The sequence below is a fragment of the Bemisia tabaci genome, chromosome 2 (genome assembly GCF_918797505.1).
Source record: "Bemisia tabaci chromosome 2, PGI_BMITA_v3".
Classification (NCBI taxonomy): domain Eukaryota; kingdom Metazoa; phylum Arthropoda; class Insecta; order Hemiptera; family Aleyrodidae; genus Bemisia; species Bemisia tabaci.
Window position 1 is genome coordinate 11,584,194 of NC_092794.1, and position 259,980 is coordinate 11,844,173.

Genomic DNA, 259,980 nt, shown 5'->3' on the forward strand with positions numbered 1-259,980 from the left:
TTTTGACCATCTTTCCAGTGTGCATCAGAATGGTAGCTTGAGTGGGTTTTGATTGTCCTTACTTCGTACATTTTCTACTTTATCATCCCTTTGAAGTCAAGATATCTGTTATGTTTGAATTGCCCGCCACACCGGTCGAACCGTTTTAAGCAATGTCGTCTGAATAAATCTCTCTTGGTTCGTCATCTCTACATTCGTTTGTCTCATCTTTATTTTTGTCTTCCCGTTTCGAGTCCACCAAATATATCATTGGCGACGAGGATTAAAAAATCGTTTTACTTATTGTCAACCAACCGCGCCGCGCCGGTCACCTTTACTCAAAGCACTTGTAGAAACCGAAATAACCGTGTCAAGCGAAGCCAACCTAGTGAACCGCGTGGCCGTGGCTACCGTGCAACCCGTCAAAGTCGAAAACCTTATCCTTAGGTACGAAAAATGAACGATCGAAATCAAGAGCTACCCAACCGGACGCTTCCTGCAACCACAGCAACGTATGTGGGAACCCTGAAACCCTTTGAAGCCAAAGTCTCCCTGTCAACATGGCTAGAAATGCTTGAGAACTTCTGCGACCTCAATGAAATCACCGAGGCATCCAGCAAACGCAAGGTACTTCTGAACTACCTATCCTTTGACGTTTACTCAGAACTAAGAACTCAATTGTTGCCTGAGAAACCATCAAGCAAGTCATTTGACCAACTTGTCACACTCCTCCAAGAAACCTACGAACCAAACAAGATCCTTTTTACCGATATTCTAAAGTTTGAATCTAGAGTTCAAGCAGAGGGCGAAACTGCTGCAGTGTATCTAACCTCTCTTAGACTTCTTGCAGACAAATGCAACTTTGGAGACAACCTCAAGAACAGGCTCCTAGTCAAATTTGTAAATGGGCTCAACTCCGTCAACCTCAAGAAAAAGTTGTGGGAGAAAAGCGACTTAACCCTGGAGGATGCCATCAAGTTTGTTCGCAACTTCGAGACAATTGCCAGCGAACTTAAACCCGCTCAGTCAACAAAGTCAATAACCAAGTCAACCGCAGAACTAATAACAAGTCTAACTCATTTCGACCCGTTAATCGTTCATTTAATCAAAGCTCACCACCTCAACCTCAATCTAGCAACCAATTTCCAGCCACGAACTCAAATCAGCGCACCAACTATCGTCAATCAAACAATCAACGGAATTTCAACGCACGTCAACTAAACAACGGTCAACAATCACGTCAACAACCCAACCGCAGAGTCAACCCGCAAACTACCACTCAATGTTATAGATGTACAAGACTGCACAATCCTAATTACTGCCCTGCCCGGTATTGGAAATGCTTCAATTGTGGAATCCAAGGTCACACGTAAACCGCCTGCAACCAAGCCAAAGCCGTGTTGGAAGAATCCACCGATGAGGAAATCGAAGAAATCATCGTGGGAAGGATATCCAATGCTCACCTACCAATCACCAAGTCAACAAGCGACCTCCAAGTCCGCAACATTCCCTCCGCGCAATTAACCTTAGCACCGACTTCTTCTAAGTCACAATCTAACCTCTATGTGTACCGTGTAACCAACAACCCATTACTGGGAAATATAGTTATAAATGATAAAAGTGTTGAGTGCGAATTCGACTCGGGATCAGCAGTGTCACTTATGTCTCTCAGTGAATTTTCTGACAAATTCCCAGATTCTAAAGTAGAAAAGTGCACATCTCGCTTATGGAATGTTGACGGACAGCCCTTTAACACTATAGGAGAAATTAAGGTAACAGTTTTCGTTCAACCCACTAGATACACCCTCAGGCTGATTGTTGTCAAATTTCAAGGCTCTCATCAAGGCTCACAACGAAGAACTCAAGGCTCAACAAGAAGAAATCAAGGCTCACATCAAGGCTCACATCAAGGCTCACAACGAAGAACTCAAGGCTCACAACGAAAAACACATGGCTCAAAAAGACGAACTCATGGCTCACAATAATGAACTGAATTTTTGTAAATATAATCTAACGTTGGTAAAGAATAAAAATGAGGATCTAGTGAAATACGTATTGATATTAGCGGTCCGCAGTCGGATAGAGGAATTAGAGACGATGTTTTTGACCAACAAATTTCTGAAGAATACGCGCTTCGATAAATGGGAACGTATCATGACTGGAGACATCAATACCTTAGATTTCAAAGAGGAGATAGAGTTAATCAGGAGTAATATCCCCAAATACTGGTATCGTGAATTCATAAAATTAGTTTGTATTCTCTATGGAGATTTTTCGGATATTGCTGCTCACAAGGTTAGGTACCCTGTGAATTACAAGGATAAAAATGTGGAAGATATGCTCCTGAGCGTTCACATTGCGCCCGATGAAAAAAAAGTTTCGGCAATTAGGACTATTTTAACACCTCTATGGCCTAGTAAAAATGGCAAGCCCCCCACACATTGATGACTTGCTTTTCTTTTCGAACAGGTCGATCCAGTAAGTGGTCTTTTGATGCCAGCAGGCAAAACGACATCGCCCGAAAAAGGACCCCCCCTGTTCGATGATCATCAGTCTGAGCCTCAATCGGCGTCTTCTTCTTCTTCTGTTGAAGAACCCTTGTACACCCCGGGGACCTATATGCCAACTCCACCCCTCCCTCGCAGGAAGAAGCTCATCAGGAGGCTCTCCCTATCGGATGCAGACGACATTGTAAGTAATTAATTGATAAAGGTGTAATTACAACTACGTAATTATGGCCCTCTACCTTTAGGCTGCCCCACTCCTCCGAGGCGACTAAATACATGTACCCGTAATTTTACTTTCACATTGAAACTGCATTTAATGATAGAATCCATGTTTTCTTCTGGTTCAAGAGGGTTTCGCCAACCATATGAAATGTTTCCCACACGAGAATATTTCCTTTCCTGTGAGAAACAAAATTCAATTTTATACGCAAAGATATTTTGCTTCCTAGGAGAAACACAATTTCTTCCTAGAGAAAATATTACATTTCCTGCGGGATTCGGATTTCTGTTTCACGAGAATTTATTCCCTTCCCAACGGAAAATAAATTATGGTGAAATACGTAAACGAAAGTTGATTCCATTTACGAGCAACAGTTAATCTTCTTCCCTTTTTCCAGGCCGAAAAAGTGGCCACAGTGGAACACTCAACGACAGGCAACTTATCTTAAAAGATGTCAGTGGAATAAAAATCACGGACTTGGAGAGAGAGGAGGTAATCTTTTACTTGCCAGAAGTATTGGATTAGGCTTCCATGTTGCGGAGGCTCTTCGTTCAGCAGATCCTTTCTCGCAAAATGATTTTCTCAAATTTAGAGAGGACTGTAGATTAGTTTACATCACACTTTGTAAGAAAATATTTCAACAATCTCCATTAACTTTTAAATTGACCGAAGTTATCTCGTTCTCTGACCCCAAAGCTGCAGGAAGCAGAGCAACTTTCAAAAATCGCAATAATGATTGTTTGGAAATTGTGTTGGTTAGCTGGTTCTGAAGCTGACCGTATTCGTAAACAACTCTACGATGTAGTGGAAGATGAGGATTTGGTGAATAAGTTAATGAAATCGTTCTCACCAAAAACTGATGGACTGGCTAGATTTTGGATTGGCACTGTCTTTAAAAGGAATTCTGATTTGTAAGGTAATTCAATCAGGATTGTTAAATTGATTCGTACACTCGCTCATGATAATGCATGGTTAGAGCGAGGATTTTCAGCTAACGAAGAAATGTTAGTTCCGAACTTGAAAGAAAATTCTTTGCTTGCTCAGCGATCGATTTATTATCGTATAAAAGATGAGCATCTTAAAACTTTCTGACTGAGTCGATTCTAAGTGTCTTCTTGTTAGGTTCATTCGAAATTCAAGATCATTGTACGAAATGGCACTAAAATCTGAAAGGTTAAACATTGAAAATGAGCAAGATTCTAGGATGAAAAAAACTCTCGGCTGCAGAAGTTGGAAATTTGAAAGGCAAGAGGCAAATAACCACTGCGGAGTTTTGCACTACTACCAATGAAATCGAAAACACTTTAAGAGAAACACAAAAGCGGGTATTCCTTTCAGGTCCTGTTTTGTCAGCCTTCCTCGCCTATTCTTATTATTCCTTCGTTGAAATTTGTTTCTCTTCACTTTCATGTTATTTACTCAATTTTTAATCCTTTATTTTCCATTCCTAAGGCAACATATTTATTTTGCATTAAGATGCACAATACATAGATTTCTTATAATTGACTAAATTAATCTGAAGTTACAAATCTCCCAGGTGAATCCTAGTTTGATATTATGTTGAGATGACTCTTCATATTTTTAGTGCATGTTTTGACTGAATTTATTGCGATAATTCTTGGATTTAACATACAATTTCTCATTTTACAGTGACCCTTTTTCGTAAGCCTTGTTAAGTTTTCGGAAACTTAGTTTTGCTCCCCGATGATTTCTGTGTATAATTTCCATTAGTTTTTAATTCGCTATCTATTAATTTGTATGCCATTTCTCATCTAAAAATTGAATATATTATACATTGAATAGGTCATTATTTTCCTCTTGGGCACAGTTCATTAACTGTAAGATACTCAGGTTCATTTACAGTCATACCTTTTGAACTTATTTGTAAATATGATCTCGCCGTACATTTTTCTCATGGTCCTCTTACCTTTTCATTACCTACAGCTATTCCACTGATTTTATGTTTTCATTACTTTCCTCCTCAGTTATTTGCTTCAGTGCTTTTAAAAAGTGTACTTCAATATTATTTGTATATCAATTATATTTAATTTTCAAAATTCTGTGGCAACTCTGTAGAGGAACATCAAAAATCCCACTATTTTTCCCTCAATCGCGGGAAATACGCGAACTCCATTTCAACGCGAGCATAATTTTAGTGAGCGTCGTAAATTCAGATAGGAGAAAAACCATGAATCTCCTTCAATTTCGCGTGATGCCTTATACCTACTCCGGAGTTCGAATAGTTGCTCGCTTCAATTTCCATCATTTAACAGTGAAAAATTGCATGATTTTCGTCTAATATCGAGAGAAACTTGGGAAATTTCCAACGGATTCGTTAAATCCAGAGAAATTACACTCTTTTCATCAAGGTATCAAGGAGAATGTGTTGCTTTCCTCGCAATTTTGCAAGAAAAAATGAGATAATACTCGCAGTATCGCGGCAAATACGCGATTATTCCAGAGGTTTAGTAAAATGATTAAAAATTACGCTTCATTCCCTTCGATATCGCGGTGTGAATGAAAAAACAGCGGTTGATGAAGAACATTTAAGATCCCACAATTTTCACCTCAAACGCGAGTATGTTGTAATGTACTTTGTTACTTAATAATTGATGAAATCTCTTTGGCGACTGAAATTGCAACATATAGTAAGCTACTCCCTTTAATGTTTCTATTTTAAGTGCTCTTAAACCTACTTTGTTTACTCAGTATTACCTACCCCATAAAGGACTGATGGCACCTAACTTTTGTGCTTAATGTTTTGTATTTCTTAGTTAATTTTGAATATTTAAATTTGTATCAAATTTATATCAAATTTAGAGTGTAGGTACTTATACTTATCTACCAACCTGTTTTTCATTTTTTTGTGACAAAAGTAGGAGCCCCAATTTACTTGTCGAATGGAGACGCCAAATGGCGGGTTAAGGCGTTTGCTGCAATTGCCGATAGGAGAATTTGTTTGACGAATATAATCATGTCGACAAAGCCGTCCAATTTCTTTTTTAATCTTGATCCCGTCGGCCACTACAAAACCGGTAAAGGAATTACCCGAACCAAGCCCACGATCCCAAGGGGTGAGCTGGTACAATTTCAATGGACAGTGTCCCAGCAGACATCACAATCCAAACAACAAGAATTGTTTCAATCGCTCACAAACAACTACACTCATAATGATTCTACGACAGCGAAAGGATTTAGCCAAACTCAACTTGTTTCAGATCGAAATGGTAGTCACAACAATTTGGACATGAATGATTTTCACCGCAGTGTCGCGGTAGACCCGCGATTTTTCCAGCAGTTTTATAGGTAGTTAGAAATTCCGCGTTCTGTATTTGCATATCGCGGCAAATACGTGATTTTTCCGGCGATTTCGTAAAAAAATAAAAATACGCGCTCTTTTTCGTTAATTTCTTAATTTTCGGTAAAAATTGGTTCATTGTGGCTTGAAAATTGCCAGCGATTGCTGATTGGCTGGACGGCTTTAAGCAAAAGGAACCAGGGGCCACTGTGGAAATTGTTAATGACCTTGTTTCTGGTTCAATGCGTTCCAATGTGTCCGCTACTGAGGTTAGCGGCACAGTAACTAGTGTTAAAAATATTAACAACCTCGATGTTGTTAAGACGATGACTGTTTTCTTGAGTCGGATGAGATTTTATGTGCAAATGATTTATGTGATTTATGATATGTGTTAATGATTTTATGTTTATGATTTTATGTGTCCCCTCTCCTGGGATGGAGGTTGGGACCTCCAGCAATGAGCCAGCTCCCTCTGCATCTCCATTTCATGTTCCTAATGCTGGGTGTGCTGTGCAGTCGGTGATGAGGTTTCTCCGTACGTTGGTAGGCCCCAGAGAGGCAGAAAGCGAAAGTTTCAAATGACAAGACAGGAGAGAAAGAAGAAGAAAAGTTTACATGAAGATTATGAGAATAGCAAATGAAAGATCGTTGAGGGGAAAGACTTCCGAGATTACGTGTGTAATTGCCATCGAAAGTGTCATGATAAATTATCAATCCTAGAGAGGCAAAGGCATTATGAGCGATTCGGAAGAAGCGGAAATTATGATACCCAAACTGCCATGCTGGGAATCTGCATCAGAGAGAGAAACTGGCCGCAAAAAAGTGGAGGGGTCTAAAAGACATTCTAGCAGGGAGTACTTTTTTGATGAAATTGAAGTTTGTAATCTATTTTCTGGCCAAACACTCAAAAGTATCGACAAAACGAATTAATACTGCATTAAAAAAAAAAAAAAAAAAAAAAAAAAAAAAAAAAAAAAAAAAAAAAATTAAGAGGCAAAGATGTTGTAGACAAAAGGGGTATAAGTGGTGGCTGCAACAAATTAAGTTAATCAAAAGTAGATGAAGTCAAAGATCACATCAATAGAATTCCCAAGTACAGGTCACATTACTGCAGGGATGAAACAGAAAGCCTTTTTTCACCCCCTGACGTGACACTCCAAAAAATGTATGATATGTATGCCGAAAATTTAGTAATCCTGTCTCTGTTGATGAGAAATAGTTCCTGATTGTGCAAACAGACATTAATAATGCGAACAATATTCTCATTAACAGGTGCTATTATCTTGAATGCTAAAATAACACACCGATACTGAAAGGGCTAAAACTCGCCCGGCAACGCACTTGACACGGGCTCGCTCTGGGGGCGTAAAGAGCGTGAATGTTTCGGGGGCGCCTAAAAGGCGAGGTCTCCACCAATCCGCGAATTTTAGGAGCCACGGATAGCTCACATGGTTGAATGATGACAAGACAACAATTGATTGATTAAATGAATGATTGATTGATTTAATAATCATAGACAGAATACACGAGTCAAATTTCAGAACAACGAAACCGAAAAACACAACTAAATCTTCTTCAAAATCTTCCAAACTTCCATAAACCCTCCAAAACAACCGAAACTCAAAAATAGACAAAAACTACAGCTAGCACACCAGGACTTGGCGGGGGCAACGGTCGGACGACTCTAATGTGCTGATCCTCTATGCCGACGGTCTCGCGGAGGCTGCTGACGAATTTTCACTCAAAACGTTGACGGAAGGGTTGAACCGCACTCAGTGACTTGGCGGGGGCAACGGTCGGACGACTCTAATGTGCTGATCCTCTATTCCAGAGGTCTACGGAGGTTGATTCGACACCGCCGAAAAACACTTTGAGGACTCAGGGATGAAATTTTACGTGCACCTGGACATTACACGGAATCGCGACATTTCCCATCCCGGCGAACATGAGCGACTGAGTTTAGAAATTTTCCGGAAAACGCGCGTCACCGTGCACCGCCGCTTCCTACGTCCCGCGCGTCCTGCCCCTTTACGCCAATAGCATCTCACGAAAAGTGCTGATCAATCTAGGGCTGGCCGCGGTTCACACGGGAAACAAGAGCAAAATCTAACCTATGACGTCACAATATTTCCTCCTCGCTGAGCCGCTGTCCGGCAAGCGATCCGCGCTATTCTCCCAGTACAAGAAGGACATGAATAATTTTTTAGTTTAGGGCTCAATTTTCGTTTCATCCCCCACCGTTCGCAGAAACGCGCGACCCCGCGCGTTTGGAATGGTTCTTCCCGGGGGGGGGGGGGGGGGCAGGCACCTAAGGCGAGAATTTAAAAAAATTCACACTATCCCTGTACTTGGAAAACAGCGCAATCACATCAGCGGAAACACTATGACATCACAAGTCAAGCCCCGCTCCCGCACTCCGCGCGAACCGGCCAGTCCCAGACCGACCACCACATCTCGAGAGCTGATCTAAGGAGACGGGATATCCGATAAGTTGACTGTGAAAACGTTTACTCTACCCATGGATCAGTCTGTGTGACAAAGGTGGAAGATCTCGTCGGGAAATGCTGATGCCTAGTTTTTTTGCGATGAGACTCGGGCCTCTTTCAGTGTGAGAGTTTGCATTTCAACTTGATTTCAACAAGCTTGGTCTCTACTCATAAGGCGCTAGGATCAGGGGATAAGATACCTCGGTGTTACGGAGCGTTTACTGCTGACTGTAGATTTCCTCTCTCTCTGAGTCTCGGATGTCGGAGTGGACCGATGGTGTAGAACTAGGCCTAGACTGAGGATGCCAAGTTATTTCTAGTTTGTTGAAACGTAAATACAGAGTCAATAAACATGTCACTTATACAGGAGGAAGAAGAAAATTAATAACTTTCTTCCATTTCTGTCAGAATACTGAAGTTAAAAATCATAGTTTCTTAAATGCTCTACTTAACTAACGAAAATTTTGTAAGTTTTGACAAAAAAATTTTTTTGTTGAAGCAAATCGCCATTATTAGTACCTATTTGGCAACCATTTACTTCACTCTAAATTTCCGGCAAGATCGTTCTTCGCTAAAAAGAACTACAAAAAAAAAAAACCACGCTCAACGCAAACCCTATGCACATTATTACATTTATATGCAGCGCGTCTTCGCTCAGTAGAAACGAACAAACTGAGGTTAAAACATTTTCATCTCTGGTCTGCACTTTTAAATTTTTAAACGAAAAAAAAACTAATTGAGACTAAGGAGAAAATGACCTGTATTGTTGTGATCGAAAGATCACGGAATTTTCTCTGCCTCAGAGGTTTTGTCTGATTTCACATTTCTACGGATTTGGAAGGTCGTGCTCTGAATATGAATATGCTTTAATTTGTGATTTTACTGCTATGCTTAGCAAGGGCGGATCCAGCAATTTGGCAACAACGGATTCCCTCCATTTCAACTCACGTTAAATAATCGATTCTTGTTGGAGCACCTGGCCCCTCCAAAAATCGAAACATTCCTATAGGTTTAAATGGAGAAAAACAGTGTTGCCAATCTACTGGACTCGCCAATGTTGGTTAGTAGCAAACCAAAACAAAACTAAAAATGGAGATGAACGACACTAATTAAAAGGGCTATAGTAGAACGTAAAACTTGGCTGATAAAAAGAACAGTGAGGAAGCATTGAAGGTGCGCTCGGAAGGCCCTAGCATTTGAGAAGTACCAATACCAAAACAATGACATTTAAGTATCCTTACTTTCATAAGGATGTAGTTAGAAAAATTCTAGGTTCGAAACCATGTGGACCGTCATATATAAAATACCAAAAATTACCTAATATAAAATAATATTTGACCGCGTTTTTTGTTTGCTGTGCTCCATCTTAAAGATACAAATAAGAGGATTGAAAGGCCTCGAAATCTTAATATTTCGCTAACACCTATTCTATGGCCAAATGTTGTGTTTTACTCTAATCTAGTACGGCGGATTTTTCCGTCGATACATGAAAAATTTCATCAACATGAGAAAAAAATTATTCGGACATGAAATTAACAGAAATAAAAAAAATAGTATTGAGTAAATGTAGCGAACACACTTCAAACCTCCGTGTAACTGACGACTGCGTCTCTGTTTGCAAAAAAAAAATTAAGTGTTCTGTGTATATGTTCAGTTGAGTTTTCCATGAATGTGATTTGAGTGTCAATTTATATCCAACTCCATGGCACCATCTAGTACGATCATGATCGTTTGCGGCTTTACAATGATGAGTGCAGTTGTGTTCATTGCAAAAGGATCACCATTAGAGACCCAGTCTGTGTTCATGAAAGAACCAGGGATTCTAATCGAGCCAAAGAACTTGGTGTTGCATCACGATTCAGTAGTACACACCACGGTAATGATTAAGCTTGACTCAGTACTCCCGGAATCACGCGCAGAACTGTTTTCCAACTGTAAGCAGCACATTGCTAGAGAAGAGTTAAAGAAGGACTTTAAAGAGAGAACGGCGAAAATCCTCCAAATGTTACCTAGAACTTCTTATGACCAAGAGGACTCACTGTGTTCACTTCCTGGTACAGATTGTGTGGAATCTATCAACTCTTCTAATAAGAAATTGAGAAGATCAAAGCGTTTTGTTAATATCCCCATTGCGGCCACAATATTCGGAGTAGTATCTTTAGGAATGGGGCTGTACACCTACTTATCGCAAAAGTCAATAAAGGAGCATGTAGAGAATGTTGAAGCACATATCAATAATGACGAAAAGATCATTTTGTCCAATGCAGAATATTCCATGCTTTCCTCGTCAATGTTTGCAAAAAACTACGCGAGATCTAAGGTCTTTGAGACAAGTCTGCAGAATACTTTGTGTTCGATGGAGAAAGGACACACTGATGATTATCTCAATTTAGCGATCACAGAGTACGTGGATTTTCTTACATATAACGTACAACAGGCGGTCGACGGCCATGTAACAGACTTCTTAGTGACCAGAGAACTTATAAACGGGAGCTTACTAAATCGCACAGAGTTTTCAGATTCGGTGTACAAAGAGGACATAGGCCTATTCTATAGTGCATCCACATCCTTTTTAACACACATCAACCAGAAGACTAAATCGCTGTATTTTCTCATCGTTACACCGAAAGCGTACTCTAAAGATCTGACGACTATTTACTCAGTTGAGAACTTTGGATGGAGAGAAGAAGAGTACCATGTCAAATACGAGATCCCTAACAGCTTCTATCAGGTGACGTGGGAGAATAACACTTATTCAGTGAAACACAAAAGGAGGACTGTTTGTCACGCTCCGGATTGTTGATATGCCATTCGAGAGCATCCACATCATCTCCTAGATCAAAGTGTTTACACCAATTAATGAACAAGTCCTCCCCTGTTGATTGTCGTATACAAAGAGAGTATGCCCCACACGAATCATGTTCAGTCAAATATACATTGTCTGGTTTATTCGCTCGAAACTGTAACAGTATTACGTTAGTGAAGGATGTTCGAGGAATCATCATGGAGGAACACGTTCCTAAAGCAGGCATCAAAGCACGGTTTTTCCCGTACACTAGCTTTGAAACCGCAGTCATCGACGAAAGGTCTTACTCGTCTCGAGACACCATTTATAAAACAGAAGTGCGGAGAGTCACTCCCACATCTGAGGTCATCATACCGGAGCTGCCATCCATCTACTCTCAATCGGAACTCTCTGACCTAATGGCCTTCGTCCAAAAGAAAAAGAAAGAGGAATCCGAAAGGATGATACACGAAAAGGTGTCACGTATGTTGGTTTCTCACGTGGTGTGGTTGGTACTGTTAATGCTAGTCCTTGGTTGTTGTGTTGTTTTTATCTGTCTGAAAGTATCAAGCTTGACAAAAGCCAATAGTGTATACACACATATGATGCAGGAAGTTGCCACTCCAGAATCGACCCAGGTCAGAATGAGATCCAGAAGAGGGAGAAACACAGACTCTTGATCTAACATTGTAGAAAGTGTCTTCCAACGGGAAAAAGAACTTGGGGAAATGGGTTTAATTGATCTGTATCTAAAAAAAAAAAAAAAAAAAAAAAAAAAAAAAAAAAAAAAAAAAAAAAAAAAAAAAAAAAAAAAAAAAAAAAAATTGCGATGGCTACATGTTACAACTGAAGAGAGCAATTTAAGGTTTGAATATTCTCATATCCGCTGAGCGTTGATTATTATAAACAAAAATTAAGGACAAATTAGTGGAGAGTTACACAATTAATGCCCTAGTCACATGTCAACTAATGATTCTGCTTGCTCTGAGGTTGAGTTAAAAGATGATCATTATAATTTTTATGCCGTTACACATAATTTCGCATGCGGTGTTGCTCGCACATATGAATTCTTAAAACTAATTTCTTAACATTCTAATTTCTTAATTGAAGAGTATAATCGATTTCCAGAGGCGCGCGCGTATCAGGTCATTTCCCGACTGTCCCTTATTAAACCAAAAGTTTTCTTTTTTGCCTCTTAAACTTGCATTTTCGCACCAAATGACACTCACGAGACTTTGTTTTCCGTTTGGGTGAATTGCCTTCGAACAACGTCGGATTAAGTTTAAAAGCTGGCAACAATTTAGCACTCAACACATTTCTTTTGGCTCGATTGATTTTCCGCGAATTCTTTGATGAAAAAAACTGTACTCTGATGATCGACTGTCCAAAGTTGGAAATTTGAGGGTCAACTAGTGGCGCGTTAGAAGACACACTATTTGTGCCCAATAGAAACCGATTAACAGGGGGTAAAGCATTATCACTGAGGTGGTATAGGTAAGGCTGCGGCCTGAACTTGAGGTTCCAAAATTTGGCGTTATGAGGAACCTTAGAGAAAAGAATCATACTTTCTTTAATTTTGAGCTGGAACCTATGGTACACAAATGGTCGTTGCCATGGAAAAACTTTCGATTCTTCACGAGCGACACTGTTGGAGTTGAATTTACCGCACAGAATAAATGAAGCTTTAAGGTGAATTGAGTGTGGACGAACTGATTTTCCTGACGTCGTTACATTACAAGTATTGATGATAACAGATGTTGAGATAGTGTTCGGAGTAGATTTGGACGCCTTAGCTTCCAAGATGTGGGCACTGGTGACGTCAGCTACATGACCCTGGTCCTTAGTCATCGAGAAGAAAGCTTTCGACTTCGGGTAGGAGTTGGTTTCCTCAACACTGGTGGAATTTTCTTCGTCTGACGTGACTCCAGCTTGCATACAATTCACGAATGGAACAAACACGATGATTTTGGAATTTTTACCATTTTGACCTTTGGATACTGCTTGAGGTTGGTCTCTGGATTCACCGTGTGGGCTGATTGGAAGGGAAGGGACTTCCATTAATAATTTCTGCTCTGCAATATGCCGGTTGTCAAGAAAATATAAAACAGTAGATCCAAACTCACTGTCAGTAAAATTCGGGCAAAACTGACGGAAGGCACCGGAAAATTCAGGGAGAAGGCCTTCGATAACGCCATGCACAAATTCGCAATCATAGAGCACTAGGTTGTTGTCTTGACAGAGTTTGAACTTCCGAGTGATAAAATCCATAAGTGGCTCATTTTGTTGTTGAACCGCATTAAGAAATTTCATGACCGGTGAATCAGGATGAAATTTGGCAGCAACCTCCTTCCTAATATACACCCATGTTCGTGGAATCTCATCAACAAGGGTGCGCATAAAACCAATAAAATATTTAAGTGCGTAATCACGGAGATGGCCTTGCAGGAAAAGGATTGAACTTGCATCACTCCACTGGTACCTTCTTCTAGCTTGTTCAAATGAGAGGATAAATGCATCGAATTCTTGATGACCGGGCCCATTAAAATTATAATCTTCGAGGCTGGGGCGACCAAATTCAATTAAGTTGTCAACACCCGAATCGCGGTATTTTCCCCTTGCTGACTCAGATTCAACCAGAAATTCTCCAAATTTTTCATAATTCTCTGCTTTATCATGATCACTAGAGTTACAGAAATCAAACTGCGCCGCGGTGTCAGAAATCGGATTGTTAAACGACATTTTGAAAAGGCTATCTTGTCACTTGTTGAAAAATTACGTCACACTTTTTCCTGACGCACGAATAGGAACGGATGAATTAGTCCCGCACAAAAAAGTTCTTCTTCTTCTTCTTTCGCACCCGACTCATTTAAAACATAATTCGCGACCACAACGAAACAACAGTTCACAAAAAAATTTCCTTAAAATCGATGGTATTTTATTCTTAAGTTCTCGCTTGGCAATGTGAGAGGCAAACAGGGTCGGCTCAAAACCACTCTCCGGGAGTTTAGTTTTTTGGCTACCCGGAGCCGGCCACCACTTGAAAGGGCTAAAACTCGCCCGGCAACGCACTTGACACGGGCTCGCTCTGGGGGCGTAAAGAGCGTGAATGTTTCGGGGGCGCCTAAAAGGCGAGGTCTCCACCAATCCGCGAATTTTAGGAGCCACGGATAGCTCACATGGTTGAATGATGACAAGACAACAATTGATTGATTAAATGAATGATTGATTGATTTAATAATCATAGACAGAATACACGAGTCAAATTTCAGAACAACGAAACCGAAAAACACAACTAAATCTTCTTCAAAATCTTCCAAACTTCCATAAACCCTCCAAAACAACCGAAACTCAAAAATAGACAAAAACTACAGCTAGCACACCAGGACTTGGCGGGGGCAACGGTCGGACGACTCTAATGTGCTGATCCTCTATGCCGACGGTCTCGCGGAGGCTGCTGACGAATTTTCACTCAAAACGTTGACGGAAGGGTTGAACCGCACTCAGTGACTTGGCGGGGGCAACGGTCGGACGACTCTAATGTGCTGATCCTCTATTCCAGAGGTCTACGGAGGTTGATTCGACACCGCCGAAAAACACTTTGAGGACTCAGGGATGAAATTTTACGTGCACCTGGACATTACACGGAATCGCGACATTTCCCATCCCGGCGAACATGAGCGACTGAGTTTAGAAATTTTCCGGAAAACGCGCGTCACCGTGCACCGCCGCTTCCTACGTCCCGCGCGTCCTGCCCCTTTACGCCAATAGCATCTCACGAAAAGTGCTGATCAATCTAGGGCTGGCCGCGGTTCACACGGGAAACAAGAGCAAAATCTAACCTATGACGTCACAATATTTCCTCCTCGCTGAGCCGCTGTCCGGCAAGCGATCCGCGCTATTCTCCCAGTACAAGAAGGACATGAATAATTTTTAAGTTTAGGGCTCAATTTTTGTTTCAATACCATCCTATGCATATCCTCTTACTTCCTCTATGTTCGCTTATTTACACCTTAGAAATTAGAGGTTGAAAAAATGGCGGTCGGTCTTCGAATCAGCTGGCGGATTCAAACGGCGGCGGCGGCTGGCGGATATATGAAGTACCGTTTGGGCAAAAACTGCTAACGAGAATAAGCAGGTCCGATGATGCGTTCAGATGTGTTGCACCGGGATCACCGGTGCACATCGGTGCCACCAGCTTTTCCCGGCTTTTTATTGGCTCGCAATTTTCCTCGATTTTCTTTAATTTGAAAGAAAATTTCTCGTGGAAACCTCTCCAAAGTGCTTCTCAAAGCCATTACAAAGCTATGATAAGTATTAAGTATATTAAGTATATATACTTAATACTAGTAACTAAGTATATATACTTATATACTTAAGTATATTAAGTATTGATATATTACACTTACTATGTTTCTGTTTTTTTACTTTCAATTTGAATCAAGTCCCAAAAAAATGCTGCACCTAACCTCAACCATGTGTTCATTGTCATTCGTTCGCGCCAAGGAGGTATTATTCGCGCCTTTTTTGTAACGGACAATCGGTCGGGCCATCTTTATTCTTCTAATCTCCTATCGTGCATCGTGCAACCTGCAACCGCATTCCATCACCATAAAAACCTGAAGATGAATTTTTAATTTTTCGCTGTATTTTAATAACCAGCCGTGATATTGATAATTGGAACCTGTTAAAATATCTATTGTTTGTAGATGGCAACTTAGGCGAAGAGAAAAGACAAGCAAGGGAGAATATTCAAGTCGAATGTGTGGTTTTCGATGGCGTGCCAGAATTCTTGGATACACAGCCTGAATATTATATTCTAATTAGAGCCATTGTTGAAGATTATCAGGCTACTGAAGTTTATTTGGGGTCTTTTCGAAATCGCTTAACAATTCAGGACTTAGATAACCTAGCAAACTGGGTCCATGGTGAAGCAACACCAAGAATGAATTTCATCGGCTTTTCTTTCAGCAGGAGTTCCGGTATACAGAACTACTGATGGAGGAACCTCCCTACTGCCCTATTCGGGTTTTCTTAGAATCGCAAACCCGCGTAATGTCGATGATATTTGGGTACAAGTTGTCTTACCACTTATCAACCCCCACCATTACACTATAAATTGCCGTTGGAAAGTACAAAGTAGGAGAGGCTGCTACAATGAAGATGTTTCAATGGTTGGTGTATTGGTAAAACAAGATTATTCAATTTTCTTTCCTGGAGACGCTTCAATATATCTGCAGCAGCAATATTTATCGCTAATGGAAACTCTTAGTCTCAGTGTGAAATGGGATGTTATTGTAGCCGCCCACAATTCCTCTCTTCATAGCTTTTCTTTCTTACGCGAAATATTTCAGAATAGTCAGCCCAAAGCCATAATCCTACCAAATTTTTATGAGAAAGGATACCCTAACCAAAATTGTATTGACACATTCCTCAATTTTCCAAGTGTAATGACGGGTAAGGTGCCGCATGAAATTATGTACTTCAAAAGTGTGGAACCCCCCCTTCCCGCCAATGCCCCTAAGGTTAATGGTAGAAAACCCAGAAAATTTTATGAATTCAAATGTAAAACTAAGAAACTAGTTTTCACTTTACGGACGCCCGTGACCATGAGAATTACACGTAGTGGTTGTTTGTTCGCACAGGATTAGTCGGGAACTAGGATCACCGACTAGGACACCGACTAACCTATTACTTTATTATTTACCTTTATTTTTACTTTATTATTTTTATTCAATCTATATACAAGAATCAATACGTTAAATCACGATTTGTAATTTTTTGTTTCTTTCTAACTTTTCTTTCTTACGCGAAATATTTCAGAATAGTCAGCCCAAAGCCATAATCCTACCAAATTTTTATGAGAAAGGATACCCTAACCAAAATTGTATCGACACATTCCTCAATTTTCCAAGTGTAATGACGGGTAAGGTGCCGCATGAAATTATGTATTTCAAAAATGTGGAACCCCCCCTTCCCGCCAATGCCCCTAATGTTAATGGTAGAAGACCCAGAAAATTTTATGAATTCAAATGTATAGAACTAACAAACTAGTTTTCACTCTACAGACGTAAAATTAATGATTAAAATCGTGTTTTTTCATTCCTCCAGGTTGATAATTTTTTCTTTTTCTAATTTCAGGCCTAGACCATGGAGTATGAAGGAAGCTGGCCAAAGGATGCTCCATTATAAGATTTTCAGGAAAACCTACTGGGACGATGACAACCTGCAGTCCAAAATTTTTAATCAAAATAATAGGTTCTTTTTGTAGAACATTGTCTTACATCCTCAGTAGCAGAAGTACTTTGGCTGAATTATTCTCTACCAGGAAAGGAAAAAACAAAAGATCTGGTTGAGGAATGATTTTTACTCTACTATTTTTTGCTCTTAAAAAAAAATTGATCTCAATAAATTATACTTTGATATTATTAAAGCTTTGTAGAAGAAGGCCAACGCTTTCCAATGCATGTGTGAATGCTTTTACCTGCTAACCCTAGGCCTTCACTACTACTCCTTCTTACAAGAGCTCACGGAGTTGGAGCCACGAGCTCGAGCGGAGTGATAAGCGCTCGCTGATGACGCAATAACAATACTTTTATTTAATTTTTAGTTTTTTATGTTTCGACAAGTTCGCGAGTGCCAAGTGTGACCTGAGGATGGACCAGAAAGGTCCGAAATGATCATCGTCACCTTATAAACGGAGTCTCGTTCTAGCCTTCGTCGGGTGCGCGTCGCTTCGCGACACGCTCCCGCGCTTACCTCAATTTTTGTGCGTTGTGCTGAAGTGACCTTCCCGTGTGTGGTGCCGAAAGACGCGCAATTCGTGGCTTAACACAATGTGTTATGAACCACAAGCCTGCACAGAGCGGTATCTTAGATATCGTGAGTTATCCTTCTTCATAATTTCGTGAAAACGAAGAGACTTCGTCAGTTGCCAACATCGCAACCGCCTTATCAATCTGATAAAGGCGCTTCATCAGATCAAGTGATAATTCTCCAAGTGTGTGTGTGTTCCTGGACTACTTCGTGTGTGTTGGCTGTTGGGCCATATGTGGTTGCCACGAGATAAGACGGCGGAACTCGATTTTCGTCGCATGGCTGTAAAGCTAGCCCAGCTTCTCAACCGCGGGGCGGGGACTCCACCACGTTCTCTAGCTCGGTCGGCGCGATGCACGGGGGGAGCGGAGGTGAATTCGCACGCAGAGACGGACTGGCCTAATTAACGGAACGACGACGGGTATATACCGGACGAAGCGGGGGCTGTTTACACCCTCGTGGGGGCCAGGTGAACCCACCATGAGCCGTGTCATTAGTTTTGTGTGTCTTCCTGGTGTTCCTGGGCTAATCGGCTAAATGAAATAGTTTGAAAAATCGCCACCTGCCCGCCTGTTCATACATCTCTACTCGGGATGCGGCTCAACTTTCTACTTTTGGGGCCTTGTCGCCTCAATCTCCTGCAAGTCTTCGGACAGTTAACTTGTGGGGGTTTTTTATGCCTCGGCTTTTTCCCCCACACTCATGCCATAATGGCATCCTGCACTATTGAGGGTCTTTTCTCCATAATGATGCTGGTAACTGATCTGCTTCGGAGGTGATCTCACCACATCGGTTTTTGGTCCTCAAGTTGTAATTAGCCGCCCATCTCTCGGACAAGTCTAAAAAAATTCAAGTTTATTCAAAATTTTGTTTTTGTAATCATCAATTACAGATTAATACCAATATGGTAGTTGTTGTAAAGTTTCTTAAATTCTGCAATTTCATGTATCAATTCTTGTAATTGTTTTGAAATAAATAATTTCTTAAAAAAAAAAAAAAAAAAAAAAAAAACCTTATAAACACAATAAACCAGGTTCGAAAAATAAAAAGTAAGCGAAACAAGTTAACGTATTCACCTGATAATGAGCCCTGAAAACCTGGGCCTTTAACTTTTTATATTGATGTGATATACGCCACCTGATATATGCCCCCTTAACTGAACGATGTAACATCATTTTAAAAAAATACTGTATATATTTAGATGATTTTCTTTAATTAATGTTTTCAGAGTCACAGAATTGCTACACCCTACCTCCAACTTATTCTCGGACATCAACGTCACGCAAGTGAACAAAAATAACCTATTTGTACCCCTGCCGAGAGGTTTCCACCAAGTTATTTTCTTCAATGCAGGAAATATGCGGTTGTTGCAGCTACGCTGCACAGAGGATCGAGTCAATGGGAAAAGTCGGACAAAATTTGGAAACTTTAAGAGCTTATAACTACGTTAATACAAAACTTTGAGGTTCCAAAAGTGGTTTCATTGGTTCCCTCGTGAAATTTCTTTCTAGAAACACCCCTAAAAATTTAAATTGTTACGAATTAAACATCAAAATTTGTAGTTTGGGTCAAAATTTTCATGTCCGACCTCTCTCACTGATTCGATCCACTGTGCGCAGTCATCTTCGAACCATTCTTCGGAGAACCTTATACGGACGTCTTGCTCCTGTCCTTGAAAAAGCTGCTGTAGGCGATGTGTTCGCTGATAAGAATAATTTTTACGCCTTCGCGGATGTCTCTAACCCCAACCTAACCTAACCTAACGGCCGTGAGAGCAAGTCGCTGCGGCAGCGGAACTATCGAGGGGCCCTCTGAAAGAGAACTCGCCTCAAGGCTCCGGGTCGCGTTTCCTGAATTATCTCGCTTCTACAGGAAAAAAGGAAGAAATTGGGGGCCAAAACCGATGCTTTAATGGCCACAGAATTGGAAGAAAGGAAGTAAATTAAAATCGAATCCTCAACCTCATCATCAGGCTCCGATGATGAACTCCTGCCCAAAAAAAATTCAAAGAAGATTTGCAGAAAATAAGGATAATGAACGAGAGTTTGAAAAGAAAGAATACGCAGCACTTAGCCGCGCTCTAAAACGCGACTTCGATGTTCTTTTTCACCTCTTCAAGCGTGCTTAATAGGTACCTACTGTTGAGATTCTAGCGAGATCAATGGTGTAGCTTGTTCAGTAATTTTTCGGGGGTTTTTTTATGGGGGGGGGGGGGGAGGGCTATGCAACCTCACGAATCTTCGCGAAAGAACTTAAGAAGACGATTCTGAGGGCACGTAAATGAACGTAGAGAGTAGTCCGAACATAAAATGCAGTATTTGCGATAGCATTAATATTAACAAACTAGGTCGTTTCTAGGCGTAGAAGTATGGTTGTTGAAAAGTGAAATGCGCAGTTGTATGAAAAGAAGAGGCAACGAACATACAATTCACAATAGAACTTGAGTGTGGTTTTTTTTCTGAAATCATAAAATTAATACGGACTGTTAAAGTATTATTAAGTCGCTTCGGGGAGGGGGGAGGGGGAAAAAGATCTGAGTTTGGTTCGTAAGATCATGAGAGGGGGGAGAGGGAGTCAAAGAAGTGGCCGGAACGTTTTGCGTGATACAGGAACGGCCCCTCAGTAGATCACAAGAAGTAAAGGAAATCTAAGTTCTAAAATTGCTCATTATCGAATTTCAGTCCATTCTAAAATTCTATTCTCAATTTCGATAAATTCTTCTGTGGTATCAATTATTTCGGTCTGGGTTGCAACACTGCATTGTTCCCGGGGCCGAAATAATACTTGATACTAAAAAATTTAAGTGCTATTAACATAACAGCGTAAGGGCTACGATTCGTTTATCTTCGTTCGATGACTGCAAAAGTTGGCCTTTACAAAAGGCAGCAACATGCGAAGGGTTCACATCAAAAATGTTGATGGTTGTACTGCTGTACACATTACCCGATATTTTAGAGCCAAATGACTGAAACCAATATCAATAGGGAAGTCAAAATGACTGCAAGTATTTATGACATGCTGAATGAAACTTGCACGTTGGTAAAAAGCTTGAAAACATTAGTTAACATAAATGAAGATGATACCTGTATCTGTATACAAAATAGAAAATTAAATTCTGTTTCTTGTTCCTCCTTTATCGGGTTGTATCAGCATAATACTTACACTTTTCCTTTTTCGCCCGATGTGAATTCACATCAGGAAAAGGAAAAGTGTGAGGGCTAGAAAATTAAATCACGAGAAAGGGAAGTGGAACCTTCTTTCCATTGAGCCTTAAAACGGCAAAGATGTAGGAGTACGGTCCTTTGGCTCTAAGCTACACATCTATATACAAATAAGAATGAATCGTTTAAGACACAATCGCATACCTTAAAATAATCTTATATTTGTTTTTTTCTTTCTTTCTTTTTTTTCATTTTTCTTATTTCTTTTATGCTTCTTCTTCCTTTTTGTTTTTATACCTATACTTATGTTTTGTTCTTTGTTTTTTTTTTTTTTTTTTTTTGTGTTTTTTTTTGTTTTTTTTTGTTTTTTTTTTTTGTTTTTTTTTTGTTTTTTTTGTTTTGTTTTTTTTTACACTTTTTCATTTTTTTCACTTTTAAACATTTGTATTATTTTTTCCATTCATTTTTCTACTTTCATTTTTTACTTCATGTTTTTCATAGAATCACAATACAATTAGAGAAATTAAAACTTGCACATCGTAACTAGACTCAAAAAGTCCTCCGATACTCCAGTTTTCCGGTGCGGCATTAGCGGATGACTTTCGTGCAAATATACGATGCACAAGCTTTTTACACAGTTTTTCAAAATTTTCTACCATCATTTGTGTTCAAGTAAAAAACCCCGAGTTCTCGCCGCCGGGCCGCAACGTGGTGACCTCCAATCTACGAGTCGCAACAACGTTTCCTAGCCACGAACGTGTCCTATCGTGTAATTCTTCAAACGAGTGTCCTTCAGATTCTCTCTTCACCCGCGGAAATTTTTCGAAAAAGCCCAAAATGATCTTGTCCCATGTTTGAAATCTTGTTTTTTTCAAATTCATCGGTTCAGGACCATTTTCCTGGCCACAATTTTGGGCAATAACTCTCCTCGGCAACATTGCGTTGGTGGCGTTGCTAACAGGTTCGACGACGGTTGGTGGAAGAGTGCCATCTCCAGCCGCTTCTTCGGAAGATCGGAAGTGGGTCCTTCAGATTCTCCATTTCAGCAATCAGAACAGACTGAATCTTCAGTTTTGTTGATAGCGTAGGGTCCATCAAATGATCATTTAAATTCGAAGATAAAAAAAAAGTTTCACTTTGCAAATAAAGATCTGTAATCTCGTATCAGCTGCCCGAGTATTTGCCTTTGAAGAAAAATCAGTTGGCGCAATAAGGTAGTCCAATTATTAGAGGACCATTTGCGTTGACGCAAAAGAAAACAATCTGAGTCTGTAATAAGTCATCTTTTCATTATAGTCTCCTTTTCTCCTGAGCCATCCAACTCTTCCGGATTATCATCCTTCCTTCCAAGCACTGAAAATAAGATTCGGCGTTGTGTGTGAAAGTCAAGGACGATGCTCACATGAAGGTCTCTAGAAATACATGCTGCAACCGTAAATGAAGTACTTGTTCTTCGGTATATTCCCTCACGCGATCGCAAAAATGTTTGCCATGAAAACGGGGGTGCGCTTACGCTAATTCCTGGTAAAATCAAGCACTGAGGATGATTTTCATTCATGACGGTGTTCTTAGTAAATCACCCGGCGATGTTGCGTTTATCGATACCTCGAATCGATTTCCAGATCGATAATCGAGTGACAGGCTGAGAAATTCGGAAGTCCTTGGGCAAGTATGTTCCGCCGGTAAGAGTGACTTCAAACTTGTATCACCAGCTTCGAAGCACCGAAATGACCACATGTTTTGAGTCTTCCTGAATGCAGACAATCATCACCAGTGAGCGCTGGGCAAAATCCTCGGCCAACGAAGAGGAAAAAATTGTACCAAACTTGCAGCTGCTGGGTGGAGAGCACCAATTCTGATCGCAACTCGTACTTCCAAGGCGTTTTGTAGGATCACTTGCTGTTGTCCGACGCATCACCACTACACTCCGATAAGGGTAACTTGTGACACAGTGGTTTTCAGAATCCAGACCCGAGAATAGTTTATATTCAGCAATTTGATGGTAGGTGGCAAACATTTTCAAGATAAGGACTCGCATAGTGACTGAGCGACAAAAATCTTCAAATTTAAAAAATCGAGACAATTTGAAAACGCTGATGTCGAAGATTTGATTCATTGCCCAAGGGACAGATATCGTCAAGCAGGCATGCATAACTCGGGCCGCCTGCAATTCTGCAGATATACTTCCAGAATGACAACTTCGAGTAAACGATCATATCCGTTCAGCGCTTGAGACAGAGTGCACATTTTCTGACAGTGTGCTCACTTCACCGACCAGATTATTGATCTCCAAAGTGGTATATAAGTAAATATGTCAAATGGCGAAATTAATTCGGAATGAAGGAGGAGAAGGCAATTCAGCAGAAAATATTGAAAGTACCACTGATCAATCGTGGTACATTTTAAGGTACCGTAGATGGATTTATCGTAAACGTCAAGAACACTTGAAAGTTTCACTTAAAATTGAAACTCTAAAGGTTTCTAAGTACTCAGATGTATAAACATCGTTCTGGAAACCTGTAGAAGCCTTCTCTTGCGATGCTGATACATTGAATGATGTTTGTCTTGCTGAAATTACAATCGTGTCTGCATTCGGCGAATACCGTGCTGAATCCGCGTGGCACACCGGCTGATAGATGAAGACGTTGTACGGTGGTATCAAGCCGGTGCTTTCAGTCTTCCAATCGACTTCTGCAGAGATCAATCGTGTATATTGAAACTATTACTTAGAGTCATGAGAGGCCTGAAGTTCTGGGTGATTTTTCAGTGCTAGAGCCGAGCAGGGTTCAACTTCGAAAACATTTAGCGACTCGATACGATAAAAACTTGTTTTCATTAGCATGGCAAAACAAATATTGGCAATGATACCAGTGATGTGGCTCTTGTTGAGTGCTTGTTAGTACCATAGGAACGAAAAATGTCGCTCCAATATATCAGTGATGTAGTTCGTCTGAAGCACTCAGCCGAAATTGCATACCTGTGAAAATCATGTTGCTCCAAAACATGGATCATTTCATTCATGTTGAACACTCATTAGGAACTGTTCGGTTTTTGAAACCAATTTCCCCAAATTACTGATGATGTAATCCGTTCAGAACTTAGAGTCAATCTTCATTTAAATGGTGAATAAATCATTTTAATGGGTGATAAATAATCGTGTGGACGTGGAAGAAAGGAGTCTTCACTATTCTCAGTATCTTGAGTGAAAATCAGCTCATACGTCTAATGAGTTCTTTCGCAAATAAACAGTCGCGACGCAATTAATATCACGCTCTGTGACCTAATTTAGATTGTGAATAATTTCAAATCCGTTTTCATTTTTCAATATATTAAATTTCGGAGGGTGAATGCAGCCGATCTTGGGTGAGAAAAAGCAGCGACTTTAAATCTTCTTCATCTTCGCCGGTTGAAAGAGATGAAACTGCGACCGATCAACGTTGCGCTGGATAGGAGACATACATTCATCCCGAATGTGCGTCGGAGGGTTTGTCGATGTTGGTCAGCCATAAGCGTGGTTGGAAACATTTTGTCGAAGTGCCCATTGGTTGGAACTCAGCAACTTGAAGGAGAGCCATAAATCCGACCCGGCGCACAATGGATCGAGTCAATTAGAGAGGTCGGACATGAAATTTTTGACTAAAACTGCAAATTTTGGTGTTTATTTCGTCACATTTTAAAGTTCAGGGGGTGGTTTATATAGAAAATCTTACAAGGATTTCAATGGAGCCACTTTTAGAGCCTTAAAATTTTGTATAGACGGAGTTATAAGCGTTTGAAGTTTCCAAATTTTGTCCGAGCTCCCCGATTGACTCGGTCCACTGTGCGGCGCGCGGCGAGAGAATGGGATTCATGATGGAAATTTAAAACAAAAAAACAAGAAAAAACCGCAGCACACATGCAACTGCTTACACAAATAGAACAACAGAAGTGTGACTACAAAAATCGCAATAATGAGCTACACAGTGAAAATTGAGGCACTGGATGCGAAAAGGGCACTTCTCGGTTGCAGTGCTTCACACTGGAAAAAAAAAAAAACACATTGGATCTAGAGTCCAGACTCTTAAAAACATCGACAAGAAAAAGTATTCTTGATTCAATCAGATTTATGCTTACACCAAGAACCGAGCCTCTTACTTCGAGCGGATTTTTCCTCTTGATTTAAGCTTAAATGGACCGCGTTAAACAGAAAGGAACCAAGCCACATCAGCTATTGCCAAATTTAATCGGGCAATTTAATGTTTTACATGAAAACGGTTGTGCGAATTTTTGTGCAAATTTCAGTGAATTTTCTCCATAATACGAAGCAAATTCCTTAAAATTTTCAAAAGATTCTGCACAGACGTTTTCTCGTAAAAAAAATGAAATTTCCCTGTTACATTTGGCAATAGCGGAATTGGCTTGGTTCCTTTCTGTTTAACGCGGTCCAAATCTGATTGAATCAAGAGTATTTTTTCTTGTCCATGTTTTCAAGAGTCGGGACTCTGGATCCAATGTGGTTTTTTCCCCCAGTGCAGTCTCCTCTAATGTTTCATTCGTTGTAAGGAAGATGAATACATCCATTTTACTAAGAATTTTACTGAATATTCTTCATGATTTTACAATTTTCTACCAAGAGAATTTTGGAAAAATCATCAATCCAATTCTTCTCCAAGGGATTAATGAGCAACAGAGACTCTGAAACACTGCAATCGAGAAGTGCCCTTTTTGCATCCAGTGCCTCAATTGCAACATTATTTTCGCGTAGAGTTCAACGTTCTGCAAGATCGTTGTTAATGACGGGACGCCGATGCGTCAGCAGAAGGGGTAAATAAACTCCCGGCGGTTAAAGCGACCTTGCGCAACGAGAAACTCGACAAAAAATGTTATTAGATTTGTTATTAGAATGTTATACTTATAATAAATGGATTACATTTTGCAATTAAGAACTATAAATTCCGGCCCGGTTTAAAAACAACGTATGTGCCATTAGTTCCCCTATGTACATAAGTGTTTCTTCAGATGAGCCACAATTTATAGGTCCAAATTGCAAAATGCAGTCCAAATATACTGAGAAAGATCTATTGGTACTTCAGTAATGGTGGAAATGATCACTATCGGGGATTGAATATCCCCTCACCGAGTGACAAAAGCAACAGTCATCTTACAGTCTCGTTGGCTGTATGGCTTCGAGTTATGCAGTGCGCAAAACGAGTTTACCAAAATACTTCTTAACGCGTAGCTAAACAGCCAACAAGAAGCTAAGTTATTTCAGGGATGGAATACTAAAGCTTAAAATGTATACTTTCCACAACGTAGAGGATCTTTATTTAACTCCGGTGAACCCCCCCCCCCCCTTCCTTACTGTACAAGGTCCATTGGAAAATGCAGAGTTCTTGATTCGGGAAAGTTTTAGTCTTGCTGGAGACATTCAAGAGAGTATGAGATTTTCACATTAATTATCTCGCCGATAAAAATATGCGGGAAAAATTAAGTTGCTGTTTTAACAATTTTGTAGTTAAAAAAGAGACTACGATGATTCAATGTAGATATGACAACAAAAAAATGCCACTAAAATGCAGATTTGTGAAATGCAATTTAAAATGCTACGTGGTTAAATTAGCTTTCCACTATAGTAAAATGTACATTTGAAACATCGCAGTCATTTTTTTAACAATTGAATTGTTAAATCAGCAATCCATTTTTTCCAACTCAGGATACAATTACATTAAGAATACTTTAGAAGATAAGAATAAAATCTACAATGATAAGATAAACAATATTATACCAAAGCCTCCCCCTCACCTACACGTAATGCCAACAGGCGGTTCCGGGGCCTCGATATAATAGATATAGACTAAGACTAGACAATTAGGACAAAATATATAATTAAGACTCTTCAAAAATAAAAAAAAATAAAAAAAAAAATCCATTTTTTCCGCGTGAGCATAAAGAGACCACGGAGCTTTTATGTCTTTGATGGTCATAAAAAAACGTGGCAAAAGTAGCGCGAGAAAATATCTTCCTAATTGGTGTTGAAAACGGGATCAGGGATGAGTTCCGCCGACAGCCCCTGGCGTTTAGGCAGATAAAATGACCCCTTTGGCAAAACACATAGAACACATTTAAATTTCATGTGCGATTTATAGTTGAGTAACAGAATTTACACAGACCTAGGAGTAGAGAATTTGGAATATATGCACTGAATACAAACATCTTTTTGCCGCCAAGAAATATGGCAGCTCCCTGAAGGCAGACAGGAGGCATAATTGCAACAATGTATACAGATGAGGTCTGTATTCAATGAAAATTTTAACGGTTCTTCGGTATAACTAGGTTTGACAGTGCCAAACGCAAAGCATGAGAACAACCCCAGACTCTGCGGAAAATCGTGAGAAACCTAGTAAAAAAATTCCGCCGACAGCCCCTGACGGTTAGGCAATTCCAAAAATCCAAGTCGCTGCACGGAGTGTGGTAAGTAAACGACCTGTATCAACACTTGTTGGACTCATCCTGCATAGAGGAGAATTTTGAAAAACTCCGAGGGACTTTCGTTTCAGTTAGGATTTAAGTTTGACCATACTGCCGTAACAAAAAAAAAGTACGGTGGATTTCTTATTCTCTTTCCTCAGTGCCAACCTTGTTGGATACAACAGACGCCGCAATATCTTCAGGTAGATAACATGTCTTATTTTTTGTGCCTGGGATGCAGCCAAATGGAGAGAAGATACTATTTTGTTCCGATTTATTTGATAGCTTACATTTACTTGCTTACTTACCCTCACTCCCTGTTTCGTCTCTGCCTGTACACAGTACAGCGATTTCGGCCCAGCAGTGAGGGTAAATACTGCCGTTCTAAAGTAAAACACCGTAAGAACCTTAAAGCGTCGCCTAATTTTCATTAAAACATGCAATTTTACAAAGAAATCTGAGAATATTTTTCTTAGAATTTGTCAGAGAATTTTATTCGGAATAGAAATCAAAGTATTTCACGTAGTATTATTTTATTTTTTTCCGATTTGAGAATAGTTTTTCTTCCAATTTGTCAGAGAATTTTATTCGGAATAGAAATCAAAGTATTTCAGAGAGTATATATTTATTATTTTTTTCCGATTTATTTGATAGCTTACGCCCTACTCACATTTACTTGCTTACTTACCCTCACTCCCTGTTTCGTCTCTGCCTGTACACAGTACAGCGATTTCGGCCCAGCAGTGAGGGTAAATACTGCCGTTCTAAAGTAAAACACCGTGAGAACCTTAAAGCGTTGCCTAATTTTCATTAAAACGTGCAATTTTACAAAGAAATCTGAGAATATTTTTCTTCCAATTTGTCAGAGAATTTTATTCGGAATAGAAATCAAAGTATTTCAGAGAGTATATATTTATTATTTTTTTCCGATTTATTTGATAGCTTACGCCCTACTCACATTTACTTGCTTACTTACCCTCACTCCCTGTTTCGTCTCTGCCTGTACACAGTACAGCGATTTCGGCCCAGAGTGAGGGTAAATACTGCCGTTCTAAAGTAAAACACCGTAAGAACCTTAAAGCGTTGCCTAATTTTCATTAAAATATGCAATTTTACAAAGAATTCTGAGAATGTTTTTCTTCCAATTTGTCAGAGAATTTTATTCGGAATAGAAATCAAAGTATTTCAGAAAGTATATATTTATAACTAATTTAAAGAAAAAATACTTTTTCGGATAGAATTTGGCAACATTTAGATGTTTATGTACGGTGTTCTTCCTTAGAAGTGCAGATTAGCTGATTTTACTCACACACAAACAAACAACAAATTCAAGTAAAAAAATTTAAAATTCAAAATTTGGTCCAGTTTCAGAAAATAGACTTTAACACGTTCCCGAGGGAGATATTAAAGTATGTTTAAACAAAGAGTCAGGAACCTTTAATTAATATGGAAACTGGTAGTCATAACTTAAAAAGAAATATTTTCAACGTATCAGCACTAAGAGACAGGTCTTGATGACTGACATACTAACGACAAAAATCTGTTGTGAAAATAACCGTCGGCAAATGCCTACCATCGATATTATTGGCATCATTGACTGGATCGCACTTTGCAAAAAGGAACCAGTGCGATTGCAGTTTTGTGAAAAAGTCTCTTCTCCATAATCACCTAAAAAATCTCCCTTAATAGCAAAAAGTTTTTGGTCCGCACTAAAAAAATTGTTAATTTTAAAGGAAAATGATTGTGTAAATTTTCATACTTTGCATATAAGTGGTAAGTATTTTTAAAATTAAAGAAGTTAAACGATTTTGAAAACACTGTAATCGCGCTGGTTTTTCTGTGCTAAATGCGATCCAAATCATGGGAGACGTGTTACATCCGATTGTGAGCTCCGTCGACAGCCCTTGACGGTTAGGCGATATCAGTGTAGGCACTCTCAAGCAACAGAGTACGTAAAAACGACCAACCAAGCACACGAATGCCAACTATATGAATGCATCCTTCATGTTGATCTCTCAGGGCTTAATTACACTGAGGTCTAGTGTTACCTCATTCTAGTAAAAAACCATTTACGATCGAGACGAACCATCTCAGTCCAAAGAATCTGCTTGAAATATTACGAGGAATGGATCCTGGCGAACATCTGAGTTACATAATGGACAAAAAATGAAAACTGCGATCTGATTAGAGAGAAAAAATCGGAAAACGCGAGTACCTCCGAAATAATGCGTGCGTCATCAGAAAGTTATGAGTCCAAACTAACCTACAAAAACGATCGGATTTAGGAATGAGAGGAGTCAAAAAGTAAAATGTAACCCCGTTAAAGGATTCCTCATGATGCTAATCCCTTCAAAGTTCACGGAAGAGTAGTGCGACTCTCGCCGCTGCCCCCCCCCCCCTCTCTCTCTCTTTGACAAGTGACAGGTCTTTGATCGTCACGAATACGTAGAGACACACAAGTTGTGTCAAAGAACGTCGTAAGCGTGTCAGACTTTTAAAAAGAATAAGTCGCTGAATGTAAACTGTCAGTCTCTTCGTCGGCATATTGCGACTGATTCGCAATTGCATCGAAATAAAGCGCTAATATAAGAGTCTCTTGTACGACGCGGCGCTGTGAACGTCTTTCTTTCGTATTTCAGAGTGTCTTAAAGGGTAAAATTCGTCGTCATAGTGGGTGCCATAAAGTTAGGGAAGTGCGTAAAACAAAAGTTCCTAAGCAAAGGAATGGATTAGTTATGAACAGTACCTACTCAATGTTTGGTGCTTTGCCTGATGGTCTCCTTGGAGAGCATGTTGTGGAAGTTAAGTGCCCAGCTTCCGGGGAAACCTACCTATCTTATTTCAACAAAGATTGTACCGAACCAGCACCTAAGTACAAAGCCCCAATTTTGCTGCGAATGCTCTTATGTGACAAGCAAAAAGGCCTTTTTGTGTGTCGCAGACCCATATTTCGACAATAATGGATCTGTAAAATTAATTGAAGTAAAATTTAATAGAGCTGCTGATGTTATGGAATTCATTACTGCTGCCAAATAATTTTGGCGCAAATATGTTCATCACAAGTTGTAAATTATCTACCTGAGGCATTTTCCTAACCTTTAAAATGATCTCACCTTTCACGACTACGTTGAAGGAAAGTTATATGAAAAGTGAATGTAGGGAGATCTCAGTGGGGCATATCTCCGTGGGGCGTATCTCCGCGGGGCGTATCTCGCCTAAAAAGTAAGCTTAGAATTTCCAGGAAAAAAGCTATCAAGTTGTTCGAAGTTCAACTTTTGAAATGAACTTGGAGGTGAAAGTTAGGAAATCTCTGTGGCGCGTTTCAACAGGTATTTTTTGACCGTTTTTTGCTGTTGATCCTCGCCACACATTAGTGGGGAAAATCAACAGCTGTTACGCGGTTTTCCTCTTCCACTTGAGCGATAAAACGGCGTAAATGCTGTTGATTCCACCCACACACGACTTTGAAAAAATGCTGCTGTGTGGGGCCACACACTGTGGGGACAATCTCGGATTTTCCGTCGGAGTTGTGGTGTGGCACCAGTCTCTGTGGGGCGAATCAGCGTAGCCAGTAGTTCGAGTCAAGACGGCGGTAGGATAACTCGCGTCATATATGTAATTTTGTTTGAAAGGTACGTCCCTCGGGACTTTCTACTAAAAATTATTATATTAATTCGTTAACTAAGTGTGTACGAGCAATCTCTGTCTCCTACATCAAACCACATTTGAGTGTTTGTTTCTCTCATCCTCTTTCTTCCTCTCTAACTGAGACGTGCGCGGTCAGGCCACGTCCCATTTGTAGTCTTAAGCATTTTACAAAGCTTCAAGCGTGAACACTATTTAAGCAATTTTTCATTCCTTTTCCTGCTCCAATGAGCAGAAAAGATTTTTCCAGTATTTTCCACATCAAAAGAAGCGAAATTGGGCGTCATGAATTTGAAGTTGAATCATAGACCCTACTATTCCTTCCGTATTTTTTATTTTTGCAGAATGCATTTGACGACAGTTCCATATTTTTTATGTTCCTTATGAATGGGTAAGTGAGTACATATTTCAATAAATAAATAAATAAATAAATACTGAATAAATAAAGTCTTAGGTAAGGAATTGTTAAATTAATGACATCTTGTTTGGTTATTATTTCATTATAGGCGACAGTAACAAAAGAAGCGGAGCTCGCCGAGTTCCTACTTTTCACACGAGAGGGAATTGTGCTATTTGAAAGGCAGAACAGCCGTGGCTGCCCGGAAAATAATGAAGATTTTAGCGAGGCGGTAAAGAATGACTGTAAAAATGCAAAAGTACACAATAGTGATGATATTTCAAAAATTGATTAGAAAAACCTCCAAGGGAGGATACATTTCAGACGGTGGTTTTGGATTCTTTTATTCGGTGATGAGAAAGAATGTATGAGTTTAGTTAAGTTGAGGAACGCATTGAGCAATGATATCAGTCGTTATTCATGGTTTTCAAGACAGACGGACCATTTATTCACCATTTTATACGGTGATGTTCATAGTAAATCGCCACTGGAAGTTCGTTATATGAAGAAAGACAATTTTCCAGAATACGCAAAATTTTTTGCCGACGAAGTTCGGAAAGCAGTATTGTATTTCCTGATAAATGTGTATTCTTCAGAGGAGTTACTTAAGGCTTAATGATATAAATAAATCAAACCAGTGATAAAACAAGTTTCTTTTCATCTCAACAAAAATCGAGATTTTCTGTATCTCACATCCATTACCTAACGTACACATTAAAGTACACTTATGTTCAGTGTATATTTTCTTATTTTTGTGAGGGCGGACCATATCAGTTTACACGTCTCATGAAAGTTTCCTTGCATTTTTTCACCGCATACTTGACTTTAGTAAAACAGTAATGCTTAATATTCTCTACGAATTAGAGATGCAACAGCAGTAAAGATAGCAGGACAATCAGCGGAGATTGAATCGATAAAAAACGAAATCAAAAAAGCAATCGCATCAACACAAAATTCTGCACATATGACTCTTCAAGCGAGAAAAAACATCAGAAGTCATGAAGATCACAGCACTGAACAATAAATTCTCAGACGAACAAATAATAGACATGATAGTCACCAATTTGAATGAACCACAAATAGACAAAAACTACGCCAAAGAAAATATACAAATTTTCCGAAAAACAACCTCAAGATACGACGTATCAAAAATGATAGTTTACATGCGGGTCAATTCACCACTGCTAGAAAAAATCAACAGTAAACGATATTTCCACCCCTCCCTAAACCACTATGGAACAATAACAATCACACCAATAATTTACGTTTCACAATGTTTAAAATGTTTTAACTTTCACAGCACATCCAAATGCGAAGAAAAAGAACAATGCAAGAAATGTGGCTCCCACGATCACAAAATCAGTACATGTAAAGCAGCAACAATAAACTGTATCAACTGCTTAAGAGCACACAGAAATAAAGGGACGTTCAACCACTCACCAACAAGCAGAGAATGCCCACTATTTATTCAGGAATTCGAGAAACAAATCACAAGATGCCAAAGAGAATCAGATCCAAAAGTAGTAGAAGAACTCCTATCATATCTTCATTATCCACCAACTTAAAACTCCGACACCACCTCAAAACAGATACAAGAATCATACAGCCAACAATATGAACAATCGAAGTCATCGACTTAACACACCGGACTTCAACCAAGAAAGAAACCAAACACTACAGATACCATCAACCAGCCAAGCAACCGCAAATTACATCGACGAATTATTTGGAAACACACTATCAAAAATCGAAAAAGCACTAAGACCTCCAAATTACAGAACAACAAAGGACAATAAAACCAGAACTTCAAACAGATTTTTACCACTACAACAACTTCCTCAACACCAAAACTCCAATCAACCTAGCTCTCAATCTTCCCAGCAACAACACTTAACTGACTCTTCCTCTTTCTTTAAAAACGTACAGAATCTAAATGTAAATCACGCTAACCATAATCTAGGCAATCATATCCCACCTCCAAACGATACTAATAGGCCAAGGAATAATTCCCTCAGACAAACAAGCATAAAAACATTCCTACAAGATAGGCAGGATAACCCACCAAATGTAGATAACTCGGACCTAAAAAACAATCTGAACACCTTTATAGCCCTTTTATGTAATGTCAATGAAAGCACAGAAGCCCATGATTTTGTAAGAAGAGAAGAACTGAAAAGAAATGCAGGCATAATTCTAATCACTGAACCGAACATTAGAAAATCTGAGCTTGAAGGTCTATATATAGGAAACTCCAAGAGATCAGGGGCTCGAGTCTCAAAGAAATTAAGAGGAAACACAACAAATTGGCAAAAAAATGAAGACTTCATATCTTTTGAGTGGAAAGGTATCACTTTTATTAATGTATATTGGTCACCTAACCAAAAAATCGAAGATATGGAACAAGCTATAGATAAACTAGGGATTTTTATGGATAGTAGAAGATCTCCCTTCATTGTGACTGGGGACTTTAATGCCAGATCCAATGCCTGGGGGGATATAGTGATAGAAAATAGAGGTAAACGGATGGAGAAATTGATAGAAGAACAAAATCTAATTGTAAAGAATGATTCAAAAAATTTTATGCCGACACTCATAGGCAGTAATGGCCACTCGGTGGTGGATCTGGTATTGGTGTCTTCTGATGTTACTTCGTTGGGTCGTGGAATATTTCTCATATTCTTTTCTGCGCCCCTTGTTCCCAGACGACTACAATAATGATGTAGTCTCCAAACCTAATGCTACTTTTGCTGGTGTCATTGAGAATCTACATCAAATAGTTCACACCCTAACACCGACTTCACCGACTTATTATCTAGTGATTATGGGTGGCTCCAATGATATATTGAGTGATGAGACAGGTAATACTTACACAATTATTCAAAATATGAACCTTGTGATGATATGGCCTTTGCAACACGGGAAAGCACATACCAAGGGCGACGAGGATGCCTGCAGCATGACCGGACATGAGAGAGAGAGAGAGACAGGTGGTCACTCGCCCATCGGCCAAACCACCCCAAATCCCTCTCACAGCCGCTCGAGTTTTTTTATGGGCCGTTATCACTGTCCCGCTGCACCGTGCATCCTCGCTTCCAAAACCACGGGGGGGCCCAGAGAGGCTTTTAGGCTCTTTCGAGCTACGGGGCCCACACGAGTCATCCCAAACTGACCAGTCAAAAACCGCGCCTTTGCGGGGGCCCCAAATCAGCCGGTCAGCCAAGGGCCAACCTGCCTGGTCCACGACCACAGCGATCCCGAAGTTGCAACACCGTGCCGCAGCATCCCTCTCCCAGGCCTAGGACAACCAATGACCAACTTTGGGGGTTGTCCGGCGAAAATGGCAAAAGGGAGGACGATAGGAGTCCCGGGGCTCCCCGAAAGAGGAGGCCACGGCACTCTCGCCGCGACTCTCATAGGAGATAGATTTTCTTTTTTTGAAGATTTGCTCTGATTGTCGATTTCTATACGTCCCATTTGATCTTGATATATTTTTTTTCCTGAGTTTCCTGATTTTGCCACTTTTTTTTGTATTTTCCTGATTTTGTTCATCGTTGTCCATATTTTTCCTACATATTACATTTGATCTACCATATTTCCAGACTTAGATTTTTTTCCACATCATCCCAGATTTTTCTCCCATTGCCCATTACAACCTAAGTGTTATTAAAGAAACTGTTATTCCATGCCACTTGATAATAGTTAAGGTACCTCCAATGTGGGCAAATGGAAAAGCAGATATAGTTCGAAACATAAACAAAAGATTATTTCGCTACTTTGGGAAGATGAAGAATACCTTGATTTTGCGTCACAACAACGGCGTATTTATTGTCGTTGACAATATGATCCTCGTAAAACTAGACGACCTATTGCCGATCTTCACCAGCGGCCCTTCGTTGGAAGTTGTCTGTCAGACCAGCCGCTCCGTTCGCGGCACACATTTTTGTAGGTAGCACCTCTTGCATCCAGCTAGATGGTACTCATTTGAACAACCGCGGCAAAAGGTCTCTCGCTGAGAAACTGCGGAGCGTAATTCTGGGGCAATGGCATGAGAGCACTGAGCCAGAGAAGAGTCTGTTGAAAGGAGGCAGGCTACGCAAAGTCCCAAGAAGAAGTTTTATTAATTCTCTTATCGTTACAGTGGCATCAATATGTATTGAGTGGGATAGGCGATGATTGATGAGATCCCCCCCCCCCCCCCAAAATAAAAAAATCTAGTTGATACCGAATCAAGAGAAGAGAACGTGCCCTCTTCCAGGAGGCCATTTCCTATGTTACATCTGTTTTCGTGTCAATATTAATTTTAATTTTTATTGTTACGTTATTATTGCAGGTCCCATCAACGGAGGGAGAAAGGACCACAATTGCTGATGAATTTCTGATGCGATGGGGCTTCCCAAATTGTATTGGTGATCTTGACGGAAAGCACATCGCTTTCCGTCCCCCGCGGTCTGCTGGGTCAACATTCTACAACTATTAAGGTTTTCACAGCTTGGTTCTACTAGCACTTGTCGATGCTAACAAGAAATTCCTTTTCATTGACGTTGGTGCCAAGTGAAGAGTCAGTGATGGTGGAGTGTTTTCGAACAGTCGTCTACGTGCTGCTTTAACAGAGGATACCCTAAATTTTCCACCATCTAGACCTCTGCCCGGCAGGATCATTAACGTTCCGTTTGTTGTCATCGCCGATAGCGCGTTCCCCCTGTAACGTCGTCTGATGAAAGTCTACCAATATCATAGCGCAAACCGTGTTCAGCAACTTTTCAACAAAGCCCTCAGCTCAGCGCGAAATGTTGTTGCAGACGCATTTGGTCTCATGGCCAACCGCTTCAGAGTCTTTTTGGCTCCTATTGGTGTTCATGATCCGGAATTTGTTGAGCGGATAGTTTTAAGCTGTACAATACGACATAACATGTTGTTAGAAAGATCTCCCCGAGTATATGAGTTAATGGCTCATGAGGAGCCGGTGGCTCTCGTTGATTACGAAGGTGAAGGAGGCCATGTGCAGTAGCGTGGCGTGAATTGCGATAAATCGATTGTTATGCCATTTAAACCTATGTAAAAGGATCGATAAACAGGGTGTTCGTAGCGAACACCTTAATCATCGATTCTTTACCATAGGTTTAAATGGCACAACAATCGATATACCGCAATTCACGCCACGCCACTGGCCCTGTTAATGAAGCAGGATTACATGTGCGCCGCGAGTTTGTGCATTTATTTCACCGGCTGTGTCGACGGTGCAGTCAAGCCACGATAATTACGACAACCGTTACATCCGTCTCTTTTTTGGCGAAATGTACTTTGCCTGAACCTTAGACGATTAGTTTAAACAATTTTCTGAAAATACCCACACAGTTTCCTAGCTGAAAAAAATGAAAATATTTGTATCCCTGCCATTGACTGTGCTATAGAGGCCTCCATGAAAAAATCTAACGTGAATTATCTTTAAAAGTATGTTGAGACTCTGAAGAGCAAGGACCTAATTTTTGTTCCCGTTAATTCTCAAGATCACTGGCTCATACTTGCAATTTTCATCGAAGAGAACTCACGTCCCATACTCCTCCAGAGAAATGGAGATGTTGCATGTGTGAGGGATTTGCGATTTGACTGCTGTTTCTGATGTATAAGTTCGCAAGAAACACGATGGTGCCACTGGGTTTCTCTGAAATCAACTCCCAAGCTCAAAAAAAGCTCTCAAAGTGAGGCCAAAATGGAGGGGATATCCTGAGAGTCCACCTCTGCATCAAAACACTCTCCATGCAAAGATAGGGAGCAAATACATTAGCAGCGATGCCGTGTTTTCAGTTTAGGAGTCCCCAAATGAAGTGGCAGCCCTGTCAATGTATTTGCTCCCTATCTTTGCATGGAGAGTTTGTTTTGATGTAGAGGTGGACTCTCAGGTAGGGCGGGATATCCCCTCCATTTTGGCCTCACTTCGAGAGCTTTTTATGAGCTTGGGAGATGATTTCAGAGAAAACCAGTGGCACCATCGTGTTTCTCGCGAACTTTTACATCAGAAACAACAGTCAAATCGCAAATCCCTCACACATGCAACATCTCCATTACAGGCGCAATTTTCCCGTTGCGCGGGGGATGTCGCGCTGGCCTCGGCCACGAGATTTCGTCCCTTTTTGCCCTACGGTCCAAGCTGATTTGCTTCCGGCGATCAGAGCACTGGTCGCCAGATGGCCCCCCGGCGATGCAACGACGCTCGCAGGCTGACGGGATTTTTCGGGAAGGAAGGGACTCGGAGTTTGACCATCCCGCGGGCACCGTCGCCTTTCCTCCCGCTCCCAAGTCTCGATCCTTTTCGCCTCCCTTGTTCTATAGAACAAGGGAGGCGAAAAGGATCTCAATTGGACTCAAATTGAAAGGACTCAATTGAGTCAGCCGAAAGTGCGGTTGGATCAACCATACCTCTGGCTACTGCAACTACTCTCATAACTGGCGCCAAAATCAGCTAGGAGGAGTATAGTTGAGATTGTGATTCTTTTTTTTCAAAGTGCACTACATTTGTGTTGTGTAAATTTTTGGTTAAACTAGGATTGAAAATACAATGGAGATAAGGTATGATAACAATACTAAGTTTTTAGAGTCGTGATGTAACAATAAGAACCCAATAAATAGGCACCCAATCGCTGAGTTCCAGTTTAAATGTATGCTGTGAATATTTTGGTTTTAACCATATTCTATTTATTCTTGTAGGATGGAGTCACGTGCTGGCAGGTACATGAGAAGAGTCAAGGAGCTTCTCGAAGAATATGAAGCCACGCAGCCTCGACGATCCCATCAGAATTTGCAAGCAGAACCTACAACTCAGAATCTGCAACCCAATCTTACTGCTCGCCCTCATAATGAGCAACATGCCACCACTTCTCAAAATTGGCAAGCAAAACCTGCAACTCAAAATCCGCAACCCAATCTTATCGCTCCTCCTCAGATTCTTCAACATCTCTTCTCAAAATATACCATTCCGACAAACTTTGGTACATGCCACTACTTATCAAAATACGCCACTCCGACAAACTTTGGTACAAAGAATTGAAAGTGCCACCTCTGAAAAATGTTCACCTTGCAGCAATTCAAAAGGCTTATTTCGAGCCAAAACAAGAACGCCAAGCAGGCGTCCTGTTAGCGTCGAGTTTAAAATTCCAAAGGTCATCCTGTTGTCTGGCAAATCACATATTTTCTATCCTTGGATAAGAAGCAAAATTCTTATAGTGCTAGTTATCAATAGTTCCGTAATAACTTGACACTTTTTCGGACCGACTCTGAATCAGAAGTTAAACAGAAATTGCGTCAAAGATTTGAACCACTGCTGAGTAATAAAAATTGTATCATGGTTAAGGTAGATGGGGATGTCCTTGTAGAACCAATCCTAGACGTACAGCAATATCTCGACGGGAACAATGTTGCAGGGATCTTCCTGCATGCGACAACGGAAGAAGGTGTGCTCTGTAGCACTAAAGGGCCCGTACGGAGCTGTAATTTTAAAACGTGAATTTTATGGATGTATCTGTAATTTCTGAACTCAGTGACCCTCAAGAACCCCTTATAACTTATTTGTACGGTTTGAACATTCAATCTGATTTCAAAAAAACCCAAATCCGGCTTTTCGGCGCGCGAAAATCGGTCGAGGCGCGTTGCGCGGAAGCTTCAATTGCTCATAACCCCGTAACCGTTCGCTTCTCAAGCTTAATGGACCACTCGTTGGATGTAGAAAAACACGAAAAATTTTAAAAGAAACTGGATTTGGTTCAAATAAAAAATTGAGATCTTTGTGTATCGTTTGTTTATAAAAGAAATTTTCTTGACTTTAAAACTGAAAAAAAGCACATATGTTAACTTGAAAATATGATTCCAGGATTTCGTACCGAAAAATCTCAAAGTATGCAATTTTAGACGATGCTTCGTCCTAACCGGACCTAGATATCTTTCTTCGTTCGAGAGATATCGATGTTCACTGGTTTTGACTTCCACACCCCTAACGCCCCCTCCCTCCCCCCAAATTTTTGGGGGTCTGAAAATTTGGGCAATGAAGCGCTCAAGTATGAGTAATCAATAAACAGAGTTTGATAAGACATGAAAGGGGAGGGGGCAAAAAAGCCGTTTTTGCACCAAGCTCTTTTCACAGATTTTTCCTCGCGCGGAGAAGAAAAAACAAGGAAATTTCCAAGAATTGCCGCTGAGTATTTTTACATATAAAAAATTTATGACAGTAAGTCTGAAACGTCACAAACCAAAATGGATGGTCTGGTGGTTTTCAGATGCCTTGATACTTTGAGAGTTCCAGCAGAATCGGCACAAATTAGACAAAAACATCTGTGGTTTCCCTTTTAAACTGGGCGTCAGGGCCAGATTTAGGGGGTGGCCACGTGGGCCGCTGCCCATGGCGGCAAATTTAGGGGGCGGCTAATGTTGTAATTTGATCAAATGTAGGTATCAAGAAAAAAATCCAATTCAGAAAAAAAAAATGCAAACGAGAAAATGCGAAAAAAGCTCTCATTTCCTGAGAGTTGAAGCAAAGTAATTTCTAATTTGTTAGTCTTTCGGTGATACAAGAGACAGCGCCTTTCATTAGTCTAGTTGAGAGAGGAACCAAACACGCAATTTGGCCTGGAGCGGCGCGGCGCAGAGAGCAATGATGACGAGGACTTGAGTTGGAAAGGAGAGGCCCTCGGCGCGCTGGTCAGCATGGAACACATACGAGCGCCTACATGACTCCATGAATACTTCACGCATTGCGTCAAAGGTAGTGCGGCCAGCAGCAGTTGGCGTGAAACTCATGGTGCCTACAAGTGAATGAATACTTCGCGCATTGAGTCATAAACAGTGCGATCAGCTGTAGCGGTCGGCGTGAAACATATAGCGCCTACAAGACTGTAGGGATACCTCACACATTGCGCCAAACAGTGCGGTTGGCGCGATGGCGGAAATTAAACCACATTCATATTTATTCTTTCATAATTTGTTCGTTCTATCCTTATAAATGAAAGACCTCGTCCACACAGAGATAGGTTTACGGAAATTAATATTTGCGCTAAGTTCCATGAACTTTTGCTAGTGTTGACAGGGCTTTCACAAAAAAGGTGCCCAACACGAGTAAACGCGTCTTATGCACCCCTCCTCTTCCGGCACATTCACTGTATGGTTTGCATCGATGTTTAAAAACGAATGAGAAGGGGCGGCAAAATACAGGCGGCCCATAGGCGGCAAGTAGGTAAATCCGGCCCTGCTGAGCATGTCATCTTTATTCAGTATTAAATATTAGGCAATACTTAGGCACGTTTCAAATATTTAAAACATACTGAACGAAATACACATGAAAATGTGAGATGTAACATACCTAACTTGGAACGTATTGCTTTAATTTTCACGAAACAGCGGTAGGGATACGCAAAATCGGTAATTAATAGGTCACCAAGTTTAAAAGCTGCTCCTGAATTTCGTGGAAACCGCAGACCAGGGTTGCCTCGTTGAGGAAAAACACCATATGAACAACCGGACGTTGCAAAATTTTTCCTGATAAAACAAAAATCCTGGAAGAAACTGGTGTCTACTGCTCTTTGGAATTGGACTGCATTTTGCAATTTGGAACTATAGATTCTAACTCATCTGAAAAAAACACTTAAGTGTATAGGGTAACAAATGGCACATACGTTGTTTTTAAACCAGGCCAGAATCCATAGTTCCAAATTGCGAAATGCAGTCCAATTTTATGTGAACTTCATTCGCAAATTGGACTGCATTTTGCAATTTGAAACTATAGATTACTGGCTCATCTGAAAAAACATTTATGTGCATAAGGAAACCAATGGCACATACGTTGTTTTGAAACCGGGTCAGAATCTACAGTTCCAAATTGCAAAATGCAGTCCAATTAATTTTACGTATGTGAGAATATTAAGGAAAATATTCCGAAATTTCCAGAAACAAATGTATTTCATTCCGAGAATTTTGGAGTGCTCTAAGACCGTGCGAAGGCCAAACGACGTATGAACATTAAAGAGTTGCCAATTTTCTTTCGACAAAATGTTTAATTTAGAGGAAAACTATGAATACTTTTCCTTAGAAATTCCACGAACTGCAGTTATAGCTATAGCTATGTCAATATATATATATAATATAGCTATGTATAGTCAAAGCTATAGCTTTGATGTTTTTGCGGAATACATATGTCGATTGTTCATATAAGATTTTGATTTTTCCTTCGTACCATTTTCATGGCCCTTCGCTACAAACCCCTTTGAGCGAGAAATAAGTTTTTCTTGGGACTCGGATGATTGCTGATTCGAAAACCGTCTTTCCCTCTTCATTACGGTGGAAATCCAAGGCGGTTCGAAAACCCAAGCAGCCAGATTCCCTAAGGGCCGTTTCCTGTCAAACTGGGTGTTAGCTGCTAGTTGATCAACTAGTAGTTGAGGCGAACTACTAGTTCAGCGGAGCCGGGTGTCTTGTGACGAAATGTCTACCTCTAGTTCGTCAACTAGCGGTCAACAGGCAGTTGACTGATGAGCGTCTGATTGCATGTACTACTATTTTCCAAAACATGCAAAAAAAGAGCCATTCCCGGTCAATTCGCAGCCATTTTTGTCCAGAAATCACGTCACTCGTGTGTTGTTTTCGAGGTTATATTATAGATCGGTTTCGGTTTCGTGAATTGTGAAAATTGTGAACCTGTGAAATTTTGATAAATTCGTGACGGGTGGTAACTATCTCTAAGTGCAATTATGCATTCTGAAGTTGTCGTTATGGATGTAGAAGAGATTACCATCATTCTCACATAGTATCTAAGTTGGGGGCCTCCATCAGGGTCTTGCTGACTCAAAAGTTTTTATAAGTATTCAAAAAATAAAAATGTGTCCCCTCCTCTTTCTCAAAAAGTCGTTCTGTTTAGGGTATCATCAAGAATTTCAAAGGTTTTTTTTTTTGTTTCAGTGGTCTCACAATCAAGAAAAAGAGAAGTTTTGGGTGATGTAAGTACTTAATGACTGCTTGTTAGGTTTAGTTGACAGGTACAAGGACTTCGTTGAATGCAAAATTACGGATGGAAAAACTTGGGAAGAGCGAACAGCCCAATGAATATGGGATAAGATAACCAGAGAGTTCAATGCCTGCGGTTTCAGTGGACTCAGAATAGGGTGGAGCGAAAAAATCGAATTTCGCGGGAGGAGCGGGTCTCATTGAAAAAAAGTTGTCAAATGGGTCCAATATGACGTACAAGAAATTTCGCCGCATAAAATTGACCCCCTCCCATTCCATAGTGGCCTTAAAGGCCTAAAATTTCAGTATGAGATAGCATGGTTTCAGACATATCAATTTCAAAAGATTTTCAAAAGTTAAGACCCTTTGGGCCGAAATTTCGTCCATTTTGTCGTATCATGAACGCAAAACGCACAATTTGCTCGTATTTGTAAGAAAAAATTGCCGCGCGGGCACCCTTCCAGGATGCATCGAGATATTTGGAAAACGGTGTGTGAGTATACTCATTCCGGGTAGTTTTCGACGTTTTGCGACCCCAAGGGCCGAAATTTCGTCCGTTTTGGCGTATTTACAACGGTTAACCCATAAAAGCGTAAGCAAGGCGCTCCCGCACTCCGCGGACGAAGTCGTCGCGCCGCGGCCGCTTGGCGTCCGTATTGACCGTCTGGAGGTGTCAGGGAAAACCAACGCACGATGCGGCACCCGGTCGGTCGATGCAGGTGCAGCAGCGATAGGAGTTTCCATGTTTTGGGGATACCCTTATCACTAAGGATTTATCGAGGACCTCAAGGGCAAAGTCCAAATTTTGTGTTCGTATGGAAAAGTTTGTCTGCACCAACCAGGTCGTCCTGCTCATTTATCGTAATCAGTTTTCGCTCAAGTCTCCTACCGTTCGGATCTCGCAGTGTCGCTTCTGTAACTCGACGGAATCTTCATTCAGTTATCACTTCAACGGCTCTTTTCGGACCCACATTATCGGGAACATTAGTGCTCATGGCGAAAAAGATAACGCGCAGTGGTGCGGAACACGCGATTTTTGGTGCGTCTGCGAAATTAAAAGAGAACGTTCTACCAACTTATACTGATGTGATGAAATACTTTCTTTATACCCGTGAAAATTTAAAGGCGAATAATGGAGGTCGAGAACCAACAGTGCATCAGATAGTTCAGATTGTTTGCTTACGAGGTCCTCGTTGATCTTTCAGGAAATCTCTTTCCTTTTCTGGAACTTTATTGGTTTTGGAACACTGACACTTACTAAAACTTTTGCATTTGCACGTGCAAATATCGAACAGTTTTTGTACTTGCTTCTTAAAGTCTTGAACTTTTTTCACATCCGCTTTGGATTTGTTTACTTTATTGACACTTTTCATAATAACATGAAGTTTTCCGTGAAAACGGATTAAAACTAATTTGGCATATCGTTCAGGGCAGGTCGGAATTGACGCACGACACCAGATTTCTAGAACTTTTCCCGCGACGCGAGCTGCTATCTGATGCACTGTTGGTTCTCGACCTCCATTATTCGCCTTTAAATTTTCACGGGTATAAAGAAAGTATTTCATCACATCAGTATAAGTTGGTAGAACGTTCTCTTTTAATTTCGCAGACGCACCAAAAATCGCGTGTTCCGCACCACTGCGCGTTATCTTTTTCGCCATGAGCACTAATGTTCCCGATAATGTGGGTCCGAAAAGAGCCGTTGAAGTGATAACTGAATGAAGATTCCGTCGAGTTACAGAAGCGACACTGCGAGATCCGAACGGTAGGAGACTTGAGCGAAAACTGATTACGATAAATGAGCAGGACGACCTGGTTGGTGCAGACAAACTTTTCCATACGAACACAAAATTTGGACTTTGCCCTTGAGGTCCTCGATAAATCCTTAGTGATAAGGGTATCCCCAAAACATGGAAACTCCTATCGCTGCTGCACCTGCATCGACCGACCGGGTGCCGCATCGTGCGTTGGTTTTCCCTGACACCTCCAGACGGTCAATACGGACGCCAAGCGGCCGCGGCGCGACGACTTCGTCCGCGGAGTGCGGGAGCGCCTTGCTTACGCTTTTATGGGTTAACCGTTGTAAATACGCCAAAACGGACGAAATTTCGGCCCTTGGGGTCGCAAAACGTCGAAAACTACCCGGAATGAGTATACTCACACACCGTTTTCCAAATATCTCGATGCATCCTGGAAGGGTGCCCGCGCGGCAATTTTTTCTTACAAATACGAGCAAATTGTGCGTTTTGCGTTCATGATACGACAAAATGGACGAAATTTCGGCCCAAAGGGTCTTAACTTTTGAAAATCTTTTGAAATTGATATGTCTGAAACCATGCTATCTCATACTGAAATTTTAGGCCTTTAAGGCCACTATGGAATGGGAGGGGGTCAATTTTATGCGGCGAAATTTCTTGTACGTCATATTGGACCCATTTGACAACTTTTTTTCAATGAGACCCGCTCCTCCCGCGAAATTCGATTTTTTCGCTCCACCCTAACTCAGAACGTCAAGCTGCTCACAGAATAAATGGAACATACTCAAGGGGCAAACAAGGACGGCATTGAGTGCTGAAAGGAAAACAGTGAAAGCTACAGTCGGTGGGGAGTACAGAGCAATACGAATGACTCCTCAGTTGGAAATAGTTGCAAGGATTTGTGCTGAAGAGTCTATGACAGGAGAGCTAACCTAACCTAACATAACATCGAATGTGAAAATAAAGTGAGGTTATGTTGTTGTTGTTAAAAGGGTCTCAACCTCAAGTTGAAGACTCGACAGGCAGAAAAAGTAGCAGTTGAGTAACAGACGGTCAACGGGAACTCAACTGATGGTTGAAAATTGACACGACACGTCAACCGGTAGTTGACGGTCAGCAGCTACTCGACTAATAGTTGACGCTTGTGACAGGGACGACCCTAAGTCACGCTCCAAGTATTTGCCAGTACGCGGCTGAAGCTGTCAATCCATGCCTTGCCTGTTCACGTAGTAATTAAGTTAGGAAATATATTTATGATTTAATTGTTGGCAAACGCCTCAGAAGGTCCCGTTTCTCCTTGGAACAATGTGCCAAGTGTGCTATGCCATATAACAATAACGATGATAATTTACAGATATGGATATGCTGCAGCAGTTGTGAAAAATGGTTTCATGAATCTTGTACAGATCATAATTTTACCGATGAAGGGAAGCTATTCGTTCGTTCCAAATTAGACATAAATAAAATCTACCTTGATTGAGATTGAGAATCTACATCAAATAGTTCAAACCCTAAAACCGAATTATTATCTAGTGAGAACAATATAAGTTTAAAACAAAAATATGATATCTACCATAGCATAGCCAGAAATTTACAAGTACCCGGACTCCCCCCCCCCATCGGCTTGGTACCTGCTGCTTACAACACCACATTATTATCTAGTGATTATCGGTGGCTCCAATGATATATTGAGTAATAAGACAGGTAATACTTACACAATTTTTCAAAATATGAACCTAAGTGTAATTGAAGAAACTGTTTTTCCATGCCACTTGAAATTAGTTGAGGTACCTCCAATGTGGGCAAATGGAAAAGCAAAAACGCAATAGCGTATTTTTCCATCGGAAAATACACTAGTAGTTCGAAACATAAACAAAATATTATTTCGCTACTTTGGAAAGATGAAGAATATCTTGATTTTGCGTCACATCGTAGGTAGTACTTCTTACATCGCTTTCATTTGAACAACCGCGGCAAAAGGTCTCTCGCTGAGAGGCAGCGGAGCGTAATTCTAGAGCAATGGCATGAAAGCACTGAGCAAGAGAAGAGCCTGTTGAAAGGAACCAGGCTACGCAAAGTCCCATGAAAAAATTTTACTATACCTCTTATCTTTACAGTGACATCAACATGTAATGAGTGGGATAGGAGATAATTGGTGAGATTTTTTCACCTCCCTCCCCAAAAATCTAGTAAATACCGAATCAAGAGCAGAGAACGCCCAGCGCCAACCATGAAATTGGAGGGCAGAGCTTTTAAAGCAGTACTCCCAGGTCCTGTTAATGTCATAGAAAAGCATTAGCTGAAAATCATTTACATTAACATATATTTACTCGTTTTCACTTAAAAGCTAGGTTTCAGTCAAAGATATCCAGGTTCAAGTGTTCAAAATCCATTTTTTGAAATTTATGTTGTTTTGTTCACTTACTTATTTATTTGTTTATTTACTTATTTGTTTTTTTATTCATTTCTTTGCTCATTTGCTTTAAGATTTTTGTTTTAATTTTTAACTAAGTTCCTAACTTGCTATTAACCATATATCTTGAGAAGAATATCTTGATTTTGCGTCACAATGTAGGTAGCACCTCTTGGACACAACCCAATGGCATTCATGTCAACTACCGCGGCAAAAGGTCTCTCACTGAGAGACTGCGAAGCGTAATTCTGGAGCACCGGCATGAAACTTTTTGCCATTTTTTCCGATGTTTATCAAACTCATTTCGAGTTGAAAAGTTTTTGGGTTTCCTTTAGTCTATTTTCAAAAATTATTATATATTGGAAGTAGGTATTTATTTGTGGACCATTCTAGCAGCTCGAGTAATTCAGATGATGGCAAAAGGAAGGTGCTCAAACCGAGAAGATATAGCTCTACAACAGACTCCGAATGCGAAAATCAATCTAAAAACAAAATCGCGGAAATCCCCTGCAAAAACACCACAAGCAGTTTCTCAGGGAGCTTTACCCTTTTTCCCTGATGTACCACAAACCTCGTTTAAGAAGGAACATCGCCCACCTCTTACTAACCTAAGTTCCTATATTCCAACGAGACCTGCCCCTATGAATTCCACAGTAAATTCTAAAGATGCTGTTAATGTAGAAGTCATTATACCTGAAATTAATTTGTTTTGTAACGCACAAAACATCGAGTTAGAGAATGTCGCTGAAATAGATGATGATGAGATAAACATGGATTTTGACCTCTACTATGAGTTTGCGTCTCAAAATTTTAGAAACGGCAACGTTACAACAAATTCTCTCGCTTCCGCAGTCTCTTGAAGAGTCAATTAACAATCAGGAAACACCTGAAGGTCTAGTTTCGCAACAGCATGATCCTGAACAACCAGTTATTGTACAACCTCCTCCTGAACGGTCTTCTGACTCATTTGTTGGTCTTAATGAATGGTCATACTCAAGTGTCCCCGACGCCAAAGGAAAGGATGTGCGAGCTTCCGCAGGGATCCTATCGGAGGAAGAAGTTCAAGAGCTTTACAAACTAAATGCTCAGCAGCTGATGATCGAAATGAAAGGTAAGTCTGTTTAAACTCAATCCATTACGAGTATTAATGCTGCACTTGGCAGCCATGATAATTGGGAGTAAATGCAAAGGCTGCACCCAATTTTTGTTCTCAGAAGGTCTTCCCTCTCCCGCCTCGTATACAGGGAATGAACCTATCGTGGTGGACATACTGCCTGAACCGATTAAAACCTCCAACCATGAGAATAATCATGCCCAGTTTTTAGATTTCAGGAAATCAAGTACAAATTTTTAGCCCTAAAAGGCTTCTGATATGGAAGATTCCTCGAGCACTACTGACAGCGATGGATCGCCAGATGCGATGGCAAAGAAGGCCCCTGTTTTTACAGAAAATTCTCATGTTATCGTTTGCTACGAGGGGGAATATTTCCCATGTTTAGTTGTCAGCAAGAAGGAAGAAAAAGGATATATACATATATCTCTCTCTCTTAAGTAATTGTTCTGAAATTTTTGTCTAACAAAGTTTTACCTCATGTTCTTAGAACATGCCCTCCCAACATTCGAAGACTTTAATATAGAATTCCAAAGTGAAAAACCAAGGATCTACCTATTGTAAAGCCGAATTGAAACAATTTTGAAAAAAATTATGGGGTATTATACCAAACCCGAATACTTACGCTACACAGAAATCAAAGATGTTAAGTACAGTGATCCACATTTTTTCCTCCCATTAGAAGAAATTTACCTAGGTAGCAAAGTTCTAGCAGCCCTTCCTGTGACACACCTGGAGGAAAATCAGGTGAAAAGACTTCGTGTTGACAGCCAGAATTTCTATGTTGCGGCTGTTTCGGAGCTTCTCCGCGAATTCCCAATCGGCAATCTCCAAGGTCTAAAAACGCTAAATTTAATGAATCCCTACTTATTAGTCAAACCATCTGAAAAGAAAACCACCAAGTCAACAGAAAAATTGCTAGAGCTTCACCACCACCTGCTTCAATTGCGTTCGCTCCACACACATTTCCCCAAATTCATTAAAGAGGATGATTACAATGTTGTTGATGAAGAGTAGCGAGAATTTGTCAGCTTCTCCTATGAAAAAGATTAGCAGGTTTCTTATAAAGACCTTAAATTCAAACATTTCTGGCGAAAAGTAAGCAAAGCAAAGAGAGGCGATGAGTCACTGTGTTTCTTTAATTTATGGAAATGCATCCGGAATCTCTGTCTTATACTTCACTCAAGTGTTTCTGTAGAACAAGAGTTTTCAACGTTTAAACTAATTTTCACTGATCGAAGGAACAGGTTGAAAACAAAGACAGTTGCAGGGCTCATGCATGGTAAAACAGATGTCGAAACCTGCTATGATTTCAAACCGGCCAACAAACACCGCCAGCTCTTTAATCAGTATATGTATGTATGACTATGCCAATTTTCACTGATCGAAGGAACAGGTTGAAAACAAAGACAGTTGCAGGGCTCATGCATGGTAAAACAGATGTGAAAACCTGCTATGACTTCAAACCGGCCAACAAACACCGCCAGCTCTTTAAATCAGTACATGTATGACCATGCCTGCAAGTCAGAGACAGATGACTCGAGTGGTGACGATGATGTTTCCTCAATTTTCCGTCAACCAGTCAGGTCTAGGTTCCATCAGGTCTGTCAACTTTATAGTTTATAGTTTCAAATAGCAATTTCCCACATAAGACTGTCCACACTTTTCTAAGATTTCTTCCCTGATATGATTGAACTTTCAATTTAATTAGTTTCCAATTCTAGTTGCTCTTTATCTAGTTTTGTAAGAATCATGAAAACGTACCAGTTCTGGTAACACCTCAATTAAAGAAAAATATTGAATTAGTCATTAAATGTGGGCTAAGTTTCCTTACTCCTAACTCAGAGCTTCGTCTGTTCCCTCGAGTTTTGGCAGTAAAACCTTTTTGTGGCACAACAATAATTCGAGAATTTCGGAATTTGATAAAATTACAGAAACCTCAGTGTTATACTGCGACCGCTATGCGGCATCAAATGGCGACAAAATCAACTCTCCAAATGAATCCCTTCATTTCTTTTGTGCTGCATACAGTCTCTTCAATTGGCTTTAATTCTGTGTTTTTTTTGGTGTGAGCTATAATTTCAAAGCTCAATTTGTCAACATAAATGTACTCAGAGTAAAGTAAGCAAAGCAAAGCGAGTCGATGAGTCAATGTGTTTCTTTAATTTATGGAAATGCATCCGGAATCTCTGTCTTATCCTTCCCTCAAGTGCTTCTGCAGAACAAGAGTTTTCAACGTTTAAACTAATTTTCACTGATCGAAGGAACAGGTTGAATACAAAGACAGTTGCAGGGCTCATGCATGGTAAAACAGATGTGAAAACCTGCTATGACTTCAAACCGGCCAACAAACACCGCCAGCTCTTTAATCAGTTAAAAGGAAAAAAACCATCTGGGTAATGGCCGACGAGTTCACCAAAAATGTGGGGAGCAAACTCCATAGTGAGGTATTTAGGTATGGATTGAATGTGATAGTTGAATACAATGATGAGGCTAAAATGAAGGATTGGGGGAGGTACTGGTTAGATAAGAGAGGGTTGATGAAAGAGGGGATATAGTCATTTTCGCAGCAGGTAGGAAGGATGTTTTTTCAAATGAGGGGCAGAGTGTTGTGGATGGTGTGAATGATCTTAGGGCAGAGGCCAAAAACATGGGGGTGTTATGACTGGGCTAAAGATAGCTACAACGGCCGTCAACTACAATGAGCACCGTATCCGGTACGGCACTCCGCCGCACACTGGGCTCGGGTCCCGCCAAATGCTATTCCACGCAGGCGACCCCATCTCCATTCGACTCCTCAACATTGTAAAAGAACTATTGGACGCCCTTCCCCCCCCCCCCCCCCAAGAACAATTACTAGGAAAGATTAGTTAATTTATTGAAGAGCTTCTCCGAATACCTTAATGGCCGTAGATTATGATTTCAATCATGACATGAGGAATTCTTACGAATCTCTTCGATGGAATGAAACGCCTGGAACCTGGAACAAAAATCTCACTAACACCCCCTCCCCCCCCCCCCCCCTCCTCCCACAACCCCCGGAGGAAATTATTTTTCCCAGGGAAGACTGTTTGCATGTCCATTCGGTCTGGGGGATGAATTTTACTCAAGAGCACCCTCGGTGTCCGATCACGCAGAAAAAAAATTAAGTCTCCGCGTAAAATCTCGGAAAATTATCTATTCTTTACGGCTATCTATATTCCTTACCTACAACGAGGAAATAATTTTTCCAAGGGAAAACTGTTGCATGTCCATTCGGTTTGGGGCTGAAACCAACTCGGGAGCATCCAAGGAGTCCAACTAAGCAAAAAAATTAACATCAGGTCACCGCGGAAAATCTCGGAAAATTCTCTGTTCTTAACGGGTACCTATATTCCTTACCTACAACGAGGAAATAATTTTTCCAAGGGAAAACTGCTGCATGTCCATTCGGTTTGGGGGCATGAAAAGTCAATGAGCAACGATTGGGTGATATTATAGGTATTTTCATTATTCTTCTTATTTTTTATCCTTTTTTTTCCTTTTTTTTTCCTCAGAGGATTTCTCCTGCTATTGAGAACACATGAGAACCCAAGACGAGTCGCAGAATAGAGTCTTGGTTCCTTTTCATGCCCTAAACATTAAAAATTTAAAGATTTATTATTCTTACAAATTATAAGATTATTATTAAGAATTAATTTTTTTTTTTTTTTTTTTAAAACTCGGAAGAGGGAACACTTCCGGTACAAGTATCACTGACGGGCCAAAGACCAAAGTCAGCAACACATACTATCTTGCTTGAATACAGTAAATGTTATTTTAAAGCAAAATTGAAAAATGTTTTAAATAATTTAAATTCTAAGTGAAATCAAAAAATTACTCGATATTGAGAAACGACCTGACAATACTTGAAATCCGAGAGCTTTTCCGGGAAACCTTGGGTGATGTGCATATAATGTTTGCACAGACATTGGTAGATATTGACCCTGGCACTAGGTACGCTCGAAAGAAAAAATGCCGTTGTAAGCGAGAAAATTGTGTGAAGATTCACGATTTTCCGACGTCATCATCACACAAAAAACCGTATCGGCTACAGTAAATCCGAGAGCTTTTCCGGGAAAACGTAGGTGATGTGCAAAAGATTTGTGCGCGGATATTCGTACCCACCACTCAAAGCTATATGCTCCGAGGAAAAAAATCCTTGTTAACGTGAAAATTCTCGAGAAAATAATGGTTTTCCCGAGCACCCTCGTATCAATGCCCTAGTACCTACTATGAATCCGAGAGCTTTTCCGGGAAAACGTAGGTGATGTGCAAAAGATTTGTGCGCGGATATTCGTACCCACCACTCAAAGCTATATGCTCCGAGGAAAAAAATCCGTTGTTAACGTGAAGATTCTCGAGAAAATAATGGTTTTCCCGAGCACCCTCGTATCAATGCCCTAGTACCTACTATGAATCCGAGAGCTTTCCGGGAAAACGTAGGTGATGTGCAAAAGATTTGTGCGCGGATATTCGTACCCACCACTCAAAGCTATATATGCTCCGAGAAAAAAAATCCGTTGTTAACGTGAAAATTCCCGAGAAAATAATGGTTTCCCCGAGCAACCTCGTATCAATGCCCTAGTACCTACTATAAATCCGAGAGCTTTTCCGGGAAAACGTAGGTGATGTGCAAAAGATTTGTGCGCGGATATTCGTACCCACCACTCAAAGCTATATATGCTCCGAGGAAAAAAATCCGTTGTTAACGTGAAAATTCTCGAGAAAATAATGGTTTTCCAGAGCAACCTCGTATCAATGCCCTAGTACCTACTATGAATCCGAGAGCTTTTCCGGGAAAACGTAGGTGATGTGCAAAAGATTTGTGCGCGGATATTCGTACCCACCACTCAAAGCAATATGCTCCGAAGAAAAAAATTCGTGGTTAACGTGAAAATTCCCGAGAAAATAATGGTTTTCCAAGCAACCTTGTATCAATCCCCCATTACCTACAACGAATCCGAGAGCTTTTCCGGGGAAACTTAGGTGATAAGCATAAGATTTGTGGCGATATTCGTACCCACCACTCAAAGCAATATGCTCCGAGGAAAAAAATCCGTTCTTGACGTGAAATTTCTTGAAAAAATTACGGTTTTCCCGAGTAGCCTCGTTTCAATGCCCTATTGACTACAATGAATCCGAGGGTTTTCCGTGGAAACTTAGGTGATGTGCATATGATTTGTGTGCGGATATTCGTACCCACCACTCAAAGCAATATGCTCAGAGGAAAAAAATTCGTGGTTAACGTGAAAATTCTCGAGAAAATTATGGTTTTCCCGAGCAACCTCGTATCCATGCCCTATCACCTAAAATGAATCCGAGGGTTTTCCGGGAAAATTGAGGTGATGACATAACATTTGTGCCCGAATATACACACCCACCACTCAAAGCAATATCCTTAAAGGAAAAAAATTTGTGGTTATGTGTAGGTATATGTGCAGAGATTTATCAAATAAATACCTATTTACCAGGTCTGTCCAATAAGTTTCAGGACTTTTGCCATAAAAACGTTAATACTGGTTCAATTTTACTTTTCTTGGTGTCAATAAAAAGAAGAAAGCAAGACAAAAACAATGCTTTTTACAGAATTAAGAAATCATCATTGGTTCTCAAGTTACAGCAGCCTAAAGTGACGGACTCAAAGCCGCGCTGCGATTTTTAGGATTCAGAAATCAGTTATTTTTTTTCGTCGCCAAAATGTTGTAATTTCTTGCTCGGACAATCATATGAAAAAGGTAAGATATTCACGAATAAATTTTGGAGAATATCATGATATTTTTGTCCCTTTACGGCTTATCTCCTTCAAAATACTGGCCTTGGCTGACGATGCGTTTCCGCCAACGATCCGCCAAATCACGGAAGGCTTTTTGAAAACTCTCCGAGTTGATGTGCCGCAACGTTCGGATCGTGTTAATTTGAACGTCCTCCACAAAACTGAAGCAAACCTTTAAAAGGTCAAAGATTTGAATCTGTGGAGGACGTTCAAATGAATACTATCCGAACGTTGCGGCACATCAACTCGGAGAGTTTTCAAAAAGCCTTCCGTGATTTGGCGGATCGTCGGCGGAAATGCATCGTCAGCCAAGGCTAGTATTTTGAAGGAGATAAGTTGTAAAGGGACAAAAATATCATGATATTCTTCAAAATTTATTCGTGAATATCTGACCTTTTTCATATGATTGTCCGAGCAAGAAATTACAACATTTTGGCAACGAAAAAAAATAACTGATTTCTGAATCCTAAAAATCGCAGCGCGGCTTTGAGTCCGTCACTTTAGGCTGCTCTAACTTGAGAACCAATAATGATTTCTTAATTCTATAAAAATCATTGTTTTTGTCTTGCTTTATTCTTTTTACTGACACCAAGAAAAGTAAAATTGAACCAGTATTAACGTTTTTATGGCAAAAGTCCTGAAACTTATTGAAGAGACCTTGTATCATAAAAGCAAGGTGGAGAAATGGTGCTGGGTCCACACCATTTCGCGGGGAAAACAAAGCCAATAAATTCCAAAAATTACAATGGACCACTAGACAAGGTACGAATTTCAGCATTCTGATGCATGTTTCTTAACCAAAATTTCACGTAGAACACGATACGCACAACAAAAGTTACCGAAATTAACTCCTTAGGAAGATATTTAATGATTCTTGATGCGTGAATTCAAACCACCCGCTCATGAAAACTCAATGCTCTGCAAGATTCACATCGCGCGCTAAACGTTTATCATGACAGTCTCTGCGATATAAAAATCTGGAAACCTCGATCTTGACGCTTTGGCTTAGCTATAGCAAATTTCTTATAGTTTGAACAACACATGGTGGGAAATGGACATTGCTCGATAGAGAAGATTGCCGAAACCGTTGTAGTGCGCGATTTGACTCACGTAGAGCTTTGAGTTTCTTGTCAGCGCGCAGTTCAAATTCCTCGTAACCAATGTGAAATAAAAACGTTAATATCTTCCTTAGGAGTTGGTTTTAGTCATTTTCGTTGCACGAATCGTGTTCTACGTGAAATTCTGGTCAAGAAACATGTATCAGAATCCTTTAACTCGTACCTAGTCTAGTGGTCCATTAGAGTCAAAATTAAATTTTTTGAACTCTAATGTCCTCGAGTCTTGAGTTAATCATACAAATATGCATCTCATTAACGCTGTGCCTACAAAAAATGGCAGCGAAGCGACCATTGATGGTGCAGAGTGCCTTCAAGGGGTTGAGCTGCATACTGGCCAGGGGACATAGCCCCTTTAGTTATCAAATATGTTTTCATTCACACATTGTTTATCACATTAATATGATAAAACGACTAATTTCTTTCTTTTTCATCTTGTTTTCAGACAATGGCAATATAACAATGGCAAAAGAAGCCATGCTATCCTTCAAAGCAGGTAATTTCATTTCATTACACTTTTCAACTAGCTAATGGAAATTTTATGTAGAATTATTCTGTGACAATATTATGGTTTATTATCTTATCTTAAGGAAGCGGGATATACTTTCCGGTAAGAAAGTCGCAAATCAAGTGACCTAGTATCCTTCCTGAATGTACCTTTTTGGTTTCGCAACAAAAAGCAAATCCGTAAAAACGTGAGAAATATTGATAATAACTCGGCTTTAAAAAAAAAAACCGAAAAAAAAGTGATCAACGTTCAAGACAGCACATTATGTGTCACATTTCCTTGAAAATTTCATTATCTACCTCTAGCGGTAAATTCAGGACAGCCAGACGCAGATCTCCACGATTTTCATGGCTTATAGTTTGATTATATAGTAAGATATTTGCAGAGGAAATTTTTCACCATCTTCATCAAACAATTCATTAACCTGGACATAAAATATTAATTCAAACGTAAAGTGCAGTAGCAACAATCCAATTACAAATGATCTATTCCATGCAATTATGGTACGTTTTCCGTTTGTATTTTTCTAGGAATGCTAAAAGCGGGGAAGTTAAAAGTGCCGCCAAAGAAGCAGCCAAAGGTGCCACATAGGCAACAACCCCACCAATCTTCAAGACGGCCCCAGCCTCCCCACCAGTCCCACAGGAGACGGTCCCTCGCCGCTCCTCCCAACCGTTTTCCCGCCAAACCCTCAGATCGCCCCCCCCACCAATCCTCCCGACGCTCCCCCAACAATCCTCCCGACGCTCCCCCCACCCCTCCCTGCGCCCATCCCCCCGCCCGTCCCCCCACCTGTCCCGGCGCCCATCCCCCGCCCGTCCCCCCCACCTGTCCCGGCGCCCATTCTCCCACTGTCCCGTCGCCCATCCCCCCCACCTGTCCTGTCGCCCATCCCCTCACCTGTCGTGTTGTCGCCAATCCCCCCCCTTGTCCCGTCGCAATCCCCCCACCTGTCCCGTCGCCCATCAACCCACCTGTCCCGTCGCCCATCCCCTCACCTGTCGTTTCGTCAATCCCCCAACCTGTCCTGTCGCCAATCCCCCCACTTGTCCCGTAGCCCATCCCCCCACCTGTCCCGTCGCCCATCCCCCCACTTGTCCCCTTCCTCATCCCATCATCTTGTTTTCAGACAATGGCAATATAACAATGGCAAAAGAAGCCATGCTATCCTTCAAAGCAGGTAATTTCATTTCATTACACTTTTCAACTAGCTAATGGAAATTTTATGTAGAATTATTCTGTGACAATATTATGGTTTATTATCTTATCTTAAGGAAGCGGGATATACTTTCCGGTAAGAAAGTCGCAAATCAAGTGACCTAGTATCCTTCCTGAATGTACCTTTTTTGGTTTCGCAAAAAAGCAAATCCGTAAAAACGTGAGAAATATTGATAATAACTCGGCTTTAAAAAAAAAAACCGAAAAAAAGTGATCAACGTTCAAGACAGCACATTATGTGTCACATTTCCTTGAAAATTTCATTATCTACCTCTAGCGGTAAATTCAGGACAGCCAGACGCAGATCTCCACGATTTTCATGGCTTATAGTTTGATTATATAGTAAGATATTTGCAGAGGAAATTTTTCACCATCTTCATCAAACAATTCATTAACCTGGACATAAAATATTAATTCAAACGTAAAGTGAGTAGCAACAATCCAATTACAAATGATCTATTCCATGCAATTATGGTACGTTTTTCCGTTTGTATTTTTCTAGGAATGCTAAAAGCGGGGAAGTTAAAAGTGCCGCCGAAGAAGCAGCCAAAGGTGCCACATAGGCAACAACCCCACCAATCTTCAAGACGGCCCCAGCCTCCCCACCAGTCCCACAGACGGTCCCCTCGCCGCTCCTCCCAACCGTTTTCCCGCCAAACCCTCAGATCGCCCCCCCACCAATCCTCCCGACGCTCCCCCCCCACCAATCCTCCCGACGCTCCCCCCACCCCTCCCTGCGCCCATCCCCCCGCCCGTCCCCCCACCTGTCCCGGCGCCCATCCCCCCGCCCGTCCCCCCACCTGTCCCGGCGCCCATTCTCCCACCTGTCCCGTCGCCCATCCCCCCACCTGTCCTGTCGCCCATCCCCTCACCTGTCGTGTCGCCAATCCCCCCCCTTGTCCCGTCGCCAATCCCCCCACCTGTCCCGTCGCCCATCACCCCACCTGTCCCGTCGCCCATCCCCTCACCTGTCGTTTCGTCAATCCCCCAACCTGTCCTGTCGCCAATCCCCCCACTTGTCCCGTAGCCCATCCCCCCACCTGTCCCGTCGCCATCCCCCCACTTGTCCCCTTCCTCATCCCATCATCTTGTTTTCAGACAATGGCAATATAACAATGGCAAAAGAAGCCATGCTATCCTTCAAAGCAGGTAATTTCATTTCATTACACTTTTCAACTAGCTAATGGAAATTTTATGTAGAATTATTCTGTGACAATATTATGGTTTATTATCTTATCTTAAGGAAGCGGGATATACTTTCCGGTAAGAAAGTCGCAAATCAAGTGACCTAGTATCCTTCCTGAATGTACCTTTTTTGGTTTCGCAAAAAAGCAAATCCGTAAAAACGTGAGAAATATTGATAATAACTCGGCTTTAAAAAAAAAAAACCGAAAAAAAAGTGATCAACGTTCAAGACAGCACATTATGTGTCACATTTCCTTGAAAATTTCATTATCTACCTCTAGCGGTAAATTCAGGACAGCCAGACGCAGATCTCCACGATTTTCATGGCTTATAGTTTGATTATATAGTAAGATATTTGCAGAGGAAATTTTTCACCATCTTCATCAAACAATTCATTAACCTGGACATAAAATATTAATTCAAACGTAAAGTGAGTAGCAACAATCCAATTACAAATGATCTATTCCATGCAATTATGGTACGTTTTCCGTTTGTATTTTTCTAGGAATGCTAAAAGCGGGGAAGTTAAAAGTGCCGCCGAAGAAGCAGCCAAAGGTGCCACATAGGCAACAACCCCACCAATCTTCAAGACGGCCCCAGCCTCCCCACCAGTCCCACAGACGGTCCCCTCGCCGCTCCTCCCAACCGTTTTCCCGCCAAACCCTCAGATCGCCCCCCCACCAATCCTCCCGACGCTCCCCCCACCAATCCTCCCGACGCTCCCCCCACCCCTCCCTGCGCCCATCCCCCCGCCCGTCCCCCCACCTGTCCGGCGCCCATCCCCCCGCCCGTCCCCCCACCTGTCCCGGCGCCCATTCTCCCACCTGTCCCGTCGCCCATCCCCCCACCTGTCCTGTCGCCCATCCCCTCACCTGTCGTGTCGCCAATCCCCCCCCTTGTCCCGTCGCCAATCCCCCCACCTGTCCCGTCGCCCATCACCCCACCTGTCCCGTCGCCCATCCCCTCACCTGTCGTTTCGTCAATCCCCCAACCTGTCCTGTCGCCAATCCCCCCACTTGTCCCGTAGCCCATCCCCCACCTGTCCCGTCGCCCATCCCCCACTTGTCCCCTTCCTCATCCCATCATCTTGTTTTCAGACAATGGCAATATAACAATGGCAAAAGAAGCCATGCTATCCTTCAAAGCAGGTAATTTCATTTCATTACACTTTTCAACTAGCTAATGGAAATTTTATGTAGAATTATTCTGTGACAATATTATGGTTTATTATCTTATCTTAAGGAAGCGGGATATACTTTCCGGTAAGAAAGTCGCAAATCAAGTGACCTAGTATCCTTCCTGAATGTACCTTTTTTGGTTTCGCAAAAAAGCAAATCCGTAAAAACGTGAGAAATATTGATAATAACTCGGCTTTAAAAAAAAAAAACCGAAAAAAAGTGATCAACGTTCAAGACAGCACATTATGTGTCACATTCCTTGAAAATTTCATTATCTACCTCTAGCGGTAAATTCAGGACAGCCAGACGCAGATCTCCACGATTTTCATGGCTTATAGTTTGATTATATAGTAAGATATTTGCAGAGGAAATTTTTCACCATCTTCATCAAACAATTCATTAACCTGGACATAAAATATTAATTCAAACGTAAAAGTGAGTAGCAACAATCCAATTACAAATGATCTATTCCATGCAATTATGGTACGTTTTCCGTTTGTATTTTTCTAGGAATGCTAAAAGCGGGGAAGTTAAAAGTGCCGCGGAAGAAGCAGCCAAAGGTGCCACATAGGCAACAACCCCACCAATCTTCAAGACGGCCCCAGCCTCCCCACCAGTCCCACAGACGGTCCCCTCGCCGCTCCTCCCAACCGTTTTCCCGCCAAACCCTCAGATCGCCCCCCCACCAATCCTCCCGACGCTCCCCCCACCAATCCTCCCGACGCTCCCCCCACCCCTCCTGCGCCCATCCCCCCGCCCGTCCCCCCACCTGTCCCGGCGCCCATCCCCCCGCCCGTCCCCCCACCTGTCCCGGCGCCCATCCCCCCACATGTCCTGTCGCCCATCCCCTCACCTGTCGTGTCGCAATCCCCCCCCTTGTCCCGTCGCCAATCCCCCACCTGTCCCGTCGCCCATCACCCCACCTGTCCCGTCGCCCATCCCCTCACCTGTCGTTTCGTCAATCCCCCAACCTGTCCTGTCGCCAATCCCCCCACTTGTCCCGTACCCAATCGGAAATTTGACCTTGGGCAGATCGGAATAATATTGTGGCAACCTTAGCGAGATTGTGAGCATATTTCAACAGTAAGGTTGGCCTGAGAATCTTGGTACAATATACCATCAATACTGGATATATAACCTTAGTATTTTAATATTGCACCAATATTAGCAACATTAGAAATCCAAGGTCAGGTGGTGCTCGGTGATTCCAAGATTGTCACAATGTTGTCACAATATTGGTTATACAATATTGGTAAACTAATACTGTCGTAGAGTTATGTTTTCAATATTGCAGTAATATGTTAGTTTTAACATTGGCACATTATTAAAAAAAATACTGAACATAGGCTTCTGCTTATAATATTGACACAATATTGACACAATATTAGGAAAACAATATTGCTAAAATAATATCGAGACGATGTTATCTTTGTGATACTGCGGTATTGTTATTAGGTTAACATTCAATTAACGTTAGAACAACAAACATTTTAGGCTTCTGTTCGTAATATTGTCATAATATTGACACAATATTGGATATCTAAAACTGCTGAATTGATATTATGCTAACATTATTTTTACAACATTATGGTAATATTCGCACTTTAACATTGTCACAAGATTAAGAAAATAAACATTTTAGGCTTCTGTTTCTAATATTGTCATAAGATTAACACAATATTGTGCGCGGTGAGCACAATTCGACCGCGTTTGCTATTTCCGCCACCAGGGCGCGCTCGCCGCGGATCTGCCGTTGCGGTCCCTTTAAGGGCAAATTAAAGGGCAAAAACTGCGACCTTTCGCTTTTTGACGTAATAGGCACATGATCCATAGGCGTCTAACCCATCTTACCGATATTCTTAGGCCAAGGGCTCAAATGGAGCTTTTTGGCAACGGTCCGCGCGCGGCCGCCCCGTCAATGGGGCTAGTTCTGGTTTCGCCTGGGCAGTGCCCGTTACAAGTGGGATCCAAGTTGAATACTTCAGCCAGTGCAAGCAGCTAAGAAAATAGCTGACTTAGGAAGGTTCCTCGGCACTCCAATGTTCCGTGTGCCTACATCAGGCATTGCGACGCTATGAAATTTCTTCCGCGAGGACGGCAGGTAATTCGGCGTTCTAGCGCCTACCTTGCCTCAGAGGTAAGATTGGAAATCCAAGCTTGTCCCAGAGGTATAATAAGTATCCTGCCAATACTATGGCAATATCATGGTCACAATATCCGCTGAACAAGCTTGGAGCAACATTATTAACACAACGTTGTCACAATATTGAATATTCAAGTTTGTCTCGGAAGTAAAATAATGTCCCACCAATATTGTGGCAATATTGTCAGGATAGGCTTGGAGCAGTCTTACAAACCTAACCTTGGCACAATCTTTGAGCTCAAGCTTGTCCCAGAGGTAAAATAAATGTCCTGCTAACATTGTGGGAACATTAGCAAGATAAGCTTGGCAACTCTATTCAAATGTGAAAAAATGTCATACTAAGCTTGTACCAAGGTCAAATTTCCGATTGGGTAGCCCATCCCCCCACCTGTCCCGTCGCCCATCCCCCCACTTGTCCCCTTCCTCATCCCATCAACCGTCCCCCCACCTGTTAAACGATGTTCCAATCATGCTTGGGGACATTTCCCCCATCCCTCCCATTCAACATGATTCACTCCTAGCAGGACAGCGTAAGTACTCTCCTTAATGCATAAATTAGCGTCAAAATAGCAAAGCAATTGAGATTATGTGCAAGCAGTTAACCAGGCATCCTAACAATTTGATTAGAAATCCAAGAAGGCTTCTATTATGTCATTTGATCCAAAATTCTCTGGGACATGGCACTTAAAAGCAAGGTTTTTTGCTGCTGCCTGTAAAATTTTTAAAGTTTTTTTTAAGAAGGAAGCAAAAAAAGAAAGGAATGAAGAAAAAAAAATAGAACTAAATAAATAAATAAATCAAGAAATAATGTAGCAGTAGTAGTTATGCACATTTATTATTAAGAAGTGTTTTAGCATGTATGTCCATTGTCCATATACACCTCTATGGTTAGATTTCAAGGTTTTTTATGAAAAGAGGCAGAAGCAAGAAGAAGAGGGAGGGTAGAAGGAAGAGAAGAAAGAAAGAAGGAAGGAAAGCAGCCATAACGGAAACAAACTAATGAAAAGAAGCAGAAACAAATTTGGCAATTAGAAAGTGCTAATTTGTTATACGATAAATCAAGAGTGTTGTTCCCTTTCTCCAGTAACTTTAGGTTTTTTATGGCATCAGTTTGACGCTTCGTCTCATTTTGTGAGGATTGTCTTTGCAAATTCTATTCAAGGAAAGATAATAAAGTTGGATATAGCAGGTTAATTCTCGCATTTTTCTTGCATCCTCTAACTTCTGCAAAGCGAAAAATTGCAAAATCGCCACCTCCAATTTTTATTTGGAATTTCCACAGAAATAACCGACAAATGTTGAGCCTGAAATGGAGTCGGCTGCCTGTGAAAGTAAAACATGGTAAAATCCACAAATCTCTATTTCCATCAAAATTGTTTCTCCCTTACCTAATTTCGGTTGTCAGAAATTGTTCCGGTAGCTTTTAAAGTCCCTCTCTTCAGTAGAACTGGCAGTCAGTTTTAAATTCAAGGAAGGATTACTTATAAATGAAATGTCAGGCAATTAGAAAGCAAAAGTAAGAGTTAATTATTGGAAGTAATGACCTCTCAATATGAGATTTTAATGGTGATTTTTTTTCTGTTTATGTTTTGTATGTGTTTTCCTGTGATTCCTGCGAACCATGTCCCATTAAATATTCTTCATTTTATATTCTTACACGTACTGTACTTTGGACTTCAGGAGAATCAACGCCCATCAGCATATCATCATCTAAAGGTAAGTTAGCGCTGAAACCACTTGAGTCTTTTCCTACTGTCTTTGCAGTTAAATTAGGCAGAGTATAGAAAGGGGTATTTTCAGACGGACAGAAAGTTGCAACATCTGATTCAGAGAAAAAACTGAAGACTCTGAATTTGGATTGCACCAGTATTGTGCCCAACATGTCCATTAGGTTTGTTCAAAGAAACCGAAAGTTTTCGAAGTCTTGATCCCCTGGCATTTTCCCATGTCCAAGGGTCCCACTAGAGTACCCTATACATTTAAGCCTTCAAGGTAAAGAGCAGACATACACCGCATTGATTTCTTTTTTCTAAAAAAATGACATTGATTTAAATGAGGGAAGAACAAGGGTTGCACATGTAAATCGATTTTGGCTTAGAAAATGCAGTCAGGGGAGTAAAATCTTAGACTTTTGAGTAGAAGGATCCATCTGAAAAATATTTAAAAAGGTCAGAAATCAGTTCCTGAGCAACATATTAATATGCTCATTTATTGGTAAGTCACCAAATAATGTTAGCACAATGGGAAGTAATGATTGCGAACAGAGATAGGAAAAGGTTAAAAAAAAAAAAACTGATGTATTTTTTGTTGCTTAATCAGAGTTAGATGTTTCCTTACAAATCTGGTTTGGGCACCTTCCAGGAAACTCAGAAATAGTTATTATCAACATTATAGCATAGTAAATTGCCGATAAAAGTGAATCGAATAAATGGGTCGAAGACATGCAAGAGGTAGAGTCGAGTAAACAGACTTTCCATTGGTGAAATCACACAAATTACAATGAATGCATTGCAAGAGGGTTGGTCTACAATTTTTCATTTTTAATCTTAGATTCTTAACTTTTCCTTGGTCTGTTTCAGAATCGAACTAATCCAATCAATAGTGCAGAAGTAACCGCAGGGAATATTTATTCAACATTTTAACATTTTCAACAACTCAACATTTTATTAACATTTATTCGATCTATATTTCAAATGAAATGAGTTTAAATGTCATAACTTATCTGCAAGCTCTTCTTGCATACAACTTTACATACTCGAATACACTGATTATGTTTAAAATGAAAAGTTTTACTGTAACAAACCTTATGTAAGCTGTTGGAATTAAACATATCATATTTGCCATTTGTATTTTTTCCTATTATAATTTATTTTCATTATTTTTGTAAGAGGTTTTCACGTTCAAATTTAAAGCTGCATATAAGGAAATGGCCTCTCTGAACATCAATAGTAAACGTAGGATTCTTTCAGCAGCCCAACCACAGACTTCGGCTATTCCATTAACAGCGATGGATTAGGTATGTTCCAGAGTTCCATTTCACCAATATCAATAGATGAGGAAGGCTATGGTCAGGCTGCAGACTGATGATGTCATAGCAAAATTTTTCTCTTTAATTATGATAATGACAACACCACCATGGCTAACAGGCAGTAAGAGGCAACCCTCTATTTATTTTGAAACTTTGGTTCCTTATTGGGTTTAGTAATGGTTTTAATAATGGTTTATTAATTTAGATTATTTTTTAATTCTTGGAAATGGGTCTTGGAATTTCAAAGAAATGTTGAGAAACAATTTTTTGTGCAACCCACAAGAAGAAAGGAGAGCGAGGAACAACTGAATCAGCCGAAGCACATAATATATTGAATATAACTATTTGCAAGTTGAGATGCAAGGTTTTCTAGTTTGCAGTCTTTGAATAAAAGTAAATAGTTTGAGCAGATAATTTATAATCCTTGAATTTTTTTCAACCCTCTTTCACTGTTGAAAAACTGCTGGGAGTATGAAGAGTCGATACACATTCTATTTCGAAAAGTCGATACAGTCAATTAAATCTCTCAGGATTAAAAGGAAACCCTGCTACTATATGAATGAACAGCGCTCACATAATCTCTCCAAATAAATCTACTAATTATGAGTTTTCAGTAAAGAAAGGAGCATGGCAGAATGCAGTGACATAGTAGGCAGCACTATCAGCTATTTCCTGCTTGGTGAAAGGTACACTCTACTAAAGTTATGGACAAATGGAATTTTAGAAAGATGGGGAAACGCGTGGATTTGACAGCGTCCAATGGTATGACTGTGACGCGATATTGAAAACTTATTTACTTTCTGTTCTGAGATTGGGTCTCGTCAATTTTGTGGCCACATGGAATAAGTAACGTTTTCCAGAGTGAGTCAGAAGATTTGCAATATTCATGATTGCACTGAATTTTATTGTCAAAAAGAAGATCACAGATCTTCTGACTAATTTCAAAAGTGAAGAATATTATTTAATATTGATTTCAAAAGTTCCAAAAAACTAACCCTGTGCCGAAAACGTATTGAACTAGAAATCAATTGAAGGAATTGAATTGGATGTTCCCAAGAAAAGATGTGCTACAGGCGGACTTATGAAAAAAATGTAGCTTCAAACTAATGGGGGGGGGGGGGGGGGGGTGTTCGAATCATCAAGTACGTCAGTTGAAAGGTGACAGGATTTTCCCGCCAAACGAGCCAATTTCTCCTAACATTATCTCAGTTAGCTCAAAATTAGTTCAATATTGTGTTCCCAAGTCCCCAAATGTCAGGATTTAAAAAACGAAATTTATGGTGATAATTTGACGGTTTAAAATTCGTTTCTGTTTAATTTTCCCGAAATTGAGGGACCTGGAATCGTAATATTGAACTAATTTTGTACTTACTGAGATAATGTTGCAGCAAAGTTAGGAGTTATTGGCTCATTTCGCAGGGAATTTGGTGAGTTTCCCTGTTTTATTTTTACTTTACGAAAATTTGAACCGGAGTTATGATTTTTTGAACATGGTCAAAATTTGAACTTTGACCTATCATAACGTGGTAAAAAGGATGATATTGATCTGCGGTTTGGGCCGAAATTCTTAATTTTTAATGTGCTTTCCAATGATGAATCACAAGATACGGGTTACCATTTGAAAAAATAAAGTTGGGCCCCCACCCCCCTCCTGAGGGAGAAACTATAACCCCCCTCCTATTTCAGATAAAATGATTCCCCAACTTTCATTTTTCTATCTCAAACAACTCAAAAGGTACAGGAGGGGAGCGGAACTTTAGGAAGACCCTGTACTTATATACAGGGTGTTCGTAAAGTCCCCCCCCTCTAACTTTTGACCTAATTGAGGTAGAGATTTGAAACTTGGAGGGTGTTCCTAGATCAAAGGGAGCTACTTTTTGACCCCCCCCCCCAAAAATTTTGGGGGGCGTCCCCTTGGGGGGGTTACGGACCCTAACTTTTTTTTTCAAATGGGAAGACCCCCTTTGTGATACTTCGTTGGAAAGAGCATAAAAAAAGAAATTTTTTCGCGCAAACCCGAAGTCATTATCTTAAGCCGTTCCAAAATGGCGGCCGGTTAAAGTTCAAATGGCCGAAAATTGGCATCTCGGCTATTTGCACATGGATTTGTTTAAAACTCGGTATCTGGAGGTATTTTTGCACGAGAAAAACGAATTTGACGTTAGATTTTTAAAAAACCCTAATTTTTCAAAATGGCGGCCGGTTAAGGTCCAAAATGGCCGAAAATTGACAAACTTGATTTTTTTGCCGATGGATTCGCCTGAAATTTGATACCTGGGGGTATTTTTGGCACGAGAAGAACGAATTTGACGTTACAACTCAAGTTTGTCACTTTTCGGCCATTTTGGACCTTAACCGGCCGCCATTTTGAAAAATTAGGGTTTTTTTTAAAAATCTAACGTCAAATTCGTTTTTCTCGTGCAAAAATACCCCCAGATACCGAGTTTCAAACAAATCCATGTGCAAATAGCCGAGATGCAAATTTTCGGCCATTTGAACTTTAACCGGCCGCCATTTTGGAACGGCTTAAGATAATGACTTCGGGTTTGCGCGAAAAAATTTCTTTTTTTATGCTCTTTCGAACGAGGTACCTATCACAAAGGGGGTCTTCCCATTTGAAAAAAAAAAAGTTAGGGTCCGTAACCCCCCCAAGGGGGAGACCCCAAAATTTTGGGGGGGTCAAAAAGTAGCTCCCTTTGATCTAGGAACACCCTCCAAGTTTCAAATCTCTACCTCAATTAGGTCAAAAGTTAGAGGGGGGGAGGGGACTTTACGAACACCCTGTATGTACAAAGCTGAGGTTTCAAGCCCACAAGTTCAAAATATCCATCAATATTTTTGATGAATCTTATGCATTTTTTATTTTTACGCACATCTTCTCCATATTCCCGGAAAAGCTGTCGGATTCGTTGTAGGTAATAGGGCATAACAACGAGGTTGCACGGGAAAACCGTAATTTTCGAGAATTTTCAAGTTAAGAACGGATTTTTTTCCTCGGAACATATTGCTTTGAGTGGTGGGTACGAATATCCGCGCACAAGTCATGTGGACATCACTTCAGTTTTCCCGGAAAAGCCCTCAGATATACCTTAGCCGATACGGTTTTTGTATGAAGGTGACGTCGGAAAATCGTGAATCAGCCCACAATTTTCTCGTTAACAACGGGCTTTTTTCTTTCGAGGGTAGTGCCAGGTTCAATATCTACTTTTGTCTGTGCAAAAATTATATGCACATCACCTTAGTTTTCCCGGAAAAGCTCTGGGATTTGAAGTAGGTGATAGGTTATGGGTATGAAGGTTGATCGGGAAATTTAGAATTTTCTCGAGAATTTCCACGCTACCAACGAATTTTTCTTTCCGAGAATATAGCTTCAAGTGGTGGGTAGGAATATCCGCGCACTAATCTTATGCACATCACCTTAGTTATCCCGGAAAAGCTCTTTCATACGTTGTAGGATATGGGGATTGATATGAAGGTTCCGCCTCGGGAAATCTCGAATTTTCTCGAGAAATTTCACGATAACCACGAATTTTTTTCCTGTGAGGATATTGCTTTGAGTGGTGGGTATGAATATCCGCGCACAAATCATATGCACATCACCTAAGTTTCCACGGAAAAAGCTGTCGGATTCGTTGTAGGTAATAAGGGATTGATACGAGATTGCTCGGGAAAACCGTAATTTTCTCAAGAATTTTCATGTTAACCACGAATTGTTTTCCTCGGAGCATATTGCTTTGAGTGGTGGGTACAAATATCCGCGCACAAATAATATGCACATCACCCTAGTTTTCCCGGAAAAGCTCATTCATAGGTAATAGGGAATTGATAATACGAGGTTGCTCGGGAAAACCGTAATTTTCTCAAGAATTTTCACGTTAAGAACGGATTTTTTTCCTCGGAGCATATTGCTTTGAGTGGTGGGTACAAATATCCGCACACGAATCATATGCACATCACCCCAGTTTTCCCGGAAAAGCTCTCGGATTCATAGTAGGTAATAGGGCATTGATACGAGGTTGCTCGGGAAAACCATTATTGTCTCGAGAATTTATACGTTAACAACGGTTTTTTTTCCTCGGAGCATATTGCTTTGAGTGGTGGGTACGAATATCCGCGCACTAATCTTTTGCACATATCCTCAGTTTTCCCGGAAACCCCTCCGATGCGTAGTAGGTAATAGGGCATTGATACGAGGCTGCTCGGGAAAACCGTAATTTTCTCAAGAATTTTCACGTTAACAACGGATTTTTGTTCTCTGAGCATATTGGTTTGAGTGGTGGGTACGAATATCCGCGCACAAATCTTTTGCACATCACCTGAGGCCCCTCCCCCCCCCCCCCTTGCCCTCTCCCCGATGATTGGTGATATTCCGCTTTTGTCCCCCCTCCTCGTGATTTATAGCATTAAAGAAATTAAAGAATAATAACTTTTTAAATTTTTAATGGTTTTGGCATGTACAGGACACAAAACCTTTGTCCTTAAGGCCTTAACTCGTCTCGGGTTCTCAATACCAGGAGAAATCTTGTGAGACAAAAAAATGAAAAAAAATTAATAAAAAAATAGTATAATAATAATAATAGTATGATAATATCACCCAATATTTGCTCGGTGGCGTAGTCCAGAATAGTCAGAATATGAATGAATATTTGGATGAAGGAAGAGTATGTGAGTTAGCAGAAGAAGTTAGAACCCTGAATCGAACGCCCATTCAAGATCCCAGGTAGCCATACCGGACCCATAGAGAAAAAAAAGGAGGTGTTTGCATTTCGGGCATCTTGGAATTTTTTGACGACTTTATGACGTAGGTCGTCACAGCGACGTTCAGCGTGAAGGGGACGTCGCTACGTCATCAAGTCATCAAAAAATTCCAAGATGCCCGAAATGCAAACACCCCCTTTGCATATTCCCAAACCCCGCGTGGATTGTGAAAAATCTAGCCTGTCCTCAAAATCGTTAGCCGCTGCCTTCTGAGCCCTGCCCCGGTCGGCATGGGCCTCTTCAGCAAGTGGCCTTGGGCACTGCGGCCATCCTCTCTCCTTTCTCCTTTTCTCCGTCTCGCGTCTCGCCGCGCCGTCCGATTGTCTCTTCAACCCTTCGGAATGAATGGGGGTGACCTCGCGGTCCACTCTTTTTGTTTTCCGGAAAATATCTTCTTCCTCTTCAAAACAAGCCCTTCGCAGAGTTGTCACATGTTGAGTGCATTTTGAAATGCACCATTGACTTGTTCATGAAAAACCGTGATTATTCGATCCACTTGGGACGATTTTTTCAGGTCAGAGTCAAGTCATACCCTGTCTCTTCCGAGATGGATTTCAAATACCAAACATCGATGATATTGATGCAGGCGGCATGTTGCCTCCTAATTTTTCAGTGTCCAAGGGATGTTCGTGCCGAACAGCACGCGTTGTTACTCGGGATATTTGTCCAACCGATATGGACAACGGAAACGGGGAAAATTAGCTAGGGGGTTTTAATAGCTCTCCTACCCAAGTAGCAGTGATCGCGATAAATTGCGATTTAATTGGAGAATGTATCGCGATTTTATCGACGTCGCGATTTAATTGGAGAATGTATCGCGATTTTATCGACGTCGCGATTTATTGCAATATTATCGGGAGAAAAATCGCGATAAATTGCAAACAAAATCGCGATATTATCGAACGCGATTTTATAGAGATAAAATTGCAATAAATTGCAATTTTTCATTAACGCATGAATGACGCATATGAAAGATGTTTCTATTCCGCCGCCGCCGTTTTTACCGAGATCCGTTGGTAACTTAACCATCTCATTTTTTTTTATCAATTATTAGTATAATGTTACAAAGACAGACTGGTAAGCTTACCTGAAAACCGGTATTTTTACTGATTTTTTCAGGTAAGAATGCCACTTTTATTGGTAATCAATCCCCGGTAACTTTACCATTTTATCCCGGTAATTCTACCACAGTCGATAAAAACTATTGGCGTTTTTCCCAAGGTCCATCGGTAACTTTGCCATCTCACTATTATTGGTAATTTTACAGAGACAGAATGATGAGATTACCAATAGAACCTTATTTTACCAACCGTATTTCAAGGTATGAAATAAAATACAGAGGAGGGAAAATTAAAAAAAAAAAAAAAAAAAAAAAAAAAAAAAAAAAAAAAAAAAAAAAAAAAAAATCCAATGAAAAATCGGTGTCAGTCAACGCAAAGACATAAGTTGTGAGGTTGCGAAGCGCCGATCCATGTATAAGAGGCTTCAATTCGCACACGCAAGTCATACATATAGCGGTCATAGCATAGTGACAATGTGCTGGCCTTCCACCGTAGCGATTGGGGTTCGAATCCCCGCGGAGGCTCCGGGGATTTTACGCTCGTCTTCGTCAAAGGACCTGACGGCTGAACCTAACGGCAATCGGCTGACAACTTTAACCCTTTTTTTTGGCGATTTTATCAATCGCTAGGATCATCAACATCTGAGCGATCATCCTCGATCTTATCGCGATAAAATCGCAATTTTTTCGGGCCGATAAAATCGCAATAAAATCGCGAAAAGATCGAGGATAATCGCTCAAATGTTGATGATCCTAGCGATTTTATCGGCGATAAAATCGAGGATAATCGCGACTTTATCGGCGATAAAATCGCGATTTTTCCGTTGAAAAATGCTACTTGGGTATTGATTCGGGTGAGACACCAAGTGCATATTCATCCTCGCAAATGCAGAGACTTTTTTTTATAACTTTTCTTCACCACCAGATTTACTGTTTATCCTTTCAAGCAAGGTGATAGGTTCTGCGCAGAACTATATAAGTAAAAGAAAGAAAATAATTGAAAAAAAAAAAAAAAAAAAATTACTTGAATTTTTCGTCAAGAATACTGCTCTTGAATCAAGAATATGGTCACTGGAATAAGGCCGAATCCTGCTTGATATGAGCGGCAGCGGCTTTTTTCTCAAAGTAGGTACGCATTTTGCAGCTTAAGCCAAGAGAAATCTCCTCCTAGCGGCAAATTCAAGAATATTAATTCTTACGTACCTAATCATTTTTTTCCAGTACAAAAGCTCCGCAAATTCCACTAATCAAAGAGGCTTGTGAGATGCATATGCATTGCGCTGCTCTAAAAATGTTCCGAGAGTTTTCCATCAAAATGTTTTTTACAAAGAACAAAACGGTAGGCATAGCCAATAGACAAGTTTATTGATCATGCGATCAACGAAGGTGACGTCATGACTCTGCATTGCGAAATTTTCGGCATTAAAAAATATTTCCACTGCACGTAATTTAGGCATTTTTTGGTGAAAGGTCGTATGAGACGTCCATTTCTGCTAAGATTGTGCAACGTAGTTCTCTATCCGACTGTTTTGCTGTTTATTTTTCGTTGAATCTGCTCAGAGTTTTTCCTGGCGAAACAGCATGGCAAGCATCCATTCGCCCTTTTACCGAAAAAGTCCTCAAATTCTGCTGTTTCAAAAGATTCAACTGAATAAATAAATATTACATCGATTAATTCGTGGCCAAAACTGTTGAGAAGAAATCAGAGGAAGGGCATGAAGGTTGGACGGAGATGAGGAGACTACCTGAGCCGAGCCGGGTGCGGAGGAGTCTCGGACCCGCACAAGGGGCTTCGGTTGGGGTCTAAACGGGATTTCACAATCCACGCGGGGTTTGGGAATATGCAACGGGTAGTGGGACCATTGTAGTTGAGGCCCGTTGTAGCTATCTTTAGTCCAGTGGTGTTATGCTATTTTGTGGGTATAACACACCGATATGATCTTTGGTTACAGAGTTGCGTTAATAAGGAAATTGACAGGGTGAATAGGGAGGTTGCTAAGAGTATGGTTAGGGAGAGGGGAGTGTATTTGAATCTAAATTGTTTGACTTCGGATGACTTCAAGATTACTAAGTATGGGCATATCATGAAAAGGGTTCGGTGGACAAAATGATTTTCTACAAGGGAGTGAGGGAGTTTGATAAATTTAAGTGTTATAAATTAGAAGAGCTGGGGTTGGGTGCATTCAAGAGGAACTTGCTATTCAAATTGAGGGTGTACCTATCAAAATGAGAAATGGGGAGATGGTAGATTGTTAAGGGAGGTTGATAGGAAGTTAATCTAATCAAAGGTAAGATAGGCAAGTAGAACTGAACGGGATTAGCCGATATGCTACTTGAAAGAAGAAGAAGAAGAAGAAGAAAAAAAAAAACTACTTGTAAGACCACGCCTTCAAGTCAGAGACAAATGACTCGAGTGGTGACGATGATGTTTCCTCAATTTTCCGTCAACCAGTCAGGTCTACGTTCCATCAGGTCCATCAACTTTTTAGTTTATAGTCTCAAATAGCAATTTCCCACATAAGACTGTCCACACTTTTCTAAGATTTCTTCCCTGATATGATTAAACTTTCAATTTAATTAGTTTCCAATTCTAGTTGCTCCTTATCTAGTTCTGTTATAATCAAAGACTGTCGATATTCATACTCCATTTTTGATATGATTGTTTACCTTTTAACTATTTAATTATTTATGTTTATACTTGATGATTATTGGAAAGAAATAGTACACAGATATACAGGGCATAACTTTCTAGGGATTTGCGCTTGAGGCGTATTCCCTGTTGCTAACATACCTCTAAAAGCACAAGATAATGATCATAAAATTCACACTCATATCCGTCAATAATGTTCAAAATATTCGTACCAGTGACAATGTATTACAGAGGTTGAGCTCACAGTATAAGGGCTCACCGCATAGGAGTAAACCAACAAAAAGCGCAAAGCCAATGTCGAATTTTCAATCGATAAAATCATTCTCTTCGATGATGCAAGGACAAGAGAAAACTCTGACACAATCACAAATGGAAGGTGATCATAAGGCCGAACTTCTTCAACAGTTTGTAGTGAGTTTAAGGAGCTTCATGGCATTGGCATGGCATTTTGACGGAGAAATATGGTGCTTTCAATCCTATCTTAATTCATCCAGACTTTGAACCTGAAGATCCGGATGGGGAGATAGTCCACTCAAACAAGTGTGAGTTTGCTCAAACTATAGTTCCTGAACCCTTAGCTGACGATGAAAATCACGGAAAAAATCTCTTCTTGCAACTTGTGAATGCCGTTCAAGCGTCAATTACTCAATAATTTAGGAATTATCCTTATCATGCCAGCAATTTTTGACTACAATTCATCACTAGACTCAAAGCCTTTAAAAAGTTTTCTCTTCAGATACCTTTCAGACTGTCCATGGCAATTATGTCCTGAATACATTCTCATGCTAACATCCTTTTTCTCCAACTTGGAATGCTACATCTGCCAACCATGTTTTGCCAATTCTTATCTAGGTAAAATGTGTAATGGATTTTTTGCTTGCATTAGGGATTTGCCATTTAAGTACATTTTGTTTTGTAAAATTTTGCAAGAGGAACCATAATGACCCCCCATTTTCTCTGAGAGGAACTTCCAAGTTCAAAAAAAACCTCTCGAAGTTGATGCTGTAACGGTGTAATCCCTCATGCTACCCTAAATGCACAGACTAATGAAAATGCTAGAAAAAGAGTTACCTTGAGCGTTTTTGAGGAAGAAATAGGACCTGAGAAAATAACACAGTTTCAAATGCTTGAACACTTGAACAGGGCAGCTCGGAGGTGGAAATACCCATTGAGGACAAAAATGTATGTAAACTGTGGGCTTCTCTCGATAATATGAATAATTTGGGCTCTGTCAATTATACTGTCACGCGCGAGAAACAAGCCCTCGCATGCCAAACTAAGCATCTTGCACACACATGTTTGCGGAAATCATTCCATAGGTTTCCCTTATGTCGCATCCCCATCCGAGTTATGAGCGATGCAACTGCATCCACCCACGGCTCAGTAGATAATCATGATGTCTTCATCTTTATCAAACAATTCAGGATGCTTATCAATATTTTCACTGAAAAATAGAGGTGTTGAAGTAAACCCTCTAAAAGCACTGTCTTTAGTATGCGTTTAGCACTCGTGCGTGCAGTTATTTCATATTATGAGAATTAATTTTATGTCAAGAATTATCTGTATTAGGGTGTGACCCCTCTCCCCCTTACATTTAAATAAAGTGTAAGGTTAGTGTGCCCTCAGTGCGAGTAAAGTGCGTAGCTGTAAGAAATGACGGGTCTAAAAACAAACCAAGAGTTGTTTGACGAAGTAATAGAGAATGCCCTCGATTGTACTTCTTTAAGTCGCCAAATATCTGGTGACTTGAAGTTAAAATAACCAGAGGAACACGAATTAAACAAATATCTCCTTATGTTTGCTACTCACGCAACGGAAGGGTAGCAACAAGTGCATCGTGTAGAGGATAAGTCCCGGGTAAAATTGAAAACTTGGTTATCCTCGGAGTTAAAATTTCCCGCATTAGTAGAAAAATCGAAAGGAGGAGCGAGAAACACGACTCCTGAGAAAAATAGTGTCCCCACAATTAAAACCAGAAAAAATTTTAAATCGTATTCGCCGAGACATTGCTTCCGAAAAACTTCAAAATTACGTCAAAAAGCAACAGGTGATGGATATTCCACGTCCATCAAATCACCTTAAGTGACTATCATGGTATCATGAATTCACCTGGATTCACTAGACAGAACCATGAATTTTCTTGAAAACTACATACCTAATCATCCTGAGCAAACTTCCGAAGAAAGCGTAATAAGTATGACTCAATAATAGCAGCTCGCTCAACTTTGTTGAATGATTTTCCTTGTGCTACAAAGTAGAATAATTCAAAACTGCATCGAAGAATGCAGAGGAGCAATCAAGATAGATCTTCAGAATGAAATTTTGGCCTTCGAATAAGACTGTGAAGTCCTGCCGTAAGTATGCAATTCTAATCAAATTTAGGTAGATACTTAGGTAACTGCACACTTCAGGGATGCTTCCTTACTTCAGCCGGCTTACAAATTAAAAAAGTAGCGTTTCCAAAATTTGTATCGGAAACTTGAGACTTGAGTGTCCTGTAACACTGGAAACTTTGACTGAATTGTGTGAAAACCGTTGAAAACAAACACTTGGAGTAAAAGGGGAGGAGAGGAAGTCGGCTAGAAGACGGGAGAGACGAAGAACTGAGGAGGTCATGAAATGAATTACCTAGGTACGTTACAACATAATGAACAATTATTTACACCTTTACATGGACAGAATATAAATCAAAAGTAAATCTCAAACCTCGATTCCAGAACCAAACCAACATGGAACAGGCGATGAGCAAGGTTCTTGTTCTTCAGCTAGACAGTCATGTTCGGAGCACGCCATCACACGATCAAAACATTGGAAAGGACTCGAATTCTCGGCGCGCGACACTTATTAGCACATGAATCACTCGAGCTTTGACGATTTTACGCACATAACAAAGAATTCACAACGAGAACAGAAGAGATGTTAACCGGGACTTAGAATTCCGATCGCACAACACTGAGTTATAGACCGAATGACCCAAATGACCGACCGGAGTACCGGACCGCGTGGTGAAGAGAGGAAACTCGAAACCTTATAACTACCCTACATTGGAATGATTCGCCACGGAACGCGATAGAATCCAAGAAGAAACGCACTTCGAAGGTCCACTCAAGCGTGGAACAGCCGTGGGATGATAAAATTTTGCTTAAAACTCAGGAAAAGCTGAGAGGTTTCGGGAAATACGGGGCGGCATGGCATGCACGTTGCGACCTGTTGTCTCGGCTCGGGCGACGCGCACCGCGCACGGCCCACGGCGCAAGGTTGATTAAAAGGAGGTTGGTACAATCACCCGATTCGGCGCCATGTTGATGACGTACTAGTGGGACCTCGAGTAGCGCGAAGTTTGAATTGAGACGTCTCGCGCGAGTTGCGCGCAAGCAGACCGATGCTATTAATAACAATTTCTTATGCACACATTATTTATTGTAACAGAATATAAAAATATACATTAATTGAACACATTTTATTACTATCACGATATTTTACTTGTACAGGGTGATCCGGGATTAAACGGCCAGACTGCTGGAACGTGTTCTTTGGGTCAAAATAAGACTTGTTTATTGTATAAAGTTTTTTTCAAAAGTGCACTCGGAACTTCGCCCCCCCCCCCCCCACTCAAAAAAATGTCGCCGAAAAAATCGTTTTCTCTGAATTTTGGCGACGGTTGTGAACCAAATCTCAAGAAATTTGCACTCCCGTGTAATTTTATGCCCTGAAATAATAAACGATCTAAAAAAAAAATCGAATTATCACTTCACAGTAGAAACGTCACATATTGACCAATAGAACGAGCTCCTGCAGTCTGACCGTTTAACCCTGGATCCTCGATCACCCTGTATTTGGAAGAGAATCATTAGTGTTGGCTGGATTTAGTTCATTTTAGTTCATTTTAGACGTACGCACCCTTTATAGACCTCTTGAGAGACCTTTAAACATATTTTAAAAGTTAAAAAAGAGGCCCAAATATATAGAGGCCCCCCCAAGACAATCGCAAACATGTCGCAAACAAACACAATATGTTAATAGAAGAAGCGAAAGGATTAGCGTTAACGACGGCGCAGAGATACAACTATTCGTACTTGATGGACGTCCTGGCTGCATCTGAAAAATTGAAGGCGCTATGACGCGAAGCGTGAGCTCTCAACGCTTTGCTACATGCTGTCAATGAGGTGTCGCTCAGATTCGGGAGAAAAATTTAAAAAGAGGCCAGAACATATTTCTCTTACCTTTGGCTGTGTTACTCACGTAGTGCTTGAAGCACCATTACGAATAAGACAAACACAAACAAACCCAATGTGGAAATAAAGCAAGGGAAAGGATGCGCGTTTACGACGGCGCAGAGATACAACTATATGTACTTAATGGACGTCCGGGCTGCATCTGAAAAATTGAAGGCGCTATGACGCGAAGCGTGAGCTCTCAACGCTTTGCTACATGCTGTCAATGAGGTGTCACTCAGATTCGGGAGAAAAGTTAAAAAATAGGCCCGAAAATATTTCTCTTACCTTTGGCTGTGTTACTCACGTAGTGCTTGAAGCACCTTTACGAATAAGACAAACGCAAACAAACACATTATAGAAATATGTAGAGGGAGGGAAAGGATGAGCGTTTACGACGGCGCGGCGCAGAAATACAGCTATTCGTACTTGATGGACGTCCGTGCTGCATCTGGAAAATGAAGTCTGTTGGTTACTTCAGTGCGTTTAATGAACTTTGAACCTGAAAATAGCGTGAACTTATGCCGCTTTGCTAAAATTTTCTGAACCCCTCTCCACGAAGGAGATGCCCTAGCAGGAAATATCACATTGCGCCGCCTTAACCAGCCAAGGAAGGGTCTACGCCCTCAGATGCGAACCAGTCCGACCCTGTGGCTGATGCAGAGGCAACTGTAAAAATAAAATAACACAGATTCGGCAAAATCGAAACCCTGACGCTAATGTCTAAGCGTTCTTTTAGAAACTCAGAAAGTTTCAAAGGATTTAAAAGTAGAAATTTCAATGATTCGTTTATAAAAATGGACATGAAACATGACAATGGAAAGGAGCTAGGATAATAGGGAACGTCTCCTCCCAAAAATTTCGATAAGATTAAAATTTTCAGCTCTAAGGAGTATCGGTACAAGACTGAGGGGGAGAATTTTTAGCTCAAGCAGATGCAATGGAATATTATCCCCCCCCCCCCCCCCTAAGTTGTAGGCACTGATACTCGTTAGAGCTCAAAATTTTGACTATAATTTTTGTGGACTTTTTGGCTTGTTTTCTCCGCAAAATATTGTGGACCAAGCACTATTTTACCACGTTGTTACCAATGAAGAACTTGAGGCCGTCTTCAATCAAAACTAATCGTGCGAAATAGATAAGCGTTCTTTGAATAAGTGCTCGCCTGTAGGTTGTTGTCTATCCGGCGGTATTGAAGGCGAATAGCAAGCTCTCGAGAGAGTCACACACTGTTCACTGACTCAATTAAAGCTTACTATTTAAGCAAGATAAATGGATGCTCTTTGAATACAACTATTCGTGCTCTCCGGTAGGTTTGCTGCCTATGCGGCAAATTGAAGGCGAACTCTCAGGTGGACAATATCTAGGTACTAATGATTAGAGAATCATTCACCTAAGGGCTCATTATCCCGATCCAAACTTATTGAGAGAGATAAATTGAAGCTCCCTGGTAGGTTTATTGCCTATGCGGTGAAATTGAGGGCGAACAGCAAGTGAACGGTATTTATCGCGAGAATTACACATTACTCATCGACTCAGGAATCAAAGCATACCGAGAGAGATTAATGGTTGTTCTCTGACTACAACTATTCGAACTCCCTGGTAGGTCTGCAGCCTATGCTGCAAAATTGAAGGCAAACTCTTAGGATGACAGTATCTACTAATAATGAGAGATCATGCACATATGGGTTCGTTGTCTCGATCAAAACTTATTGAGCGAGATAAATGAACGCTCTACATCAAACTCCCCGCGGTAGGCTCATTGCCCATGCGGTGAGATCAAAGGAAAACCTCAAGTGAATGGCATCAGGGTGCCTATACGGAAACTGACTGGCAAAAAATCAGTACTTTTACAGTGATTTTCCAGATGTATCCTAAAAACTTCACTACCTCCTCATCTTTCACTTCCATCAAATGACAAAATAAAAACATTTCGAAAATTCGAGCTGAAGGAGCTAAGAATGGTTGCGATGATCGGCAGCCGAGTAGTTGAAGTTTAAAGTAAGGAAGGCTCACGGCTTGTCCCTTTGACCTTAGTTGAAAGTCCGCTCCTATCTCGATTCTCCATACATTATTTTAGCTCCGTGATGTCTAGATTGCATACCCGACAAAATGAAGGGACTGTTAGAGATTGTGGTGATCTGCGGCTAGGCAGCCAAACGAGTACCCAAACACGTATCCCTATTTCTGGAGACTTAAACGCAGAGTGAGAAAAGTAGATAAATGCACTTAGGCGAATCTAAGGGAGGGGGCGTAGGACGCGTACGCCCCCGCCCCCTCCGGCCAGTTTGTTCGAAACAATGGAGAAAGAAGAAAAGAAAGAAGAGAGGAATTAAGAAACGGAGGTAATAAGAAGGAGAAACGCTTATATTTGGTTACCAAATTAGTAATATTAAAATATATAAATATATTAGTGTATAATATTATAAATTGCTAAGTTTACAAATCTCCAATGACAGTTGCCTACTTAGGTTTTTTTTTTTTTTTTTTTTTTTTTTTCCAAAGAAAGCTAAGTTATTGATTTATGTCCATAAGATTTTCAGTGAATCTTTCCGAATGAGTGAGTTTTTCTCACAGAAAATTTTAAGGTTTACTGCTGGTTAGTCTCCATCTAGTAAAATAAAACATAAGTGAAGGCATGCAACGTTGCAAACCAAGATATACGAACTTTCCGAATTTGAACATGGTCTTCGATTTTCGAAATTAATCGAGGCACATTCTGCGTACGAAGCTCTCATTTTCTGCTCCGCCAAAAAATATTTCGGTGGGGGGAGGGGGGGCATTTTTACATAACTGAAAAAAGCCCCTCCAACCTCACATCAGCGAGAGTCCGAGGGGTTTCAGGACCGTCAAATTCGGAATATGGGGGATCGATTATCCAAAGAGGCACCTTTTTCCCGGGCCCCCATGTCAATTTTGGAGGCTCTCAGGTCTCTCAACTTCAGAGGCCAATATTTTTGGACAAGGATGAGCCGATTTTGGACTTATTCTTATCGATGTAGGTCAAAGTTCTCCGTGCTAATTTGCTTTCGATTAAATACAAATTCAAAATTGTGACGGGATTCCCGACTTTAGAGTACCCGAGTTTAAAAGACAGCAGGACCCGTCTTATGTTGTCCCTAAGAAATCCGGGAGGGGGGGGGGGGGGGTGGGTTAAGAGGCTTCAGGATGGTGAAATCCGGATTCCTTGAGGTCGATTCCCATTTTTTTCAAATTTGACAATATTCCTAAAATTTAAAAAAGTACAAACGTAATTTTTTGAATGATAGGGAGATGGCTTCGCGATGCCCAACCTCCGAGGCGCTTCGCGGCCGCTCAAGCGTTATGCATTACGCGTTACTCGTTACTCGCATGACTTTATATTAAAGAGTAAGGTAGGATTTATGACAGCATGTTCAGGATATGCATTCAATGACACGTTATAAAATGTTCAAAACTAACTTTTGAAACATTTTTGCGTTGTTATTTTCATTTCAAACATTATTCTGACTCTGCTGTCTACTATTTTGACAATATTTTAAAAGTATCAGTAAAACCTAGCTGATTCTTGAGATAAGGAACGAGCAACAGGAAATGCAATATGCGAAAAAAAGATGTGAGAAACGAAAAAAGCATCGCAACTACATAACTTTAAACGATTCTGAACGTCTGTGGTATGGTGAGGAGTAGAATTGCACGCAAATTTGATTTTCCCGCCTCCCGCCGTAGACTTCCGAGTTTCAGTCGCAACATTTTTTTATCAACAACAATCAAAATCAACAAGAGTTATTATCAGCCTTTGGCTTTTCTCCCACTTTTATCTGAACATGGGATTTTACGGTGTTCGTTCTCAGTTTTTAATTTTCCTGTTTATTTTGTGACACAATCGAACTGTTTAATTCGTTTAGTCTTGCGATTTTCTCAACAATTCGCCAAGTGGCCCCCGTCAATGACTAATGACCCAATTCTGTGCCTCTATGGTTGCAGTCATCAGCGACTGAACGTTTCACGCGGCGTCTGAAAACCACCTGTTGTATTGTCAGTTTTTACGAATACAAGTTAAATGACACAATAATGGATGTAGTATTTATAGGTAAGCAGTTTTTCCATAATTGTACTTGGAAAAATTCAATCCTCAGCTTAGCAAACAAGTCTTCGACTTGAATTGAAGGTTATAACATTATGATAATGTTTATATCTCATACGGGTTCTCATTCTTCTGTCACGAATATTTGGCACTAAAATTTATCTGGAATTCTCTCTATCCAAATCTATCATACTTTTAATCGTCTTGTTTGCAATAAATTTGTAAACTACGATTCCTTCTATGCGAGTAAAACTTTGCCATGGGCACTACCTACGCAAAGTACGATCTTTTTTTACCTCATGAATGTCCCTTGAATTTGAAAGTACCAACTTTAATCCAAAGTACCTTATGGATAATTGCAGTAGCTGCTATTATGGTGCTCTCAAGAAACGAATAATTGAAAATAGTGCACCTTGGTGGTAACATCAAAGTAGATACTGTGTAAAAATAATTTTCTTCATAAAGATGTTGAAGACTTGATGAGAAAGGCTGCTGTGATCTCCTTCAAAACAGTGCTGCCTTTTTATTAGATGAGATCATAGCTGTTAGTTCAAATCGTAGGAACCCAGTGATTTTGAGACATTGCAATGGAAGTATCTGGTTACGCACTTTGGTCATCGAAGTTTTATAAGGAGTCAAACAACAAAAATTCAGCAATGCTGTTTAGGATGTGGAAAGTGAAGGACCCTCTGTCTGCACAGTTACACATCAGCACTAAAGATATACACATCCTAAACATTTTTTCACTCTTTTCCAGACGAACGGGAGGATGTGCAGAAGAAGACGTTCACGAAGTGGATTAATTCACAACTCGTCAAGGTAGATAAGCTCTTAAATGTTTAATATCCTTCTAAAGATGCTACAATGGTTTTTTTTTTGTTTTGCGTGAAATGCTCTCTCTGGAAGCCATTGAAAATTTCCCTTACCATTCTATTGCTCAAGTACATGGAAGTTTACATGTTCAATGGTTAATAATATATCAATCGCTAAACTTGGAAACAACGTTTCTCGGTTCATGACTGGAGACTTTTTGTCATGCCTATCCTATTTTTCAATTGTATAATTAAGGAAACGTTGCAATTTCTTGAATACCTTTGCAATCAGTCTTGTCACGTTCAAAGAATATTCTGTATAAAAGTCAAACATACCTACAAATTGGCCTCTTTCCCTTCGGAAATATAAAACAGGAGTGAAAATTTTGAAATGCTGCAATCAAGACGTTTGGTATTTCTAGGTAAATGATCAGTATGCTGATGAAAAAACTTGATCTATGATATTTGATCTGCCATGATGTGTAGAAGAGGTCATTATGAAAAAAGAGAACATATCTTTACTCTTAATATGATTACCAGAAGTTTTTTACGTCAAACTACATGAGACCAGCCATGGAAATAAATTCGTTGCTCTTTCAAAAGCGATAAAAGAGTACCCAACAGTATGACAATGCAACATAGCTAGATTTTCTGTCGATTTTTAAGTTTCGCACAGAAGTACCCTTTTGATCGTTTGTGATGTTATGGCAAATTTACTTATCCAAAAAAGTTGGTTAAAACTTTAGAATAATTTCATGGTGAGGTATCAAGAAAATTCTACTTGTCAGTAACAATTACATGAAATGTCAATTCATAATTACTCTGTTTGTTTCTTGTGACTGAATCAGAAGTTCGCATGTCTGATGAATTATAGTTTAATTTCATGTAACTCCCCACGTATTCTGGTTCAGCTTTTTTCCCTCCTTCCTGTGTTTATAATCTATGAATTTACTGAATTATGTGTTTCTCTCTTCTAGTGCAACCATTCCCCCATTAATGATCTGTTCAAGGATCTACATGATGGATCTCGACTCTTGGCTCTCTTGGAAGTTCTCACTGGGAGACAGTTTGTAAGCAGCCACTTACTGATTAATTTTCTTCTCATGGTGTCAACAATTATTTTTGTTGCATGCACAGAAATAACTGTAGAGCTTATTCGATTAACTTAAAACTTTTTTGAAAACCGATTATATAGCACTTACTTTCTTATTGTTCTCTACGCACTATGGCCATTTCGAGCTGGCAGGCCGCCCATCCTCAGCGCTCGAAATGGCCATAGTGGTTAGAGATTAATAAGAAAGTAAGTGCTATATAATCGGTTTTCAAAAAAGTTTTAAGTTAATCAAATAATTTGTGTAGTGCCAATAAAATTTTAAAAAAATGTGCAATATGCAACAACATGGTGATAACTGTAGAGCTGCCGGTCCCTCGTAACGTGATCGTGGGTTTTTGTAAATTTTTCAAGGTTTTGCACAGAAAACTGGTTTTGATATGTAGAGTAAAGCCATTTTTAAAAACCGTGTACCAAATGGTTGGTTCATGATTACTTTAATAATATACATCAAATATTTGTATGCTTATCATCATGGAATTTACAAGGAAAATGAAGATCATAGGCAGTATCTGAAAAGTATCAGATGTATTGCATTGATAGCATTTTTCAAATTTAAACTCAAATATGTTTATTTCACTTCAAGTAGGTATGAATATCACAGGCAATTTTAACAAGATTTTACAAAAATAAAAATAAATACATCCCACCACCCTCTAAGTAAGACTTGTGGTGGGTGGTGCAACCAAGGAAAAACAACACAACCAAAATAATGTAACTTAAATCATAGACTCAACTACAAAATTTTAACAGAAATAAACGATTAAAAAAACAAATTTAGATGATATTTAATTTAAGCAACAATAATGAAAATGTTTACGAATATGAATGAAAGGTGTGAAGGAAATTTAGATAATTTAGAAAAATTTTAAAAATTTAGAAGAAAGTACAATTTTTAGAAGAATTTACAATTTTAGAAGAATTTACATTGCCCCAGATTTGATAGAGTCAGGGATGAAGAAACTTCTGTTGTGTACATGAGCCAAAACATACCGATTTTACCGCTCACTGCAATTACTCTACCATCTTTCTCTGCAAAGGATACCCACCCAAATAATTGAAGGGGTAATCTGCTAATTGTTTGGTAAATCAACAATGATGACTTATTTTCAATATCTTATCTCCTCCTCGACTCTGTCAGAAACACTGACATCAAGCTCCACTTGGTGCTCCACAATTTAAAGGTATTCCTTCACTTTTACAATATGTGCGCAAATTTTATTCTCACTCTCATATTGTATTTTTGAAATTGTCGGCTTCCAACTAACGGTTTATTATTGTTTTCTTACAGAAACAAGAGAAGGGGCGGATGCGAGTTCACCATATAAACAATGTCAACAAGGCACTGCAAATTCTACAACAGAATAATGTAAGTCTTGTGATTTCACAATCAATGTCCAATTTTATTTTTATTTTTTTTCAATACTCCTCCAGTCTCAGTATATTTAACTTTTAAAAAGGCTGGCAACTTTTTTTTGCCTTAGTTCTCAGAGAGTGTCTTGCTGATTTCATTTGTTTCTTCATTTAAACTTCTGGAGCTGTAGGCATGCAGGCAGCTCTTAATTGTTTAATTTCCTCATCTGATGTTGCCAAATCTCTGGGAAAACCACATTTAGAGCATTTGGCTTGGAGAGGAGTGGGGTATTCCCTTAGTTAAGCCTAAAAAAGTCTTGATTTACTTTTATCATAGGCATGGATGGATAGAACAATTGCTTGGAGAATCACAATCACTTTTTACTAGTTATCAGGCAATGAATTATGCTCTTGTATCAGCACTTAACCATCTCTTGTTTATCCTAGCCTCATCATCAATTAGCGTCATGTTATCTGGATTGAGAGATTGTTTAATCACTCAATAACGATCTCATCTTTTCAGTTCAAGTTATGAGTGTTTCTTTTCTTTTATTTCTTTATTTTTTTGTTCTATCTGTACTGACTTACAACTATCAACATACTTGTGTTGTGCCCTCTTGACATTAACTTTTTGACCAAGTATGACTCATTTCTTCATTGAATTAAAGACGCTAATTGCCATTCGTGTGAGATAGAATCAAAGCTATTGGGGGGGGGGGGGGGGGTTTCCAGGGGCCTTAACTTCCCCTTCTCCACTCTGACTCAACATTTCTTTATAAGAAAACAAATGTAATAAAACCATAAATGCCATCGTTTGTAGGTACAATAGGGGATATTTTAATCTGTGCTCCCTCACAGATAAATTTTTAATCCCTTCTCCCCCCCTCTTTACCTCTTGCTCGTATGAAATGTCTTCGGAAGTGTCTACACTGAGAGATTTCCTATCTTGGTTTTCTCCCAGTGAATTTAATTTAACATACATTTCATACCACTACATGGTGATGAAAACATAACCAGTATTTTCTCAAAGTTAGTGGTATGATTGGTATGATACTTCGAAGGACTCTGAGCATATTATTTCGTGGACAGAGACGTTAACATCGCATCATAGCTATCAGTGCTTGTTTCTGTAGTAAAAAAATGAATTATAAGTTACTTGTACAATTTTACTTGCTTTATTTAAATTCATTTTTCATTTTTGAGAAAAGCACACTATTTAACGAGTGAAATTTCTTAAAAAGTCCAAAAAATAGAAAAACAAATGCGGAATACTGATCTCATTGAAATCCAACCAATAGCAGCTCTACAATTTTCTTTTTCTTCCAGGTGAAATTGGTAAATATAAGTAGTAATGACATTGTAGATGGAAATCCAAAATTAACATTAGGCCTAGTATGGAGCATCATTCTGCATTGGCAGGTTTGTATTGCATCTTTTATAATACTCTTAGTCCCTCTAAATAATTTTTGCTCTAAGTTATGTTAACAAAAAAACTCATTCAGCTACTAAAATTTCAGTTTTTCAAGTTAGTTAACATTTAGCGAGGAGACAAAAGAGGTGTTTATTAAAGCTATGTTTGTATGACTCAGATATTTGTCAGATTTTCCTCAGATTTTGCATGCAGACGAAAGACAAGTCTCAGATCATACATGTATCAAAAGATTAATGAAAGTGATCTCATTAAGAGAAGATTGGCTTTTACGGTTTTTGTTTTTCCTAAAATCTCAGAAACAAGCTGCTCTTTAAAGAATTTAAAATCTGATTTGTAGCAATTTTTGTATTAAGATAGCAGATCATTCAGTTTTTGTCTGGAACTTTCGATTCTGGAACTTTTTATCCATGAAGCATCAGACTATTTTTCTAGTTCAATTAAGTATTCTTCGTATGTAATATTATAATATTCATAAATCATAAATAATATTATTTATTAATAATATTCATATTATTACAATGTTCACAATTTTTGTGATGCCTGTATATTCCACATTTTCTCTCTCAAATCCAGAGTGATTTTTCTCCATCTTTTCTTCACCTTACAAAATTTTAAACTCAGATCCAAGGCAAGTTTTCATGGCACATGCAAATATCCTATACCTCATACATGATAGTTTACAGGTAAAGTTATAAGGCTCAACTTGATAGCATTATTGGAAAGAACTTGAACCTATTTATGAAAACACCTAATGCATGACTTGAGCATTAAACATGATTTATCTGGGAATAACAAGAACAAACAATGTTTTTCAATTTTCTTTCTCTGTCCTTAAGCATATTTTTTATTTATACCTCCTGATTCTAATGAACATGTTTTCATTTTAGGTGCATTATCACTTGAAAGATTTAATGTCAGAGCTTCAACAGACAAATCTTGAAAAAACTCTCTTGGCTTGGTGTCGCTTGAATTGTGCGGTAAGTGTGTTTTATTAAAATTATTTATTTATAAAATGAAAAGTTCAAAGTTATTTTTTCAGTCAGAAAAAGTTAAATAATTTTAATTACAGTCAAGCCCAACCATATAAGACTCAAGGAGAGACAAAAGAGGCTTTACTGTATCCAAAATTTCATCTTACGCAAAGTCAGCTATTAAATCACTATTATAACCTTGTTTTTTATTTTTTTTCTTTCTGTCTTTCCTTTTTTTCTCAGTAAAATGATAACTTGATGATGAAAATGTGTGCAGTATGTCCAAATGAATCAACTTGTTTATAATGGAAGGAGCTAAATTTTTAGCTATAAATATCGGCAGATTTTTCACCTTTTTTGGCCTTGTAGAGATTTTAAGTAGTCAGTAGGTACTTGCAGTCAAATATTGCTAATTTTTATTATCTCTCAGGATTATACTGGGGTTGACATTCGAAATTTTACAACCAGTTGGTCTGATGGGCTCGCTTTCAACGCTCTTTTACATAAATTCCGGCCAGAACTTTTTGATTATGACAGTATCTCTCGAAAGTTGCCTCATGCCAGACTAGAGCACGCTTTTCGAATGGCTGAAAAGAATTTGGGAATAGACCGATTATTAGATCCTGAAGGTGAGTATTGTATTATCAATTTTTATTACATTATGAAGCTATTAAGCCTTTTAAACTAATTCAAGAAAATCACAATAAATTTGTTGTATTTCCTCAAATAAAGAGGCTTAAAATACTGTCCAACTTTGAGAATACAAGAGGAACATTCCGTACTTATTACATAACTGTAACTTGCAAATTATTAGAGTTCCGACAAAAAAGGAAAAAAGTCAGAGGTTATAACTTTTCCTTCCTGTGGGATCGTTGAAGAAAAAATAACCCAAGTTTTTCCTTTTAGAAACCTAAAAAACCACAAAATTTGAAGGAAATGCTCTAAAATTGGAAATATTTGTATTGTTCAGAATCTTGAAGTAAAAAAATATATATTTATATCCAGAGGGGTTTTTTTTTCTGCTGTTCTTAATGTGACCCATAAGCTGGCATCTCTACATCTCTAGAAAAAAGATGGCAAAGAGTCAGACTGCCCATTAACCTCAAAAGTCAATGCTCTAGCTACTTCAAATAGTTGGAACATTAGAGGAACAAAAATATTCTGCGCAAAGTCTTCTTATCATATCAAAGCCAATGAATGTCTCGCATTCAAGCTGAATTTAAATTAAACAGGTAATTTACATTACCTTAATGTTGGTCGGCAGTTTCTTGATATTTACTGATTTTCTCTCTTTTTTGACCCCTACTTATAGATGTAAATACTTCCGTTCCTGACAAAAAGTCTATAATGACGTATGTAATGTGCTTATTCCAATCACTGCCACACGAGGGACTAGCTGATGCATCGATAGACTTCACGCAAAGTCCTCTTGCCTCACCAGTATCAGAAGTGCCGGTAAGTTAAAATAGCTGTTCAACACGTGACCACTTCCTGTTTTTTTTGTTTTTTTCATTCCTGTTCGAGGCATTGTGAATCTTAGGATCAATCTTCAGTTCTTATTTTTCATAAAATTTTCAATTCAGATGCTCTGCTGATTTTTGATACCGATGCATGTCTAAATGTAATCGGTGGTATTTTTCTCAAGGCAAGATATATATTCTACAATTTTACAAAGCTTCTGCAAAATTCTGCATTTGTTCACGACCATGCATTGTTGCCGCAATCTTTAATTATAAGCTATCTGTAGTGAAAGCTAACCTAAAGAAACCATCGAAACCAACAATCTTACCAACTGTTGCACATCTTTCTAACGAATTATTTTAATTGATTTAAAGCATTTTTTATTTTATTTTTCAGTAAAAAGAAATATGGAAAGAACAAATGCTTTTAAACAATTGAAACCATATGTGGGAAAAATTTTGAAAGATTGTTAGGTTTCTCTCCCTACAGCATATCTGATTGACAGAGGCTCACAAAAAAGTGCTTGCAAATGTGATGAAGGAGGGGTATCGATTACGGCCGTTTTAAGGTCCAGCCAGAATTTCCTCAACTCCACAATTTTTCGCTGATTGAAGGTCTATATCTTATAGAATACATCATGATTTGGTCATTTTCAGTCTGCCTAATGCTGGCTTAAATTTGGGTTGGAAGGTTGGAAGGCCAATTTTGGCGAAAATTGCGCGTTTTCTTGGTTCGCAGTCGAATGCCAAAATTTCCCCTTTTTTGCTAAAATTGGCTCTCAGACCCATGTGTAGACCCTGCATTAGACCTGCAAAGAGGCCGGAAATGATCAAATCATGATGCATTCCATAAATTCTGATTCAATGAGCAAAAAATCGTAGAGATGAAAAAAATTAGTCAGGGTGGGCCCAAAACCAGTCCTTATCGATACCTCTCTTTTGATAATGTGTAATATGGTGTCTAATGTGGCAAATTATCCATTAAGGAATGGATTTTACACATTTTTGATATGTTCAACTTTATTTTTGCACAATTTTACCATTCAAAAGAAAACTCAGCCTCGACTGTATCTCTCATGCGTTATAGACCCATTGGACGCCTTAAGGCACTTGGTATTTCAATCGCTTGTCTTAAAACTTTTTGCCACTCATGGGACTTCAATTATTATTGATTTTTCAGAGTGAAGGTATCATACCTGGTGCACTAAGATCAAGACCTCTCAGTCTTGCAACTAATGTCTCAGTGGAGCTCGGCGGTTATCAAGTGGCTTTGGAAGAAGTATTAACATGGCTTCTAGAAGCAGAAGATAAGTTGACTTCATCATCAGTCACTCCTGGAGATTTGGACAATGTCAAGCAGCAGTTTTATGCCCATGAAGTAAGTAGCTCTCTTTGATTTCATTCCTTATCATTTACTTAATTTGCTTTAGTTTTCGTATGTTCACTGTTGCAATTTTGGAGCCCTTGAATTGGTGCTGGTTTTGTCCACATTAAATATTGCAACAGATCCAATTTTTTTCCTTAGCTTCTGCTTTTGTCTTCTTGCCACGTGCAGCATTTATTTTTGGCATACCTTTCATTCCTATTTTCGGCTGATCAAACGGTGAAAATAATATTGATGTTGAAAACATATTGCTATGCAAGATTCAAAATTTTTCATTTATTTTATTTTTTTAAATAAAACCAATGATTATACTTCTATAAAATTTGTTAAGACTATTTTCAGATACTTTTATACGGAGAATGGTCAGAAATTCCACGTAAAAAAACCGTTTGTATTTACTTTTGCCTAATTTCAAAGTCAGTTTCAGCAATTTTTTCTTCCTTTTAAATATATGTTTCTACAATTTCCCCCTTTGACAAAAGAGGAAATGATGGAGAAGGGAATAAGCACTGTGAGCCTAGCTATCAGTTCAGTTGGGGAATTTTCAATATTGCAAACATTATCTACAAGTTGCAGGAATTTAGAGAGTATTCTTTTGTTTTAAAGGAATTTCTATTGGAGTTATCTGGCCATCAAGAGGGCGTTGGCGCTGTACTCGAAGAAGGAGCTAGAATGCTTTCTGAAGGTGGTCTTTCGCAAGAAGAAGAAGACGAAGTCCGTGTTCAAATGAAACTCCTAAACTCTCGGTGGGAAGAATTGCGAGTGAATGCAATGGAAAAACAGACTCGTATCCACGAGATTCTAATGAAACAGCAACAGAAAGAACTTGAAAACTTGCGAGTTTGGCTCACAGGAACGGAGGATAGGATCTCCCGTTTGAGTGGAGACTGCGGGATGGACTTGCCAGCGCTGCTGGATGAAGTCTCTAGATTGAAACAGGATTTACAAAATCAACAAAAAGTTGTTGATGCATTGGCGAATTTAGTCGTTGTAGTCGATGAGACAACAGGAGATAGTGATACTGGTAAGTAATGGAGAGTCAAGAAATTCTCATTTTTTCCATGGTTGGAAGCATTTTTATGTTAGATTTGTTTAAGAATTATCATAAACTTTTATTTTCTGAATGATTTTTTAGCGTCGAACAGCTAGATTTAAAACAGGGTAAAAATTATGTGATGCAGTGCTTGAACTGTTATCCTATCATGTAGTCTGGTGGAAGTAAGTTTTTGACCACCTGTCAGTCTGTATCGAAGCAGTCGAAGTCTATCAGTTTTTTGACCTGCTGCCCATCAAACTGGTCATTGTTTGCGCAGAGGGCCGATTATTGAAATTGATAGACAAAGCTTTAGACCAAGAAGACAAAAGGGATATGGAGGGATCCTATTGGTGCAAGTGGGCGGTGAATATGGACATAGGAGGTAGATAATAGACTCACTGACGGCAACCGATGAGAAATCATATAGTTAGTCCATCATTTTCTCTCTTAGTCTACAGGAACCACCCATTTCAACCAATACGATTGTTCTGTACTTCTTCTATCTTTTTTGTTATCTGCGCTGTCTATAAACTTTAATAATTAGCTTGCAGGAAGCCATGGTGCTACCTGTTGTGTTGAAGGTTTGCCCATGATTTAAATCCTGAAGGAGAGGAGACAAAGAAAAAGGAGAGTAAAAATTCACTATGCATGTAATACTTAAAAATATCTTCTTACTTACATTGGATGTACACATTCACAGCATACAGTCACATGGAAGACCAGCTGAGTGCGTTAGGCGAAAGATGGGCGCATGTTTGCCAATGGGCTGAGGAAAAAGGTAACCGATTAGGTTCACTCCTGACCCTGAGGGACAGGATGCGTCGAGAAGCAAAATGGCTCCAAGGTTGGATGGATGAAAAAGAGGTCGCTCTTAAGTTAATGGAAGCCGATCCTGTTGCAGAGAAGGGCGCAGTCCTTCAGAGAGTCAAACAATTACAGGTAATTGATTTTTTAACCACAAGGAAAAATGCTTTGATTCGTAAATTGGCTTTTTGATCTTTGCCGCAATGTCCAGTCTCCAAATCTTCTAACTGCAAAATGACTTCCAACTCCTAACTATGGTCTCGAAAATTGATTTAAGATTTTGGATGTTTTTAAATTATTTTCAAACATTTTTATGAGTTTAAAATCCGAATCAGATGCGCATGATATGAGGAGCCTTAACTCTTTTAAAAGTTTTTGGATACATGCCAAGCTTTACTATAACCAGATTTTGGTGTTCACAGTTTGCAGCCAGCACTTTTCCAAATTCTTTCTCTCGTCAAGAACAAAAACTGGACTGTTGTCAGTATAGAGGTATGAAGTAGTGCTGGCTGGATACAATTACCCCTTCTATGTCTTTCGTAAGACAGAATTTGATGACTTCATCTGAAATTTTGTCTTTGTTTGGACAACATTCTTTTTCTCAAGAAAATGTGATTACCTTTGCCCTTCATGCTTTCAATAAGATCATTCAATGGTGTCACAGATTTTTGGTATTGTATTAATATTATAAGTGATGAATGGTTGCTTGTTTTCTTATAATAGTAAGGAAGTAAATTTTGTTAGGGCAAGAATTGCAATACATATCTAGAATAGAGTTGTGTTTACTTGTTTTTAATTGGCGTATAAATAATATCACCAGATTATTTCTTGGACGGAGAATCCATTTCTTTATCAAAAAGTTGATTACTGTAAAGAAGTAATACTGTGCATGTACCTGAACCAAAAATTCAGTGCATGTACCATTTTCTCAGCTCATTCTATTTTTAATTCTAATTCTCGGCAGATTTTGAGGCATCAGATCAATGCTCAACAAAATCGACTCGCAAGACTTCAAGAAATAGTGCAAGAAATAGACGCTGAAGTGAATTCATCGGAGAGTGCTAAAGAAGCAATTCAAATTGAAACCCTTGCTGATCGATGGGAGGCCCTTGTTCAGATCACGGATGTCCAAGCTCAGAGAGTAAGTTGTGTATCGAAATGATGATCGATTAAGGGAGTATTGATGCTCTGGGAGAAGTGTGGTTGCAGTTCCTTCTTTGTTTCGTTAGAAATTAGAAAAAAATACAAATGCATCTACCAGATAAAAAAATTAATAAAAAATCATTTTATTACAAAAAAAATATTTTTAAATTAAAATATGCAGATAATAAAGGAAATAACACCAGCAATAATCTAACAGGAAATTCATAATCTTGACATAAATAGTAATGAATTACAATTCACTTAATTGAAAATACACCAAAAGGAGGATATCCTGGAATTGTCAGCCCTTACAAAAACAATACTAGGTCATCAACTATACAAATTATTTTTTATGTGTAGGTATGTTATGTAGTATTGATAGTGGTCAGTATCCTAACAAATAATTGTGTTTAAATTTTTGTAGATTGCCGATTCAGGTTTGGAGTGCAATTTGAGCTTAGAGTTAGCGATAGTTCCTCGAGAAGAACCACCACCTTCACCAACAACTTCCAGTCCTATGGTAAGTCAAAATAATCGTTTCTTTGTGTTGATCTAGAAAGTTCTTGAATTAGTTGTTTTTTTCTTGCAGACCAGTTGATTTTAAAATATCACTGAACTAACAACTACCATATCGTTTAGTCAGGAAATGTTCACTATTTTTGTACCAACTCTTGTTTAATCTAAGATGACGCAATAAATTTCTAATGTGAAAAACCAATGCTACATTATATTGCATTTTACTGGTTACAGTCAAGTAAGGGCTGGGCCGCTGAGGGTGGAGCTCATTTCAAAAAGATGCACAATGATTGACCTGTGTGGATTGACCTTAGTTTAATCATCGGCAGTTTGTGATTTTTTGTAGCATTATTTTAATTAGAATTTAATTATTTACTCTTGGGTATTGTTTTATTTCAGGTTGATCAAAGGAAACGGCGAAGAATGAAAAATTCCCAACAAACAGAAATAGAATCCAGCTGTGAAGAAATCAACTCTTGGCTGGAAGAAACAGAAGAGTATTTACATTCAACAGGTCTTAACGCAGCTTCAATCAATCAGATCGAAAGTGTAGTCCAAGAAAAGCAGAAAGTAATCGTCAAGTTGGACGATTTAGTCAGCCAACTTTTGCAAGAGCAAGAATTACCAGTTGAAGAGAAAGAGATGGTTGCCAAGCTGAAACGTCGCCTCAATAATGTTGAGGAAATTTTATCAAATTTTGCCTGCAAGGAGAAAAGTGAGCCGTACAAACAGTATGAAGCATCTAAAAGCGAATTCATCAAGTGGATCAGTGAAGCCGAGAACCTTTTACGATCTGATGAAAGCATTGTTTTGGAAATCCCAGAATTGAGGAAACAACTCCAGCAAATAAAAGTAACTTAGTCTTACTAATATCATCATATCTATCTGCTTTATTTCTCTGTGTGTGAAAGATTTCAGAGTGTAAAACAGTTTGAGTAATTTTTTATTTTTATTTTATTTATTTAGTTTTATTTCATAATTTTTTCGGGCAAGCCCATTAACATTTTTATTAATTTTGTTAGTCAACTTGTTTTTTCTTCTTCTTTTTCAGAAGGTATGATTCTTAAGTAATCGGAATATGTTTGTTAAAAAAGAAAAAAAGTTTTTTTTGGAGACTTCAATGTCAGAATCACATTGACGAAGTCATTATTTGTTTCCACAAATAGTTTGCTACATGCCACCTGTGTTATTTATCCATCTCTATCATTACTATGTTCATGATCAATATATTGTCATAAAATTTCCTGTAAAAGTTGGAGGAAGTTTTAGAAACTCATCGAAATAATACGTGGAATTTTTAGAGACTCATTCACGATTTTCTTTCTTAACTGAAGTGAAATATAGAATAAAATCTCTTTTTTTCAAGTTTAATTCAAACCTTTTTGTATGTAACGTCAAAGAGAATTTTGATCAAAGGCTCAGCGTTTTTTGCAAGAATGATGGGCATTTCCTTTGTTTAAATATCAGTGAAGAAACGAAAAATATTTATTGTTCTTTGATGTCTTCACAGGATATTCAGGAAGGTCTAGCTCAACATGAAAACGAATTTCGTGAAGTCAAACTTTGCGGGAACATTTTAATGGAAAATGCTGGGGGAAATGTTGCAATTCAAGTTCAAACAGAATTGAGTGACCTTGAAAAGAGGTGGACTGAACTCTTGGCAAACATAGGTGAACGGGTGCAAAACATAGAAGCTTGTAAGTAGAAATACATTTTTATTTTCAATTTCTTTTTAAATATATACAAACGGTGAAAATTAGTAGATATACAAGAAAGGTAAAGGTCTTTTGAAAACAAATTTTTCATAATCTTATTTACTATCCCTCAGGAAAGCCACGACTAGATTCTTTTTTGTGCCTTAGCCAGAAAAACTTGCCGAATTATTGCAAAATTGCAATTTATTCTCTAAGTTCTAAAAATCAGTTAAAGAGACCAGTTTCAAAAAAAATTCCTCGAGGTCCTTATGTGTGGTTTTTTCAACTAGACTCATCCCAATTCATGTAGTTCGAAGATGTCTATTGGAAGAATGTTAAATTTTCAAAACTCAACATTTGATGCGAAATGATCAGCTCCTACTTTTATAATGAGCATTAGCGACCGTCAGCCCAACTTTTGATCTTTATTTTTGCGCTCAGTTTCGAAGCAAATACCAAGATGACAGATCTTCCGTTACCTTCTAGCAATTGATGTAGTAAGTTAAAAACTCCAAGAAATTTTGAATGAAGCCTTGGATGTGAGTGTCGTCATAAATCTTAGCTGTTCAAAAGTTTATGAGTTTTTTAAAGTTCCTGTGTAGTATTTTAGTTTATGTTACCATGAAAGCTTCATTTGTTTAGATATTGTGAGGGTAGAAAATATGGCAAGTGACATCAGTACAATGGAGGCCTGGTTGGATGAAGTGAATTCCCTTATTTTTGTGAACGTAGATGAATCTGTTGGTAATTTGGAGGCATCTGCCACACGTGTTCTTGAGTCAAAGGTTAGTTGTAATTTTTGTGTAGTATTCTTTGCACTGCTCCTTTCTTTATTCTGGCTTTGTTTCCATTTCATATTGTTCTGTTCTAAAGGACAACGAACTGTATAAAACGTATAGCCTATCTTGATCAGATTTTAAAATATTTTATTGGTATTGAAACTATCCATCAAATTTTATTTGCATTTTCTACTTTTTCAAATTTTATTTCTCTTACATAAGTTTTATTCTGATGAGAATATCCTTCAATTTTTTGTGGCTCAGACAGAAGTTCTCAGCCGAAATTGCTCAATTAATTTTTAAATAAAAACTTTAAACTCTTAGCTTTGAGTTCCAATATGATTTAAAGTAAGGCATAGGTTATCAAATGATTAGTGGTAGAGGCATACATATATCAGCTATCAAAAACACTAGACAGTTAAATAAGCGCAAAAAACTCAGAAATAATAGAGAAAACTGTAGAAACTTTAAATTTATGTACTTGATAATCAGTTTCATGACATCATCACTAAATTCGTGTGTTTTTTTTTTGTTAAGGCTGTTCTAGACAACATTGCTGAAATGAAAGAAAATGAGATAAAAATTGAGGACTCAATGAAAAAATTGATGAGCGACTCTTTCAAGACTTCCTTCACTGTGAAACTGATGGAACAAGCATTGGCGTTGCATGATAGGTGGAATATGACAGAATCTGCCGCTAAGCAGCACAACGAAAGAATGGAACAGCTGCATGAAAACAACAAAACGGTATTGCTTGGCGTTGAATATAATTTTACTATAGAAGGAACAAATCCCTAACCGAAAATAATGACACAAGCAGGAATTTTTTCGGTGATATGATTCAAATTAGTCTTCAAGGAGCTGACAAGGGTCTTCAAGCTGTGGTAACAGGAAAAAGTGAAAAACATTTTAGGAGAAAATTAACTTAATAAATATCTGAGAAAACTGGAAAATTTATGGACAAAATTAGCATTTTGCTACGCATGTTGTGGACTTCATTTCTTCATATTCTGAGAAAAAGATTCTGGAGAATTATGACCAACTTTACTGGAAAAATTGAGAACTTAAAGGTTACTTATCGAGTAAACAATAAGTATCACTCAATTTGTCTTATTCCTGCTTATATATGGTTGATGATAAAAGGTATGAGCCTCATACTGTTAGTTTCACTATAGTTAAAAAAAAGAGAGTGCATAAAACCCAATTTTAGTCAAATAATTTTTTTTCTCCCCAATTTTTCTCATTAAATAGCCTATGAAATAGGAAAAATCATCGCTTTTTATATTTGTCGAAGGTCTTAACTGGTATTGAAGAGCTGAGTGCCTGGCTAGATGATCTTGAAGAATCTTTGAGTCCATCGAACACTGAAATTGTCAATGCCAAAGTGCGATACCAACAGCTGAAGCAGAATATTCATGATAAGTCTCAACTGTTTCGCACCATCAATGATCTTGGTCAGTAGTTTTTATTCTTGTCATTCATTTTTTCTGATTTTCGATAGTGTACCACTTTTGATTAAATCAAGAGTGATAAAAATAATCAAGAAGCACGCAATAGGATTGCATGATGTTCTTCAAAAGCGTAATTTTTGAAAGAAAAAAAAAAGGAACAGAAAAAAAATTGTTGTGGTTAGTGTGTTCTGTAATATTTTTTTAATTTCATTCTTAAGGACGCAAGCACCCATTTATTCTTTGATTCTTCTTATTGGGCCAAGGGGCTGTTCGTTAAATACGTACATGATGCTCTAGAGGAAAGAGAGGGTTGAGGATAATGTTGCGCCATTTTTTTTCATGTTTAGAAGGACAGGATCCTACATCTTTAAAGGGTTACAAGGGGGGTTGAAAAATTCAAAGTTTAGATATATGGTTCTTATGCTTGATCCCTAATGAATTTTAAGCTTTGGCAATGTTTGTGAGTGCTGATGGGTTCTCGTGGGTGTCAGCAGTATAAATAGACACCTTTTTTTCTAATTATCACCTTCTTCCCTTTGTAATACAATCATTGGTTCTTGACTGCAGCCATTATCAGTTCTTTCTCTCTGTATTCAAATAGGAAACTCAATGGTCGCAAAGTCTGAAGGAGGTGATCTCCGCCAGAAATTAACGCAGCTTAACACTCGATGGAACGAGATGACTAATGACGTATTTGAAAAGCACAAAGCCCTCCAATCAGCCTCTGAACAGTATGGTGAATTTAGAGGTACGTTCTTTTTTTTTTATGTATCAATGCGTTTTTCTTCTAAATCATTGAAAGACGTAGCAAAGGAAGGCAACAGAGTTTTATTTGCACAGAGAAGAAAAATGTTCAAAAATTCAGAAGCAAGTTTTCAAAAATCGCCATTGAGTGGTTCCCCATTTAAAAAATAAAGTATGACAAGAAGTCTGCAAGAAGACAAACCAAGATACAGGGTCTGGTAGTTTCACCGTTGATATAGTTCTTCTTGATTTAAATACATTCAATTGTTCCAAGGAACAAGTCTTTTGGCGCTTATAGCCTTTTTTGGTGATCCATCCATCGCTTCTCCTTTCTTTGAGTATTAAAACAGGCTACAGTATTTTTGACAGAATTTTCCTTTAATATTTAGTCTGAGAGTTTGCCCAACTGTAGAATTTTTAAAAATATTTTCTCCTATCAAATTGTGATAACATGTATGTATATTATTGTTTTCTAATTTTCTACAAACAATTTTACCTTCATCTCATCACCTGTTTAAATAGTTACCCCTAGTTAAATTTTTCTCTCCGTTCCAGCTCTTGTTGCCAAAGAAAAAGATTGGCTCGACAAGTTGGAAAAACTGCTCATCAAAAAGTCGCCTAACACAGCTGCCGATGCTGAAGAACTCTCTGAAGAATTAGATGTAAGCAACAATTGATTTTTGTCTAATTAAGCTTTGAGTTTAAGTTTAAAATTTTCTCTATGTATTACTTTGCACCCAGCCTGTTCTTCAAGGGTAAAATATCATATTGCTTGATATTAGATCCGAGTTAATGACTGTCATCAGAGAATAGCTCCAAAATTGCAAGATTAGGATATGATAGTATTTTAGATTCATCCGCGAACATTACTTTTTCATTGGTTTAAAACTTACACAAAAATTAAAGAAACTGAATAGGTTAAAATCATGGTTATGCCTAAAAGATTCTAGAAAGAGATACTTATACATAGGGGTCAACTGAGAGCAACTGAGATAACCATCGGAAGGATCCCGCTGTTACCATTTTGTCACTCTGACCGCCATTTATTTATGGCACCAGCAGTGTTCTTCAACTTTTATGGTGCATGACCAAACGAATCCATGAACGGAAAAAATTTTAAGGTCTTTATAAATACTAATCCTGTAAAATAGTTCCAATAATTATCCACTTTATCAGGTAGATTTCGCAGTTCTGAACTTACAGTATAAAAATGTACGCAAGTCTTCAAATTTTCATAGCAAGTGAAGCTAATTAATTTTTTAACCACTGTTCATCTTTCAGGATCTGGAAAATTTCATCAGGAACCACTCTGAGAACAGTATTGCAAGAATCCAAGATATCGGGCAGCATTTAATGAGCAATCAAGTAGTCACGGATAATATTGAAACTGAAATAAATAATATTTCTGACCGGTTCACAAGTCTCAGCAAAAAGGTCAGTCTGCCCCAGTTGCTTTTATTCAAAAATCTTATCAAAATGCTCAGAATATTGTATTTCATCAATGACGAATGTAAAGGCAAAGTGATCACTTGAGTGGCATATAAGTCTTATTGTAGCTAAGACTGATTCTTCATACAGTGAGAAAACTCTAATACTCAGAATGCATTTAATTTCAATTTATTGGCTTAAAAATAAACTAAATTGCTCGCATTGATCATCCAAATTCCAATTTTTTGAGTGGGTATGGCAAAAATGGCTCCTCTGAAAACTTGACATCCATGCAATAATTTCCCTTTTCGTTTCACTGTTGCAATCATATGTAAGCAGAATATCAAGTAAGGTAGGAGGAGTGCTAGACCTCCTTTAAGAGAAAGTTGCGTTTTTTTACGAGGTTGTTGATTGTTTTGTAAAATTTTCAGGCCCAAGATCGTGCCCAAGTTCTAGAAGTTTGCGTAGCAGAAGCCCAAGAATGCGAAAGTCATGTTAATGTCCTGCAAAGTTGGCTCGAAAACGTCAACATTCAGCTGACTGAACGTCTCCAAAATGACCTGACTGCCGATGACCTTCCTCAAGATGTGCAACGACTGTCTGAAGAATTCGAAGTCTACACTAAAAAACTCTTGGAGATTGAGGAGAAAGTGTGCCTCTATGAGGAAGCAGGGAAACAGGAAGCATCAACAAGGCTGAAGGAGCAGCTCTCTTTAGTCAATGAGAAGTTCAAATCAGTCTCAGAGAAGTTTGAGCAGTTCAAGTCTCCAGAAAAGTATGCGCTGAAGTTGCACCGAGCGTTGCGCGAGCTGCGAAGCATTGAGGAAGCTGTTTGTCTTCTGGAATTGACTTCTGATGACCCGGAAGATATTCAGGGTCAACTCAATCATTGCATGGTACACTTTTCTTGAATTTTCTCATTCTTTAATTTTAAATTTAAGAAGTTTTGCGCAAGAAGTTTCAGAAAGAAACAAAAGAATACCATTTTTTTTGCTGTTATAGAGAGAGATTAATATTAAAAATCAAACACTTTTTGCTCCTCTGCAATGCCATGAAAAGAATCTTTTGCAAGTAAACAATTGGTAACGTGTAAATAGAGAAGAGAAACTTAAAAAGTTGAAATTTCAGTTTTAGAAACGAACTTCCAAAAATTTAAAAAATGTTCGGCACTGACCTTTTTCTACTTTTTTGCAGAGATTCTACAACACACTAAGTGATGTCAAATCAGAGATTGAACTGGTTCTCCAAGAAGGTCGCAAAGCTGTAGAAGAGGGTAGAACAGAGAATCCAGAAGAGCTGACGAAACATTTAGATGATTTGAAAGATCTTTACAATAAGGTGAGTAGTTTTAATATTTTGTTAATGGATATTAATCAAGAGGGTTTTTAGTGTTGCTCAGAGGAAATAAATCTGATGAAATGCTGAAACTTAATTTATACCTGAAGTCAGAAAGCACTAAAAATTACACAAAACTTACACAAATTCTATTTTTGACCTGGAATCTTTGTAGTCGGCCAAAGAATATTAGTCTTTAAAAATCTTTTTGCGGAACCTTAATGTTAAAGCCAGAACTATATAGACGCAAAGTTCAGTGTTCAATATAACTAATGAAATGTAACACAATGCTTGTGGATAATTATAGCCTCAAATCAGGGTTTCTGAAAGAGATTTCTTGGTAACTGACGGCTGCAGTGTGATCTTTCATTTGATCATTTAGTTTTTTTTGGTTCATAATCCTTCATTAAAAGAGTTTTACGATAAAATTTTCGACACCTCCATGTTCATTAACCTTTATTAACCGTTGGTATATGCTCTTTTTATTCATTTACTGCTCCTGTGTTGCATATTTACACCAAAAGCAATAATTTTACATTGCTAGTCATTAGCCATGTTAAAGCTTGTGACACTCAAGATACATCATGGAGTCTCTCTTTTGCCTGTGGTTTGTTTTTGTGAGCTTGATCTTTTTAGCAGTGTAGTCTTAAGCATTACAGTTGAATCTTCTCTGTTCAGCTTGGTGTACAAGTTTCGGAATCTAAAAATTGCCTAGAAACAGCTCTTGAACTTTCGAAGGTCTTACACGAAGAGCTACCAGCACTGCTAGCATGGGTTCATGGCCTCGAACAGGAGCTAGATCAAGTTGAATCTACTCCTGTGTCTCATCGATACTTGGATGCTGAATACAGCTTCATAAAGGTAGACTTTTATTCATTATCTCAAACATGAAAACACAATTAAATGATGTCAATTTCTTTAAGAAATCGTATAATTGTATGCATTACTAACCCATTTGTGTAGAAGCATTTTTTGCCAGTTTTTGCGCCTTTGCATTTCAATGATGTTGTCTGTCAGCTTATATTCTCCTCAAATGCATTGCATTGTTCTTGAATGATCCTTAGAACTTTTCCTCAGCCAGAGTGGATGTGTTAATATAGTTGGCTAATGATGCAAAGAAAAAAAAGGAAGAAGGGAACGTGTAAACCTGCTGCTGCCCTAGGCATTTATCTTTGTTGCCTAATGAGAAATCCAGATACTGACTGCAATATATAAATTGCTCGTGTCTTTTTTTGTTTTATTTTTTTAAAGAAAAACTAAACAGCAGTTTCCACTTAAAATTTTTGGGAATATTCCTCACTCATTGTAGAAAAGTCACACGAAATTTCAAGGAAGCGTTTTGATTAGTTTTTTTTTTTTTTTTTTTTTTTTGGAGAAAAATAAAATATAATTGACTATTTTTAAACATTGCAATTGAGATCTACATTTTTCATAGACATATTCTACCTTGTGATAAATTTTAGAAATTTGAGAATATTGGAAGATTAAAGTCTTAAAATTTATCACACTGACTTTTACTTTTTTATTGTTCATGAAATATGTCTCACTTTTATTTTATTTTGAGTTTACTATTTAATCAATGTGTGTATCTTTTGATGTATACAGGAAACCCTCGAAGTTGATTGCGAAAAATGGGGTCAAGTCAAAGATAATGTCCGCGCCAAATTCCGTCAGTTTTCGAGCTTGTGTTCAGATCCAGTGTACCTGGAAGTGCTCCGCGATAGAGTTAGCGATTGTGTACGCAAATGGGATCGAATCAAGGAGAGATTGATTGAAGCCAAAGAACAGTTGGAGGTATGTATCATTTTCTCTATTTCATTTTTTACAGTATTTATAATAGCACATAATTCTTGAACCCTGTAGTTGACAAAACCGCAAAATGTTCTGCACAAGCCGTATTTCTAGCTTTATCTAGTGGATTTTCTTAGCAACTGAATGTAACTCACCCTTAAGACTAGCAATTCTTTTTTTTTACCCAAAAATTATTACTTGCATAGCTGTCTATGATTGTTTGCAAATGCCAGGGGTGCTCAATATGTTTTATCTCAACAACTGCCCAGAAATGTCTCGAAAATTTTGGATTTTGAGAGGAAAATAGAATTATAAAAAGAAATAACAAAAAAAAAAAAAAAATTCTGACTCTAGGTAAAGCAGAATTTTAAGCAACTAGAAAAAACAGAGACTTTTATCTTAATAACGAAACCATGATAAATGAAGGAAATCTGAAAAAACGTGGGAAAACACGTAAAATGTTCAAGTTTCGTTGTCCTAAAATTTTCCAAAAGGATGCAAAAGATAAATGCTCAATGTCAAAGAGCAGCCAGTGCCTAGGAATTGTCTGCACCCTTGGTAAGTGCTGGTTATCATACCACTCTTCACAAGCCCTTTCAATGGTGGGTGCAACACTGTAAAAGACAGAATGAAATGAAAGGAAGGAAGAAAGGTAGGTAAGAGGAAAAAAATGAGAACATTTAACGCACTTTTTTCACTAACCACTACATAACACTTTTTGGTTGTTACACTGTGGTTATACTAAACAAGTAGGCAGCTGAAGCTAATGGACATGGGTTTATAATATTCATCATTATTTAAATGTTTGTCCAGTTTTATACTCTTTGCAAATGTCTTTTTTTGGAGTACCTTATCGAAATTTTCTGTGAAAAGAGCTCCCTGCTCAGCTTACCTTAAGGACATTAATTAGTTTATAATGTAAGACAAAATTGTACAAATTTCATCTCCAAGTCGTCCAATCATTGTCTCCAATGGGTAAAAAAATTTAAGTGAAATTGATGTATTATCACTTTTTTGCATGGCATCTGAAACTGAAAAGATGAATGGTTCAATTTTTTTGTCGTAACAATCAACCTCATTCTGGGTTCTTTACATTTTCCTTTTTAGTGCTGGAGCAAAGGTAGAACAGTTGTGAATGCGGTGCAATTCTGCTTTGCCACTGTACATTTTACAGCAAATCTAAAACTCTGTTTCAAGCCCATTTCTCTCCTATTTTAACTCAGGAATTAAGTTTTAGCTCCTGTCAGTTGCATCACTCACCGTTCGTAAAAATGTGACATGCTTTTTGACCTTAAGCAATCAAGATTTTGTCTTGCGACTTTCAAGTCTTCTGATTGGTCACAGGTCTTGATTAGTTAGAACCCAGGATTCTTCTACCTAATTTTCACAGTGATGACGTTGATACATTCTTTTCAATCAGAAGCCAGAATTTTTATGTATGACTTCTTTGAGGTGTCATCGTAGTTTTCTATCATTTCTAGACGTAAAGGAGAGTGTCATCAGCTTTTTTTAAATCCAATGACAGTAATGAAAGCAATAAAAAGTAGACAAAGAATGTACATAAAGAGTTTAGTTTCAATGATCATAAAATCAACCCTTATTTTAACGTATGTAACCCTATTTAATTAAGCTATCGTCAGAAAATAATGTTTCAGCTACTTTTGCACGAAAAGAAAAATGCACATTTTAATTTTTGAAGATCAGAATCGTTTAATCTAAGTGTTTTGGCCTAGAAATTCTCTCTAACTGTCGTTTCTTCCTTAGTCAGCAACCTAGGGATTTTCAACTCATCTCATTTTTACTCATGCTCGTTTGTTCAGACTTCAACATGAAGATATAAATTATTTTCACACTTCCCTCTATTCTCCATCGATTCTTCCTCACGGTGTTCCTCTTGCTCTGCCTGGCCATTGGTCTCATATTCTTCTTGTTTTTGCATCATAATCAATAATAATCATTTTCTCAATCCATCTTCTGCTTATTATCTGCACAGTCTTTAATTGTTTGACTCGGTATGCTTGGTAGACATCCACTGCGGAGTTCCTCATTCACTAGATCAAAAAGTTTTACAATTTCATACACTCAGCCACTTTTAGAATTTCCTCTCGAAGTCGCATTGTCCTCTTGGTGACTGGAAGCTTTCAAACCTTAACCACTCATGCGTGCACCTCATTTAACTCTATGTATGACTTCATATCCAATTTGACATGGGAGGATTCCGGAATGTTTTACCTGACAGCGCGGCTTCAAGAGCTCTGTCCTATGAGGAGACCAAGAGCATGGGCAGGATGCATGTTTTGTAGTAACGGTGGTGGAGATGTTTCCAAGTGTCGTAACATTGTTTTCAAAGGTTGATGGAGTCATAATCAAGCTTTTGGTGGAAGTTCAGCCTCTTTTATTCCCTGGATTGCAGATAAGGGTTGCCCCACTCGTCTGAGCTGTGAATAAAGTCTATTGATGTCTCTTTCAGGAGTTGACAGACACCGCTGAACCCATCAGAACTGTCTCCAAGCCTCCGTCCAAAGGTGGGAAATCTGTCAGGATTGAAGAGCCTGAATCTAGCAGATTTTTGCCAACGAAAAAGGATGCAATTGGTAGACAGGAAACGATTGCTTTAAAAAGACAATCTTCCGAGTCAGATTCAGAAAATCACCCAAGGGGTGATGGCTCACCGAAAGTCATGAAAACTGAAACAGAGAATAGTGAATCGATCAGTGTGGGTTCGAGGAAGGGTGAAAATCGCCTCAGCGTCTATGAAAACGTAGAAACGCAGAATTCAGAACCGCTAACAACCAAGCTAAAAACAGATGATACTGATGAAACGAAAGGATGTCAAATGGTCGAGGTCAAGGCAAGTGAGATAGTCAAGTCCTCTGTTGAGCCTGTAGAGCATGTCGTTTTACCAGAGGCAGCAACGCATTCTAGTCCCATGACTGTGGAAATGGTCGAAATTCTGGAAGACACAGAAGAGTCTGCCACGGAAACAGATCCAGACGAAAAAGTGCCCTCGCCTGCCTTCGAGCGCAAGATGGATCGGAGAAGCAACCACAAAATTCACCTTGGACCCAGTGAAACGCTCATTAAAAGACAGAAACTGATCTCTGACGAAGCTCTGAGAAATAAAAAAGCTTTGTCTCTTGATGCAGTCTCTAAAGAGACATCAGAGAGTGAAGTTCCAAGAAAGTCGCATACTTCCTCAGATTTTATGGAGTGTGATAATGAAGGATCAGTGAAATTTGGCTCAGGTCCTCACAAAGTTCAGGATCCTACAAACGGAAATATGAGAAGTGAGGCGGAGATTACAAGGTCCCAGCAGTCAAGTGGCAGAATTAGTTCTCACAGCAGTAAAAAACGTGTTGAAGGTGACGCGAAAGTGTCTATTGATGATAGTGATAGCTTCTATGGGAGTGACAAGGAGATAGATGAACCACTAATATTCTCAGGGGATGAGGGGAAAACAGATGATCCTGAAGACAGCTCCAGCTCAGATGATGAGAACTTTCGGGGTACCATCAGACACAGATTTGATGCAAAGGTGAAGTATTATTTTTTCTCCTAAAAGCAATTGATTCCCCAGTGTTGTAATTTTATGTGGTATGTACCATACCAGCCTCCGACTGTTTTATTTTTCCAAATATCGACTGAAAGTTTCACTCTCAATGTAGGTGCTTTTTCTTGTTTTATATGTACGCCTCAGAGTCTTATTCTTTTCTTTTTAACTTCTATCTCCTTCAAGTAACAAATCAGATGCTTATTCGTCTTATGCTCCTTCCTTAGAGTCAGTAATTTTATCAAAATTCATCGTAAATTTTACTCGTGCTTACTGATTGTTGCCCAAGCGCAATTTAAAAACCTTCTAGTAAAGAAAAGAAAATCTAATTTGATCTTTTTTTTTTTTTTTTTAAGAAAAAAAAAGTCAAGCATATTCAAGACTCTTAAACGTTTCCACAAAAACCAGTATCGGTTTCTTTAGCCATTGATATCACATCTATCAAAGTCAGCAGATGAGATAATAAATAATCAGGTTGCAGTTGATCAGGTGATAAAATTCAGTTGAGTAGATTGCAAAATTGTGGCACCATAGTAATTGGAATCGTTTAAATAAGAGGAGTCTATCTTCATTGAGAGTTTTGGAAAAAGACATACATTTACGCAAACGCACATATGATTTTAATAGGCGTAGGCAACTCCTTTGTTAAGGCAAATAAGCAAATATTGGGGAAAACCACTCAATAATCTATCAAAAGTCAGAGGCTCTCCGGGAGACTTCTTTCCATAATGTAATTCTTATTTGGAACAGTTTTATGCAAAACGAGTCCGCGTGCATGAGAAATTTCAAATGACCCTCGCTCTGCTCCTAGCCAAGTCGAGTCTTTTTACAAGCTTAATCTATGGTATCATCTACGGTAGTTTTCGAGCATCGAATTTGGTATGAACCAGCCTCCAAGCTCCAATTCATTCCCTTATCAGATACGTTCTTTTTGAAACCTCCCTCTGCTGAAATAGGCTTCTCTTGCATAAATGTGCCCAACTTCAATACAACAATTAATCAACATCCCTCCTTCTTCAAAAAGAAAATAAGGTAGGATTTGGGTTATAAATTATTTATGTAACTGTCTAATTAGACAATCATATCTGATAAGTGGACTTAAAGATTGATTTATGTCAATAACTTTTTCTGAAATGACTGTTCAAAAGCCACTAATTACTGCATCTGCTAAAGCCTGTGTGTTTTTTCCTTTCCATTTCAATATGTTTCTTTCCTTTTCTTTTCTTCTCTCTTGCAGTCAAACAAACTTCATCAAATCTCTTTCTCTTTTTCTGTGGTTGATAAGCCTTTCATCATATTCCTGCGGTCTCATTCAGCCTTTCTCATCAAACATCGATAGTCTTTTCTATGACGATTGTTCCTATTCATGCTGTGGTCAAACTTTAAGAGATTTCGAATTTTTTAGAAGCTTTGTCTTTCCTCAAGAATGTTTAAACACTTCTATCCGTCGGTAAGGCTTTGCTTTTTTGTCATCTTTTCCATTGTCTCTGTTAGTTTTTCTCTCTCGCGGAGTGCACTGTTGCGGCTTTCAAACTTTCAAGGATTCAGTAGGACTATAAGCTTCAGCTTCTGTAAAAGATTATCTCATTTCTCTCAGATTAAGACCATCCTTGATTCTAGTTTCAGAGTAAGTTATGGGTGGTAACTAAAATATATGAGTCTCAAATTGAAAATAAATTGATATACCTCACTCATTCTTTCATAATAATTTGCAAAAAACTGGGAGACATTATTAGGAAAAGTATTCTGGAAGGTGTATTCTTGCAACTGTCTTGTTTGTATTTCTAGGTATAGCTAGGTATAGCTTCTACAATAGTGATGACTCTTGAAATCAATCCAAAAAATGGAAATATGAACAAGAGACAGTAAATTTTTTTTTCAAATTATCTATAAAGTAGAGAAGCATCTTTCCTGGTATTTGTCAAAAGAAAAAAAAAGGTATTCTCAATTTACATATGTTTTTCTATGAATTTAAAGTAATCTAGATTTCCCTGTTATGCAACAAAATATTACATCATAACATTCACAACTCAGCAAATTTTAATTCGAAAAAATTACTCAATTTTGCATGAAATTCTACATACCTAATGGGAAGACTTTGAAGTGAAATCGAAAAGGCTAAAAAATTAAATCCGGAATTGGGAGAAAGTTAATTAAAATCTACGTGCTTTAATTAGAAAATGCTCCAAAAAAAAAAGGGTATCTTAATTCGTAATTATCAATAATTTTATTACGTAATATTACATTTTTCTCAAAATGAGAGTTTCTCTTGACTATTTTCTCAGTTTATTTCAATTTTTCTTACTATCACTGCAACAGTATTTAGTGTAATTCATCAAAGAATACCAAATTGAGCTTGCTCAGTTAAATGCAAATATTTCAATTTGGTTCACTTGGCATCAAGAAACAGCTTGAACAAGTCTGCCAAGAATTGAATCAGTCGGAAGCCAAACACTGCAGCACCAATAACCCTTCCAGCCTTCACACTGATTAATGAGAAAATATTCATAAACCGAAAATTTGGACCACTAATGACTAAATATTTAGCACTGTAGGGACCACAAACAGAAGGTGAGCTGAGAGGATTAATTGGTAATGGCATTCATTCACTGTTAGGTAATGATAGGCTTGTTCACCTTGAGCAATATTGTTGACAAAACAGAGAAAGTGAATCCACTTGATCCATGTGAGATTCATAGTGCTCACTCTCAACTGGTTATTGCCATGTATCGCCATGCTTCTCAAGTATGCTTTAATGGTATGTGAGGATATTTAGTGTTTACCCCCCTTTTCACTCCTTCCCCTCCCCTCTCCTCCTGCTTGTTCCAAATCGGGGTATTTAGTGTTTTTTTATTTATTTTGTTTCTTAAATTTTTTTCATTGATCCCTCCTCCTATCCTCCTCCTGCAATAATTTTTAAGAAGTTCAAGGATGTGTTTACACTTTATAGTAAGACTGATTAGTGTCATAAACAAATTGATCAATAAATATAAATAAAATAAATTCACTGACATTGATTTATTACTCAGTTTGAATAAAAAATTGATGTCTCTCTCTATTTCTCAACAGAACATTAATGTTATCTCTACAAATGGAGGAACTATGATAATTCTTGTTTGTCTCATCTGCTGAAATTTCATTGAAAACAAACAAACATAGTTGCTGAATTTCCTTTTTATACTTTTGAAGTATCCTCTAGTTCTGAGGCTTGCCTTAAAAGCAAAACGTTGGTCAGATTCTATTGACTGAACTGATTTCATAGAATCAAATAATTAAAACTTGTATTTCCTGTATCTTTGAATACAAAAAAAGAAAAATGAGTATTTTCAGGTGTTTTATTAAGTCCATATTCTTCATTGCCGTTTAAAAAGTGGAAAATTCTCTCCAAAATAAGCCATTTTGAATCTCTTTCTCCTTCATCCATCTATTGTCTTCTTTAAAATGTCATTCATTCTGCTTCCAATTCACTCTCCTCCTTCTTTAATTTATCTCTCTGTAATAACTAAGCCTTGTGCTGTCTGCAATCACTCTCCTTCGTAACTTTTTCTTTCTTTTCGGTCAAACTCAAAAAGTTGCTTCTCTTGGTTTGATCCGTAATACAAGAACCAGAGGAGATCTACGGGTATTTTCCGATATTTCTAGATAAGGAGGCATGGATTCTTTACTCTTCCGATCCTGCCCACTATCACTAAGTATAAGGTGCCACTTTTATGCAAGGCAAATATTTGAGTAGTTATCGTTAAAAACGAGGGAGAGAGGGGCTTTTGTTCAATGTACCCGCGTCAAATCTGAGTTATGAATTATATTTAGAACTTTGGAGAAAATTGGATCAACTGGAAGTGGATAGTTATCTCAAAAGTTCATTATCAAATTTTAGGATCAACATTTTCCGAAAGTAAAAGTTGAGGTGTGGTAGGTATATGCTTTTGGTATTAATCAACGCACTTTCCTCTGCCGCTGGTACTTTGACTCGAACATTTGATCTTATACCTTTGAGAAAAGTACTCACTTACATTGGGTGCCCAATTGGTTCTCAGGAAGCTTATTAAAAGGTTTTTTTTTTTTTTTTTTTTTTTTAGGAAGTGCAATGACTATAGGACCGTTACCGATAACAATTTTAAATTTTGAAGGTGACAAGAATGGCTTTTGCCATCCATAATTAGTTCGGGGCCGTTCATAAATCATGCAATGCTCAAAGAGGTGACGGGAGGTGAAGAGCATGTCACATTATTTTATTTTTATGTGTTAAAGAATATGGACCAATTTCACAGAAGCGTTACAAGCGGGGAGGGGGGGGGGGCAAAAATGCTAAAAATTTGCATTCTTTAATTTATGAACGGCCCTTTTACTATCTGTAAAACTAAAAAGTTCAACATAGGAAGCAACAACGTGCAGGCTGGGAGCTTAGGCAGATTTGATAAAGTTTGCCAATTCAATTGTTGCAAATTCAATTTATATTGGAAAAATGCCTGTATTCGACTCAAGATCCAATATAAATAATTCTCAACCCTGTTCTCCTCCACCTTTTTTCATACCTCCAGTGTAATACACTCAGATTCAAACCTGTGTATCTCAACCATCTTCAATTGTCATTTCTGTCACTCATGGTTAATTGAAATCTTTCAGGTCACCAAAAGTTCTTCTGCACCAGCCAATGCTACCACTCAGCGATCGTCAAACAATGAAGAGCCCTATGAAAAGAAACAGCGGGAAAATCTATCATCAGTTGATAGCGACATTCGTGAGTTCAGTCTGAACACGGATGAAATGCTGAAGAGAATGAACGAAATGCTAGTCACAATCCAGGGTCTGAATGATGAGCAAGATCCTGGAAAACGATTAGAGGTAGGACCTTTGTCAAATATTTTTTGTAATTGAAATATATGGTGTATAGTTATATAATCAATTTATCTTTTACAATGGCAGAAAATGTTTGCGGTTCAATTATTTAGATATTACAAGGAACATATTGCCCATGTATCCAATTGTACTGTGAGTACTGAAGTTTTGCTTCGTTTTGCAGAAATGAGAAATATACTATTCCTCAATGAATGTTTGCAGTAATAATTTCTTTTAAACTCTATATGATACTTCTGTTTATTGAAAATTCCATGAATGTTACAGGTGCTAGAGAGAGAAGTAAGCAGTATAGCCCCGGATGCTGCCTCTCTAATCAGTCGAGGAGATGGCCTCGTTTTAGCGGTACACTCGAAAAATCCTGCTCTTGGATTGCATCTAACCAACACGTCTCTGGATTCATTAAGAGCAAAGTGGAGCCAATTAATGTCAGAAGTTGAGGTAAGGGTAATACAAATACTGTAGCATCTTAGAAAATTATGTGGCTCCTTCAAAAGTAATATGAAAAAGCGTATAGATCGAAAAATAAAAGTGCGCCATCCAGACAAAGCGTTCATGTTTTAAATACTTTCCAATCTTGTCCTTCACTATGAGTAAATATCAATCCTTTTTCTGTTTCAACTTTTCCTCTAAAGCTTAAAGAAAGATTTAGACAGAAGGTTGGTAATGTAGCCAACGGCCGTTACATTTCAGTAAAGTGAATCCTCAATGGCTACATCACCAACACTCTGTCTAAACGAATTGTGCGCTTCCGCAGTCAATTTGTAAAGATTTAGAGTGAAAAAAATTCATCCAAAGATGTTCTTTAGCAATGAGCCATATCGAAAAAATGTACACTTAAAGCTGAACCAAGAATGATAAGTGCATTTTGCTCTGGACACTCTCAGTTCAAGGTTCCATTTGTTCCAGTCTTCTACAGAACAAAGAAAATTCAGGTATTGATCTTCATCTTTAAATCTTGAACCCCAAAGGAACAAGTCAAATTCAAAGCAGCTAGAACAAGCTGAAAGAATGAATTGAAAGAAGAAGATATTTCAGGGTTTTTGTGAGGAAGGATTAGTATCTCAACCCACTCCTGCAACTAATATGTGGTTGAATTCGATTGGATTGCATATCTAGGTATTTGATTTGCTGGATTTACTTTATTCTGGTAACAGTATGACCGTGACCAAAATAACATAAAACTGGTACAAAAATGTTGGTTCATTTTTGTAGGGTTCAGAGGAAGCGGACACTTTATGATGTTTCACTTGATGCATTTTTGGAGTGCCCTTGTTTGATTTGTAATAAAAAAAGGCAGACTAATCTGTAACTTGCATGATAGTAGCCCAAGTAATTGTCAAGTTTTATTTTTTTTCCATGCTCCATTGCTTTGTTTCTTCTTGCAGTTACGAAAACTTCAAGCCCAACAAGCAGAAAAAATGATCAAAGAAAAGAGTGAGTTGCTTTTAGTGATCAAAGAATGGCTGAAGAAAATGAACCAGGAGTTGGAATTAGCAAATAATGATGAAAACAAACTAAAAGTAAGGCCTAAATGATTTACTTTACCTTCTGTAGATGCAGATAAGTGATGGTTGTTATAGTTAGGAACAGCCATGAAGAAAAGAGCAAAAAAAACTTGAACGGAAGTTTTTAGTATGAATGCTTAGAGGAATCTTTCATGGAAATGTGGACCTAAAAAACGTCAAACCAAACTGGAGTTATAATAGCTCGAACTTTGCAGCTCAAAAACTGTAGTTGAAAAAAAAAAAATACTGTTTTAATTTATAATCGTCTGTGTTCACGTTTAAAACTGTCACATTATAATACAACTTCATGCCTTCTAAATGAACAAAAATGAACTGAACAGCTCCCAACTTAATCCTTGAGTGAGAGATATTGAAGAGGGGTCTGTGTCAAAAACTTAAATCCTAAATTTTTGACCCATCTTCATTTATTTATTTACACCATCTACTGAAAAATTCCCATTAGTGTACAAAAACTGTAGAAAAACAATTGAGATTAAAAGTTAAACAAATCAAATTGTTCCTAATAGTGACCTGACGTAAAGGGAAAAAATTACAGACGTATCCTGTAAATTGTCTCAGAAAAAAAGAAGTGGATAGAAATCTTCATTTTTGCTCACATTGCCTATAAGTTGGCAGAAATACCGTTCATTTTTCACAAATTTTTTCTCAACCATGGCACTGTTTTTCAACTTTTAATATTTTGTATTATTGTGGTTTTGTCATCATCAGTTTTGTTCCTCCAAAATATGTTTATAACAATTCTATCCACGGCGTTGGGCAAGTGATTAAATCATTAATCATCTCTTCTTTTTCTGTTAATAACCTCAGCTGCTTTGCAAGGACTTTGAGTCTAAAGAGAAGGAAGTTGATCGGTTGAAAGAAATAAACTCAGAACTGCAAATTCAACAAATCAATGATAAACTCATGATCAGTGACACCATTAAAAGCTGGGACTCCTTCCAACAAAAACTCCAGTCTTTACATAAAAATACAACAATCAAAAACTTGAAGCAAATGGTAAGTTTAAAAACATGTCGGACTGTATTGAGATCATTTTTTTGTCAGTATGTAAGTATTACACTTCAATCAAACCTTTTACATAAAGTAATCTCATCAATTTAATAATACTTAATTGGAAATACTGGTACATTAAGACATCTCAAGATTCATTAAAGTCTATGGACAAAACTTAAGATTTAACAATGTATGATTTGAATGAATTAGAAACTATCATAGTTACGGTGCCTTTCAAAAGTTCCATCATTTTCATTTGAAACTTAGAGACAAAGAAAAGAGTTTTTTTTCCTCACCAAAAAAATTCTAAATTTGTGTATGAGATAAGTACTCGATGTTAGTAGGTATCTCCTTCTTAAACCAAGTGATCTTATAACCCTCTTGTTCCTAAAGCTTAGTACTTCTTTTTCTAATATGGTTACATGTAAAATTTCTTTTTCTCCCTTTCTAGGAAAAAACTAATGAAAAAGCAGAAGTGATATCAAAAATAAACAGGACGAGGGAAGAAATTTCTCAAATTTCTCGACGATTGAACTCTCGTTCTTTTCGCTGTTATGACAATCATGCTGCACCGCAACAGGAAGCTGCGTTTAAGGTCTATAATTGTTTTCTAACTGCTTAATCGCTTCTGACTTATCCTGATACTTTTACTTCCGTAATCTTACAGAATATATCATCGACTATATAAGTTTTATTTCTTACCCAAAAAATTTTATTACACATTCTTCATATAGAAACGTTCCTTTAGATTTGCATTTTGTACTCTATGATATCCATTATGATTGAGCATTCCAGGCGCAAACATTTAATCTTAAAAAATGTTCCCGCCGTTTAATGTAAATGAATGAAGAGATATTGGAAAAAAAAATAAAATAAAAGAAAAATTAGAATAAAACATACTCTGAAAAATGTCTGGGAATCTCACTTATGAATGAGGAATCTATGCCTCTTTCTTGATTTTCTCCCTGCTCCAAAATTTCACAACTTGCAGAAAATTATAACAAAAAGATTCAAGAATTTGATCCCATAGATTTGTACTAAACTAGAGTAGCACTGATTTTTTTTAAAACAGAAGAAAAATCAAGCAAAAGAAAGAAATTAACATCTCAAAGAAAAATAGGTAACTTTTTGTCAATGTCAAAATCAATGGCAGAAAGTAGCCCTTTGTTCATTTATTTGGTTAAATTTTTTCTTGAAAAGCTTTCAATTTTCATTACTGTGATTCAGGGAAAGCTGTGCAAATCAGGAAACACACCCCAGTTCCCTAAGAGCTGCAAGTAGTCACCGAACATGCAATACAAACTGTGCTTTTTTTAAGTTTTCCTTTTTTCATTGTGTTTTTTGGAAATTATTTCAGGCAATAAAAGAAGAAATCTCTAAGTGTAAACCTCAAGTCGAAGAGCTAGATCAAGATCATAAGAAACTAGATGGTTGTGGAGAGCAAGCAAAAAGAGTTGCGGCAAAACTTAAAGATGAATGGAGCCACTTGAATAAGAATTTCAGTGATAAATACAGGTAGTTTCAATCAGTCTAAAAGTTGAATTGTCTGCTCAAGTAATATTGTTCTCTCTCTCTCCCTCTTTCTCTCTTTTTGAACTTACAAGCATCAAAGCAGTAAAGAAGAGAAGAAATAATTTTCATAAAGAAATTAGAGAAGTAAAAGAATAAAATGTTTACAAAATATTTCTATTTTTCAATTAATTTCTTCAAAATAATGTCTCCTTTTCTCTCTTCTTGTTTCAAACCTCCCAGGAACTTAAGAGGCAGTAAGTATTTGTCAGATTTGTTATCTCAACTTGTCCGAGGTCTGTTCCTTTTTTTCGACTAAAAAGTCCAAAAATGTATTTTCTCCTCAAAAGTCTAGAGAAACCTTGTCGATTATGCGATTTTTTCACATGCAACAAGCTCAGAGCTCCCACTAAGGGTGTTGACCACCGAACTTTTGAAAGTCTGTTATTTTTCCTATTTTTTGTGTTTTAAAAACGTATGATGCGTCAAAACCAGGCAACCGGTTTGGTATGGACACGTGCGGAAAATGGCAGATAGTAGGTTGCCCAGAAAGGTATTTGATTGGGTTCCTCCCGGAAGAAGGCAGCATGGACGTCCAGTAAAAGGTTGGCGGGAGGTAGTGGAGGGGGAGATCAGACGGTGTAATCTGCTCGATGATTTGTGGGAGGATCGATTCTCATGGCGATTTGGAGTCGCAGAGCGCTCTAGTGTGCTGAGGTAGCGGCTTGATATGTATGATGGCTTGAACAGTTCCGTGTGGAAATGTGATGGAAATTCTTTCCAATTTCTTCATCCAGTAAAAGTCAATTTATTCTAATTCAATTTCTTTTTTAAATGTATGTTAGGCAATGGCAGTCGGCACACATGGCTTGGGAAGACCTTCAACGAGATTGCAAAGTGATTGAAGACTGGCTCAGCGGTGCTGAAACGCAAGTGAAAAGTTGGTCATCTCCAACTACTAATATACTTCTTGACATGGGAGTAAGAGTCACTGATCTCGAAAAGCAGCTGATTGGCAAAAGAAGGTTAGACGTTTTTCGATTTGTCTCGTTAATTACAAAATATGAAAACCGAAAAGTACTGGTAGTTCAGTCCTTACTTGACCTTTTTCTTAACCACCGTACAGATTGGAATAAATACTTTAAGTTTCATACTTTCTCTATGATTGGGTGAAAATTTCAATCATTACTGAAAGGATTTTTGATGAATTAGTTGAGGTCCAGAACAGCAAGCGGTATGCAATTTGTAAAAAATAGAATCAGTAAGTGGTATGTTTTATTTGACCAACAAGAAATAATTCTAATGTCTCGATGATGAGTTCATTCAAGAAATTTTCCATCTCCTGAAACGTTTGTCACACAAATCTAATGTTAGGACAAGTAACTCATAGAGAGAAAAAAAGGAGGTGTTTGCATTTCGGGCATCTTGGAATTTTTTGATGACTTGATGACGTAGGTGGTTACAGCGACGTTTAGCGTGAAGGGGACGTTGCTGTACCCACCTACGTCATCAAGTCATCAAAAAATTCCAAGATACCCGAAATGCAAACACCTCCTTTTTTTTCTCTATGCAAGTAACTAAATGCTCAAGTCCCGACCCGTATGTCAAATGCATTAACTTTTTTCCATCACGCTGTGATAGACAAGAGATGGATTTTTGTCCTTCAATTTGAAATCTCTGGAGACTAGACATTGGCAACATCTTTACCAGATAGAAAAGTGGAATAATGAAAAATACCTGCTGAAAGATGAATGTATAAGTGTGAGCTAAAGCTCACATGAAGAGACGTATGCAATTTCTTTCTGTAGGTTTCAAAAACAATACTGGCACCATTTAGAACTTGATAGTAAGGAGATTTTATTTTTTTCATAAGTACAAACGGTATGTGATCCATAATATCATAATTTAATTACTTTCTTTCTTCTCAGTAGAGAAGTTACATGCTAAATTATTTTTCTAATACTTTAACTCCTCTAATACTTCTTTTCTTTACTTTTTTTATTATTATTTTTTTCATAATGTAACACAATTTGGCATTGCATTTTTTTTCCAGAGTAATTAGTACATTGAATGAATTACTCAGTAGTGCGGGAGTCATTGATGCAAAAAATCGTCTCAGCGGTCTGCAGGAGAGATGGCAGCAACTTTATGAAATTGTTTTAAAATACAAATCCAAGTAAGTTCCTTTTTTTCTCTCTTTATCACACCATTTGCCTCTCAAGATTAACATTGTATCCATGAATGTTTCATCCCATGAGGATATATCTGTATCTCTAACTTTTGATATTTAGAGCAATCTTATGGAATATGGAGCTCGATGATGAATGTTAAAAATGAGGTCTCATTTGACAGTTTTTATTTCTGCTGTCAAAAACCTTGTCCAAAATTCAGAACAAAAAAGTAAATATAAGTGAATGGGAAAAAGAAGAGAATGGGCAATTAAAAATTTTTTTTTTTAAAAATGCTACATAGGTATGACGAGAAGCTGTCTTGGTCTGAAAGTTATAATCAGGGAGAATCAGGAGAATTAAGGAGACAGAAAATTCAAAAGTCAGGAAAAACCTGGAAAGTCAGGGAGAAGTAAAAGAAAATATTCCCAGAAACCGTGTAAGAGTGTCATCAGAATTAGAGGTCTTTCAGTCAGGTGGCAGTTTTAAAATATCGCATGCCTGAAGAATAATTGAAGAATAAAAGGAGACAGGAAGGCAATCAGATACGGTGATTACATTGTCTTTTTTGTGTCTCTGTGTCCCCTTGCCTCCTCCATCCAAGACAGACTCACACGGTTTGTTTATGTTTATATTTGAGACCTGATGATTGTCATATTTTAGTCAAGCAGACTATTTTTAGATACTATCACCTCATTGCTTACCTCTCCCAGTCTTGCTTGTTGTTTAGTCCATGTCAGACATGTGACTCTCTTTCCTGCTTTATCTGCTCCGATCTGAACCCTCTGCATGGATCCCTTGATCTTCTCTGGCCTTTTCTTGCGCATTTTAACATCCTCTCAGCTGACTGTTTATCTCTTTGAAAAGTGTGAGGTAATGGTGAAGAATGAAAACCACTCCCCGAGTAGGAGACTACAGTTTTTAAACTTATGTATTTATTCTACATTTTTCTATTTCCAATTTTTTTGTTTGTTTGTTTTTTTTTTTTTTGGCTGAGCAATTTTTTTTCAATATCACTTTTTTTTGTGTGTGTGTGTGCACACTAAATAATTTGTGGCAATCCAAAAAATTATGTAAACCTGGCAAATTTTGTGTTAGTAATTTTAAGTACCTTTTCTTCCTCCTCCCATCAATTTATTTTTCTTTTTGGGTTTATTCTATTTTGTTACTTATTTTGTTTGTCTGGGACTCATAGATCCTATTTGTTTTTAATTTGATTTTATTCCAAAACTTTCTTGCTCCAATTCAATCTCTCATATTTTTATAGTGCAAGAAGACAGCATTGATTTCTCAAGCTCTTTTGAGGGGGAGTGGGTAGGAGGAGGAAGAGGTTAGGTGGGATATCAGATCCTGTGTTGGGTCTCGCGATCATTCAAACACAATTAGCCCTCCCTCTCGCGTCCTCCCTAAAAAGAAACATATTTCTACCGAAAAAAAAGAAAAAAAAAAAAAATTATGCCCAAGTTGTTACTGATTTTGTGCTCTCTGTGTCCACTGAAAAGTCTTTAGATAATGAGACTTCCATTTAGATCTCTATCTAAAAAAAGATGTATTATTAGGGTGAAAATTACTTTTAAAAGATATGGGCTCCCTTTTTAACATTTTTTGGGGGTTTTCTCTTTTTGCCTTGTTCCGTTTTCTTTTTCATTTCTGTCACATTTTTATTCTCTATATTCATTTATTTTTTTTTTTCATCAGGTTGTCTGTAATGGAAAGTAGTCAACAGTGCTTAGACCATGTAAACGCTCTTCTAGACACTAATGCCAATCCATCAGATGACACCTCTCTCTCTGTACGGCTGAGCATGGTCAAGGTAAGCCATCAAAAATCATCACGGTAGTAAGTCTCTGCATGTAACGGGTTTGCTCAGTTTTTAATTCACATTTGAAGCTCTAAAATCTCTTTTTCCTGTAACTAAATTCAAGCCAAAAATTTGCCGTACTCGATCAGCTAAATGATCTAATGATGAAGATCAATTCCAGATCTTCATTCATAACTGCAGTTTATAGTCCCTTTTCATAGTGTATAACACGTGCATGATTATGAACTGCAATGTGGCTCAGAGGATTACTTTCTGAAGGGAGGTAAAACAAAGGAGATTACCTAACATTGTAAAGAGGGTGCACATCAACTGTGATCCTAATTTTTATTTTTCGGAAAACAGTGTGATTTTGTATTATTTTATGACTATTTTTACCTTTGAACCTACAAACTACCCCCCCCCCCTTCTTCCCACAGACATATAGTGAAAAATTATCAGCCTTATCACTGCAATCAAACCTAATTGTAGGTTTTTTAGGTAGTTAATAATCAACTATTTCCGTTTCTCCATCTACTGCTCCTGAAAGAGTTTGTATAATGCAAAGGTAAATGACTTTGTGGGTTATTGATAAGAGGGCCCTAACACATGAGACATTCCTTAACTCGCACGATCTGAAATGGGTCTATTTTCTCACTCTGAGATTCTGGATCTGGCAAGGAGCCAAGTGGGTTGTGTGTTTATATTTGATCTTGCATTTTGGTTTAATATTTTTACGTGACATTGTCTGTGTGCACTGAAGTAATTTGCATATCTGATCTCTTAATAGGGGTTCCCTTCTATTTTCATACAGGGTATTCAAGAAAATACTTCCCTTCCCCCCTCTCCCTCTTTGGTGTCAGAGGAACGGATGAAATAACAGGATTATAATGAAATAGGTTTCCAACCTTTTCAAAGGAGATATTTTTTAGGAGTTCTCATTTTTTGGTCACGGAAAATGTCGAAAATAAATTTTTACTATTCATAGGGTAAAGTTGAATTTGGTGCTAAAAAGCATCTGAAATGTATAAACATTGAAATTATGAATTCGGTTCCAGTGTTTGGCTGTATATTGAGTGCAATTAAAAAGACAGAAGTTTTACAAGATATTCATGAAGTTAAAAATATTTGAATCAATTTCTGTGCGCTAAGAGGGAACCAAGAAATAAATTGAATATGCCTTTAGATTTGAATTTTGAAATTAAAGCAATTACGAATACCCATCGTAGCACTCAGTGAATAGGAAAGGAGACACAAGAAATCCAGTTTCGGGAAATATCTTCCAAAATACTTTCCCCTTATTCGTGTTGAATGCATATGAAATAAGATACAATAATATTTAGCCATAAAAATTTAGGGACTTTCCGTTAAATTAATCTGGAGCTACCTGAAAAAGTTGGGAAATTTTCCTCTTTTTGTAGACACTTTGATTTTCTATTAAAATTTTTGTCATACAGAAATTATTTTCTGCTGTTTTGTCATTTTTTTTTTTTTTTTTTTTTTTTTGACTAACTCAAGAGGTTATTGTCAAATTCATCCTTGTGTCCTTTTTTGCATGCAAAATTTTGACAAGGAAATTCTTTTATCTATAAACTAATCCATCCTTGTTCATTTTACTCTCATCGCATCGTTTTCTCTCGCAAGCACTCTGTTGTCTGCATCACTGTCGGGCCCATGCCAGGAGTAGACTGAGCAGAGTAAATGATGACAGATGTGCATGTGCAAAGCTACATTACTCAAGCCACAGGCTCTGTTGCTGCTCATGAGGCATGACTTAATAAATTGGCCAAATGTGCAGCTATTTTCATCGCTTTCTTATTGAGATCCACTCCACCTTCATAACCTCTTTCTCACAATTTCGTTTAGTTTCTCTCCTTTTCGTGAAGTCCCCTTTACCTCCCAATTCTCATTTTGTTAACCTCCTTTCCTCTACCATATTTTCCTTTTTAATTTTGTGCATTATTTTCTTTTTTAGCTTTTTCCTCCTCTTCTTTTTCTCCCTTTTCATTGATGCACCTATCATTTGGACCGCGCTTTACAGAAAGGAACCAAGCCACATCAGCTATTGCCAATTTTAACTTGGCAATTTAATTTTTTACGCGAAAACGTTTGTGCGGATCCCTTTGGAAATGTTAAGGAATTTGCTTTGTACTATGGAGAAAATTCACTGAAATTTGCACGAAAATCCGCACAACTGTTTTCATGTAAAAAATTAAATTAGCCAATTAAATTCGGCAATAGCTGATGTGGCTTCGTTTCTTTTTGTCTAGCGCGGTCCATTTTATGGAGGCAGTTAAGAAGAAGATGGTGCTAATATCAGCCAGCTGCCGTTCCCCCCACCCCTTTATTAAATTTTATTTTTCTAAAATCCCTACAAGTCATGCTCCATTTGAAACTTGCAAGTTTTAAAGTAAATCTTTTGTTAAGTAGGAGGTCCCAAAGGAGGTGAAAAGTAAAGGTTTCAAAGATCAATTTACTGTAAAAACTGAAGGCTTCAACAACTGGAATTAGAGCCTCACAAATTTCGAAGTTTTCAAAAATTTAACAGACTGTTATTCTGAAATGAAGCTTGACTTTCGAATTAATGGTCAAGAATTTAATTTTTTATGTTTGCTTTAAAAATGTACCTCACAATTTCAAAAACTGTTTGAAAATTTTAAGTTTCTCCCTCTCTTGGATCCCTCCGAGAAACTTGACAGTAAAGCATTTTCTAAATTATCAGCTCCTCAACTTTTAATAAACGGCAGTCGAAATCAGAGCCTTTCTATTACTTTCTTATAATGTTTTGCACTTTTTCATTCATTTTTTTTGCTCCTCCTATTTACTCCCCCTTTTTTATGTGTCGTTTTTGTATGTTTTTAAATCCATTTTACTGCTCCTAATTGCCTCTTAATTGGACCGCATTTAACAGAAAGGAATCAAGCCACATCGGCTGTTGCCACATTTAACTGAGGTATTTCATTTTCTACAAAAGAACGTTTGTGCGAATTTTTTTGAAAATTTTAGGGGAACATGCAGAAAATTCACTGAAATTTTCAAACAAATCCGCTCCACCGTTTTCATATGATAAATTACATTGCACAGTTAAATTTGGCAATGGCTGATGTGGCTTGGTTCCTTTCTGCTTAACGCGGTCCAATTATTTTTCCTCTGACCCATAATTTTCCTATTTTTTTCTTGCCGTAATTTTAATCTGTATCGTTTTCCTACCCAAATTTACTTTCAGTCTCTCCTTCCTTTCTGCTACTCCCCTATTAAATGACTTTTATTTCTTAGTTTTTCTGCATTTTTTAACAAAAAATTGGATCATATTAAATATAATTCATAAGTACTCATCGTCGAAGTCTTGTGTTTTGATAATTTAATTTCTTTTCTAGGCTCGAGAAGAAGAAGTAGCGCTTAAAAAGGAAGAGCTAGAATTAGTCAAAGCTAAAGAAACAGGAGAACAAGCTCTTAACATCGATTCAACTTTGACTGTCTTAACTAAGGTAATGAAATATGCTTTATTTTATCCCACTAAAATTTTCACTAAAAGAAGTGCAAAGCTCGCATTGCAAAGAAGGCGCATTGTAAAAGCATTCAGATATTGTCTGCTGCTTTTGACTTAAATTTTTCTTTATGATAAACCAAAATATGAAATTAATGTTTGCTTTGCATATGAAAGCTATGAATATCTTCCTCAGAGATTTCCAGGTAAATTAGTTTAAACTACAAGTTAAATTTCCCGTTAACTTCGTAAGACAAATACTAAGAGTATTTAAAAAAAAGAAAACAAAATTATGTTATCAAAGAAAATTTGGCAATTTGAAACCGTTCATTCTTGCAGCATTTTTCTGCACATGGTTGAAATAGCAAGAAGGCATTTAAGGAGTAGGGTGGTGGTAAATCTTGAGCCTCAATTTTGAAGTGTCCTGCAGGTTTGAAGGAAAGTCCCCACTTAGGAAATGGAATATTTTAAAGACTCCTATAGTAAAGTTGTGAAAATTTGCTTTCTTGTGGGAAATGTTAAAAACTTTCCTGGATATTACGATTATCATGCAAAGATCAACTTTTTCTGTAATTTGCTTGAACATTTGAAGTAATTGGGTAGCCAATTATTGCCCTAAAATATTGAATCATTAGGTGATAATCGAGGAGCTTTCCGGAAAAAGGGCACATAGGAAAAACTTGCGTTTGAGAGAAATGCATTTGAAGTTTTGATCATTACTCTATGGCCATTGACAGTGATTTTCGTTCGAAATCGGGAGTCCAAGCTGCGATGAAAGGTATCATCAGTGGCCAGAAATTAATGATGGAAGCTTAAAATGCATTTTTCTCAAACGCTATTTTTTGCTATGTGCCCTTTTTCCGGAAAGCTCCTCAATTGTGAAATGATCAGTCTAGTAAGATGTAGGAAGTTTTAAAAATAGTTTATAATTCATCATTGTGCCTTGAGAGGTTCATTTTTTTAAAAGGCTTATTTTTGTGAAATTATATCCTTTCATTTTAATGTTCCGTCTCCTCCTTGCTATTTGCTATTGATGTATCCTGGATCTTGTTCCGTTTGTATTTTTGCCATTGCTCTGATTTCGGGCTGTAACAATATATTTTATTTCTAGGCTGGTGCTAAATTAGCAGAACACAGAGAGTACATTCTTTGCAAATTGTCGTCATTGAAGAAGCTAATTTCAAGAATTGACAATGTATCATCATGGGTTGCCAGCATAAAAGCTCGCGTCTCTCTCAGTCATAGTTTACATGACGCAGAAAAGAAGAAAATGCAAGAGAGCATATCTGTAAGTTGAAAGAAGATTTTTTTATCTTCCCTATCATAAGCAAATACTTAATTCTTCGTATTTTTCTCTTATGAGCTTCTACATGGAAGTACATATTCACACTGATAGTAATGTCCTTCTTTTCACTGGTGTCACAAGAAATCTTTTCAACTTTGGGGTTTCTCTGGATGTCAGTCACTTTCAGGTGAATTTCAAGTGCACTGTTTGTACATTAATTTACCTCTCGGACTTTAAGGAAAAACATTTTCTGCGATGAGAGTCCTCAAAAATTTGTCAAGAGGTTGATTAAAAGCTTTGAATTTTGTTTTGTACAAACATGAAATCTATTATTGAAAGGCATTAAAACAGTTAGCATAGAGTCTAAATGTTTTTACCAAAATTTCTCTTAAAGATGGAACGTATCTCAAACATTTTATTGTTGAATATTTATTTAAATTTTTCAGGCCTGTGTCAAAGACTGTGAAACGGAAGTCAAAGAAGTTTTAGAAAACGTCATTAACTTAGAAAAAGAATGTCAAGGTGCTAAACAACCGATCTCATCTCAGTTAAAGGTAATTGCTCATTTTTTTCAGCTTTTCTAATATCAGTGGCTTATTAGCAAAAAATTGACCTAACTGCTTGAAAAATGAAAAGAAAGATGTTGGTACCAAAAAAAAAAAAATAAAAACAAGGTTGAGCTCATTTTAGTTCTCCAGCGGTTACGTTGTTTCTTTCCAAACCTCTATCTTTCGGAACCTCATTTTTGGTAGATCTTCTGTGTTGAATGATATCTAGTATGAACCTATTTTGATAGATATTCATGTTTCTTACCTTATGGTACGTAATTGATCAAAACGCTCGGATATGTACATTGTGTGGGCATATGACTCCTCATTAGGTCTTATTTCTTGCGGAGAAAGTTGTTTCTGTATTGCATGATTTATTCGTCTCCAGTAAGACGAAATCCTTCTCTAAAAAAACCCAACATTTAGGCAGCTTCATTACTATCACTATATCCTCATATGGCCTGAAATATCTCAATTGATCAACTTTTTTTCCCCAGGAAAAAGTCAAGAAACTACGTGAAGACTGGATGTTTGTCAAGAGTGGTGGAGATCCAAAATTCTCATCGCCTGAGCCAATTTACTCTTCTACCAGCAAAGGTAAGATTTCATTTTTAGTTTTTTGGATTGGTGGATGGGTATATTCGTCCTTATAGTCTGCAATTGGAGCTGCTGTAAATGGAGGAGATCAGTCATCATTTTATGGTTTTGTTTAAAAATTGAAAGAGTCCTAAGGCTCATAAAAAGTAAAAACCAATAGCACCAAGTCGGAAAATTGGGTCAATTTTTATTTGACTTTTTCTACAAAGCTGATTTTGAACAACTTTAGTTCAAGATTAGCAATAGCTTATTTTTCTAAAAAAATCTCACTTATCTCTTCCGTTCAATGAAACCCTCAAATGAACCAATTATTTTCCAGATGACTCCAGGGCCAAAACTAAATAAAATTGAGTTTAAATGGATTATTATTGCCTAGATCAAGATGCATCTTACAGAGGAATGATGTTTAACAATTAAAAAACTCTATGGTCCTCTAAAAGTTGCTGAATTCTTGGTTTTTACCGGCTGATAACTGTTGATTAATGCAGTTTTTCTCAAAATTGTGCCTTCGACGCTTATGTAATTTATTAAATAATCGGTTCAATTGCCAATGTAGCTTCCTGAATAACATTTGTAAATACTGCATGGTAGTAGCGTAAGAAGTTTTCTAATTTTATAGGAATTGCCCTCGGACAGTCAAAAATTCCACCATACAAACGGCCTTGAAACAGTATTAAACCCCCCCCCCCCTCCCCCATTTTTGCATCATTACTTACTTTACAGGAAAAGTCGTAGAGTTATAGAGGCACTCGAAAGTTCTTGCATAGTGATACTCGGACTCCAATGTTGGAAAATTTCAAGTTTACTTTCGCGTCTTTTCATCTTCATAGCAGGAATACCAAATACGGCACATAATTTTGATGTAGGGGATTTAGTTTTCTCTCTTTTCTCTATTTGAGGCGTGTTTGTAGGTTTTTCCCCCACATCAAATTTTTGTCACCATCTGTATTTCGACATTTCTTCACGATAGGATACTCACAAAAATTGAACTGCATTCCTTTTTCATCTTCATCTTAGAAAATTATTCTTGCTCATGTGTGAAGTAAGCAGGCTTTTAGACTTCCCCTATTCTACTATTTGTCGACTCATTCTGGCACAAAGAGTGTCCTGTGTGCACAACAAAGTGTGGCAGGGATTTTAGAAGTACAATTTTATGTAACCCAAGTTCTCATTGTAAATTGTGAGTTTTGTCTCTTGTATGTACTCAAAAATCTGGGAATGTCCTTGAAAGTTTTTGTATTTCTCGTTGAAGGCCCATGAAATACTTGCTAAGTTCCCCTGAAAGTTTTTAAAGTTGTCTTTGACTGCTTCTTTTTTTCTGATCCCAAGGAAAAGAGTTAGAATATTCAAATTATCTGAACCACATTTTTTAGATGTATAGGAAACATTGGGACTTATCACTTCATCAGGGAACAAAAAATCGCTGAGAAAATCAGAGAATACATAAGGAAAAATAGAACATTTTTCTCCTCTAATTCCGAGACTATTCTGTTTTTTAAAGTTCGCAGTAATTGTTGATTGTACACTCAAAAATGAGGGGAAAAAATGAAAATAAAACTAATCAGCATTTTGTCTTGCACTCCGAATGATTATTTTAAAAGAAATTGAGTTAAATTGGGAAAAAACACCGGCATTTTTATCAGAGAATTTGCTCCCGGCAATCAGCTAATGCTGGTCAGCAAAATTGAATAATGTTAGAATAATGTAAGTAGAAGCCACTCTAAATGCAATTCTTCACTACTCAGATGATTTACACAGTTTGCTCTAGATCTTCTGAAGATTGATGCTTCAGGATTAAATTATTTCACATGAACATTGCCTCGTATCTTATCAAAGCGAGATTATTTTGAAACTCTCCTCCTAGCACTCAAAGCTGGGATTTACTTGGAGAAAAATAGTGGGATGTTTAATTAAAAAGACAATAAAAACAATAAAAATCCATGTCAGTTTTATTGGCCAAGTTAACCTTGGTTTTGTCAACTTCTCTTGTTATCCTACTTCATGAGCAGAGCCTCTTTTTCTTATTTGTCTCAATTGGTTTCAATACAAACTTAACCCTAGTAGAGCTGAAATAAATACACTAATTACAGCGAACGTCACGAAGTTCTTTTTTGAATGAACATAGAGCAGTTACTTAAACAAATATTGTGTCTTACTTATGAGTATTTTTCCCCCTGTATTTCTTCTCGCCAAGCAGAGTGGAGTTTGAGCATAGATATCTTTTTTTAATCAGTACCCTCTTTCCCCCTCTCGTCTTGCACTTTTCAAACTTTTAAAAATTTGCCAAAATTTTCCCATTATTTTTTTCGTAAGGTGTAAGTCATTGATACTCGGACATCTTAAAATCAAATTATTGGTATCACCATACATTTTACCTTTTTGGAAGGTGGCTGATTAATATTTTTGCATGGAAGTTCATCGTGTCGCACTTTTAAGAGGATTCTCTGAAAAATTCGTACGAATAGGTCTAGTTAAACCTTCAATAATAAATCTAGACGGGATGGAAATCTCGACGCAACTCAATCGTAGGCGTGTTCGTAGTTCCACCGTCGAAGCTGAAATTCTTTTACTCCGTGCCCGATCTAACGTTATGACGGACGGATTGGTTTTGTAAGAAAGATCAGTCGTTTTTCCTCCTGGTGCCCATGTTGTAATTTCCACGATTCTTGGAAACCAGTTACACATCGCGATGCGACTTATACTGTGCGACGGGGATCGCAAATCGACGAGGTAGACTCAGCGTTGCATCCAGTGATGAGGCGTGAATGATCTATTATCGATATTTCCCCATTTGAGCTGTGGTGAAGAATCGATTATAAGGTGCCGCCGAACACCTGTTATCGATCTTTTCCATAGGTTTAAATGGTAGATCAATCGATTGTCGCAAAGCACGACGCCACTGGATGCATCGACGACAGATCGGGTCTATTTACCTCTCAGTCTATCAATCAGTTGGTTCACCGCTAGCTTACTTCGTCCTGTTACATAGCTATGATTAATAGGAAATAATGCGTGTCAAGTGGCGTGGCGTGATTGCGATGTATCGATTGTTATGCCATTTAAACCTATGGTAAGAATCGATTATCAAGGGTTCGCTGCGAACACCTGTGTATCGATCCTTTTCCATAGGTTTAAATGGCGTCAATCGATATATCGCAAAGCACGCCACGCCACTGCGGTCGTTATCACTCAGTGCTTCCATAAAACATTTTCCCTCACATTGCTGAATAGTTCATCGCAATTGTGATGTAAAGATAAAAACGTCTCTGAGCTGGACGTATTTATGCTAAAAGGAACTAGAGACGCGTTTGAAAGTTGGGGGGGGGGGGGGGTGCTCGTTTGAGCTGCGTAAGAGACAATGTAAAAGTGGGAGTGATTCCTTTCGGCAAAATGGAAAAGTGGGATTTGACATTCAATTAAAAGGAACTAAGCGCCAAAATATGCTAACTCGTGAGCCATGAACATGTGACAAGAGCTTTCTGGACAGGGCTCATGAGTTGAAGCGGACAACTGTCGAGCTCGACGTTGTCGCCGAGCCCGGTCGTCACCGCTGACGTCACTGGCGGAAAGCCCGAGTGTTCTCCAAGGCTTTTCCCCGGGAAACGGGAAAAGTCAGAGCATTATCGAAGAATGAAAAATAGACAAATTCTAGACACCATCTCTCTCGCCCTTTTCTCCGGAAATCTCTTAATGGCTAAAACCGTGGAAGGATATCGCTGTTTGGGGCCGGACGGATTCGACCTCACCATAGAATAATAAGACTAGTACATCCATAGAAGGGACACTCTCCGTATTTTGCGCATTTTGTGTCCAGATTAGGTCAGGTACTCTAGCCCTATGGCGTTTTTGGACTTGCCAGCTCTCTGCACGGTTGCAAAATCTGTCCATCCATATGTGAACAAGACTTGCCAGCTCTAGAGTCCCTTTATAGAGAGAGTTAAGACAACGCGGCTCGTGGATTTCACAAACGCAAATAGAGATTACACAAATTGAACGTTTTTCGTAATCTTTGATCAACTCATTTCCAAATTCCTAACTCCGTTCCTTCTCTCATTCCGTTTGTTCCTTGCCATGCCCCCAATTCCCCGGCCCATTCCAGTTTATAATCTTTGCAATCGGTGAAAATGTAATCTTCATTCCCGTTTGTGACACTGTGGAGGCCTAATATACGGGAACCAATCAGAAATGGATTCGTATTGTCTTTACTCTCAGTATAAAGGGACTCTAGCCAGCTCCAGGTAGAGCCCTTTATACTGAGAGTCAAGACAATGTGAATCCATTTCTGATTGGTTCCTGTATTTAGGCCTCCACAGTGTCACAAACGGGAATAAAGATTACATTTTCACCGATTGCAAAGATTATTATCTGGAATGGACCAAGGAATTACGGGTTCGACAAGGAACAAACGGAATGAGAGAAGGAACGGAGTTAGGAATTTGGAAATGAGTTGATCAAAGATTACGAAAAACGTTCAATTTGTGTAATCTTTATTCCCGTTTGTGACTCCATGAGGGGGTGTGTTGTCTTGACCCTCAGTATAGAGGGACTCTAGCTCCAGGTCGTGGTTCTTCCTCTTCGCCAAAGATTCCAGGAAAGCGTCTCTTTTAATGGCCTTATTATTCTACGTGCTCAGCGATCGAGGAGGTCCTGGATCTCGGCGAGGGTCTTGCCCTTGGTCTCGAAGACGCAGAAGAGGGTGAAGACGGCGCTGGCGAGGTTGCAGAGGGCGAAGGCGGCGTAGACGAGCCAGAGGTCGACGGCCAGGTAGAGCTTGTTGCTGGCGAAGGAGGCCACGGCCAGGGCCATGGTCATGATGGCCGAGGCGTGGCCCTTCACGCTCGTCGGGAACAGCTCGCTCTGGAACGTGTGCGGGATCTGCCCGACGCCGAACGGGTAGAACACCCCGAAGAGGACGATGCACGCGTGCGGCACCCACACGAAACCCGCCGCGTCCTCCTGAAACAGAAGATCCCAGTTAGCATCGTGTTAACCGTTTGTGTCAGCAAGGTGTTTTCTAGCTATCAGAGAAGAAGGAAAATTGATGTCATCTATGACAATTCCAGGGTTGCCGGCTGTCTGGAAATCAGGAAAGGCAGGGAATACGTGACGACCGGAAAGTCAGGGAATTTCTGACCCATCTACTAATTACTAAAACATATCACTGATCTTCCAACTGTTTACCATCTCTGGTCACTTCCAGGGCTTGTCATTTATTAACCAGCCACTGAGTGCCTTTTTCTATAATTCGATCTCGAAAGAAGGAAGTGTTTTTATGTTGTATTAGTCGCTTTTACGGCGTACTAGGACGCTCCGTGACACCTTACAGTACCTACCTGGAATCTGTCAGTTTTGAGATTCCCCGGAAGCTAGAGCATCCCTTTATCTTTATTTGGATGGCATTCATCCACCTTTTAGCTGCACCCCCTCTACGACAACTACTACAGTGGCGAAGCGTGCATGATCGATTGTCGTTTTTGCTCCATTTGAAGCCATGGTAAAGAATCGATTATTAAGGTGTTCGTTGCGAACACCCTGTTTATCGATCCTTTTCCATAGGTTTAAATGGCAGATCAATCGATGTATCGCAAAGCATGCCACGCCACTGGATGCCTACGTGCAGGAACTCAATCCAAAACATATTCGTCGTCCCTCTGACGTGAGGGCGTATTTCAATTTCTACGTGAGCCCTGGTCTCTTTATAACTCCACGCCTTTCAGGGCTCACGTGGAAATAGAGGTACGTCCTTACGTCAGAGAAGCGACGAATTGTCTCTTCACCACCTATGATCTCCTAGACACGTTCATTCCTGATACGCATCTCCTTGAGGTTCCAGTCGAACTTGCCGAAAAACTTTGTTCTTCCCTAATAAACTAAAAGCGTTACCTGAGCCTTCTGGTGATAGTAGTAGAAGACGGAGGAGGCGGCGGTGACTCCGGCGAGTCCGAGGCAGGAGACGAGCTGGAGCGGCTTGCGGCCGCAGGAGTCGACGAGAGCGACGCCGAGGAGGCCGGAGCCGACGCAGAGCCAGGAGAAGAGCATGACGGTGAGCTTGCCGTCCCAGAACCCGGCGGCGTCGCGAGGGAGCGAGGAGGAGGCGTAGGCCATGATGCTGGCCACGCCGCCGGCCCGCTCCAGGATCCCGGTGACGAGGACGATGGCCAGGGCCCGCCGGTTCCCCCGCTCCGAGACCAACGTCCACGCGCTCTTCTTCGCGCTCTGCTCCTCGGCCACCTTCAGCCGGATCAGCTCCAGCTCCGAGGTCCGGGCCGCCACCTGGGAACAACGAAACAAAGCTCCATCAACAAGTTCTAATAGGAAATTTATCAGACTCGAACTATACCCAACATGAGTATTGTCATGAATATATGATAAATATGAATATCATACACTGGAAAAAAAAAAAAAAAAAAAAAAAAAAAACACACACATTGGATCTAGAGTCTAGACTCTTGAAAACATTGACAAGAAAAGGACTCTTGATTCAATCAGATTTAAGCTTAAATCAAAAGGAAGTCGCTCAAATTAAGAGGCTTGGTTCTTGATTAAGCTTAAATCTGATGAATCAAGAGTATTTTTTCTGTCAAGTTTTCAAGAGTCTAGACTCTAGAACCAATGTGTTTTTTCCAGTGTATGAATGTCAACAATTCCGTAAATGGTCCTGATTTTTTAAGGGCGGTCCGGAAGTACTGAGAAAGTGCGGAAATTCCGCAAGAAGGTCCGGAATTTTTGTCTTATTAGTCGCAATTTGAGCGAGAAATTCAAATTTTTGAAATTTTCCGGATTTCGTCAACTGGAGGTACTGAGAAAGTACTGAATTTTTCTGTTGAGGAGGTGCTGAAATTCTTGGGAATGTACTGAAAAATCACTGTAAAAGTGCTGATTTTTGGCTAGCCTGTTGTAGTAGACACCCTGATGAGAAAAAGGCCCTAATGGGTAGATTGATAGGGCACATACTGGAAGACGTACGTGTTCTCATCAAAATGCCACACAGAACACACCGGGCAGGCAAAATCTCTGACGGTGTGGATGTCCCAGTAATTCTATAACGAATGATCCGATTTCAAGAATCGCACAGTCTCTCCTAAACTAATTGCTTAATTGTTTACAATTGGACGTATTTCGACCGCCGTCCAAATACGTCCAAATATTTTAACGAACTCGACTTGCACAGCCACATAACGTGTTTTCACAACGGTAGACTTTCATGAGTTCTCTGTGATAGTCGAAAGGCTGGAATATCGAAAATGACACGAGTTAAATCCGAAGAAAATAATGATCTGACCTTGGTGCGATCGCGGACGGCAGCGAGGGCCTTCTCGGCGGCGGCGGAGTCGCCGCGCATGCATCGGTAGTAAGGGGACTCGACGACGAAGAAGGTCAAGACGAGCCCGAGGACGGGGAAGAGGAGGATGAGCCAGTTGACGGTGGCGAAGCTGAGCCACGGGCCGACGGTGACGCTGACGACGAGGCCGCCGGTGAGCATGACGATGAAGACGCCGGAGAGGGCGCCGCGGATCCGGGGGCCGGCGATCTCGGCGACGTAGAGGGCGGCCGCGGTGAAGCCGGCGCCCTTCCCGACGCCGGCCAGGAGCCGCGCCAGGAAGAAGTGGAGGGGCGTCGAGGCGACGAGGGCCAGGACGGAGGCGGCCGCGAAGAAGAGCATGGCCAGCCGGAGCGTGGGGAGCCGCCCGTAGCGGTCCATCAGGTACCCGGTGGGCAGCGGGCTGAGGAAGTTGCCGATGTCCAGGCCGACCACCGCCCAGGTGATGTCCGACCCGCTCATCGGTACTGGGATCTCCCCCGAGTGCACCTTCGGCAGCACCACCGAGATCCAGCCCAGCCAGACGCCCGAGAGGAACAGGGTCAGGAACGCTGGAAATAGAGCGGATTCAATGTCGAGTGTTTATTTTAGAAATCTACTCTGAAAAAAAAGTAGCTTGGATCAAGCATGATAATTCTTGAATTTGCCGCCGAGAATTTTCTTTATCTTGCTTTAAGCTGACTTTTTCTTGATTCAAGAAAAATAATGCTTGAGTTAAGCAAAAAAGTAGCTTATATTAACCAGCAAAATTCTTGATTTAAGAAGAAATACTTATTGGCGGCAGATTTAAGATTCTTTTTTTCCAGTGTAGTCCTGCCGAAGTAATGAGCCAGTTGCGCTGGGAACAGAATTGTGTTTTGATGCTTGATTCTTGTAGACTAGCTAAACATAAGATGATCTGTCCAAACAGCAACTTTTCTACGTTGAATATTAACCGAGATATCTTCCTTTATAAAGTCGGGTTTTTGACGTCATCCACCGCGGTAGTGCGTGCATAACATGGTACGTACAACCGCGGTGGCTGACGTCATAAATCGAGTTTTTCTAGGCGCGATATCTCGGTAAATATTCTACGTAGAAAGTTGCTGTTTCGACGGATCTTATTATTTGTAGTTGATCTGCAAGAATAAAACATCAACCCATGATTCTGTGACCAACGCAAATGACCCATTCTTCTATCATACTTTTCCTTGGCTCACTGGAAGCCCGACCCCGACATGCATGTGACGCAGCGTGTCCAGTGCCCACCCTCCTTCATTTTTAGAGAAGGCAAAAACACCTCCTACGCGTCGGAAGAGTTGCCTAACCATTCGAAATGAAGGCGAACTACACTATGTTACTCACTTGGACGTTGGGATCATGTCCCGTGACTCGGAGCATTTTCCGCCTACATTCTCGAAAACACACAAAATCATCTCTCACGCGTCATAATAGTTGCCCTATTGTTTCAAATGAAAGCGGACATAGCGCTACTTTTTATTTTGAAGCACACGTCTCGCCCCTCGCCCGATCCTTGTGTTTTCGCCCATATTTGCAAATACTAGCAGGATCAGCTCTCATTCGTCGAAATGATTGCTTATACCTTCAAAGATGAAGACAAAACATGCTCCATCATTCACTTGAAACTACGTGCCGTGACATTGAGTGTTTTCCTCCTTCAATTTTAAGAGTAGGCAAAATGAACTCCCACGCGTCGAAATAGTAGTATAGGTGTTCAAAGAGCTTGATGCAAAAACGGCTTTTTTCGCCCCCCCTCTGGAAGTTCTTCAGACTTTGTCTATTGATTACTCATACTTGAGCGCTTCTTTTCCCAAATTTTCAGACTCCCAAAAAATTTTGGGGGGGAGCTAGGGGGGGTGGAAGTCAAAACCTGTGAACCTCGATATCTCTTGAACAAAGAAAGATATCGAGGTCCGGTTTGGACGAAAAATCGTCTAAAATTGCATACTTTAAGATTCTAAAGGTCGAAATCCCGATATCACATTTTTAAGTCAACATATGTGCTTTTTTCCAGTTTTTAGGTCTAGAAAATTTCTTTTAAACGAAAAATTTACAAAGATCTCAATTTTTTATTTGAACCAAAACCAGTTTTTTAAATTGTTCGTCTTTTTCCGCATCCAACGAGTGGTCCATTAAGCTGGGGAACCAAACGGTTCCGGAGTTATGATCGATTGAAGTTTCCGCTCAACGCGCGCCGACCGATTTTCGCGCGCAAAAAAGTCGGATTTGACTGTTATTAGATCAGATTGAATGTTCAAACTGAGCAAAATGCTTTATTAGGGACTCTTGAGGGTCGATGAGTTCAGAAATTACCGATACTTCCAAAAAATTCACGTTTTTAAAATTGCAGCTTCGGACAGGACCACTGAGCGACCGGTCGGCGCTCAGTGGGCCTCTAAAATAGCGCTGCGGAGCTGTAATTTTAAAAACGTAAATTATTTGGAAGTATCTGTAATTTCTGAACTCAGCGACCCTCAAGAGTCCCTAATAAAGCATTTTGCTCAGTTTGAACATTCAATCTGATCTAATAACAGTCAAATCCGACTTTTTTGCGCGCGAAAATCGGTCGGCGCGCGTTGAGCGGAAACTTCAATCGATCATAACTCCGGAACCGTTTGGTTCCCCAGCTTAATGGACCACTCGTTGGATGCGGAAAAAGACGAACAATTTAAAAAACTGGTTTTGGTTCAAATAAAAAATTGAGATCTTTGTAAATTTTTCGTTTAAAAGAAATTTTCTAGACCTAAAAACTGGAAAAAAGCACATATGTTGACTTAAAAATGTGATATCGGGATTTCGACCTTTAGAATCTTAAAGTATGCAATTTTAGACGATTTTTCGTCCAAACCGGACCTCGATATCTTTCTTTGTTCAAGAGATATCGAGGTTCACAGGTTTTGACTTCCACCCCCCCTAGCTCCCCCCCAAAATTTTTTGGGAGTCTGAAAATTTGGGAAAAGAAGCGCTCAAGTATGAAGAATCAATAAACAAAGTCTGAAGAACTTCCAGAGGGGGGGCGAAAAAAGCCGTTTTTGCATCAAGCTCTTTTAAGCAAACCTCACTTTCTTCCTCACTTGCAGTCTGAAATTAATCGTGTTTGTACTAGATAGATGGGCCAAAGTGCTTCCGAAGCGATGATACGATCTCATCCCTACACGTCTACTTTTAAGTAGTCATCAAGGGGCTGACTGCGACAATGTTGGAATATCTATGTATGCAAATGCATCAATGTACGTAAAATTATCAATACCATAGGATAATTCTCGGCGTGTCCTGTTCTCTTTTGATCTGAATAAGGATAAAACACCGCAAAAATCAAGATAGGTTCTTTATAAAAGTCGGCGAACGATTGTCGTATCACTTAAAATATATCCCATATCATTTTTTGTAAATGAGTCGAAAGGCTTCTATCTCTTAGAGATCTCGAATAGCAAGTAAATCATGTTGTATCGTGAAGTGTTTATTACCCGTGATCGAGGACAGAAGTTGGTTGAAGATGTGTTTTCTAATGATGCTCGCCATCCTGCAAGGCAACAAACGATGCGCTTGGTTGGTTTCACAATTGATAATCGTTTACGTTGAAGCGTCTCAAGGAAGGATCGAAATATCTCATAACTGTTTCAATTCCAGCGTTTCATCTCTCAAAACTTCAAACGCAATCTGAAAATTACGGAAAAAAAATAATTAAAAACAAAAATAAAATATGCCTAATTATAATAATTCGGAGGAAAGAAACTGATAACACATGTTTATTTATAATTGCGTGATTTTAACCGGAGTGTGCCTAATTTCATTTTTCAATGGCTGAGTCCCCATTGAGTTTTATTTTTCTACTACTAAATTGAGAGGCTCGGAGGACAAGGCGCATAAGTGCAATTTTTGCTATTTCGACAAATACGTGCTTGAAGTTTTGAAATTACATGGATCCTTATGGTGGAAAGAAAGTTTAAGTTTACTCTTTGATGCTTAAAAATTGGAATTTGGGAGCGAATTTTTCACAGAATATGCATTAAGACTAGTTTTACTTTAAATCATCAATATTTCAATTTTTCAAAAACCTCTCTTATGCGCCTTGTCTTCCAAGTCCCTCAATAACGGTACATAATACTTTTAAACCCCCTTTAAATATCCCCCAGATCATAAAGAATATTATTTTTGACAAGCACTCAAGGGTGTTCGGTTGTAACTAACCTTCATTATTAAGAGTCCAAAGTTTTGTCTATCTTCGATTTTTCAATCTTTGTCGACATCGCGGCCGTTGCAAATTCGGCAGTTAAAGATAAAGGGATTGTAAACGGGTTATCGGAAACTAGCTTATCAAAGCTGCTGAAGAGGTGATTTAGGCAGAGAAAGAAAATTTGAGGAAGTAATAGGATGAGAAAAACAATCGGAGTATCAGAGACACTCCAGAGAAAACAATTTGAAAGCTCTCGAGATAAAAATGTTAGACACAGAAAAAGGAAAGACGAAAAACGCGGAAGAAAATTAAGAATTTACACGTGTCTAAAATTTGATGAATTGCATTTATAAATAGAACCTACTACGTGCACTGAGCCCGAGGATATCCCAAATTTTTAAATCGGACAATTAATAAGAGAGTTCTTAGCAGAATGATCTTGTGTGCTTAAATACACGTGTTAAAATGGAAAATGCCGCTCTAAAAAGTGCCAAGACGGTACTTTTTTTCACTTCTAAAACTATTTCTCTCCAGTTTTTCATTTTAGAAATTACTTTTAAGTAATGCAGTGAACTCAACTTATCAATCATTTTCACATGCTGTTAAAAATCTCTTAACACACCGGTGTGTTAATTTCGATTATTTGTATAAAGGAACAAAAACTTACCTTTCCCGTCACCCGCGAATGGATAATGGTGTGTTACGAGCAACATACTCTAGTGATAGGTATTTCGTAAGAATTCAAAACCACACAAGTAATTATCCTTTAAATTTAAAAATTTACCTGCCGATTTAACCGCTAAAGAGACTTCGTTCGCTTTAGACAGTTTTTTTTTTCAGTTTGAGCCATCAAAAGCGCGTTCGATACACGGAGAGAGATAATAATGAAAATAAATGATAAAATAATGTAAAAAGAAATCAAAGTATCACAATTACGTACATTAAAGCGAGATTACACGGTCAATTAAGAAAGATAACACGATGCATCGCTTTCTACGCTTTCTCGTCAAAAATCCCCCTAGATAACGGTGCACTGCGTTCAGCAAAAAATGTGTGGAGCAACCGATGAACTAGCCATCACACTTACATCTAACCCTAATCAATTTACTGTTAAATAATGAGGAAACGTAGAATTCATTTGCTGTTTTCAAGTCAAACAATCGTGATCGGTATTTTGCGTTTAACATAAAAGCGCAGTTCAATGGTTGAAACCTGAAGATTAGAGAAATAATTGGACGCATTTCTTCCAAACGGAACTATATGCATTATGACGTGAGCCTTGTTACGCATATATTCTTATGGGTGTCAGGGCTCATGTCTTGATGCACATAGCTCCGTTTGATAGAAATACGTCCAATTAGAAAAAGACATGATCATGCAGAAAATTACAAACACTATAGATAAAATACCTCGTAGCTTTTTTGACTGAGGAGTGCGGAGATGTTGTAAGAAGTGGTTCTTCTTTTTTCTTCTCACTTCCTTTTTTTATGTTCTTTCAAAAATTGCATGGGGCTAGGCCGAATTTGGAGTGAGAGGCGCTTAAAATGACTTGCCGATCGCCTGCAGCCTTGTTTCTTCTGTTCATAGCATGTATTCTCATAAACATCAACGAAAAATTCATGCCATCATTGAAGATTCCAACAGAGAAAGCTTTCACATTTTCCTTGTCTTGGAATTCCCAGATTTCATAAAATCCAAAATTTTGCAACCCGTAGAAAGTTCTACCATTTCTTTTCCGTCCACGAGGCAAGGGGCCTTATTATACAAAGATTCAAAATTTTGTTTTTGATTTACTAAAGGAGAGCTTTTTGAAAATTGTGTGACAGAAAACGCCTAAAAATTCCAGTATAAACCAAGACTATTATGGTTTGAAGTTTGCAATTCTAAGTACGTAGTCATATAATTTAATTTTGAACCGGTTTGCTCCGAGCACGAAATCGCCGAATTGTCTACAACTTATCGCCCTCTATCCGCACATAAGAAAACGAAACCGAAAAAAGTAGAGCGAATTTTCCGCGGCGATCTCAAAATCCGATTTTATAACGCGCCCAATTCCACGAAAATCGCTCAATTGAAATTTTCACCCTGTAAACCATAGTGTTCCTTGCCTTATGGGTAGACAGTCGCTTTTATTCTAATCGCGTATCTAAAAACTTGTGAGCGGAAACCGGTTCTATATGATCGTGCTGATACACCACTATAATACCGGAAAATATTTTTATATTTGCGGATCTATGCACCCCACGTTAATGGCACTGGTTTAAGCTCTGCAGCATCTTTGCGGAAGGGAAGTCAAGATTTCGGGACGCTCAGGGAGTCAATATCCGCAAGTATTTAACGTAACACTCGGACGGAGAAAACCTGTCGAGAAGACGCGATCGACTAATTGGGACCGAGGTTTAAGCGTTTACTTGCAACCGCACCAGCATCCGGAGTTTCCAGATCGCGGGAAAATCGAAATAATCGCCTCTCGACTCGCGCAACGGGCTTCTCGCTGGATCAGCCGCTGTTTGATCGCTCATTGTACGGCCGTGCTTAAACTCGCTGTCTTTCATGAGAAGGAACGAACGTTGATTTGAGGGGCTTGGAGGACAAGACGCATAAGTGCAGTTTTCGAAAATATTGAGATATCAGTTATTTCAACCAAATCTAGGTTTGAAATAAATTCTGTGGAAAATTCACCCATGAAATCCAATTTTTAAGCATCAAAAATATAAGTTTGAACCTTCTTTCTGCCGTAAGAATTCATATAATTTTAGAAACTTTAAACACGTTTTTCTGGAAATAGCAAAAACTGCAATTATGCGCCTTATCCTCTAAGCGATTCATTTTAAGTATGCAAAATTCATCCGGTCAAAATTCTGCGTAATTTTTATGTTGATGAGATCATAGGGACGTATTTCTGCCAAACGGAACTATGTGCACCATGACGTGAGCCCTGTTATGCATGTATTTTTATGGGTCTTAGAGCTCATGTCTCAATGCACATAGTTCCGTTTGGCAGAATGACGTCCATAGGAAAATTTGACCGCGAGTCCCGATTCTCAGGGTCATAACCTGTGTGACCCGCCCTTTTTTTAAGGTTCGCATAAAGGCGTAGAATAGGGTGATTCGGATTTTTGAGTGTCTTGTCGGTCAAAATTTGGTGTGATTTTTTATTTTGAAGATCATTTTAAAATTTGGTCGGGTTGCTTCAAAATATCAACAGGAATGACTAAAATGCTTTTACATTTTAACACAAATTATCGTTGAGAACTACTTTGAGGACGAAGATGGATTCAAATTGGCAGCGGGTTATCCGCCAGCCAAGCTGTTACGACGGTCATTAGGAGTTAGTGACAACTGGAATCAAAAGATTGACAAGCTGAGATGCACTTGCACAATGTCAGTAATTAACTCTTGTCTTCAACTTCTGGCCATTTATCATTTAGAGTCACTTTGAAAAAAATGGTTTTCTTGCTTCATTGATTGAAGTCAATCTGTATCGATAAAGGAACCGACTGATCACCAATCAGGGCAAAATATTAGTAAATATTTTCACATCCTTTCACGTAAAAGTAAGCAGAACCAGACACGTCAAAAACTTTCAAATGTTATTGACAATTGAGAAAAAGCCAGTTGTCCCCAGTTGTCAATTCTAAACTTTCCGATATATTGTAAACACTCAAATTCTACTTCAGCCAATCGGTCGTCGCAACGTTAATTTCAGTGTATTTTTCGATAAAGTAATACTTCAATGAACCGAATTTTTATTGATCATTTTGAAATTGCCGTGTATTTAAGGCGGTAAAAGTCTTTTAGGGATAGAAATTTCAATTTTTCAGACGTATCACAGTTTGTTCCCGATGTACGTTTGGTGTTGAGTTGATTTTGGTTTTTTTGCAACCGGAAGCTCGAATTCTCCTGATTCTAATTTTAATCAATCATTCTGTTGTGGTAAGGAGAACGCCGTATGAGCCTTACGTTACATTATCTCCTTCAATAAAAAACGAATCCACTAGGAAAATTCGGAATATTATCCGGACAATCTTGTTTACAATTTTATTCAAAACATTTGAGAATTACAATATAAAGAAGAATAACTCTCCGCCGAAGTAAACATGTTATCCAAGGAAATTTGGCAACTCTCGAATGTTGGTACGGTGAATTTGATTTTGACTTTTGGAAACATGATCAACGCTTCATTCGTGAAATCCTGATGAAGAAACTTACCTTGCGTTGATTTAATTTTTACCCTATTCAGTGTCGATTCTGTCGTTTCTATTCTCGTGCGACTACGGGAAAATCACGTGGAAATAGTAGAAACGCTTACCATTCATATCTGGACCATCCTGTGGGGAAGTTCAAGATGAACGATGACACAGGTTCTTCATACTCTAACACACAATTCACAGCACAAGTTCACGGTTCGCTTAAACAATAGGAAGCACCTGAGCTCAAGGGCAGGTTTTCGCTGATTAAATTGAAATAACGAGCCCAGGTCAGGAAGCTATTTCCGAACTTGGAGAATCGCGGATGGTGTTAGCTGCGATCGGCGAGGTAATGACCACTGCTATTCACTTGTGCCACAAGAATTTGGAAAGTAATCCTTGGATGACCCGCCACCATCCGGAATAATGAGTATTTTGTCAATCCAGTTAGGTCGGGGTCATCGCTCTTCGATTTGCACAGATTTTACCTTTTTTCATTACTCAGTCCTCGGCACTGCATTCGATTTTGCCGATGGGCACCATCTCGGAACTGTGTTCGCAGCGACGTCCAGTCGAAAAATCTAATCGTGTCAATCATGATAAACCGGAAAAAAATTCTAGCCGTGGAAGCCGTACTCACGGGCTATATAGGCATACTGTCCACGTTCCGGGCTCAGAGGCTGAAAGTTCCGGGCGTAGAACCCGGAGCAATCTGAACTACGGTTTCAGCACCCGGAACTTCCAGCTTCTGAGCCCGGAACGGACGGTATGTCTACTTAGCCCGTGACGATTTTTTCCCAGTGTACTCTTTACTCGCCGGCATGTAAAAGTGCATCAATCTAGGTGGAGATATACAGAGAGGAAACTCAACACTAAATTTTGATTAATACAAGAAGTAATTCAGTTACGTTTGATCAGCCTTAAGTGTATTTATCAATAATGTTGCTCAGGAGTTGATCTCTAAACTTCTCGTTGTGTGAATCGCTTTTCAAGGAAAATTTTGAAGAGGAAATATAATATTTGGTACTTTAATTGGACTGCATTTTGTAATTAGGAACTATAATCTTTGGCTTAGTTTAGGAACAACGCAAGTACCATTAGTTTCCCTATGCTCGTAAGTGTTTTTACGGAAGAACCAGAAACTGTAGTTCCCAATTATTGCTAAATGCAGTCCAATTTATACCCTGTGCATTAGCCCAATGTGCCCCCCTCTAGTGCTTAACGTGTTCAAAATATCGGTAATAGTTGTAAAGTCCCACTTTAAATGACCAATGTTTTTGACAATGTTTCACGTTTTTGGACAAAATTAACTGTTGGAAATTATTATTGGCGGGTACTTTTTTTATAGAACAAACTGTATATTGGACGTATTGAAGCAGATTCTGCTGTGAAAGGCAGTATTATTTGGATATTAAGTCAATTGGAATTTTTAAAGAGAACATTTTCGCTTAGCACAAAAATGTTTTGGCGCTGCGACGGTTAAATGGTGTAAATTAGACAAAGATGCCTCAGCCTCATATCAGTCAACTACGTAGGTTGGTGCAGAGCAATTGGTCATTGCAACTCGATTCGATTGAAACGGTAGTTGTTGAGCAGGAAGTATTGCTGAAATAATGCTCGCATTGCAGAGAGGTAGTCAATTTTCTGTCCTCGTTCCACGAGGCTTCACTTCACGTCTCCGGCGCGGCGGCGCTTGGGATCATTTTGAATGAACTCTTAAACACACCTAAAAACTGAGCATTGCAGATTGTATATCCGCATCCAAATATCACATTAAATACAATTCCCAATCGAAAGTTTTCAATTTCAAATTTTTATTGAGAAATTAGTGTTTTTCGCATTCGTCTGTTCGAAAATCAACATTAAAGAGAAACGTACGCATTTATATAATTATGAATGTGTAGAAACGTTAGTAAAAAATGTCAAATATTTATCGAAGACTAACAAAAATTTTAGGCACATACATGATTATACGATAATTACGAAGTTCTTCTGGTGGCCTGGCAATCGATCTAACGAAGTAAAACAAAAATTGAACTTGTAACCTTTTCAACTTGATCAGATATAGTTGCCATGGCAAAGGGTTGTCTGGCAGGTTGACAACACTGTTTTTTTCTCATTCGAATGTGTGTAAAACAATCTTTCCTCACCTAAGATCGACTTTTTTAAAGGGTTTAAATGGAGGAAAGACAGTGTTGCCAACTTGCAAAATCGCCACTAGAAATAACCAGAATCAGCTGAACAGCACTACTTGTTGTCTAACTTCCTCCCATGCTCTGACTTCATAACAGAAAACTTACGGACATACCGCTTCGGAAATTCTTCTGCATAACTTCTGGACTCCAAAGAATATATTCGCAAAAGTTTTAAGTCTTAATACTGCTTGGTTCTCCGTCAAAAAGAAGGAACCTGGAAAAAAATTAGGCAACGTTTCATGCGGTTTATTTGCTTCTCTGACGTAAGAGCGTATCTCAATTTCCACGAGAGCCGCGTTTTCCGTGTAACTTTAAGCTTTCCGGAGCTCATGTGGGAACTGAAATACGCCCTTACGCCAGAGAAGCGACGAAAATCTGTTCAGTGGGTCAGTTGCTCTGGTCTCAGAATCGTGTTCTGATGCTTGATTCTTGTCGATCAGCTACAAATATTCAGATCTGTCGAAACAACATCTTTCTACGTTCAATATCAACCGAGATATCGCGCTTTGAAAAATTCGGTTTATGACGTCATCCACCGCGGTAGTGACACCCTTGGTTCCTTCCACCTTGCTTTCATCCGAGTTACACGTTGAGTAACCAGAGCAAATGTGTATTTCCCTGACTGATGAAAGCAAGGTGGAAGAAACCAAGGGTGTCATTCCCGCGGTGGATGACGTCAGAAACCGAATTTTTCAAAGCGCGATATCTCGGATAATATTGAACTTAGAAAGTTGTTTGGACACATCAGAGCTTCCATTTTCCGGAGTTAATTCCGAATTTCGGAAGTTTTCAGATTATTGGAACTTTTCCCGGAATCTCAAAATTCCTTCAGCTATTTTCGGAATTTTATGGTTTTCGGTCACCTTACGACTATTTGATCAAATGTGAAGAATTCTTGATAAAATTAGACATTCGGACTGTCCGGAACTTTTCCCGAATTTGAAAATCGGAACTTTTTCGCAAATTTGGGAATTGGAATGAATCCAGGAAACTCGGAATCTTTGTTAAAATAAAATGGCAGCACTGAGCAGATCTTATTATTTTCAATTAATCTGAAAGAATCAAGCATAAAGACATGATTATGTAACCAGCGCAACTGACCCATTAATTGGACGTATCTCTCCCAAACGGAACTATGTGCATTGTGACGTGAGCCCTGTTATGCATATATTCCTATGGGTCTCAGGGCTCATGTCGTAATGCACATAATTCCGTTTAGCAGAAATACGTCCAATTTCGACGACTACCGGCTCAGAATCCTATGGATCTCCGCGAGGGTCTTGCCCTTGGTCTCGACGAGGTAGAAGACGCAGAAGAGCATGTTGGCGAAGCTGGCCAGAGCGAAAACGAGGTACATCAAGTAGAAGCCGGCCACCTGGGCCCCGAGGAGGTAGATCTTGGTCGTGGCGAAGGAGCTGACGCCGAGGAAGATGGTGGCGACGGCGGAGGCCTGGCTCTTGACGGACGTCGGGAAGAGCTCGCAGTGGAGGGTGTGCGGGACCTGGCCGGCGCCGATGGCGTAGAACACCGCGTAGAGCATGAGCCCCACGTGCGGGACGTAGTCGAAGTGGGAGGCGAGGTCGCGGGTGGCGGGCCGCTCGTAGAAGAAGTAGAAGACGGCCGAGACGAGGAGGATGACGGTGAGGGCCGAGGTCGAGAGGATCATGAGCGGGCGACGTCCGCAGCCGTCGACCAGGCTCATCCCGATGAGGGCGAAGATGACGCAGAGCCAGGAGAAGACCTGCAACAGTCCAGAAATCAAGCACACCAATGAAGGAAACTAGGATGTACTCCTCCTCCCCCCCCCCTCCCGCGGGATGATTCAGGGTGTCTCTACAAGTCCGGAATTTCCGGAAAGTCCGGAAATAGTACTGACTTTTTGAGGGCGGTCCGGAAATACTGAAAAAGTACGGAAATTTCGCAAGAAGGTCCGGAATTTTTGTAATTTTTGTCGTAATTTAAGGGAGAAATTAACATTTTTGAAATTTTTTGAATTTCTTCAAATACTGAATTCTTTTATGTTGAAGAGGTACTAAATTTCTTGGGAATATACTGAAAAAGTACACTGGAGAAAAAACACATTGGATCTACAGTCCAGCCTCTTGAAAACATTGACAAGAAAAAGGTCTCTTGATTCAATCAGATTTAAGCTTAAATCAAAAGGAAATCCGCTCAAATTAAGAGGCTTGGTTCTTGATTTAAGCTTAAATCTGATTGAATCAAGAGTATTTTTTCTTGTCGATGTTTTTAAGAGTCTGGACTCTAGATCCAACGTGTTTTTTTCCCCCAGTGTACTGTAAAAGTACTGATTTTTGGCCAGCCTGTTTCAGTAGACTCCCTACTGACTATTGAAATTGATAGACAAAGCTTTAGGCTTTTTAGGTGTGTGTGTGTGGTGGGGGGGGGGGGGTCTAGCAGTGGATGACGGTCGGATACGGAGATGGAGGGGGGGGGGAAGGTTGAAAAATTGGGGAAAAATGGGTGACGGAATTTATGGACGGCCCCTAAGTTATTACGAGTTGTCCTCCCTCTCTGATAACCTCATCGTTTCCAAGAATTTGCTTTCTTTAACGGTGCTCACCATGACTGTGAGCGCTGGATCCCACGGGCGGCCGGGAGGGTGGTGGAGGCGTAGCCGTAGATGCAGGAGATGCCGCCGGCCCGCTCGAGGACGCCCGTGACGAGGACCATGAGGAGGGCGCGGCGGTTGGCGCGGGTGCCCACGAGGCGAGAGAACGGGTAGCCCGCGGAGGTGCCGATCTCGTTGCGGGCTTCGAGGACTTTGGCCCGCATCGCGGAGAGCTCCTCGGAGGTGAGGGTCGGGCGGTTGGGGTCGCGGAGGTCGGCCAGGGCGTCGCCCGCGGCCTCGTCGTCGCCGCGCATCAGGAAGAAGTACGGCGACTCGACGATGAAGAAGCTCAGCACCAGCTCCACCAGCGGGATCCCTGAAACACACGGTTCATTCAGTTCAAAGAGGAAACAAGAGCAGCAATTTGAATTGCGGGACGAGTGGCACCCCCTACTTTTACGAGTCGTCTCTGATTGGTTGATCCGCCTGGTGTCCCTTTTCTGGGACCCCTATGGAAAATAACACGGGGTTCACTTTTCATCGAAAATATCTCGAAAACAAGGAAAAAATTTTGCGTAGGAAATTTCAGAAATCAACCCTCCAGATTTTTCTGAAGAGATTGATGGTGACACTTTTTCTCAAAAACGTCGAATAGTTCGACCTGGAATTTTTTTTATCTTGAAATATGACTTTTGGCGTCATGAATAACCCATCAATCTCTTCAAAGAAAACTGGAAAATTAATTTCTGAAATATCCGACCTATTTTCTCCTTGTTTTCGAGATATTTCAGATGAAAAATGAACTCAGTGTTTTTTTTTTCCACAGGGACTCCAGAAAGTGGGCACTAGCCGGATAAGGCAGTTAGAACACTCTCACTCGGAAATTGAGCATTGTATGCATGGCTGTTATGACTTCTCTCTTTCTCTTCTTCTTACTTTCTACGGTCTCATTTTCCCCTATCTAGCGCCCAAAGCGCTATTATAGTGAACAGAAGTCTAACGAGATTATCTTACCGAGAAGAACCAAGTTAAGAGCCTGGAAGGAGACGAAGGGTCCGAGCGTCATGCTGGTGAGGGTGCCGGCGAGGGACATGAGGGCGCAGACGCCGCAGAGGGCGCCGCGTATGGCGGGGCCGGCGATCTCGCCGACGTAGAGGGTGGCCGCGGTGAAGGCGACGCCCTTGCCGACGCCGGCGAGGAGGCGGGCGAGGTAGAGGTGGACGGGGGCGGAGGCGGCGAGGGCGAGGACGGCGGCGAGGATGTAGACGAGAGCGGCCGCCCGGAGGACGAAGATGCGGCCGCAGCGGTCCATGAGCCAGCCGGCCGGGAGCGGGCTCAGCAGGTTCCCCACGTCGATGAACGCCACCGTCCAGCTCACCGCCTCCGGGCTCATGGCGATCGGGATCTCGCCGGCAGCTAGCTTCGGAAGCACCGCCGAGGCCCAGCCCAGCCAGGCCCCGGACGCGTACACAGTCAGGAACGCTGCAACAACGGCAAATATGAGGTAGAGCAGGGTGTGTACTAGTCTGGATCTTTCGGAAATAGTACTGATTTGTTAAGGGCGAGTTCGGAGGTACTGAAGAAGTTCAAAAATTCTGCCAAAAGGTCCGGAATTTTGTAGGGTGTGCACTAGTTCGGAACTTTCGGAAATAGTACTGATTTGTCAAGGGCGGTTCGGAAGTACTGAAAAAGTGCGGAAATTCTGCCAAAAGGTCCGGAATTTCGTCCTTCATACCACGCGTGTTTTTTCATAACGCCTGTAAAGTATGCAATCCCCACCACGTTGACTCCTAAAGTAGTGTTCGCCTGAAAGATCGCGATTGTGCAGTCAGTTTATCCTCACACGAACTTTTGTGTGTACGTCATTTTTATCGCATTTCCAGCGAGAATTTCAAATTGTCGAAATTTTTCGAATGTCGTCAAATGGAGGTATTGAAAAAGTACTGATTTTTGGCCAGCCTGTTTCAGTAGACATCCAGGCGGAGGCCAGCATGTCGAATATCGGAATTTTGAGTCCGTCGGGCGGATATAGATGATAGATGACATTGGTGAAATGGCGGCGTGTGATTGGTCGGTCATGTTTTATCGCTGCTCTGTCGGGTAGAATTGACGACTTTTTGGGAACTCAAGAAGTGCCTTTAGCTATAATCGGCAATTTTACCCGACATAAGGCATGACAAAGCAGCGATGAGATCTAGTCGACCAATCAAACTCCGCCATTTCATCTATGCCATCTACTTGTATTTCCGTCCGACAAACACAACATTTCAATGATTGGCTTGCAGGTCAAATAAGTCTACAGAGACTGCATCTTAGACTGCGAAAGAGGATCGTTTGACGTCAGTATAGCATTGAAGGTTAACGCAAGACACAAGATGGCAGAGCTTCTGTTGCAATCTAAAAGTGCGCAAACTTATTTGGCGGGGACTCTAATTGGACTGCATTTTGAAAGTTGGAACTACAATATCTGGCTCAGTTTAAGAGCGATGTATGCACCATTAGTTTCCCTTTGCACATGAGTGTTTTTACAGATAGGGCTAGAATTTTATTTCCTTAGTGCAAAATATAGTCCAATTCAGGATTAAGTGTTTTGATTTCTCGAAAAATGACCCACCGCAAAATCCGTAATCAAAATTTGAAGTCCTGGTGCTATTTAATTCCATTATGCTTAAATCAGAATACTGCGTTTCGACGTTGTGCTCTTTCAGATTATGAATTAATTAGTATTTCCATTGATGGTATTACCTGTCACAGAGCATAGGAGTTGTTTAAAAATATGTTTCCCCTCAAAATTGACCATTTTTTCTGCAACTGTGGAAGAAGGTTGAAAAGTCGATAAGTGCTCTCTGAAACTGAGTATGCGATTTCAGTTAGGGTCTCTGTCGTCCACTGGTTGTCGCTCCACGCTCAAATGTCGAGAAACGTAGTGAAGGTCCTCCATCAACAAACTCGATCTAAAAATCATTGAGATAAAAAACGAAAACAAAAAATGACGCTGTCGATGTGACAAACCAGTCAGTAATAATAATCTCTCTCCTCAATATTCTTTGTATAGTCTGATGTGAAAAAAAGGTCTAGCGACGATGAAAATTGTGGTTCGCGACTTACATGTACATATTTCATGCTTTATGTTTCAATGTTGGTCTCAATTTATTCCCGTGTACTTTCAGGCCTTTTTTTACCTTTGATTACCTTTGTTTGTTTGTTGTAGCATACCTTGTTTTTTTCTCGGCTGTTTGAAGAATATAATATGTGATATTCATATCACTAGGTGTGTCACATACCAATGAATCAAGCAGAAGTCAGCTTGATTCAAACTGTATAATTCCTAACTCAAGAGAAATCTTTTTGTCGGCAAATTCTAGAATATTTCTGCTGCAATTAGGTCACTTTTTCAGATGCTTTTCTTTCGGTGTCGAAGTAAAGCTTCTATTAGTAGGTTTTTGCTTGAAAAATATGTGTATAAACCTTACCTATCGAGATCTACGATGGAACTTAATCCTTTTTTCGAATATCACCATCACTCAATCGTTACGAGTTCAAATTTCAAGACCGAAATCACGCATTAGATCTTGTCGGATTTTTGGATTTTAGAAACTAGAAACTCGCATGATGTTAGTGAACGGTATCGAGTTTAGAACTGCATAGCGAGGAAACAATGGCGTAGTTACAGCAAAAAATACGAAAAGAAAAAAATTAAAAATTTATGCGAACATTATCTTCGAAGGCCAAGGTGAAACCCCTCTATTCTTACGTTCAAATCAGACGGACCGACGAAATTTCGTCTAACTTGATTGTTTCATCGCTCATCACTGTCCAAACTCTCGTGAAGGGGTTTCGACGTGAGATTTTGACAAAAAAGTTTTTATCATTAGATAGAACGCGAAATTAAAGAGTTTGAAGGTGCTTTTTGAAAAAGTACAATTTCCATCGTACCTTGTTTCGTGGTTTATGCGTAGAGAGGGCACTATCAGTGTCGTGGCGTGGCGTATAAACCCATGAAAAAGGATGGATAAACAGTTTGTTCGCAACGAACACCTTGTGAATCGATTCTTTACCATAGCGTGAAATGGGTAAATATTGATAATGGATCATTTTTACGCGTCGCCACTGGGCACTATCCCATTTGCGGTCGCTGATGAGATTTTGCAACTATGGGTGTGTCTCAGTGTCAATTAGAAGTGTTGATCAGACATATTTGCCTTCTAAGATGTTCTAGTTTATGAAGTTGTTCTCCTGCACATTTCGTGCTACAGTCACTTACTAAAGTTGTGTGAATTTTCATTGGAGCAGTAGCGCCGGAGAGTTTTACTATCCTAGCAGCACTCGATAGGCATGTCCTTTTCTCCATAGGATTATTCATATGTGATGTCTGGTGGCTCGATCGGAGAGCAAAATATCGCATCCATTAGATAAGAAAATTTCGCAACATATACTGCGTTTTCCCTTATCACTACGAAATAATAACAAGCGATTACTCAAGATTAAATGTGTAGGAAGAAGTAATCAAAATTTTAGAATATTTTCTATAGAATATATGGACAATAGACTTTTCTTCCAAGTTTTTGTTTTTCACTTATTTCAGTGCCAGAGCCCTCATTTATAATTTTATGATTAATGTATAATAGGTAGTCCAAATACGATGAAAAATATGTTGATTTTTTCTGCCTCGTCATTGATATAAGGAAATGAATTTCAAGAAAGTGACAGCTGTAGACTAATAACCTCTCTAAAGAGATATTTGTCAAAGGAAAAGCTAAGATTTGTTCACCTTGAAAAAATATTCATTTATTAAAATTCTATCAATACAATATAAGAAAATATATCCGCTACAATCGAAATCAGTCTTCAAGGTACACTAAAATTATGAATTTGACCTGAGTATTTACATTGCAAAGCTCCTTTTACTTTCCCCTTTAATACCGACTGTGAAATGATTTTATTGAACGATCTTAATTAAAAGAACCTACCTACTCTGCTCATACTTCTTGTATGCTCTTATCTGAGGGGCACCGTGAGGCCAGTTCCTCTAATTTTTCCTGACAGTCGTTAGAATAACTTAGTAACTACAATAAATGAGAAGCAATCATCGGAAGTTGGTCTCTGGAAATTGGCAGTCTCTTCGGAACTCCTTCATCACTATGTAAAAAATACGAAGGAGTGAGGGCCAGAGGGCATTGCGAACGTTTCAAAGATTTACTTGACAGCTTCTTTTTTATACAAATCTACACAACGAAATTTTCAGCAAATTTTCGACAGATTCCGAAGAAAATTCACAGAAAATTCCTAAAGGATATGCAACCACTCTTGAGTAAATGAACAATGTGTAGTTTCCCTCAGGAAAGAACTTAACTCCCTCCTAACCCGAACCCTTCGCAAATTGCATATCAACCGGGAGAATCTTGGGCATTTCTATAACTGAAGATTTCTTTGATTTTTCCTCAGATTTCATAACAAAATTAAATGAAAATCGCACAGGTACATTTTTGTTAAATAAATTGACTGTTTAGTCAATTTGGCAACCTTGGATTGGAGCTACGTTCCTTCGTCCAGGAGACGACGATTGTCACGTGAAACTTCGCAAAATGGGCCTCTGGACAGGGTATGAATTGGACGTATTTATGCTAAAAGGAACTATGTTACACGCAAACCCTATGCACATAGTTCTTTTTATCATAAATACGTCCAATTAAAGCACAATGCCACGTGTTTTGTCTGCAAAATTTCACAAGGAAAACAAATCATACAACGGGAAGTCTGAAAATCAACTCCTGACCAAGATTTACGTGTTTTCTATTAACAATCTTTAAATGGCAAAACTACAATCGACGTCATATGTTTAATCAATCTTCCATTCGATCCATGTTTAAATGCCTTGTTAATGTCTCGTCAGAAGTCGATTTCAAAATTCCCGTGTGAAAATTATTTTCTCTGTAAGATTTTGAAGAGAAAATATGTGACGTTTTCTTCTCACTTCAGACCTTATCTAGTGGCCAATCTGACGTATTTCTGCCAAACGGAACTATATGCATTATGACATGAGGCCTTTTAAGCAAATATTCTTATGGGTCTCGGGGCTCATGTCTTAGTGCACATAGTTCCGTTTGGCAGAAATACGTCCAATTGTACTTTAATCGAGTTTTTTTGGCTCACGAACTGTCACCTAGTGTCACCTCTTCAGATGAGGTGTTTCTGAGGAAAGGATGACCATAAACTCGTCCTTAATACACGATTCCGTGTACGTTTGCGCGCACGAGGGCGCATCTGCTTGAGTCCCAGAAAGCGTGAAGTTAAGAGGCGGATCCAGCTATTTGGCAACACCGGATTTCCTTCATTTAATCCCATGCTTAAGAATCGATTCTTGTCGGAGCACTTGGCCTCTCCAAGAATCGATACATTTCCATAGGTTTAAATGGAGAAAAAAGACAGTTTTGCCAATTTGCTGCATCCGCCAATGGTGGAGTTTTACTTTACTTTTTGAGGAAATGCTGGATCTCCTCGAGCGTCTTGCCCTTGGTCTCGAAGACGTAGAAGGCGGTGAAGACCATGCTGAGGAAGTTGCTGAGGGCGAAGATGAGGTACATGAAGTAGACGCCGAGGCCGCGGTCGACGGCGAAGTAGACCTTGTTGACGATGAAGGAGGAGATGGCCAAGGCCATGGTCATGAGTGCCGAGGCCTGGCCTTTGACGCTCGTCGGGAACAGCTCGCTCTGGAGGGTGTGCGGGATCTGCCCGACGCCGACCGGGTAGAACACCCCGAAGAGCACCACGCCCACGTGGGGAACGAACATGAACTGCGAGACGTCCACCTGAAACAGACCACAGGACTCTTAACCACAAAAACTCAAACATCTAAAGCTAAACTGGAGACGAAAGTCAAAACACACCTTTAATTTTACCAAAGATTCCGGGGTTCCCGGAATTCATTCCGATTTCGAAAAGTTCCGAGAAAAATTCCGATTTTTTCAAAAGTTCCGGCGAAAAAATCACAAATACGCCTGGATTTAGTCCCGAAGATCGTTAAATTAGATAAAAGTAATCGGTCAAAATGACGAAAAATCCCAAAATTCCGTGAAAATTCCGAAGAATTCCAAAAGCAGGAATTTCGAAGATACCGGAAAAAGTTCCGATTATTTGAGAAGTTTTAAACTTCGGATCAATTCCGAGAAATGGCAACACTGGAATATACGATGATTAGCGTTTTCCGGTCAAATTCCTACAACTCCGAGAGTTATCATCATACATTTGGACCATATTCTGTACTAAGGAACTGTGATTTCCGGCTCATCTTTGATTTTCTGGTGTATTTCCTGATGCTCCCGGATAATGAGCGTGTTGCTTTTCCTGGAGCCAAAAGAAGAGTCGTCTCTTCTTGAAAGTGGCTCAAAAATCACGATGAGCGTAGCGGAAAAGTCTGAATATGGGAAAAACTCAACCGTTTAGTTTCAAAAGGACGTGGCGTAATTACACAGAGTGCAAGTTAACATTGGGGTATGCATTGGGCGGCGGTCTAAAAATCAAGGATATCCTCGTACTCAGGTTTCTTAGCAGTTTCATTTTAAACATGAAATTTACAAAATTTCAGACACCTGCAAATTATCCACTCAACACAAAGCCCGATGTAGAAACGATCGGTTTACTTAGCGCTACGCATTTTTACCTCGGTCTTCTGGTAGAAGTAGTAGTAGACGGCAGAGACGCCGGTCACGAGGGTGAGGCCCACGCAGGAGATGAGGTGGAGGGGTTTGCGCCCGAAACGGTCGACGAGGGAGAGGGCGACCAGCCCGAAGACGACCATTATCCAGGAGAACACCATGACGGAGATCTTGCCTTGCCAGAAGGAGTCACCCGGCAGGGTCGTCGAAGCGTACGCCAGGATGCAGCTGATCCCGCCGGAACGTTGTAGGAACCCTTGCACTAGGATGATGATCAAACCTCTTCGGTTACCTTGAAAAGAACAAGAGAAAAGAGAAATATTTTAACCTGCGCTCATGTCATTTTTTCTGATTGTCACCAAAAAGACGGCTTAACTGATTTTTTTCCCAGGGTCCGTCTTCGAAAAATAGGAGTAGAGTGGACTGATATCAAGCTGCTCAATAAATCATAGCACTCTGAGGTCAAGGTTGAGGACTAGGTTTTGGAAATGTTGTCATCGTTGAAAATTGAAATCTAACATTAAACCAGTTAATTATAGAATCTCAGATTATCGGGGTTTAAACACGGCTCGGAAGCCGAGAATAGCGAGGGCACTGATAGTGACCTGGAAAAATGATGATTTGTAAGTAATCTGAGGAAATCAGGGAGTCTGAAACAAAATTACACAGAAAAAAATATTCTGTAACTAACAAGAAGTTCTCATCAAATTCCCTTTTGAGACAACCAGGATCCTTGTTGCCTCAATGCAATTCTTGTCTTGACAATCAGATGGGACAACAAAGATTCCAGTTGTTTCGAGAGAGCATTCGATGAGAAGTTTCTAAAGGTGTAGTAGAAAATTTTTCTACGTGTACAGGGAATCGAGTAAACCTATTCTTCTTTGTAACGATTTACGACCTCTTAAATACGAAACAATAAATGAAACCCACAATCACATTTGGGCGATAGAAAAAATGTAAAAATATTTTTACGGAATTTAGTCAACGTTGTCAGTTGGATTTATATAGCTCCTAGTGTCGTTTCAGCTGATTGGTGCTAACTGAAGACATCACCGCGCAAATAACCTTCAAATCTCGGGACTTGTTATTCGTTCATCGGTAAATCGTGTGCTTTTTTTCTAGTCGTAGGAATATCAGATAAACAAATGAAACTTAAAACCTATTTTAGTTTGTTATCCGTACCTTTCTCGGTGAACAAGTCAAGGATGCTCTTCTGGCCGCTCATATCCTCGGCGACCTTCCTCTTGACGAGGGCGAACTCTGCCTCATTGGCGGCGCCCTTGGACTGGTCGCGGACCCGGGCGAAGGCCTCGCCGGCGGCGGCGGGGTCGTCGCGGATGAGGTGGTAGTACGGCGACTCGACGATGAAGAGCGTGAGGAAGAGCCCGACGACCGGGCAGACGGCCGTGATGACGTTGAGCGTCGTGAAGGAGACGTAGGGCCCGACGGTCATGCTCACGACGGTGCCGCCCATGAGCATGACGATGAAGACGCCGGAGAGGGCGCCACGGATCTTGGCGCCGGCGATCTCGGCGACGTAGAGGGTGGCCGCCGTGAAGCCGACGCCCTTCCCGATGCCGGCGAGGAGTCGGGCGAGGAAGAGGTGGTAGGGCGCGGAGGCGGCCAAGACGAGTGCGGAGGCGGCGACGAAGGCGATCATGGCCAGACGGAGGGTGAGGAGGCGGCCGTAGCGGTCCATGAGGTAGCCGGTCGGGATGGGGCTGAGGAGGTTCCCGAAGTCCATGAGCGCCACCGTCCAGGTCAGGTCGTCCGTCGTCATCGGGATGGGGATCTCGCCGCCGCGGAACTTAGGCAGCACCGCCGACATCCATCCCAGCCAGATCCCTGAGAGCAGGAGGGTCAGGAACGCTGCCGAATACAAGTCAATTCTATTAGGGGCCGTCCCTAAATTGGACGTATTTCTGTCAAACGGAACTATGTGAATTATGACGTGAGCCCTGTTATGCACATATTCTAATTGGTCTCAGGGCTCATGTCTTTATGCACATAGTTCCGTTTGATAGAAATACGTCCAATTACGTATTGCTACGTTTGCGGTTTTTTTGACATCCCCCAACTCATTCCCTGTAACGCTCCGTAACGCTGTGGTAGATCTCCCGTAAAAGGTATTAAAAGAACTCGTATATTGAAAATATAGCACAAGAGGAGAAAAAGCTAGTCTTGCGAAGTTTTTTGTTTAGGGTCTTTAATTGGTTACATATCGACGGTGAAACTACCAAACCACGTATCTCGGTTTGCGACGTCGCAGACTTCCTGTCATACTTTATTTTTTAAATGAAAAACTACTTAACATCCAGTCTTGAAAATTTCTGTGATTTTTCCTCTTTGTGCGGAGAAAATTCCGTGAAAATTTCAAGGAATGATATTGATTTGGTCTACTTCAAAAAAATAAAATGTGAGCGTAGATTTTTAAACACCGCAAACGAGATACGTGGTTTGGTAGTTTCACCGTCGATATCCAGGAGTTTAACATACTGTCCTGGAAAAGTGTTGATCAAAATGGGAGCAATACCCCTATTTGAATTCCTGGCACGCCTCAAATATCAGAAATGCACAAATGAGGCCTTATATGTAACAATGGCGGATGTGAAAAATTACCTTTTCGAAACACGCTTAAAAAACTGTTTTGTTCACACAAAAATTTAATGTTTGGTTCTGGCATAATGTACAGATCTCGAAGATCACATCTCAAGTATTTTCTCAAAATTTTCTCGATGCCAAAACAGTTTTTTGAATGTGTTTCGAAAAGATAATTTTTCACATCCGCCATTGTTACATATAAGTTATCAAATATATATGTCTGAGATTGAATTTACTTCAATTAATTATTCTTCTTTAGGCCTTTTAAACCATTTGATCTCCATTTAAAATGCTTACTACATTGAAATGGAGCGGCAAGAGTGCTTTCATTCACTCATTTTTAGCTTTTCATCATCAACCGCATAATAAAACACGAAGCAATTATTGAACCTGCAATTTTTGGCTTATTCCCAGTATTGAATAGTGATGTATCAAGTACAGGTCCCCAACTTTCTAAAATTGTGATTTGTAAATTTTTTACCTGTGATCGACGAAACGATCTGGTTGAAAATGTGTCTTGGAATACAACGAGGCATCTTGACTTTGTAAAATTAACAGTTTTTCTCCGAAGTCCCCAGTCAAGATTCCACCATTCAGTTTCCCATCAACTCAGAGCTGTGTTCTCCATTCAGTGGGGATCCTCCACCGATTTCAAATTTTGACAGAAGGGTCTGAGACTCAAAGGTCACCTGTAGGCATAATAAAATAATTTATGATACTATAACCAAGTTCGCCCTTCGTTTCTCTCAGAAACAGCGTAAAAACCAAGATTATTCCAAGAAAAAACCAAGATATTCATAAGAAACCAAAATTAGGACTTTCGATTGAATCTTAGCATATGGAACGTTTAAATTGGATTGGATGGTTGTAAGTCGTACCAAAATTCCACATTTTCGCTATGACTACTTAATCTTCTGTCATATTTATGACGATCTTGTTCACCAAGACAGTCACGCGAGGAGAATTTTCTCGATCGCGGGTGGACGGTGTACACTCTGACAGGCGCAATATAGGCAATTTGTACATCGGAATGTAAATGTAACAGTGTGACGTTTGTGGTATATCTACAACATTGAAGGCGCTAAATCAGGTCCGCGTGGGTCTGTGGGCGCGCCATTTATTGCCCGCAATAATTTGAATTTTCGGCGTCAGCGATCTGAAATTGTGAGAAGTGCATTCTTCTCGCTGAAAAATCTACAAGTGCTTTAAATGTATTAGGTATTGCTTGCATAATATTTATATTATGCTTGATATTCATATAAATAATTACAGCTGCGCTTATGTTTTGTTAATATTATCCAGACTGCCTTTTTTTGGTACAGTTACCTGATATTTTTCTCCTTTTTTTCCCTTTTTCTTTTGTTTTTCAAAATTACCTTTACTGCGGAAATTTTTCTATGGACCGCTGGTGAAAACGTACACTGAAAAATTTTCTGCACCCCTATCAAGACTAACCGTTGCATTCTACTTTTCGCATTTATACCGTGCCCCCTCATATGTCATTAGGTACTTGGACGTATTTATGCTGAATGGAACTATGTGCGAGTGGAAATATGGGGTGTGCTCGTTACTTGAGGGCCATAAGAATGAATGGGGATTTTAAAGCGCCAGTGACGTCAGCGGTAACGAAGCCATCTCCGTTGTCGTTCTTGCTCGTCTTTAACTCATGAGCCCTGTCCACAACGCTCTTTTCACATGTCCACGGCTCACGAGTTAGCGCTCAGTTCCTTTTGACTTAATGTCAAATCTCGCTTTTCCATTTTGCTCAAAAGGAACTATATCCACTTTTACATTGTCTCTTATACAGCTCACCGCGAGCACATAGTTCCTTTGAGCATAAAAACGTCCACTTCACGATCGATGAATGCCATAATCGGCATAACTTTGGCCTCGTTTCATCATCTCCGTGGACTGTGGATAGTGTAACTTCCTCCCTGCCTCTGGATCGAGAATACCAAATACGAGAGGCGCACGGTATATGAGAGTGGAGGGGGGGGGGGGGGGGGGCTTCAACTAATGCAATTAACCAGGAGCAATTGGAGTCATACCGCTCACAAATGAAAATAGAGGGAGCTCAACTCGGAAATGATGATTCGACACCGGGCGACGCGTCCATGAAGGTCGTACGTGAAGCGATGATGATGGGCCCGACAGACACGGAGTCGGTTTTGAGTGCGGTGCGAGTCCCGCATGGCACATGGCATCGGTCCGGACCCCGGGGTCCGCGACAACCCCGGTGCATTCCGATCTGTTCAAGGTCGAGGTGACACATCGCCCGAGGCATTGTGCCGCATCTATAGGGGCGAGAAGGGTTTATGATGCGCTGCGTATCGGTGCATCGATCGCTGCCGACTTTCTCACGATTCAAGTGATCAAACCGCATTGAAGAAAATAATCAAAGCACTTTGTTTTTTAATAAGTGATAAAAACGTGAGCCAAAGATGCGTAATTTTTTTACAATTTTATTTTTCAGGTGCTAATGCACTTCAGGAACTCAGTCCCATCTTTAGAGCATCACCTAAAAATACATTGCTAAGTTATATTTTAGAAAAATATAATCCACTTAAAAAAGAAAAGACAAGCAGCTGGTAAATAAAATAAAATCGTAAAGAAAGTAAGCATCTTAGGCTCACGTTTTTATCACTTATCTATAGATGCAACATGTTGCTGAAAAACTTTTTAAACTCCGTATTTTACTTATAAAAAAAAAAAAAAAAACAGTAAAAACTTTGATGTAAAGAAGACTTCCTGGGAACCAAAATTATTCCTCTCGAAAGAGTTATTTTTTTTTGGTAGACGATATTTTTTGAGTGGAAATTTTTCTCTTTCTAATTCAAATGTTCGTTTTTTAATTTCAAATGGTTTATTTTCTTTTTAATTCAAATTATTTGATTCTTTAAAGATAATTGAAATCGACTATGTCACTTCTCTTTGACTGGGAGAAGAAAGTACTTCACTCAACAAAATGTTTACCAAGCAAAAAACAAGAAAAGTTTTTTTTTTTTTTTTTGATCCAAAACTATGTTTGGGCCAAAAAACGTTTTCACATCGAAAATGTTAGTACAATTTAGAAGACGTATTTTAACAATCTTTTATTGATCTCTACCTTTTTTTTTGCCCAAAATTACTTGACCAACCGCGGATTTTGGCGGTTAAGTCTTACTCGAACTTGCCGTCAAGAAACGAACTAATCAATGAACGCATTGTTTGCGCTACAGCAGTGAATAAATAACGATCAGGAAGCAATCCGCTTATCATTAGAAACGTCAGTGTTAACGCTCGCAACTGGTGAACTTCTAGCCATTTTAGAGATGACCTCATGAAGCTGTCAAGTATTACGCACTGAGGAGGTTTAGGTGGTCCCGGAGGCTACTATACTCGGGGTTAGGTGGGCTAATTCTAAATCATGTTCATGATTGTTTTTTCAAAAATCGTGAATTTTACATAGGAGATAATATCTTTAGCTAGATACTGTCAGATATTCGATGTATATTGATAACGTTGAATTGAAGGTCTAAAGTGGAACAGATCTTATTGGGGGCGCTCACACCCCACAGGTACAATATTTTTAAAATTTACAAGAAATCGTATTTTTTTGGAGGGAAACAGGGCACAGAGAGCTGTAAATTTCCTACACTTGTAGATAGGGGTTTGCCATGGGGGCGTCTTGTAAATCAAAGAAGACGGGGAGGGGTGTGTAGATTTGCACAAGTAAATTACAAAGAGTGAGGCGACGAGACAAAAATGGGGAAAATTAGTAACAAACTTTAACAGAAATATTGAACAGCGAAATAATTTTCAACTACATTATTCACAAGTGAATCCCCAAATTGAGTTCTAATTGTATCTTCGCAATGCAGGGAGAGCATATTGTCGCAACCCCTGCCTCCAGCCTATATCAAACAACATTTCTTTCGACCTGAGTAAGTTGAAAACTGTTGTAAACATCCTTACTTTTGATTCGGTCCGTAAGCCCAATGCAGTTGAAAGCCTTTGCTTTTTTTACAATCGGTTTACGAGCTTTTCCCAAGAAAACGATGTTACCATGGTAACGGCTGTCAGCACACACGTACAAACAAACGTCAAAATTAAACTTTAAAACTGCGCGCGAACCAAACTCTTCAACGAGGAAATGTGTCGAACCTGATATTTGTAAACAAACACTGATTGATAGTGACGCACAATGCAACTACAGCTTTCTGTTATCAATCCGACGCACAAAAATCACCAATTTCATATTTTTTATATGATTTTTTGTGTGGAAATACTTGTAACTTGAGCAACACTCACGTGAACGCGGAGACTTTTCTAAATGTCGCGTCGCTTTACCTGCGGAGGAGGATGGACTGGAGAGGATACCCATCCGGTCTTCAGCCCAAACGACCCGTTGGACTCGCGTTAGAGGCGCCAGTGATAATACCGATGCATCAATGCGTGTACCGTCCGCCGCTCAATGGATCGAGTTAATGGGGGAGGTGGGACAAAATTTGGAAACTGCACTGAAAAAAAAATCTCGGTGTATTTACTAAGAAAAGGGTAAAATTATTTAGAATTCAGGGTTCTATCTGATCCCAGTTTTTTCTTGGTAAAATTACCATTTATGGAATTGGGAATTTTACCGAGAAGTCTCGGTAAAATCATTGAAATTTCTCGGTAATTTTACTGGACCTTGGTAAAAACGCCAATAATTTTTATCGGCTGTGGTAGAATTACCGAGATAAAATGGCAAAGTTACCAGGAATTGATTACCAATAAAAGTGGTATTCTTACCTGAAAAAAACAGTAAAAATACCGGTTTTTAGGTAAGCTTACCAGTCTGTCTTGGTAAAATTACCAATAATTTGTAAAAAAAAGTGAGATGGTAAAGGTACCAACGGACCTTGGTGAAAACGCCGATAATTTTTTTTCAGTGTGTTAAAGCTCATAACTCCGTTTCTGCAAAACTTTGAGGTCTTAAAAGTGATTCCGTTGGTTTCCACGTAAAATTTTCATCTAAGAGTATCCCTTAAAATTTAAAATGTGACGAATTAACCATCAAAATTTGCAGTTTTACTAAAAAATTTCATGTCCGACATCTCTAATTGACTCGATCCACCGTGCGCCGTTCGCAGCTCCATCGGCGTCGCCAGCTTGTTCTGGCATGCTAAGGAAAAAGGCCGTATAAACTTTCCGACGTTGCCTAATTTCTTCTGATAAAATACGAGTTTTTAAGGAGACTTGTATTTATTTTTCTCTCGATTTTTCATAGACTTTTATTTGTATTTTAATCTACAGTACCTGAAATTTTCGAGGAAAAATATTCATAGATTTCCTAAAGAATGGTTGTTTTCTTAAGAGACATTTGGCAACGTCCGTATGTTCATACGGCGTTTTTCCTCAGCACGGCAGTGTTGAGATCAACACCCGCATCCTCTCATAAAAGAACTCGGTTCTTAAAACGGAATATGTGTATTTGGGGATTGACTCCACAAGACATGAGAATACAAGTACTCAAGGGCTAACTTCGTGATGCGCGTGTATGTTTTCTGTCTATGATGGGTTAAAGAATGCTCGTAAATATATTCGATGTGGCCATCGGGGTAACCTTTTATTTACTATCCTCCGCACTCCGCAGGCTGGTGTTGTTGTCTTTCTCAACTGCGGATGACAGCTTGGAAGAACTGGTGCCTCTCTTTGATATTGTGTGGCATATGGCAAATAAGGCGGTACGAGAAATGGAATACTGCAGTGCTAAGGAAGAACGCCGCATGAACATTCGAGAGTTGCCAAATTTTCTCTAATAAATTGTTTATTTTTGAGCAGAGCTGCGAATATTTTCTCTCAAAATTTTCAGAAAATTTAGATTTAATTACGAAAATAATTATCCAAAAAATTGAACGGAAAATATCCACGAGTTTTCCTAAAGATTCGTATTTAATTAAAGGAATTTTGGCAACTGCCAAAGGTTCATGCGGCGTTTTTCTTTAGCACGGCAGAATAAATGTGACAATTTAGGCGCGACGAGTAGAGACTTCTTTAGTATCTCGGTTATAGTGAACTTTTAATTTCAGGGAATCAAAATTTCTTTGGGCAAAGATATTGCTCTCGCTCTCTACTAAGCTTCGGATTAAGAAGTATCCCCAACAAGCCCATCACATGTATACTTTGGAGAGTACTGTCTCTAAATTGATCTCTAATTGATTTACAGTTCTAGGCCTTTCGTGAAGCGCCCACTCAGATCAAATATGACCTAGAGGATTATATATTTTCCAGCGAAAAATGAATATCCTTTACACAAATACTGTATATCTCGGCAAAAATATCGATCGAAGTTTGTTTAGGACTAATACAAAATCTGAATATCAACATCCTTATCACGTCTCGAACTGTTTTAACATCTCGTTTGTTTACATCGGGTCCTATGGTTTCCATGAAAGTCTGAAACTCACAGACCAAGCAGAAAGAGGCACAGTTTTTCGTCATTAAAAGAACCGAGATACTATTTTACTAATTTGCTCTCTATCTAGCCGTACTCTGTGTAAAACACCTCAAATCGGCGGAAGCAAGTTATACTCAAATTGGTCACTGCTTGAGCTTAAAAAAATGGTGTTTTACTTTGAATTTTGATGAGATAACGTGTAAGAGAATCAGGTTCTTAGTAGTTGAACATCGCAACACGCAATGTTTCCGAAAAGTTTTCATTTACTCAGATACATTTCGGGTGACATTTTCATCCGTAAAATTAACACTTTCTTGTTTTATAATTTTAGTTTTAATCTTGCAGTTGATGATTTAGCTGTTTTTATGATTTTTATTTTAATTTTCTGATGGTGAGCCTCGTCCCTCCGAAATTCATTCTAGTGAATGAAGGAATTTCCGTAAACATTGTGTGTTACAAAGTACATACATACCTAATCCTATTACTTCCAATTACAAACAAAATCCGAGTTGACATGACATTAAACATCCGTTGTAGTGCTTAATTTAGTTTCCCCTCCAGTGATTAATTGGGCCACATTTTGCAGTTAGGAGCTTTTTCTACGTTATTTGTAAAAGCACCTATCTGCATAGGGTAACATCAGGTAACTTTGTTTCTAAAATGAGGCATAAAAAGTAGTTCCGCATTGCAAAATGCAGTCTAATTGTTATGCGTGTGGTTTTAACGGAGATGCACAAACCTGAATGTGGCGTGATCCAATGCACTTTTCCCGCAGCACTGCACCGCGTATTACACGATTTTTGGATGTAATTTGAGGAACGATGTGATGATGACGGAGTTTGAAGATATATTTGAATACCTTATCTTCTCTAAAATTTCGATAAAGAAGCGTGCCCGACTGTTGTGAGTCTTTGAACCTTGCTCGCGATTAAATTCGACGATTACATTCATTCGGAGGCAGTGGCGCGGCGTGCTGTGCGATATATCGATTGATCTGTCATTTAGACCTATGAAAAAGGATCGATAGACAGGATGTTCGCTACGAATACCTTTAGAATCGACTCTTTACCATAGCTTCAACTGGGGAAACATCGATAATCGATCATTCACGCCACGCCACTGTTAAATTCGACGATTACATTCATTCGGAGGTGTTATATTGCTTTGTCACACGGCGCTATGCAGTGATCGTTTCGTTTATCAGCGGGTTTAGCTTTAGCCCTGTGAAATCCTCCCGCTGCTTCACTTGAAAATTATGTCTTTTTTCCCCGTTTAGAAGCTCTCTTAATTGAGGCGTTGGGTGTACTGCCTTGCTAAGGAAGAACGCCGTATGAACATTCGAGAGTTGCCAAATCAGGGTGTCTAGCATTAGGAAAAACTGGAAAATATCAGGAATTTTGGCCGGTCAGGAAAATATCAGGAAAATCGGAAAAATCGGACGTTTTATCAGGAATTTTTCTTTCGCGAATCTCCTCAGCGGAGAAGTCTTACTGCTTTTTGTCTACCGTGTCAGGAGTCGTTGAAAAATCAGGATAACATCAGGAATTTTCAAAATGAAAAAATCAGGAATTTTTTATATAATATCAGAAAAATATCAGGATTTTTAAAAATTAAAAAATACTAGACACCCTGCAAATTGTCTCCGATAGAATGTTAATTTTTAAGGAGCGTTACTTATATTTTTCCCTTAAATTTTTAGAAATTGTAGATTGCTTTGCGAATGAAATTCGGTGAAAAATTGTGAGGAAAATTTCCACAAGTTTTCCAGGAAATTATCGGAAAATTCCAAGAAAAATTCCCGCTAGTTTTCCTGAAGAAATTTAATGAAAAAAACGAACGGTGACTACCAAATTCGCAATCGGAGGAATGCATTTTCTTAGTCATTGTTTTTTTGCGCTGAATTTTACGTAAACTGTAATAAATTCAACACAAAATGTGTGTTGGGTCCTAAATTAACCAAATGTAACACAAGAGCACAAATATTTTAGTACTCGTCCCATCGTTAGTCATCGTTAGTCCCATCGCACATATTTTTAGTGCCTCGTTCGTACTGTATGGTATTCTGTCCGGACCCGCGCCGAAACCATAGCGCGAAATGTTGTTTCACGCCGAGGAAAAAAACGCCTGCAATTTTACCCGCTGCATCCAGCAAAACGCGTGCCCTCGGAGGCGATGATCCAATCGTATGCTGCTATTTTGCATTATAAAATTACCTCTACTTTTCCTCACAACTGAAAGTATTAATATTCGATCTTAATACCTAGCAACCTTGAATTGCAGTGTAAGCTGGACGGACGCAAGCTTCTTTGAAATGTTTCACCATCACAAAGCATGCCCTCTACTCTTTTGCCGATCAATCAAGTGTGTTAAACTTTATGCCCATTACCTCGATCCGTGTCATCTACGACAGGATTTTTTTAGCCCACGTCAATTGCTACACCTAGAAAAAAACCGATCCTGTAAACATCAATATCCGACGATTTTACCGCCCTCCATCCTACTAATCTAACCTAACTCTAGATTTTTTCTCTAAAGCTCATTTTTCTATTGCGTTTAGAGTGTGGTCTCCGTGATTCCATTATTTTTATGTAATGCGTTGGAAAAAAAAGGACGTAAAAGTGCAGATTACAACGACGGTCACAACAGATCGTAACAAATTACCTAGTCTAATTAGTATCGGTTCTCCATAAATATTCATCCAATTGTCCTCGCAATTCTACTTAACTCCCTTTATATTTTTCACGATTTTTATTTTTTCTTTTTTTATTTTTTTTTTTTAACCTGGATTTTTTAATCAGTTGTTTCCACTCAAGGGTCACTGTTCCCGCGGTGTCCTTTCAAAATTACCAATTTCATTCCGTTGAAAAGATTTCCTAATTTTACCATTTTAGTAAACAACGATATTAAGATAATGACTGATAGAAATACATTCCGTAATAATTAAATTATATTTTGAGTTTTAGAAATTGAATAAACCATTAAATTAAATACTATTATTTTCCATTGTTATCATACTTTCTTCTCTTTCTGTTACAGGTAATGACTGTGTTTATCGTCATCATGAGTTTTCAGCCGTAAGTGATGTACTTGTACTTTGAATGCATGAATTACTAATCTCATGAAAACGATCAAGTTCGTTTTGGTAAATGATGACCTTGTAGCTCGTGAGACATGATTTTCAATTAGAACTGTGTGTTTCAATCTGTCAGTGTATTGCAGATTCTTAAACTTTTCCCGCGCGGTTTGTCGCAATAGCTCTTTTTGAAATTAAGCGCATAACGTATAAGCAATGTGCGAGTTCCGAAGAACATGGGATCGAGCCTTACTACCCCCCCCCCCCCCCCCCGGTAAATTTCTATAATAAATCGCACCCGACCGTAGGAAAAAAGTCCCTAGTACTAATAAACTCACAACTGCGATATTTTTATCTGCGTAATGTCCCCACCGCCGCCACCGAGAGACTTGTCAAATGAAAAAGAGACAGCCGAAACAAAGATTCGAAACGTCACGGACGAAATCTGAAACACTGAAAGATGACAGGGACTCAGGTAGCTGGCAGACACCACTCCGACTTCATTAACATGCAAATTGTTCGTTCGTAATTGAGAGTGCTCAAGCTCACGACCAACAGTCACAGAGCTATAGTTCCCGCCGTAGAACTTACCGGCGCACAATGGATCGAGTCAATAGGAGAGGTCGGGCACAATTCGGGAACTTGAAACGCTTATATCTCCGTTTATACAGAGCTTTGAGGTTCTGAGCGTGGTTTCATTGGTTTTCTCGTAAAATTGGCTTTCAGAAACACCCCTTATAGTTAAAAATGTGACGAAATCAACATCAATTTTTGCAGTTTAAGTCAAGAATTTCATGTTCGACCTCTCTAATTGACTCGGTCCACTGTGCGGCGGCAGCTAAAGCGCGAATTCTCTCGCAAAAAATTGATGGTCGGTCCTTGCTGTTAAATATCGATTGTCCGTAGCTTTTGCTTTTTTCGTATATTTCGAACGAGAGTTTCTCGTAAAAACGGACTATCACCGATCATTTTCAGTGATAATAAGAAAACGCGGTAGGGTGGTGATACAGTTTGGAAAAACTTGAAATACATGAAAATTTCGGCGAATTGAAAGAAAATATTTTAAAAAAATTGTAAAGTCAGAGGCAAAAGTCAAGGAACTTTGGTGGAGGTAATGAGTTTTTCCCTCTGAAGTGAATATCGCCCTGACCAGAGCGGCTGTGGATTTCTATTTTCTTGAAAGTCATGGTATTTCTCTAATATTAGCCATGCAGCGAGCTGATTATGGAAATTGATAGACAAAGAAGGCATAGGGAGTATGGAGCGACCCTACTGTTTGAAATGGGTGGTTCCTGTTTCCTATAGACTAAGGGAGAAAATGATGGACGAACTTACTATAGGGTCTCTCGTGGGTTGCCGTTAGTTAGTCTATTACCTACCTCCTTTGTCCATTGCAACCACCCGCTTCCACCAGTAGGATCCCTTCATCTCCCTATTTCCTGCTTTGTCTATCAAATTCAATAATCGGTCTGCAGGGACTGCTCGCGAAAAATAAGAAAATTTCGATTTTTGAGTTCAGTCGGCACCCCAGGGAAGTTTTTTGTTTTCATCCTATGACAATTGAAACGTTTAACTATGATCTTGAATCGAAGTTATCAAATTTGAACGCTCTAGAGGCTGCGTGTATGAATTTGAAACTTAAATCACAAGAGAGGTAAAATCATCTTCACTTTGTTGATTGATGATTTTTAAGTGTCGGTTGTCGAGCAAGGAAAGAAGCTGGTTCCTAATAAAAGCTAATCGCAACAGTTTCTCAAGTTTTAATTTCTGAATCCCATATCTTTTGAGTCGTTAATCGGTTTACTTAATTATTCATAGAACGAGTGCTTTGGAAACGAACGTGAACGCACTAGAGTACCTACTTACAGGCACTTACCTCTAGCACCCTGCCATTAACCCCGGAGAGTTGACGTACGGTGGAAAATAATTCAGCACATCGAAATGTTATTCCAAAACTTCGTCCAAATAGACACGTGGATTATTCAGAAGTGGCTCAAAATGATGCGGACCCATTACCCAAATACCAGAGAGTTCCTTATGACCGCTTTGTGGCATTAAACAAACCATTTGAAAATTTGAGCACAGTTCAGCTATCTAGGGATCAATATGTGCCAATAGTTGCAGCAAAATCACGGAAATCGTCCTTGTAGATATGTAGATGCAAGGTGTTCTGGAGATCTTACCCTTACCTGGCATTTATTTTTCAAATATAACAATGGGCCTGTTGCAAACTTTTCCTACAGCAAAAATCACAGTTGTTACTCATAGAAAGTGTCTCAAAAATCACGATGAGCGCATTGGCAAAGTCTGAAATGCACTCCTTACTTCACAATTTGCGTAAGAAATTTGCGTTTTTTCGAGCTTTCCGCTTCAAAAACGATTCCTCGGCACAGGTTATCATTTCGTGAGAGGAGTCATTCCATCCAACCCCTACTCACAAGGATACCACGCAATATTCAACATAGCCGACGCCAATTCGCCAAAACACATATGTAACGGGACGATGATTCTAATCATATCACCTGATAACAATCGGTGCGTTTACATTCACATTTTCTCGCGTTGATAGATATCCGCCTTGATTGACCTCGTGCTCTCCTCAACTTGCGCGCGAGAACGTCGGCCATGTTGAGCAGGGATGGAATGTAAGGACTCCTCTAACAAAGTGTTCATCAGTGCCGTACAGTGCCGTAGTATCCTTTTTGAAGCGGGAAAGCTTAAAAAAACGCAAATTTCTTACGCCGATTGTGAAGTTAGGAGGGAATTTCAGAGTTTGCCGATGCGCTCATCGTGATTTTTGAGACAAAATCAACTAGGAACAACGCTTAGTTTTGCTCTCGCAAAAGTTTGCAACAGGCCCATTGAATTATTTTCTGTCAGACGGGCGTAAGTTAAAAAACTCATGAGTCCTAGCGTCCTGCGTGATCAACGAAAGCTAGGATTCATGAGTTCTTGAACTTGAGGCCGTCTAACGAAAACCGATTCAATTTTAGAATGCCCCTTGTGTCTCCTCGAAGAGCTTTGTCGATGCCTGATTCCGCGGGGACAATTTAGCCGGACAACCATTTTTCCACGGCTATTTAGCGACTTGGGATGTTGTTGAAGTGACTTGAGCCATACGACCTCTAGAAGTCAGTACATTGGACGGAAATGGGCCGATTTTGGACTTTCTAGCATTGAGTAATGTTCTATTTTTCTGCATTCTTTTAATTTGACCCAATTAAAAGTTAACATGTTGACTAGGAGGTCGACTTTGTATGTCAGAACTCCTAGACGATAGAATTCAGATCTCCTGATTCCGTACCCCTTGACTTCATCCAAGTAGGATTAACCTAGATAAAAGCCTGTCATTCCTGGTATGGGTACTTTGAGATACCCTTGTGTGTACACATGATAAAAAATACATAGTTGAAGGGTTAACAATAATGCTGCTAAACTTCCGGTGATATTATTTTAGATTTTCAATGATAACATCTCACCGAGAAAATAGAGCTATGAAAAAAGATGTTATTCATTCATCATTTTTTTCTGTATTATTGTATTACTTTAAATGACTATCATCAAGAAGTGGTATCATACAAAACAAAATATCTTATGTACAACATACATCAAATAGTCTTACCTTCATAGAAGGCATCATTGTAGAATTATGGCAACTTTTACTCCTCTCTTTCCTTTGGAGCAAGTCAGTTGGTCTCAATGAAGAATACATTTTGCCCTCGTCCAGAAAAAAATATTTTCACTCATGACTTTATGGGACTAATAGCACATATCTATGGCCAAAGTGCAAAACCACTCATCTCCGTTTGCAACGTTGCAGCCTTCGCGTCCTATTCTATCTTTATTCTACAAAACTAGTCAAAGTAATTTACTGAAATCTTGCTCGACTCTTCCTCTCTGTTAGCAGAATATTCGGGTTTTTAAAGTTCTAAAGTTGGCTAGTTTTTCCTTGAAAAAACAAAAGAGGAGCGAAAATTTTAAAACACTTCATGGAGATACGTGCTTTCGCACTTCGGCCATCGATATACTGTCTTTGACGTAAGTGAGATATTGTACCTTCAATCGAGAAACACTGCCCGTCTAGGTACGTAAGTGGTTTTGCCTGCCAATTGCGGTGTCGGAGATGTAAGTTTTAAAAAAGAGAACCATGTTTTGGTTTCGACCGGATCACTGCACCGTGTATCTACCAACGAGCTCTTAACCCACCGCCGTTTTCCAAAATGCAGTCGCTTTGAAGTGACCAGATCTTTTCTTCTCCAACAAACTTAGGTTCCTTTTTTCATAATGTCATCCGGTCTTGTGCAGCAATTTCCCGGAATTTTCAGCCATTCTCGAAATTTTTCCGGAATTTTGCGGGTTTTCGTCAGTTTGACCACGAATTTTATCGAATTTGATGATTTTCATTTTATTAATTTTGTTTTTTGTTTTCATCAAATTTAACGCTCTTCGGAACCAAATTCGGGCTTATTTCGGAATTTTTTCCCGGAGTTTTTGAAAAAAATCGGAATTTTTCTCGGAACTTTGGAAAATCGGAATAAATTCCAAGAATCCTGGAATCTTCCGTAAAATAAAATGGCAGCACCGATTTCACGGAATAATTTTCGCTCAGTTCACGCTAGGATTCTATCAGTGACCGAGGATGGCTTGGATCTCGGCGAGCGTTTTGCCCTTGGTCTCGAAGACGCAGAAGAGAGTGAAGAGGGAGCAGCAGAGACTGCTGAGACTGAAGAAGAGGTACATGGCGTAGACGCCGATGCGGTGGCTGACGGTCAAGTAGAGTTTGTTGGTGGCGAAGGAGCAGATGGACAGGACGATGGTGGCAAGGGCAGAGGCGTGACCCTTCACATTGGTCGGCAGGAGCTCGCTCTGCAGGGTGTGCGGCACCTGAGGATCGTGAAAAATGAAACATGCTGTATACAATTTTGTTTAAAGCAATTATTCGCAACGTGTCTACCGACCGGGAAAATCGAGAAATTAGAGCAAACGTAGGGAATCCGCTAGAATTCGGCATGTCAGGGAATTTTATTTTGCAAGCGATTTTCGTCTCAGTGAAATGTCAGGGAAATCGAAAAACACGGATTTTCCGGAAAATATCTCGTGAATTTTACTCTTGCGGCGATTTCTACGAGAATTTCTGCAATATCATTCCTTGAAATTTTCACGGAATTTTCTCCGCACAAAGAGGAAAAATCACAGAAATTTTCAAGACTGGATGTTAAGTAGTTTTTCATTTAAAAAATAAAGTATGACAGGAAGTCTGCGACGTCGCAAACCGAGATACGTGGTTTGGTAGTTTCACCGTCGGTATGCGCCATTTGTTTCCCTGTGCACCTAAGTGTTTTTTCAGATGAGCCAGAACTTATAGTTCCAAATTGCAAAATGCAGTCCAATTGATAGGAGAATCTTGGAGTCTTACCTGGCCGAGACCGAAGGCGTAAGCGATGCCGAAGAGCATGATGCCGAGATGGGGCATGAAGACGTAGTCGTGGACGTCGTAGGGGGTCTGATAGGCGAAGTAGTAGTAGATGGCCGACTGGCCGGTGAGGAGGCTGAGCGCGAGCGTGGAGGCGATGAGGAGGGGCTTGCGGCCGAAGGAGTCGATGACGCTGGTGGCGGCCACCCCGGCCACGGCCCCCGCCCACCCGAACACGATGAGCGTCACCCGCGGGTCCCACCACTCCCAGCCGCCCCCGCCGTCGCCCGACGGAGCCGGCAGGGTCGTCGACGCGTAGGCGAACACGCAGCTGATCCCGCCCAACCTAAGGACAAAAACCCTCGTCAGTTTTGGGGTATGATGGCCAGGACCAGGGATGCAAAATGAAACTTCACGGAGTGGAATTTCTAGCAGAGGTCGCAAGACAGAGAGGGTGAAGAAGGGGGAGGAGGAGACAAATATGTAATAAGCAGGAAACAAATTAGGGCAGATGGAAGAAGGATAGAAAGGAGGAAAGGCAGAAGAAAAGTAGTAAAAAGAAGTTTTTATTCCTATTCTTCTTCTTCTTCCTTTCTTTCTTTACATCTTCTCTTTCTCCCCTTATTTTTCTCTTCTTCTCCTTTTCTTTCCTTTCCCTTTTTTCTCTTTCTCTTCTTTTTCCCCTCTTCTTCTTCTTCTTCTTCAGCTCCTCGTCTCTTTTCACTACTTCTTCTCTTTTTTGATCCTCTTTCCATTTAACCAGATAGATTTTTCGGTAGATTTAACCAGGTGTCTGCCTTTCCGCATTTTACGTCCCTACTTTCCTCTTATGCCGTATTTTGTTTAAGCAGCTCCAAATAACATAACACTTTGAAACTTTATGTGACTCCCTCGTAGCGCCCCGTCTCATAATCCAGGCGCGCTGAAGCAGAATCTTTTTCTGTTTAAACGGGGAAAAACTCACACAATTTTAAGCTGTTATTTAGATTTGAGTCGAAAATAATAAGATTCAAGAGAATGACAGGTGGCGTCTATTGTAGTTAGGCCGAATCTTGTTGAATTCGTACAATTGAACATCATTAGCAATTAAGAACTACAATATCTGGCGCATCCATAATAACACTCATGCGTAAAGGGAAACTAAAAGCGCACACGTTGTTTCTAAACTGAGCCAGAAATTGTAGTTTCTAATTGCAAAATGTTGTCCAATTCATCCTCATCTGACATAGTATGTTGGGCCCCACGATCCAAGTCCTCTTTGAGCAAGGGCAACGCTATCCCAGTAAGAATACTATCACGAAGAAAAAAACCTCATGCATGGGACCCGAAGTTTAGGTCATATGGATCTCTGAAGTTTTCGGATCTCGCATCCGAAACTTGAGGTCCAGCTGCCGAAGTTCGAGTCTAGACATCTGAAGTACCTAGGTACATACCGAAGGGTTCGGGTCACGCATCTGAAGTATCCGGTACATACCTAAGTACTTCAGATGTCTGACCCGAACTTCGGCAGCTGGACCTCAAGTTTTTGGATGCGTGATCCGAAAACTTCAGAGATCCATATGACCTCAACTTCGGGTCCCATACACGAAGTTTTTTTCTCCGTGTAAATGGAGATTGTGGGAACCTTTGGAAGGCGTTGACGACGAGGAGTATCTTGAGGGCCTTCCAGTTGCCGGCGTCGCGGAAGAGGGTGCCCCAGGTGGCGGGGCTGGCCATGTCCATCTCGATCTTCTTCTTGATGGCCTGGAGCTCGGCGTCGTCGCTGGCCCGGGGGCCTCGGAGCCGGGCGAGGGCGGCCCTGGCGGCGGGCTCCCGCCCCTGCATGAGGTGGTAGTAGGGCGACTCGGGGACGAGGGCGCTGAGCAGGAGGATGGCCACCGGGAAGAGGAGGGTGATCCAGTTGAGGCTCGCGAACGACATCCACGGCCCGAACGTCATCGAGCACGCCGAACCCGTCTGCAGCATTATCACGAAGATCCCGCTCAGAGCGCCTCGGATCTTCGCACCTGCAGATTGAAAACAAAATATTTCACGAAAATATTAAACCATTCATAATTGAATCAGTGAGTTCGAAAACACACCAACTCGGGAAAAAAAAAAAAATGTTCAGGAAACACCTAAAACTGCGCAGCGGGCGAAGAAGTTAGTTTAAGAAAAACCTTCTTGGTGCCAAAGGACAAGTACTTAGAGACTTTGTAAAGCACCAAGATGAAATCGATACACCATGTTTGATGGCAGATAATTAAGCGTCTAAAAATTTCCGAGTTGGTGTGTTTTCTTTCTCACCGACTTTCAGATACTGATTTTTCATAGTCTGCCCTGAAAAATTTATATCTTTCGACCTGAATAACGCTTGTTTTATACATTTTTTTATAATTTATATAACTTGTTGGTACAAGGTATACTGAACCGAAAAAAGAAAACCGCAAAATCGGATGGTCACCCGTTTTCCTTGAAATGGCCAAAAATTGGCATTTCCAATGAAATAGTTCAATTTTTCCCTTTTCATCCCGTCGCTGTTTCGAGCACTTCCGATAGCAATTTCGAAATTTCCTTTTGCGTGCAGATGCTTCTATCCATAAGTGTTACTAAACCGTAAAAAAGTGAATATCGAAAAAAACCCGAGTTGGTGTGTTTTCAAACTCACTGATTCAATTTTCTTTCGTTTAATGTCGCTGTGGTTCTCCTGCATTGAGAAATAGGAGGAAACAACAAAAAGAAACGAAGGAGAGAAAAAAAATATGAAAAGAAGAATCATGGTATAATAAATTTTTATTCGAGGTTATTTACTTACATGCTGGTTACGAATGGTCTGGCCACTGTGATTTGTGTGCTATTCGTTTTATCTGCCAGTTATATTGTCAAAAATTTCGTTTTCTTTTGCTTGTTTACCTGTCTGATACCATCATGCAGTTCTTTTCTATTTGTTTTATTGCTTTAAAGATGGCTCTGAGAGGCCGAAAAGGCTTTCAGCATGTAATCATTGTAGCCATGCTTGTAACCAGCATGTAAGGAAATAACCTTCAATAAAAATGTATAGTACGAAGATTCTTCTTTTTATAATTATTTTAGCATACGGTACTACTCTGTCAAAGATGTTTGAAGGAGAGAACGATTGGCGTGCAATTATACTTGATAATCTGCGAACGTATTACCTGGAACTACTTGATCTTAACTAGAATTCTATTTTTAATCATGCTATGCTCGTAGCTGAAATGAACAAACAAATACGCGATAGTGAGGGCTGAGTGGACAAATCTTACCTGCGATCTCACCGACGTACATAGGCGCGACAGTGTAGCCGATGCCCTTGCCGACACCGGCAAAGAGGCGGGCGAAGTAGAGGTGCTCGGGCGTGGAGGCGGTGAGGGCGAGCGTGGAGGCGGCGGCGTAGGCGAGGGCGGAGAGGCGGACGGCGTTGAGGCGCCCGAGGCGGTCCATGAGGTACCCGCTGGGGATGGGGCTGATGAGGTTCCCGACGTCCATGAGGGCCACCATCCAGGCCACGTCGCTCTCCTCGACCTGGATCGGGATCTCCCCCGACCGGAGCTTCGGCAGCACCACCGAGACCCATGACAGCCACAGCCCCGAGAGCAGGATCGTCAGGAACGCTGGGACATACGGACAACGGATCAATCAGATCACATCTGGACCGCGTTTAGCAGAAATGAACCAAGCCACATCAGCTATAGACGATTTTAGTGGTGACGTAACGGAGCTATATTGGTGGTTCGATATCTCGAAAGTCGAAATGTGCCCCAACAAACAAACATAACCTCCAAAATGAACAATTGACGAAATACTGCTAAAACTAGCCTGAAACCAAACAATTAATCCATGGGACTTTAAAATTATGAAAGCTACTCATTTACCAAAACGTTTGAGATCACAATCACAAGAATTGATTGTAAAATAAACTCGTACTATCATAGACAGTCATCGAGCGAATACCCCTACCCCCCCCCCCCCCCGCCTATATCCCGCAGATTCCTCCATGTTCGTTTGTTGGGGCACGTTTCGACTTTCGAGGTATCGAAATTATAACGAGATGTGACGTCACACTAAATGCGTCTATTGCCAAAAACCGGGTAATTTTAGCTTTTACAAGAGAACGTTTGTGCGGATTCCTTTGAACATTGCAAGGAATCTGCCTCGTACTATACAGAGGATTCTCTGAAATTCGTACAAAAATCCGCACAACCTTTTTCATGTAAAAAATGAATTTTCCCAATTGAATTTCACTGAGAAAAAACTATGGTTTATAAACCTATTAGAGGTAAATATGGAACACCTATAATAGTCGTAAATAAACTAATGATTCTCGGTCTGTGAACCATACTAAGGTCTCTGTACCTAATTGAGGTACAGGTACCATAACTAAGGTATATGTGCTATTATTATATGTAGAGGTACTACTATTAGTGGTGTTCCATATTTACCTCTAATAGGTTTATAAGCCATAGTTTTTTCTCAGTGTTGGACACAGATGTTGTGGCTTGGTTCCTTTCTGCGTAACGCGGTTCATGTTGCAATAATGCAATTTTGTGAATTCTGCCGCGATAGCGAAAAGAGCCGCAAGGGGCCGTCTATAATTTACGTAACTCAGTGATTTCATCTGAAAGAGATTTCAGAAATTTTGAAGGGAACTCGATTCCAAAAATTTGAGAGTTACGGTTCTCCTCGCTATTATGGCAGAGTTGGTGCGTTAAGTTCGCCTTCAATTTAGTGTGATACTGTGCCACGCTCGGGTGGTCGAATAGTTGCATCGCGCTTTCGTGTTTTAACTTTAACTATGGGTCCAGTACACTTTTATTGTTATTTCTGAAAATCCAGGTACTTTGCCAGCCGTGGCAGGAATAATTAGGAACTACTATTCCCAGCTCATTTTAGAAACAATGTGCAGATAAGTTCTTTTACAAATGAGTTCCTTAGAAATCGTATGCAAAATGAAGTCCAATCAGACGTCAGCGAAAATGGAGCTTATTTTCACTCCCACGTTATCGAGAGAGTCAAGGGAGTAGTAACGAACACATTTTCGGAGATGCTTTCATAGGCAGCGCAGCACCTCTATGTGAAAGCATCTCCAATTTGTTAGCAAAACAACTTAGCACGCGTCAGGAAATTTTCCATCAAATTGTACAGCAATTAGTTTAATGCTCGATTCAACGCAAGGAAACTTCGGTTCACTGTGAGCGAGAAGTGTGAATTGACGCATTCCATAACCTCTCTTTTCTATTTTGTGCATGAGATGAGTTTGGAAGATTTTGAATTTGTCCATTGTTCTCTGCGAAGATTTCGATAAGGAAGCATAAATTGTCGTGCTTTTTTCCCTACTCTTTCAAGTGATTCACTAGTGCTCCCGTTCAAAACGAATTGACTGACTCGGCTTAGAAAAATGTAACCACGCACAATTGCTGGAGATAGCACGTTCGGCTGTTTTGTCTGCTAATATGTGAGATATTTTAGGAACGTAAATTAATGACCCACGTGGCGATTGATGCCCTCTTTCTAGGAATTGGGCATTAGAGCTTTTTAAAGTGTCAGGACAGGGGAAAAACAGTTAAGCCACCCTTATTTGCTCTGTGAATGGGTTTAACGTTTCGGACAAAAAATTTTGCATAAAAACTATTTAAAATTATGTTTTTTTAACCGTGTGGCATGTCTCCAACTGTCAGACAATTTGACGAAAATGTTTCAGGGAAATGCTAGAGAATTGTAAAAAGTCAGGGAAAATCTGGAAATGTCAGGGAAAATGACGAAAATGTCAGGGAAAAACAGTTAAGCCACCCTTATTTGCTCTCTAGAAATGGTTTATAGTTTCGAACAACAAATTCTGTCTGAAAACAATTTAAAAGTATGTCTTTTCAACCATCTAGCATATCTTCAATCCTCAGGAAATTTTACCGAAATGTTTAAAAGAAATCCGTGAAATGTCAGAGGAATTCAGTTTCTAGATTTTCCGAGCAAAATTGGACGAAAAGACATGAAAAAAAAACTTTGCCTACCGGTGAGCGCGGCGAGCAACTGGGAGAAAATCCCGTGGAACCCGAGTTTCATTTGTGGTTTGGCGATTGGGCGAGGGCAAGGGTGAGGGTGTTGCACTTTTTGCAGTCCATCCAAGGCCCCCTCGAAGCGCGGAACGAAGCACCGAACCGGACTCGGGACTCCAACTGTGGCATTGAACCGCGGAATTCGCGCGAGCTTCCAAGACGTCCCGCTCCGGACTGATGACGCCGGGCCTAGAAAAGCGTCTCCCACCTGTCAACCAGCACCGCGTCGGAAACGCTTGTTTGGATTTCCTTATCGACGGTGACGAATCGTTCGAGTGTCCGAGATTCCGCCAGAGATTCGCGTAGAGAAGGGAAGGAATACGAACTATCTGGCCAAAGATGATTTCTTCAGCTTCCGGGCAAAGTATCACAAGCGCCATGCGACGCTTCAAGAATTTCGCCGCCTCTTTATTTTTTTTACAGAGAAATTGTTTAAGAAAGCTGTCCAAAAATGTCACTGAATTTTCTTTGTGCTGCCGATAAAATTCAGTGACATTTTCAAACAGATGCAACCAACAATTTCTCTGTAAAAAAATAAAATGGCGGCGGAAGTTTTGAAATGCTGCATGGCGCTTGTGATACTTTGGCCAGAAGGTGAAGATTTGCGCTGCCGAATCATCGGTGATCAATGAATGGTGTTATCGCTGCTCATGGAACGTGTTTTTTGAAAAATTGACTCAGAGATCGAGATCAGCCGAAAGAAACCTAATCTTATTGAGACCAAATCGACAAAATGAGGAAATGTTCCTAAACTTTTACTCAACTTTCTATATTAGTCGATTGCCGGACGAAGATACGTAAATCCATTCCAAGGATGCACTATTGGACCGCGTTTAGCAGAAAGGAACCAAGCCATATCATCCATTACCAAATTTAATTCGGCAATCTAATTTTTTACATGAAAAAAGTTGTCCGGATTTTTGTGCAAAGTTAAGTGAATTGTCTGCATAGTACGAGGTAGATAGCTTAAAATTTTTAAAGGAATCCGCAAAAACGTACTCTTGTAAAAACTGAAATTACCGGGTTAAAGGCTATAGCCGATGTGGCATGGTCTATTTTTGCTTAACGCGGTCCAATTGACTCGGAAAATTCAATTTTTTTCCAAGAACGTACCCGTCTTACTTTTGTTCAAAATGTTTTCTGACTTTTGAATGAGATCGAAGAGAAATGAGTATAATTTTAAGTTAAAGATGCCCGAGATTCTCCTGATCAGAATGTCATTTGCGAAGGAAAATTTTACCACACTAAAATCCAGGTAGGTTCTTTCGTAAGGAGAATGACGATAATATGTTCATGGGCCGATCGAGAAACTTATCGTGGGGTGGCAGAAAGGCACCTAATCAGGGGGCGAGGGAGTCTAGGGGGTTATAATAAGAACCCCGCCAAGTCTTCTTCACTGTTGCAGATCCCTATCGAGAGTTTCCTAACTCAAAAGGAGGGTTTGGGGGATTTATTTTGCTTCAAACAACAAAATGTGAATTTTGAAAACTTTGAGTCGTTACAGGAACAATTTCAGCTTTTCGCACCGTTAAAATCCAGTCACAATTTTAAAGATGATAGACATGCCACGCACGCAATTTACTTAGCAAAATCCAGCTCAGCTCTCAAGAGGGTCCGAGCAGATTTCCGTGGAGCAGACCCCTCTATTTTTGCCCATGTATAAGTCATTCAATACCAATTGAATTTTTGTGCTACATAATAGTTCTAAACGCTTAGCATCTTCCCTCCTTCCCCCTCCCTCCCTGATACGCTTTGCGTACTTATGAGCGGCCACGCCGAAGTATAGAATTCTGATCGATTTTCCTCGCGGATATTGTTTTTCTTTGACCTTGTTGCAAACGAGCAAAACTCGAGCGTGAAAATCCGTCGGCCAAAGCGCGGTCGTCGTAGAATAGCTCAATCACACAATCTCATAGGCGATGCCCGAAGCCACGGCCCCTAGACAGCACGCGACGCGAAGTGTGCCGCGCGACGGGTGCAATGATTTTCAAGCCACGGTTCCACCGGGTGTTTGCGACACCACACCAAGTAAACCGCGCGGCTTGTCGGGCCCGGTTCGGTCATCTCTCGTCAAATTAAATCTCGTATTAAAGCCAAACCTTAATCGTTATTTTTGGAGATTTTATGGCTTGCATGTGTATGATTACTGAAAAGAGAATTTCGGTGAATCCGAACTAGTGAGGAGCATATTGAACCAGGTTTTGTTCGGTACACACAAACGAATTATCCGGTCATGTCAACGAAACTTTTCGGTCCGCTGAACAGAACTATAAGCCTTATAAGACTATCACTTATAAAGTATGAAACATCTAGCAAATTCCAGGTGGGACCAGAAAAGGTCCCTAACGCAACTCCTCTTTTAACAGGCACTTGGTACCCTGAGTGCCTGTTATTTAAACCAAACGATAAATCCGTAACATGAGGTGATGTAACTAGACCTCATTTGCAGAGGCAGCCCGAAAGATGAGCGCTGGGTCATCGCGCGGCAATCTTAGCGTCGCGATTTTTTTGTGGAAACACGGATTGACGTTTCAGCGTGTGTCGTAGCGTCGCGTCGCGTCTTCTTCAAGTGTTGCTCGAAACTAATGAATTAGTTTACTGTCACGTTTGTTTGTTATCTTATTTTCTGTTTCGTCTGCGACCGACATGACAATACGGACATCGTTTCCGTGGCAAGTTCCGCGGTGTTGCCAAGAGTTTAATTATGTTCTTTAGCACTCTTATGTTACGTCGGAACTTTAATGACGCGTGTTTTTACTATCCCGGAGTTGGGTCAATGAACCTATGCACAAGTAGCTCGCAACTCATTACATGGGCTACATTTTGCAATAGAGCTCTTGCTTGTGTAGGTAATTTGCGTTTTAAGGACAGATCCGTTTGTAAAACGCGAGAAACACGATGGTGCCACTGGTTTTCTCTGAAATCAACTCGAAAGCTCCAAAAAAGCTCTCAAAGTTGAGGCCGTAATGGAGGGTATATCCCATGATACCCTGAGAGCCCACCTCTATATTTAATTAAACTCTCCATGCAAAGTTAGGGAGCGAACACGTTAGCAGGGTTACCATGTATTCGGTTTTGGAGTCCCCAAAGTGGCAACCCTGTTATTTGTATTTGCTCCCTATCTTTGCATTGAGAGTTTTCCTTGTACAGAGGTGGACACTGGATCTTATTTAAAATTCTGTGAAAAATTCGAAAAGAAAAATTGAAAAGTGTCTTAAAAATTCCGTTAACACCCCCCCCCCCCCCCACAGTTTTCATCCTTACGTATCAAAACTATTTAAGAATCTTCACGCATTACGGCACAGAGGATTTCTTCACTTGATACTTTTTACACAGTTCTCATCGCTTCAGTTTTTCCTTACGGAAAGTAAACTTCTAATCGCTCGTCCAAACATTTTACCCCCGAACTCCTTTTTTTCATTTTGTTATTGTTTTGAACGAGACGTATTTGTATTCTACCAATGAATTTGCAGCCATCCCTTTTGGATTGTTCATTTTTATTCCATAGCTTTTAGACCTTAGACAATTATAGAGATTTATCGAAGAGAGTCGTGCGTCGATAAGAATAGATCACGCGAGTTGTTGGCTCTCTATGGGCTGTTTTCCAGGTTTTTTCCAAGTCAGATAATTTTCAGTCAAGTCTACTTTTTACATTGCACGTGTTCTAGTCGAGAGCTAAACAAATAAACTGAAAAGCTGATTATAACGGTTTCCATTCTCCCATCCAGAGCAGCATGTTGGATCGGAAGACTGGGCTCAATCGACTCTCAAAAAAAGAAAAAAAAAATCAACCTCTGACAGTTTTAATGAGGTTTCAAGTTTTGTCATTATTGAAGAGTCGAAATTCAAAACATCATAAGTGCCACTAGGCGTTGCTAAGATCGCGCATTGTGTTCTTGACTGTTGAAAGAACTTAAATACTTTCTCTTCGTAAACTTTTTATTGGGGAATTCTGTCTAAATTTGGTTTTTATTTCTGGAAAAATTATCTCTTTACAAAACCACAAGATTTTCGCTAAATCAAAGGAGCAATTCCAGAATCTGTGGAACATTTGATAGCATTTGGCATGTTTTAAATCTCCACTTCCCAGATAACAAGATTAGCAAGCGGCACGCCATTTTCGTGTGTAAAAGCCCTTGTTAATTCAGTTTATACCCTTCACTGACGAATATCGCACGTGCAATTTACGCACTTGCGATTCAGATTATGAACATTTACATAAGCATCTGCTAATCTAGTTTGATGAAACGCGAATCAATATTAAGAATAAACCGTAGAATACCAAACTGAGTTGAGTATCATGTCGTATTTATTACGAAAGCCCTTTTGAGTGTCTAATATTTTGGCATCGGAACGGATACATAACTTACAACAAAGCAGATCCTTAATCGAACTTTTTGAATTGAATGGATTTGGACGCATCAGTGCGACATGAGTCCATTTACATTAGTAGATTTAAGAAAGAACTTATCTGTTCTAATATTGATCGGACTTCTTGGCTGGAGTTAGGAAGCCAATGCAGAGCTGTTTTTTGCGCAAAAGCTACGATAAAGGCAGGACTCGGAGAAGGAAAAACACTTCAATCACCCTGAAGCTCATAAAGGGATTTTTCCGGTGTTCTCATGTTGATAAAGATTAGTCTTTGATATTTTAATCAGTGCCTACCCCAAGAATGTCATGTTTCGTGTTTCCGATTATTTGCCGTGAGAAATGTAAATAACTATAGACCTGTCCCGCCATGAACAATTTTCGGCCGCCTCAATGTTAAACTGTAAGAGAGAGACATACTCCGCGGTAGAAAACCATGTCCATAGGAGAGTTAAATGCATGAAAATTTCAAGGAAAAAGATTCATAATCCTCCTCAAAAATAAAAATTTATCGGAGGAAACAAAAAAAAAGAAGAAGAAGAAGGAAATGAACAGAGAAAATATGATTCCGGTTTTTTTTTTTGCTGTGCGGCCCTTCTTTCATAAAATTGCCGCACAAAAGCCATACAAAATAGCCATTTTTTTTTTATTTTCTGACTCAAATATAGATATCCTGGCTATTGTTTTCGGTTGAGTCCGTATGCATACTGTCTCATACTGTCGAATGGCACGAGTTGGAACCGAAAAGCCTCGTCATCAAAGGAGTTTCGGAGGAGCAACAAGCCACCGTGAGCACATAATATAACAATGATCCATCATTCCGTGGGGACAGCTCTCGGCAATAATCATCCGCATAGTCCGCATGAGAGTGTCCGTAACGCTCAAAAGATCCCTTTTGAAATCAAAGGGTGTTGCGCCACCCTACCCCCCTTCCCCCTTACCGAAGAAGGGATTCAGAGTAACCTCAATGACCGCGATGTAATGAGTTTTGCTGGAAATACGGGACAGAAAAAAATCGCCTGCTCTTTAAAGCGCTCAGCCGATAGGAAGCGCTTTTTGATTTTAATCCGCCACTAGAATTAATATTTATTAGCAATAGAGAAGGAGAGGTAGAATAATATATTTATATTAATTATTAAAAATAGAGAAGGAGAGGTAGAATAATATACAGTAGACTCTGGATTATCCGGATTAATTGGTGCCGGGCCTGATCCGGGTGAAAAAAAATCCGGATAATAATAGTAAACACAAACACCACCAACCAACACCACAGTATTCTTTTTATGTATACATCATGTACATACCAACACGAATTTAAAAGGTTAACGCCAAATTAAACGACTCAATGGTGATTGTGAATGGTAGCCGACAACGATAAATTACAATACAACGATTAAAGCGCGCAATGCGTGAAGTATTCATACAGTCTTGTAGCCGCTAATGTGCGTTTTAGGCTAACCAACCGACTGCACTGCGTTTGGCGTAATGCGAGAAGTATTTATGCAATCAAGTAGGCGCTAATGCGTTCCACGCCGACCTCACTGTTTGGCGCAATGCGTGAAGTATTCCTTCAGCCTTGCAGGCGCCAATATGCCTTGCGACCGCTTCTCCGCGGATCCCCTCACTTATCGGAATGCGTACGTAGTTACATGGTTGCAAAATCGAACCGGATAATCCAGAGTCCGGATAATACGAAGCCGGATAATCCAGAGTCTACTGTATGCATAAAGTAATATAGTTAGTAATATTTAAGTGCATACATGAGTGGCACTACGTTCAAATGACGCACCAGCTCAACATTGAGATGACAGAGATGGGCCTAACATATTTAGAATAGAATGATCTGTGATACCTTTATTTAATGCTTCTGATGTCAAAATACAGAGGACAACAATCGCTTTTTCTATATTTTATTTTTTAGCGGCAGTGTAGTTTTCTCAAAATCGATCGTTGAAATTTTGGTGAGCGAGTTCTTTTCATCTCAACAGTGCTCATCATCTTTAGGGAACTGAAGAACGAACCTACGTAGCAAACATCTGAGCGCTTCTCTAATACGAACGTATCAGAGCTTTCCCGCTTGTTTTCCACTGCCGTGTCCACAAGTTTTTCTGCGACTGGTGAACGGTGGGTAAGTCACTTGTGCTGAAGGATCAAAGTTTCTCAGGTACATTTCAGGCGTCAGGTGAGCGTGAAATTTTAATGAAACGTCTCGTGAATTTCAAGGGCAATCTCAGTCACACCACTCTACCGCGCTGCAAACTGTTCCAAACTGCTGTAGATCAAATATTTATGTTTTGCGGAAAGTCAAGCAAATTTTTCCCGGGCAGAAAATCCTCTGAAAATTTCAAATCTAACTGTTGCCAAGTTTCTCTCGGTTTTTCCCCCGAAAAATTTGTCATTTATATTTAAGACATCGAATCAGCGCTTTAGGGCACTCTGCGACTCCCAATCGTCAACGGAATGGAACCTATCCTTCCACAGATCATCTGGGAAACGGTACCCCACGTCTCATCCTCTATTCTTATCCGTCGATTCTGTGTTTTTCAGTGGCGTGGCGTGAATTGGGATGTATATCGATCTTTATGACATTCAAACCTATGGTACAGAATCGCACTGGAAAAAAAAACACGTTGAATCTAGAGTCCAGACTCTTAAAAACATCGACAAGAAAAAATACTCTTGATTCAATCGGATTTTTGCTTAAATCAAGGACCCTCTTGAGCGAATTTCCTTTTGATTTCAGCTTAAATCTGATTGAATCAAGAGTCCTTTTTCTTGTCAATGTTTTCAAGAGTCCGGACTCTAGATCCAATGTGTTTTTTTTCCAGTGCGATTATTAAGGTGTTCGCTGCGAACACCCCGCCCAACACGAAATATTGCAGCAATATTGCAGCAATATTGTCAATATTGAAACAATATTGTCATGTAAATATTTCCTTAAATACACTGCAGAAATATGTTGACAATATTGCTAAAATATTTCATGACAATATTGTAACAATATATTTATAAAAATGTTTTAAATATATTTACAAAATATATTTATGTAATTACTTTTAAAACAGTTTGTAAAATATATTTACAAAATATTTTAAAATTATTTTAGAAATATTAGTTTAAAAATATTTGTTTAATATTATGTTAAAAATATTTTATAAATATTTTTGTAATATTTAAAAATTAATTGCTAAAATGGCAAAAAATGGTTTGCGATTTCTGCAATTTGCTTTTTTTGCTAAAATGCCCACCCTCGTGGCGAGAACGACAAAACAATTTGCAAAAGTGGTAATTTTATTGTGCGAAAATGGCAAACTATACTTTTGCGAAATTAACATTACTAGTTTATGCTATTATGGCTAAAATTTTTGCTAGATTTTCAAAATGTTTGCCAAATTAGCGTATGGTTTTGCTCTGTTTACCAATTATTTTGCGGAACTTACTAAAATCAATCGCTAGAAAAAAGAAAGGGGGGGGGGGAAGAAAAGACAAAAAGAAGGGAAAAAAATAAATAACATAACATAAATACATCGACATAAATTCAAACTAGGAAAAAGCTCAAATAATTAAAACTGGAAAAAGACGCAATTATAAAAAACAGTAATTTGGTAAAGAAAAAAATGAGAGAGAGTTAAAAAAAAACGAAAATTTGTAATACATGAATAGGAATATGTTGAGTACAATTAATAAAGAATTTGAAACACAAATTACAGGATGAAATAAAAAATAATAAATAAATAATAAATAATAAATTCTGGTAAAATATTATAAGAATCCGTCAATAAACAAACATATTACGGACTCAGAGGCCTGCGATAGTTAAGAGATTGAATTTACGGGCCCATCTACATCAAGCCTGGCTGGTCTGGTGGTAAAGTACTGGACTTCGGATATCAACTCCACCCCGAGGCGTGGGTTCTAATCCCGACTAGGACGGCGCGGATTTTAAGGTCAGTAACAACTCTACGATCCACAACCTGGACGCATGTGTACATTAGAAAGAAAATTAGTACCAAAGACGTCTCCTAGAGTGCGCGCACACGGATATGGAATATGATAACCTCATCGCAAGTAAATATTTTTAAAATATATTATCAATATTACCTTGACAATATTGCTGCAATATTGTCAGGGGGGCGGACAACAAACTATTGCAGCAATATTATTTCGATATTGTTAAAATATTGTTAAAATGTTTTTGACAATATTTTCAGCAATATTTTTAAAATATTTCCGTGTTTGGGCGGGGCGACCTGTTTATCGATTCTTTTCCATAGGTTTAAACGGCATAACAATCGATATATCGCAAAGCACGCCACGCCACGGGTGTTTCTACGGGGAAAAATTTAAGAAGAAATTTGACAACGCCCGAAAGCACATGCGGCGTTCCTCCTGAGCACGTGGCGACGGCATCGCGACACAAGTCTTGAGCTGTTGTCGCCGAGAAATCGGGTCCGATTTGTTTCGAGAAACCTCATTATCCGTGGGCGCGACCACTCAGAATAACTCGATTGGCGGGCGCGCAATTTTGATTTATTTTCGTTGCGCCCCCACCCCCATCCCCACCCCCACCCGCACCCTCACCCTCCCGCCATCGACATCAGCGACGGCGGCCCGCAATACTTTCCCTTACGCTACGCCAGCGTCGTATCGGCAGCCCGGCGGGCGGGGGTGAGCCGTGTGAATGGAAGCCGACTCCCCTCGCGGAGAGCAGCAAAAACCACGAATACACCTAGGGGAGGAAATTGGGGTTACGCGGTTTCGGCTCAAAGGGATGGAGGGGTGCGGGGCGAGACGTCGGGCCAGAACCGCGGATGTAGATAGGGGATTGAATTGGGGTTAGGTGGTTTGGGTTTAGCGGGGCAGAGGGGCGAGGGTGCTCTCCAGCGTGAATCGATGCGAGCGCGGGGCGCATGCGTGAACCGCGGCAGACACCCTGTCGGCCGCGGCCGGGAATCACCCTGTAGTGCCAGTCCCGCAGTCATCCCCGTGCCGCCACCCCGCTCCGCGCCACGCTCCGCCCCAGGTCCAAGCCTTTTTTCAGCGGCTTCCTGGTGCCCGGGTGTTTTTTTTTTTCAGGCCCGCTTTTTCAGGCCCACGTGTCGGTGGTGACCCGTAGTGGTCAGTGTTTCAGCCGCGGTTTCCAGGTCCGCTTTCAGGTCACCGGAGGGGCGCCAACCCGAGTAAGTTAGATTTGTGTTTGTTTTAGTGAGGGCTGTTCGGATGTGTTTCTTCTTTTTGAGAAGTCTTAAGCTGCAGATCAGCTAACTTGACGAAATTGTAGTTAGGGGTGGGTTCGGGACCTTTCGAGGTTGGTGTGCTGCAGTTTGCAGGTTTGCAAGTTCAAGGGGCTCTCATGGGGTGCCTATCCAAGCAAGTTGATTTTTGTTTAGTTTACCATGGTTTGTTGGTGTATTCCTTCCTAGAAAGGAGGCTCCAGTTGTTGGTAGAGGAAGCGGAAGTGATTGGTTTTTGAGGTTGAAAAGAGGATATTTAAGCGTGGATTTGGGGCTGTGTAGGGTGACTGTACTGCAGTTTGCAGGTTGGTGGGTTCTGGAATGGCACTACAAGAGATAAGGTGTGAAGAGGAGGGTTTATTTGAGCATTTGCGTGTACTTTTTGCTCTGATATCGTCTGTAGTCTCGTCAGATGCTTACTTTTCCCCCAAAAAAATATTAGCATTTATTCAATTGGGACTTGAAAACCGTGCTGTTGTCACCCGATGAAACTTTACCATCACTTCAACCTTCATGCAAGGAAGAGTTACTTATGCCGTTTTTAAACCGTAATTTCAGGGACTAAGAACTCAAATTGATTAAATAATCTAACTTCACGCGCAAACAGATAAAAAAGAACTTTCAAAAGTAATTTGTTTTGCATAGTTTACACTCGTAAATTTTCTCCTACTGGTTCTACCTTTCATTCTCATTTCCTCTCCAGAAATTACATCTGTCAAGAGTTTTCAAGAGGTTATGTCACAGCACTTGTTACCAAAATCAGCTCAAGTAGCTAGAATTCTAAACAAAAAATGATTACACCTTGCTCAAGTCAAATCGCTTGTTTTCCCGTTTTTGCATCTGACATCTTGGTGAACAACAGGTGTTGACCTGGGCGTGGTGATGCATACTTACACACACATTCAACGCAGAGGGACGAATTGAGATCAGCTGATCGACAAGTTCTAGTTGCATCCTGGTGTAATTATTACAACTCCTCGCACTTTTATCGATTAGCTGTGAATTCTTTGTGATATCTCCTAAACGTATTAAACTAAACATCGGAAAATCATTGTGACCACGGCCAAATCTCAATTCGATTGGCATGCAATAATATTTGCATCCTTCAACGAATTTCCCACATCTATCATCTGTCAACTCCGTTTTCTCGGCAAACCTAGGTTTTTTGATGATTTTACTCTCGCCAATCCCTGTCAAATTCATGCCCACTCATCCTGAAACTCAAAAACTGCTTAATTTACTCTTAAAACGCATAGATACTTTTGGATCCATTAAGTAACCTTATTAGTAACTCCTAACCAATTACCTAGATTTCCACCAATTCGGTCATTCCACTTTAAATTACGTTACACAAAGCTACGTACAGTTTTCAATGAAACTAAGATTGTTTCCAAATGGTGTGTTTGAGAAGGTAGGTTACAGTTTGGTTGCCTTGATTCAAAATAAATTTTTCGGGGTTTACTTGATGCATCTTCCTAGGTAAATAGAAAAAGCCTGAAAGCGAGTATGGCGACTTCCTGAGTGTCATACAAATTTGTGAGTTTAGGATTTTCTTTACCAAATATCAGGGAATGGTTAAAATTCGTGGCTGTATGGTACTGCGCATTTGTGGAAGTAGATTTCTTGACTGTTGATTTACCCTAATGAATTGGAAGAAATTGATGCAGTTAGTCCCTAACCCTGATTTTTCAAATTTATCATCCTTTTTAGAAAACCTTTTTTTCTGTACATTTTAGGAGGGATGATCTTTTTCCGCGTTTTATTCACAAACCGCCGCAATTTTTCCGCCAATGCGAGCCGTCTTTCCCAGTTTTCTCAGCATCAATTTCTACCTGCGAAAGCAGCAGTTTTTTAACCCCTGGATTGAAGTAAGGACGCACAGTGGATCAAGTCAATAGGAGAGGTCGGACACAATTTGGAAACTTCAAACGCTTATATCTCCGTTTATACGAAACTTTGAGATCCTTAAAGTAGTCCCATTGGTTTCCTCGTGGAATGCTCTGCTACAAGCACTCCTTGAAGTTTAAAATGTGGCAAAATAAAAATAAAAATCTACGGTTATAGTCAAAAATTTAATGTCCAACCTCTCTAATCGACTCGACGAATTGTGCGACGGTGCTGCATTCAGCATTTACCGCAATTTTCCCTCTCATGTATGCGGGAAGCTGTGACAATTTCGAAGGCTCTTTTCATATCTTTTTAGCGATGAGACTAAAACCATGTGCATGCTCCTTTGAAGTGAAGAGAACCCGTCTTTCGCGGCAAAATGGAAAAGAGAGGAAGGGATGGTGAAAAGACAGGATGCAAGCATGCAGGCATGTTGAGCACACAGTGCGAGTCGGAGGAAAAAGTGTCTTGCATCCTGTCAAGAATCAAATCACCAAGTGCAAAACGAGAGGGCAGAGGGGGTGATTATATTGGTTCAGGAATCGGGACAGCGCGGTCGGGGTGCTTCCTCCTGTTGTCAAAGTTCTTTTTTTCCCGAGATGAGAACTCATTTCGCCCTTCGGGCGCGGTTAATATCACGGGATGGCTTCAAAGGAAGGACGCGTTTCTTTCTGGTAAAATGTTTATAAATAATAGCGAGACTTTATGAAAGATACGTCAGCACTCCGTCTCGAATTTTCTCTCAGATTTCGCAGAGAAAGATTTTTTTTCTCCCCCAGTTAATTTGGCTTCTATTCCTGTTTATTTAGTAACTTTTGAATCTACAGCCATCTATAGACATGAATTTTAACATAAAGATTCTTTTATTGTCAGTAGACATCAGTGATATTTTGGCACATCTATGCTCCGGGCTTCGAATTTTCACGGATTATGGTCGAGTAGAATCTCTTTCTGCAGATCCACTCGTCAGTTCCGTGTAAGTGGATCGTTCGAAAATTAGGTCCGAAGAGGAAATAATGTAAGGGTCGTATTCGTTAGGGGTTCGATGTGTCGTTTGGTTCAAAACAATATAACAAAACCTCAAACAAAAAGTGTAGGATTTAAGTTGGAAAACTGCAAATAAGAAAATTCCGAACAATTTCACTTTTCACTGTCATTTGGTACTCAAAATAAGAAAAAATCTGTCACAAAAAACCAGCTTTGTCGGATCTCTCAATTGACTTTTGAGGCTATGTTTACATGTCGAACCAATCGATATCGATACGATCTCACCTGTCTGATGTACCGAATACGATCCATTGACATTTCACATACCTTAAATGACAGAAACACAGTGGTCTCGTTTACTGCGGTGATAGCGAAGGGAGCAGTAAGTGCATTTCTGTGTATGAGCCATGGTTAGCACATGCTTTTATGTGTATCGAGGTTCATCCCAGCATGCACTTACTGTTCTTTTCGCTATCATGACAGTTTTGGTGGCGCATTTTCCATTTGATCGTACCTCGCTAATCCCGTTGCGTTCATTTTTTTTTCTTATTTTGGCGGAGAGAGGGAGAGGGAAAAATGCGAAGTTCTCTAGTTCATACCTTGTCTTTCAACCCATTTTAACATCACCAACATCAAGTTTTCTTGTCGTAACGTGTTGGTGAAACGAACCGCTAGGTACATCAAAGTATAAAATTTTCGAAAACCTAAAGAAAAGGAGGGAATTGAAACTTTGGAAATGTGTCCTCTCGTCAAGCTCTTAGAATGCCCGTCTACTTTGAGAGACATGGATTTGGGAATCCTTAACATGTCGCAATGACAGTTGAGCAATACCACGTGTGCTCCTCATACGTTCAAATATTATCTTGAGTAGAGTCCAGAGAATAGCCTCACTTCTACGTGTGATTCTGCGTGTAAATTTTTCTTCCGATTTTCCATGGCCTCTAATCAATTTTTTTAATATTTTAGTTCTGTATACACATCATTGGACCCGAATCAGTGACGTGGCGTGCGCTTCGTGATGTATCGATTGCTCTACCCATAATTTAAACTTATCGGCAAGAATCGATCAACAGGGCGTTCGCAGTGAACAACTTAATAATCGATCTTTTACGATAGCTTTAAATGGGGAAATATCGATAATCGATTATTCACGTCTCGCCACTGGGCCGTATTATAATAGTTCCTTAAAAAGTTCCTCTCCTCAGAAATCGTTTGAATGATTAAAAATCGACCAATTTTGTTTCGATTTTATAAAAAATGTACTTTTAATTTTTTCATGTTAGCTTAGTGTTAGGCAAGACAGTAGTAAGTGCTACCTCCTGCATGATTTCATGGATGCGTTTTGGACACACAGCAAACTTATTTTAGGCTACAATTTGGCAGAAAAAGGCGAATTTTAGTTAAAACCACATTTTTCATTGGCTCTTCTCCGGAGGAATAATGCTAGTTACGGCTGTCTTGTATGAAACAATGACATTTTTTGTACATTACGGTTTTCTCAAATGTCTCGTTTTCGTACTTATATGATAAATTGCGCAGTTTTAGCTATCTCAGTGATTTTATCTGAAAGAGATCAGACGAATTTTGAAAGAACCTCGATTTCGGAAATTCGAGAGTCACGGCTCTCTTCGGTATTACGGTAGTGTTTAAGAAACGACTGCGAATACGACGTATTCACCTGCTCCGTTTTGCGATACACTGATTGACCAGCCATGTAAACGATTGGAAAAGAATCGATAAACAGGGCGTTTGCAACGGACACCTTATTAATCGATCTTTTACCGTTGGCTCTAATAAGGAAATATCAATAGTCGATTATTCACGCCTTGCCACTGGGGAAAAATGACCGCTTGATGGGCCACAAGTGGCAACGTCGGAACGGTACACCGCCGGGCGCCACTCCGTCTGCCGCTCGCAGGGATTCGACTCGTGGGTGGGGGTGGGATACGATGAGCTTGGCGCCGCGCCGCCAAGACGCAGGGATGCCCAGACTCCGGTCCAGAGCGGCAGGGTTGCCCGTCAGAGCTGTTCCCTTCCCCCACGGACGGAAGGGGCAGAAGTAAGATAGTGTGCGGCTCGCCCCGCCAATGAAGCATTCCATATCCCCGTGCATGACGCAACGCCGCACAGTAGATCGGGTCAATGGAAGAGGTCGGACAAGATTTCGAAACTTTGAAAGCTCATAACTCCGTTCATGGGTGATTTCACGATAACAGGAATAGTTAAAATATGAAATACCTGAGAAATAAAAGTGCACCAATTTTAACAGGATTTCATTACCTCATTCTAAAGGTATTAAACTTCCTTTTTCCAGCTTTGGCACGCTCTATTTTGATTCAGTGCAAAGTTAAAGTGATTGATAAACAAGCCATTGAATCAGGTATCAGCGCTTCCCGCGGGACTGCTGGAGGTCCACGCAAACATGGCGGCCTGCCAAATTGTGTCGGTTACGTAACAGACACAGCGTAACCGACACTCAAAAATGTGAGATTAAAGATGATACAAAAGATGAAACTTGGCAATTCTTGAGTTGATGGTGGAATTAATGCTGCCTTAAAAGTTTTCTAGACTTTGGAGACTTCGTTTTAGTTTAATACTATTAAATTGAGGTTTTTGCGTAGTGAGGAATTAGTGCTACACATGTAAAAATCACTGGTTTTCATAATAATTTAAGTTTTCATTGTAAAAAAAACTGACTTATCAGTAATGGTTTTGTCAAGAAGACTTCAGCGAACAATTTGATGGCAGTTTTGAAACTCCTGACTCCATCTGGCGAGATAAACACTGCACTTAATACAACTGCAAAAATTTGTTGCCAAATGTGGCGACATCTCTTTCTTATGACTTTTCTCGCTCAATAATAAACATTTCAGTTCAAACTGGCAATTTTCTTGAACACTAGAGTCTCTTTTCAGCAAATATTGCCAAAGAGTTCATGATCAGTATGATATGTTACCGCAAATTGCTCTTTTGCTTCAAAATCGGGGTTGGCGACGCGTAACCGACCGGACATTTTCGGCCTTTAAAGTCTCATATTATTAAATATAATAATAATTCATCATATTTTTTAGCTGGATAGGTTCAGGGACATCATTCCTATTGATTAATTAATTTGGTTTTCAATCGTTTTGCCCTATGTCGTTCAGAACCCACGGCGACACGACTATGCCTATTATCGTGAAATCACCCTCATACAGCAATTGGGGGTTTTAAAAGTGGTTCCATTGGCTTCCTCGTAAAATTATCATCTTGAAACATCCCTTGAAATTTCAAATATGACGAATGTAACATCAAATTTGCAGTTTTTGTAAAAAATTTCATGTGCGACCTCTCTGATTGACTCGATCCAATGTGCGCCGTTCTGTTCTGCTATGCCATGGAAAAACGCCGTATGAATATCCAGGCGTTGCCAAATTCCCTCTGGTAAAACACGAATTTACTGGGAAATCGTATATATTTTTCTTCCGATTTTTCAGACTATTTTGTTCGCAATTTAATCTGAAGTATCTGAAAATTTTAAAGAAAAATATACATTCTCGTCCAAAATACATGTTCTATCCGGGGAAATTTGGCAACTTTCAAATATTCACACGGTGTTCTTCCTTAGCACATGTTTTATCCGGGGAAATTTGGCAACTTTCGAATGTTCATACGGCGTTCTTCCCAAGCACGGCAGTGTAGCGCGCATTGGAGTACCTAGTGAGAAGGGAATTGCCGTGCCTGTGCCGCTCTCTGATTGGTTAATCAGTCTTACAAAGGATTTACGTGGGGCTCCTGAGGATCAGTGTAATCGGACCCCATCCAGAGGAATTTTTATGATCGAGGGAAATTCACTCTGTGATTACTGAACCCTGTTTCCCGAAGGAAAGTACGATTTGAATCTCTACTCTTCAATTATTTTTAATCGCCACTGATTGGCGCGCTGAGGAAAGCTGGCCGTAATAGCGTTTGAATGTTGCAAAATTTCCCCGATAAAAATATTTACCTCCAAGAAAGGTTGTTAACATTACGCCCTGTCTCCACGGTACGTTTCATGGGATTTGTCCCAAGTTCGCTCTCAAGACCCCTTGAGGGCTCTGCTTGGCACTATGATTAGTGTTGACTGACTCAATATTTTTTCCAACTTCGCAAGTGAGATTTTTCCCTGGGACAAACCTCATAAAACGTCCCGTGGAGATAAGGCCTTACCTTTGAATTTCTAAAATGTGTTACGATTCTAAATTGCGAACGAAAGACTGTAAAAATTGTCAGGGAAAAATTGCAATTTTATGATATTTCAAACCAGTTTTTTGTGTGTCGTATCTGAAGTAATTTGGCAACGTCCGACTTTTCATACGGTACTTCTCATGTACGGTAGAAATCCTCTTCTAGAGTTTGTGGTACTCGAGCGAAAGCAAAATTGTGAATTATTAGTTGTTCACTACTCGGCACTGTTGCCGATGCCAGTTAGATAAACGCCTCTTTCCTGAGTCTGGTTTTGATGCATTTTTTATTGGCTGGGGATACCATAAAACAGCAGAAGATGGCGCGGCAAGTACAATCCTCTGATTTAGGAACTATCTGTATGTTCTATTCGCAAAGATTGATAGCGACCAAATTACATCCAAATGAATGTGTGATATTTGATAGCCCACAGATGCGTGCTACTCTTTGGGCAGAGTATTTCGACCCGATGACCTGTGATTTTTCAACATTTGAGCATGAGATATCAGGACATGTAACCTATTTCCACTTCAAAATAAACGTTTTTTTTCCGGATATCTAATTTTTAATTCGGAATGAGCTGCATTGTGTGAAAAACTGGGTAAACTCCTTTCAGGTGCGAGTCCTGATCAAAATTCCACGCCGAGAGCGATCGTATCAAAAAGCTCGAAAAGTAACTCATAAATTAATAATTAAAGTTTGCAATTAACGTCAAAATCAGTAAACCTAAACCTTGAATCTGCAAAAATATCAACCTTTATAACAAGGCTATCCGTTCGGAAAGAATCAGTGCTTGTTTCGGCAAAAACTTGGGAAATTTTTGAGAAGCATCGAGTAAAAATTCTTTCATCTTCAACGATACTTAAATAAGCTCAAGGCTCAGTACATTTGAATTGACTGGACTTTGGTTTTTGTGTGAGCAGTACATTTCAATTTACGTCGACGAAAAACGATATTTCCCAATTTATGAGTTCAATTAAAACATATTTGGCGTGCTCGCTGTATTTTAAGCGGAATTCTAATTAGAACATATTTATTATTGCCCTTAATTTATAACCCTGTGCAGTGTGCAGTGATTAATTTCCACACGTACAAATTCACCACACCACGGACCAGCTGGCTGGCCACATTTAAACTTTCCCACCCATTAAGCAACTATTCGAGCTCCCAAGGAACGCTCGGTTGCGTCCCCCGAATTGAAGGCGAAATGAGCTCCAGAGAAAGAATCTCTCGATACGACACGGTTGCTCCGCGTCAGAATTAGATCATGAAAGCTGTCAACGAAGCTATGCAGCTGTGTCGTTCGTCGCAATTTGATTGTGAAATCCCCAAACTCATATGTCGATTACATCGTTTTAAAATCTCCCTTCAATTAGAGTTTTTTGATGGAGAACGATCCAGAGAGGAAAAAACACAAAAGTCTCCAAGGAGGGAGGATGAATACAGGGTTGCCACAGTCAGGGAATACCGGGAAATGTCAGGGAATTTTTCAAAGTCAGGAAGTACTTGGAAATGTCAGGGGAAATGACGAAAGTTTCAGGGAAAATGACGAAAGTGTCGGGGAAAAATCGTCGAGTCACATTTATTCGCTTTCTAGAATGAGTTTGACGTTTCAAACAACAATTTTTGCCTGATAACTCTTTCGGATTATGTTTTTTTAACGATCTGGCATACCTTCAATTGTCAAGGAACTTTACCAAAATGTGTCAGGGAAATCAGGGAATTTCATAATCTGAATTCTGCGGCAACACTGTGAATAGTTTTTCACCGAAAAAGTGAAGTATATGAGGATGACTACAACAGCATGAACCGAGATACGTCGTTTATGAATCTTGTTGAATTGTTTCCGCGCATCTGAAGTATTCGTTGAACATTTTGGCGTCGAGGTCAGAATTTCATTTCGCGCTGAGAATGTGCACCGCGTCCATGCGGAAAACAGCGAGTAGAAATGCGGGGAACATTTGTCAAAGTTCCGTCTGTTTCTTCAACTCCTTCGGTGCTGTTGTCAACATTTGTCCTATGTTATGAGAAACTTTCGAACGTACCCGGTCGGAACCACGTATGGATGCAGAATTTTGCTCTCGTAGCCGCTGAGGGCCGTATTCGTAGTTCCTTCTTTAATAACTCCTTTCCTCTTCCTTTTTTTTTTCCCTCCTTTCCTAATGGAGCTCTTGCATGTATCAGGAATTTGCGATTTATGTACAGATCCCTATGTTAAATTTCGAAAGAAACATGATGGTGCCACTGGTTTTCTCTGAAATCAACTCCAAAGTTCAAAAAAAGCTCTCAAAGTTGAGGCCGTAATGGAGGGTATATTCCACGCTACCCTGAGAGTCCACCACTACATCAAGGCAAACTCTTTAACAGACAGGTAGCAATTACATTCGGTCGACAATTCGACGTACTACGTCGATCTATTTACGGGGTTTGTCAATCGATTCCCGGTGTTGTCGATCGAATCACGTCGATCGGTTCAAATTTTTATTTTTCGATCGATTCATTTCGATTGAACAGACACACTTTTTTTCTTCTTTCTTTTTTTAAAATATTTTGTCGATCGAATCAGTGTCGACCGGTCCACATCGATCGATTCACGTTTTCAGTTTTCGATCAATTCGTGTGGATCGAATTCATAGTCTCCATTTCTTTCTAAGAATGAATTATGGACATTTATCTTATGTGTATGAAACTGTTGGATGAAGGTTCAATTTGAATGAGAAAACTAACTATTTTGTTCCAGGAGCAGGAGCATGGATAGATAGCAGTAGTCGTAATGTCGAGTCGACGACCGCAACCGCATCGCCTTCTCCTCCCAGAGCTATCCTCCTCGCCACTTTCGACAAATCCATTCTCCAGGTAATCATCTCATTCCATCTCTATCGATAAAACATCATAGTTGGACTGCATTTTGCGAAAAGGAACCGAGAGCATTGCAATGTCGCTAAGATTGTGCAACTTCTCTTGTCTCGGAAGAAAAACCTGGTCATCTACAAACATTTTCTATTTCACACGCTAAAAACTGTAAATTTAAGACCAAAATTACCGTGTAAATTTCATGTTTTTGCATGATTACAGTAATTTTATTGCAAAGAGTGAAGTCGCACAATCTTAGCAACATGGCAGTGCTCCTGGTTCCTTTTTGCGAAATGCAGTCCAGTTTATCCTCACAATTGAACCGGTCTATATTTATAAATTTTTAAATGAAATGTTAATTTCTTCTTTTGATTCATCTTTTCAAATTGTCTTTGGTAAATACTTGGTTTCATTTCTATCCTTGAAATTTCCGATTTAAAATATGCCTTAAATGTACATTATTTTTTTCAAATGAAATTGATTACTTCATTTTAAGAACATTTACATTTTTAAAACGTGTTAAATATTTGTAAAACCTTCTCCAAGCAATGGCATCGACATGAATCTCAATGAGCCGTAGTTGTAATGAAAGAAACTATGTACAAAAATTAATAAAAGAGGAAAAAAACTAAGAAGCACGCATTTTTTTGTTTTTAACTTATTTGTACATTGACCTCCTTGAGTCAAATACGTCCAATTTTGAGCGTTTCGTCGCGCTTACACCACGCTGCAGCACAGTAAAAGCCCAAAACATAAAATAATAAATATGAATGCTTTGGAAATCATTAAATTTGATACGGAACCACTATTACATTTACAAAAAACACCTTATATTTTCCAGTAGTACATATTTCTTTTTCATCAATTTAAATAAGAATAATTCATGCAGAGTTTTCAAACATTTCTAAATTATGAGTTAAAAAACGCTGACTCCGCGAGTTTATATATTAGAGCCTAACACAGAGCGGAGCGGCGTGTTAGCAGCGCAGAACGCGCTCTGGCGCCTACAAACCTAACGGGATACTTCACGCATTGCGCAACGCGTGAAGTATCCCGTTAGGTTTGTAGGCGCCTCTGCGCGTGTCACGCTGGTTACCTGCCGCGCCGCAACGCTTTAAGCAACTATTTCGCGTCAGAGGCGTTGCACAGTACCCTACAAGATTGAAGGCGCACGAAATAACTAGTTAAAGAGGACTTTCAATTTTGATTGCATCTGGTACTGAAAAATGTTTAATTTGGCATTGGAGCGTTTTCTAGGGCCCGCTTTGGTTTTCATCTTATCATATCCGTACAGTGTACACATGAGCATATGTTTTTATCTGCTCTTAGAGTCTGTTCTCTTTCATGACTTGATTCATGAATGAAATGTTTTTAAGAATGAAGGTAGTAGTAATATGCATCTATTTTTGAGGTGGTTCCTGTCATTTAAACGAGAAGAAAAAAATGTGGACATAACATGTCCACAATTTGGACAATTTTGGACATATTCATGGTTGGACATTAAATCAATGGGACTTAATAAAGACTGGACTTAACGTTTAGTGGACATAAATAGCGGTGGACATTAATTTAATGGACGAAAGGTAGGTGGACATAAAGTCCTGAAAGCTCGTCGATATTCTCTCATTTGAAGCTGTGGTGAAGAATCGATTAAAAATCGAGGTTTACGTTGCGAACATCCTGTCTATCGATAATTTTCCATAGGTTTAGATGACAGATCGATCGATAAATCGCAAAACATGCCACGCCACAGGATCCCATGAGTATTCTCCGCAGCAAAACCAGGAATTAGCGAGGGTCGTATTTTTCTTGTGAATGGCTTGGATGAAGAGCTCTCTTTAATTTGACGATTGGTAATTTTACAGATCCGAGATTGGCTGACGTTGGAGGAAGAGATGTTGAAACAGCAATCCGTCACCGTCGGTGATGTTCCCGCAATCCTACAAGTCCTTGACAAACAAAAGGTAAATGCACACCTCTATTTTCCTCAGCGGCGGATCCAGCAGTTCGGCTACACAGGATTTCCTTCATTTAAACCTATGTTCAATAATCGATTCTTTTTGAAGCACCTGCCCCCTTCAAGAATCGATATATTTCCATTGGTTTAAATGGAGTTAAAACAATGTTGCCAGTTTGCTGGATCCGCTAATGATTTTTTATCTCATTAACCATGTAGCTTTACTCGCAGGAATGTTGGCGTCTAGTGATATGAGAAAAAACAACGATAGTCTACTTCGACTAGTCTATTAGTCTATTAGTACTTCGCTCCATGTAGACGCATTTTTGTCTCATTTAATTATTTCATAGCCCCTTAAAATGGACACCAAACGGATTCGTTAATTTACTCTCTAAACCTTCGAAAATTGAATTCGGAAGCAAAGGAGGGTAAAAGTAGAATTCCCCTTAAAGTATAACCATTCCTTTAGTGGTCATAGATTGAGGAAATAAAGAGTGCATATGTATAAGCGCTGCAGGACACTTTCGTCATGGCTCGATGTTTCAGAGTAATTTCGGTCGATTTAATACAAAACTGTGCTGAGCAACCAAGTCCTTTGCGTTGATCTGACACATAAAGAAGTAACACAGAGTAACATAGAACCTGTAAATTTTTTTTTTTTTTTTTTTTTTTTTTATTTTTTGCTGGTTTAATGGCTTATATTCCGTTGGAACCTACACCCATCGATAGACAGTATTTATTGTCCTTAGACATCATGGGATTTAGGCACATCCATGCTTCAGGCTTTCAAATTTTCAGGGATTAAGTCCGAGTGGATTCTGTTTCTGCAGATCCACTCGTCAGTTCCATGAAAATTTGTCGCCACCACCGGGATTCGAACCCGGGACCTATTGACCTAGAGTCAGACGCGCTGACCACTAGGTCAACCTGGCCGGCGAACCTGTAAATTTTTAACCGTGTATTTCTAAAGCTAAAATGTCAATATGATCTTGGCAATCTGCTTTGATTCCTCACAAAAAATGATTTTTCAATGAATCAGACTGTTGTCGAGTGAACTTTAAAGGGCATCAAAAATCTGGGGAAGCGTTTTTTATAAGTGAAAAGGCTGATAATACTGAGCATAGTCTGAAAGGTTGATCTGGTTGTGTTTCTGTTCATATTTCAACCTTTTAAAACCTACTTTTTAGTAAACTATCAGGGTGTCTACAAGTCCGGAATTTCTGGAAGTAGCACTGATTTTTACAAAGCGGTCCGGAAGTACTGAAAAAGTGCGGAAATTCCGCAAGGAGGTCCGGAATTTTTGTCATTTTTGTCACAATCTGAGCGAGAAATTCAAATTTCTGAAATTTTTTGAATTTCGTCAAATGAAGTTCCTGGAAAAGTACTGAATTTTTCTGTTGATGAGGTACTGAATTTCTTGGGAATGTACTGAAAAAGTACCGCAAAAGTACTGATTTTTGGCCAGCCTTTTTTAGTAGATACCCTGACTATCCTTGTAATCCATCGTTGAAAGGGGCTGATACGTAATGTTTTTCTTATCACTCAATGCGACCTTCAGTAAAACGGTTTCAGTGGTGTTGAGGTCCGCTCTTGCTTAATTTTTAGCCGTATCCGGTTGGTAGAGGTTTGAATAGCCCATACACGGCAGCCTCACTTGACTGTGTTGAGCACCACCTCACCTCTCAGATCCTGCTCTCAGCCTTTTCAACGATGCAGTCATCCACAGCGCCGCATTCGATATTTGTTGCCCGGTGGAGTTGACTCGAGTATAGTCGGGATCGAGAAGGAGGTGTTCCAGTGGCTTGGCGTGCCATGCGATGTATCGATTGATCTGCCATTGAAACCTATTGAAAATGATCGATTGTCAGGGTGTTTTAGATAAATGCCCTAGTAATCGATTCTTTACTATAGCTTCAAATTGGGAAATACAGGTGCTGATGATGAATGTCTCGATACTGTGGCGTTCGTGCACACGAGGAGCCAGTGACAAAAAACGAAGAGCCAGAAACAATGGGTTTAAAATGAGGGGCTTGGAGGACAAGGCGCATAAGTGCAGTTTTTGCTACTTCGAGAAATACGAGTTTAAAGTTTCTAAATTACGTGTATCCGTACGGTGGAAAGAAAATTCAAACTGACTTTTTGATTCTTCAAAATTGGAATGTAGGAGCGAATTTTTCATTGAATTTGCATGAAGACTAGTTTTACTTGAAATCACTAATTCAAAATGGACCACTAGACAAGGTATGAATTTATGCAATCTGATACATGATCTTTAACCAGAATTTCACGTAGAATACGAATTGCGCAACGAAAATTACTGAAACCAACTCCTAACGATGACATTGACGTTTTTATTTCACACAGGTTACAAGGAATTTGAACTGCCCGCTCACAAGAAACTCAAAGCTCTACGTGAGTCAAATCGCGCAACTACAACGGTTTCAGCAAGCTTCTCAATCGAGCATGTTCATTGCCCACCATGTGTTGTTCAAACTATACGCAATTTGCTACAGCTGAGCCAAAGCGTCAAGATCGAGGTTGCCAGATTTTTATATCGCAGAGACTGTCATGATGACGTTCAGCGCGCGATGTGAATCACGTAGAGCATTGAGTTTTCATGAGCGGATGGTTTGAATTCACGCATCAAGAATCATTAAATATCCTCGTAAGGAGTTGATATCGGTAATTCTTGTTGTACGCATCGTGTTTTACGTAAAATTTTGGTTGAGGAACAAGTATCAGAATGCTGAAATTTGTACCTTGTCTAGTAGTCCATTGCTTCAAAAACTGCACTTATGCACCTTGTCCTCCAAGTCCCTCAATTGAGGCGTTGGGTGCAGAAAGGGCATTTCTTGGTTGCGATGTTTCTGTGCTAATTTCCATTTTAGAGAGGGAAGTATTGGAAGAAGTTTCTGAAATTTTACGTTTTCAGCATTGAAAAATTACCAAAAGTATTCTGTAAAAGTTACGACAAATTACATACATTTGCTTTGAACATAATGGATGGAACGTTAGCAGAGATTTTGAAACACTGCAATCAAGAAATGCCTTCTCTGCACCCAGCGTTTCAATTGGATAGTGATTAGGAAACCAGTCATATCAACATGCAGCCTTTTCAAGGAGAGCCGATCTCGGCGCTCCTCTAACATAAGGGCGTATCTTGGTTTCCGCATGAGCCCCAGAAAGCTTGGATTCAAATGTAAGCCAGGGCTCACAATGAAATTAAGATACGAAGTTGTGTTATGGCTGGGTTTGGGGAAATTCTATACAAGAAGTCTTGAACCGAGGAATATCAAAATTTAATTAAAACAAGTTGCTAGGAGCAAATTTCACAATGAGATGCCTTCGCCTGCTAAAAATGAAAATAAAACAATTGACTCTTTCTCTGTCAAAATTCATCTTCATGGCCCGTTTCTGCCAAATTCGGAGTAAATATTTTATAAAAACTATGTCAAGGTTTTCAACTAGGCAGTTTCCAAATGAACCCGTTGTCGCGAAATTTTAGATTTATTACCAATGATTTTTCCTGCCACGAAGCGGGAGGGATCTACAAAGGGTGGGTCGCGTCGCTGTGCACTCTTGTCCCCTCATATTTCTCGAATAGCCAGTGCAAAACCTCTTCTGCCATTCTGTGGAAAGACGTCGCATGAAGGTTAAAATGTTGCCAAATTTATTCAAATTAGATGCACATTTTCTGTAACAGTTTGATACGTGTGAACATAATTCTTCGAATTTTTCAGAGACTTGTATTTGCAACTCACAAAATCCAATTGTCTCGAAAAGTGCAAGACAAACATGATCATAAAACACAGTGAACGATGAAAAAAATCAAGTCAAAGGCCAAATAATTCAGTATATTCAACTACATGATGTTAACATTCACAAGAAGCAATAGATGAAAATACAACTCATAAAACATTCTTGACAATGGCAGACAATTCGACCTCAAAGACTAGGGCTCGTTGTAAAGAATTTTTTGTGATGTGTATTTTCATCTACGCTTGTCGTGTAATTAAAATCGTGTAGTTGAACACACTGATTTATTAGGCTTTTAGCTCGATTTTTATATCATTCACCATGTCTTTAGTAGCTTAGCCAGCCAAATTCGGCATTATAATACAGGGTGATCCAGTGTTAAACGGCCAGACTGCAGGAGCCGAAACAGCCTCAAACCCCCTCTTTAGATCGAGATTTCGATTTTTTTTAAATCATTAATGAATTCAGGGCAAAAAAGTCACACATAGAACACATTTGCATGAGTTTTGGTCCACGACCGTTGCCAAAATTCTGGAAAAATGATTTATTTTCCGAAAATTTGGGAGCCGTAGCTCCGACTGAGGGCACTTTTGGAAATATTTTTATGCAACAAAAAAGTCGTATTTTGACCCTTGGAACACGCTCCTGCAGTCTGGCTGGTTTAACCCTGGATTACCACGTATGTATAACATTAATTTTTCTAAAAAAATAAACAGTTCATCAGATGAAATTTGTCAAGAATAGATTTGGCGATTCACACGGCATTTTCCCTCGCGCGACAGTCATTATTGTTCACTGTCTTGAATAACTTAGCCAGCCAAAGGCATTAAAATATATAATCTCAATTTGTCTAAAAAATAAGTAGTTTATCAGCATAGAGAAAAGAAAGGAGGTGTTTGCATTTCGGGCATCTTGGAATTTTTTTGATGACGCAGGTCGGTACAGCGACGTTTATCATCGAGTTTCTTGGAAATGGTGTAATTTATGGCAAAAAGTCATTCTATAAAAAGTGCTTAAAATCATATCATGAGTTGATTCAAGCAAAAAAATGGGACATTACATTATGGTCCGTTTTTCATACTTCGAATTACAGATTTCGCTGGCCAGGTTGCACCGACCTACGTCATAGGGTAAGCAAACCTCAAGATGCAAACACCTCCTCTTTTTTCTTTATGGTTTATCAGAAGAAAGTTGGCAACAATAGATTTGACGATTCATACGGCCTTTTCCCCGGGCGCGGCAGCCCGGTCTGCAATTTCCGCTTATTCTTCCCGACAGTAGCCAGTCAAATCTACAATCCAAGCAGGAGCGCTAGCACCGATTCCAATCGGATAAGGGGGGGGGGGGGAGTCGTCGGGGAGGACGGGGGTTGCTGCAATGCGTCGGCGCGGCGTCGCGGCGCTTTGACGCCCTGTTGTCGCCTGCATCGCGACGCTGCCGCCGACGTCGGGTCGAACCCAGTTACGCCGCCGCGCCGGCCGGCCGCCCATCCCGACAGTTTGAGGTTAGCTCGCCGCTTCCGCACGCGGAAAATCGCGATTCCCCGGATTTTTCGCCGTGTCGCGGGTTTTTGAATGACGTCATCGTCGGTGCGTCCTTCGATCAGTCGGACTTTGGAACTGGTCTCGTAATTCTTCTTCTTCTTCACGCGTTCGCGTTTCTCGCTGGGTCTTAGTATTCTTAGAGTGAAACGGACTACCATCTCCACCTAATTTCAGAAACGGCGTATGCGTTATTTTAGTTTCTTTATGCATTTAGATGCTTTTATGGATGAGATAGGTATTGTAGTTCCCTGTTCCAAAATGCAGTTCATCAAGTAAAGCGAAACCAGCAGAAAGGAACCAACTACGCAGGGTTCCTAGTGTCAGGGCTGAAGCGAAAATCATCGCGAATTGTGGTGAGGGAATTTAAATCGTGACTGAAGAATTTTCCGACTTGAAGTGTCGCAGCGAGAACTAAAAAGTATTGTTGTTATGACATGATAGTCATATGAGGCCATCTGTGGAAAAGGGAATCTTAGTATACAAAAACTCTAAATTGTATCATTGACACAAGCGGATAGAAAAGTGTTCTATGAAAATTTAAAGGCATTCATACCAAACAAATTTGAATCAAACCGGAACTAAGTCGGCTTGAAGTTCGAAGCTCAAAAATCGGTTTGAGTCCATTGAAAACATATTTGCAATTAATTCCTATCCGCAGTGCTCAAGGTGTGAAATTGACAGATCGTAATGTAGTTTTACGCTCTCTTTTGGCACAAAAATGAACTAATTCTCTCACTTACCGTTAGCGATTCTGAATAATTCTCGGTCAGTACCTCAAAATTCGACCTCACGCTCGAACTAGATAAAAATTTCTGTACTAAAAAGTTTACCCTAGAGGACTGCAGTATTTTTCCCATCGATGCTCACTCGTCATCCGGATGCGTTTTCAGGAATTCGTCTGGAAATTACCGGGATCGAGTATGCACATCTTTTCAGGTGTTCTAGTTTAAATTTTGAACAAAATCGTCTGAAAAATTGGAGGAAAAACATTCAGAATTTTTCCTAGTAAATTCGTTTTTTTATCGAAGCAAATATTGCAGCGTCTGAAATAGGCTCCTACGGCTTTCCTCCTCAGCACGGTAGAAATGGGAGTAAGCGAGGTCTATATACTTGCAGACGCACGTTTTCCTAACTAGAAAGCAGGGCATTCGCAGGAACGGAAGTTTCTCTATCGATTGCCCGCGATGGATGACGTCACAGTAAATCCTTCCATCGCAAGTTCCACCGAGAGCTAACTCGCCAAAGGAATCTCCTATCGCTCGTTAATGAAATGAAGCCGTAGAAACAATCGTATTCGGATTTTGTTTTTCAATCAGATGATTCGTTGGGTAACGTCGAGTCCAGTCTCAACGATTATTCCTGTGCTCAATTATTTTCTGTTGAAACTAAGCTCCTCTTCGTTTAAACGTCCTCGTCAATGTGTGGGTTTGCGCGTGTTTATCATTCGGATGCTGTCGTCCCCCGTGACTTTCTAGCCGTAAAACTGTTGAAAGCGGAACTTGTGTACATTACTTTCTGAATTTGACGAGTTTTTATTCTGAATTTTTTACAATATCAGATCACAACTGTCCTTTTTTTGCGAATCATTTGCAATTTTTTTTTCAAATTCTAAATACAATTAATAAATTAATATTTCACTTCGACTTGTTTAGACACATCTATTCAAGATTTATTTAAAAGAACAATTTGATGAATGATCGTCAACTCGACAAATTCATTTTATTCATCGTAGCAAACTTTTTTTCGCTCAATATTTTCTTTACTAACTATAAAAGTTATGGTGTTACATTGAAGATAAATTGCTTTATGCTATTTTTAATTGAAAACTTTACTCTCACTTTCTGACACTCGACCTCATCCTCCTGCTCTTCGATGAAAAGACTAGCGAAGCAGTGGCGTGGCGTGCTTTACGGTGTATCGATTGATCTGCCATTTATACGTATGGAAAAGAATCGATAAACAGGGTGTTCGCAACGAACACTTTAATAATCGATTCTTTACCATAGCTCCAAATGAGGAAATATCGATAATCGATCATTCACGCCTCGCCACTGTAGTGAAGTCCAGAAATCCCAACTAAGATTTTCTCAATAGGTGTGCGTTTTATTCAGTGTCGAAAGACTAAGTGGAGTTCAGCCTGCGATTTATCGATAAGTTTTTTTTCGAGGAGCACCTCTCATGCGAACTTTAAGGATCAATTAAGTTACCTAAACTTTATTTCCGCGGGGTGTATCACGTATGAATTTCTTTCAAGACTATGGTTTTAATACTTGACATCACCGCACTTCTTTCTTCGTGACTTGGGCACTGATCTTCGACCCTTTCGTGTGAGCCGTCGACCCGTCCAACAGTATAACTACCAAACTGGATCTTCGTCATTTCTAGCAGCATGGAGTCGCCCCATAGCACTCTTCAGCGTCGATTCAACGTTAGTTGAATTTTTTTATTTTTTACTGCCTACGGAAAAGGGGCTTATCTACAAGAAGGAATTTTTTTTTTAGGAGAGTGCCTCTTAGCGAAAATTGATCGAAAAACTGGAAGTCTAATTTTTGGTGGGAAACTCTCAAATAGCTGGAGGACCGAGTTTTAAGCTGTTGATTTCATTGTTGTTCTGAAAGAATAGTTATGGTTTGAGCCATAGTGCGATATAACTATGTTAATCATCAACGAGTTCTGTGGTAAAAAATACCGTAACTCGAATCTAATTCACCGTAAGTATGGTAAATGCTCCCCAATGTCTGGTTATCTTCACTCTACAGTATCACTGTCCCAAAAATCAAGTGGACTCATGATAGAGTGTGCCGTACTTCTGGAGAAATTTGCCATACTCTTTTTCAGTGTCGGTCAGTAAAGGACATTTCTTTTCCGTGCCTGTTCTGATCCCGCTAAATTTTCAATGAAGAAGCGCCATTGGTACTAATACATATATATTTATATTTAGTTTTTTTAAATTATTTCTCCATTTATTAAGTTTGAATATTAATTCGTACCTTTTTTGCAGAATGTGCTGCGCGAATTGGAGCAGAAGAAACCGCAGCTGGATGAGCTGGTTCACACAGCCGAAAATCTTCGTGCTGACTCCAACCGCCAACAGCTTCATGGCAAAGGTAGGGCCTCATCTTTCTTTGGGTGCATTTTTTAGAATCGTCAGTTACTTTACCGTGCAAAAACCAAACGCCGTATGAATATTTGAAATTTGCGAATTGTGCAGTGGTAAGAAATTGATTTTTGCCAAAATTGATGAATATTTTCCAACGAAATTTGCAAATGTTTTCAAGTGAATTGCGAGTGAAATTCTTTCAAGGTCCGAATATTCACACAGCGTTTTTCTTCAGCACGATTGTATAGAGTAACCAGCGACCTAGATGAGGGTTTTTTCATATCAATGGATGTATATAAAAACGCAAATACTTCGCAAAATATTGACTGGTCGCAGGAAGGAGCGTTTCCATGCGGGAGCACCAATTTTCGCTTTAGTGGCCGGGAAAATTAGGGAATACCGTGAAAATTAAATAAACTTAACGATTTCTTTCTCCCTAAAAGTAATCACTGATATTCTACGTATTTCATGTTTTGGTTTGAAAAATTTACAAAATTTATGCCCTCTTTAAGTTGTCGATGGTCAGGGAATTGCTGTACGTTCTGATCTCAGAATCCATGAGACTGTAAGAGAAAATCGGAAAATTTTAGTCAGGCTGTTACGAGTTTTCACTCCACCCGGAAATCACCGATAATTTAGGAATCATCAACCTGTGATTCAGAAAATCATTCTTCTCAGCCACTGCCAACGTTGTAGTCTGACCCGAGGAAGCGCAAAGAAATGAACCACCCGAGTTTGAGGAGGAGGAGAGAGAATTTCCTCTGCATCTGAAAGTGATCGAACATCGGTGATCGATCATTCGGAGACTTTTTATCGAGGTTACATATCAGGCAGCGAGTACAACCGTTTTAATTTCAGCCGATTTTCACGCGAATGATGAACGGAATAAGGAAAAACGCCGTATGAACATCTGAAAGTTGCCAAATTTTCTTCGATTCAAGGTTTATTTTGACGAATATTAGGAATATTTTTCTTGGAAATTTTCAGGAGCTTTCGATTAAATTGCGAACGAAATTATCTGAAAAATTTGAAGAAAAATATTCATACGTTTTCTAAGAAATTCGTGTTTTATCAAAGGAAATGTGGCAACGCCTGAAGGTTCATACGGCGTTTTTCCCTAGTACGTCAGACTGATGAACGGACTATCTGCAGAAAAGAGGGCTTCTGGCATGAAGCTCGTATCTTTATTCATGGGGAGAAAGAGTGGACCACGCGTCGAAGAAAAGTCTGGGGTTTCGACGATAGAGTAGAGGTAGTGAGTGTTGCAACATCAATGCGTGTTTTCTTTTTAAAATTTTACGCGCTTCCAGACTTGTGACGTCTTGGAAAGTCTGTGAACATACTTCATTCCTCTTTCTCAATTTTTCAATTCCTCAAGTTATGATATAATTTTACTCTTATATTTGGCGCCAAAATTAGCCAGGAGTATCGTTGGGATTGACGGATTGTGCTTGTGACGTCTTGGAAAGTCTGTGAACATACTTCATTCCTCTCTCTCAATTTTTCAATCCCTCAAGTTATGATATAATTCTACTCTTATATTTGGCGCCAGAATTAGCTAGGAGTATCGTTGGGATTGTGCACTGGCGAATGCAACAAAGTGGCAACATTGTTTTGTTTTATTTAAACCTATGGAAATGTATCGGTTCTTGGAGGGGCCAGGTGCTCCAACAAGAATCGATTAATTAGCATAGGTTTTAATGGAGAGAATCCGTTGTTGCCAAATTGCTGGATCCGCCTCTGGGATTGTGATCCTTTTTTTCCCCATGATATTTTATGTTCCCTTCAACAACTAATTTTAAGTAATATTCTGATGTAAAATTTGCGGGAATTTTCTCCAATAGCAAATTTACAAACAAGTTTCAAGAAGCTGAGTTGTTGACTTATAATATTGACGTGAAACGTAGTAAGGATGATCCTGGTTCAATTTTCATGAGTTTTTTCCTTTAATACATATATTTTTTCATCAATATAAATGAGAATAATCCATGTAGAGTGTGTAAACATTTCAAAATCATAAGTTGAAAAACGTTAACTCTGCGAGTTTTAATATTAGAGCCTAACTGAGCCTAACACACAGCGGAGCAGCGTGCTGCCAGCACTAAACGCGCTCTGGCGCCTACAAACCTAAGGGGATACTTCACGTATTGCGCAATGATTGAAGTATCCCCTTAGGTTTGTAGGCGCCAGAGTGCGTTTAGTGCTGGCAGCACGCTGCTCCGCTGTGTGTTAGGCTCAGTTAGGCTCTAATATTAAAACTCGCCGAGTCAGCGTTTTTCAACTGATGATTTTGAAATGTTTACCCACTCTACATGGATTATTCTCATGTAAATTGATGAAAAAATATGTGTATTAAAGGAAAATACAACGTGTGTTCTGCAAAAATTAAGGTGGTTCCATGTCAAATTTAATGATTTCCAAAGCAGGGAAACTCCTTAAAAAGTTTTTGATTTTGTTTTGCGAAATCCGTCATGGATGTTGAGTCCGAATCCGAGATCCAGAAGTGAGCATGCTGCGTATTGCGACATCAACCAATTTTCTCGCATCGGAACTATCAGGGTTGCCACAGTCAGTAAATACCGGGAAAACCGGGAAATGTCAGGGAATTTTTAGAGTCAGGGCAAACCTGGAAATGTGAGGGGAAATGACGAAAATGTCAGGGAAAATGACGAAAATGGCAGGGAAAATTGTCGAATCACCTTCATTTGCTTTCTCGAATGAGTTTGACCTCTCGAACAAGAAATTTTGCCTGAAAACTATTTCTGATTGTCTTTTTAAAAATCTAGCATTTGTTCAATTTTCAGGGAATCTCACCAAAATGTGTCAGGGAAATCAGGGAATTTAATTTTCCAAACTCTGTGGCAGCCCTGAATTGTTTTTGCGCCGAGCTCGATGGCGATGGTAGCACAGCGCAAAACAGCGCACACATCAAGGGTGGCATTATTCGATTATACGATTTAACGATGTTTATTCTTAGTGCAGCTACGCCTTCATGTTCCCCTCCTTCATTGCTTCTGTCCATTTGAACATAGCGGCGTTTGTAAACATTATTTTTCCACAAAAGAACGCCGCGTTAATGTCGCTTCGAGTATTGACGAGGCGTGAATGATCGACTATCGATATTTCCCCATTTAAAGCTGTGGTAAAGAATCGATTATTGAGGTGTTCGGTACGAACACCCTGTTTATCGATCCTTCTCCATAGGTTTAGATAGCAGATCAATCGATATATCGCAAATCACGCCTTCATCGTTGGCTTCGAGCCGATTCCGTCGAAATAATTCGGTCCTGCCATCTCCTCGAAGGAGATTCGACTACATTTTGCAGTAAGAAACTATAGAAACAACGTATGTGCTATTAGTTTCCTCATGCGGATCGGTGCTTGTGTGCATGAGCAAGAAGTGTATGAAAGTGTTCTCCGTCTTACTTTGAAAAGATAGGCAAGTGCATACTTTTTTCCTATGAGGACCAACTTACGGAATTGATAATGCACTCTTTACAGTAAGCAACTTGGCGACCGACTCCCAAATTCTGTGTTCAGAATGTCTTTTAACCCTTAGATGTCCGAGGCGGGTCAAATTGACCCGAAGATTGCTAAAAACACGTGGCCCGCGGATTGGGGCCAATACATACGAGCTTTTGATGTAGATTCACAAACGTAACGTATCGTGGAAAAGGAATCAGGCATTACTCGGGTTAAACTTTTCTGCCCAATCCAAGTGACGCGTTCTTGGCAGCAAAGAGCGGACGATTACGAATTCACGCCTCGCGTCATCGCGCCTTCAATTTTGCAGATGCAACACGGATATCCATCAAGCACGAATAGTTGTGTCTCTGAGCCGTCATCAATGCGCGTCCTTTTTCTTTCTCTATTTCCTTGTTGTGTCGGTTCCGATGTTTTATTTGTAGTGGTACTAAAAGGGCTTCTTGAGAACCACAGCCGAGGACAGGAGATATGTATTCCGGCCTCGTTTTTTAAATTTTCTCCCGAATCTGAGTGACACTTCATTGGTAACATAGAACAGAGCTTTGCGAGTTCACGCCTCGCGTTATGGCGCCTTCAATTCTGTAGATGCAACACAGATATCCACCAAGTACGAATAGTTGTATCTGTGCGCCGTCATCAACGCGCGCTAAGGTGTTTCTTATTATCGATATCTTAGAAAAGCTATGTTCAAGCTTGCTCAAAATATTCCATGATATGTCAAGATCAACAAATATTTCGAAAAAGAAAAAAAAGTAAAGTAATGTTCAGAAGTCTTTAAAGCGCCGTAACGACTGCACTTATACTCCTAGAAATTCCAAGCCGGGTCAAACTGATATCTCGTCTGGGGAAGTTGCATATGGCGGATGAGGAGGGGCGGTAAAAAAGCGCCAATATGTCACCAAAGGTTATTTTTTTTAAAGTATATCCTACTTTCAAAAACATTAAAATAACATCGATAATACTTTAAAAACTATCAAAATCAACTATCAACCATGTATTCAAATACGGGTCAATTTTACCCGACTTGGGACTTCGCGTATGTAAAAATGTCTTGGGCATCTGAAGGTTAATGTTTGTTCCTCAACACTCGGAAACTTTTTCCTGCGTTTCTCCCTTAGCGCCCCGTAAATTTTCTTAGTCTCCTGAGAAATATAGCTCCTCAGAGTTGACGCCTTTTCGACATAAACGATATAATAATACCCCAACGTGTCTGAGCTCATTGCTTGTTAAAGAGTTGATATACTACTAAAATACATATTGATAGTATCTTCTTCCTCGCTGAATTTCCTAAGAAATAGATGGTCGAATCATCAATCAACCATTTTCCCAGAAACTCAAGTCAAGAATCGAGTAAACTTCTCATTTTCTGTTTTTAGCTCATTTTTTCTTTTTTCATCTTTACAAGTATATTCCTCTAACTTCTATTACTTTCTTCATCCAGAATAGCATTCTCTTTTCCAATGGATTTCTCGTGAAATTAACTCTCTCACAAATTAAAATCGACGGACTTTTCAAGAATGAAATGAAACATCTCTGTGTCCCTCAAGTTTGCCCAACTGCTCGTGGAAAAGCGTCCCTTCGTTCCTCTCCTTTCGATTCGCAGAACCCTGAAACACCAAGACATCATCATTTCTCGTTTCGGTTTTTCAAAGGATCACAACGCGATCCAGCAAGAAGCACAAAGGCAGCTTTTATCAGCAATCCCGTGGTGAATGAGAACGTCGTATGAGCAAACGAATGTTGCCAAAGAGCCTACCCCAAAGTTGCCTTTCGGTTTCAGAACCGGAGGATTTCATCTAATTGTTTTTGCGTAGTATAATGCACCTTGGATCTAATTTTTTTACGAGCCTGGACACTGGATCCAGGAGACTTTTTTCAGTGCAGGATCAGGCTCACACCCCCCTCATCCCCTTCTAGAGCGTCATGTAATTTTTTTATGAATGCTCCCTTATTAAATTCCCAAGGATATTTCACATTTTAAAAGAATAATAGATGGGCTTGTAGGACAAGGCAAATAAGGCACGTTTTATGCGAAGATGTCCGCATTCCGATACAGCACTGCCCCTGAAAACATCACCATACTACCGTGCTAAGGAAAAACGCGGTATGAGCCTTCAGGCGTTGCCAAATTCCCTCTGGGAAATCACTAATTTTCAAGCAAATTTTTGAATATTTTTCCAATTTGCAATTCTCCAATTATCATGATATCCAATTCTTTTGCCAATTTCGCAGATAATTTTGTTTGTACTTTGATCTAAAGTATCTGAAAATCCCAAGGAAAAATATTCCTAATTCCCCTCAAAAATAAACATTTTATCCAAGGAATGTTGGCAACTGTTGAATGTTCATACGGCGTTTTTCCTTACCACGGCAGCATAGCTCCCTCCAGTCGCGCCTCACTCTACTCTAAAGCTCCCGCCTCCGGCTCCAAAGCTCAAAGCTGTGCCTCTCGAGTCTTACGCTCTGAGCTCCGCGCATCTCTGACTCTTCCTCCCCCTTCACCCCCTCCTCGCCCGCCTCCTCCCCTTTCGAGCTTCCTCTGAAGCCGGTGCAGTATCCCGGCATCCGCCCCCGGCGACCCGTCTTGGTGCGCGTGAATTGTTCTCCCCGATTCCTTCAGTTCTCAATCGCGGCTTCCGGAAGTCCGCCACGCGCCCGGGTTTTCCTCACCCGGTGCACACTGGGCCGGGTCAACAGGAAAAGTCGGACCAAATCTGGAAACTCTTAAAGCTTATATTTTCGAAACCAATCAAAAAAGTTTAAGAGTGGTTCCATTGGTTTTCTCGTAAAATTTCCTTTCAGAAATACCATTCGAAGTTGAATTTGTGACAAAGTGAACATCAAAATTGAAAATTTTAGCCGAAAATTCCGTCTTCTATTGGCTCGTTCTACTGTGCGGTGGTGCGAGTGCTCCAATCTGCACCCCTTCCGATTAGCCACCCGCAACCCTTGTTACGTGGTTTTCGGTATCGGATGTTCATGTGTGATGCTCGGTCCCCGCCGTAGCGGAGAAATTTTTCTCGGGACCTTTGAAGGCTAAAATTGAGATGCTAGCACCTTTCGAACGCAGTTTGTGCCGTGTTTGACCCATTACATGAATGAGAGAGAAGAAAGGAAGTGGTTCCTCATTCAAGTGGTTTCCTCATGGAAACATTTAAGGAAGGCTTTTAAGTTTTCAATTCGATTTTCCAAAAAACAGACCTGATACGCATAATTTTCGGGGGAAGCCTTCCTGGGAATCGGGGTGTCTGATAGGAGAGTGGACTCCTGATTTTAATGTTGCACCATCAAAAAAGAAACAAATCAGCAACTTTTCAGTTGTTTCGAATGCGTGACTGATTTTCGTTTTACATATCGGTCTGTGATGAACATTCCAGACGATCCCTGTATCCTTGAAAGTCCCCCCGCAAATATGGGGACACCCAATGAGTGAGACGATGTCTATCCTTTGATTTCCTCCGAGTCGTACGCGAAAGATCTCGTTGCACAAAAGAGGGAAACCTCAACTTTCCTGTTCGAAAATAACTGCAGCGAAGCTGATTACCGGAGGGAATCAGGAATTGAAGATCTCAAGAAATCAGTACAATGAAGCGCAACGTACCGAAGAGTTTGGGACTCGTCAGCGGTAATCAATCATTTATCATTATTGTTGATTCGCACTCTAAGAAGAAAAGTCGATCTCAATCAAGAATTTAAAAAAGGAAAAAAAGAAAAAAAACAAGCGGGAAAGTTCTAATACTGTCGTATTAGAAAAGCGCTCAGGTGTTAGTCAATGTATTTAGTGAAGAAAGGAAGTATAAACTCCGTCGACTTGGCTGGGTAATGGAAATAAAACATCAGCTGATAGCAAACAAAGGTTACCAAGGAAACCGTAAACGCGTATTTTTGTTTCCCGAAAATGAGCTTACCGTTGAGCTCATCAGGCGCGTTTTTTTTAAGGCTTCATTTGAGTTCAACGATCAATTTCGATAAGAATTCCTCTACCGCTAAGACATTTTCTTATAGACAAACGATCGAAACTACCTGCGCATTACGTTAAAAGCATAAAATACAGTTTTCACAGCTTTATTTATTTTAAAAATGGACCCCCCCCCCCCCCCAAAAAAAAAGCCTACACATCGATGAGCTGGTGCGCCATTTAAACGCATTAGCATTAGTATACTAGTACTCAGAGGCAAGTCGAAATTAAAAAGCGCTGCCTATCGGCTGAGCGCTTAAAATGTTTTAATATTAAAGACTGGTAATATGTTGATAGATGCAGTTTGATAAATCTACAACTAACCTATCGGAACGTTCTTCCACGAAATGTTTCATCATTAAAATTATTTTCACACTTTCCAAGGCTTAAGTCTCTTGAAGTTAAAACTAGTGCCATGTTGTAGCTGGTCCCTGTGCCGGGACTTTAATTCCGGAATTTAAAGCGGAAATTTAATCCGACCATCTGGCACCCGGAGAGGTGAGAGAGCGCTGTGCCCAGGGCTTTGGGCCGCGATCCTTCCGGGGAGGTCGGGCTCGGAATCCGGAGACATTTATTTTCGTCGCCACATTGCTCGGATAGCCCCGTGCGACTTACGACCGTAATTTATCGTTTTTTCTTCACCTTCGTTTTGCGTGAAATTGCCGGTGAGAATCGTGCTGTTGCCGTCTCCAACTCTCCCGTGCTCAGGAAAAAACCCCGTATCACCATTCGAATGTCGCTAGATCCCTGGTAGCAGGGTGTCTACAAGTCCGAAATTTCCGGAAAGTTCAGGAATAGTACTGATTTTTCAAGGGCGGTCCGGAAGTACCGAAAGAGTGCGGAAATTCCGCTAGAAGGTCTAGTCCGGAATTTTTCATTATTGTCGTAATTTCAGAGAGAAATTCAAAATGTTGAAATTTCTCGAATTTCGTCAAATGGAGGTACTGAATAAGTACTGAGTTTTTCCGTTGAGGATGTACTGAATTTTGCGGGAATCCACTGAAGTTGAGTACCGACGGTCAAGTACTGTAAAAGCACTGATTTTTGGCCAGTCTGTTTTAGTAGACACCCTATAGTGATCAAACATTTCGATGGCCGAAGTGCGAAACACGTACAGGGAAGCACCGATTATCCGTGCTCATCCGTTCATCAGGAGGGTGTCTATAAGTCCGGAATTTCCGGAAAGTACGGAAATAGTACTGATTTTTCAGGGCGGTCCGGAAGTACTGAAAATGTGCGGAATTCCGCAAGAAGGTCCGGAATTTTTTCATTTTTTTGTCATTTTTGTCGCAATTTGAGTGGGAATTTCAAATTTTCGAAATTAGCGGAATTTCGTCAGTTAGAGATACTGAAAAAGTACTTAATTTTTCTGTTGAGGAAGTATTGAATTTCTCGGGAATGTACTGAAAAAGTACTGTAAAAGACCTGATTTTTGGTTAGCCTGTTATAGTAGACACCCTCAACAGGGTGCTAAACCACGTATCTCAATTTCGGTGTTACAAATTTCCGCTCAGATGGTTTTCCTGTTGATGCGTTAGTATATGCTCCTTAAATGAGGTGCTTTACACGAACGGGGGGCCTAAAAGGGAATTTAGAGCGGAAATAGCTTCAACCTAACATCCAAACCAAATTAAAACATTTGCAACGCGTGAATATTTTAGGCTTGGGGCGAAAAATCTCATCATCGAGAATGCCCGTTTCTAGGCGTTTCTTGGTCTCCTGAATGCTAAAAGTTTGCTAAAATGCTAAATGTTCGAATGTCCTCTAAAGTTTCGAAATGGAATTTCGAGAAATTTCATGAAATTTTCCATCGCTATGTACAGCACTCATTCTGAACAAATTTTCGATCTTCAGCACAATTTGACAGCCATGTACGCCTGTCGCATGGCGCGGCGGGGGGATCTTGTTAGATGCATGCAATTAGGAAGGAAACGAGGGAAAAAAAATTAGAGCCCTTTCGCCGCATGGCGTGGAGAGCGAGGAGGGGCCGAAAAATCCCGGCGGGTCGCGGCATCTTAAGCGCGTGACGAATTACACCCCCCCCCCCCCCATCCAAAAGCCAACTTGCCAAGGTTCCGCATGCTTGCCACTGACCCTTCAGAAATCGTTGGCATGCCACAGGATCCATTCGGGAACTACCCGAGATTACCCCCATGAAAACCGGGGAATTTCATGGAGGGAAGGGTTACAACTTTTTTTTTTTTTTTTTTTTTTTACACATCTAAATATTTTCAAAAGGGTTTTTTGCATGGATTGTTTTTTTGTGTTAGGGAAAAGATTATTTCATTCCATCAATAATTTTGTGGTCTTTTTTTTTTCTTTTTCACTGGAAACTCTTCGATCCTGCGTACAGCCTCTTAAAAAATTTGACAGGAAAAGATACCCTCGAATCAATCGGATTTTTGTTTGAATCAAAAGGCTTGGCTCTCAATTCAAGCAAAAATCCTTTGAACGAAGAGTGTTTTTCTTCTCAAAATTTTTAGGAGCCTGCACTCTGAATCCAAGATACTTTTTTCCAGTGTAATGCTTTCAACTCGAAGAAACATACAATCCATGTATGTAAGTTAATAAAAAACCAAAATTAGAAAATCGGGATGACTTGTATGCTTATCAAATTGCATCGCTGGAGTAATAAACATTGTAAAGCGTGAGGTTAAAAAATAGGCTGATTTTTTGCGCAGATTGAGAGGCAAGGAATGAATTTCAGACTTTTCAAATGTGGCTATCAAGATTTTTGATCCAATTACCATATCGAACAGTTCATCTTTCCACTTCAGCTAATTTTGAAACAGACTCTTTTTGAAGAAAACTGTTGCCTTTTCGCAATGAATCGGAATTTTCTCAGTGCGTAATCCGCACATATTCAGCTTGCGAAGTTTGCTGTATCTTGGCCCAAGCCGACGGATGTCAACGCACGCTTTCAAGTCCAAACAACCTCAGATTACACGACAATTATTATGATTCTGCAGCCCATATCTCTCGGTTATGCATCAAGATGTCTGTCCTGTACCCTCAGTACCTTGCTATGCAGCTTTCAGTATTGCCGCTTTGAACATCACTGCGCTGAAACACTGTTACGCTCGTTGGTTCAGTTTACCGCACGCATAGTTTTTATCAGCCGATCATACCTATTTTGTTCAGGTTGGTGGTCGCAGTGTTCGAAATTCATAGGCGCCAACGCGCCAAATACGCCTAAAAAATCGGCAATGGTGCCTAAAAAATGAAGGCTCTGCGCCAACGTGGCCCCTAAAAATCTGAATTTTCATATCGGGTAATTATTCGAAATTTTCAGCTCTACAAGTGAAAGCTTTTTCTATTCTTCACGATTTCATCCTTTGTGCTTTTGTCTTCCCCAAGTTACAGCTACTTACTAGTTCTGTTATGAAGACATCTTGCATCTAACTTTTCACTAAATGCGCCGTAATATACAGGCAATAAGTCAATTTGGCCCCTAAAATATCTTCAATCAAAAAATCTTGCAAATCCTGGAGCTTATAGTATAGATGACTCTCATGCCCTATCCATAAGGGCCTATTGCTCGAACATCGCAGAACATTGGCATCAATGTCAAGTTAGAGTTGGTCCTGCTTGTCAAGGGAAGATCACAAGCGCTACTAATCTCTTCCTGAATGAAGAGGGGAGGGGAGTGGGAGCCGACAGCCGTCTGGATCAATCTTTGACTAGCTGCCAAAAATTGCAGTGTCGCGGATGACGCTCTTTAATGAACTCTCCTGAATAACTGATGCATCCAAGTGCATTACTATGAGTGGATGGGTCTACTCAATGTCCGATCTGCGGGCTGATCGTTGAAATTCATAGACTAACCGATAGACAAAGAAGACATACAGAGTAGGAGGAACGTAAACCTCTGGGAGGAGGATAGGGGGCAATGGCGATTGGGCGTCGCAGAGCGCGAGGCTGCGCTATAAAAGCGGCTTTATGTATGTACTATCGATGTAGTTGTATTTTACCCATAAGTAGAGTAAGATTTGACTTGATCTCGTTTTCAGCAGGGGAGCAGTATATTATTATTTTCAACAGAGTATCCCTGTCACATTTTCTGAAATGTATCTTCTTTGAAAACCCCTTTGTTTTGGTTTGAGAAAATTACGAAAATTAAGAGAATGAACCCCAGGAAAACTCCTAATTTTACACACGTTTTATGCATGTTGGTTGCATGTGTGCGGCATGACCTTTAATGGGAAAAAGAATCCTATATAGTAACAAACAAAATCCGGATTGCCACGTTGAGTTACTTTTTATCGACAATCACTTCAAAGATTTTTAAGGAATATTTTGCCACAAAACAGGTCCGAAAATGTTGAACCGCACTTACGACAGCTCGAAGTTTGCTAGGCTTAAAATAACTTGAGAACAGATCATCTAAAGTCTCCAACGATTGTCACGAGCTGAAAAATACCTATTAAAACGTTTTTAAGAACAAAGAAATTAACTAATCCGCCCGCAACTAGTATTCAGGAAATTCGAGAGCTTCCTACCAAAAATTCAAATATCGAAACTCATGCCTGCAAACCAGGTCAATGTTTGTTTGCTTTTTGTAGTTGCAAAATCATTAATATCCGCGAGTAACTGCGAAGTACATGAATTAATAACTGAATTTCAATACTATATAACATAGGAGAAAATAGTTCCCCTTGAATACATTTCAAATTAGTTTTTATCTTTCCTCATCCAAGCGGATTCTGAACGCGTTTAAGTATACCTCAGATCCAAGTTTGTGGAAATTGGCGCAAGCAACTATTCGCGCATAGCGACAATGCTCGGTTGCGTTTTTTGAATTGAAGGCGAAATCCGCCTCTGTCAATGACTGTAGTTTGTCCCAAAGCACTAATTCCATTCTGCACCGCTCATATTCATCGAAGCGTTATTGTTTAGCAACTCTTTTACGCAGCTAGTATTTCCCTCACCCAAGTAGCAGTGATCGCGATAAGTTGCGATTTGATCAGAAAATGTATCGCGATTTTACGGACGTTGATTTATTGCAATATTATTGGATAAAAAATTGTGATGTATTCACTTAAATTTGCAATAAAATCGCGTTTTTATCGACGGCGATCCATCGCAATATTAGTGAACAAAAAATCATGATAATTTGAGATAGAGCTTCGATTTTATTGAACGCGATAATTGCGATAAGATTGAGGGTAATCGCGCAGATGTTCGATGATTTGTCGGTTTTATCGCCAACAAATCCGAAAAAATCGCAACTTAATTTTTAAAATCGCGATTTTCCGTTGCAAAACGCCACTTGGGCAGCTCAACAAGAAACTGTGAAAAGAAACGGTTGCCTCTGTCGTTAATAAGCGGATTTTTCTCCGTGAAAAAACTCCAAAAAATCACAACTTAATTTTTAAAAATAGCAACTTAATTTTCAAAAATCGCGATTTTTCCGTTGAAAACCCTACTCGGACAGCTCAACAAGAAACTGTCTAAAGAAACGGTTTTCTCTGTCGTAAATTACCGGATTTTTCTCCGTGACACAGTAGCAACTATATCAGAGATAACAAACATGGTTCTATCCCCAAAAAAATCCTAAAAAATCGCAACTTAATTTTTAAAAATCGCAATTTTTCCGTTGGAAAACGCTACTTGGGCAGCTCAACAAGAAACTGTCAAAAGAAACGGGTTTCTCTGTCGTAAATAACCGGATTTTCCTCCGTGACACAGTTGCAACAATATCGGAGAAAACGAAAATGGGGAAACTCTCTCTACAGACGTCCCTCTTATCTTGCTCACAAAAATCGTCGCTCCTCTGACGTAAGGGCGTATCTAATTTTCAACGTGAACCCTATTTCAATATGAATCCATGCTTTCTGGGGCTCATGTGGAAATCGAGATACGCCCTTACGTCAGAAGGACGACGAAATGGCCCTCGCTATAAAGCGTGGGATCCTGACTATTCCGCTAATTTAAGAGCTATCATGAAGACTTAGGGGACACTCCCCCCCCCCTTCCTCCACGTCAGAGCTTAATACTTACGACGGAGGAGGCCTAATGGTGCCTCGCACTGTAACAAGCCTTCGCATCCAAACGAGTCTTTAAGAGTTGCACTTTTCATTCTTGAGGGCGGACTCATTAAGCGCGGAAAAGCCGTCACGAAATGAATTTTACTACCCTCCACAATCTCCCAAGGAAAAGCGCCGTATGAACATTCAGACATTGCAAAATTTCCCCGAAGGATATATATATTTTTGAGAAAGGTTATGAATATCTGCACTTGGAATTTCTAAGTTTACTAGACAAAATTGCGGAGAAGATTCTTTGAGAGATTGAAGAGAAAATAGTCTGAACCTTTTCAGAAAACTCGTGTCTTATAGGGAGAAATTTGGCATCGTCCGAATGATGATACGGGGTTTTTCCTTCGGAAAACAGAACGGCCCACTCGGCGTTTCCCGATAAGAACTTGTCTCCGGAGTTGTGAAAGTTTCGTTCATCCTCTTCGCCGCCGCGCGCTGTTCGCAATCCTGGGAACGTACCTAGGCGGGTGATTTATTTAGACTAAAATGGCACAAGTTACTCTTCTCGGCTTTGGCGTTCTTTTCTCTCTTCTTTACCATCTTTTGCCTTTCCTCCTTTTCCTTTTCCATCTCCTTTTCCTCTGCCTTTTTCGTGTCTCTTTCCTCCTCATAAATCTCCACTCCTTATTCCAACTGTTCCATCTTTACCAACTCCAAGGTTGCCACGCTGTGCCATTCAATTAAGAAATTATTCATAGGATTAAATGAAGAATAGAGCTGATTTTTCAGTACAATCTCGGAACAAGGCCCTGCACCATCTACTTCCGCCCTTCCTTTTTTCCACGTTTCAATAAGTAATGAACGTCGAGCGAGGACTTCATGCCGATAGCGTTTAGCAGAAAGGAACCAAGCCACATCAGATATTGCCAACTTTAATTGGGCAATTTAGTTTTTTACAAGAGAGCATTTGGGCGGATTCCATCGAAAAGTTTAAAAGAATTTGCTTCGCGCTATGCAGAAAATTCACTGAAATTCGCACAGAAATCCGCTCAAACCGTTTTCATGAAGAAAATTAAATACCCAATACTTAGCAATAGCTGATGTGGCTTGGTTCTTTTCTGCTGAACGCGGTCCATTTTGAAGTATTTAAATCAAAAGGAACTATGTCATTGTGACATGAGCTCTGGAATCCACAAGAATACATGTATGATAGGGCTCATGCCCGAATAGATGTATTTCCTTTTGATTTAAATGTGTCCATTTGTGATATTCATCGTCGAGTTTGACGTTCCACGACATTGCTCGAAATGTCCGGCGTCAAAACTGCGGAGGCAGACGGAAAAACCACGGAGCCGACGGAAATTAGTAGACTGTAGGAAAAATTAAGTTCATCTACCCCTATGTTAAACGATAAATGTCAGAACTTGTCTACTTAGTACCTCACTAAGTACCTTAGTGAATTGCAAATTCTCAACACATGCAAGAGCTTTATTCTTGACCAGCTCATTCCCTGATTTTCCCGAGTCCATTTCCTGATGAGGAACCGAAATTTTCCTCGGATTTTCTTGCAAAAATGCTATATATTTTTCCGCAGTTCCAGGTGTGAATACCGACTTTGGCTGACATAACCTCGAGAGCTTTTTTTTTAGTTTTGGAGTTTGTTTCGGAGGAGACCAGTGACACCATCGTGTTTCCTCGCGAAATTTTATATTTAAATCAGTACTGAAATTGCAAATTCCTGATAAACGAAAGAGCTCAATTAGACACTATGACACTAAGTTGTAAGTTACAACACAACTAGACACTATGTTGTAAGTTACAACACAACTAGACACTATGTTGTAAGTTACAACACAACTAGACACTATGTTGTAAGTTACAACATAGTAACTCTAGTAACTCTTTTTCGCCTCTATCCCTCAGTTTTTTCGCCCTTTATCCTTCCCTCCATTTCAGTGTGCACCACCTTCGAGATTTCCTACCTTCTCCTCCTCCCTCTCTTCCACTCGAACGTAGATAGCCTCCTATCACGTAGATACGTCCATTTGGCGGAGTCTGGAACTCCCGCACGGGGCGAAACTCCATTCTCGCGTGAGGGCGCGGCGCGTGGCTGTGGATTTTCCGGGCAGCGGTTCAAGAATGCGCGGCGCGGCGCACGGTGGATCGAGTCAATCGGAGAGGTCGGACAAAATTTGGAAACACGCTTAAAACGCTTGTAACTCCGTTTAGCAAAACTTCAAGGTTTTAAAGTTGGTGCCATCGGTTTTTTCGGGAAATTTTCTTCCTATAGCCCCCCTTGAAATGTAAAATATGACGAAATAAACATCACAATTTGCAAAAATTTCATGTCCAACCTCTCCGATTGACACGCACTGGGGGAAAAAAAAACACATTGGATCCAGAGTCTAGACTCTTAAAAATATCGACAAGAAAAAATACTCTTGATTCAATCAGATTTAAGCTTCACTCAAGAACCAAGCCTCTTAATTTGAGCGGATTTCCTTTTGATTTAAGCAAAAATCTGATTGAATCAAGAGTCCTTTTTCTTGTTAATGTTTTCAAGAGTCAGGACTCTAGATCCAATGTGTTTTTTTTTTCCCAGTGCGATCCACTGTGCGGTGCGGCCGGTGTCGGTGTTATTATTAACCCGGGGACGACCGCGGTGGCGGGGCCCGGGGGGTCGGCCCCCGGAGTGGGCTCCCCCGATCATCGACCGAGTCGCGGCTCCCGCCCGATGAATGACCCCCCCCCCCCCCCCAATGCTAAGATGGCGCTACGTCACGCAGCCCCGGCGTGACGTGCGTGAGAAAAAGTAAACAAACCTCTGTTCGCATCTCAATCCGGCAGCCGACTGTACTCGGTTGAGTTTTTGTTTCGTCCATCCCCGATTGAACCGCGTTAAGCAGGAAGGAACCAAGCCACATCAGCTATTGGCATGTTTTTTTTTTTTTTTTTTTGTTTGACCTTTATTATCAATGATTACAAGAATATAAATACATGGACTGCAGTTAATTGCAGAGTAAGGAAAACAAATCGGGCAATTTATTCGTTTGCATGAAAACGGTTGGGAGGATGTTCGGGCAAATTTTCAGTGCTGCCATTTTATTTTAATAAAGGTTCCGAGGTTCCTGGAATTTATTCCAATTTCCCGAATTTCCGAGAATAAATTCGATTTTTCAAAATTTCCGGGGAAAAATTCCGAAATACGCCCGGACTTAGCTCCAGAGATTCTCTAATTTTATCAAGAATTCCTTAAATCTGATCAAATAATAGGTCAAAGTGACGGAAAACCACAAAATTCCGAAAAATTCCGAAAATAGCTGAAACTTCCGGGAATTTTGAGATTCTAGAAAAAGAGCCGATCATTTGAAAACTTCCAAAATTTGGATTTTTGGAGCGCCTTAGAGCGCCGTAAAAGCGGCTTATACATACACACACTTGTGCTTGAAAGTCTAAAAAAAAGACGATGGTTCCTACCTACTATTTTTTTTTTGCTCCTTTGGCAGAGCTCAAAGTGTGTCTCAAATGTAACCTGTAAGTAGGATTTCCATGTCCAAACTGCCCGGAAAGTTGGAGAATCCTACCTTCAAACCCCTTAAAGAGTCAAGAAAAAGTTAGAAAATTGCAAGATCTAGGTGTTTACTTCACCAAGAAAAGTAGAGATTTGAAAAGAGAAAATGACGAAAAGAGATTTTATGAGTTGAGTAGAGATAAAAGGGAAAATATGTTACGAAGTGAAGAAGAGGAAACTGAGGTCGGAGGGAAGGATCGCAGTGAAAATCACGCTTAACTTTTCAAATTGACGAGGCAGATTTTAGGCGCAACCTAAATTTCTAGGTTAAGTCACAGCGCTAATTTTATGGAATCAGTTATTTCATCATCAATTGTGTGTGTTTTCAGTATTTAGGAACGATAGTGCGTTGTTACATCTGCGAGAGATAATAAAAGGTAAACAAATGACTGATTTTTTGCGTGCCGTGGAGTGGCGTTGCGTGGCGTGGTCTTTGCCAATTTTCACTCAATCATTCATTCACTCATTCAACCAACCATTCATTCATTTATCCATTCATTCATTCATTAAGTTTGGGACCTTTAAGCATAATTAAACAGAATGCTCCGAATCGAAATGCAAATACACCAGGAACTGACTTATCATATCAAAATGACTATTCTTTACTCCACACTCCAAAAAAGGTATGACTCTGAGACCCATAAAAATGGCTCGGAGATCCATAATTTCTAACTAAAGTGACTTACCGTCTACAGTATGGCTTTCTGAGCCATACTTTTATTGGTCGCGAACCTATAAGCATGTTCCACGAACTATATTTTATGGCTCCATGATCCATAACTCGGCCGGTAAGTCACTCTTCCCATACTTGTTTTTTGAGTGCATTCTTTGTTAGGAATTATACTAATTAGTCTGTGGATTTCCAGATGTGGATCCAGCGTTTTGGCAACACTGGCAATCCTCCATTTAAACGTATATCAATAGGTCGATTCTTGTCGGAGTACCTGGCCCCTCCAAGAATCGATATATTGCCATAGATTTAAATGGAGAAAAACAGTGTTGTCATATTGGTGGATCTGCCAATGTGGATTCCTGACAAAAATTCAGACAATTGTAACAAAACAATTAACATTTTTCTCAAGACAATTCGTAAAAAACCATGATGTAGAGAGTCGCTCATTCGTCTAGATAATGAAGGAATATCCGCTTTTCGATTCGGAACACCCTGCACTCATCATTCATTCATTCATTCATTCATTCATCCGTTTATTCATCTATTAGTCCATCATTCTTTTTTTTTCTTTTTTTTAACTTGCAGCGGTGGTTTTTGTGAGTTAGCAACTTTGTTTTCATCCCTGTAATGAATTGTAAGTAATCGATCCTGTGTGAGGCAGCCTGTCTTGAAAAACAAAGATTATTTTACATGAGACGCATCCAAGCGAGCTAGCGGGAATCCAAAGTTGCCTACTTACGAGAATCACACTGTTAACTCACATGTATTTTCTCTCGCTTCGTCTTGATTGCCGTAACAAAATCGTCGGGGGACTGTAAATCCCTGAATTGGTCGAAGCATGAGGTTCATCTTAACAAAGGGTTTCTCTTGGTCCGTTTCTGCACCCAAGCATGATTGAATTGGTGGCATGTTGGTTCACAAACGGGATCTCTTCCCATCTAGAAAACCGAGACTTATCAGGGCACTCTTTTGGCATCAGAGAAACTTTGGAAAAACGTATTGGAATCAACGAAAAAGGAGGGGTATCGATAAGAGCCTTCCCCCCCTCCTCCATTTAGAATCTGAAAATGTATGCGTGTTTTCCAAGTTGACTCAATGTAGTTTACGGAAATAATCATGATTTGGTCCATAGGCCACCGGATACGCATTTAAACGGTTCACTGGAAAAAAAAAAACACATTGGATCTAGAGTCCAGACTCTTTAAAACATTGACAAGAAAAAATACTCTTGATTCAATCGAATTTTGCTTGAATCAAAACGAAATCCGCTTAAATTAAGAGGCCCGGTTCTTGATTTAAGCTAGATTCTGATGGAATCAAGAGTACTTTTTCTTGTCGATGTTTTTAAGAGTCTGGACTCTAGATCTAGATCCAATGTGTTTTTTTTTTCCAGTGTTGGCCTGAACATAGGCCTGCAGGCGCATTTTAACTAAAAATGCGTGTTTTTCTATTACTCCTAGGCTTTTTTTGACACCATCGTCTAACTAAGCAAACTTTTGATATGTTATCAAGGAGGCTTCAGGACACGTTTTAACCCTGGTTTGGTTTTAGTTAGATGATGTGCCCTAGGGGGCCAAAAAAGGCCCTTGTCGATACCCCTCCTTTGTTGGTCGTATACATTCTCTAAAGTACAGCAATAAATACATTTTCGGATGAAGTCTATGAAACTCACGCGCTTAATGCTGAAATATAATAATCTCGAAAAGACTACATCAGACTTAAAAGTTTTATGTTGACCTAGATAGCCGATCTCTTATTCGTTGGCATTATCTCCTTGATACCCCGCATTTCTCTGAACTTTATGAAAGGAGCTCAACCGATCAATACGACTTAACGACTAAGTAAAATTCTGACGTAAAAATGTCACGACGTCCTTTGGAGATCGACTATATTCTCGCAGCAAATCGTAGCTGTCAGGAGAAAGTTAGGAAATTTTGAAAGCCAAAGAAACTCGAGCTGTAACTTCCCCATTTTCTCTTTCCCTCTCTCTTGAAATTCATTCTCACGGCACCGCAGATGAAACAAAAGATGACGAAACCGAATATTTTATACTTTTCTGATGACCGCTAGGGTACAAGAATTCGTAAAGAGCTCAGAAAACGGACTTGTAAGGTTTTCCGCCGTGCTAAGGAAGAACGCCGTATGAGCCTTTAGGCGTTGCCAAATTTCCTTTGATAAATCACGAATTCATAGGAATGCTTATACAATTTTTTCTTTCGATTTTTCAGAGAATTTCGTTCGTATAATTTGATCCAAGTAGTGTGAAAATTTCAAGGAAAAATATTAATAGATTTCCTCAAAAATAAACATTTTATCGCAGGAAATTTGGCAACTCTCGAATGTTCATACGGCGTTTCTTCCTTAGCACGGCAGTTTTAACATCCATCGATAACAAAGCGATCCATTCGAAGGCAATTTCGTGCGATTTCCTCATGAATATATGTTGGCTGACCCTCGCACTGGGGATCAAAGACGGAGCATTTCTCGCATCGGTTTCCAAGGACCAAATCCAACTCAATCTTTGGGATATCGAATTTACGGACGGATTTATCGTTGTAATTCGCGCCTCTTATGGCTTTCCCTCTCCAGGAACGCTAAAGGATTTATCTATTTCTCTGTCGCTCTCTTAACAGTGGCGTGGCGTGCTTTGCGATATATCGATTGACCTGCCATTTAAACCCATGGAAAAGGATCGATGAACGGGTGTTCGCGACGAACACCTTAATAATCGATTCTTTACCATAGCTTAAAATAGGGAAATATCGATAAATCGATCATTCACGCTCGCCACTGTCTCTTAACTTAACCCGAGCGAGGTCAGTCTTTTGGAATTTGTTCCCTCGTTTCCCTAACTTCTGTAAATATTTAGAACTTTGAGCTTTTGCAATGTAGGGCCGATTTCAAGCCGGATCACGCTTTTTTTCTTCCTCATTTTACGTAGAGACAGTGCCTCGTGGTTGACAGATACTGCTGAAAAATCAGCTTTTTCCTCCATTATAACCCATATAAATTACTCTTTTTTCATCGCATAACATGGCAAATCTGCAATGCCTCGAAGTATGATTAATTAACCATATAATCACGTTTCGTTGATGGAGTCGAGTTTTACGTGAAATTTCCGTTAAGGAATGTATCAGAATCAGAGACAAGAGACCTTCCACTAGTATCTTGGCAATGGTGGAAGCTTTTATTTTCGGGACTTCAGCATTCTATTGTTGACTTACCTACATGGTTGATGTTCATCAACGAGTTGGCAGTTTCGTTTCGCAAACAGGCCGAAAATGGCTGAAGTTTGGAAAACTTGTTTGGCTGATGACGTCACCCGAAGCTCATCATCCACTATGTAGGTAGGTTAACAGCCGAAATTAGGGTGATGACTGTTGCTGCCTTATAATTGTCCATAAGGAACTGTTGAATCCCCGAAAGTAAAAGCTTTCACCTGTCGCCAAGAGGCCAGCGGGCCGATTATTGGAATTTAAAACAGCCCGATAAGACATCGAATTGCGATATATTGCACGGTTAAGAAATGGCTATGTCTTGTCGTAAGCGGCGACATAGAGTCGATGACATTTCAATAATCGCCCCGCGGTGGAGGGTCTCTTGTCTCTGATCAGAATGCTTAAACCTTGCTTGTACCTTGTCTAGTGGTCCATTTTGTCGGTTCTTTCACACGGAGTGCAACATCCATCAATGAGTCCAAACCGCACCACCGGACAATCAGGAGCGCTAAGCTGGACTTGAGTCCTTAAGACTTGTCCCAAGTATATTTAAGTACGGTGAGAGGGCCGAAAAAATTCGGCCCCTGGGCTCATGGAAGGGTCCCGTGTTACAGGGTCGAGGGGAACCCCCTACCCCCTTCCCCCTCTCACAATTTTAAGTATTTAGCTTAATTTTTACATTTGAAATAGCCATTGATTTACGATTCTTTCTTACGATTGTGCAGTGACCAAGTTGCGAGAACACTGGGATGAGGCAAACAACGCAGTGGTGCAGAGGAAGGCGACCCTGGACGCCATGTTGAGCGACAGCCAGCGCTACGACTCGAAGCGGCAGGAGGTAGAAGCGTGGCTCAACCGCATGGAAACCCGGCTTGACCGCATGCCGCCCGTCGGACACACCGCCGATGTCCTCGACACCCAAATCAGAGAGCAGAAGGTAATATTCGAAATTTTTACCGTCTCTAGCCACATGCACAGTCAGGGAATACCGGGAGAACCGGGGAATTCCAGGGAATTTTAATAAGTCAGGGAAAACCTGGAAATGCACGGAGAAAAATACTTCGTGCGTGGGACCCGAACTTTAGGTCATATGGATCTCTTCTAAGTACTTCGGTTTTCACATCCGAAAAACTTCGGTTCTCACATCTAAGTACTTCAGATGTAAGAACTGAAGTTTCAGATGTGTGATCCGAACCTCGACAGCTAGACCTAAAGTGTTCAGATGCTCAATCTGAAAACTTCAGAGATCCGTATGACCTAAACTTCGGGTCTCATGCACGAGGTTTTTTTCTCCGTTTGTCAGGAAAGATGACGAAAGTGTGAGGGAAAATTGTCAAGTCGCCTTCATTACCTTTTCAGGGTGGGTTTGACGTTTTGAACAATAAATTTCGCCTGAAAACTATTTCAAATCTTGCTTTTTAACCATCTGGCATGTCCTCAATTGTCAGGGAATGGAATTTTACCAAAATTTGTCAGAGAAATCAGGGAAATTTCAGGGATTTTCATTATCTAAATTCTGTGGCAACCCGTTTTAAGTTTGAGGGGTAGTCCACATTTTAGGTGGAAGGTGGACCTTACGGTGCTCCGGAAAAAATTATGGTAGATTTTACCATACTCTGACGCAGTGATCCGAGTATGGTAATTAACACCAGACTCTATGACAGCATTTACCCTATCATGTTAAGTATCACCAGAGTTCTAGTAAATACCAACACTATCATTCTGGTTATTTTCACTAAATAGTGTCACTGTGTAAAAAATCAAGTAGGCTTATAGGTAGTAGACGTCTCCACACTTTTTTTCAGTGTCCCGACGATTTTCCGAAATCCGATAGAGGGCTAAGGATCAATACTGCCCAACAGACAATTTTGGCGAAAATGAGTTAGCGACCACAGTATAAAATACGCTATCTGATGTTTTCATGTTTCCCAACTCACCGTGCCAAAATGTGTCAATTTTTGCAAGGACTAAGTCGAATCTGTGCTTTACGGATGACGGGTTGTAGCAGTTTCAATAATAAATCACTCCTGATGATTCGAATTCATAGATTGGCCGCCTTTTTGGGCCCTAAGAGCTCCATCGTCTAACCTCAAAATTATCAACGTGTTCGCACTAGGTTCGCACTCTCCATATCTAGGTAATCTCAGATGGTCTAGCAGGCTCTACAAAGTTTGAACTCCTGTTTAAGCCTGATACTCTGAAAAAAAAATCTCGGTGTATTTACTAAGAAAAGGGTAAAATTACCAAGAATTCAGGGTTCTATTTGATCCCAATTTTTTCTTGGTAATTTTACCGAGAAATTTAGGTAAAATTATTGACTTTCTCGGTAATTTTATTGGACCCCGGTAAAAACGCCAATATTTTTTATCGACTGTGGTAGAATTACCGAGATAAAATGGCAAAGTTACCGGGAATTGATTACCAATAAAAGTGATATTCTTACCTGAAAAAAACAGTAAAAATACCGGTTTTTAGGTAAGCTTACCAGTCTGTCTTGGTAAAATTACCAATAATTGGTAAAAAAGTGAGATGGTAAAGGTACCAACGGACCTTGGTAAAAACGCTGAGAATTTTTTTTTCAGTGTAAAAATCAGTTTTATCCCCATCATCAGGAACTGATACCAATGAGTAGCGCTGATGCTTTTTAATGTAGGTAGCGAGGATAATCGAATTGTATTCTAATCATTTTGAATTTTTCCTTTCAGTCGTTCCACGCTGAAGTGCACCAGTACAAAAGCAACATCGACATACTGAGCAAGTTAACCCAGCAGTTGGTGGCTGTGTACCAGCAAGACGACACCTCCCGCGTCAAGAAAACAACAGAGCAGATCAACATGCGCTACAACAACCTTAATTCAAGGTATGCCGTCGTACCTTTTACGTACCCGGAGAGTGAAATTCATAAAAATTCCAAGTGCCTGTAGGTTTAACTTTTCAGCACTGGGCTTAGTCATTGTATATGTTTGTATTAAATAGTCTAAATGGATTTGCCAACTTGAGATAATCACCCCTGGCCACGCATCTCAATGGCGACTCCTCAAAATTGTCGGGTCTTTATTCTTGGGGGAAAACGAAACCACATTGTGATACTCATTTTTCTTTGGTAATACAAAAGAAGCGAGCTTAACAAAAAGAAATCAAGTTTTTTGGGAAACATGGGGTGTGTTCCTTAGTCGATCGTAAGAAACGGACGTATTAATGCTTAAAAGAACTAGAAAGAAAAAACTACTTAATCAGCCAAAATACACATAATAAAAGAACAACTTAATTTGGGGAAAAGGCTGCAAAAAAAGAACAAAGGATAAACAAAACCCGGAACGTTTCAAAATAGTTACTATTTCATTTTCAACCGGAAAATAAAAAACAACTTTAAACTTAAAAACTTAAAAACTTTTTTATTTTCCGGTTGAAAATGAAATTGTAACTTTTTTGAAACGTTCCGGGTTTTGTTTATCCTTTGTTCTTTTTTTTGCAGCCTTTTTCCCAAATTAAGTTGTTCTTCTAAAAGAACTAGAGATGGATGGGAAACATGGGGTCTGCTCTAGAACACTGCATAAGAAACAATGTAAAAGTGGGCGTGATTCCTTTTGGCAAATCATAGCGCCTGCACTTATGCCCCTTGTCCTCCAAGCCCCTCAATTCTGCTTCCTCTTAATTTTCAGTCTAAAAACGTCACTGGCTACACTGATTAAGAATTTTAATTTGAATTTTCAACCATCAATACCTACGTTTCGCTCACGTCGAATCTCGTTTGCACTCCCGAGTCCTCAAACAAACGCCACGAAAAATTAACCAAACAAAAGCAATAAATCTTGGCGGGAAATGCCCCGCGCAACGTTGTAAGTTTTCATCGTTATATCTCAGCTCCTCGCGCATCGTTTGGTAGGTATGCCGCGATTTGGTGACTGCGCCGTGTACACAGTAAAATATTTGCATATTAAAAGTTTACCGTGAACTTTCGTCAGGTTCGTCTCGTTGTCGTGTTGTTTGTTCGAGATTAAAAAAGTTTCGGTGACGGCCTCACGCCCTTTTTTCCTCCGGTATTTTAATTCTCTTTCCCACTCGCTTGATGAGCAGGTCGATTTCATCCCATTTCAATCGAAAGAATTCGGGCCGTGGAGTCCTAACTTGCAATTTTGCTGCAATACGGCGGCAGTAATGCACAAAAGATACAAAAACCTAGTAACGTATCAGATTTTTTAAAATTCAAGTCGTACGAAAATAACGATCAATTCGTCGTCTCCCGAAAGAGGGAACGCAACTTCATTCCAAGGTTGCAAAATTGACTTAAACAATTTAATTTTTTACGGAAATGCACCCGTATAATTTTCGTCCAGAATTTCCCTGGTTTGTGTATGAGATCAGGGGTAAAACCAGTACATTTTTCAGTAAAAAAGCCCGAAGATTTTCCAGGTATAATAATGAAATTTACAAGGGAAAATTTGGCAACATTGAATTGTAGTTACGTTCTTTCGCGAAGGAGACGGCGAGTTGTGTTAGTTTTCTCCGTCTTGATGGGAAGTTTGAAACAGGTCTCCAATTTCGCAATATTTGATTCTATAATTAATATATAATTTTCCAAAATTCGCACCTTGGCTATTGGTCCATTTTGAGAATGAACGTTTGATTTTCTGATTTCAGCATCGTGAAACGTGGCGAACTACTGCATTCGGCGATCAACTCGCTGCACAATCTAGACAGGTCTCTAGATAAGTTCCTGGCTTGGCTGTCCGAGACAGAATCCGCCCTGGAGACGGTCGAAACCGATCCGGAGAAACAGGCTACCCATCTCAAGGTAAGCCCGAAATCATCGATTCTCAATCTGTAGGTTTGTCGCAAACTTCAGCCGAATGGAAAATGAGAATTTTTTCGTTCAGGAAATGGCTGAAGTTTGAAAATCACAGCTTACCGCATGATATGTATACGAAATTGGCATATTCTTGGCAAAAAAGAGCCTGTCTAAAAAAACCCTCTTTGTGCCCGTTTTTAGAAACTGAGATATTAAATGTGTATTAACGCCTACAAGACTGTAGGAGTACTGCACGCATTGCGCCAAACAGTACGGTCGACGCAAAGCCCATATCAGCGCCTACAAGACTGCATGCATACTTCTCGCATTGCGCCAAACGCGCTGCAGTCAGTCAGTTGGCATGAAACAATGCTGCAAGATAATCGCTCATATGTTGATGGTCCTAGCAATTTTATCGCCGAAAAATCGTAAACATAATGGCACCTTAAGCTCAAAACATAGCGATTCCTCCGTTGAAAAATGCTGCTTGGGAAGTAATTTTGTAACCGACGATGAGCCGGCCGCTCGAAACGCGTCTACCCGATAATATTCAACCGTCGCAAATGAGTGAATTTTTTTTAAAAAAAATTTAATTACTCAACACCTTGCGTGGAAACGCTCCCTTCACTCAAGAAAAAAAGAAAAGAAAAACATTTACTTGGGAAGGTTTTGTTTAGGACACATTTGAACGAAATCCTTGAGTTCCCGAAAAGAGGTACTCTTTTAAGACTCTTTACACAGGGGATAAGTTACGACCCTCCCAGTCCTTGAATCATTTTCCGCGTTCAATTTGAGAGGTAATTCTCGTTCCTGGGGACATTGGTTGATGGGATAATCACAACGGGATCCGGCCGGTCTGGTGAGCCGTTTCAAAAGGATCAGCCCTTCAAATAGCTCATTTCACGTTAAAATGACGGCATTGCGGCCGGCGGTCGGAGGGTGGGTTCAGCGACACGCTGACGACGGAAAGTCTGAGAAGCTCCTCAGCTTGCCGCCCTTTTCCTAAAGTGTAGTTTCAGCAGCCGCCGTTAGGGAGCGACACCGGGTTGAATCGTCGGGGCGGCCGGCCTCCGCGCATCGAGTTCGGAAGCTCTGTCAATAGAGGGCGCCACTAATTTTCCCTACGTCCGCCGATGGATGGTCTGCTGGGCCTGGTGTCTGATTTTTTCTTTCTTCCCTTTTTTTTCATCTCCATAATTTTAAAATGGACCTAATTTTCTCTGTGCGCTCAATGCCTTCCAAGTCAATTCCTGAAGTTTTAAGAGTTCTTAGTTTGAAGTTAGTCGTTTTAACGTGACGTTGTACTTTCATTAAACCTCGTAAGATTCCTCAATTCAAAATTTGAGGCATTTTCTGGTAAAAGGGCGTATGAGGCTTGCAATGTTGCTAGGATCTATGCAGATTAACTTCATTCTCATTCGACTTTTTTCCTTACTATAGCGAGGAAAAACTCGGGGCAAATTCGCAGGGAAAAATTCATAGCAGAACTGTTGGATAATACTCACTATAGAACAACTATAGAACAACTATAGAACAACGTTACCCAATCTTAGCAGCATTGGAATTCACACACCCCCTTTTACTGGAAAATGCCTCATTTCATTAAAATTGTACATCTCTATTGGACTATGTTTACAAAAGCCAGAATATGTCGCCTGGATCGCTGAATCGTTACCCAGCGATCTTGTTCCATAAGTCCCTGCTAAGATAAGGATTTATCGACCAGGATCAGTCGATAACGACTCAATGAAGGGTTCGCTGACGTAAGAGTTCTCGATTTCGGCATGAACCCCAAAAAGCATGGATTTGTATGTGAAACAGGGCTCACATGGAAATTAAGATAACCTTAACGTCAGAGGAGCGACGAACTGGGCTTAATTTTGCGATCAGGAACTACAATTTCTGGCTCATCTGTAAAAACACTCATGTACATAGGAAAAGCAATGGTACATCCGATGTTTTTAAAATTAGGTAGAAAATAGAGTTCCTTATTGCTAAATGCAGTCCAATTTATGCTAGAGTACCTTATAGGGAGAGTATGGACATGTCGGAAATTTTGGGGTTCAAAAGAACAGGCAATCTATGAATTCAAATTATCCAGAGTGATTTATTATTACAATTGTAAGGAACTGTCGTTGATGAAGCTCGTATTTGACTCAGTTTTTGCATAAATTTAGTAATTTATGCAGGAGAATGCTCGTGTATGAACATTCTTTTCCATTTTGGTCTGATATTGGAGTTTGAAGATTGGCAGTGACATTTTTCGTTTTCAAAGGTTACCTATCCTTTTGGGCCGTAAGAGCTACATATTTCGGCATGTCCATACTCTTTCTACATCGGTACTCTAATTTATGCATGTTATTTTTGGTACAGCGTCATAGAGAATCGATGTATGAGGACCTTCTCAACTAATGAGCAAAAAAGAAAAATCAGAGATCATTATATCTGGGGAAATCGTATTCAAGGATCTCTTTCGTGCTTAGGTAGCAATAGATTGTCACCTTCCGGCCAAAGTATCACAAGCATCGTGCGACATTTAAAAATTGCGCGACCATTTTGGTTTTTTTTTTTACAGAGAAATGGTTCGACGAAGCTGTCCGAGAATTTCACTGAATTTTTTGTGTGCCGCTGATAAAATTCATTGACATTTTCAAACAGATTCAATCAATAAATACTCAGTAAAAAAAGAACACGGCGACGGAAATTGTGAAAGGTCGCACTGCGCTTGTGATACTTCGGCCGGAAGATGACGAGATACGGACTACATTTTGCAATAAGGAACTAATATTTCTGGCAGATTTTAGGAACAACGAATACGCCATTAGTTTCTCTGTGCAGATATGTGCTTTTGCAAAAGATTCCGAGATTGTAGTCCCTTATTGCGCAATGAAGTCCACATTATCCGCGCGCTCCGCGCGTGATTATGCAACAGACCCATGAGGACGGTGCCCTTATACTGCCGTGCTAAGGGAGAACGCCGTATGAATATTCGAGAGTTGCCAAATTTCCTTCGGTAAAATGTTTATTTTTAAGAAAAGTTACGAATATCTCCCCTTGAACCTTTCCGGAACTTTATGTGAAATTGCGAAGAAAATCAGCCGAAAAATTGGAGGGAAAATATTCATATGTTTACCAGGAAATTTGTATTTTATCAAAGGAAATTTGGCAACGCCTGAAGGTTCATACGACGTTTTTCCTTGGAAGGTTGTTACGTTTCTCTTGTCGAGGGAAAAAAGTCGTAAATTGTTGGCCGCGTTGAGTCTGGAGATGGACTCGGTATCGGTGGAGTGTCGGGCTCCACTTTTAATTTTTGCCCTCAAGATGAGGCTGTTAACTCGAGTCTGCACGCTTAAGACCCATTCTCTCTTCCCTCCATCTTTCTCTCAAAACGGACTAATTTCCCTGAAAGAACTCGAGGTGAACTCTCCAGCCCAGTAGCCGGCACTCCCTTCTTCTTTTTCCCCGTCTTCATATTCTTCTTCTTTTCTCCTCTCGAGTTTAAACGTTTACGTCGGGTGCGTCGCCACATTGCCTCATACACGCAGAAAAAAACGTCGTGCGTGGGACCCGAAGTTTAGGTCATATGGATCTCTGAAGTTTTCGGATCGAGCATCTGAACACTTTAGGTCCAGTTGTCGAGGTTCGGATCACACATCTGAAACCTCAGTTCTTACATTTGAAACTTCAGTTCTTACACCTGAAGTACTTCAGATGTGAGAACCGAAGTTTTTCGATGTGAGAACCGAAGTTTTTCGGATGTGAAAATCGAAGTACTTCGGATGTAAGAACTGAAGTTTCAGATGTGTGATTCAAACCTCAGTAGCTGGACCTAAAGTGTTCAGATGCTCAATCCGAAAACTTCAGAGATCCATATGACCTAAACTTCGGGTCCCACGCACGAAGTTTTTTTCTCCGTGTACGTCACACCGTGCATATGCGAATTGTATTTGGACTTTCGGTAGGACTTTAGGGCCCGAACCTATCCCAGCAGCCATTTTATTTTGAGTTCAGTACTTCTAGAGTCCCTTTATACTGAGAGTTATGACAAACCCCCCCCCCCCCCCCATGGAGTCCCAAACGGGAATGAAGATTACACAAATTGAAAGGTTTTCGTAATCTTTGATCGGCCCATTCTCAAATTCTTTTCTCTGTTCCCTCTCTCATTCCGTCTATTCCTTGCCGAACCCGTAATTCCCCGGTCCACTCCAGATGATAATCTTTGCAATTGGCGAAAATGTAATCATTATTCCCGCTCGTGATACTGTAGAGGCCCAAAATACGGGAGCCAATCAGATATTGATTCACATTGTCTTAACTCTCAGTATAAAGGTACTTCCGACTCGTCGACTTATGAATCGCAACGTTGGTGCATAATTTTGGTGCCGCCTCGCGAGGTGGTCCTACAAAAAGTTCGATCCATCGAAAACCGACGGGTCCTATTGGTCGAATCTGTTTCATCCATCATAAATAAAGCAAAAGTATGTACTTTTTTGTAACTTTTACCGAATATTCTCTATGATTTTACAGTGCTGAAAACATAAAATTTCAGCAAATTCACCCGATCAGGGTGTCTACAAGTCCGGAATTTCGGGAAAGTCTGGAATTAGTACTGATTTTTCCACGGCGGTCCGGAAGAACTGAAAAAGTGCGGAAATTCCGCAAGAAGGACTGGGGAATTTGTTCAGTTTTTCGTCATTTTTGTCGCAATTTGAGCGAGAAATTCAAATTTGGAAATGTTTCGAATTTCGTCAAATAGAGTTGCTGGAAAAGGACGGAATTTTTCTGTTGAGGAGGTACTGAATTTCTTGGGAATATACCGAAAAAGCACGGTAAAAGTACTGATCTTTGGCCAGCCTGTTTTAGTAGACACCATGCCGTTAGTTCCCGCTCTAAAACCAAATTAGCGCTGGAGATTCCAGAGGCGGATCCAGCAATTTGGCAACATCGCATTTCTTCCATTTAAAACAATGCTAAATAATCGATTCTTGTCGGAGCACCTGGCCCCTTCAAGAATCGATACATTTCCATAGGTTTGAATGAAGAAAAGACAATGTTGCCATTTTGCTGGATCCGCCAATGGGAGATTCTGAAACACCGCAACTAAGAAATGCCGTTTCTGCACCCAACCCTTTACTTTCTTTAGCGGAAATGTGTGCAAGTTCCGTCGATCCATAAAATCGGCTTTTCGGTCCATCTTGGCAGCGGCGCTGCGGAATCTTGAAGCCGAGTGTCGAGAAGTTTAAGTATTTGAATTAGTTACAACTCGCGACGGAAGTGAGACTCCAGATTGTAAACTACTTCCGGGGTCCCTCTCCGCCCCCGCGTCATGTTTCCCCCTTCGCCCTTTGTCCTCTGCCGTCCCTGCAACGCAACCTCCCAACACGACTTTTATCGACCCCGACCTCGACCCCTTGGGTTTTGATGAAATGATCGAGAACTTCGGCTTTTCCTTTTTTACGCATTCTTTCGTGTATTTTTTCATTTTTTCCCACAATATTTTGCAGGGTGTCTAGCATCAGGATTTTCCCAACTCTCTCAGGATTTGAAGTCAATCAGGAATTAATCCCGATTTAATCAGGGTTTGAGGAAAAATCGGTCGTAAATTCAGGATTTGAGAAAATTCAGGCTTCCGATCAGTATTGTTTTCGCATACGCTTATGCAGAAATTTAAAATGAACTTAATGTAACGTAGAAGTTTGGCAAAACAGGAAACAGTCGGAAAATAAACACATTTTTATGTTAACGCTGGTTTAGGTTAATTTGTTGACAAGTCATCGATGTCTTACCTTCTGATGATGAATGAAGTGAATAGGGATTGAATAATGGTCGTGGATGTGAAGAACTTTCCTAAGTTTTCTCGGAAAATATATTTAATCGGGAGAAACAAGGCAACGATGGAATGCCCATACGGCGTCGAAACAAAGCATGGGCCTTTTCAGCTCTATTATTCGATGCCGCGATTTTTCCATCGCGAGTTCGAATAATCACGCCAAACACAGTGCGACCGGCGTGAAATGTGAATTAACGCCTGCGAGATTGTAGGAATACTTCACGCATTGCGCCAAACAGTACGGTCGACTCAAAGCCGGCAGAGCCCACATTAGCGCCCACAAGACTGCGTGAATACTTCTCGCATTGCGCCAAACGCAGCGCAGTCGGTCAGTTGGCATGACACGTACCGCCTACAAGGCTGTATGAATGCTGTAGGACTGCGTGTCATTATTCTCGACTTCTTGCTCCAGTTTTTACACCATAATTAAAGGAAAAATATGTATCCTCATTGTAACAATTCAGAAACCGGGATAATGTTTAATTTTTTGGTCACATTAAAACATATAGATCGAACGAAAATATCGCGTCAAAACTTTCGATACTTTTATTTGGGATCACACATGTGAATTCGCGGAAACGTTTCAGAATAACTGTGTGTAGCTTTTTAAAAAAATGTATTAAAAAGAAAACATAAAAGTGGTGCCTCAAGTTGCAATCAGAGATAAATATACGCTATCCTTCGGGTGTACCCGTCGGGTTTTGAATCCATTCATCTCTTAAACAACTTGAACATGGTTGTTCTACGACTTTTAAAGTGCACCGGAAAAAACAAATTGGATCTAGAGTCCAGACTCTTAAAACATCGACAAGAAAAAGTACTCTTGATTCAATCAGAATCTAGCTTAAATCAAGAACCAAACCAAGCCTCTTAATTTAAGCAGATTTCGTTTTGATTCAAGCAAAAATCCGATTGAATCAAGAGTATTTTTTCTTGTCAATGTTTTCAAGAGTTTGGATTCTACAATGAGATACAATGTGTTTTTTTTTCAGTGCGTCGTTTTTTTCAGTGGTTGGGCCCTTAGTTGACTGTAAATGAAACACTGTAATTGAGGTACGTCTTTTCATAGCTCCACCGCCAGATCGCGTTTTCCTATTTGGACACGCGCCATCAATCGATGAAAAAGCATTTTTAAGTTATTGATCTCTCCATCAAAGTCATTGGATAACGACTCCAAAATCGAGCCTTCGGTTGAAATTCGCGGTGCCCGGCACTTAGGTGGATAAATCGTGAACCGCCCGGATTTCGGATGGAAAGGCCGGGCGGGCGGAGAGAGGGGGCGAGAATGGAGTCTCATTAAACGTTGACTTGCGTTTAAACTCATTAATTCGAAAGCGATTGGCAAGCGAGCTATGAAAAATTTTCCAGCGCGCCTGCGATGATGAAGTACGCGTCATGCTCCACACTCGATTCTCCTTCAACCGCCCAAAATGCCCGCCCTGCCTCCCATCTAGATTCGATTCTCTTTTCTCTTTCGCAATTCCGAATTGCTGACTATTTGAAAAGTCAGCCAATCACGTGGTGGCAAATTTCCAGTCGCTACGGTCGAATATCGACGGTGTCTTGAAATTTTTGCATCACGGTTCGCTCTTCAAATAGTAGCTGATCAAATCCGTGTCAACCGAAAGATTCAGAAAGTCTGGAACCAAGCAAACTACTAGGTTTGGTAGGAACTTTAGCACCTATATCCACGTTTTCTTGTCAAAATGCGTTTGTTGCACGCGAGAGATATAGCCAATTTTTTTTTTCTTTTCTTTCTTCAACTAGCCCGTAACAGTGGACCACTATAGAGACAAGATACGAATTTAAACAATCTGATACATGTATCTTAACCAGGATTTCACGTAAAACACGATTCGCGCTATGAATATTACTGAAACCAACTCGTAACGAAGATATTAACGTTTTTATTTCACACTGGTCACGAGAAATTTGAACTGCCCGCTCACCAGAAACTCAAAGCTTTACGTGAGTCAAATCGAGCCTTACAACGGTTTTAGCAAGCTTCTCAATCGAGCCATGTTCATTTCCCACCATGTGTTGTCCAAACCATAAGAAATTTGCTGTAGCTGAGCCAAAACGTCAAGATTGAGGTTGTCAGATTTCTATATCTAGATCTATATCGCAGAGACTGTCATGATAACGTTTAGCGCGCGATGTGAATCACGTAGAGCTCTTAGTTTTCATGAGCGGGTGGTTTGAATTCACGCATCAAGAATCATTAAATATTTTCGTAAGGAGTTGATATCGGTAATTTTTGTTGTAAGCATCGTGTTTTACGTGAAATTCTGGTTAAGAAACATGTATCAGATTGTTTGAATTCGTACATTGTCTAGTGGTCCATTCTCGCAAGTTGGTACCCGAAATTCCGCCCATTTGAGAGTATGTAAAACAATCGATTTTTATCGCAGATTCGACAACAACGACGGCGATAAATTTCACCAATGACGCCTGACGCAGGTAGCGGTGAGTGCCGAGTCGAAGCCGGCAAGTCTGGAAATTTATTTAGTAATTAATTTGTAATTAACCAAGTCGCCGCGCCGCACCGCCCCAGAGGCAGAGGGCTTTTTGAGGGGGAGGGGGACAGGTTTTGGCTCCTGTTTGGGCACCGTCAGTGAGTTTAACAGAGTTGTCGGATCAAGTATAGCAGCTTATTAATTCAACCGCTTGACTCTGACCCGTCACCGACACTTCGTCGTCCTTCTGACGTAAATGCGCATCTCTATTTCCATAGAGCCCCTGAACGTATAGAGTTATACGGAGAACAGGGCTCACGTAAAAATTGAGATACGCCCTTACGTCAGAGGAACCACGACTCAACACCGACACCCGAGTTTCGGGCACCCCGAAATCACTGTTCCACCCGCCCAAGACTTATCGACGATTTCGCCATCCAACACCTGCTTGAATTGTATAATGGATAATTCGCAGGTGTCTGAAATTTGATAAATTCTGTGTCAAAGTGGATGTCACCAAGTGAGCTGAACACGAGGATACTCTTGGTTCATACCCTTGGCCCCCGGGCCATAAAGATTAATTTTGACAGAAAAAGAGTCAATGGAGAATTTGCAGGTGTCTGAAATTTGATAAATTCTGTGTCTAAGTGGATGTCACCAAGTGAGCTGAACACGAGGATACCCTTGGTTCATAAATCGAAACTGCAAAATCAGCTCTTCGGGCACTTTCAGATGAAGCAATAAAAAAATTGCGTGGAAATTCTCCATTGAGAGGCTTGGAGGACAAGGCGCATAAGTGCAGTTTTTAACAAAAATTGAGTTATTAATGATTCCAAGTAAAACTAGTCTTAATACAAATTCAATAAAAACTTCGCTCCTTCACTCCAATTTTTAAGCATCAAAAAGTCAGTTCGAACTTATTCTCCACCATTAGGTTTATAACAATTAATACATCGTGAAAAAAAAAATCACACATCATATTGAAAAAAAGAGAGAAAAAATGAGTGTCATCTTAGCCTAACATTCGAGAGGCGTTATTGTTATTTAACATTTCTCCCAAATCTGAGCGAGTCCTCACGAGCAGCATAGATCAGAGCATCGCGAGTTCACGCCTCGCGCCATCGCGCCTTCAATTCTGCAAGACGCAACTCGGACATCCATCAAGCACGAATAGTTGTATCTCTGCGCCGTCATCGACGCGTATCCTTTCCAGTGCTCTCTTTCTGTACTGTGTTGTTTCTGTTTTCTTATTTGAGGGGCTTGGAGGACATTGCGCATAAGTGCTTATTTTGAGATAAAATTAGATTTTAACGATTTCATGTAAAACTAGTTGTAATCCATATTTTGTGAAAAATGTTCTCCCAAATTCCAATTTTTAAACATCAAAATTCAATTTGAACTCACTTTCCGCCGTAAGGATCATTGCAAGCTCGAAACTTCAAACACGTATCTCTCGAAATATTAAAAACTGCACTTATGCGCCTTGTTTTCCAAGCCCCTCAATTTATATTATTAACCCTTAGATACCAAGATTTTTTTTTTTTAATACGCAAAGTAACACTAAACTGGGGGGATTTTTAACCGTGTACAAGCCACCAATGTTCCAATGGAGACTATCACGTTTATGAAGGAAGCAAAAATGAGTTCCTTTCCCGTGGCATAATGCGGCCCAGTCCCAGGCCGTAGAAAAGTTTAAGCTCTCGACGTGAAGTTCCCGTCGGAGAAAAAAGTTCCGCAGATAACGGAACTCGAACAGATTCGATAAGTCTTCTTCCTTTCTTTCAGTTTTTGTAATGAGATCAGTCAGATCAGATTATGTGCTGTTCAAATCAAGCCTCGAAGTTCAGGTATGTAAATAAGAAAGAAAAATCGAACCGAGGCTGCGTCGAATTTTTTCGGAGGAGAAGCTACACGACCACCGATAGGCATCCATTTTTTTGTCCCGTCTCGTTAGCTTTTTTTTTTTTTTTTTTTTTTTTTTTTTTTTTTTTTTTTGGTTTAAAGAGGAGGAGGAACGCGACGACGCTACTATCTTTATTAGTTTTCGCTCCGTAAATTGCAGGCTGTTCTAGAATGAAATGAAGTCGGAAAGCAGCCGACTCTCGAAAGTTTATTTTCACGTCCAACGGTTTTCATTGCAGTAGTTTCCTCTCCTTAAATACAGGGAGTTACGTCCCCGCTTTTTTAACCACGGTTTTACGTGATTCTCGGGCAGCTCTCCTATGGATAACCAATCAACGAGCTTAATTTTCGACCGAATTCTTTACGATTATGAGTTAAAAATAGGCAGGAAAGAACTATAGATCGTATTCGATAGTGGCACGATGTATTGTTTAGTTCAATACACCGAGAAAAATGTACGGCTCATGAACCAATTAGTGGTTCATACGGAACACCACCAACAATAGTGAAGGCAACATATAATAATAGTAAAAATGACTCAGTTTTGAGTCGAAACGTCTCGGGTTTTATTAATCGTGTATTTTTAGCCTTGTTTCCAGTTTTTCTTCCCTGTTTTTTCTACTGTTTTCATTGTCTCGGGCTGCTCTTAAAAATTTGTATCTGTGTAATGCACTCTAGTGGATACCGGAGGGTCCATTTCTGATCAACGTGGCAACGTCCAAATTTTCATATACGTCGTTTTTCCGTGGCTTCGCGGCGTTGCTGATTCTCTCCCTACGCGTGACGTCCCTGGAAAAGCGCCTACATCCTTGGTCGTTTTTTCACGCATATTTTTACCGAGGCGCACCCACGTCGCTTTCCCTCCCTCTGCCATAGAGCAACATTGCCGTGATAGCGAAAAGAGCAATAAGTGCATGCTGGGATGAACCCCGAGACACATAAAAGCATGTGCTAACCGTGGCTCATACAGGAATGTACTTATTGCTCTCTTGACTATCACGGCAGAACAAAGCCGGCGTCTGATGAATATCACGCATTTTTTCTACTTTTTAACGCTCGGGAAGAGAGCGGCGAAACTAGCGTGACACATTCGCTGACACGGCCGGCGAGAGATAAAACAGGCAAACGAATTGGACCGCATCACGCAAAAAGGAACTAACTTTTTTGTCTCGTTTCCGGAGCAGCACGGGTGCCATTGGTTTCCCTGTGCAGATAGGTGCTTCTGTTGGCAAGCCAGAAGTAGCAGTTCTTTTTTGCGTAATGCAGTTCAATTAAGGCGGAACCACCTAGTTGGTTCCCGAAGCGACCACAGGGCCGCGCTGTGGTGCTTGAAGTATGGTGTCCAAAGCGTCAACAACCTAGATCACTGAAAAAAAGATTGGTAGAATTCACCATTCCTTCACGCTGTATTTCACACAGCCTGAAGGACGGGCCAATTTTAACCATCTTCAAGTCGATTCTGCCGGAGGAATGGTTACCTGTACCAGTATATAGCAACGTTTACCTTTCTTCTGGTAAAATTGACTCTAAATTGAGGTTGTGTGAAATACAGCGCGAAGGAATGGTAAATTCTACCAATCTTTTTTTTCAGTGATTGTTGCAGAAGAAAAATGAACCTCTTGTAAAATTCAGCCAGAGTAAAAAGAAGAGCTGTTACATATAGAAAATGGTTCAAAAATCACAATGAGCTTATCGGAGAGGTCTGAAATACACTCGTATAACTTCACGATTTGCGTGAGAAATGTGCGTTTTTTAAGCTTCACGCTTCAGAGACGATACTACGGCACAGGTAAACATTTCATGAGAGGTTGCGTTCCATTCAACCCTTGCGGACTAAAATTTTTGACGCAATATTCAATATGGTCGACGCCAAACACAACACACTTGACGAGACGGGATGATTCAAATATTTTTTGCTGATCTGTAAGCCTAAAATAATAATCAAAATACGATTCTGTGACTAGCGCAACTAACCCATACCAGGTGTTTTTCTTAAAAATTCATCTCTGGAATTACTGCTCTCCTCGGTAACTCGGCGGCAGCGGAGGCACGGGACGGCTTACAGTGGATCGAGTGTTTGCAAAAAGTCGGACATGAAATCGTTGACAACAATTGAAATGTTACGTTCATTTCGTCACCATTTTAATGTAAGGAGGTGCTTTTTACAGAATTTTTTTCGAGAACACTGATAAAACTATCTTTAAAACATCAACATTTCATATTCCAAAAGATTTTCAGAGCTGCCATTTCCCGGAGTTAATTCCGATTTTCGGAAGTTTTCAAATGATCGGAAGTTTTCCCGGAATTTCAGAATTCCCGGAAGCTTCAGCTTTTTTCCGGAATTTCGTGGTTTTTTTGTCATTTTGACCGACTATTTGATCAAATTTAAGGGATTTTTGTTGAAATTATACCACCTTTGAAGCCAAGTCCGGGCGTACCTCGGAATTTTTCCCCGGAACTTCTGAAAAATCGGAATTTTTCCCGGAAATGTGGGTAATTGGAATTAATTCCGGGAACTCCGGAATCTTTGTTTTTTAAAATAGCAGCAGTGAATATATTCGCTCTTAAAGTTTTTGATATCAAGTCCGACCTCTCTCGTTGACTCGATCCTCTGTGCGGCGTACACGGGGCTCTGTTGGCGCTCTTAGGCGTTTTTGTTAGGAGAGCCGTTGCAGGAGGAGTGTTTTTGTCTTGCGCCGTAAGCGGTAGATTACACGGATGCACTTGTGTTCCTCCGGTTGGAGTGGCAGACTCCTGGCTCAGTCCGCATCCGACTTCCGCGCAACGCGAGTGCTCCGCGGTATTCGCGCCACCCTCCCGTACGACGTCCACCCTGGTTCTCGGTCGCTACCCCTCTGAGCTGGATTCTTCTCTTCCGTGTTGTGCTGAAACCCCTAGTGAAAAGTGAAAACACACTCGTGTTCAGTTTATTCTGACTTTTTCCACTCTTTCAAATTCTCTTGGGTTTGGAATATTTTTTTTTCGTATTTTCATTTTTTCCTTTCGCGAACGGAGAGTCCTGCCGTGCTAAGAATTATATGCTGCATGAGCATTTGGAGGTTACTACCCAAGTATCTTTGATCGTGATAAGGTGTGATTTGATCGAAGGATGTATCGCAATTTTATCGGATACAAAATTGTCATTCCATCGCGTAAATTTGAGATAAAATTGCGATATTACCGATGACGATGTAGCGCGATATTATCTAATAATAAATCGTGATAAATTGAGATTGGATTTCGATTGTATCGAACGCGATTTTGTAGAGATGAAATTGTGACAAGATCAGGGATGCTCGCTCAGATGCTGACGAGCTATTTTATCGCCATAAATCGTGAAAAATCGCAAAGTAATTTCTAATTTTTGCTATTTTTCCGTTGGAAAATGCTATTTGAGAAACTACTCCTGACAAAATATACATTTTCTGGAAAATTTGCGGATCGTTTTTCTCTGACATTTCTACGGCATTTTATTGAAAATGAACTTAAATAAACAGGAAGGAACCAAAAACAAAATTCAAAAATCAAATTTGGTGAAAATTGAGTAAGGCATAGATTTGGGCTCTTCTTTCCGTGCATTTTATCTCGTTTTAATTTCGAATTCGAGAAAAAACTTTTTGAATGCGCGTCCAACTTTATCTCTAAAATTAAGTCTCATGGAGGTACAAAACTTCAAACCACCATTTCTCGCATTGCTCTTGATGTACTCGTTTTGGAGTCTTTCCGTGAATTCTGTTCCAATTTTATCGAATTTATCCGAAAATTTCAAAGAAAAATGCTCTTTTTCTGAAAAATGTGGGAATTTTATCCGGGTAAATTTTTAGCATTTAAATGCTCATGCGCTGTTTTTATTTAGCACTGCAGGGTAAAGTTCAGGGTTACCAAGGTCGGGGAAAACTAGGAGAGGACAGGGAATCACGAATAGTCTGGGGATCGTAGAAAATTCAGGAAATATCTGGACTTTAAGGAGAATATGTTTGAGTTGTTAGTTTCAACCTCACAACAGGAATCGCACTGTGTCACTGCTTGCAATTCTTCTCCGTTTCTATCTCCCTGATAAAGAATAGAGTTTCTGCTTGCGTAATGGAGACTTCTTTGGTGAAAAGAAAGTGAAAGAATTTTGCCCCATGTAGTCAAGAATTTTTCCTTTATAAATCTAGCAGAGTTATGGAGAAATCAGGCAGTTTCAGCGTACATGTTCAGAAATTTTATGGTGCATCCTATCATGGATTGCTTTTATGAAACCAGGTGTGGTATAGTTTCAGGATTAAAATGCTGGATTTTTTATTAATTGTAAACCATGGGGAAGGTCTGATTTTTGATGAAGGTGCATGCGGAAGTCGGGGAAAAATCGAGACATTTCAATACACATATGAAGGGATTTTCCTTTTTTAATTTCAGGGAAAAGGAAGACATTTTTTAATCTAAATAAACCTTGCAACCTTGTAGCTTTACTTTCCTAATTTTTTATTCACGTCTGGGGTATTTATTTTATCAGTGTGCAAGTGACATGGAAATTTCTCTTGTAAAATGAGCAAAGAGCAGGGATTTGAGATCGATTTACTTTATCGGACCACGACGTGAGGAGTTGTAGACGTTTTCAAGTATATTTGTCGTGATATTTTCCTTTTGAATTTTTCGCTCACTCTCCCGCGGTTTTCAGAAATTATCATTTTTTGGCTAGCTTATTTTAAACATTTCAGTACCTCGATCACATCGCACACTTAAATTATTTGGTGGTAGGATCAATAATTGGCTTTCACGAACTTCAATGAACTTCAATCTGATTTGAATCATTTGACGGCTCTTCCATTTTTTAAACGTTCAACGCAATATTTGTGAATTTTTTTAAAAACTAGAATTCATGGCGTTTTTAAAAGCGTTACTCCGTTTAAAATTATCAAATACACCAAGTGACAAAATATGATGGTGCTTTCACCGGATGTCTTGTCCGCATTAGAACTTGAAAAATTGGCCGGAACACAACAATCATGAGATAATGCAACACAGAACTTTATTGAAAATCGAACGTTTCCAGTTTTTAAGGCGCACAGTCAATTAATCAATCAACGCTCCTCGCTTGGATAACGCACTGAAATTGATTATTTAAATATTCAAAAATAGTCATTGAGAGGCTAGTGGAAATCAATTAATTTTCCGCCACACCGATCTCCTGGAATCTTGCAGGATTAACAATTCACCACCATCGACTCTCTTCACCCCCGCTCCCCAAGAGTTCTCCATTTTACCGTGCTTGTTAATAACAACCAGGGGTGAATTTTGTCAGTTTCCGCATTTCAACCCCCAAACGTAACAACCGAACCAGGGAAAGCCTTTTCAGCCCAAAAAAATGGAACTGGAAGTGTTTGGATTAAACTCGAAGGAGGTATTCGTGAAAATTTTCCATTGAGTGTCGGAAAGATGGAGCGGAGAGAAGAACTGTCGGTACTAATCGCTGGTGTTTAATGAGCGTCAGCGTCGTGACAAATTAAGCCGAAGATTCAGCGGCGAATGGAGCGGTTTTCTTGGGGCAAGACTGGGTAGTGCGGGGGTGAACCAATGGGAGATCGCCCAGCGGATCCGAGCGTGAAGAGCCCACCATCCGTCCTTTCCAAGTCGAAAACGAGCGCCCTCCAACTCCTCCGATCCAGCCCCCTGTACCGCAACGTGAGCGGGAAACTCAGCTTCGGCGGCGCCGGCGAGAAAGCGCCCAAGAATGACGTCAAGCAAGCCATCCCCGAGGCCAACGGAGTCCTCAAGAGCGGCGAGCAAGGCGACGACGGCGGGTTCCACGAGTGGGAGAGCTCCGGCCCTAGGCGGCTCAAGGAGATCCAGGAGCTCATCCGGTGCCGGACCAACGCCCTGCCCAAGTCCCAGTCGGCCAGCTGCCTCCAGGAGGTGCCCAAGGTCCGGAGTCAGCGTCCGCGAAGCTGCGGCCGGGACGAGGAGACCAACCGATGGAGCAACGCGATGGCCAGTCTCATGGAGGCCAAGGCCCTCATCGCCGCCAACCGGGCCAACGCCAAGCTGCCCCCGACCGCCGTCACCAAGTCGGTCAGCACCATCGCCTTCGCGCCGCCGCTCCAGGAGCCGGCCGCCGCCAAGCTCAAGAAACTCCAGAAGGAGATGCACAAGAGTTCGTCAAGTGGTGTCTTGAGCAGTTTACACAACGGCGCGGCCAACCAAACGGTCGCGCCCCGTCCTAAGTCCGTCAATTTCTCGACCAAGCTCATCGAGCCGGAGCCTGTTGTCCCGTCCGGGTTGGAGCCCGATCCGAGCCCTCTTCAGTCCCCAGCCCGCGCCCAAAGACCACGCTCCCTTCCTGTCCAGCCAGATCCGTCCACCCCACCGAGGCTACCCAAAGGCCGTCCGCCGCTCGACCGCTACCAACCCCAGACGGTTTCCACTCCGGGCATCGCGCACAGCTCTCGGCTGTCGCTCAACCCCGCCACGTCGACCAACGAGTTACCGGAGCACCCGAAGACGGCCACTCTCCCGTCCTCGTCGACGGGTCCCTTCGCCGGCCCCGCGCCCGCCCAGAGCTGGACCTGGGCCGGGGGCGCCCCGCCGAGAGGGCGCCCCCACAGCTTCGCCGCCCTCAGCGACGCCCCCACGACGGCCGCCTCGAGCCCCTCCGACTCCGGCTACCGCTCGCTGAACGAGTACCAAGTCTCCAAGTCGCCCACCTCCGTCGAGCCGGAGATCTCCGTGTCGGCGCCCAGCCAGAACCGACGCTACTCGCTGCCGGCGCACGCCCAGCTCCGCGCGGCCACCCCCAAGGCCAGCCCCACGTTCCACGGGTTTCCGTCCGCCGGGGTCGGGGCGCCCCCCTACGCGCCGACGCCCACCAAGACGGCCGTCTACGCTCTTCAGCAGATGCTTCGCCAGCGCAACGGATACAATCTCATCATCGATGATCGGCTCACCCTCCTTATCGAGATCCTCGACTCTCAGGAACGCTTCGCTACGGTAAATATGCTCGACATGTTAATTTCGTTTTTCATTTTTAACGTAAATTTGTCCTCGTAAAATCATTTTCTTGAATTTCATTTTTCATAAATTAAAATAAAGGACCATACAACTTTCCTTGATCCAGTGATGGATTAAGAAGAGGAAGGTAATCGAAAGGATGGAAATACGTCCCAAATGCTACTTTTCGAGTCAATAATTGTGATTTGTCTCATGCCCTCTCCCTTCCCCGAATTGCGCCATCCTGAGGTGACTAGAATAGTCTTTTACCACGGTATCGCTGGGTTCTTAGAGCTCATGAGAACCCGAAAAATTAATTTTTCGGGCGACAGCAGGAAATATAAATAAAATTTGAGAATGTATGAGTACTTGGGCATTATGGTACTGTGGTACTCGACCGATATGATGGGCGAAAAGTCGAAGTTTTAGCTGCCGGAACAATGTTGATGAAAAATTCTGCTGTGGCGTTGAAACAGGAAAAATTCTGAGAAAATGTGGAAAATAAAGGCTCGAAGGAATTTGCAGTTAAAAAAATACCGTGAGCCCTGCAGCAAGGTGAGGGTGAGAATGAATGGGTACCTGAAAACCTATAGTCCTAGAGCCTTACATATTCCGAAGGCTTTTAAATTTTGTAGTCACTAACCTAGCTTTGAAAAGCGTTTTAAAGAGTTTCTCGCGCCCACAAATCCCGCCCATTATTATAATCACCTCGTTTAAAGATTTACCAATATCTTTCTGTTTTGCATAAAAAGCGGTGCGATTATATCTCCAGACTACTTAACGAAGGATGTTTAGCGCGTCGAAGCGCGCTTAGCCAAGAATTCGCCAAGTTGTCCTTTTGGATAGCCAGGAACGGCGCATATAGCGGGAAGTGGAGAATTAAATTTAGACGCAAACTCATTTTTAAGTGCCTCATAAGGCTCCGTTTGCATTTCTGAGCGCTCTCGGATGTTTCAAAAGTTTTAATGCAAGGACGTGAGTCGCGGCTTGTTTTCTCCCATTTCAATTTTTCATCCCGTGCGGCCGTTCGCCTCCCTCCGTCCAGTTTAAAATGAAGTGTTTTAACTTAAATTAACTTCCCACTCACGGGTCATCTCCCCTCAATTCATACAGAATTTTTTTCCAGTTCGTATTTTTGAGGGAGTGACAATTGGACGGAGTTAAACAGAAAGGAACCAAGCCACATCGGGATCGAACCGAGAAAAAGAGGTTTAAAGTTTAGCTCCTGCATAAAAGACTCAATGTAAAAGACAAACTTCAAGTTCAATTTCTGCAAAATTTGCTCTAATAAAAACTTTGAATTTTTGGCTATAAATAGTAGAGCAGTGGTTGAGTTCAAAACCACTCATAACTCAATTTTTTCCAAAGTGTGGGTTGGTTCCTTTCTACTTAATTCAGTCCAATTCATTTCCGTCCTCTTTTCTTTTCGACAATATGAGAGTTCGAAGATCCACACGTCTCGTCGTTTTCTTTAGGAAACAACATAACTAAACTTAAATGCTTCCAAATTTTCCCTCGCAATTTGCATTTTTACCAGGAAAATCTAAAATTTCATTTTTTTTTCCGATCTCATGCAAATCTTGCAAAATCTTGGTTAGGAGTTACTCTCAATAATTTTCGTTGTACAGTTCGAGTTTTAAGGCAAATTTTGATGAGAAAATATATGTCACCATGCATAATGCTTTTTGCACCTTGTGTAGTGGTCCATTGATATGCAAAGTTATCAGGATTATTGCTGGTTTTGGATATTTTTACTACCTTTTGGCAATGCGGAACGTCTATGTATGGCTTTTCATTATAAGCACCTATCTACATAGCGAAACTTTTGGCACATACATTTTTTCGCATGTGTGCCAGAAAATCTAATTCCTTAGGTATCCGGAGAGGTCGGGCATGATTTTTTTTTACCAACACTTCAAATTTAGATGTTTATTTCGTGACATTTTAAAGTTTGAGGGGTGTTCTCTGAAGTAAATTCTACGATAAAACCAATGGGACAACCTTTAAGACCTCCGCGATTTATAATAATGGAGTTACGAGCTTTCAAAGTTCCCAAATTTTGTCCGACTTCTTCAATTGCCTCGTTCCGTTGTGCGGCGGAAAAAGCGAGGCGCTTAAACCGTCGATCTTCACATTCCTGGATTTCCGGGAATCAGGATGCGTTGCAGCAATGGACCACTATTCAAGGTACGAATTTCAGCATTCTGATACATGATTCACAACCAAAATTTCACGTAAAACTCGACTCCATCAACGAAAATTACCAAAATCAACTCCTTACGCAGATATTCAATAATTCTTGATGCGTGAATTCAAACCACCCGCTCATGAAAACTCAATGCTCTGTGTGATTCACATCGCGTGCTAAACATTATCATGACAGTCTCTGCGATATAAAAATTGGCAACTTCCATCTTGACGCTTTGGCTCAGCTATAGCAAATTGCTAATAGTTTGAACAACACATGGTGGGAAATGAACATTGCTCGATTGAGAAGCTTGCTGAAACCGTATTGTAGTGCGCGATTTGACTCACGTAGAGCTTTGAGTTACTTGCGAGCGAGCAGTTCAAATTCCTCGTAACCAATGTGAAATAAACACGTGAATATCTTCGATAGGAGTTGGTTTCAGTAATTTTCGTTGCGCGAATCGTCCTTTACGTGAAATTTTGGTTAAGAAACTGGTATCAGATTGCTTGAATTCGTACCTTGTCTAGTGGTCAATTGCCTCGTTCCATTGTGCGGCGGAAAAAGCGAGACGCTTAAACCGTCGATCTTCACATTCCTGGATTTCCGGGAATCAGGATGCGTTGCGGCAATTATCTGTAGGCGCGGATGAGACTCCAAATTCCGTCGAGTATCTGCAACGAGCGCGTGGACGACAACGAAGATAGCGCACCAGCTAAGGAGAAACGACGTAAGAGCATTCCGCTGCTGCCAAATTTCTCCAGACAAAATATTTATTTTTCAGGAAAGTTATTCATATTCTTCCTTGAAATTTTCAGATGTTTCAGATTAAATTGTCAACGAAATTGCCTGGAAAAATGGAGGAAAAATATTCCGAATTTTCCTTGTAGATTCGTGCTTTATCGAGGGGAAAATGGCAACGTTTGGAGGCTCATACGGCGTTTTTCCTTAGCACGGGAGTATGAGCGTCACGACGCGACGCCTAGCTCGGCGTCGAGACGCGGGGGTGGGAAGGGGAGAGGGAACCTTTTCTCAACAACAATTAACGTGCGCACACCTCAGCCCCTAATATTCAGCTAAGTTTAAACACTCGAGAAGCTCCCACAACCCTATTCCGAGTGTCATTAAAAGTTGTTAAACTGCGAAAGTAGTCGTTTCTTCGCGAGCTTTTTCCCGGAGCTTTCCTCCGACTCTTTCGACATGTTCGCGGTAATGACGTCAGGGCTATTCTCAGGCTCCGACAGCTCTCCGCCACCGAGTGACCGCTTCTGGACACTTAAAAATGACAAAACGATGGTGAAAGCCGATGAATGCGTGGTCCCGCGGTTTCAAAATCTTCGCTTTTTTGCTTTGTTTTTTGTCGTTCGTTCCTTTGGTCGTTGAGGAAAAATGAACCATACACTGAAAAAAAATTCTCGGCGTTTTTACCACGTTCCGTTGGTACCTTTACCATCTCACTTTTTTACCAATTATTGGTAATTTTACCAAGACAGACTGGTAAGCTTACCTAGAAACCGGTATTTTTACTGTTTTTTTCAGGTAAGAACACCACTTTTATTGGTAATCAATTCCCGGTAACTTTGCCATTTTATCTCGGTAATTCTACCACAGTCGATGAAAAATATTGGCGTTTTTTCAAAGGTCCAATAAAATTACCGAGAAAGTTCAATAATTTTACCGAGACTTCTCGGTAAAATTACCAATTCCATAAATGGTAATTTTACCAAGAAAAAACTGGGATCAAATAGAACCCTGAATTCTTGGTAATTTTACCCTTTTCTTAGTAAATACACCGAGATTTTGTTTTCAGTGTAGTTTACTGATTGACATTTTCAAACAATACAAGAAGGAACATCGGTGAAAGTTCCAAAGAATGATGTTCATTTAATTGACCATATTCAGCAGAAAGGAACCAAGCCACATCAACTATTGCCAAATTTAACTGAGAAATTAAATGTCTTACAAGAGAACGTTTGTGCGGATTCAATGGAAAATTTCAAGGAACTTGCTTCCTGCTATGCAGGAAACTCACTGTTCGCGCAAGTATCCGCACAAACGTTTTCACGTGAAGAATTAAATAGCACAATTAAATGCGGCAATAGCTGATGTGGCTTGGTTCCTTTCTACTTAACGCGGTCCACCGTCCAACTCTGCAATAAGGAATTAGATTTTCTGGCACACATGAGAAAAAAACGTATGTGCCAAAAGTTTCGCTTTGTAGATAGGTGCTTATAAAGAAAAAAGCCATACATAGACGTTCCGTATAGCCAAAAGGTAGTAAACATATCCAAAACCAGCAATAATCCTAATAACTTTGCATATGTTAATATGGGTATTAACTCTATTATCTCGACTATGTGATCGCGATTTTATATGAACTTTAATGTTCATTTTCAAGGTTCCCATATTTACAAGTTTGATTTTTCCAACAGTGCCACCCCCTCCTCCTCTTGAGAGAAAGAGAAATTAAACATAAGAATACAAGCAACATGTGTTTTACACGGGATACAAAGAAAAATGAGAGACGAAGTAGGACTAATGCGATGTCACTGAAATTCGCCGTGTTGCTTGCGTGAGGGATGTTGGAATCGGAACGGGTGGGGGCGGTGGGGTGGGGTGGGGTGGAGTGGGGTGGGGTGTCTGTGGGGGTTTACTAGACAGCGTGTCCCGCATGATCCTCCATTCGTGTGCACACGGACTCTGGTGAGGGGGGCGGGGTAAACACACCGCAAGTATGCAGCAGGCCGAAGCGCTGTAAGCTCTACGGGGCCACTGTGCATCGCATAGTTTTGCTCCGCGGAGTTGGGAGTTACGTTGAGTTTTCTCCGTGTCGCACTGGGAAATGGGGTCTCCTGCACACAACCCGCCGAACTTCGGTCACGAGAAACGAACCCGGGTCCATGTGACAACTTGGAATTATTTTCGATCATAGAAATTAAGTAGGTGTACTTGTGCCGTCAGGCACACCGAGAAAAAAGATTGGTAGAATTTACCATTCCTTCTCGCTGTATTTCACACAGCGTCAATTTAGAGTCAATTCTGTCGGAGGAAAGGTAAACGTTACTATACACTGCACTGAAAAAAAAAAAAAAGAAAGAAAAAAAAAAAAAAAAAAAACACATTGGATCTAGAGTCCAGAGTCTTGAAAACATTGACAAGAAAAAGGACTCTTGATTCAATCAGATTTAAGCTTAAATCAAAAGGAAATCCGCTCAAATTAAGAGACTGGGTTCTTGATTTAAGCTTAAATCTGATTGAATCAAGAGTATTTTTTCTTGTCGATGTTTTTAAGAGTCTGGACTCTAGATCCAATTTGTTTTTTTTTTTCCAGTCTAGTCTGACCGTTTAAACGTGGATCACCCCGTAGACTCTCTAGTTACCACGCTGTCCGGTGACGCAGCAGCACGGGTTTCCAACTTCGAAACACCGAAAGGTCATCGAGTTCGTGCATTCGCCGAACTTTCAATTAGACTCTAACGCGAATTCGAACACCAATCCACCTGACCCGATCGGGAAAAACAATCAGCCGAAAATCGTCGCCGAAACTCCGGATCAGGAGCGGCCGTAATTCCGTGGTCCGCTCGACGTAACCGCCTATCTCTACATCGAGATGAGCCCTACCGGCCGTATAATACCATCCTCCCCAGGGCTCACGCAGAAACGGAGCTACGAGGAAGGGAGGATTTCGGGCCAGGAGGCGCTAACGACTTCATTTCCCGCGTCCGAGAGGGCTGGAGGGGGCGGGGGTTAAAATCTGAGTTAAAGTGAGCGACATCAAATATTGAGCGCGGCCGGACTAATTACCGGGTCGGGGGGTCAACGAGGTGTGTGGGCGGGCGGAAGGAGGGGGTCCCCGTAGCGGCGCGGCGTGCAAATTACAAATTAGCGGCTAACGAACTGGACGCTGGGCGTTTTTAATCGGTTTAGCTTCCGCATTAGGAATTAGCATCGGAATCCTCGCCCCGGTTTTTGCGCTGATAATAGCTGTTATCGTCGCCCCCGGCTCGGGTGCCTTCGCGGAGGAAAAGGAATCCGATCAGTACGAGTCGTTGAGGTTACCCGTCTGGGTAGCCCAAGTTTTCGGTCCGGAGGGACCGAAACTTCACGGAAGAAAATCTCAGGTTGCGAAATGAGGAGTTCAGAGAACCTGTGCTGCAATTGTATTTTACCAAGGATTCCGGAGGTTCCCGAAATTAAAACCGATTTCCAAACGTTTCAAAGAAAAATTCCGATTTATTTCAAAAGTTCCGGGGAAAAAATTCCGAAATACGCCCGGGTTTAAATCCAAAAATCGAAAAATGTAAAGGCAACTAACCCATAGTAAGAAAGAAGAAAAATCTCAATCTGCGAATTGATAAGTTCAGAAAACCAGTGCTTCCATTTTATTTTACTGAAGAGTGTGGGGTTCCCGAAATTAAATCTGATTTCCCAATGTTCAGAGCAAAATTCCGATTTTATCAAAAGATCCGGGCAAAAATTCCGAAAACACACCCGGATTTAGTTCCGAAATCGTCAAATTTGAAGGAAACTAACCCATAGTAAGAGCACACACGGGAATTTCCAACTTTGTGGAATGTGTACAAGCGCAGGATACCACTATTTGGCCTCGTAGGAGCTCGGTTTGCCTACCTCCTCAGATGAAGGCGAAATGGTTATCGATAGTCTCTCATTCAGGAACAGCTCTTCGGCATTGAATCCGATGTTCACAACACTTTCTAACTTTTGTCTAATTGATAGATAGACTGATAGAAATTATACTTTATTCTTACCCTTGCGGGTTTGTAAAGTTACAGAGATCTTATTTTTTACTTAAAAGATATCATCATCAGTATTTAAAACTTTAAAAGTTTTTATAAATAAAATATCTAAACATCACAAAAATGCTAAACAGTCGTTGTTATACTTAAAAGCAGGTAAATTCATGGCTAAAAGTGATTTAAAATTTAATTTGTTCAATGACAGCAAAGCAGCGTAACTTCATTGCCGCTGATAGAAATTGACGTATTTATGCTGAAAGGTACTATGTGCACAGGGTTTCGTATGACATAGTTCCTTTTAGCATAAAAACGTCCAAATAAAAATAGTGGTAGAATGGATGTGTTAACTTTTTTCGTATTCTCTTCCAAGATACCTTTCTTTAACCGTATGGTTTCATTACGGAAGGAATCCTCCAAACCCTGTTCTTTGCTGCGTCTGAAATCGATTTTTTCAGTGGATTTAAAGAAAGGAAACAGGGCTGCCAACTTTAGGACAGCCCTTGACGCGAGATGCAATCTCAGTGAAACGCATCTTCGTTCCGCTCCGACCGCACCGCTGCACTGCACCCGCTTCACCGCCGTGCTAAGGAAAAACGCCGTATGAAATTCGAGTAATGTGTTGCCAAATTTTCTCGAAGAAATGTTCATTTTTGAGGATGAACATTTGAGAGTTCCCAAATTTCCTCCGATAAAATGTTTATTTTTGATGAGTGTTGCAGATACTTTTTCTTGTAATAAGTCAGTTGCGCTGATCACAGGACCTCGTTTTGATGCTTGGTTCTTGGAGATCAGCTGAAAATAATAGTAATAGCTGAAGAAAATAATAGCTGAAGTCCAACCAGCAACTTTCTACGTTCAATATTAACCGAGATATTGACCTTTGTGACAAGCTTGGTTTCTTCTACCTGGCTTTCATCAGTTAGTGTGACGCACATTTACACTGGTAACTCAACGTAAAACTCGGATGAAGCAAGGGGTGTGACAAACCAAGTTTGTCACTACCGCGGTGGATAACGTCATAAACCCGATTTTTCAAAGGACGATATCTCGGTTAAGATTGAACGTAGAAAGTTGCTGTTTGGACTGATCTTATTATTTTCAGCTAATCTACAAGAACCAAGCACCAAAACAAGATTCTAAGACTAATGCAACTGACCCATTTTCTGGTAAATTAGATCTGATTACACTGGAAAAAAAAACTTATTGGATTTAGAGTCCAGACTCTTAAAAAACATCGACAAGAAAAAATACGTCCTGATTGCAATCGGATTTTTTGCTGAAATCATAAGAACCAAGCCTCTTAATTTGAGCGGATTTCCTTTTGATTTAAGCATAAATCTGATCGAATCAAGAGTATTTTTTCTTGTCAATGTTTTCAAGAGTCTGGACTCCAGATCCAATGTGTTATTTTTTCCAGTGTACGAGTAAAAATCTCTGAAAATTCGAAGGCAGTTTGGCAACGTCTAAAGGCTCATACGGCGTTCTTCCTTAGGACGGGGGTTGAGGCGTCAGGCGCGCCTTGAGGCCGAAAAGAAAGGCTGCCGGAAAACGTGTCAACTCCTCATGCGTTATGAACAAGCAGACGCAGGGCTGGATAATAATTTATCTCCGAGGAGACCCCGACCTCGCAGCAGTGGCGTGGGCGCGTTTTGCGATACATCCTTTCATCTGTCATTGAAACCTATGGAAAAGGATCGATAGACAGGGTGTTCGCAACGAACACCTCGATAATCGATCCTTTTCCACAGCTTCGAATGGGGAAATATCGAAAATCGATCGTTCACGCCTCGTCACTGCCTGCTCGCAGCCTGCGCTCGGCTAAGTCTTCCGCTCGAAAAAACCGTGTTTCGATATGACGAGGTAGCTGGAGAAATTTTTTGAAATGATCGTCCTCCAAGTATTCAGATTTGCATCCAATCCACTCTTTTTTTAAATCAATTTAAATTGGAACAATCAATAAAGAGTGTGCAAACATTTCAAAATCATCAGTTAAAAAACGCTGACTATGCGAGTATAAATATTAGAGCCTAACAGAGCGGAGCGGCGTGCTGCCAGGAGGGGAGAGGATCATTGGCGCCTACAAACCTAAGTGGATACTTCACGCATTGCACAGTGCTTGAAGTATCCACTTAGGTTTGTAGGCGCTGACCGCCGTGCGGCAGCGCCTGAAGCAACTATTTCACAACAGAGGTGTTGCACAGTATTATACGAAATTGAACGTATTAAGAATGACAGGCATCCTTTAAAAAGTACAGATCTTTCCTCGCAAAATAAATCAAGATACTTATCGTACATAGGAAAAATCTAAGAGCCTTTAGCTGAGGCAAATAAAGAGGTTCATCCGGCTCAGGTATCACAAGGTGGGAGTTTCTTGAAAGATAAGTAAGTCCTGTTACACCAAAGAGGTGTAGATAGTTTTAGTGAATTTTGTCTAATGGAATTGACGCTCCCTCATTTTTACCAAGAATCGCAATTACATATTATTCTCCGTTGGATCAAACAACCCAAAAAAAAACAAAAAAAAAGAAACCCTCATTCTTCCAAGACATTATACATTTTAATCCAAAAACGTCGTGAGCAATTGTTGTTTGTATTTATATTTGCACAAATTAACTTTGTGTCTCAACTGGCACGTGGACCAAAACCTCCGTGCCGAAAAAACGCGTGGACGTAAATTACTAGAAAAAACAGGTGCGTGGACAAAAAATCGTTGACGAAATGCCCTATAACCAAAAGGGCTCACGTAATAATGCACATACTTGCGTTCGGCAGAAATACGTCCATTTATAATTTGGTCAAAGTTAAACGTACGTTATTTCCGTAAAGCCAAAAAGATTCGTTTTCTTTTCAATGTTCCGGGGTCAGGGCCCTGAACAAAACACTCGTTTGGTGCAAAATGCTCCTCTAGACCCCGCCTTTGATCCTGCGAGTAACTTTGTATATTAAACTACGTCTACCAGGCATCGGTAAGATGAGATTTACTAGGAAAAATATGTTTTCAATCCCGGAGAAAAATTAAATATAAAGCTGGAAAGAAAGAAAAACCACGGGACGCCGAGCGGGTTGGCGGGATGTTTGCCGCGCAGACAGAATGGGGCGGGGGTAGGCAGGAGCTAGATTGGAGGTTTAGACACGCCGGCGCCGGCATATTTTAAAATGAAACAACTTAAAAGCGTAGCATGCTGCTCGAGGGCTGACGCCAGGTTACCCTCATCATTGTTTTACGGCTCGCAATCTCGGTTTCCAATAAGAAAACACGGGAAGGGGAATTACAAATCTGCATAGTGTCTCCTTCGCGCACAGTGGGTACAGCCTGGAGACAGTGGTTGAAAACTTTCCCTTTTCTAAAGGGCTGTTCCTTGAAAGTGATAGACAAAACGATAGAAAGAGGACAAAGGGAATATGGGGTGGTCCTATTGGTGGAAATAGCGTGTTCCATATAAGTGGAACGAAGCTAGGACCAAGGGAGAACTTGATGGAATAACTGGATCGCATTTTGCAAAAATGAACCAAGAGCATTCCAATGTCGGTAAGATTGTGCAAATTTTTTTACCTTGAGAACATGAAACTAATCATCTAGACAAGTTTTATATCGTTTCTTCCAATTAAACGTATATATTCGAGACACAGAATCACCTTTGTAAAAGTCGTGAGTTATTGGCAAGCCGGATGCCGGACTCAAACACTGGGCAAGACACTGTCGATAGCCATTTCGCCTTCAATCGAGGGTGTAGGCAAAACGAGCTCCTACGAGGCCGAATAATGGTATGTTAACAATCCTCGTGCTAAACCATCTTTCATCTGCGTTGCGGGTGTTTTTTGACAAAGTTAACAAAGAGACGTTTCAATTTTATGTAATCGGAGAAGTTTCTGTCATTTCTCCCTCACTCTGAGGACGAAATTGCTCCAAAATGCCGAATTAAGTTTACAGTTTAAATAACATGGTTTTGTTCCGAGAAGATGACATTTACATGTCTAACCTGCCGTGTTCAACTCACATACTTCCCGAATCACTGTGCAACTCTGAAACCATTATTGGCAAAAAAAAATGGACAAATGCTTGCAACGTGTTCTTTAGTGCATTGAGGAGAGTTTTCCGCCGAAATCTCAAAATCTGAATCTTCCATCCAACGTGACAAAAAATTGTTTTATGAATATTTCACCGACGTGGCG

The 259,980-nt window shown here is 40.1% G+C and overlaps 6 protein-coding genes across 19 annotated transcripts in view; 1 reads left to right on the forward strand and 5 right to left on the reverse strand.

Moving 5' to 3' along the window:
- IRSp53 (Insulin receptor substrate 53 kDa) overlaps positions 1 to 75,874 on the reverse strand; it is a 566,313-nt gene extending 490,439 nt beyond the window's left edge. For 2 of the 4 annotated variants that reach the window (XM_072296691.1, XM_072296692.1), the window contains exon 1: positions 75,346 to 75,874. In XM_072296691.1, coding sequence (XP_072152792.1) covers positions 75,346 to 75,432 — 87 coding nt within the window. In that variant the 5' untranslated portion in view covers positions 75,433 to 75,874. The remainder of the gene's footprint in view (positions 1 to 75,345) is intronic. The other 2 variants (XM_072296693.1, XM_072296696.1) reach the window with 2 other exon arrangements.
- A 4,704-nt stretch (positions 75,875 to 80,578) lies between these two features.
- Positions 80,579 to 231,864, forward strand: LOC109033668 (dystrophin, isoforms A/C/F/G/H). Of its 4 annotated transcripts, XM_072296687.1 has the most exons (46): positions 80,579 to 80,925; positions 81,677 to 81,738; positions 82,709 to 82,801; positions 84,134 to 84,211; positions 85,522 to 85,614; positions 86,515 to 86,604; positions 87,029 to 87,227; positions 87,911 to 88,053; positions 89,239 to 89,436; positions 90,049 to 90,466; positions 91,179 to 91,417; positions 92,247 to 92,423; positions 92,850 to 92,945; positions 93,341 to 93,793; positions 94,452 to 94,638; positions 95,278 to 95,420; positions 95,952 to 96,161; positions 96,709 to 96,868; positions 97,467 to 97,613; positions 98,165 to 98,271; positions 98,891 to 99,043; positions 99,469 to 99,933; positions 100,232 to 100,375; positions 101,051 to 101,233; positions 101,978 to 102,166; positions 104,634 to 105,698; positions 110,340 to 110,558; positions 110,838 to 111,011; positions 111,959 to 112,093; positions 112,907 to 113,095; positions 113,544 to 113,687; positions 114,450 to 114,607; positions 115,447 to 115,626; positions 116,655 to 116,777; positions 118,468 to 118,582; positions 121,945 to 122,055; positions 123,166 to 123,342; positions 123,786 to 123,893; positions 124,385 to 124,484; positions 195,566 to 195,681; positions 197,544 to 197,642; positions 205,937 to 206,042; positions 223,358 to 223,405; positions 227,645 to 227,856; positions 229,625 to 229,779; positions 231,561 to 231,864. In XM_072296687.1, the coding sequence occupies exons 1-46, from the start codon at positions 80,907 to 80,909 to the stop codon at positions 231,745 to 231,747; spliced, it is 8,367 nt and encodes a 2,788-aa protein (XP_072152788.1). In that variant the 5' UTR covers positions 80,579 to 80,906; the 3' UTR covers positions 231,748 to 231,864. The 4 variants fall into 4 exon arrangements, with proteins under 4 accessions (XP_072152788.1, XP_072152790.1, XP_072152789.1 ...); XM_072296688.1 differs by lacking the exon at positions 223,358 to 223,405 and having other exon boundaries at positions 80,580 to 80,925; positions 231,561 to 231,861; XM_072296690.1 differs by lacking the exon at positions 104,634 to 105,698 and having other exon boundaries at positions 80,581 to 80,925; positions 231,561 to 231,858.
- LOC109033672 (uncharacterized) lies at positions 128,162 to 138,373 on the reverse strand. Of its 4 annotated transcripts, none has more exons than XM_019046386.2 (5): positions 137,392 to 138,373; positions 135,273 to 135,465; positions 131,767 to 132,356; positions 130,368 to 130,757; positions 128,162 to 129,440 (listed from the first exon to the last, which is right to left on the reverse strand). In XM_019046386.2, the coding sequence occupies exons 2-5, from the start codon at positions 135,325 to 135,327 to the stop codon at positions 129,114 to 129,116; spliced, it is 1,362 nt and encodes a 453-aa protein (XP_018901931.2). In that variant the 5' UTR covers positions 135,328 to 135,465; positions 137,392 to 138,373; the 3' UTR covers positions 128,162 to 129,113. The 4 variants fall into 4 exon arrangements, with proteins under 4 accessions (XP_018901931.2, XP_018901934.2, XP_018901933.2 ...); XM_019046389.2 differs by lacking the exon at positions 137,392 to 138,373 and adding an exon at positions 136,923 to 137,110; XM_019046388.2 differs by lacking the exon at positions 137,392 to 138,373 and adding an exon at positions 136,767 to 136,790.
- On the reverse strand, positions 143,357 to 148,675 carry LOC109033669 (facilitated trehalose transporter Tret1). Its single transcript, XM_072296513.1, has 6 exons — positions 148,410 to 148,675; positions 147,682 to 147,890; positions 145,951 to 146,418; positions 144,949 to 145,312; positions 144,685 to 144,688; positions 143,357 to 144,108 (listed from the first exon to the last, which is right to left on the reverse strand). Exons 2-6 carry the CDS (start codon positions 147,734 to 147,736, stop codon positions 143,611 to 143,613), a joined length of 1,389 nt encoding a protein of 462 aa, XP_072152614.1. The 5' UTR covers positions 147,737 to 147,890; positions 148,410 to 148,675; the 3' UTR covers positions 143,357 to 143,610.
- Positions 150,857 to 162,586, reverse strand: LOC109033671 (facilitated trehalose transporter Tret1). 5 transcript variants are annotated; one of them, XM_019046382.2, is made up of 6 exons: positions 162,350 to 162,586; positions 159,483 to 159,686; positions 155,674 to 155,881; positions 153,774 to 154,460; positions 152,597 to 152,883; positions 150,857 to 151,745 (listed from the first exon to the last, which is right to left on the reverse strand). In XM_019046382.2, exons 3-6 carry the CDS (start codon positions 155,726 to 155,728, stop codon positions 151,407 to 151,409), a joined length of 1,368 nt encoding a protein of 455 aa, XP_018901927.2. In that variant the 5' UTR covers positions 155,729 to 155,881; positions 159,483 to 159,686; positions 162,350 to 162,586; the 3' UTR covers positions 150,857 to 151,406. The 5 variants fall into 5 exon arrangements, with proteins under 5 accessions (XP_018901927.2, XP_072152800.1, XP_018901929.2 ...); XM_072296699.1 differs by having other exon boundaries at positions 159,522 to 159,691; XM_019046384.2 differs by having other exon boundaries at positions 159,483 to 159,691.
- On the reverse strand, positions 168,104 to 176,369 carry LOC109033670 (facilitated trehalose transporter Tret1). Its single transcript, XM_019046379.2, has 5 exons — positions 176,102 to 176,369; positions 173,360 to 173,707; positions 171,721 to 172,102; positions 170,100 to 170,442; positions 168,104 to 169,567 (listed from the first exon to the last, which is right to left on the reverse strand). The coding sequence occupies exons 1-5, from the start codon at positions 176,151 to 176,153 to the stop codon at positions 169,310 to 169,312; spliced, it is 1,383 nt and encodes a 460-aa protein (XP_018901924.2). The 5' UTR covers positions 176,154 to 176,369; the 3' UTR covers positions 168,104 to 169,309.
- Positions 231,865 to 259,980: the final 28,116 nt, after the last annotated feature.

Bases quoted from the DNA above. Each gene is read 5' to 3' on its own strand.
- LOC109033672 (XM_019046386.2), bottom strand. From the start codon at position 135,327: ATGGCGAGCATCATTAGAAAACACATCTTCAACCAACTTCTGTCCTCG. The intron at 132,357-135,272 runs GTAATAAACACT...CTCTATTTCCAG, and splicing joins ACTTCTGTCCTCGATCACGG to CGTTCCTGACCCTGTTCCTC. The intron at 130,758-131,766 runs GTCAGATCATTA...CGTTGTTCCCAG, and splicing joins CCGTCCGCGATCGCACCAAG to GTGGCGGCCCGGACCTCGGA.
- LOC109033669 (XM_072296513.1), bottom strand. From the start codon at position 147,736: ATGGTCAATTTTGAGGGGAAACATATTTTTAAACAACTCCTATGCTCT. The intron at 146,419-147,681 runs GTAATACCATCA...CCGTTGTTGCAG, and splicing joins ACTCCTATGCTCTGTGACAG to CGTTCCTGACTGTGTACGCG. The intron at 145,313-145,950 runs GTAAGATAATCT...CGTGTGTTTCAG, and splicing joins TCTTAACTTGGTTCTTCTCG to GGATCCCGCTGGTGGAGCTG.
- LOC109033671 (XM_019046380.2), bottom strand. From the start codon at position 155,728: ATGCCTCGTTGTATTCCAAGACACATTTTCAACCAGATCGTTTCGTCG. The intron at 154,461-155,673 runs GTAAAAAATTTA...TGTATTCGGCAG, and splicing joins GATCGTTTCGTCGATCACAG to CGTTCCTGACCCTCCTGCTC. The intron at 151,746-152,596 runs GTAAAAATGCGT...GGTCTGTTTCAG, and splicing joins ACTTCTACCAGAAGACCGAG to GTGGACGTCTCGCAGTTCAT.
- LOC109033670 (XM_019046379.2), bottom strand. From the start codon at position 176,153: ATGAAACTCGGGTTCCACGGGATTTTCTCCCAGTTGCTCGCCGCGCTC. The intron at 173,708-176,101 runs GTAGGCAAAGTT...CGTATGTCCCAG, and splicing joins GTTGCTCGCCGCGCTCACCG to CGTTCCTGACGATCCTGCTC. The intron at 170,443-171,720 runs GTTCCCACAATC...TTTTGTCCTTAG, and splicing joins GTCGTCAACGCCTTCCAAAG to GTTGGGCGGGATCAGCTGCG.
- LOC109033668 (XM_072296687.1), top strand. The intron at 95,421-95,951 runs GTTAGTTGTAAT...TTTTTTGTTAAG, and splicing joins CACGTGTTCTTGAGTCAAAG to GCTGTTCTAGACAACATTGC. The intron at 99,044-99,468 runs GTCAGTCTGCCC...TAAAATTTTCAG, and splicing joins TCACAAGTCTCAGCAAAAAG to GCCCAAGATCGTGCCCAAGT.